At 44.2% G+C, this 284782-nt stretch overlaps 2 protein-coding genes across 6 annotated transcripts; one reads left to right on the top strand and one right to left on the bottom strand.

Annotated features, from left to right (window-relative positions):
* Positions 1-59226: 59226 nt before the first annotated feature.
* On the top strand, positions 59227-169735 carry p4ha3 (prolyl 4-hydroxylase, alpha polypeptide III). 4 transcript variants are annotated; one of them, XM_070891595.1, is made up of 13 exons: positions 59227-59659; positions 75212-75366; positions 83033-83256; positions 86599-86748; positions 94512-94563; positions 95838-96001; positions 96782-96958; positions 133633-133697; positions 134876-135035; positions 136225-136287; positions 145803-145871; positions 153712-153808; positions 169084-169735. In XM_070891595.1, exons 1-13 carry the CDS (start codon positions 59475-59477, stop codon positions 169152-169154), a joined length of 1632 nt encoding a protein of 543 aa, XP_070747696.1. In that variant the 5' UTR covers positions 59227-59474; the 3' UTR covers positions 169155-169735. The 4 variants fall into 4 exon arrangements, with proteins under 4 accessions (XP_070747696.1, XP_070747695.1, XP_070747697.1 ...); XM_070891594.1 differs by having other exon boundaries at positions 95820-96001; XM_070891596.1 differs by lacking the exon at positions 145803-145871 and having other exon boundaries at positions 95820-96001.
* Positions 169736-211202: 41467 nt separating this feature from the next.
* On the bottom strand, positions 211203-282907 carry ppme1 (protein phosphatase methylesterase 1). Of its 2 annotated transcripts, none has more exons than XM_070892423.1 (14): positions 282603-282907; positions 272837-272930; positions 269292-269384; positions 263571-263628; positions 252257-252308; positions 246513-246667; positions 246223-246313; positions 225706-225771; positions 223289-223433; positions 218131-218242; positions 217979-218023; positions 216690-216754; positions 215987-216054; positions 211203-214080 (listed from the first exon to the last, which is right to left on the bottom strand). In XM_070892423.1, the coding sequence occupies exons 1-14, from the start codon at positions 282695-282697 to the stop codon at positions 214062-214064; spliced, it is 1158 nt and encodes a 385-aa protein (XP_070748524.1). In that variant the 5' UTR covers positions 282698-282907; the 3' UTR covers positions 211203-214061. The 2 variants fall into 2 exon arrangements, with proteins under 2 accessions (XP_070748524.1, XP_070748525.1); XM_070892424.1 differs by lacking the exon at positions 282603-282907 and adding an exon at positions 281762-281807.
* Positions 282908-284782: the final 1875 nt, after the last annotated feature.

Genomic DNA, 284782 nt, shown 5'->3' with positions numbered 1-284782 from the left:
TCTTATGTTCTTATGTAAATTTTTGGGGAGAAAGATTGCGGCAGATGGCATCAGACCCACGGATTCAAAGACAGAGGCCATCAATAATGCACCCAGACCACAGAATGTGACGGAGCTGCGTTCGTTCCTGGGACTCAACTATTTTGGTAACTTTCTACCCAGGTTAAGCACTTTGCTGGAACTGTTGCACATGTTGCTACGTAAGGGTGACGACTGGGTTTGGGGCAAATCTCAAGAGACAGTCTTTGAGAAGGTCAGAAACCTACTTTGTTCTCATAAGTTACTTGTACTGTATGATCCATGTAAACGATTAGTGCTAGCTTGTGATGCATCTTCGTACGGGATCGGCTGTGTGTTACACCGAACCAATGTATCGGGCAAACTTCAACCGGTTGCATTCGCGTCTAGAAGTCTGTCTAAGGCTGAAAGAGCCTACAGTATGGTTGAGAAAGAGGCTTTGGCACTTGTATATGGGGTTAAGAAAATGCACCAATACCTATTTGGACTTCGGTTTGAGCTTGAAACCACTCATTTTGCTTTTTGCAGAAAGAAAGGTAGAAACACCAATGCTTTGTCCCGCATCCAAAGATGGGCACTAACATTGTCCGCCTATGACTATGTTATCTGCCACAGACCAGGCACAGAGAGCTGTGCTGATGCCCTCAGTTGGCTACCATTGCCCACTACCGGGATGGAAATGGCGCAGCCCGCAGACTTGCTTCTGGTCATGGATGCTTTTGTGAGCGAGGGGGTCACCGTCACTGCTCGCCAGATCAGGACCTGGACCAGCCAGGATCCTGTGCTATCACTAGTAAAAAGTTGCATCCTCAATGGGAGCTGGTCGGCCGTTCCCGGGGAAATGCAAGATGAAATTAAGCCATTTTACCGACGCAAAGATGAAATGTCCATCCAATCGGATTGTCTCTTATGGGGTAATCGCGTGGTTTTGCCAAAAAAAGGCAGGGAAACATTTATACGCAACCCACACGATACCTAGCCAGGCATAGTCATGATGAAGCCCATAACCAGATCGAATGTTTGGTGGCCCGGCATTGACTCAGACTTAGAATCATGCATACACCCGTTCAACACGTGCTCACAATTGAACAATGCACCAAGGGAGGTTCCATTGAGTCTGTGGTCATGGCCCTCCAAACCATGGTCCAGGATCCACGTAGATTTTGCTGGTCTCTTTCTCGGAAAATGTTTTTAGTTATAGTGGACGCTTACTCTAAATGGATTGAGTCATATCATCCAGCACATCCACTGCCATCATTGAAAGCCTCCGGGCTATGTTCGCCACCCATGGCTTGACTGACGTCCTTTTCAGTGACAATGGACCATGTTTCACCAGCTCGGAATTCAACGAGTTTATGATCCGCAATGGCATCAAGCATGTCAGGTCTGCCCCGTTTAAGCCCGCATCCAATGGTCAAGCAGAACGGGCAGTCCAAACTATCAAGCAGAGCTTGAAACACGTGACGGAAGGCTCCTTGCAGACTCACTTATCTCGGGTTCTGCTCAGCTACCGGATGCGACCCCACTCGCTCACTGGGGTTCCCCCTGTAGAATTGTTAATGAAGTGAGCACTCAAAACTAGGCTCTCCGTAGTCCACCTTGATCGAAATGATCATATGGAAACCCGACGGCACCGGCAAAGCATGTACCACGATCGTGCGGCTGTATCGCGTGACATTGATGTTAATGACCGTGTTTGTCCTTAATTACGGTCATGGTCCTAAATGGGTCGCTGGCACTGTCTTGGCCAAGGAGGGGAATAGAGTGTTTATAATCAAACTATTGAATAGACAAACGTGCAGAAAGCATTTGGATCAGACAAAACTGCGGTTCACCGATAACCAGGAACAACCTGAAGAGGACATCACCATCATCGACCCACCAACACACACCCAACCTCGCTGGCAATCAAGAGGATGAACCCCACCATTCCTAACAGTCCTGTCAGACCAGCCGTGTTGGTCCGACCAACTCACCCATGCCAGAGTTTTAACTCAGACGATCAACCAGGGAGTGTAGGGCCCCGGATCATCTCAACTTGTAAATAATTTGTATCAAATACTTTGGGAGGGGGGGGGGGGGAGTGATGTTATGTATGTAAACATTGTAACTGTGTAAGACTTGCCACAGAGGGCGTAACTGTTGGAGGCCCAAGGATCACTTGCACACCTCGTGCAAGGGAGTATAAAAGGTTGTTTGCCATGCTGCTTAGGCACTCTGGAGTTGTATTAAAGAGACTAAGGTCACATCAGCTTTAGCTCACAGTACTCAGTCTTGTGGAGTTCTTCCTTACTTAACATTCAGGATGAGGGTGAGTGAGGCATTACACTCACCTCTCCTGATCTCATGAGATCATTGAAGCGCTTCTTGCTCTGTATCCAGGTCCTCCTCACCACATCCCTGCTGCTAATCTCCTCAGCAATATCCTGCCAAGCTCTCTTTGTTGCTTGTGGAGGTCTCCTTGGCTGTCAGCCTCCATAAGAGTATGCAACGAAAATGAGAACTGGGGTGCAGCCCTCTGCCTTTGGCTATCCATGTTTCAGAAGTTTTAGTTGTACTGTGGCCTTTCTTTCACACCTTCCACCCTTCTCTGGAAACCTTCAAGTGAGTTCAGTGCAAGGCTGCTTCTAAATATGGGCACTGGAAACGAGTCATCGATGATGTCATCAGACCCGCATCATTTAATAGGGCCAGGAAAGGCACATGACTCTTTCAATTGGGGACATTAAGTGAAAGCCGCTCTGAGCATGCGTTGCTCAGGACATTGCGTTTCGGACCCGCTACACCGCCCGCACACATCCAACCCGACATAAAGGTGGAAATTCCAGCTGAAGTTAACATTTCAGGTCAATGACCCTTCATGAGATCATTTCATCACAGCTTTATGTGCTTTATGTATCAACTGTGGCTCAGTGGTTGCACTCTTGCCTCTGAGTCAGAAGTTGTGGGTCCGGAGACTTGAACACAAAATCTAGGCTGACACTCCAGTGCAGTGTTGAGGGAGTGCTGCAATGTCGAAGATGCTGTCTTTTGGATGAGATGTTAAACTGAGGCCCCCTCTTGGGTGGATGTAAAAGATACCATGGCACCATTTTGAAGAAGAGCAGGGTAGTTCCCCCTGGTGTCCAGGCTTACATTTATCCCTCAACCAACATCATTAAAACAGATTATCTGGTAAGTATCACATTGCTTTTTGTGGGATCTTGTGGTGTGCAAATTGGCTGCTGTGTTTCCCACATTACAATTCAAAAGTACTTTATTGGCTGTAAAGTATTTTGGGATGTCCTGAGGCTATATAAATGCAAGACTTTTTTCTTTTTTTACTGCATAGAAGACTGCATAGCAATGATCCAAAGCCAGCATACCTGGACGAGCTGTAATTATAAAGATGCCACCAAACATTTAAGTGGCCCCTGGAATGTCTAAAGAATGACAGTAAAGTGGCCATCAATTTTGTCCACTACCTCTTAGTCGCATGCCCTTTTCAGTCTTGGCAATGGTTGCTGATGGGTTGCGATGCCTTTTAAGGCTCTCCAAAAGCTTATTATATACCTGCATTTTAACATTCTGTTTTAATTGTCCTTTAAATTTCATGTGCACACAATGTCTTCCCATATGAGATTGCATCTGGATTTGTGAATAATTATTGAACTTATGTTGAAGAACTGTGCTGTTCGCATCCTCGATGTCCTATTTGACCTTGAGCTGAGCTTCCGACCCCATTTCCTCTCCATCACCAAGACAGCGTACTTCCACCTCCATCATATCGCCCATCACCGCCCCTGCCTCTCAGCTGCTGAAACCCTCACCCATGCTTATATTACCTTCAGACTCAACTATTCCAGTGCTCTCTGAGCTAGCTTCCCAATTTCCAGCCTCTATACAAAGCTCATCCAAAACTCTGCTGCTCGTATTCTAACTTACATCAAATCCCGTCCCTGTGATTTCTGACCTTTATTGGCTCCTGGACCCCAATGCCTCCAATTTGGAATACTCATCCTCATGTTGAAATCTCTCCATTGCCATGCCCCTACTGATCTCTGTAACCTCCTCCAGCCCTACAACTCTCTGAGAACTCTGTGTTCCTCCAACTCTGGCCCCTTGTGAATCCTCCACTCCTTTCATTCCATTATTGGGGGCCTTGCCTTCAGCCGTCCAGGACCCAAGCTCTGAAATTCACTTCTAAACTTCTCTGTCTGTCTCACTGCTGCTTCCTTTAAGACCCTCCTTAAAGCCAATCATTGGGTTTGTGGCCTCCTAGGGCTTGGCAGATTGCCTTTGAGGGGCAGAGAGGAGTGTTTGACAGAGGATTCCTGAATAACTGTCTGTTTTGTGCCTCTCCCAGGGTTGAGGGTGAAGGAAATTAAAGACATAGGGGTGAAGCCAGCAAAATAAGGTGAGCATGAATGTAATATATTCGGATTTTCAAAAAAGCCTTTGATAAAGGTACTGTATAGTAGACTCATGACTAAGGTTGGAGCATGTGGAATCAGGGGACAGGTAGCAGAATCGATAGCTTTAATAATGACTCCACGAGACGATTGTGTTGTGCTTGAACTGTAGTGACCTTAGTCCATTTAATGTAAAGTCTCCCACTGCGGTGCCCTCTGGTGGCACACCTTGTAATAGTACAAGCAGTAACCATGCCAAAATGCCAAAAACAGAAAACAGAGAGTCAGGGTTAAGGGTAGCTACTCAAACTGGCAAAAGGTGGGAAGTGGTGTTTCACAGGGATTGCTGCTGGTACCACTGTTGTTCACTATTTATATTAATGATTTCGACTCGTGACTCAGAAGTACAATTTCAAACTTTGCGGACGACACCAAATTGGGAGGTGTAGTTGATACAAACCAAGAATGCAACAAAATACAGGAAGACATTAATACACTTGCAGGTTGGGCGAGTAATTGGCAAATTAATTTCAATACAGATAAATGTGAGGTGGTACATTTTGGTAGGAAAAATAAGAAGGCCACATACTGCTTGGATAATAATAAGGGTCTGAATGGGGCAGAGGAGCAAAGGAATTTAGGGGTATAGATACACAAATCTCTAAAAGTAGTGATGCAGGTTAATAAGGCCATAAAAATTGCAAACTGGGATTCATTTCTAAAGGGATAGAATTCAAAAGCAGAGAAGTTATGTTAAACTTTTATCAAACCTTGGTTCGACTACAATTGGAGTACTGTGCACAGTTCTGATCTCATTATAAAATGGATATAGACGCACTGGAGAAGGTGCAAAAAAGATTTACAAGAATCATACCATAACTGAAAGGATATCCTTATCAGGAAAGGCTGAGGAGGCTGGGGCTCTTTTCTCTAGAAAAAAGAAGGCTAAAGGGTGACCTGATAGAGGTCTTCAAGATAATGACAGGGTTTTATAGGGTAGACATAGAGAAAATGTTTCCACTTGTCATAAATATCCGATAGTCACGAATAAATCCAATAGGGAATTCAGGAGAAACATCTTTACCCAAAGAGTGGTAAGAATGTGGAATGCGCTCCCATAAGGAGTAGTTCAGGTGACTAGCATAGATGCATTTAAGGGGAAGCGAGATAAGCACAGGAGGGAGAAAGGAATAGAAGGATGATAGGATTACATAAAGTGGGGTGGGATGAAGCGTGTGTGAAGTATAAACGCCAGCATGGGCCAGTTGGGCCAAATGGTTATGAATGGACCTAGTGGATTTTTCTTACTCTAAGTACATAATATATAATTTTAAATTTTCACAATTTTAAATGATTAAAAATATCAACTGAACTGTACAGATAAGTAAGGTCCCAAGTTCAACCTCTAGTCTGGGCTGAGTTAGCTGATCTCAGCTAAACTAACAATTGTAACACTATAATTTGAGGTTATCTCCACAATAGTTTTAAAACCAGAAAATCAATTATTGGCAGCCAGGCCTTGACTAACATAATAACGGCAAGCGGCACATTGGAAATGCTGTACAGGGTAGAAGCTAGATAATCTCATCAGTAAACTGTACAGTTCAATCACCTCTGTTTGGAAAGTATAACCCTTTCCCTCTCCCCTTCATCTTCCCCCCTCACACCTGCACACATGCCTCTCTTTCTCTCTTTCTGTGCTTCTTTTTCTTTCTGTCTATTCACCATCGTGAATATTGCCTGCGATTTTTCGTTGTTAGACCATTAGAGGGTGGTTTTAGGCAATAATATCTGCAGAAATGTAACAATGTAATACAAATATTATTAAAAGTGCCACAGGATAGTAGATATAATCATAGAATGATACAGCACACAAGGAGGCCATTCGGCCCATTGTGCCTATGCTGGCTCTTTGAAAGAGCTTTCCAATTAGCACCACCTGCTCTTTCCCCATTACCCAGCAAATATTTCCACTAGCTGCAAAATCTTTGAAGAAGGAATTTTTAGTTTGCAACTTCTCTCTTTTTGCCATATTAATAATTTATACAATTTTTGCGTCTAGTACCAGACTCACAAAACATATCCTAATTTACCGTAACCACATTATTTACTTAGCACTACTGATTTAATTATGTAACAGCAAGGCATACTTGCCAAAATCAAAGTTCAACTGACTCAAAATGCAAGCTGTGGCAAAAAAAGGCAGCATCTATGTACACACATGCAAATCATCGTAATAGCACAGATATTGTAGTAAAATACGTGCGTTAAATTATGATGATATGTATGAAAGTACAGACTTATTATAGTAAAATACATACATTATAAAGTGAAATATATGGGCCCACATTTTCTCTGAATCATGGGAGTATCAATGAATGTATCTGTGACTTGCCTGGGTTTATTGGATTTCTGTCTGTGTTTTGCCCTTGGTTTATGCATGTTTGTAAAGGAGTTAAGTTTTAGTTTTCTGAAGAAAGCTTTGCAACTGTAACTGTGTTTCTCAGTAACTGAAATTTCTAATATCCAAAATGAGGATTTAAACAAGATAAAAAGTTCTATATTTCATAATAACACAATTGAATTATTTTCTGTCTATTACTAGATTCATTAATGTTTTTACTTGAAGATATTAATCTTTCACAATATTTTTGCTGAGTTGTGATTATGCAATCTGAGTGTGTGCAGTGTACTGAATCTCCCAGAATGCATCAGTACCACCCAGTCAGCTGCATTGATGAGATATTTGTCTTTACCTCTTAGCAGTTTCTGCCCAGTAGCTTTTCTTCAAATAATTTTTAAAAACAGGATGACAAATTTGAAAAGCTTTATCAAAGTAAATTTTATATTGAGTTTTTAAAAAAATGCTCCTCCTGGGCCCACATAAACCCTCCGGCTCACTGCAAGCCCCCTCCTGGGGAATACCCCCAAGTCCCCTCCCCCTCAGGCTTGATCTGCCGGCTAGAAAAAGGATGTTTGCTTATACTCTCCATATAAATCAACATCACTAAAAAACAGATTATCTGGACATTATCACATTGCTGTTTGTGGGAGCTTGCTTGTGCGCAAATTGGCTGCTGCATTTCCTACATTACAACAATGACTACACCTCAAAAAGTACTTAATTGGCTGTAAAGCGCCTTAGGACGTCCAGTGATCATAAAAGGCGCTATATAAATGCAAATCTTTCGTTATAAACAATTTGTTCCACATTTGGACTCTTCTCGGCCTCGGGAGGCACCAATACAATTTGAAACCTCCCAGCAGATGAATCTGACAAGTTACACTCCACAGAAGATTCATCAATGTTGCCAATAGGAAATAAATCCTCATATTCCAGTAAGTATTTTTTTTAATCAGGGTCTATCTTTATTCTTATAACCTTGAATCCCATTCTTGAACAGATGTTTATCCAGGTCTCTTTTTCCAAAAGGAGTTAACTGACATAGTATCAATTGATTTTTCTGAGGATTCAGTCCAAACTGTGGGAACAAATAATTTCTTGACTTCAATGGAAGTGAAAATTAGGCAGAATGTACAACAGGCACCTGATCCACTGTTACCAGTTTTCTGCCCGTATCTATAATGGAAATTATCAGCAAGTTGTAATTTTGTTGTGGCTCATACAATGGTGATCTGTTAATCGGTTGATTAATACAGGATGACTGTTACGTTGCAATTACAAACTGTTTATGCCATTGTCAAAGAAGGGCCACAGTGTTCCTCAGTAGTACTTTGTGATGCCTTGTTGCTGAAAGTATCAGCCTATCAATTCACCCAGCAGGGCGCAGAGTCGGCCGGGCTATGAGAAGCCTTTTGGCCATAGTTCAAAGGATAGGTCACACCCCGACCCAGTGTGGTGACCCTCGACCTGTTCCTAAGATTTTTGAGGAGACGGCAAGCTCCATGATGGACTGGAGCCAATCTATGAATGACAGTTTGGTGGGCAGAGACTTCATCCTACAGAATTGTATTGACAGCCCGTAGGCAGTCTTGAGAGCGAGATGCAGTCAATGTGTGCAAACCTTATACCAACAGCCAAAAGGCTGTCTGCATTTTTAAATGCTTGGTCAGTGAGCTACACTAGGATGAGTTTGCAGTATATGATCTTCTTACAATCCATGTTTACAGAGAAAGCAAGTTGCATCTTTACACAGATGAGTCGAGAGAGAAAAATATATCTTATTGTGTTAATCTATATATCACATTGTTCACCTATCATTTTACCTTAACTAAAACCAGTTATTGATTCAAAGCCTGTGTTTCAATTTGGTTAGTGTTTACCCAGTCTGCCAGGCAGAAAGACAGAATTCACAGCACCAGCATTTGATACATTCCTGTAGCTGGTATGCAGAATAAAGGTTCCCTGTTACAATCCCTGGATTTCAATATCACTTAACTAGATATTGAACTGGAAAGGGTGAATCAGGATCATAGGAGTTAAATTAAAAAGTAGGACTTAAAAGGTAGTAATCTCAGAATTGCTACCAGTGCCCCGTGCTAGTCAGAGTAGGAATTGCAGGATAGCTAAGATGAATACGTGGCTTGAGGAGTGGTGCAGAAGGGAGGGATTCAAATTCCTGGGACATTGGAACCGGTTCTGGGGGAGGTGGGACCAGTACAAACCAGGCGGTCTGCACCTCGGCAGGACCGGAACCAATATCCTAGGGGGAGTGTTTGCTAGTGCTGTTGGGGAGGGTTTAAACTAATATGGCAGGGGGATGGGAACCTATGCAGGGAGACAAAGGGAAGTAGAATGGGGGCAGAAGCAAAAGATAGAAAGAAAAGTAAAAGTGGAGGGCAGAGAAACCCAAGGCAAAAATCAAAAAGGGCCACATTACAGCAAAATTCTAAAGGGACAAAGTGTGTTAAAAAGACAAGCCTGAAGGCTCTGTGCCTCAATGCGAGGAGTATTCGTAATAAGGTGAACGAATTAACTGCACAGGCAGCAATTAACGAATATGATATAATTGGCATCACGGAGTCATGGCTCCAGGGTGACCAAGGCTGGGAGCTCAACATCCAGGGGTATTCAACAGTCAGGAAGGATAGGCAGAAAGAAAAAGAAGGTGGGGTAATGCTGCTGGTTAAAGAGGAAATTAACGCAATAGTAAGGAAGGACATTAGCTTGAATGATGTGGAATCTGTATGGGTGGAGCTGTGGAATACCAAAGGGCAGAAAACACTAGTGGGACTTGTGTACAGACCACTAAACAGTAGTAATGAGGTTCAGGACAGCATCAAACAAGAAATTAGGTACAGCAGTTATCATGGGTAACTTTAATCTACATATAGATTGGGCTAATCAAACTGGTAGCAATATGGTGGAGGAGGATTTCCTGGAGTGTATTAGGGATGGTTTTCTCGACCAATATGTCGAGAAACCAACTGGAGGGCTGGCCATCCTAGACTGGGAGATGTGTAATGAGAAAGGACTAATTAGCAATCTTGTTGTGCGAGGCCCCTTGGGGAAGAGTGACCATAATATGGTAGAATTCTTTATTAAGATGGAGAGTGACACAATTAATTCATAGACCTGAACTTAAGGAAAGGTAACTTCGATGGTATGAGATGTAAATTGGCTAGAATAGACTGGCGACTGATACTTAAAGGATTGATGGTGGATAGGCAATGGAAAACATTTAAAGATCACATGGATGAACTTCAACAATTGTACATCCCTGTCTGGAGTAAAAATAAAATGGGAAGGTGGCTCAACCGTGGCTAACAAAGGAAATTAAGGATAGTGTTAAATCCAAGGAAGAGGCATATAAATTGGCCAGAAAAAGCAGCAAACCTGAGGACTGGGAGAAATTTAGAATTCAGCAGAGGAGGACAAAGGGTTTAATTAGGAGGGAGAAAATAGAGTATGAGAGGAAGCTTGCTGGGAACATAAAAACTGACGGCAATAGCTTCTATAGATATGTGAAGAGAAAAAGATTAGTGAAGACAAACGTAGTCAGAATCAGGTGAATTTATAATGGGGAACAAAAAAATGGCAGACCAATTAAACAAATACTTTGGTTCTGTCTTCATGAAGGAAGATACAAATAACCTTCCAGAAATATTAGGGGACCAAGGGTCTAGTGAGAAGGAGGAACTGAAGGAAATCCTTATTAGTCGGGAAGTTGTGTTAGGGAAATTGATGGGATTGAAGGCCGATAAATCCCCAGGGCCTGATAGTCCGCATCCCAGAGTACTTAAGGAAGTGGCCCTAGAAATAGTGGATGCATTGGTGATCATTTTCCAACAGTCTATCGACTCTGGATCAGTTCCTATGGACTGGAGGGTAGCTAATGTAACACCACTTTTTAAAAAAGGAGGGAGAGAGAAAATGGGGAATTATAGACCGGTTAGCCTGACATCAGTAGTGGGGAAAATGTTGGAATCAATTATTAAAGATGAAATAGCAGTGCATTTGGAAAGTAGTGACAGGATCGGTCCAAGTCAGCATGAATTTATGAAAGGGAAATCATGCTTGACAAATCTTCTAGAATTTTTTGAGGATGTAACTAGTAGTGTGGGCAATTGAGAACCAGTGGATGTGGTGTATTTGGACTTTGAAAAGGCTTTTGACAAGGTTCCACACGAGAGATTGTTGTGCAAAATTAAGGCACATTGTATTGGGGGTAATGTACTGACGTGGATAGAGAACTGGTTGGCAGACAGGAAGCTGAGAGTCGGGATAAACAGGTCCTTTTCAGAATGGCAGGCAGTGACTAGTGGGGTGCCGCAGGGCTCAGTGCTGGGACCCCAGCTATTTACAATATACATCAATGATTTAGATGAAGGAATTGAGTGTAATATATCCAAGTTTTCAGATGACACTAAGCTGGGTGGTGGTGTGAGCTGTGAGGAGAATGCTAAGAGGCTGCAGGGTGACTTGGACAGGTTAGGTGAGTGGGCAAATGCATGGCAGATACAGTATAATGTGGATAAGTGTGAGGTTATCCACTTTGGTGGCAAAAACACGAAGGCAGAATATTATCTGAATTAGGAAAAGGGGAAGTGCAACGAGACCTGGGTGTCATGGTACATCAGTCATTGAAAGTTTGCATGCAAGTATAGCAGGCGGTGAAGAAGGCAAATGGTATGTTGGCCTTCGTAGCTAGGGGATTTGAGTATAGGAGCAGGGAGGTCTTATTGCAGTTGTACAAGGCCTTGGTGTGGCCTCACCTGGAATATTGTGCTCAGTTTTGATCTCCTAATCAGTGGAAGGACACTGAGGGAGTGCAGCTAAGGTTCACCAGACTGATTCCCGGGATGACAGGACTGACATATGAGGAGAGACTGGACTGACTGGGCCTGTATTCACTGGAGTTTAGAAGGATGAAAGGGGATCTCAAAGAAACATATAAAATTTTGACGGGAGTGGACAGGTTAGATTCAGGAAGAATGTTCCCGATGTTGGGGAAGTCCAGAACCGGGGGACACAGTCTAAGGATAAGGAGTAAGCCATTTAAGACTGAGATGAGGAGAAACTTCTTCACTCCGAGAGTTTTTAACCTGTGGAATTCTCTACCGCAGAGCGTTGTTGATGTCAGTTCCTTGGATATATTCAAGAGAGAGTTAGATATGGCCCTTACAGCTAAAGGAATCAAGGGATATGGAGAGAAAGCAGGAAAGGGGTACTGAGGTGAATGATCAGCCGTGATCTTATTGAATAGTGGTGCAGGCTCGAAGGGCCGAATGGCCTACTCCTGCACCTATTTTCTATGTTTCTCCAGGGAATGCGAGGTCCACCTACGGGAATGACTGGTGACAATGAACCGAAGAAAATATCTAGTGTGGTGTTTAAATAACTCCATAGCCTCACCCTCCCTATTTATGTAACCTCCTCCAAACTTCCACCCGCTCCCCCAAACTCGCCATTTCTCTGAATCCAGCCTCTCGTGCATCAGCCCCCTTGGCCCTTTGCACTGGATTCTCTCCCTGTGCTCCTCCACCTTTAAGATGCCCCTTAAAACCCACCTCTTTAAACAGGCTTTTTGTGACCCCCTCCTTGGTTCAGTATTCTTTTTTATGTGAAGCACCGGGGCACATCTTTTACTACATTAAAAGGAGTCACATGCATGCAAGAGTCACATGCATTCTACTAAGAAGAAAAGCTCAGTCAAGTGGGCACAAGTCTAGACAATAAAATCACCATCATAGGCAGTCCCTCGGAATCGAGGAAGACCTGCTTCCACTCTTAAAATTAGTCTTTAGGTAGTTGTACAGTCCAATACAAGAACCACAGTCCCTGTCACAGGTGGGACAGATAGTCGTTGTGCATAGACAATAAAATAAGTATAAATTAACAGCATGTTTTGAAAATTCCCCCCAAAAAACATTATTTATAGCAGTGAGCTCTGAAAAGTAAAATACCAATCAGTAATTTGGTTGATTGTTACTCTTTGAAAAATGATGTGATGAAGGAACATCGTTTTATCGATAGAATTAAATTCTGTCAACAATGGCTGATGATTAAACCCTGCCAGCCAGAAAAATGGAGCGTTGTTTTTTGGTCAGTGTATAATATTGTTGGAAATCGTTACATCATTCTCATTTAACGTTGTTTTAAATTGTTTAATTTCGAATTGAATGGTGGCTTTCGGGTGAATGTACAGTGCAGCGACCCGTGTAACTACAGTTTGAGTTTCAGCGAGCCATTACTTGGCTCCTGACTGGCTGGAACTTTAACTCTGCTATTTAGGAGAGTGCTTCATATGCCGAAAGTTAGAAGTTTAAATATTTACATAGCTCCATGTGATGTCAAAGTGAAGAAGTGTAAGGCTGTCACCTGCAGGGAGTCTAACTCCACTTTGCCTTGGAGTCAGATAGGACCCTGACTCACGATGTACACTATCAGTGCAAACTGTTATATCGCATCAACTCCAAACGCGCAGCGAAAATGTATCCTTGCCCAATTCAGACCCCCAGTTAACACGCATGCCTTTTATTTAAAAGCTAGAGTTAGTTTTATCTTTGCGGGCTAACACGGATAAAAATGTGTCTTCAATTTTTTTTAACACCGCATTAATTGCTTTGAGCAACCGTTTCCACACAGACCATCGTACAAAATCCTAAAAATTAAACATGTACATTTTGATTGAATAATAAATGTCTTTGAAAAACAATGAGGCTTACTATAACGATTGCTGTAAGATAATTGGTTCATGAGCTTCAATCCTTTGAAATGCAGAGCTGCTTTCCGTCACTTTGTTAATTGATGCAATGTATTAAGCAACACAATGAGTACAGAGATTTACTTACATTTTTATCCAATGCCACTCATTAAAAGTTCATTACAAAAGGTTTATGCAATTCTGGAGTAGGTTTAACACTGTTGACCAACATGCCTTAGTCACTGAAAGTTTATCAATCTCAGATAACGCGATTTGCGTTACTTTGGATACTTACCTTCGCTAGATATATCACGATTCCAGATTTGCAATCCCCAATGTGTTTGCAATTGGGTTTGAATAGAATTGAAGAGAAACCCATTTATTTTACAAGTGCTTGTCTTTATTCCTGTTCAAATGTGTGTGTTTAGCAGGAATGTTTAGAGCAAATGATTTGGTGTGCCATGACATCTTGTGGCAAATCCAGTAAATTGCTACACGTAATTTGCGAAATTTTCTTTTTAGGTGCTGCAATTTTGTATAAAAGTCCCAGAGGCAGATTTTAAAAAACAGACATGCATTTATATAGCACCTTTCATGATCTCAGGACGTCCCAAAGCGCTTTACAATCAATGAAGTAATTTTTGAATTATAGTCACTGTTGTAATGTGCAACAACAAATCACTTCTCCTTGGCCATGCTGTAACTTGCTTCTAACTTATTGCCTGCAGCTATCACAACTTCCTCAGCTGTCTTGTTGACGCTACACAGATTCCATCTCCTTTCAGCGAGGTCGTCATCAAAAGAATGATAGCATTACCTCCAGGACTCTGCTCCCTCTGCCGAATACATATGCAATTACATATGGTCTTACTACCAACTGAGACATCTCTGTTCGAAATGCTTGGGGAAAAGGGCTTTAGTTTAAAGTGTCGCAGACATATTTTCTTTTCTTTGAAAATAAGTTTGGAGGTAAAATGGTTGTTTACAAACCACCAGCTGAATTTCCTGTTCAGGTCCAAACAAGATTCCTGTCACGAACTCCTGGCTTTGGAGACGAAGGAGCACAAAATTCCAGGCTGACACTCCAGTGTAGTGCTGAGGGAGTGCTGCACTGTCGGAGTTGCTGTCTTTTGGATGAGACATGAAAACGAGGCCCCATCTGCCCTCTCGGGTGGACGTAAAAGATCCCGTGGCATTATTTCGAAGAAGAGCAAGGGAGTTATCCCCAGTGTCCTGGCCAATATTTATCCCTCAATTAACATCACTAAAACAGTTTATCTGGTCATTATCACATTGCTGTTTGTGGGAGCTTGCTGTGCACAAATTGGCCACCACATTTCCTACATTACAATAGTGACTACACTCCAAAAGTACTTCATTGCTGTAAAGCGCTTTGGGTTGTCCCATGGTTGAGAAAGGTGCTATATAAATGCAAGTCTTTCTTTTTAACTTTATAATAATTAACTAAAATAAATAATTAATTAGCCTAAACTGTCCTCAACATTCTTTTTCGGAAATGGAATTCAGGTGGGTTCTATAACAGGTCGGTGATTGATCCACTTCACCAGATTACTGGTCCGACGGTGAAGCTGGAAATTACCCCACCAAAGTCATATTTTTGAAACATGTCTTTCAATTTAAATAGTTGGCCTAATTATACAAAGTTAATATATTTTAAAACTCTTCAATTAATATTAAAGTAATAAAACTGCTTCTAAGATCTGAGTAGCATTATTACTGTAATATCAGAGTTTGATTCAGCATTGTGTGAGGTGAATATGTTTTTAAATAGCTGGCCCAGGGAGTCTGGACAGCTCTTGAGATGTCAACATTCTAATGGTTACTGCTTATAGAGTACAGAGGAGCAAAACAATGTTAAAGGGCAATTTTAACCCTGCCCACCTGCCTGATATAGGCCGGGCTGTTAAAATTGCACTTACCCACAAGGGCCCACTGTATTTCCCGCAGGTTCCGAATTTATCCTGCTTTCCTGAACAGGTGAGAGGGACACCTGCTGGAAACTGCCAGGAATCTTCTTTAAATATGCAGATGCATTCCTTCAGACCTCGACAGCGTCATTATAAGAACATAAGAGCATTAGAAATAGGAGCAGGAGAAGGCCATTTGGCCCCTCGAGCTTGCTCCGCCATTCAATAAGATCATGGCTGATCTGATCTTGGCCTTAACTCCACTTTCCTGCCTGTTCCCCATAACCCTTGACTCCACTGTAGTTCAAAAATCTGTCTATCTCTGTCTTAAATATACTCAATGACTGAGCCGCCACAGATCTCTGGGGTAGAGAATTCCAAAGATTCACGACTCTCTGAGAGAAGAGGTTATTAAAATCTCCTGGGATTCATGCAGCAATTGAGGGAAAGTGCTGATGTGATGGCACAAATATCAGACTGGAGGTATATCTCAAGTGATCTATCCTTTGTCTATTCCATCACTCTATTCTACTGAAGTAACAAGCCGTTCCTAATGGCATTAGCATGAAGACAATCTGGCTGAGTACAGTCGCCATATTGGGGCAGCAAGGTTTGGAATTTGTTGGTCTCACCACTAATATTGAAAGCAATCTATAAGTCAACTGTACTTTCCTGTTTCGGCCCCATACCAGAGATAATCAATCCATGCCTTGATGAGCTTGGACAAAAAGTGAAATACAAAAATATTTAAAGTTCAGAATAAAGGACTTTAATTGTGTTTTGGATGCATCTTAACTCATGTGCAACTTTATATTAATGGCAGATTTTACTGCTATCTGATGCAATCTTAAAAGTAAATGTTATACATACTAATGAACATATGACATCAGAAATCTAATTCAGTGTGTGTCTAAATATTCTGAGCTAATCTTCTAACATAAGTCAGATGGTAGAATGCTTCTTGATAGCCCACAGGAATTTTGACTAATTAACCAAGTTGTTTATTATGGTGGTCTCCTCTACATTGGGGAGACCAAACACAGATTGGGTGACCGCTTTACGGAACACCTCTGTTCAGTCCATAAGCGTGACCCTGAGCTTCCAGTCGCCTGTCACTTTAATTCTCCACTCCACTCCCACTCTGATCGCTCTGTCCTTGGCCTCCTACACTGTTCCAATGAAGTTCAACGTAAGCTTGAGGAACAACACCTCATCTTTCGTTTAGGCACTTTACAGCCTTTTGGACTTTACATCAAGTTCAACAATTTCAGACTGTAACCCCTGCCCCTATTTTTTTATTCTGTTTTTTTTCTCTCTTTCCCATGGCAGTTGTTGATGGTTCTGCCATCTCCATTTACACACTATCTAGACTCATCTTTTGTTTCTTAACTTGTCCCATTCCATCTCCTTTTGCCTCTTGCCTCTGTCTCTTAATCTCTTCTGTCTTCCGCCCTATCACAGACCTTCCCTTTTGTTGTTTCCTTCCCTCCCCCTTTCCCTGCCCCTTGCTTAAAAACCTGTCACAGCTCTAACTTTTTCCAGATCTGACGAAGGGCTATCAACCTGAAACGTTAATTCTGTTTCTCTCCCCACAAATGCTGCCTGATCTGCTGAGTATTTCCAGCATTTTCTGTTTTTATTTTTGTTTATTATACAGGATGTTCCACAGTGTCTCCGATTGTTTGTAAAACAATTTATACCATGCAATTTACATGATTAAATTCAAATTGGCACCTTCAAAATGGTGCAACAAGGAACAGGATAATTAAAGAAAGAGTAGGGCCTATTAGAGACCATGAGGGTAATCTGTGTGTGGAGGCAGGAGACATGGGTATGGTTTTTAATAAATACTTTGCATCAGTTTTCACAAAAGAGAGGGGCGATGCAGACACTGCTATCGGGGGGCGGGGGGAGGAGTGTGAAATATTAGATGAAATAAACATAGTGAGAGAGGAAATATTAAGGGGGTTAGCAATTTTGAAAGTGGATAAGTCCCCAGGCCCGGATGAAATGTATCCTAGGTTGTTAAACGAAGCAAAAGAGGAAATAACAGAGGCTCTGACCATCATTTTCCAATCCTCTCTGGCTTTAGGTGTGGTGCCAGAGGACTGGAGGACTGCTAATGTGGTACCTTTGTTTAAGAAGGGAGAAAGGGATAGACCAAATAATTACAGGGCAGTGAGCATAACCTCAGTGGTGGGAAAATTATTGGAAAAAATTCCGAAGGACAGGATAAATCTTCATTTAGAAAGACACGGATTAATCAAGGACAGTCAGCACAGATTTGTTAAGGGAAGGTTGTATCTGACTTACTTGATTGAATTTTTAGAGGCAGTAACAAGGAGGGTACTGCGTTTTCTGTAGTGTATATGGATTTTAGCAAGGCTTTTGATAAGGTCCCACATGGCAGACTGGTCACAAAAGTAAAAGCCCATGGGATCCAGGGCAAAGTGACAAGTTGGATCCAAAATTGGCTCAAAGGCAGGAAGCAAAGGGTAATGGTTTTGGACTATGTCCCTTGCTTTTTGTGGTATACATCAATGATCTAGACTTGAATATAAGGGGTATGATTAAGAAGTTTGCAGATGATACTAAAATCAGCTGTGTGATTGATAATGAAGAATAAAGCTGTAGACTGCAGGAAGATATCAATCAACTAGTCAGGTGGGCAGGACAGTGGCAAATAGAATTCAATCCTGAGAAGTGTGAGGTAATGCAATTGGGGAGGGCTAACAACAAAAAGGAATATACTTTAAATGGTAGGACCATGAGAAGTGTAGAGGAACAAAAGGACTTTGGAGTGCCTGTCCACAGATCCCTGATGGTAACAGGCCAGGTAGATAAGGTGGTTAAGAAGGCATACGGAATACTTGCCTTTATTAGCCGAGGCATAGAATACAAGAGCAGGGGGTGTATGCTTGAATTGTATAAAACACTAGTTAGGCCACAGCTAGAGTACTGTGTGCAATTCTGGTCGCCGTATTATAGGAAGGATGTGATTGCACTAGAAAGGGTACAGAGGAGATTTGCGAGGATGTTACCGGGAGTGGAGAATCTTAGCTATGAAGAAAGATTGGATAGGCTTGGTTTTGTTTTCCTTGGAACAGAGGAGGCTGAGGGGAGACCTCATTAAGGTATATAAAATTATGAGGGGCCTAGATATAATGGATAGAAAGGGCTTATTTCCCTTAGCAGAGGGTTCAACAACCAGGGGGCATAAATTCAAAGTAATTGGTAGAAGGTTTAGAGGGGATTTGAGGCAAAATTTCTTCACCCAGAGGGTTGTGGATGTCTGGAATTCATTGCCTGAAAGGGTGGTAGAGGCAGAAACCCTCACCACATTTAAAAAGTACTTGGATGTGCACTTGAAGTGCCGTAGCCTGCAGGGATACGGACCTAGAGCTGGTAAGTGGGATTAGGCTGGATAGCCTCTTGTTGGCTGGCACGGACATGATGGTCCAAAATGACCTCCTTCCATGCTGCAAATTTCTATGAACTCCCTCATTTAGAGATACACCCATTAGTTTTGCTGGAGCACGTCTTGCCTTAACTGCAAGTGATCCAGTCTCTATCTTTTAATTAGCGTACTGTCACAAACCATTCTGGCAGTCTATTCTACTTACTTGAGGACTACAGACTTAAAAAATAATGGTGTCCTTTTATTTCCTTTATGAACCTTTTTTTTATAGAAGAATCACTATATACATGATTGGCATTATATCTGTCTTTCAGATAAGACATTAAACCAGGAGCCCCATCTGCTCTCTCAAAGATCCCATGGCACTATGTGGAGCTAAGAAGAGGAGTTCTCACTGGTGTCCTGGCCAATATTTATCCCTCAACCAACATCACCAAAAAAACAGATATTTATTTCACCGCTAATTGTGGGACCTTGTTGTGCACAAATTAGGTGCCATGTTCCCTACATTACAACAGTGACTACAATTTAAAAGTACATCATTGGCTGTAAAGCGCTTTGGGACGCCCTGAGGTTGTGTAAAGCGCTGTATAAGTGCAAGCCTATTTTTTGTTTCGTTCTAAAACTTACAGGGCTAGACTTTCCATGAGGTGGCAATCGCCCCGAAAAATTGGCCTTGTTCCAACGATGTAGGACGTCTCAGCCTTAGTGATTGCTGGAATATGGCCCATTTTTTTTTGTGGCAATTTTCCACTTGGCCTTAGGCTGGCAATGTGGAATGGGCGATCTTAAAGTTCAGCGATGTCATGTTCACACCACCGAACGTGGAAGGAAAAAGGTTCCCTAGCAACGGGCTTCTGCGCATGTGTGAGATTTTTATTTCCGGCCGACTGGCTTTCCCACATTTTGGGAGGTCAGGGGTCATCATACATGCACAGATGGGACCATGCCTAGATCGCCAGACTGATTGGTCTCCTCACAGCCTCCTCTTCTGCCTCTTCTGCCTCTTCCTCCTCTTGTTCCTCGTCGGCTGGCCGTTCTGTCTCCCCTCCTTCTGGAGGTGGACCTACAGCCCCATCTGGCATTAGTTGTCCTCTCCTTATAGCGAGGTTATGCAGCATGCAGCACACCACAATAAACTCAGCGACCTGATCAGGGTGGTACTGTAGGTTGCCACCAGAATGGTCCAGGCATCTGAAGCACTGTTTTAGGACTCCAATTGTCTTTTCGACAATGTTGCGTATCACTATGTGGCTTTCATTATAGCATTTCTCTGCTTCAGTGACGGGATTACGCAGTGGGGTCATCAGCCAACTGGCAAGGCCATATCCCTTATCCCCCAGCATCCAACCGTGACCTTCTGGCTGATTGACAAACAGGTCAGGGAAAGCACTCTCACGTAAGATGTGCGCATCATGGATGCTGCCAGGAAATGTAGCATTTACCGTCATGATTATTTGCTTGTGGTCGACAACAAGCTGCACATTCAGAGAGTCGAATCCCTTTCTGTTACGAAACACCTCCGCGTTCTTTAAAGGGGTTTTCAGGGCAATGTGTGTGCAACCTATTGCTCCCTGCACCTTGGGGAAGTCTGCTATTCTCGAGAAACCCAAAGCCCTCCCGATCTGTGCCTCCCTGGTCATAGGGAAGCTTATAAAGTCCATCCTGTGGGCATAAAGGGCTTCAGTCACCTGCTGAATGCAGCAGTGTGTGGCGTGCTGAGAGATATGACAGATGTCGCCAGCTGAAGCCTGAAAGGATCTCGCTGTGTAGAAGGCTAGGGCTGCAGTAACCTTCACCTCAATGGACAGTGCAGTTCTGATGGTGCTGGAAGACTGCAGATCCCCTTTGATGAGCAGGCAAATCTCATTGATGACCTCCTTCTGGAAGCACAGCCTCCTAAGACATGCGTTTTCAGACAAGTTGAGGTAAGATTGCGTTTCTTTGTGCCTTCGTTGGCTGTACGGTCATCTCCTCGGTCTCCTCTGTCTCTGACTACGCATTACTCTGCCACCTCTTCAATTGGTCCTTTCAGAAACCAGCTTGTGTTCAGTTATGAGTAAGCATAGGCCCCACCACGATCAATAATTATTTTCACTCGCTATAAATGCACTTTTCACTAAAAAATTTAATTATTAAAACTACTCTCTATAAAAGCCCCAGTCTAACACTATACCAATCTCAGTCTAATATTCTCTCTATTCCAGCCCCAGTCTAACACTAGGCCCCATCACTTTCAATAATTATTTTCACTTAGTATAAATGCACTTTCCACTTAAAAATGCCTAATCCACTAGGCTACTATTAGTAAAATTAAATATAAGTAATAACCTGAGTAGATCTAGCTATACAGGACCCTTAACTAACTCACAACTATCTAAGCATGATTTTTTTAGTTGTCTCCACCCTTCCTCCAATCTTCAAAATGGCATCCGTAGTGCCCATTTCCTTCAGTAAAGCCCGGGAAAAGCAACTATTACCCAGCCCAGCAATGTACCAATAGTTGGGATGAGCGATGAGCGATCAATTCGGCGAAGTGAGTCAAAACTTGGCGGCTTAATTTTATGGCAATGTTTCTGGCCCAGTTTCCAATTTTTGGTCAAAATGGGTGATTGAGGTCCATTTTGGGTGATATATGGGCGATATAAGGGCGATGTGAAGTGGAAAGTCTAGCCCACAATGTGTGACCAATTTACTGACCTCTAATTCACTGTGGGAATTTACAATCAGCTACAATTAACCTGGTTTCCCATCAGTACTACTTGAGTAGCTTTAAAGGAACAGGCCAAACGAGCAGCTAATCACCACAATTATCCTCCAGAGCCCAGACTGCCTGTGAGTAATGTGTCTACTGCATGGCCGGCATGCCCAGCCTTCAGACTCCGGCCCTCACGCCCTGTCACAGAGGCAGAAGAATCTTAAAAAGAAAGGAAGATGAGCATTCCATCCAGTGTTCTGGCCCAGAGCCTGAAATTCAAGCAATAAAGCATGCATTTATACCGCAGCCACTATTCTAGACCGATAACCACAATTTGGGTTCCAGTTAAGCAGAATACATTAGTTGGCTCCATTGTGGCTGGAACTCTAACTATCCTGCCCAGAGGAGAGCTCTGTGCATAACTGGATACATAGGCCGTAATTTTCCTTATCTCGCTGCAGGCTCCATCCCGTTGTACAAAATGAACGTACCTTAATGGGGCCTATTTAGCCCGCCCAGCGCGTTACCCGGTCCAATTAGATTTAAGCTGGGATCCTTAAAGGGACCTTGGCCACTTTAAATTTTAAATTCAGTCTACTATAGTGGGTGTTGAATCATTACTGTACAATCATATATCATATGCGTGACAAAGAAATATTTAAATAAAATTATCATTAAGTAATATGACTCCATCTACAAATGCGATCAAGAACATCATTTTAAAAAGTACATTAATTGTGAAGTTGTTGGTGCTTTAGTCACAAATCTATAAACTTTTGTATCAGTAAATGGTACAAACAAAAATATATGTTTGTATAGGTAATACATAAAATTAAGCAGATTTTAAATGTAATTTAAAGGGATGGATTTACAATCTTATGCAAGTTCAGCAGAACAGCTGCGGAATCCCTGGCATAGAGTGTAAGTGGCGCTTACAATGTGTTTCCGGGATTTCTGCAGCTCTTCCGTTGAAGTTAATAATGGACAAGTGAGAGAACTTCTGCAGAAATTCACCCCCAAAGTCTCAGACTGTAAAATTAAATTAGTCATATTCAGGGACTGAAAGCAAATTGAACCAGTGGAATGTATGATGAGAATGAAATTGTTACGATTGATGACTTGATTTAATGTGTAACTGGACAATCGCAGTATAATCTGACCAGAAACAACACAAAAATGTATTTAAATGGTATCTGTCATTTTTTTTTAGTGCAGATCAATTTACTGCAATTACTGTTCAGTTAGAAGGCAACAACCGAGAATGGCCAGTGAAAAATTAACATTAACCAGTAGAACATAATCTCCATCAATCTGTTAACTGATGTAATCAACATGTTTTTATTTTGGTTTGTTGTCCATACTGTCAAGTAATCAGCTTGAGCAATGGCCACGGAACTCGCGCCTCAGGTTGACAGATGTGGTTCCCGAGCTGTGTGAATCCCGTGACCATGCAGGGAAATTTAAAAAGTAAGTGAAAAAAGGCTCTTAAGTGCCTGTAAAGTACCTCACAATGATTTTAATTGGGTCCCCCGCAGCTGCAGGTCGGGTCGGTTCCACGCAGACAGAAGCACCAGTGGGAAAGGCGTGTGGGAGTAAGTTGACAGTGGGTTCCCGACCCACTGTCAAGTAAAACAACTTTCCCACCCGACCTGCCACTGTCCTGCCCGCTACCACCATGAAAAGTTGAGCCCATACAGTTTAGTTATAACTACAACTACATCAAGACACAGTACTGAAACAGTCCAATTTTCAAGATCGTCTTTTGACCAGCATCTGAAGTGCCTCTATAAAAATATTGGTCCTAATGGAACATATAGAAGCAGAAGTGTCTGGAGTGCCATGTAAGATTCAACAAAGTCTGTTCCGCATTGCAACTTCAGTAGTAGAATCACACCCTTTCCGTTGGCTCTGGGCCCCGCGAGCGGCCGCCTTTAGTCACTCTGCAGTGGGCCCTGCCGCTCCTCCGCCCCGCAGCTCAACAGCCTTTTACAGCAGGGGGAGATCTAAGCATCAAAGGTGGGGAAGGCAATGGGAGAGCAGAGGGGCTTCGGCAGGGAGAGATCTCACTTCGCCAGCATTGAACACGGAGCAAAGGGCAAAGGATCAAAGGCCAAAGGCCGCACAAAGAAAGATCTGAAGAAAGATGAGCAAGCGATCCAATACTGAAGCAGCATCGTCACTGGATCGAGGTTAGAGCTGGAGCGCAGGGCCCTGAAACATCGTGGGCGAAGTTGCGGCAAATGAGGGTACGGGGCCCAAAAGAGCCGAGGGCCCAGGGGCAGCACGGGCCAGCCCACACTGCGATATGTGTGCGCACTAGGTCCATGCAGCAGAGAAGGTCTCGTCCTGGTTCAACCTTTGCCACTGGATAAAGCCAAGCTCTGTCGAGCTCGTGTGGTGGCTGATGTGCAACGGTCACCACACGTTAAAAAATCCACATACAGGCATCTTCCACCCCATCAAGTGGAGTTCAGGTCTGGAATATTGGGTCCTTCATTGAAACATCTGTGAACTCATGTGGAAGCATGTCATCCTTGTTTGTGGGACCATCTATGATGATGATGACATGTGCTGAACTCTCTCCCAACAGTTTAACTGTTTAGAGAGCTTGGAGAGGAAAATTCTGGCTCTTAAAACTGTTAAATTGATATAAAGTAAGTTTAAAAAGTATAAAGAAAGACTTGCATGACCTCAGGACATCCCAAAGCACTTTACAGCCAATGATGTTCTTTTGGAGTGTAGTCACTGTTGTAATGTAGGAAATGCACAGCAAGCTCCCACAGACAGCAATGTGATAATGACCAGATAATCTGTTGTTGTTATGTTGATTGAGGGATAAATATTGACCAGGACACCAGGGGATAACTCTCCTGCTCTTCTTGAAATAGTGCCATGAGATCTTTTACATCTATCTGAGAGGGCAGACGGGGCCACGTTTTAAAGTCACATTTGAAAGACGGCACCTCTGACAGTGCAGCACTTCCTCAGCACTGCAGTAGAATGTCAGTCAAGATTTCTGTGTTCAAAGTCTCTGGAGTGAAACTTGAACACACAACCTTCTGACTCAGAGATAAGAGTGCTGCTCACTGAGCCACAGCTCACAGCAGACCCCACGAGCACTTTGTAAACTAGCTTTGATACTGCCTTGGATTTGCATTCCAGGCAGTGTGAGACTACAGGTCAGGCCCTGTCAGTGAATTTCTGCTGCATGTTTAGTGTCAATGCAAAGCATGGGATAACTCTTTGCACCAGCGCCAACCTTGCATATGTAAGTGACTGACCCTGACTGACCTCTAATTCACCTCAGGAATTCAAACCAGCTACAATTACCTGGATTCCCACAGGGAGTTGTATGCAGTGGGCTTCAGCGGGCAGACCAGGTTAGGAGCTAAACATCTCAACCTTGCCCCAGACTACAGACTACCCATAAGCAAGACCAGGGGAATGGAGAGGGCAGAAACATAACGGGGCTGAATTTGCGGTCGGAGGCTTCCTGTGGGCAGATACCTTCAGCCAGCAAAAAATCTACACACTTACCTTCTGCCTCGAGATCCATGAAGATTCGCGCACATGGACCTGTAGGCCTGCATAGAGGCCCACGTGTTCCAGGGGCACAGGCTGGGATCAACTGGTCCGGCCCAACCAATCAAAGAAGGGAATCCCCATTCATGCTTTTAGGGATTACATATGTACGGAATCCGCATAAGCATGAATGGGGAGCACATAAAAAATACATTTAACATAACAAATACATTTTAAGAAAACATTACAAATTTAAAATTAATTAAAATAAAATGGGGCCAAAATTCAGCTTCCCGAATATGCCTCTTACTGCCGTAAAGCGGCGATCACGCAACGGAGTTGAACGGCCGTCGATTTGGATCGAATGGCCGCTGCTCGCGAAATTCTCCTTTTCCGGTGGTCCCCACTACTGCCCCGCTACTGCCGACCCATCCTAAGTGCGTCATCAAAGCGCGCACCGCCGATCTCCCGCACCTCAACTTAAATTTAGGGGAAAATATCTTGGGGCCGCCGAGCGGTGCCCCCGACAGTTTTTTCTGACGGTGCACTGTGTTTGTTGTGTGCGCGACATGGCTGTGCGGCCATTCAAGGGGAGGGCGCACTGCCGCGGCCGCCATTTAATTTTTTGTGTCAGCCGACTGCCAGGTCAGCCTGACAATTATGCCCCCGGGTTCGGTTGGGCCGCCAACTGGCAGCCTGGCACCCACTCTTGGTGGCCCAGCCGAAACCCTCCCTGGTGGCCCAGTGGACCAGACTAAAAGAATCAGAGAGTTTCGCAGCGGCCCTCCCCTTTAAGTAAAGGGGAGGGACATGGTGACGCACAAGTGTCATGACGTCCTCAGCGCTGCGCTGATGACTGACAGCGGCGGAGACCCTGTCCCACCTCCACTTCCGCCCCTCTACAGTGCTCACCGCCGCACTACCGCCGCACTATGACTGACTTCCGGCCCGCTCGAAAACAAATGACAAAGAGCTGAATTTCGCACAAGAGGCCACCTCATCCAACGTAGCAGTGAAAACACTTCAAAAGCAGTAGGTGCGACCCATTTCGAGCGGCGATGAATTTCTACCCCAATGTAATTAAACATTTAAAACAAAACTTTAATTAAAACTTTTTTTTACATGTTTTAACAGGACTAAAAATAAACCTACCTTATTGCACAGGACTTTTAATGTATAAATAATTGATAAGATTTTATTTTTCTGTTTTTTTTAAAAGTCGACCTTATGCCTGCTTTTACCAAGCATAAGAATTTCACGGGCATTTGCTGGGCAGACATTGGGCAATTAGCCCAACTCTGCAACTCTCTGCCCCCGGATATCCATTTCCCAGGGACGCAGATGACCTGTCAAGAGATCACAAGTTCTGGGTTTTAGCGCATGCACAGCACGTGCCTAAACCCAAACTTGCATGGTCCCTAAGGGCACGTATGCGTCCATAGGGACCGCAAATTACAGCCCAATGTAATCTCAGGGGGGCAGGGAGATGCAATTTGGGCCAGAACTTAGATTCACCTAATTTCCACCCCATTTGACCAGCGTCATAAATCCTGATCCAGGCTGCAGCTTGGGGGCTAACCTGGGAATTCTGCCCAGCTCACTGCTCTTAGGTCCAGCAGATCCCATGCCTGCTGACGGCAGGTGTGATTGCCACTCATCATCAGTCATAGGCAGTCCCTCGAAATCGAGGAAGACTTGCTTCCACTCTAAAAATGAGTTCTTAGGTGACTGAACAGTCCAATACGGGAATTACAGTCTCTGTCATAGGTGGGACAGACAGTGGTTGAAGGAAAGGGTGGGTGGGACTGGTTTGCTGCACACTCCTTCCGCTGCCTGTGCTTGTTTTCTGCATGCTCTCAGCAATGAGACGAGGTGCTCAGCGCCCTCCCGGATGCACTTCCTCCACTTAGGGCGGTCTTTGGCCAGGGACTCCCAGGTGTCAGTGGGGATGTTGCATTTTATCAAGGAGGCTTTGAGGGTATCCTTGAAACGTTTCCTCTGTCTACCTGGGGCTCGCTTGCCGTGTAGGAGTTCCAAGTAGAGCGCTTGCTTTGAGGGACTTGTGTCAGGCATGCAAACAATGTGGCCCGCCTAGCGGAGCTGGTCGAGTGTGGTCGGTGCTTCGATGCTGAGGATGTTGGCCTGATCGAGGACGCTAACGTCGGTGCGTCTGTCCTCCCAGGGGATTTGCAGGATCATGCGGAGACATCGTTGGTGGTATTTCTTGATCTTCTAAAGCCTTGAAAGAACTGAATTAGTAAAGGCAAGCGATCTCACAGGGTTCGTTTACCTTCTTAACAGTGGCCTTGTGGGGAATGAAAAGTATCTTTAATTAAATCTTCAGCCTGACAACGGTATCAAGCTTCTCTTTCCCCTCCACCACCACCTTCCCCCACTAACAGCAAGGTGCTGTTCTGGTTTTCTATCGACTCTGTGAGGCAGGCAATTCTGTTGCACTTTTACGTGTACAAGCTGGCTTGTCCCAATGATTAAAATTAGCCCATCCCTGAGATTTGAAACGAGGTCTCCAGCCTGATAAAGCAGAGGGAGGACCTTCCACCCTGCCTCACTTCCGACAGCTGCTAAGGGTCCGCAGACTTTTGGGCGGCAAGTATTTACAATGGGCCAGATTTTGCTGCAGCGCAGCATCTGGCGGTGTGCCCCGTTACTTAGACTTCCAATTGCACGTTTAGGTTTGGAAAAAAACGTGCTCACTAAGTTGCTGGAAGTGCGAGCCGATAACGGGGAGGGCAACAGGGCAGCTGGGACCTTGGTGAACAATGGAACAAACAATATATCTCCTTAGCCGATGAGATTTAAGGATTTAGAAATAATCAGAGGAAGGATTGAGAATGAAGAGTAAATTAGAGTGGGTGAATTCAATGTAAAATCCGTTACAGAAAGAGAAATAAAGAGAGGGGAAAGAAAGATTGGATTAAGAGGAAAAATAGAGACAGACGGGAAAAGTAAAATTTAGAATGTTGACATTTTTAAAATCTCCTAAAACAGTGCGCGACATGAAGGAATGAGTCTCCACACTTTTAATTGTTCACTTTCTGGGCAAGAGAAACACAGAAAATAGGTGCAGGAGTAGGTCATTCAGCCCTTCGAGCCTGCACCACCATTCAATATGATCATGCAACTTCAGTACCCCATTCCCGGTTTCTCTCCATACCCCTTGATTCCTTTAGCTGCAAGGGTCATATCTAACTCCCTTTTGAATATATCTAACGAACTGGCCTCAACAACTTTCTGTGGTAGAGAATTCCACAGGTTCACAATTCTCTGAGTGAAGAAGTTTCTCCTCATCTCGGTCCTAAATGGCTTACCCCTTATTCTTAGACTGTGACCCCTGGTTCTGGACTTCCCCAACATCAGGAACATTCTTCCTGCAGCTAACCCATCCAGTCACGTCAGAATTTTATATGTTTCTATGAGATCCCCTCTCATTCTTCTAAATTCCAGTTAATATAAGCCTAGTCGATCCATATGTCAGTCCTGCCATCCCGGGAATCAGTCTGAACAAGTGAACCTTCACTGCATTTCCTCAATAGCAAGAATGTCCTTCCTCAGGTTAGGAGACCAAAACTGTACACAATATTCAAGGTGTGGCCTCACCAAGGCCCTGTACAATTGCAGTAAGACCTTCTGCTCCTATACACTTGATTGTCAGTCATTAACATTTATCACAACATTAAAAGGGTACTTACACTGTTAATTAATAGACTTAACTTTCTGTGGCGAGTTTAATGGGCAATCAAATATGCAAATGCAGCAGGAAAATCACAGAGAGATTATGGGTGATGAAGCTAAATGGGCCAGCAACTTGTGGTGATTCACAATTCTTGGGGTATCTCTTCCTCGCTACAAGTTGTTGGCTGATTTGCTCGTTAATAACGGTGTGTGTTGCTCAGATCTGTTATTTGTTTGGCAAATTCTGACCCAATGACTCCACTATTATTCACTATCAATGTTCAAACAAAATAAAGTATCATCCATAACTGTTCTGACGAAAGGTCATTGAGCGGAAACGTTAACTCTGTTTCTCTCGCCACAGATGCTGTCTGACCTGCTGAGTGTTTCCAGCTTTTTCTGTTTTGAATCCGTAACTGTCATCTTTTTTTCACAAGTTCAAAGAGTAATAATCAGCTTCCCAGTCTTAATCATTTGTAAATTTATAAAACCGTGTCCATGGTGACTTGACCCCTTCTTTCACCATGACGATCATTCTGGGTGACCCCTGACTACATGAGGAATTCACCTCAGTTGCTCCAAACCTTTCAGAAGAAGGCTGCTCCACGTTGATAATTTTCATTGGCCCGAATGGTTAATTCTGTTAGCAAAAAGATTATAAATGAATATCAGAACTTTGGCTCTGACGGAGAGGAATTGGCAACGGCTCTCGGAAATCTAAAGAAGAGAATCCAGATGTGGAAAACACCAAATCGCCCCCATCAGTGCTCCACATGAAAGCCCTTTTAATGAAACCATTACTGAGTATTGAAAACAGACATTTCAAACTAAATGTGGGACAGAAGGCAGGAAAATACGCGCTTTTTGTTTGGTGTGTTGAAAATCATAACCTTTCAGTGAATTATTAGCCTAGAAGGTTGATCAGGCAGCGGTTCTTTTAAAGGCACTCAGCAGGCACCTAAGCCTCAAATATGGTTGGCAGGAAGTGCGCGCTCATTTGGAGCCAGAAGTGCAGTGCCTGCCATATTGGATCGGGTTTCTCCATAGGCACCCAGAGAACATGCCAGAACTATTTAAAGTAATGAATAACGTATTTAGGGTCTTGTGCTTCTTGGGAGACCCTTTTCCAATTTTGAAATGCCCCGGCGCCTGGTTCACCACATGCCGAACTTGCCCAGCAACTCGTGGCATTAGCAGGCAGCAAGGCCCCCTTCACCAGCGCTGTTTAAAGGGATCATGCCGCACTGACAGCTTAGCTGCTGGTTTGTCACTTCAGCCTGCAAGTTAACTTCTGGGTGTTTATTATCCTGGTTTCTGACACTGGAAAGTTTGTCTGCTGAGAGCTGGATTTTGCTGGTGTTGCACTGTTGTTGGCTGCCTTATAATCAGCATGCCTGACATGAGACTCCCAAAACAAGCTCCGGCACGGCAAGCGAGCACCAGGTGGGCAGAGGAAACGCTTCAAGGATACGCTCAAAGCCTCCTTGAAAAAGTGCAATATCTCCATCGACACCTGGGAGTTCCTGGCCCTTGACCGCCCAAAGTGGAGGAAAAGCATCCGGGAAGGCGCTGAACACCTCGAGTCTCTTCGCCGAGAGCAAGCTGAAGCCAAGCGTCGACAGTGGAAGGAACACGTGGCAACCCAGGCCCCCCACCCACCCGTTCCTTCAACCACCGTCTGCCTCACCTGTGACAGAGACTGTAGGTCCCGCATTGGACTCTTCAGTCACCTGAGAACTCATTTTTAGTTTGGAAGCAAGTCATCCGCGACTCTGGGGACTGCCTAAAAAGAAGAGTCATGTCTGGTAGGGCCGCCTTTGGGGCTGGAGGAGGAGAGGGATCAGCAAGGAGCAGTTATAACAAGCGGGAGGAGGCCACTGAGCAGGAGGCCATGCCCACAGTGAGTATTCAAGGAGCATTTCTCCGACATGAACTTCACTGAGCAGCAATGAAGGCTGTCACTGAGCTATCTCACCTGCTGCAGGCACAACTCGAGCCTTGCACCAGGACTTGGACAGCACTGCCCGTGGCTGTCAAGTACACCATGGTCCTTAACTTTTATGTCCTGGGCTCTTTCTAGGCTGTAGCAGATGACATCAGCGACATAGCGATGTTAGCGTCCTCGACCAGGCCAACATCCCCAGCTTTGAAGCACTGACCACACTTGATCAGCTCCGCTGGGCGGGCCACATTGTCCGCATGCCAGGCACGAGACTCCCAAAGCAAGCACTCTACTCAGAACTCCTTCTCGACAAATGAGCCGAAGGTGGGCAGAGAAAACATTACAGGGACACCCTCAAAGCCTCCCTGATAAAGTGCAACATCCCCACTGACACCTGGATGTCCCTGGCTAAAGACCGCCCTAAGTGGAGGATGTGCATCCAGGAGGGCGCTGAGCACCTCGAGTCTCATCGCCGAGAGCATGCAGAAAGCAAGTGCAGGCAGCGGAAAGAGCGTGCGGCAAACCAGTCCCACCCTTCCTTTCCCTCAACACCTGTCTGTCCCACCTGTGACAGGGACTGTGGTTCTTGTATTGGACTGTTCAGTCACCTAAGGACACATTTTTAGAGTGGAAGCAAGTCTTCTCGATTCCGAGGGATTGCCTATGATGATGATTGTTATGTATGAATAAAGAGTCTGACTGAATGCTGTGAACTCAAAGTAAAGTGTGACAGTCTTTTATTGCAGGTCTCCAGAGTGCCTCTCCAGCCTTAAGTACCTGTGCTCCCAAGCGATTCTGGGATCCCTTGGGACTCCAGGGGATGAGCCCTCTGGTGGCTGTACAAGGTATATACAAGTTTATATATATATATAACAACACTCCGCCACCCCCCCCCAAAGCCAACAGTGTAACTATTTACAAGGTGAGATGATCTCGGGCCCTTCTTTCCCTGGTTGATCGTCTCGCTGCAGATGCTGGTATTGGTGAATTGTCTGTTGGGCCCTCGTTGGGCTGCTGTGCAGCTGGCCTTGCTGGGCTACCTGGTGTGATGGGCCCTGCTGGGCTGCTGTGGATGATGGGTTCTGTTTTGTGGCTAACCGCGGTGTCGGTTGCCACTGATGTGTATGTTGGGGGATCAAAAAAGGAAGGGTCCAAAGTGGGTTGCTCAGGATAGTCCATGAATCTGAGTTTGATTTGGTCCAAGTGTTTCCGGTGAATGAGTCCATTTGAAAGTTTAACCCGAAACAACCTGCTCCCCTCTTTGGCCACAACAGTGCCGGGAAGCCACTTGGGACCTGGTCCATAATTCGATACAAATACAAGATCATTGATTTCAATTTCGCGTGACACATTTGCACTATCATGATAAGTACTTTGTTGAAGCCGCCTGCTCTCTACCTGTTCATGTAGATCAGGATGAACTAACGAGAGCCTTGTCTTAAGTGCCCTTTTCATGAGCAGTTCAGCAGGTGGAATCCCAGTGAGCGAGTGGGGTCTCGTGCAATAACTGAGCAGGACTCGGGATAGGTGAGTCTGCAGCGAGCCTTCAGTTACCCTCTTCAAGACCTGCTTGATAGTTTGCACTGCTCTCTCTGCCTGACCATTGGATGCTGGTTTGAACGGGGCAGATGTGACATGTTTGATCCAGTTGCGGGTCATGAATTCTTTGAACTCGGCACTGGTAAAACATGGCCCGTTGTCGCTCACAAGGCCATCGGGTAGTCCATGCATGGCAAATATGGCCCGCAGGCTTTCAGTAGTGGCAATGGACATGCTTGCCGACATTATTTCACATTTAATCCATTTGGAGTACGCATCTACAACCACAAGGAACATTTTACCCAAGAACGGGCCTGCATGGTCAACATGGACCCTAGACGGTTTGGAGGGCCAAGACCATAAACTTAATGGCGCCTCCCTGGGTGCATTATTTAACTGCGAGCATGTGTTACATCTGTGCACGCAGGACTCTAAGTCTGCATCGATACCGGGCCACCACACGTGGGATCTGGCTATCGCTTTCATCATTACGATGCCTGGGTGGGTACTGCGGAGGTCACTGATGAAGGTGTCTCTGCCCTTCTTGGGAACCACTACTCGATTTCCCCACAGAAGGCAGTCTGCCTGTAATGACATTTCATCTTTGTGCCGCTGGAACAGTTTTATCTCTTCCTGCACTTCCACTGGGACACTGGACCTGCTCCCGTGAAGCACACAGTTTTTTACTAGGGACAGTAAGGGGTCCTGGCTCGTCCAGGTTCTAATCTGTCGGGCTGTGACGGGTGATTTCTCACTCTCAATGCTTCCATAACCATGACCAAATCTGCGGGCTGCACCATTTCCACCCCCTTGGTGGGCAATGGCAGCCTTCTGAGAACATCAGCGCAGTTTTCTGTGCCTGGCCTGTGGCAGATGGCATAGTTGTATGCAGACAACGTGAGCTCCCATCTCTGGATGCGGGCCGATGCATTAGTATTTATGCACTTGCTCTCGGAATACAGGGATATCAGTGGCTTATGGTCAGTTTCCAATTCAAATTTTAGCCCAAACAGATATTGATGCATTTTCTTTATCCCATACACACGCTAATGCTTCTTTCTCAATCATGCTGTAGGCTCTCTCAGCCTTAGATAGACTCCTAGATGCATAAGCAACCGGTTGCAGTTTCCCAAAATCATTAACTTGTTGCAATACACACCCAACGCCATACGACAACGCATCACATGCTAGTACCAAACGCTTACATGGATCATACAACACAAGCAATTTGTTTGAACATAACAATTTTCTAGCTTTTACAAAGAAATTTTCTTGGCTTTTGCCCCATACTCATTCATCTCCTTTACGCAATAAAGCATGCAGTGGTTCTAACAGTGTGCTGAGACCCGGTAAGAAGTTACCAAAATAGTTTCAGAAGTCCTAGAAACGACCGCAGCTCCGTCACATTCTGTGGCTTCAGTGCGTTCTCGATTGCCTCCGTTTTCCAATCGGTGGGCCTGATGCCATCCGTCGCGATTCTACTCCCCAGGAGCTCCTCTTCAGGCACCAGGAAAATGCACTTCGAGCGTTTTAACCTGAGCCCCACGCAGTTGAGTCAACTAAGAACCTCCTCCAGGTTCTGCAGGTGCTCACTTGTGTCCTGACCTGTAACCAAGATGTCGCCCTGGAAGACCACCGTGCACGGGATCGACTTCAGTAAGCTTTCTATGTTTCTCTGGAATATCGCCGCCGCTGATCGAATTCCAAACAGTCATCTGTTATAAATGAAGAGACCTTTGTGCGTGTTGATGCAGGTGAGGGCCTTCGATGATTCCTCCAGCTCCTGAGTCATGTAGGCCGAGGTCAAGTCCAGTTTCGTAACGTCTTTCCTCCCGCCAGGGTCGCAAAAAGATCGTCGGCCTTTGGTAGTGGGTATTGGTCCTGCAGGGAGAAACGATTGATAGTTACTTTGTAATCACCACAGATTCTGACGGTGCCATCTCCCTTGAGGACAGGAACGATCGGACTGGCCCACTCATTGAATTCAATCGGCGAAATTATGTCCTCTCTTTGCAGCCAGTCTAGCTCGATCTCTACCCTTTCTCTCATCATGTACGGTACTGCTCTCGCCTTGTGATGGATGGGTCGCGCCCCCCGGAATTAGGTGGATCTGCACTTTTGCTCCTTGGAACTTCCCGATGCCTGGTTCGAACAGCGAAAGGAACTTGTTTAAGACTTGGGCACACAAAGTGTCGTCTGCGGACGAGAGCGCTCGGACGTCGTCCCAGTTCTAGCGTAATTTTCCCAGCGAGCTCCTGCCGAGCAGCATAGGACCATCGCCCGGTACCACCCAGAGTGGTAGCTTGTGCACAGCTCCATCGTAGGAGACTTTTACAGTAGCACTGCCGATTATGGGAATCAGTTCTTTTGTGTAAGTTCTCAGTTTTGTGCGAATTGGAGTCAAGACTGGCCTTGAGGCCTTGCTGCACCACAATTTTCAAAAGTCTTTTTGCTCATGATGGACTGGCTCACGCCCGTATCCAGCTCCATTGACATCGGGAGTCCATTTAGTTCAACTTTCAGCATTATCGGGGGACACTTTGTGGTGAATGTGTGCACCCCATATACCTCTGCCTCCTCGGTCTGAGGCTCTGGTTCATCGTGATCCACCATGGATCTGTCCTCCTCTGCATCACGGTGGTTTGCAGGATTAACAGGATTTGCAGCTCGCCTGCACATACGTTGGAGGTGCCCCATTGTTCCACAGCCCTTGCAAATGTACCCTTTGAAGCGGCATGAATAGAAACGATGATCACCCCCGCAGCACCAACAAGGTGTTAATGGCCTTACAGTCATCAACCTTGATGGTGGACTCTGAGACATCTGCGGACATGCAGCTGCAGGCATGTGGGGCCTGCCCTGTACGTTGCGATTTGAAAACAACATCACTTTGTTCACAGTACTTGTAGCAGCACTCATGTGCTGAGAGATTTGCTTCGTATTGTCACTGGTGACAATGACCGCTTGGGCTATCGCTATGGCCTTACTCAAAGTTGGGGTCTCTACAATCAACAGTTTGCGAAGTATCATTTCATGGCCAATGCCAAGTACGAAAAAGTCACTGAGCATGTGCTCCAAATGTCCTTCAAATTCGCAATGTCCTGCAAGGCGTCTTAGCTTGGCGACATAACTCGCCACTTCCTGGTCTTCAGATGTTTTGTAGGTGTAGAACCGGTACCGGCCATCAGAACGCTTTCCTTCGGGTTCAGGTGCTCCCGGACCAGTGTGCACAATCATCGTATGATTTCTCTGTGGGTTTCGCTGGAGCATGCAGGTTTTTCATGAGGCCTTACATTGGTGCCCCGTAAACGGCGAAGAGAATCGCCCTTCATTTGGCAGCGTTCGCTTCTCCTTCCAGCTTGTTGGCCACGAAGTATTGGTCGAGTCGCTCCACGAAGGTTTCCCAATCATCTCCCTCCGAGAATTTCTCCAGGATGCCCACTGTTCTCTGCATCGTTGGGTTCGTCATTTGTATCTCATCGCCAGTTGTTATGTATGAATAAAGAGTCTGACTGGATGCTGTGAGCTCAAAGTAAAGTGTGACCATAGTCTTTTATTGCAGGTCTCCAAAGTGCATCTCCAGCCTTTGAGGCCTCCTTAAGTAGCTGTGCTTCCAGGGGATTATGGGATCCCTTGGGACTCCAGGGGAGGGGCCCTCTGGTGGCTGTACATGGTATATACAAGTTTACATATATAACAATGATGACACTAATACAAAAGGTAAATACTGTGGATGCTGGAAATCTGAAATAAAAACAGAAAATGCTGGAAATACTCAGCAGGTCGGGCAGCATCTGTGGAGAGAGAAACAGAGTTAACAATGACCTTTCGTCAGAACTGGATAATGCTAGAGATGCAACAGATCTTAAGCAGGTACAGAGAAAGGGAAAGGGGGGCAGGGGAAGAAAGAACAAAAGGTAAGATTTGTGATAGGGTGGAAGGCAGGGGAGATTAATTGACCAAATGGAAGATGATGATGCGAGGCAAAAGGAGATGGTAATTGGACAGGTAAAGAAGCAAAAGATGAGTCTAGAGGAGGTGTAAATGGGAGCGATCACCAACAGCTACTGTCCAAAAAAAGGGGGCAGAGGTCATGATCTGAAATTATTGAACTCCATGTTGCGTAAGGAAGGCTGTAAATGACATATCACAGATCGCAGTTCACTGCTGTACCAAGGAGGTCACCAAGGCTCTCTACACCAGGAGGAAGAGCTCCATTAGTTTCCCCATGGATACAGCAAAGCAGGATGAGACAGCATCAGGCTTTGCCCTCACATAGCAGGCTTCCCCAGGGTGAAAGATGCCATTGTTTTTGTAGATTTGTTTGCTTGCTTCTCTAGAATGGGAGTTATTTATTTTTTGTGGGGGTGGCCGGCGGGGTGACGCGGAGGGACCAATGGTACTTGTATTGTTACTATAGTTTGTTGAGGAGAAAGCCCTTTCGACTTGTGGAAACCAGTGTTTTGAGAAAAAAAAATGTTTTTCAAAGAAACTCGAGTTTAGCCATTGGCTGAGCTGCAGTTGATGCCCGCTTGAGAATCCATTCTGTTAAAATTCATTACATGACCGGACACATTTGAATATTTTCAAGGATAAATACTTGAAAGGGAGGAAATTGTAGGGCTCTGGGGAAAGAGCAGGGGGGTGGAAATAATTGGTTAGCTCTACCAAAGAGCCGGCACAGGAACATTGGGCCAAATGGCCTCCTTCTGTGCTGTATCATTCTATAGACTGCACCCAGCCTTGCATGCTCCCCATCACCAGCCTGGCATCTTTAACAATTGTAAGGGATTTCATTCCCTTAACTATTAGTTGCTTTTCAACCACAGATCATGCATCATGCAGGTCTGTGCCCAACATTCAACTCATGGCACACGACAACTGTCAGGAACCCGGGCACAACTACAGAGCTGGCCTTTAACGAGAGCTAAGCCACCACAAGAAGCATCATTGAGCAAACAATTGGCGTGCTCAAGCAAGGCCTCTTCTGCTTGGACCATTCTGGAGGAACTTTGCAGTACACCCTGAGCGGGTATGCAGATTTATGGTCATCTGCTGCATGTTCCATAACTTTGCCACCTTGAGGGACCAGCCCTTACCACCATCTGGGTAACAGCAGGGGCAGGAGGAGGAGTATGAAGAGGGGGCAGAACAGGAGAGGCATTGACTACCAGTGCCCCTAGCCGCTGGAGTTCTCAGAGAATAGCTCATTGACGAGGGCTTCACCTAAACCATCCTTCCGATCGCCAATACACCAACAGTCCCGCAATCCTTATCATCATCCTTACTACTACCATCCAATTTATTTCCTTTAGTCCAGACTCCTGGGTCTTGGGCTCACTTCACTACAAAGATAAACATCAGCATCAAAACTAGAACAAAAAACAATGTATCAAACAACTCAATTCCATCTCTGTTTAACAGGAAACAGAAATAATTATGAATCACTCTTGTGCAAGCCCTTAGGACTTGCATACAAAAGGATAGTATGCAGGTACAGCATGTGATCAGGAAGGCCAATGGAATCTTGGCCTTTATTGCAAAGGGGATGGATTATAAAAGCAGGGAAGTCTTACTACAGCTATATAAGGTGTTGGTGAGGCCACACCTGGAATGCTGCATGCGGTTTTGGTTTCCATATTTACGAAAGAATATACTTGCTTTGGAGGCAGTTCAGGGAAGGTTCACTAGGTTGATTCTGGGGATGAGGGGGTTGATTTATGAGGAAAGGTTGAGTAGGTTGGGCCTCTACTCATTGGAATTCAGAAGAACGTGAGGTGATCTTATCGAAACGTATAAGATTATGAGGGGGCTTGACAAGTTGGATGCAGAGAGGATGTTTCCACTGATGGAGGAGACTAGAACTAGAGGACATGATCTTAGAATAAGGGGCCGTGCATTTAAAACAGAGATGAGGAGAAATTTCTTCTCTGAGGGTTGTAAATCTGTGGAATTTGCTGCCTCAGAGAGCTGTGGAAGCTGGGACATTGAATAAATTTAAGATAGAAATAGACAGTTTCTTAAACGATAAGGGGATAAGGGGTTATGGGGAGCGGGCGGGGAAGTGGAGCTGAGTCCATGATCAGATCAGCCATAATCTTATTAAATGGCGGAGCTGGCTCGAGGGGCCGTATGGCCTACTCCTGCTCCTATTTCTTATGTTCTTATGTCTTGTATTCTCGTTTCCCTATCCTAGTGCTCCTACAAAGAGTTTCTCAAGTGACTACAGCTTGGGAGGTGGAAGGCTGCTAAGTTTCCATTGAAGATCCTTCAAATGGCCGTGGTGGACGACATCGAGCAGCTCTAGGCCTTGAGGGCCCAGCTGCAGGCTGCAGCCTCTTGCCATGGGCTGAGGCAGTCTGGCCCAGCTGGCTGTGTGGCATTAACAAGAGCACTGGTGGAATGGGTAGCAGGGGAGTAGGCATGATGTGTTCCTGAGAGTTCCAGATTTCCACAACCCTTTGTGTGAAGAAGTGCTTCCTGATTTCACTCTTAAATGACCTAGCTCTAATTTTACGTTTATGCCCTCTTGTTCTGGATCCCCCCTCCCCCCTGAGGAAATCATTTATCTCTATCTATCCCATTGAATTCCATCTATTATTTTAAACACCTCGATGAGATCACCCCTTCAACCTTCTAGACTCAAGAGAACACTGGCCAAGTTTATGCAATAAATCTTTCCTGTATTGCAATACCCAAAACTGAATGCAGTACTCCAGATGGAATCTGATTGAGGGTTTGTACAACTTAAGCATCACTTCCTCAACTTTTGAATTCCAACCCCATTGAGATAAAGGTCAACATATCATTAGCTTTTCAGATTACTTTTTGTACCTGTGGGCCAGCTTTTAAGGATTTTTGTACATGGACACTTAAATTCGGTTGCCCCTCCACAGTTCCCAGTCTCTCTCACCATTAGGGAAATATTCCAATGAATCTTTTTCAGAACCAAAGTGAATGACCTCACACTTCCTCACATTGAACTCCATCTGCCAAAGCTTTGCCCACCCACTTAATCTGCCTATGTTCCTTTGTAGCTTCCTGCTTCTATCTACACAAGTTGATAATGTTATTCTCCTAACCCCTAGTTCATGCTGATTATCTTTATCTTTCCCCTCAGTTAATGTTGCCACTCTCTTTCCACCACCCCAACACTTCTTCCAGCTTCTGCCCCTGTCCCCTTCCCCCTTCCCTTCATTTCCTTCATTCCGCTCTCGTCTACAGCATTTACTATGCATCCTAACGTATTATCATCTGCAAACTCGGCGATACAACTTGCTATTCCTTCATCCAAACATTGACATATATGGTTCTAAAATTAAGGCCCTAGTACAGATCCCTGGGGGAAGACCATCTCTCACGTGCTGCCAGTCAGAGAACATTTATCCCTACTCTCTGTCTCCTATCTCCCAACCAATTACCAACCCATGTCACAAGGTTACCTCCAATTCCATGTGCTTTCGATTTTGATAAGAACCTGTCGTGCAGAACCTTATCAAATGCTAATATCGACAACGTGCACAGACATACATAGCTGGCTGTTGGAAATGTCAAATAAGGAGCTTGAGAGAACAGTGTAGCAGAAGAATAGACAGAAACGGCGACGATGGAGATCTAAACAAAGAATGGTTCAGATTTTAAAAATTCAGGAATAGGAAGGGGCAAAGTAAGAGAGCAAGAAGGAAGAATAAAGATGAAACGAGATAAAAAGCAATGGCTAAAGGAAAAAGAAGGGAGTGTAAAAGAAATATATTAAAATAAAATGAATGTGGTGGAGAGCTGCTAAAATTAAACGCAAGAGAGGGAAGAATTAAAGACTGTCTTTTATTGCACTCAAATATTCCTTAATTCGCGGAGGACAAGTGTAAATGGATTCGATAGAGGGAGAGTCATATCGTCTGGCACTAGTTCAGATTGTTAAATATACAGCAAACTAATGGCTGAATACTAAATAAAGCTGTTTATTTATACTGTTTATTTTACAGAATGTGACTAGAGTTGCTAAAGTGCGAGTTTGTTTGCCTCATGATATGAAACAAATGTCTTTGAATAAACAAATATAGAAAATGCCATAATTTGGGGGAAGATTTTCTTGTCTTTAAATGTAATACAGGGTACATAATATTTATTTTGATTAAATGGCTCATAATTTTCTTTAATGGACTTAACAGATCTTTTTTTAACTCTTAAATTATTTAATTCCTAAAATATATGTGTTAAATAATTTTATATTAAATCAAATTAAAACTGTATCATTGTTTCATGGCCCTTCCGCATTTATTGGTAGAATTTCAAATGTTGAGTCAGATATGAGTCATGATTTTGTAGAACCATAGAAATTTCAACACTGACAGAGGCCATTTGGTTCGCTGTGCAAATGCTGGCTCTAGCACAGAACTATCTACTCTAATCATAGAAGCATAGAATGATATAGCACAGAAGGAGGCCATTCAGCCCACCGTGCCTGCACCAACTCTTTGGTAGAACTATCCAGCTAGTCCCACTCCCCTGCTTTTTCACCATAGCTCTGACAAATGTTTTCCATAAACTATTTATCCAATTCCCTATTGAAAGTTATTCCTCCAGCCTTTCAGACAGTGCATTCCAGATCACTACAACTCACAGTGTAAAACAATGATTCCTCCTGTCACGTCTAGTTCTTTTGCCAATCACCTTAAATCTGTGTCCTCTGGTTAACGACCCTCTGCCACTGGTATCAGTTTCTCTTCATTTACTCTATCAGAACCCTTCATGATTTTGAACATCTCTATCAAATCTGATCTCAGCATTCTCATCTCTAAGGGGAACAACCCCAGCTTCTCCAGTCTCTCACGTAACTGAAGCCCCTCATCTCTGGTACCATTCCAGTAAATCTCTTCTCACCCTCTCTAAGGCCTTGATATCCTTTCTAAAGTATGTTGCCCAGAATTTAACACAATACTCCAGCTGAGGCCGAGCCAGTACTTTATGAAGGTTTGCATAATATCCTTGATTTTATACTCAATGTAGAAGGGACTATGGAGCATCCTCCTCCGTTTCGGTTGCCCACAAAAGTTTGTCACCATCCTCCGCCTGCTCCATGACGACATGCAAGCCATGATACTGACCAACGGATCCACCACAGACACAATCCACGTCCGGACTGGGGTCAAATAGGGCTGCATCATCGCACCAACGCTTTTCTCGATCTTCCCTGCTGCAATGCTCCATCTCACTCTCAACAAACTTCATCCATCTCACTCTCAACAAGCTTCCCGCTGGAGTGGACCTAAACTATAGAACCAATGGGAACCTGTTCAACCTTCGCCGCCTCCAGGCTAGATCCAAGGTCGTCCCATCCTCTGTCATCAAACTACAGTATGTGGACGACGCTTGCGTTTGTGCACACTCAGAGGCCGAACTCCAAGCCATCGTCAACACCTTCACCGAGGCGTACAAAAGCATGGGCCTTGCACTAAACACCTGTAAGACAAAGGTCCTCCACTAACCTGACCCCGCCTCACAGCACTGCCCCCTGGTCACCAAAATCCACGGCGCAGCCTTGGACAACGTGGACCATTTTCCATACCTCAGGAGCCTACTATCAGCAAAGGCAGACATCGCGACGAGGTTCAATACCGCCTCCAGTATGCAAGCGCAGCCTTCGGTCACCGGAGGAAGAGAGTGTTTGAAGACCAGGACCTCAAGTCTGGCACCAAGGTTATGGTCTGGAAGGCAGTAGTGATATCTGCCCTCCTATATGGCTCAGAGACGTGGACTATATGCAGCAGACATCTCAAAGCGCTGGAGAAGTACCACCAATGCTGCCTCCCCAAGGGTCTGCAAATCCACTGAGAGGATAGATGCACCGTCAGTGTTCTCGCTCAGGCCAACATCCCCAGCATCGAAGCACTGACCACGCTCGACCAGCTCCGTTGGACGGGCCACATCGTCCACATGCCCGACACGAGACTCCCTAAGCAAGCTCTATTTGGAACTTCTACTTGGCAAGCGAGCCCCAGATGGGCAGAGGAAACGTTTCAAGGACACCCTCAAAGCCTCCTTGATAAAGTGCAATATCCCCACCGGCACCTGGGAATCCCTGGCCCAAGACCGCCTAAAGTGGCAGAAGAGCCTCCGGGAGGGCGCTGAGCACCTCGAGTCTCATCGCCGAGAGCATGCAGAAAGCAAGTGCAGACAGCGGAAGGAGCGTGCGGCAAACCAGGCTCCCCACCCACCCTTTCCTTCAACCATTGTCTGCCCCACCTGTGACAGAGACGGTAATTCCCGCATTGGACTGTACAGTCACCGGAGAACTCACTTTTAGAGCGGAAGCAAGTCTTCCTCGATTTCGAGGGACTGCCTATGATGATGATGGCTCTATGGCCCCGAACTTGGTGGAAGCTAAGTTCCATCCAAGTGCCGCTTAAAGAACCACTGAGATACCTGACGGTACTTTGGGCGGGTGTTTCATGGAAAAGTCCTGGAAAGACCGCCCGGCGGCAAAAAAACGACTTACGCTCTGAATCTGGATGGTAGCGAGCGGGAGCTCCCAATCTCGGCGGCAAATGCAATCCTCAGCAAAGTACCGCCGAGGATTGAGTCGGGCCCTGGGAGGGGGGAACTGATTAAATTAAACATTTTCAAAAAATTTATAGAAAATCATTGGAAAACCTTCAGGGGACCCCATTCACCTGAATCGCTGAAAACATTTTTTTTAAAGAAGCTTACTAATCTTTTTTTGCAGGTCTTCATACTTACCGTTGAGGTTAGACCTGCCTCCACGCGACGGTCCTTCCCCCTGCTGCAGCGGATTCCCGCCTGGACCAAACTGGCAGCTCGGCGGGCGGGAGGGCACTTACTCGTGTTATGCGCCATCGGGCGGTTCCCATTGGTCCTCCCTACCCTCTAGCGGGAAGCCTCCACCAAGTTCGCTTGGAGGGGAGACCGCCCAGAAAACTCGGCAGCAGCGGGCGGTAACTCCACCAAGTTCGGGACCTTTGTCTCGATTAATAAAGCCAAGGATCCCGTCTGCTTGTTTTAACAGCCTTCCCAGCTGGGTTTGTGTAAATTCACTCTCAGGGCTCTCTGTTCCTGCACCCCCTTTAAAATTGTACCATTTCATTCATATTGCCTCTCCTCATTATTCCTACCAAAATGTGATCCCTGCTCTTTTCCCATACTCTTTAATATTTTTATTTTTTTTAAGTGTTTCTCTGATTCCCTCAAGTATTGAGATTAGTTCAGCTTTAATAGGCACTTTTGGTGATGCGATCCGTATTCTAATTAACGTTTGCCTGCAAACATTTCTTCTCGTATCCTCCTTTATGCTTTTAGTACTAATTTTTAATTTATGCCCACTTGTTACTGATATTCGGCCACTGAAAATAATCTTTCACTATTTAACTTGCATAATTTTTAATACCTGTTAATTACCCAAGAGCTCTCTCGGCTCCAGTGAATATGATGCTTGTGTTCCAAGTCTCTCATCGGGAACAGTGGCTGCCAGGCTTGATGTCACCGATGTGGAATGTATAAGCAACTGCTGCAAGTTCAGGTCGGGATCGTGTTCACCATATTCCCGCTCAATTAGCACAACACACATTCCTTACCTGGCCTTTGAGGCTGACTTAAGGTGCTCTCGCACTTTGTTCACCCGGGTAAGAAGGAAAAAAGAAGCATCCTGGACTAAACGGCCAGAGGTTCTCTTAGATGTGTTTTTATTTTAATTTATTCAGCAGCTTGTTGCTCTGATTTCTTATTGGCATCAAAACGTGTAGAGAAAGGTTCTGTAAAAACAGACGCAGCCAGATATTGCCTGCAAAGAAAAAACTGGAAAGCCAACTGCAACTTAAGCACTTACAAGTGTACAGCAGAACAGGAGATTGTAAAAGGAGATGGAATTATATGAAAAGGGATCCTTACACTGTGGCTTAGAGAATGACAAGGCATTTAACTGCAAGCTATACATTCCTGTGCCAGTTGACAGATCAAGTTAAAATTAATGAATTGAACATGCCCAAATAGAGTATTCCATGAAACGATACAAGATGAAAGGAGGTGTGTTAGGTAAATCAGCTGACACTAGAGTATACACACCTGGCTTTATGCCACCAATTGTTGTAGTAGGTGTTATGTATGTAAACATTACCAATGTGTAAGACTTGCCACCAGGGGGCGCACCTGTGGGAGACCCAAGGGTCACCAGCACACCCTGGGCAAGTAGGTATAAAAGGCAGTCTACCATGCTGCTTCCTCACTCCGGAGTTACAATAAAGAGACCAAGGTCACAACAGTTTGAGCTTAAGATTTACAGTCTTGTGGAGTTATTCTGAACATAACAGTAGGCCCTGCTGCATCTACCGGTGAAGACAAGGGCAAGGCCTCCACAGGCTCGGGCCAGCACACAGCCAGTTGCAGATCTTTGCCACCTGCTGCAAGGCCAACCTGCAGGTGAAGGGTGATACTGTCAGTGACGATCACGTTCACTTCTGCTCTAGACAGTCCTACGTCTCCCAGGATCTGAGAGGTGATCTTATTGAAACGTATAAGATTCTGAGGGGGCTTGACAAGGTAGATGCAGAGAGGATGTTTCCCCTCGTGGGAGAATCTGTAACTAGGGGGCATAGTTTCAGAATAAGGGGCCGCCCATTTAAAACAGAAATGAGGAAGAATTTATTCTCTCAGAGGGTCGTGAATCTTTCGAATTCTCTGCCCCAGACAGCTGTGGCGGCTGGGTCATTGAATATATTTAAGGTGGAGATAGGTAGATTTTTGAACAATAAGGGAGTCAAGGGTTATGGGGAGCAGGCAGAAAGTGCATTTCAGGCCAAGATCAGATCAGTCATGATCTTATTGAATGGCAGAGCAGGCTCGAGGGGCCAAATGACAGGTGATTTATCATTTTCAAACGCTTCCATGACCATCAACAAGTCTGCGGGCTGAGGCATTAGTATTTATTCTCTTGTTTTCAGCGAACAGGGATATGAGGGGCTTGTGATCGGTTTCCAGCTCAAATTTGAGGCCAAACAGGTACTGATGCATTTTCTTTACCCCGAACACACAGGCTAATGCCTCTTTCTCAATCATGCTGTAGGCCCTCTCGGCCTTAGACAAGCTCCTGGAGGCATAAGCGACAGGTTGCAACTTCCCCGCAATGTTAGCTTGTTGTAATACACACCCGACTCCGTACGACGATGCATCACATGCTAGCACACGTCTTTTACACGGGTTATACAATACAAGCAGCTTGTTGGAGCATAAAATGATTCTGGCTTTCTCAAAAGCAATTACTTGTTTTTTTCCCCATACCCAGTTCTCACCTTTACGCAATAACACATGTAGGGGCTCTAAGAGGGTGCTTAACCCCGGTAGGAAGTTACCAAAATAGTTGAGGAGTCCCAGGAATGACCACAGCTCCGTGACGTTCTGTAGCCTGGGCGCGTTCCTGATAGCCTCTGCCTTGGTGTCTGTGGGCCGAATGCCGTCCGCCGCGATCTTTCTCCCCAAAAACTCCACCTGTGTTGCCATGAAGACGCATTTAGACCTCTTCAGCCGCAGCCCTATGTGATCCAGTCGCTGGAGGACCTCCTCCAGGTTTTGCAGGTGCTCGACGGTGTCCCAACCTATGACCAATATGTCGTCCTGAAAAACCACCATGCATGGTACCAACTTGAATAGGCTCTCCATGTTTCTCTGGAAGATCGCTGCAGCCGACCGAATTCCAAACGGGTATCTGTTGTAGATGAGCAGTCCCTTGTGCGTGTTGATGCAGGTGAGGGAGGCCCTTCGAAGACTCCTCCAGCTCCTGCGTCATGTAGGCCGAAGTCAGGTCGAGCTTGGTGAACGTCTTGCCTCCTGCCAGTGTCACAAATAGGTTGTCTGCCTTAGGTAGCGGGTATTGGTCCTGTAGCGAGAAACGATTAGTAGTTACTTTACGATCGCTGCAAATCCTGACCGTGCCATCATTTTTGAGTACTGGAACAATCGGGCTGGCCCACTCGCTGAATTCCACTGGGGAGATGATGCCCTCGCGTTGCAGCCTGTCCAGCTCGATTTCCACTCTCTCCCTCATCATGTGAGGTACCGCTCGCACCTTGTGGTGAATGGGTCGTGCCTCTGGGACCAAGTGGATCCGCACCTTCTTCCCAGAAAAGTTTCGAATACCTGGCTCAAAAAGGGAAAGAAATTTGTTAAGAACCTGGGTACATGAGGCCTAATCGACATGTGATAGCGCTCAGATGTCATCCCAGTTCCAGCAGATTTTGCCCAGCCAGCTCCTTCCAAGCAGTATGGGGCCATCGCCCGGGACAATCCAGTTCATGCACCGTGCCTTGTAGGTGACCTTGACCATGGCGCTGCCCAGGACAGTGATAAGCTCTTTGGTGTACGTTCTCAGTTTCATGTGGATGGAGGCTCAGGGCTGGTCTGAGTGCCTTGTTGCACCACAGTCTCTCAAACATCTTTTTACTCATGATGGATTGGCTAGCGCCAGTGTCCAGTTCCATGGCTATGGGTAAGCCATTCAATTTTACATTTAGCATTATAGGTGGATATTTAGTCAAAACTGTGTGCACCCCGTGTACTTCAGCATCTGCCTCCTCTCTCTGAGGCTCAAAATTGCTTTGATCCACCATGGACGGATCTTCCTCTGCCACGTGGTGGTTAGCAGGTTTTGCAGAGCTTGCAGCTCGTCTGCAAGCTCGTTGGAGATGCCCCATTGTTCCACAGCTCTTGCAAACATACCCTTTGAAGCGGCATGAATAGGCTGAAGCGGCATGAATAGACTGAATGGAAGCCTCCACAATGCCAACAAGGTGTGAATTGCCTTGCATTCATCCTTTGTTGCGGACTCTGAGTCATCTGGGTCACCTGAGGCCTGCTGGTAGTTGCAGACTCGTTGTTTCTGCCCTGTACATTTCTGCTCGCAAACACAGTTCCAGTTAATTTATGAACATTGCTAGCACTTGTGTGCTGAGAGATTTGTTTGGTGTTTATCACTGGTGGACATAAATGCCTGTGCTATCGCAATGGCCTTACTGAGGGTCGGTGTCTCTAAGTCAAAAGTTTTCGTAGGATGGTCTCGTGGCCAATGCCCAGTACAAAAAAGTCTCTGAGCATTTGCTCCAGGTAGCCATCAAACTCACATTGTCCTGCAAGTCGCCTGAGCTCGGCGACGTAGCTCGCCACTTCCTGACCTTCAGATCACTGGCACGTGTAGAACCAATACCTCGCCATCAGCACGCTCTCCCTCGGGTTAAGATGCTCCTGAACCAGTGTACACAGCTACTCATACGACTTATCTGTGGGTTTCACCGGAGCCAGAAGATTCTTCATGAGGCTGTAGGTCGGTGCCCCGCAGACTGTGAGGAGGACCACTCTCCTTTTTGCAGCGCTTCCTTCTCCGTCCAGCTCGTTGGCTACAAAGTACTGGTCTAGCCATTCGACATAGGCTTCCCAGTCCTCACTCTCTGAGAACTTCTCCAAGATGCCCACAGTTTGCTGCATCTTTGCATTGGATTCACATACTCGTCGCCAGTTATTGTGTTCCTAACAAAGATGAGACTGCACACAAGGAGGTTAAAGTAACAGTGATCTCAGTCTTTATTAAGACACTCCAGACTGAGGAACAGGCCTTCGGGGCCGGCCTATATTCAGTGCTCCCAATGGAAGCTGGAATCCCATGGGACTTCAGGGGATGCACTCCCTGGTGGCGTAACATGGGAGTGCATGCTTTACAGATACACAATAAACCTCAATGTCATGCGATATAGCCGTGCGACCGTGGTACACGTTATGCCGGTGACGCTGGGTTTCTACATGATCATTGAGATCCGGGTGGACTAAGGAGAGCCTGGTTTTGAGTGCTCTCTTCATTAACAATTCTGCAGGGGGAATACCGGTAAGTGAGTGGGGTTGCATCCAGTAGCTGAGCAGAATCCGAGATAATCGGGTCTGCAAGGAGCCGTCCATTACGCGTTTCAAGCTCTGCTTGATAGTGTGGACTGCGCGTTCCGCTTGACCATTGGATGTGGGCTTAAATGGGGCTGACCTGACATGCTTGATGCCATTGCAGGTCATGAACTCGTTGAATTCCGAACTGGTGAAACATGGTCCATTGTCACTAACAAGGACGTCAGGCAAACCATAGGTGGCGAACATGGCCCAGATGCTTTCAATGGTAGCAGTGGACGTACATGATGACATTATTACACATTCAATCTATTTAAAGTAAGCGTCCACTGCTACTAGGAACATCTTTCCTAGAAAGGGGCTAGCAAAATCTACGTGGACCCTGGACCACGGTTTGGAGGGCTATGACCACAGATTCAGTGGGGCTTCCCTTGGTGCATTGCTCAACTGTGAGCAGGTGTTGCACTGATGTACGCATGACTCCAATTCCGTCAAACGTGCGACCTGGCGATAGCCTTCATCGTGACTATGCCTGAGTGGGTACTGTGTAGGTCGCGTATAAATGTTTCCCTGCCTTTTTTTGGCAAACTACGCGATTCCCCCAGAGTAGACAATCCAAATGGATGGACATTTCATCCTTGCGTCGGTGAAACGGCTTAATTTCACCTTGCATTTCCCCGGGAACCGCCGACCAGCTCCATTAAGGATGCAGCTTTTTACTAGTGATAGCACAGGGTCCTGGCTAGTCCAGGTCCTGATCTGGTGAGCCGTGATGAGTGACCCCTCGCTCTCAAAAACATCCATTACAAGAAGCAAGTCTGCGGGTTGCGCCATTTCCAACCCGGTGGTGGACAATGGTAGCCGACTGAGGGCATCAGCACTGTTCTCAGTGCCTGCTCTGGGACGGATTATATAGTCATACTCAGATAGAAACATAGAAACATAGAAAATAGGTGCAGGAGTAGCCCATTCGGCCCTTGGAATCTGCACCACCATTCAATAAGATCATGGCTGATCATTCCCTCAGTACCCCTTTCCTGCTTTTTCTCCATACCCCGTGATCCCCTTTGCTGTAAGGGCCATATCTAACTCCTTCTTGAATATATCCAATGAACTGGCATCAACAACTCTCTGCGGCAGGGAATTCCACAGGTTAACAACTCTCTGAGTGAAGAAGTTTCTCTGCATCTCAGTCCTAAATGGCCTACCCCTTATCCTAAGACTGTGTCCCCTGGTTCTGGACTTCCCCAACATCGGTAACATTCTACCCACATCTAACCTGTCTCGTCCCGTCAGAATCTTACATGTTTCTATGAGATCCCCTCTCATCCTTCTAAACTACAATGTATAAAGGCCCAGTTGATCCAGTCTCTCCTCATATGTCAGTCCAGCCATCCTGGGAATCAGTCTGGTGAACCTTCGCTGCACTCCCTCAATAGCAAGAACGTCCTTCTTCAGATTAGGAAACCAAAACTGAACACAATATTCCAGGTGAGGCCTCACCAAGGCCCTGTGCAACTGCAGTGAGACCTCCCTGCTCCTAACGCTAGTGTCCATCTTTGGATGCGACACGTAGCATTGGTGTTAATACCTTTGCTTTCTGAGAACAGCAAGATGAGCGGTTTGTGGTCGGTTTTGAGCTCGAACCGGAGTCCAAATAGGTATTGGTGCATTACCTTAACCCTGTATACGCATGCTAATGCTTCTTTCTCAACCATACTGTAGGCTCTTTCAGCCTTGGATAAACTTCTGGACACATATGCATCCAGTTGCAGTTTGCCTGACACATTGGCTTGCTGTAACACACAACCGACCCCATACGAAGATGCATCACAAGCTAGTACTAAACGTTTACACGGGTCATATAATATAAGGAACTAGTTAGAACATAGCAGGTTTCTGGCCTTATTAAAGGCTGTCTCTTGAGATTTACCCCAAACCCAGTTGTCACCTTTGCGTAGCAATTGAATGCAAAGGTTCCAGCAAAGTGCTCAACCCCGGTAGAAAGTTACCAAAATAGTTGAGGAGTCCCAGGAACGAACGCAGCTCCATCACATTCAGTGGTCTGGGTGTATTCTTGATGGTCTCCGTCTTGGAGCCCGTGGGTTTGATGCTGTCCGCCACAATTTTTCTCCTCAGAAATTCGACCTCTGGCACCAGGAAAACGCACTTGGAGCGTTTCAGCCTGAGTCCCATTCTGTCCAGTCGCTTTAGAACCTCTTCCAGATTGTGCAAGTGTTCGGTGGTGTTGCGACCAGTGATCAGGATGTCGTCTTGAAACACCACGGTGCGTGGAACCGATTTCAGCAGACTCTCCATGTTCCTCTGGAAGATGGCCGCAGCGGAGCGAATCCCAAAAGGTAAAGGAACACTCCTTTGTGCGTGTTGATGCATGTCATTTTTCAAAGGTTCAGCCAGCACCTGTGCCATGTAAGCAGAGGTTAGATCCAGCTTGGTGAACGACTTCCCCCCCTTGCTAGCGTTGTGAACAGGTCATCCGCTTTAGGTAGTGGTACTGGTCCTGTAACAAGACTTGGTTGATCATTACCTTGTAGTCCCCGCAGATTCTGACCGTCCCATCGCTCTTCAACACCGGAACAATTGGACTGGTCCACTCATTGAACTCGACTGGCGATATGATCCCCTCTCGTTGAAGTCTGTCCAGCTTGATCTCGACTTTCTCTCGCATCATGCATGTATGGAAGCGCTCGGGCCTTGTGATGAACGGGTCGTGCATCAGGGACTAGATGGATCTGCATTTTGGTGCCTGTGAAGTTGCCGATGCCTGGCTCGAATAATGACGGGAATTTGTTTAGCACTTGGGCGCACGAGGCGTCATCCACCGAAGACAGTGCTTTGATGTCGTCCCAGTTCCATCGGATCTTTCCTAGCCAGTTTCTGCCAAACAGCGTTGGCCCATCGCCTGGTACAATCCACAGTGATAAATCATGCACAGTTCCATCGTACGATACCTTCACTGCCGCACTGCCAATGACTGATATGAGCTCTTTGGTGTAAGTGTGCAGTTTAGTGTGAATCGGGCTTAGTATTGGCCTTTGTGCCTTGTTGGCCCACAGTTTCTCAAAATTCTTCTGGCTCATAATTGACTGACTCACCCCCGTGTCCAATTCCATAGGAACTGGAATGCAGTTTAATTTGATTTTCAACATTATCGGAGGGCTTTTGGTGGTGAAGGTGTGTACCCCATACACTTCCTCTTCAGGCTCGGGTTGAATTGCCTCTCTTACTCGTTCAGTGTGATCTGCGCCAGATCGATCATCTTCTGCCGACTCTGCCACGTGGTGAGTCGCAGCACATCTGCACATTCGCTGGAGATGCCCCATTGTTCCACAGCCCTTGCACACGTAGTGCTTGAATCCACATTGATGGGCTCGATGATTACCCCCGCAGTGCCAACATGGTGCTAATGGATTCACATTCACGCCCCACAGTGGACTCTGAGTCATCCTAAGTCTGGCCTCTGCAGACGTGTAAGCCCTGCCATGTACAATTCTGCCTGCTGAAGGCATTATTCTATGCACGCTACTTGCCGGTGAGCCTCGATGCTGCAAAGAAACTATTTAGTGTTATCGTTCGAGGACACGAAAGCCTGGGCTTTCGTGATGGCCTTGCTCAGATCTAGGGATTCAGCAGACAGCAGTTTGCGAAGAATGACCTCGTGGTCGATTCCAAGCGCAAAAAAGTCCGGCAACATTTCCCCCAAAAATCCAGCAAATACGCATGGTCCCGCAAGGCATTTTAGGTCGGCGACATAGCTCGCCTCGTCCTGGCTGTCGGAGCGATGGTGCGTATAAAAGCGATACCTGGCCATTAAGAACATAAGAACATAAGAATTAGGAATAGGAGTAGGCCATCTAGCCCCTCGAGCCTGCTCCGCCATTCAACAAGATCATGGCTGATCTGGCCGTGGACTCAGCTCCACTTACCCGCCCTCTCCCCGTAACCCTTAATTCCCTTATTGGTTAAAAATCTATCTATCTGTGACTTGAATACATTCAATGAGCTAGCCTCAACTGCTTCCTTGGGAAGAGAATTCCACAGATTCACAACCCTCTGGGAGAAGAAATTCCTTCTCAACTCGGTTTTAAATTGGCTCCCCCGTATTTTGAGGCTGTGCCCCCTAGTTCTAGTCTCCCCGACCAGTGGAAACAACCTCTCTGCCTCTATCTTGTCTATCCCTTTCATGATTTTAAATGTTTCTATAAGATCACCCCTCATCCTTCTGAACTCCAACGAGTAAAGACCCAGTCTACTCAATCTATCATTATAAGGTAACCCCCTCATCTCTGGAATCAGCCTAGTAAATCGTCTCTGTACCCCCTCCAAAGCTAGTATATCCTTCCTTAAGTAAGGTGACCAAAACTGCACGCAATACTCTAGGTGCGGCCTCACCAATACCCTATACAGTTGCAGCAGGACCTCCCTGCTTTTGTACTCCATCCCTCTCACAATGAAGGCCAACATTCCATTCGCCTTCCTAATTACCTGCTGCACCTGCAAACTAACTTTTTGGGATTCATGCACAAGGACCCCCAGGTCCCTCTGCACCGCAGCATGTTGTCATTTCTCCCCATTCAAATAATATTCCCTTTTACTGTTTTTTTTCCCAAGGTGGATGACCTCACACTTTCCGACATTGTATTCCATCTGCCAAACCTTAGCCCATTCGCTTAACCTATCTAAATCTCTTTGCAGCCTCTCTGTGTCCTCTACACAACCCGCTTTCCCACTAATCTTTGTGTCATCTGCAAATTTTGTTGCACTACACTCTGTCCCCTCTTCCAGGTCATCTATGTATATTGTAAACAGTTGTGGTCCCAGCACCGATCCCTGTGGCACACCACTAACCACCGATTTCCAACCCGAAAAGGACCCATTTATCCCGACTCTCTGCTTTCTGTTAGCCAGACAATTCTCTATCCATGCTAATACATTTTCTCTGACTCCGCGTACCTTTATCTCCTGCAGTAACCTTTTGTGTGGCACCTTATCGAATGCCTTTTAGAAATCTAAATACACCACATCCATCGGTACACCTCTATCCACCATGCTTGTTATATCCTCAAAGAATTCCAGTAAATTAGTTAAACATGATTTCCCCTTCATGAATCCATGATGCGTCTGCTTGATTGCACTATTCCTATCTAGATGTCCCGCTATTTCTTCCTTAATGATAGTTTCAAACATTTTCCCCACTACAGATGTTAAACTAACCGGCCTATAGTTACCTGCCTTTTGTCTGCCCCCTTTTTTAAACAGAGGCGTTACATTAGCTGCTTTCCAATCCACTGGTACCTCCCCAGAGTCCAGACAATTTTGTTAGATTATAATGAATGCATCTGCTATAACTTCCACCATCTCTTTTAATACCCTGGGATGTATTTCATCAGGACCAGGGGACTTGTCTACTTTGAGTCCCATTAGCCTGTCCAGCACTATCCCCCTAGTGATAATGATTGTCTCAAGGTCCTCCCTTCCCACATTCCTGTGACCAGCAATTTTTGGCATGGTTTTTGTGTCTTCCACTGTGAAGACCGAAGCAAAATAATTGTTTAAGGTCTCAGCCATTTCCACATTTCCCATTATTAAATCCCCCTTCTCATCTTCTAAGGGACCAACATTTACTTTAGTCACTCTTTTCCGTTTTATATATCTGTAAAAGCTTTTACTATCTGTTTTTATGTTTTGCGCAAGTTTACTTTCGTAATCTATCTTTCCTTTCTTTATTGCTTTTTTAGTCATTCTTTGCTGTCGTTTAAAATTTTCCCAATCTTCTCCTTTCCCACTAACCTTGGCCACCTTATACGCATTGGTTTTTAATTTGATACTCTCCTTTATTTCCTTGGTTATCCACGGCTGGTTATCCCTTCTCTTACCGCCCTTCTTTTTCACTGGAATATATTTTTGTTGAGCACTATGAAAGAGCTCCTTAAAAGTCCACCACTGTTCCTCAATTGTGCCACCGTTTAGTCTGTGTTTCCAGTCTACTTTAGCCAACTCTGCCCTCATCCTACTGTAGTCCCCTTTGTTTAAGCATAGTATGCTCGTTTAAGACACTACTTCCTCACCCTTAATCTGTATTACAAATTAAACCATACTGTGATCACTCATTCCGAGAGGATCTTTTACGAGGAGATCGTTTGTTATTCCCGTCTCATTACACAGGACCAAATCTAAGATCACTTGCTCCCTTGTAGGTTCTGTAACATACTGTTCTAAGAAACAATCCCGTATGCATTCTATGAATTCCTCCTCAAGGCTACCCCGTGCGATTTGATTTGACCAATCGATATGTAGGTTAAAATCCCCCATGATTACTGCCGTTCCTTTTTCACATGCCTCCATTATTCCCTTGATTATTGCCCGCCCCACCGTGAAGTTATTATTTGGGGGTCTATAAACTACGCCCACCAGTGACTTTTTCCCCTTACTATCTCTAATCTCCACCCACAATGATTCAACATTTTGTTCATTAGAGCCAATATCGTCTCTCACAACTGCCCTGATATCTTCCTTTATTAACTGAGCTACCCCACCTCCTTTCCCTTCTTGTCTATCTTTCCGAATTGTCAGATACCCCTGTATGTTTAATTCCCAGTCTTGGCCACCCTGCAACCACGTTTCTGTAATGGCCACCAAATCATACGCATTTGTAATGATTTGTGTCGTCAACTCATTTACTTTATTTTGAATGCTGCGTGCGTTTTGGTAGAGTGTTTTAATACTAGTTTTTAAACCATGATTTTTAGTTTTGATCCCTCCTGCAGCCCCTTTATATTCATACATATTGTCCCTTCCTATCACCTTGTGTTTACACTTACCCCAGTGCTACTCTGCTCTGTTGCCTCCTGCCTTTTGCATTCTTTCTTGGGATCCTGTTCATCTGAGCTCTCACCCATTCTAACTAGCTCAGAGCCCTCTCCTGTGTTCCGAATACTCCTTGCATTGAGACACCGAGCTTTCATACTTGCCTTTTTATTACACTTTAACCCTTTAGAATTTTGCTGTACAGTGGCCCTTTTTGTTTTTTGCCTTGGGCTTCTCTGCCCTCCACTTTTATTCATCTCCTTTCTGTCTTTCTGTCTTTTGCTTTTGTCTCCTTTTTGTTTCCCTCTGTCTCCCTGCATTGGTTCCCAGCCATATTAGTTTAACTCCTCCCCAACAGCACTAGCAAACACTGCCCCGAGGACATTGGTTCCGATCCTGCCCAGGTGCAGACCGTCCGGTTTGTACTGGTCCCACCTCCCCCAGAACTGGTTCCAATGCCCCAGGAATGCTCTCCTTTGGCTTGAGGTATTCCCGAACCAGTGTGCACAACTCTGCATATGTCTTCTCCGTTGGTTTCGTTGTTGCTAGCTGATTTTTGATGAGACCATATATCGTGGACTCACAAACGTTGAGGAGAACTGCCCTGTGCTTGACCGCGGTCTCTTCCGTATCCAGCTCGTTGGCCACGAAGTACTGGTCAAGATGCTCAATGAAGGCTTCCCAATCATCATCCTCAACAAATCTCTGAAGAATACCAATGGCAGCCATAACCGCGTGAAAGTTCGTGATCTATTACTCATCGCCAATTGTTATGTTCAGAATAACTCCACAAGACTGTGTGCTGTAAGCTCAAACTGTTGTGACCTTGGTCTCTTTCATGTAACTCCAGAGTGAGGAAGCAGCATGGTAGACTGCCTTTTATACCTGCTTGCCCGGGGTGTACAGGTGACCCTTGGGTCTCCCATAGGTGCGCCCCCTGGTGGCATGTCTTATACACTGGTAAAGTTTACATACATAACAGGCAGCCCCTTATTCTAAGATCAGGCCCTCTAGTTCTAGTCTCCCCTTTCAGTGGAAACATCCTCTTTGCATCCACCTTGTCAAGCCCCCTCATAATCTTATACGTTTCGATACGATCACCTCTCATTCTTCTGAATTCCAATAAGTAGAGGCCCAACCTACTCAACCTTTCCTCATAAGTCAACCCCCTCATCTCCGGAATCAACCTAGTGAACCTTCTCTCAACTGCCTCCAAAGTAAGTATATCCTTTTGTAAATATGGAAATCAAAACTGCACGCAGTATTCCAGGTGTGGCCTCACCAATACCTTATATAGCTGTAATAAGACTTCCCTGCTTTTATATCCATCCCCTTTGCAATAAAGGCCAAGATACCATTGGCCTTCCTGATCACTTGCTGTACCTGCATACTATCCTTTTGTGTTTCATGCACAAGTACCCCCAGGTCCCGCTGTACTGCAGCACTTTTCAATCTTTCTCTATTTAAATAATAACTTGCTCTTTGATTTTTTTCTGCCAAAGTGCATGGCCTCACACTTTCCAACATTATACTCCATCTGCCAAATTGTTGCCCTCTCACTTAGTCTGTCTATGTCCTTTTGCAGATTTTTTGTGTCCTCCTCACACATTGCTTTTCCTCCCATCTTTGTATCGTCAGCAAACTTGGTTACATTACACTCAGTCCCTTCTTCCAAGTAGGTACTGAGGGAATGATCAGCCATGATCTTATTGAATGGCGGTGCAGGCTTGAAGGGCCGAATGGCCTACTCCTGCACCTATTTTCTATGTTTCTATGTTTCTATGTTAATATAAAGTGTAAATAGTTGGGGTCCCAGCACTGATCCCTGCGGCACCCCACTAGTTACTAGTTGCCAACCAGAGAATGAACCATTTATCCAGACTCTCTGTTTTCTGTTAGTTAGCCAATTCTCTATTCATGCTAATATATTACCTCCAAACCTGTGAACTTTTATCTTGTGCAGTAACCTTTTATGCGGCACCTTGTCAAATGCCTTCTGGAAGTCCAAATAGACCACATCCTTGTCCTTGTGGTGATGGTGCTCCCCCTGTGGTGTGAGGTGGGTAATTGCAGCCTATTCACCCACTGACAATGAAGGAATGGAGATATGCCCCCTCCAAGTCACGCACCATCCTGATTTGGACATATCTCCATTGCTTCGTTGTCAGTGGGCGAATAGCCTGCAATTCCCCACCTCACACCACAGGGGGAGCACCATCACCACAAGGACAAGGCCCACCACCACTTTCTCAGGATAGTGAGGGATGGAACAATATAGCTGGTCTTACCAACGTCACCCACATCCTGAGAGTTTTTTTTTAAATGGCTTCTCAAAAAATTGCAAGCCACTATAAATAAATAAAATTCTTCTTCTTCTTAGGCGGCCCCTCAGATCGAGGATGACCTGCTTCCACGCCAAAAAGGAATGAGTTCAATGAGTTCACAGGTGTTTCACTGAAGGACTTAATATTCCAGATCCCGAACTACATGTTGAAGGGTGGAAGATGACTGTGCATGGATTTTTTTAACATGTGGTGGCCATTGCACACCAGCCACCACACGGGCTTGACAGAGCTAGGTCTTGGTCTAGTGGCAAGGATTACCCAAGACAACTGGAAACCAGCTCTGCTGCACGAATCTAGTGCGCACACATAAAGCAGTGTGGGCTGGCCCATGCTGCCCCTGGGCCCTGGCCTCTCCCAGGCCCCAATCACATCGCTCTGCAATCTCTCGCCATTCCCTCGCCACTCCTGTTGTACCCGCCCACCCTCCAATCACTAACGTCCAATCCAGTCGCCCTCTTCACTGCCGTCACCCTCCTGCACCAGCTCGCGCTGATCCCTGAAGTGGCATGCCTCCACGCTGATTCCAGCTCAGCTGCTCCGGTGGTCGTGAATATTTATGAAGTGGTTAGTGTACATTTTTGTTGTTAACAAATCCAAAGTGCAACGATATGTTAAAACACAGCATGGTGTAATTTACAAATAACTTCACCAGTGGCAATGACCTCTCACCCTGCAAGATGGCAGTGTGTACCATCTACACGATGCACTGCAGCAACTCGCCACAGCTTCCTCGGCAGCACCTTCCAAACCCGCAACCTCTACCACCTAGGAGGACAAGGGCAACAGGTGCATGGGAACACCATCACCTGCACGTTCCCTCCCTGTGTGCATCAGCTGTGGCTCAGTGGGTAGTACTCTTGCCTCTGGATCAGAAGGTTGTTTGGTTTAAGTCCCACTCCAGGAAACTGAGCACACAAACTCCAGGGCACTGCTGAGGGAGCACTGCACTGTCAGAGGTGCTGTCTTTCAGATAAGATGATCTGCTTTCTCAAGTGGATGTAAATGATCCCATGGCACTATTTTGAAGAGGAACAGGGGAGTTATTCCCAGTGTCCTGACCAATATTTATCCCTCAATCAACACAACAAAAAACTGATTATCTGGTCATTATCACATTGCTGCTTGTGGGAGCTTGCTTGTGCACAAGTTGGCTGCTGCGTTTACTACATTACAACAGTGACTATATTTTTTAAGTACTTCATTGGCTGTAAAGCGCATTGAGACACCCGATGGTCATGAAAGGCGCTATATAAATCCGAGTCTTTCTTTCTTTAAAGTTACACACCATCCTGATTTGGAAATATATCGCCATTCCTTCATCGTCACTGGGTCAAAATCCTAGAACTCCCTCCCTAACAGCACTGTGAGAGTACCCTCACCACACGGACTGCAGTGGTTCAAGAAGGCGGCTCACCACCACCTTCTCAAGGGCAATTAGAGATGAGCGATAAACGCTGGCCTTGCCAGTGCCGGCCACATCCCGGGACAAATAAAAAAAGTTCAACACTTCTCATGAAAATGATGACCTCTAAAGTCAGTTCCCTCTGCATTGCCATCTCAAAACTGCAAAGTTTAACTTTTTATAACTGCAGTGCGGTTTTAAAAAAATCCTTATTGGTTAAATGCAGTTTGAAAGAAGCAAATCCCATTCTCTCCCTACCCTAAAAGAAGTGACGGCCAGAGTCCGAATCCTGCCCTACCACAACACAGAAAACCCCAGCCCTGAGAACCACTGTGAACTCATTGGCCTCGCCTCTCCATTCATGAGTTCCCTGTGAATACTGCGCATCATTTCATCCGTCCCTTAACGTCAGTGGGATAAGTCTGAGCCAAAGTTAAGTCAGTCAGACACTGGTGAGATAGCATTCTCTTCCTCCCTCTCTCTTTCTCTCTCCGTGGAGGCAGCTGGCCGTTCTCTCCAGCAGTAATTCAACAAAATGACCCATTTCATTGGAATGTGGGGTATATATGAATCCTGAAAAAGCTGGGAACGGGACGTGGATTCCGTCTCAGCGATCTGGTCTGGAAACACGATCCCTCTTGTAAAATACCCAGCAAACGAACATCAACGTATATTTGAGCACCAGCATGTGCAAAAGTTGGCGAAACTATTAGTAAGTGCGGGCTGCTTGTGGGTGGCTGAAAGATCACAGAATGCTATTGTTGCTGCGCTCACTGGCACTGTACTTGGTAAGCAGCTCCTTGCTGTCCCTGACTCGGGGAGACCTGTACACCTCCGTCGTTAACATCCAGGGAGAAATTGCCGTGGAAAAGGCGCTTTTGCAAAATTTACAGACTTATATTGAAAACGAGATCTACAGAATGGACGACCTGAAACGGTAAGGTTTTAACTGGCTTGGAATAAAACCTATTTGTGATTTTTTTTTAAAATAAACCCAGTATGAGAAATTAGTCCAAACAATGTTTTAGCAGGGTGCCTGGGGATTGTTTAACATTGTCCTGCAGATTTCGGTTATTCTTTCATCCAAGGTTTAATAATATTTCCCTCTGCACTATTTGAGTTTACTTACTGAGTCTAGTAGCCAGCTGTTTTCTATCATGTCACATTTACTATAGTTCTTTTCTGAAACCTACTTTGAAGTTGTTTTAGAAAAAAACTTGTAGGAACAGGACACTTCTAAATTAAAATGTTAGCCATCCTTATGAGGTTAAAACCTGAAAAATATAGCATGCAATATTGGTGCATAATTTCTCCCAGATTCTCGATTACCTGTCTAGCCCACAAGATTTACAAAATGCATTCATACAACGCTACAATTCTATCCACATTTCAGAGCATACGGCTGTCAGATCTGACGCAAGGTCTTGGCAAATTCCTGAGACTGTAAATATCTGTGATATGTCAGTACTGGTTATGATTTATTTCTGTTTTAGCCAACGATTTTGTTCATCTCCAACCATTTCTTTTAAATGAATTCCGCTTGATTCGTTTTTCTCTTTCCATAGTCAAAAACTGGTCAAAAAGGTATTAATGAACATTTAAGCTCGTTCTCAAAATATTTTCACTGTATATTGTTTGAGTTCTGGTCTTGGAGGCACCTTGTCTTTCTATGGAAAGGACAACGGTTGTTTTTAGTGGGAACACATATTTTAGTATCAAGGAGTGCTTCAAGATAATTGCACTTGAATAATAACAGTTATTTAAGAAGGGATATAATTGCATTGGAGGCAGTTCAGAGAAAGTTCACTAGGTTGATTCCTGAAATGAAGGGATTGTCTTATGAAGAAAGGTTGAGCAGGTTGGGTCTATACTCATTGGCGTTTAGAAGAATGAGAGGTGATCTTATTGGGATATGAAGGGGGCTTGACAGGGTAGATGCAGGGAGGATGTTTCCCCTCCTGGGGGAATCTAGAACTAGGGGACATAGTTTCAGAATAAGGGGTTGCCCATTTAGAACTGAGATGAGGAGGAATTTCTTCTCTCAGAGGGTCGTGAATCTTTGGAATTCTCTACCCCAGAGAGCTGTGGAGGCTGGGTCATTGAATATATTTAAGGTGGAGGTAGACAGATTTTTGAACTACAGGGGAGTCAAGGGTTATGAGGAGAGGTCAGGGAAGTAGAGTTGAGACCAAGATTAGATCATACATGACTTTATTGAATGGCGGAGCAGGCTTGAGAGGCCAAATGGCCTAGTCCTGCTTCTATTTCTTATGTTCTTTTGTTCTTATATTGCATTTATATAGCACCTTTCACAACCTCAGGATGCCCAAAGCGTTTTACAGCCAATATTTTTGAAGTGTAGTCGCTGTTGTAATGTAGGAAGCACAGCAGCCAAGTTACGCACAGCAAGCTTCTACATGCAACAATGTCATCATGGCCAGATAATCTGTTTTAGTGATTTTGGTTGAGGGATAAATATTGGCCAGGATACCACAGAAAACTCCCCTGCTCTTCTTCGAATAGTGCCATGGGACCTTTTACTTCCACCCGAGAGGGCAGATGGGCCTTGGTTTAACATCTCATTTGAAAGATGGCACCTCTGACAGTGCAGCACTCCTTCAGTACTGTATTAGATTGGCAGCCTGAATTTTGGGCTCAAGTCTCTGGAGTGGAACTTGAACCATAACCTCTGACTCAGAGGTGAGAGTGCTACCACTGGCACTTATTGATGCTTATTGATGTCACTGGTTGAGAAGCTTTCATGTCTGTTGTGATGTATTTGCCTGAATCAACAGGACACTCGTAGTTGTGTCTTATATAAAGTGTGGTGGAGGCAGATTCAATTGTGGCTTTCAAAAGGGAGTTGGATAAGTACCTGAATGAAAAAAAATTGCAGGGCTACCGAGAAAGGGTGGGGGAGGGGACTAGCTGAAGTGCTCTTGCAGAGAGCTGGCATGGGCTCGATGGGCTGAATGACCTCCTTCTGTGCTGTAACCATTCTATGATTCTATGATTCTACCAATTTAGAGAGATTATATACCATTTTAAGATTTTGAATACCATTAAAAATTGAACTCCTTGAAGTGTGGGGATGGGGGGAGGCTTTACGATGCCGGCAGCTACAGCAGAGGTTGGTATCTAACATCCATCACCACAGAAACTTCTAATTTTACAGCTTTCAATTGTACTGTTGGTTGGACCGGCTTACTTTATGCCCGAGGCTTCCGACAACTGAAGAGGAAAGAACTGACACTGTACATGCTATCTTATTCCACTTCCTCCTGCTCATAGTCCAGAGTTGTAGAATGGTTTATAAACCTGCTGTGTTAAATACAACTTGTAACACTCTTCCCATTAAGGTGGGATTGGTAACGAAAGGTTTTAGGTTGTGTGGCAAAGCAAATGTCATGGGGGATTACGCACTTTGATTTTCCATCAAGAATCTGGCCAGGTCTAGTGACTGCTCTGCTGAGTTTTTAACATGTTCTACCTTTCCTTCCAATACCTATACCAATATGGTGAGCGCTGTACTCCTGCCCACCATATTGGCACCAAATTTCTAAGCCAGAGTCTCTGGCAAGAGTTAAAGTTACATAAGGACATAAGAAATAGGAGCAGGAGTAGACCATAAGGCCCTTCGAGCCTGCTCCACCATTCAATAAGATCATGGCTGATCTGATCATGGACTCAGCTCCACTTCCCCACCCGCTCCCCATAACCCCTTATCCCCTTATCGTTTAAAAAACTGTCTATTTCTGTCTTAAATTTATTTAATGTTCAGTCTCTCTAGTCTTAAGCTCATTCATGACTTGAAATCAAACAAGCGGTCAGACATCTAAGGTGACGAACATGTTCCTTAGTTTAAGGTTGCACTATTTGTTACATATTTCATGGAAACAGTAATGAAAAATAGTTTAGATTTAAATATTAGTGCATAGCACATTAGAGATATTCCTATTTCTTTTTATTATAAGAGGATTTAAGTATAAGAGTAAAGATGTCTTACTGCCATTAACTTGGGCCCTGGTCAGACCGCACCTGGAGTATTGTGTACAGTTTTGGTCTCCTCTCCTAAGGAAGGATATACTTGCCGTAGAGGGAGTGCAATGAAGATTCACCAGACTGATTCCTGGGATTGTCCGATGAGGAGAGATTAAGTAGACTAGACCTATATTCTCTAGAGTTTAGAAGAATGAGAGGTGATCTCATTGAAACATACAAAATTCTTACAGGGAGTGACAGGGTAAATGCAGGGAGGATGTTTCCTCTGGCTGGGGTGCCTAGAACCAGGGGTCACAGTCTCAGAATAAGGGGCCTGCCTTTTAGGACTGAGATGAGGAGAAATGTCTTCACTCAGAGGGTGGTGAATCTTTGAAATTCTCTACCCCAGAGGGCTGTGGAAGCTCAGTCTTTGAGTATATTCAAGACAGAGGTCGATAGATTTTTGGGTATTAAGGGAATCAAGGGATATGGGGATAGTGTAGGAAAGTGGAGTTGAGGTTGAAGATCTTATTGAATGGCGGAGCAGGCTTGAGGAGCTAAATGGCCTACTCCGACTCCTATTTCTTATGTTCTTATGTTCTTTGTTACACCTCTTTGGTATGGTTATGCCAATAACGAGAAGTTATCCTTGATTCCGAGGGACTGCCTCGGAAGGGGTTATGAGTCATCTTATTTTAAGTTCAACTTCAGTTGCTCATTGTCTGGAAGCCAGCCATGCTGGCTGGAATAGATCTGGAGGGATAACAGGATAGCAAGTTTACTTCAGACAACATGAGAGACTTAACAGAAAATGCACACTGAGCTCAACAGTATCTCTCAGTATCCCTTATTATATTATGCAAAACTGTTGGTAAGAAACAGATTACTGACAATCATTTTAAATAGACATGAAGAAGAGTCTGTTTCATATCACTGCACCAATTAATGTGGCACTTGTTTCCCTCACCCAGGTACTTTAAATCCACATCATAATATTTTCAATGAAGAGCTGAAGTTTTCCTACAATTTAAATCAGAGATGGACCAAAATGTGTGTTATTTACCTCTTACATATTTGGGAATGGATAAAAACTAACAATCTAATACATCAATACATAGCTCACTTGGAAAATGTTATTTTTTCTGCCAAATATATCTGTTCCCAATCACCAGTTTTAAAGATACAACAACATCATAACAATAGGCAACCAAGAGACACTGGCAGGCATCAGGATATCTTCACAAATATATTCAACTATTATATTTAGAATGGTATGATCATTCTGGTCAATACTAGTTCTCCTTCGCCTAACTATCGTTTTGGAGACCTTTCAGGCAGGTTAGTTAATTAATGTAGGCCAGAGTAAATTTGGTTCTAGTTTTACTGATTTGGCTTTTAACATCTTTTGTGTTCCAGTCTCTTTAGCTACAAAATAAAGACAATTCCCACAGCTAACATTACATCACCAGTGCAATCACTATGTGGAAAATAATGAATCATTGTTCTGACAAATTCACTGTGGTTTGCTGTCTCATGAGAAGCAGTGTTGTCAGAAAATAGCCTCCAACTGAGCTAGAAACATTCAAATCTAAATGATATGTCATGCCTTTCAGACTCTATTGACTGCAATAACTCTGGTCTCCATCTGCCTGAATGAAGAGTAGGTCATATCTGTCATGTATTCAACTATCATTGTAACCCATGTATAACCTAAGTTGTACACTTTGAGAACATTGACCACAACGGGCGAACTTGTGGGAGACACTCCAAACCTGGACTTTCAGGTATAAAAGGGGAAGCTCCACCCACCTTCATCACTTGAGGTCTTGGTAATAAAGGTAACTGGTCACAGAGTGACCTTCTCTCATGTATGGGCCTCGTGTGCATTTATACTGTAAAGTAAGGACATATCATTGGCGACAAGAAACTTGGATTTAAACCACGCGAGCATGGCCACTAGCAGCACAGAAGAGATGTTGGTGATGATTGGGACGACCTTATTGAGAGACTACAGCACAGTTTTGTCACAAAGGAATGGTTGGGACAGGATTCGGCCGACAAACGCAGGGCTCATCTCCTGATGGTTTGTGGATCCAGAACGTATTCCCTGATGAAGGACCTTCTAGCGCCAGAGAAGCCGGCGGACAAGGCGTTCGAAGAGCTCAGTAAGTTGATTGGGGAACACCTTAAACCGGCGAGCAGCATGCACATGGCGAGACTCCGGTTTTACACGCACCGGCGGCAAGAAGGGCAAAGAGTTCCAGACTTTGTGGCTGATCTCCAGCAACTGGCGAGCCTATGTAAGTTCCCAGATGCATCCACAGCGGAGGTGCTGCGAGACTTTTTTATTGAGGGCATCGGGCACGCTGGGGTTTTCAGGAAACTGATTGAGACCAAAGACTTGACCTTGGAAGCGGCGGCTGTGATAGCCGAGACATTTATCTCAGGGGAGGAAGAGACCAGAATGATTTATGGCAAAAATCTTGGCTCAAATGCGGCAAACGACCAGGGAGTCAACATTGCTAACGCATCACACAGTTTTCTAGGCAGACAGGGGCAATTGGACATGTCCCAGCATGTAGTCGAACCCAAAGGGGGAATTCAACAGAGACAATGGCTAGCTGAACGGCGATTCATGCCATCGCAATGGACAATGCAGCCAGTAATGGGGTCATCAACACCTGTTAATGGTGCGCTTAAGGACAGTTACAGAGACAGTCAGAGATGATCGACTGGTAATGGACCTTTTGTTTCCAACAATGGGGCCTCTAGCTCATGCTGGAGGTGTGGAGGCAAACACCCAGCCAGAGCTTGCATATATCAGCAATATACCTGCAGAAACTGCAACGTTAGCGGTCACGTGGCGTGTATGTGCAGGAAGCCTGCAGCCAGATTGATGTACGAGGAGGACGGGCCCGATGTAAGCCCTACGAGGCCAAATGAATACTGGGGGAAATCGCTGGAAGATGAAGTTCAACGAGTTCATGTGGAGCACATATACAGTTCATATACCAGGACGCCACCGATAATGATGAAGGTGCTCCTCAATGGCATCCCAGTATTAATAGAGCTAGACACAGGGGCCAGCCAGTCCCTGATGAGTATCAAACAGTTCGAAAGGTTGTGGGTGTCCAAGGCCAGGAGGCCAAAATTATTGCCTATTGACGCACAGCTACGGACATATACAAAGGAGATCATTCCGGTGCTAGGCAGCGCCACGGTAGTCGTGACCCACAAAGATTTGGAGAACAGGTTGCCACTCTGGATTGTCCTGGGGGACGGTCCCGCACGACTGGGGAGGAGTTGGCTTGCTGTCATGAACTGGAAATGGGGCGATGTCAATGCAATTTCTTCTGTGGAGCGAGTATCATGCTCACAGGTCCTGGATAAATTTGACTCATTATTCCAACCCGGCATTGGCACTTTCATGGGGGCCAAGGTAGTGATTCACATAAACCCGGACGCCAGGCCAGTACACCACAAGGCCAGAGCGGTGCCGTACGTGACGCGGGAAAAGATAGAATGCGAATTGGACCGCCTGCTGAGGGAAGGCATCATCTCGTCAGTCGAATTCAGTGACTGGGCGAGCCCGATCATGCTGATGCTCAAGGCGGATGGGTCAGTCAGGATATGTGGTAATTACAAGGCCACCATCAATCGGGTGTCACTCCAAAACCAGTATCCGCTACCGAGAGCGGAGGACCTCTTTGCGACGCTATCCGATGGCAAACTTTTTTCAAAATTGGACCTGACCTCAGCTTACATGACCCAGGAGCTGGCGAATGAGTCGAAGAAGCTGACCACCATCACGACACACAAGGGGTTGTTTGAGTATAACAGATGTCCGTTCGGGATTCGTTCGGCCGCCGCGATCTTTCAGCGAAATATGGAAAGCCTCCTCAAGTCGCTTCCAGGGACGGTGGTTTTTCAAGACAACATCCTCATCACGGGTCGCGATACTGAAGAACACCTCCACAACCTGGAGGAGGTGCTACGCAGACTGGACCGGGTAGGGCTGCGACTGAAAAAGGCGAAGTGCGTCTTCTTAGCTCCAGAGGTAGAATTCCTGGGGAGGAGGGTATCAGCAGACGGGATCAGACCTACTGCGTCCAAAACGGAAGCGATCCAGAGAGCACCCAGACCCCGTAACACGATGGAGCTGCGTTCGTTCCTGGGGCACCTGAACTATTTTGGTAACTTTCTTCCCAAATTGAGCATGCTGTTAGAGCCGCTACACGTGCTTCTACGCAAAGGTCGTGATTGGGTCTGGGGGGACAGCCAGGAAAGGGCTTTTGATAGAGCACGCAATTTGTTATGCTCCAACAAACTGTTAACTTTATATGACCCGTGGAAGCAACTAGTTTTAACGTGCGATGCGTCGTCCTATGGGGTCGGGTATGTGTTGCAGCATGTGAATGCCAATGGTCAATTACAGCCGGTAGCTTATGCCTCTAGAAGTCTGTCCCAGGCAGAAAGGGGCTACGGGAGGGTAGAAAAAGAAGCGCTAGCATGTGTATATGCAGTAAAAAAAATGCACCAGTATCTGTTTGGCAGGAAATTTGAGCTGGAGTCGGATCACAAAGCCCTAACGTCCCTTTCGGCCCACAACAAGGCCATAAATGCTGTCATGTATCTTACATTATTATATATAACTATATCCTAACATGCTATACATGACTGTAATAAGATATGACCTGTAACCACCAGCATACCTTACCACCAGAGGTGCACTTGCAAGAGACAGGTATATAAGGACAGGTCTCAGGTAAGTGCAGCATTCCAGAGCTGAGAAATAAAGAGGCAGGTCCAGAGTGACCTTGACTTCACTCCATGTGAATCTGTACTGAGGGGACAGGACTTTACAGTGGCGACGGGTTACGGGATTACAGAATCCACACAATGGCGAACAACGGGTCAAATGAAAAGTACAATGTGGGAGACAATTGGGAGGACTTTATAGAAAGGCTCCAGCAAAGCTTTGTAACCAAAGACTGGTTCGGCAACGATAAGGCAGACAAGAGAAGAGCCCATCTCTTGACCAGCTGTGGCTCGAAAACATACGCTTTAATAAAGGATCTGTTGGCACCCGAGAAACCAGCAAGCAAGTCGTTTGAAGAATTGAGCACACTGGTAAGAGACCACCTGAAGCCAGCAAGCAGCCTGCACATGGCCAGACACAGGTTCTACAACTACAGACTCTGTGTGGGTCAGAACATACCCGACTTTGTGACGGAACTTCGGAGGTTGGCTAGTTTGTGTGAGTTCTCCGATGAACTGAGGAGAGAAATGCTGAGAGACTTTTTCATTGAAGGAATAGGCCACGCAGGCATATTCCGAAAGCTCATAGAGACCAAGAACCTGATCTTAGAGGCAGCAGCACTGGTTGCACAGACATTCTTGGTAGGGGAAGAAGAAACGAGGTTGATTTACAATGCAGGTACGACAACTAACGAAATAATGGAACAAGGCGTTCACAGCATTAAACAAGCTGCTACCCCCACACACAGACAAAATGGGGAGAACAGGCTCTCGACAGCAAGCAGTGGCAACAGAAGCCATCAAGGGCCACAGGAACGGCCGTTCACACCTCATCAAACCCACAATGCGAACAATCAACTACAAACTGAGAGAAGCTCAGAGAGATCAGCCAGACGCAGCTCATTCTTTGCAAGCAGTCTGTGCTGGAGGTGTGGGGGTGGGCCCTCGACAAGGGGATGTCAATTTCAGCAGGCTGTTTGCAGAAATTGTGAATATACAGGGCATTTGGCCCGCATGTGCAAAAAAACGGCAGCTCGGCTGGTATACGAGTCGGACAGGTCGGAGAGCGGACCAGAAGATGGTGGGGACAGTACCCGGGACACCGATGTACAGCGGGTCAACACAATCAATGGCCGCTGCTCCTACAACAGGAAGCCTCCTATAATGATGAGGGTCCTACTCAATGGGATATTTGTCAACATGGAGCTGGATACGGGAGCGAGTCAATCTCTCATGAGCGCTCAACAATTTGAACAACTGTGGCCACATAAAAGAGACAGACCAAAACTCACAAGGGTCGACACCAAACTAAAGACCTATACCAAAGAAATCGTACCAGTCCTCGGCAGCGCCATGCTCTCTGTCACACACAAAGGGACAGTGAACCGACTTCCCCTGTGGATTGTCCCCGGAGACCCCCCAGCATTGCTGGGGAGAAGCTGGCTGGCAAAACTAAACTGGAAATGGGATGATGTCCATGCCATGTCATTAGAGGAACGGACTTCCTGCTCAACAGTTATAAAGTGATTTGAACATCTCTTTCAGCCAGGTGTGGGCACTTTCAAAGGGGCCAAAGTCAAAATCCACATCACACAGGATGCTAGACCAGTCCATCACAAGGCCAGAGCTGTACCCTATGTGATGAGGGAAAAGATTGAACACGAACTAGACAGGCTTCTGCGGGAAGGCATTATATTACCTGTGGAATTTAGCGACTGGGCAAGTCCCATCGTCCCAGTCATGAAGCCTGATGGATCCGTACGAATCTGTGGGGACTACAAATCTACCATAAACAGAGTCTCCCTACAGGACCAGTACCCGCTGCCCAGAGCGGAGGACTTATTTGCCACATTGGCTGGAGGTAAACTTTTCTCAAAACTAGACCTCACATCTGCGTATATGACGCAAGAATTGACCGAGGAATCCAAGCTACTCACCACCATCAACACACATCGAGGCCTTTTCATGTACAATCGATGCCCATTCGGCGTCAGGTCGGCAGCTGTCATATTCCAGCGCAACATGGAGAGTCTGCTCAAGTCCATCCCGGGGACGGTTGTATTTCAAGACGATATACAACGGGCAGGGACACCGACTCCCATCTCCGTAATTTGGAGGAAGTACTAAAGCGGTTGGATTGGGTAGGCCTACGAGTCAAGAAATCCAAGTGCCTGTTTCTCGCACCCGCAGTTGAATTTTTGGGCAGAAGGATTGCCGCTGATGGAATCCGCCCAACAGAGTCCAAAACAGAAGCAATTCGCCTGGCACCCAGGCCCCGGAATGTCTCAGAACTGCACGCCTTTCTCGGGCTACTCAATTACTTTGGGAACTTTATGCAGAACTTAAGCACACTGCTGGAGTCTCTCCACGTGCTACTCAGGAAGGGGTGCGATTGGTTTTGGGGGGATGCCCAGGAACGCGCCTTCAATAAGGCACGCAACCTTCTGTGTTCCAACAGTGTTTTGACTTTCTTTGATCCAGGTAATAAGCTAGTTCTCACATACGATGCGTCAGCCTATGGGGTCGGGTGCGTTTTGCAACATGTCAATAATACGGGCAAATTACAACCCATAGCTTATGCCTCCAGGTCACTTTCGCAGGCGGAGCGCGGGTACAGAATGGTAGAGAAGGAGGCGCTCGCGTGCATGTACAATGTCAAAAAGATGCACCAATACCTTTTCGGGACCAAGTTTGCATTAGAAACCGGCCACAAGCCCTTCACATCCCTCCCATCCGAGAGCAAGGCAATAAACGCCAACGCCTCGGTGCGAATTCAATGGTGGGCACTCATGCTGGCGTCCTACGACTATACCATAAGGCACAGACCAGGCACAGACAACTGTGCCGACGCGCTCAGCAGGCTACCCCTGGCGACCACGGAAGGGTCTGACGAACAGGACTGTGAGATAGTCATGGCAATCAATGCCTTTGAGTCCACAGGTTCGCCTATGACGGCTCGCCAAATCAGAGCCTGGACGGCCAGCGACCCCACGTTATCCTTAGTAAAAAGATGTGTCCTAACCGGTGACTGGGCAGAGGCTCGCGATGCCTGCCCCGAGGAATTAAAACTCTTTCACAGGCGCATGCATGAGCTATCACTACAAGCAGATTGCCTGATGTGGGGCAGCCGAGTAGTCATGCCTCTGCGAGGCAGAGAGACATTTGTCCGGGAGCTCCACCGCGAGCACCCGGGGATCGTTCTCATGAAGGCCATAGCCAGATCCCACGTCTGGTGGCCTGGTATTGATGCGGACTTGGAGCTCTGCGTCCGAAGGTGCACCATTTGTGCCCAACTCAGCAATGCCCCCAAGGAGGCTCCACTGAGCCCCTGGCCCTGGCCTACCAAACCATGGTCGCGGGTGCACGTAGACTATGTGGGCCCATTCATGGGCAAAATGTTCCTCGTAGTTGTAGATGCATTTTCAAAGTGGATCGAATGCACCATTTTAAACTCGAGCACAACCTCCACCACTGTGGAGAGCCTCGCAACCATGTTTGCAACGCACGGAATCTCTGACATATTGGTCAGTGACAATGGTTCGTGCTTCATTGGACCATTCCAAGAATTCCAAGACTTTATAATTGACCACGGCATGAATCACGTTAAGACGGCACCGTTCAAGCCGGCCTCCAATGGCCAGGCGAAGAGAGCAGTGCAAATCATTAAACAAGGGATGCTTAAAATCCAAGGTCCCATGCTGCAGGGTCGCCTGTCGCGACTGCTGCTGGCATACAGATCTCGTCCGCACTCATTGACTGGGATCCCCCCCGCGCAACTGTTGATGAAAAGGACTTTAAAAACAAGGCTCTCATTAATCCTCCCAGACATGCACGAAATCGTTGAGGCAAAGCGCCGTAAGCTGACTGAGTACCATGCCAGAAATTCGAGGGGGAGATGGAATGAGATAGGGGACAAAGTGTTTGTACTAAACTATGGCAGGGGTCCCAAATGGCTTGCAGGGACAGTAACGGGCAAGGAAGGAAACAGGCTACTGGTAGTACAAATGGACAATGGCAAAACCTGCCGGAGGCATGTTGACCAAGTCAAAAGCAGATTTACCAACAACACTGCGGAACCAGAGGCAGACTATAATGTGGAACTCGCACCACAACTGGTGGACAGACAGAGGGAACAACCTGAGGAAAGGGCAATCCCAACAGACAGCCCTGGCGAGTCAACAACAATCACACCAATTGAAACAGACAGCCCAGGCGAGATATCAGCAACCACACCCAAAGAAAAACAGACAGCAAGGCAAACAACTGAACCACAACTCAGACGCTCCACGCGAGAGTGTAGACCACCTGAGAGACTGAACCTATAAAGACAATAAGACCTTGGGGAAGGGTGATGTCATGTATCTTACATTATTATATATAACTGTATCCTAACATGCTATACATGACTGTAATAAGATATGACCTGTAACCACCAGCATACCTTACCACCAGGGGTGCACTTGCACGAGACAGGTATATAAGGACAGGTCTCAGGCAAGTGCAGCATTCCAGAGCTGTGAAATAAAGGTGTAGGTCCAGAGTGACCTTGACTTCACTACATGCCTCGTGTGAATCTGTACTCAGGGGACAGGACTTTACAAATGCGAATGCATCGGCCCGCATACAGAGGTGGGCACTGACGTTAGCCGCCTATGACTACACAATTCGGCACAGACAGGGCACTGAAAACTGTGCCGATGCACTCAGCAGGCTCCCACTAGCCACCACTGAGGGGACAACTGAGCATGATGCTGAGATGGTCATGACTGTTGAAGCTTTCGAAAGCGAAGGCTCACCCGTGACAGCATGTCAGATTAAAGTCTGCACAAATAAAGACCCGCTACTGTCTTTAGTTAAGAAATGTGTCCTGAATGGGGACTGGCAGCCACGTACGGGGCATACCCTAAGGAGTTTAAACCGTTTCATAGGCGCAAGGATGAAATCTCGATTCAGGCCAATTGCCTACTGTGGGGAAACCGAGTTGTCATGCCCCAGAAGGGCAGAGAGGTGTTTATCAGAGAACTCCACAATGAGCACCCGGGCATTGTCATGATGAAGGCAATTGCCAGGTCACACGTTTGGTGGCCAGGGATAGATGCAGACTTGGAACTTTGTGTTCGCAGGTACAACATGTGTGCTCAGCTGGGCAATGCACCCAGAGAAGCCCCCCATAGCCCCTGGTCCTGGCCCGCCAAGCCATGGTCACGCATCCATGTGGACTACGCAGGTCCTTTCATGGGAAAAATGTCTTTGGTTGTAGTAGATGCCTACTCCAAATGGATTGAGTGTGCCATTTTAAATTCAAGCACATCCTCTGCCACGGTAGAAAGTCTACAGGCAATGTTCGCAGTCCATGGTCTACCGGACGTCTTGGTCAGCAACAATGGCCCGTGCTTCACAAACATTGCAGGGTCCAAATGGCTTGCAGGCACTGTGATTGCCAAAGAGGGGAATAGGGTTTTGGTAGTTAAACTTACCAATGGACAAATCTGCCGCAAACATGTGGATCAAACTAAAAGGAGGTTCAGCAACCCTTTAGAAGAAGCAGAGGAGGAACACGATGTAGAGTTTACTCCACCACAGGTGACCGAACACCGGAACCAAGTGGAGGAGAGCCCAATCACTGTGGGCAGTCCGGACAGGCCTGAGGCACCGCAAACAGCAGACACTCAGGCCAGCGCCCAACTCAGGTGCTCTACAAGGGAGCGTAAACCACCAGAGAGACTTAACCTGTGATCCCAATAAGACTTTTGGGGGGAGGTGATATCAGGTATACAAATATCATTGTAACCCATGTATAAGCTGACCTAAGTTGTACACTTTGAGAACATTGACCACAAGGGGGTGAACATGTGGGAGACACTCCTAACCTGGACTTTCAGGTGTAAAAGGGGAAGCTCCACCCACCTTCATCACTTGAGGTCTTGGTAATAAAGGTAACTGGTCACAGAGTGACCTTCTCTCAAGTATGGGCCTCGTGTGCATTTATACTGTATAATAAGGACATATCACTATCATTACTCTTAACAGCCCCAGGTGCACTGGTCCAGTCATGTGGGCATAGGCTGAAAATTTGGATGAGGTCCCTCAGCACAAGATGGTGGTGAAAGGTTTGGAGGTGGGATGGGATGGTTGTGCATTCCTATGGCCCTTGTTATGAACTTTATAATTTTACTGGAACTTAATTTTTCCCCCTCCACCTCCTTGTACTTTTCCTCTTGGCACCTGGGGCAATCCCTGAACAGGACATCCTCTCCACATCTCCGGCCCTTGGGAATTGTGTCACTTCTATTCTCTGTGGTTGCTGGCATTGTGTAGTCTGTTCATTATATTGAATTCATTGTAGTCTTATGCTGCACATTACACTGCAAAGCCCTGTGCTAATATCTTTCGCCATGCCAATACTTACTGTATCTTTAAACAATATCTTCACCCATATCGGCGGCGTTCACCAGAGCTCAATCCTTGCTCCCCTCCTATTCAGTATTCATTATTTACATATTATCCCTTAGTAATATCTTGTGCAACTGTAGCGTAAACTTCCACTTTTATGTGGATGGTATTCAACTCTATTTCTCTGTTGCCACCAGCAACTCCAAGGTCGTTACTATACTTTCTGACTGCTTGTCTGAATTCAAGTCCTGGATCAGTTGAAATTTCCTTCAGCTCAACATTGGCAAAAAGAAAGCCATCCTTTTTGGCTTCCACTAGCTTCTGATTCCACTCCATCAACCTTTCAGATTGCTCTCAGATTGAATTTCATGGTGCATGACACAAGTGTTCTGTTCTACCCTGAGCTGAGCTTTTCACCCCCCCCCTCCACCCCTCCCCCAATGTGGTCTGATGCTGTGCGATTGTTGCCCTACTCTCCAATCTCTCCCCCACTGCTGCTCAAATCCATACTCACAACTTAATCACCGAGAGGATTCAATTCTCAATACTCTTCTCTCCAGAACCCTGCACCAAGTCCTCTCCAGCACCAAGTCATTGAAACCAATCACTCCCATCCTTTTCCAGCGCCACTGGCTCGCTGTGTCCTAGGTGAATAACGTTAAGATCCTTGTGCTCATCTTCCTTTCACAAGCGTTGAACAATGTTCTCGAGTCATATATCCTTGCCTGCACCTTCTGCCACTCTGTCTCCGGATTATTGCTTCCCCAGATCTTTTAACTCCATCATAATAGGCAGGCCAATCATTCAGTCACTGCACCTCAACACGTTGGAATTATCTTCCTATAACACATGACCCTACTATCTCCTGCCCTGTCCTCAAAAGTCTCCTAAAAAACACAATCTCAACAGTGCCTTTGGTCTTACCTATCCTGATTAAGTTCCTAATTCATCTGCTCTATGTTCAGCTCTCCGCATTGTAAAATGTCCTCTGACATCGTTTACTTGAGGAGTACTATATAAATGCAAGTTGTTGGTGTATATTGCATTGAGGCTTTGTCCATCTCTCATTTCTCATACTCTGCTTTTTCTGGTTACAATTTTCAGTGCAGCAAATTGGAAGACTCGTTGATTTTGCAGTCTTTTGATTACACTATAAAATAAATTATATTTGTTAGCTAAAGTTTTAAGATTACGCCATGAACGAACTAAATCAACCAGTTGATTGGAGGCAGTGCACACATGTTGAGATGCTATCTACCTAATTTTTAACAAAAGGGTTCACCAAATTAGTTCATTATCTCTTTCAAATTATTTTGTTTCTCCTGTTAGAGGTTGTTTCCATTTTTTTGAATTACAGATTTTATGAAAAAATAAAGGCGCTGCACAACAATGTTTATCAGGAACCTGTGACAGCAATATCAAACCCTTTATTTGCCTACACCCTTATAAAGAGGTTGCAGATTGACTGGCAAAATATTGTATATAGCAATGAAGCCATCGAGAATATACAAGGTAAATGCTTACGTTTAAATATTCACATTTTTATGTCTCAGCAATAATATGATTATAATTTTACAATGACATCATTAAATATAGCACGGTAAATATCATTAAATTGATTAACTGCTCTAATTACAAAAATAATTTTCAGTGGTTTCGTTTCTGACTGTCCTTATTCGACACCAGTATTGTATTGCACGTAGACATTAACATATTGCTGTGTCTTTGGCTCTTGCATCGAAGTTTTGTGGGTTTGAACATTTTTGGTTTTCATGCACCATGAGGTGACAGCGCCTGTGGTTGCAGATCTGGAAACAGATTGCTGCTCTACTCGACCACAGAGCAAGCAGTGAAAATGAAAAATCGATACTGGGTAGTCGTTTTTTTGGTTTAAAGCATAAATGCTTTTAATATATGGTGATAATACACTGGAGTGATACCATTAGCCAATTCAATTCTTTATTTATATTTATTTTTGGGTTGCGGGTGATACTGGCAAGGCAATATTTATTGCACATCACTAATTTTCTGGAGGGCATTAAGAGTCAACTACTTTGTGCTGGCTGGAGTCACTTGTCGGCCAGACTGCTTGTGGCAAAGTAATCTATGCTCCAACACCTTTTGCATAAATAAATTATTCCTAATTTATCTTCTCAATCTCTGAGTGACAATTTTAAATTGATGACCTCCCAGCACTAACTGCCCCATAAGAGGAAATAGTGTTTCCCTCTTCACCCTATTAAACCTTTACAACTTTTTAAAATCTCTGTTAGACCTCCACTTAGCCTTCTCTAATCCAATTGAAAATGTCCCAATATCTCAAGCCTCTCCTCATAACTATAGTTTCTCATCAAAAGTTTGACAATATTAACACTTTTTATAGTAAAATAGTTTAATGTACTAAATCTTCAACAAGTACACATAGTACTTTGTTAGAGAATGTGTAATTAAGCAATAATTGTATATTTGACCATGATGGTTTGTAATTGGATCGTATAAATAAGCTAAATGCAAAGGAATCCACATTAAATCTTCACTACTGAAAGTCAATAGCACATATGGAAATCCTGTCAGTATGTTTGCATACATATCTTGCCAATGGCATCATTCCTAAAGCAATGAGGTCATGCACCTCATCTAACAAGTCTGTAGAACAAAGCATTCGGAATATCAAAACCAGCTTTTTACCACACATGTTGCAGTCTCAATTTTAACAATATAGCTTTTGTGCAATAATTTATATACATTAAGTCTGTCACTCCTACTTTCAAAATTGTGATTGTCGGCCAATTTCAGCTAATAATGTATTTTTTACATCAACACGTGGACCTCAGGTACAAAATTCATTTTTCTTCTTAGTCTATTGTGCTATTATGCCAAGGAAATGAGTTAATGGAAAGAGTACAATCTCAAATCATCATATAACCAACAAAAAACAATGCAACCCTTATATAGTAAGAAAAAACTTGTTAACCACACAAAACAAGCGATTGTATATAGCTGCTGAGTGTTACTGACTGACACTTTGATCAAATACAAAAAGCATTGAGTTCATCAGCTCAAGTTGCAAATGCAATGGTTTAATATGACATAACAACTTGTAATGAAAACAAGGTGCTGCATTCTCTACTTCTTGAGTGTGATATATTCACAGAGCACAGCACACACAGCTTTCTAACATGGCAGGCCGCTCTCTCGGAAGTCAACGCTGCTTCTGTTTAATTATTAACTCTGTAGTTGCAGTACACAATATGTCCACATCCACAGTGTGGAGCTACAAGCATTACAAGCTTACAGACATTACACTTCTCCCTCCTTAATGAAGAAGTTAGTATAACAACATCATACATAACTTGCATGTTTATACATAACACAGGATATAGACTTATTTTTTCCATATTTACAAATTTAACTTAATCACTTGTTTTCTGTTTCGAAGAGGATACCTTCTCGAACAGAACCTTCCAAACATGATGTCGAATTTAAACTCATTCGAGGCTCACCTTGAGGAACGTTTTCCTCCACGGAATTTCCTTGATTTTCTTTTGAACTCACTCTAACTTCAGGCTGTTTGTTTTCCTGAATCGGACTCATACACACAGTCTGACTTTCTCTTGGACTTGTTTCCAGTACATTAGATGTATGATTTGCTACTGGTGTATCAAAACTATCTGATGAGTCAGAAATAATTGAATCATTTCCACCTTCAACTCCTTCCAGGTCTGTAGGTAAAATATGATCAATATGAAAAAATCTAACCTGTCCATTTTCAAACATCTTGACCAAATATTTGCGAGGATCACATATCTTCACCATTCTTCCTAGTAACCACTTTAACCATTTATGGTGATGGTTCTTCACTCTCACCTTCTGGTTTAATTTCACACTTTTCCCTTTTACTCTACCTCTATCATGATTCTTTTTCTGCCTTACTTATGTCCCTTCTACGGACTGTGCCAAATTCGGTTTTAACAAGAATTTGGTTCATGGCTGTCGTTTGAGAAACAACTCTGCTGGTGTTCTACCAGTAGTTGTATGAGGAGTATGACGATATGTAATTAAACAATTAGCCAATTTGTGATCCAATGACAACAGGCATTTCTTTGGATTTGGATCTAACATTTGTTTATTGAGGGCACGTTTTACAATTTGTACCGTGCGCTCTGCTGCACCATTCGAAGCAGGATGGTACGGTGGAACCTTGGTATGTTTCACACCATTTTTGCTCGTGAATTGTGCAAATTCTTCTGACAAAATTGTGGTCCTTTATCCTAAACAATTTCTTCTGGGAGGCCAATTGAAGAAAATAAACTTTGCAAAATGTCCAATGTTTTACTTGTTGTTATTTTCCACATTGGAAACACCTTGACCCACTTCGAATGGCTATCAATCACCATGAACAATTGTTGTCCTTCTAGCTCAGCAAGATCAATATGTAGCCTTTGCCATACCCTGGGAGGCCATTTCCATGGCTGCAATGGTACTGATGGTGGTTGCTTGCTTACCAATTGACATGTCGTACACTGACTCACGATGTACTATATATCTTTATCAAGACCTGGCCACCATAAATAACTGCGTGCAAAACTCTTGGTCAAGCACATTCCCAGGTACTGGTCATGGAGGTCTCTGAATAATTTGGACCTAAATTTATTTGGTATAACCACTCTTGCGCCCCACATGATACAATCTTTATCAACTGATAACTCATTCCTTCGAATGAAGAATGGATGAATATCTTTGCCAATACATGTTTTAGCCATCCATTTGCAATATAATCATACACCTTTGACATCACTGGGTCATGTTTGGTTGCTCCACCAATCTCTTCAGCTGTGACTGGCAGTTCATCAATGTATGAAAAATAAAACACTTCTTCCCTATCGGCTGTTACTAGACTTTGCATCAGCATTACTGTGATCAGCTGATCATCTGTATTCAATATCATATGTATATGCTGACAAAATCAAAGCCCATCTCTGCAGCTAATGTTGGAACTGGGGACTTTGGATGGAGGATTGCTGTTAGGGGCTTATGGTGTGTAACGATGGTAAACTTACAACCATAAGTATTTGTGAAACTTCTCGAATTAAAAATTAATGCCAAAGCTTCCCTTTCGATTTGCGCATAATTACTCTCACTGGCACTGAGAGTGCATGAAGCAAAAGCAATTGGTCTCTCCTCCCCACTACATGATACATGAGAGATTACTGCCACAACTCCATACGGAGAGGCATCACATGCTTGTTAATCTCCTTAGATATGTCATAGTGAACTAACATGGTGCTCTCTACCAATTTTCTTTTACACTCCTTGAATGCTGTATCGCATTCTTTTGACCACTTCCAATGGACCTGTTTTTTCAATAGTTCATTCAGTGGATGTAATACTGTAACGAAATTTGGTAGGAAATTCCCATAATAGTTCAAAAGATGCAAAATGATCGAAGTTCAGTGACATTCTTGGGAGTGGGTGCATTTCTGATTGCATCCTGCTTTCTCATGGTTGGATGTAACCCACCTTTGTCCACTCTGTACCCTAAGTACCTCACTGAATTTTTAAATAACTCACACTTGCGAGCAGACACTCGTACTCTGTGCTTCTCTAGCTGTTTGAGGACTTCATTCAATATGTTGTTATGAATTTGCCTATTTGGTGCTGAAATTAGTATGTCATCTAAATAACATACTACCCCTTCAATACCTTGCAAAATCTGGTTCATCACCCCTTGGAATATGGCAGGAGCAGAAGTCACTCCAAACGGTAACCTATTAAGTTGATACAGGCCTAGATGAGTAATTATAGTCAAGCATGACTAGACTCCTCATCTAGTTCAAGCTGTAAGTAAGTATTTGTAAGATCCAGTTTTGAGAAGATCTGACCACCTGTCAGTGTTGTGATCAAATCTTCTACATTTGGCAATGTATTGAGGAAATTACCCTCTAGAACCTGGTTTACAGTCACTTTATAATCACCACACAATCTTACCTTACCATCAGACTTAGGTACAACAACAATGGGCGTAGTCCAATTACATCAATCTATCTTACAAATAATGTTCTCAGTCTCTAGTTTTTTGAGTTCTTGTTCAACTTTCTCCTTGAGTGCATACGGTACGGAATGTGGCTTGTAGTAAACCGATGTAGCATCCTTCTGTACCCTGACACTCACCTTGAAGCCTTGGATCGGACTGCCCGTTTCGCAGAACACCTTCAGATACTTCTTGATATTTGCATCAACGGATGAAGTTCTCGCTTCCACACAGAAAATCTCACTCCAATCCAGCTTCAGTGATCTCAACCAATTTCTTCCTGGTAAGGCAGGCTTGTCTCCTTTCACTACTATTAGAGGCAAGTTCTGAAATTGATCTTTATATTTCACCGGTATGGTGATACGACTTACCACAGGAATTTTCTCTCCTGAGTAGCCTCGCAGCTCCATCTTGGATTTCTCCAATTGGAAATCACGTAATTTGTCAAGGTATAGCGACTCCGGTACTACACTCATGGATGCACCCGTGTTGATTTCCATTGGTATCTTGAATCCCGCAACATCTATGTGGATTTTGATACTTTCCAAATCGCTGTCGTTAACTTCGTGCTCCTGATGACATGTAACTCTAACATCTCCTCGTCCTGTTGTTATTCTTCCATGTTATGTAGTCTCTGGGGATTTCTACTCATAGCTTTTAACACTGGGCTCATAGCTTTGAAAGCTGGTTTCCCCTTCAGTCGGCATGCCTTCGCAAGATGCCCAGTCTTTCTGCAGAAGAAACACTCTGCCTTCACATATGGACAACTTTGAGCAATGTGTTGTCCCAGGCACCTATAGCACAACTTCGACGCTCTCTTAGAATTTCCAGTTTCTGAGACTTTGGGCCCCACTACCTTTCACTTTGAATCTGCAGGCGGTTCACCTCGGTTGACTGACTTCCGTAATTATTATGAAACTCTAGGGAATATTGATCGGCCATACCCATCAACCTCGCTGTCTGACAAGCAAGCTCAAAAGTCAAGTCATCCATCGTCAATAATATCGCATAATTTTTCATCCCACAAACAAAACGATCCCACAATACTCGGTTTTGAAAGTTTCCGAAATTACAGTGAATAGTAGTTTTTTTAATGCAACAATGTAATCACTGATACTTTAATCAGCCTTTTGATTTTGTATACAGAAATGATAGCTTTCAGCAATTTCTAAAGGTTTGTGGTTATAGTGCTGTTCCAGCTTCATTAAAATCTCTTTAAGCATTGTGTTCTTTGGCTCGTCAGACACGAGCAGATTTATCAGAGTTTCATACAATTCCCATCCAGCTTCCGATAAGAAAATCACTCTTTTATGTTCCAATATCGCCTGATTCTGGACTGCATTGTCTGGAACTTCAATTATATTATTTGCAGTGAAATACATTTCTAGCCAATCCACATATGCTTTAAAACATTCCCGGTCATGTCTATATTCACCCAAATGTCCCATTACTGCTACGGGTGCTGCCATTTTAAACTCTGCAGTTTAAACTAATGTGCTCATTTTTTTTACCTCAGATTTCGTAGTTTTTTCCAAAGACAGAGACACTTCCAAAGTCTCTCTGTCAGCTGGCTGAATCCTTCACCAACAAAATTTAAGCTTTAAATCATCCGAAAAATCCCATCTCACCGTCAAATGTGATATATTCACAGAGCACAGCACACACAGCTTTCTAACATGGTAGACAGCTCTCTCGGAAGCCACCGGAACCTGCTGCTTCTGTTTAATTATTAACTCTGTAGTTGCAGTACACAATACATCCACATCCACTGTGTGGAGCTACAAACATTACAAGCTTAGAGACATTACATTGAGGTTGTCATTTAAATGTGTTCTAGGCTTCCCCAAAGAGTCAATAAGTAAGGGCAATGCCTAATGTAGAATTGATCTGCACAATCCAGGAAGGCCTGAGGTTCACGCTCTGATCTGTTGGCTAATCACAGCTGCAACAGGGTTGGGGCAGCCACAGTTGTTCCCTACGTTCCTGGGCTAGGGAAGAAATGGCTGCTGCTTATTATTCACTTACTTACACTGGAAGCGCATGTGTGTGGTCACCAGGGAAGAACAGGTTAGACAGTGATTGAAGGTCGAAAAGGCTGCCACCATTCACTCTGTGGGCACACACATGTAGAATGATTACTTTGGTAAAGCACTGTAGTCTCACCCATAGAATTACACTCCAGCCTTCCTCAGCACCTTCCGGAGAGACAGAGAGAAATTTAGATGAACATATTTAATAAGCACAATATTCTGAAATATCACGTGGTTGAAAGAAAGACTTGCATTTATATAGCGCCTTTCACAACCACCGGATGTCCTAAAGTGCTTCACGGCTAAATAAGTACTTTTGAAGTGCAGTCACTGTTGTAATGTAAGAAACGCGGCAGCCAATTTGCGCACAGCAAAATCCCACAAACAGCAATGTGATAATGACCAGATAATCTGCTTTAGATGTTGATTGAGGGGTAAGTATTGGCCAGGACACCAGGGATAACTCCCCTGCTCTTCTTCGAAATAGTGCCATAGGATCTTTTAAATCCACCCGAGAGGGTAGATGAGGCCATGGTTTGACGTCTCATCTGAAAGACGGCACCTCCGACACCACAGCACTCCCTCAGTACTGCACTGGAGTGTCAGCCGAGATTTTTGTGCTCAAGTTCCTGGAGTGGGACTTGAACCCAAACCTCCATGACTCAGAGTCGAGTGTGCTGCCCACTGAGCCACAGTTGAGAAATTAAGTGATAATTAACTGCAGATAGCCATCATGTTGTGGGGAGAAAATATCACAAGAAAACGCTTATTATTACCACAACAACTAAATGATCAGAGAAACATGGCTTAAAATTAATTAATTAATTAACTTTCTTCAGAAGGCAGCACTGTAGGTTAAAAGGCTACCTTTTTGATGATTTTATACTGGATGCTGCATGACAAAATCATAAAATCTGCTTCATTTCTTTCAATACTTGTGGTTGTGTGCACCCAGCCCAAAATTTTGGTTTCGCACTCTGACCGGGCTGTAAGTTTACACAGCAACAAATGCTGCATATTTTCACCAGCTGCAGAACGTGACAGATGTAAAATGTAAATCCTGTGCAAAAAGATCTCCAGTAAGGTGAACTGACACTGATTCCAACACTGCATTTAGCACTAAAGGATGATTATGAGAAAATCGAGGCAAAGCTCCCAAAAGCTGAGGACCTGGAGGGAGCTGCCAAAGGTTTGATGAGGCTGCAGGATGTATACGCTCTAAGCACAAAAGGCTTAGTCAAAGGGGAATTTCTACAGGTGGCTGGAGAAGGTGTTTCCAATGTCTACAGGCCAAGTCTCTCCAGTACCCTTTCAGCCGATGACTGTTTTCAAATTGGAAAGGTATGTAAACATGGGTGAAGAGTTTGATTTTTCTTTTTAAAAAATATAATAATTTTGAGACTTGTGGTTTTGTGAAATAATGTGACTTCTTTCCATTGAATATATTCACAAGGCATATTTGGTATAAGATCCTCTGACATTCATTTATTGTTGCCAAGGATATGTTTGTGGTGTCCTATATCGTTGAGAACTGTTTTCATGTTTACCTATTCTACATACACGCATTCATTAACCAAACTAAGATCTGTGTGGATTGTTTGCCCATTTTCTTCAGCTATTCAATGTAGCGATAGTTGTACAGTTGTCATTCTCTTGTAAACAATGATACATCATATGATGTACAATATCCATTTTGATCAGCAGCAATGAAAATATAAACATATGAAAACTAATCTGCTATTATTACCCCATAAAAGTGGGATCTGCTGCAAGCTAGGTTGGAAGAAAGTTTTCTCCTTCTTCCCTCCTCTCTAATTCAACTGATCCTGCGTCAACAGTTGTATTTGAGCGCAACAGAGAGAAAACGGATCACTAAAACCATTTTTGAATGTTTATTTCAGTCGTGTTTAGAGCGATGGAACTAGATTTTCAACCTGTTCAAATAAATGGGATTGAGAATTGGGAGGTTTCTATAACAGCGGCTAATCTACAACACCAGCTTTACGCCCGATCGGCAAGTTGAAAAACTACCCCCATGGTTTCTCATTTATAGACACTGGGGCATAAATTAATCTCGGGCGCTAATTCAAAATGGGCGCTAGCGAATCAACAGACACTGAGTCTGTTCGATTTTACATCAAAGTCAATGGAAAATTAGGCGTTGTGCAAAACCAGCTGCCAATTCGCGACTGCCCATTTTGCTGCACCATCCAGGTGAATTTATATCCCATTGTTTTTTTTCCTTAAAGTATTTAATGTTTTCATCACAACCTCATAATTTAAAAAAAATAGATTTTTTAAAACAAAACCTTTATAAGAGCTTCTAATTTTCAAAATATGTTTGTGTTCATATTCAGAAAGTATTATTCCATTACAGATAGAACAATGCTAAACAATTCTTGCTACTGGAGCCTGTTTAACCAAGAAGGACAACCAAATAATTTTTAATGGGTAAATTAGCTTAAAAAGGGACCACATTGAATGCCTTGACGAGATACTTTATAACAAGCCATTTATTAAGGCAAGTACTTTAAGGCATTGCATGATTCTGTGACTAATTTCACAGAATTGATGAGTTCTGGGATCAGAAATTTGGGTGCAGAGGTCAGTGGTCCACACAGGATTTTCCATCTATTCATTTTCATCAAACCAGCATTATTTGCTGCACAGTTCTGCATAACATGTCCTAGAGGCAGTAAAAATGATGGGTTCTGACTGGATTTGATTAAATTGTCTTTCCAACACAAATGAAATGTTCCTGAACTGGCTCTGTAACAAACTTACGTTCTTCGTTTTTACCATATGAGGTGGTTTCTAATTTACCAACGTAAGATTAGTGACTTGTTTTCTATTGTGAATCTATCTGTTCCCAATCACAGACTTGGAGATTGTTTTGTGCATGTGTTGGAGGATCAGTTGTAAATTGATGTAAATGTCCTTTTAATAAAAAATACATAATTATATTTTATTTTTATTTAATTAGACCTTCATTTGATTGATCAGGATTATAATGTTATTTAATACCCCATCAACTAAAGAAAGATGCAATCAATCTAAATCAGAAATCCAAGAAAATCCCACACATCCAAAACAAAAGGTTTCCTGATAAAATAAAGGAATTCTAAACTTTGCAATAAATCAGAACTGTTTTTTTCTTTCAAAGAAAATTCTTACATCAGAATAATGTGTTCACTTATGCTACCAATATTGATCAGGTTAGGAGCAGCTTGAATACAGCTCGGAGTTAACTGGATCTAGTTCATAGCAAATAAAATGGATGGCAGCTGTGAGATTACTTTGCTTTTTCTTCTCACTGATGTTCTGGTTCAGTTTAACTATGGATGCGATGAATTTCTCCACTGAGGGGTTATTATAATACCTTCATGTTTACAGAAATTGTCTGGGGTTTTTTTCCAATCCCACTACAGATTGAACCTCCCTTATCCGGAATCCTCGAGACCTGGCCTGGATAAGGGATTTTTCCTGACGAGGGGTGGTCACGCTAAATTGGATGGTACAGGTACTGAACAAGGGGATATCGGGGCTGGCTGGCTTGGGGTTGGGAGTGCAGCAGATAGATCATGGGGGGGGTGGGCGGTGGATCGCGGGGTCAGGCCAGCAATTGCGTGAGTCGGCAGTGAGGAAGGACTTCAATTTGTTTAATTTGTTCATGTCGGAGTTCTGCGCATGTGCCACCCGGTGGCCAGGAATGGTTCTGGACGAGGGGTGGTTCTGGATAAGGGAGGTCTGGACGAGGGGTGGTTCTGGATAAGGGAGTTCTGGACGAGGGGTGGTTCTGGATAAGGGAGGTCTGGATAAGGGAGGTTCAATCTGTACTAACATGTTTTACCAGAGTGCCTGCTGTCACATCTGACAGTTTCTCATCCTTGTATCAAATGATAATGAAATTCCACAGTTCTAAATTTCACGCTGGATCTGACGGTACTTGAAGCATGTGGTGTAACACTGAAGAAGCCAAACTGGTGATCAACAGAAAGTGTAAAATAGCAGCAGCTTGTCCAGAGTCCATGTGAACCGAATCAGGAGTGTCACGCTTATTGAAATGTTACCTGAGTATCCTTCACCAGAACTATTGGATAATTGCTTACTGTGAGAGCTCAGATCTGATACACTTATGTGGTTTTTTTGCATTAGCATACATCTAGGAGCAATTATTTGAAACCTTGATTTTATTGTTTTGTCCAATTTCAATTCTAAATGAATTTCACAAAAACCAAAGGCCATCTTAAATGTGACATTTTAGAATGCCTGTATGGAAAAGCATTTATATATAAAGAATGCTTTTTATATAAAGCAATATAAGAATGCTTTTTATATAAAGCAATATACATATATATATATATAAAGAATGCTTTTTATATAAGACTAAATATATATAGTCTTATATAAAAAGCATTCTTTTATATAGCCGTATATAAAACACATTCTTTATAAAACCTTATATAAAAAGCATTTTTATTTGGCCTATATAAAAAGCAATCTGATATGACATTACATGACGAATATACTTATTTGACCTTATATATATAAAACACTCTTATATAATCTTACAGAACTTTATATAAAATCATTCATATATAACCTACCTGTACACTCACCAAGCATTATGACACCATTTTAAAATATATATTCAAATTTGTATTTTTCGTGTTATGTTCTCAGGTTGCCTATGATATAGGTGACTACTATCACTCAATTATATGGCTGGAAGAAGCAGTCACTCTTTTCCGACAAAGCATAGGAATTTGGAACACTGAGGACCAAGGAAGTCTTGAGGAAGCTCTTGATCATCTGGCCTTTTCCCATTACATGGTAAGGAGTACATGCGGAAGATTGAATTTGTTTGATGTGAGAGGACAAATATTGAGGACAAAATAGCTGACTGCCTATGAGAAGTGTTTAATTAATTTATGATTAAACTCCCTTCATGGCTCAGTGATACTGCAGTGAGAAGCTTGATCAGAGAGGGTTGATGCCCAATTTCTACTGAGTTGATCTCAAGTTTATAATTCACTTTTGAATGTAGTACTTGTGAACTTTGATGTCCTAGTGGTAGTAAACAAAATAGTTTGAGGTATTGGAAAGGGGTTTGAGGTTTCCAAAGAGCTCTCCTGTTTACCGCAGAAAAGAAGCATGTAATTTTGCATCCCAATGATTTTAAAGTGTGAAGCACCTTGGGACATTTTACTACATTAAAGGTGCTATCCAAATCCATGTTGTTGTGGTTTTTGCTGGCTCTTCAAGAAAGTAATATATTTTCAATTACAATATTTTGAAAATTATAGTCATTAAAGCTGAATGTAGTGAAGCACAAGAGGAGCAAAATATAGAATTCAATGTGCATACAGGAAACAAATCACAATGGGTAGGGTGTTGCAGCTTGTAACAGACAGACAGATTCAGCTATTGTTTCCACTGAATACAATTATTTTATACACGGTATAATCATTAATTCGACAATCATTATTAAGCATAAATCTATAATGTATTAAAAATCTTATGTTTGTGAATACTTCCTGTTTAGAAAACCCAATTTCCTGTTACCAACTTTTCCATTATAAATCCCTATGTCTATATTTATAATGGAAACAGCCCATGTAAAGTTGTTGCGCTGCAATGCACTCTCATAGAAACATAGAAACATAGAAACATAGAAACTAGGTGCAGGAGTAGGCCATTCAGCCCTTCGAGCCTGCACCACCATTCAATATGATCATGGCTGATCATGCAACTTCAGTACCCCATTCCTGCTTTCTCTCCATACTCCTTGATCCCTTTAGCCGTAAGGGCCACATCTAACTCCCCTTTGAATATATCTAACAAACTGGCCTCAACAACTTTCTGTGATAGAGAATTCCACAGGTTCACAATTCTCTGAGTGAAGGAGTTTCTCCTCATCTCGGTCCTAAATGGCTTACCCCTTATCCTTAGACTGTGACCCCTGGTTCTGGACTTCCCTAACATCGGGAACATTTTTCCTGCATCTAACCTGTCCAACCCCGTCAGAATTTTATGTTTCTATGAGATCCCCTCTCATTCTTCTAAATTCCAGTGAATATAAGCCAGTCGATCCAGTCTTTCGTCATATGTCAGTTCTGCCATCCCAGGAATCAGCCTGGTGAACCTTCGCTGCACTCCCTCAATAGCAAGAATGTCCTTCCTCAGGTTAGGAGACCAAAACTGTACACAATATTCAAGGTGTGGCCTCACCAAGGCCCTGTACAACTGCAGTAAGACCTCCCTGCTCCTATAGTCAAATCCTCTCACTATGAAGGCCAACATGCCATTTGCCTTCTTCATTGCCTGCTGTACCTGCATGCCAACTTTAAATGACTGATGTACCATGACACCCAGGTCTCATTGCACCTCCCCTTTTCCTAATCTGTCACCATTCAGATAATATTCTGCCTTCCTGTTTTTGCCCCCAAAGTGGATAACCTCACATTTATCTACATTATACTGCATCTGTCATGTATTTGCTCACTCACCTAACCTGTCCAACTCACCCTGCAGCCTCTTAGAATCCTCCTCACAGCTCACACTGCCACCCAGCTTAGTGTCATCTGCAAACATGGAGAGATTACATTCAATTCCTTCGTCCAAATCATTAATGTACATTGTAAATAGCTGGGGGCCCAGCTCTGAACCTTGCAGTATCCCACTAGTCACTGACTGCCATTCTGAAAAGGACCCATTTATTCCTACTCTTTGCTTCCTGTCTGCCAACCAGTTCTCTATCCACGTCAACACATTACCCTCAATATCATGTGCTTTAATTTTGCACACTAATCTCTTGTGTGGGACCTTGTCAAAAGCCTTTTGAAAGTCCAAATACACCACTTCCACTGGTTCTCCCTTGTCCACTCTACTAGTTACATCCTCAAAAAATTCTAGAAGATTTGTCAAGCATGATTTCTCTTTCATGAATCCATGCTGACTTGGACCAATCCTGTCACTGCTTTCCAAATGCGCTGCTATTACATTTTTAATAATTGATTCCAACATTTTCCCCACTACTGATGTCAGGCTAACCGGTCTATAATTACCCGTTTTCTCTCTCCCTCCTTTTTTAAAAAGTGGGGTTACATTAGCTATTCTCCAATCCATAGGAACTGATCCAGGGTCTATAGAATGTTGGAAAATGATCACCAATGCGTCCACTATTTCTAGGGCCACTTCCTTAAGTACTCAATCCCATCAATTTCCCTAACACAATTTCCTGACTAATAAGGATTTCTTTCAGTTTCTCCTTCTCGCTAGACCCTCGGTCCCCTAGTATTTCCGGAAGGTTATTTGTGTCTTCCTTCGTGAAGACAGAACCAAAGTATTTGTTCAATTGGTCTGCCATTTCTTTGTTCCCCATTATAAATTCACCTGATTCTGACTGCAAGGGACCTATATTTGTCTTCACTAATTGTTTTCCCCTCACATATCTATAGAAGCTTTTGCAGTCAGTTTTTATGTTCCCTGCAAACTTCCTCTCATACTCTATTTCCCCCCTCCTAATTAAACCCTTCGTCCTCCTCTGCTGAATTCTAAATTTCTCCCAGTCCGCAAGTTTGCTGCTTTTTCTGGCCAATTTATATGCCTCTTCCTTGGATTTAACACTATCCCTAATTTTCCTTGTTAGCCACGGTTGAGCCAGCTTCCCCGTTTTATTTTTTACTCCAGACAGGGATGTACAATTGCTGAAGTTCATCTCCTGCCAGTGGTGGCACTGTAGCATCTTGGTTTAGTCCCCCTCAGAGAAACTCCTACTCAAAACAATTCTACTTCTCTGCTTCCCAAATTGCTGCTTGTTTCTCTATTTAACTATAAATAAAATAAATCAAAGCATTATATAAAAATAATTAAGAATGTATGCCTTTAAAATAGGGATTGAATTATATCTTGTGTGTCCTAATCAAGTTAACACCTGTCCTCTAATTCCTACTTCATCTGAAGACTTTGTCTTCATTTCTGTGTACAACACCACAGGAGACTGACTGTTTATTAATAAAAATATATGTCAGTAATGGTATCAGAGATTTTTTTTAAATACCTTTGAAAGCATATGCCTTTATTCCATGCTTTCGTATGCCTCAGTGAAGATATTGACTATGAATTGAAGTTCAGACTCTGAATGTGCGCAGACACATGCATCGTCCACGTACTGTAGTTCGATGACAGAGGGTGGGGTGGTCTTGGATCTGGGCTGGAGGCGATGAAGGTTAAACAGGTTCCCACTGGTTCTGTAGTTTAGTTCCAGTCCAGCGGGGAGCTTGTTGAGTGTGGAAATTGTGTTGGGGAAATTAATGGGATTGAAGGCCGATAAATCCCCAGGGCCTGATGGACTGCATCCCAGAGTACTTAAGGAGGTGGCCTTGGAAATAGCTGATGCATTGACAGTCATTTTCCAACATTCCATTGACTCTGGATCAGTTCCTATCGAGTGGAGGGTAGCCAATGTAACCCCACTTTTTAAAAAAGGAGGGAGAGAGAAAACAGGAAATTATAGACCGGTAAGCCTGACATCGGTAGTGGGTAAGATGATGGAATCAATTATTAAGGATGTCATAGCAGCGCATTTGGAAAGAGGTGACATGATAGGTCCAAGTCAGCATGGATTTGTGAAAGGGAAATCATGCTTGACAAATCTTCTAGAATTTTTTGAGGATGTTTCCAGTAGAGTGGACAAGGGAGAACCAGTTGATGTGGTATATTTGGAGTTTCAGAAGGCTTTCGACAAGGTCCCACACAAGAGATTAATGTGCAAAGTTAAAGCACATGGGATTGGGGGTAGTGTGCTGACATGGATTGAGAACTGGTTGGCAGACAGGAAGCAAAGAGTAGGAGTAAATGGGTACTTTTCAGAATGGCAGGCGGTGACTAGTGGGGTACCACAAGGTTCTGTGCTGGGGCCCCAGCTGTTTACACTGTACATTAATGATTTAGACGAGGGGATTAAATGTAATTAAATTTGCGGATGACACTAAGTTAGGTGGCAGTGTGAGCTGCGAGGAGGATGCTATGAGGCTGCAGAACGACTTGGATAGGTTAGGTGAGTGGGCAAATGCATGGCAGATGAAGTATAATGTGGATAAATGTGAGGTTGTCCACTTTGGTGGTAAAAACAGAGAGACAGACTATTATTTGAATGGTGACAGATTAGGAAAAGGGGAGGTGCAACGAGACCTGGGTGTCATGGTACATCAGTCATTGAAGGTTGGCATACAGGTACAGCAAGCGGTTAAGAAAGCAAATGGCATGTTGGCCTTCATAGCGAGAGTATTTGAGTACAGGGGCAGGGAGGTGTTGCTACAGTTGTACAGGGCCTTGGTGAGGCCACACCTGGAGTATTGTGTACAGTTTTGGTCTCCTAACTTGAGGAAGGACATTCTTGCTATTGAGGGAGTGCAGCGAAGGTTCACCAAACTGATTCCCGGGATGGCGGGACTGACATATGAGGAGAGACTGGATCAACTGGGCCTGTATTCACTGGAGTTTAGAAAAATGAGAGGGGATCTCATAGAAACATATAAAATTCTGACGGGACTGGACAGGTTAGATGCAGGAAGAATGTTCCCGATGTTCGGGAAGTCCAGAACCAGGAGTCACAGCCTAAAGATAAGTGGTAAGCCATTTAAGACTGAGATGAGGAGAAACTTCTTTACTCAGAGAATTGTAAACCTGTGGAATTCTCTACCGCAGAGAGTTGTTGATGCCAGTTCGTTATATATATTGAAGAGGGAGTTAGATATGACCCTTACGGCTAAAGGGATCAAGGGGTATGGCGAGAAAGCAGGAAAGGGGTACTGAGGTTATGATCAGGCATGATCTTATTGAATGGTGGGCAGGCTTGAAGGGTCGAATAGCCTACTCCTGCACGTATTTTCTATGTTTCTATGTTTCCATACCTTGGGAGCCTGTTATCAACAAGAGCAGACATCGAGATTCAACACCGCCTCCAATGCACCAGTGCAGCCTTCGGCCGCCTGAGGAAAAGAGCGTTTGAAGATCAGGTCCTCAAATCTCCACCAAGCTCATGGTCTGCAGGGCTGTTGTGATACCCGCCCTCCTGTATGGCTCAGAGACATGGACCATATACAGTAGACACCTCAAATCGCTGGAGAAATACCACCAACGATGTCTCTGCAAGATCCTGCAAATCCCCTGGGAGGACAGACGCACCAACGTTTGCGTCCTCGACCAGGCCAACATCCCCAGCATCGAAGCACTAACCACACTCGACCAGCTCTGCTGGGCGGGACACAAGACTCCCAAAGCAAGCGCTCTACTTGGAACTCCTACTAGGCAAGCGAGCCCAAGGTGGGCAGAGGAAATGTTTCAAGGGCACTCTCAAAGCCTCCTTGATAAAATGCAACCTCCCCACTTACACCTGGGAGTTCTTGGCCAAAGACTACCCTAAGTGGAGGAAGTGCATCCGGGAGGGCGCTGAGCTCGTCGAGTCTCATCGCCGAGAGCATGCAGAAACCAGGCGCAGGCAGCAGAAGGAGCGTGCGGCAAACCAGTCCCACCCACCCTTTCCTTTAACGACTGTCTGCCCCACCTGTGACCGAGACTGTAATTCCCGTATTGGACTGTTTAGTCATCTAAGAACTCATTTTTAGAATGGAAGCAAGTTTTCCTCGATTTCGAGGGACTGCCTATGATGATAATGATTGTCCCATCATCACTATTTATTGCTGTAACTAAGGATGAAAATGAATGGATTTAGTTGTAGAGGCTGTGCCAGAAAATGTTCTTTCACACGTTATTTATGAAGAAGTAACTGATATACGGATTAATGTACATGACATATTTTGTACAAACTAGAGATGATGAAGTATCTTTTATCTGGGCTAATGAATCACAGACAGGGTTTTGCGATTTATGTAGAATTACTTCAATTTTCCCATGCTTTTGCTGCATGGTTGCAGTATGAAAATTGGAGTTTAATGGATGGCTGCATAATGACTCAAAGCATTTTTTTTTTATTAGCCGTTCTAAGTTCGTGCTCTCCGATTCGTTTCTCTTGCTTAGTTTCTGTTACAGTGAGGCATAAGCAGATTTGTAGCTACATCAGACATTTATGGCAATTTTGAGGTTGCTTCAGGTCTTGTTTACCCCCTGTCTCATAGCTAGTTTAAAAATGGCAAAGAAATGTATTTAAATATGTTTAAATACTTTTCATTGTGATGAGAATAAATGTGAAATTGGCATTCTGAGGAGAATTGAGCATAAGAGATGAGGTAACGCCATTTTAAGATGTACAGGCTATAAGACGTAGGCTAGGATGCGTTAGAGGGTTTCAGGTGCTGTCAGAAGAACACGTGTAAAATGCTGTGGCTCTCTTTTTCACTCGCAGTTGATTTTGCACCATTTGTGTTGTGCTGTGTAAACAGTTAAAAATGCTGACCAGGAGATTGTGTTCATCTCATCTTATGTGAAGATCTGTTTTTTGATTCTCTTCGAAAAGCTTTTTTTTAAATGGATTCGTTTTACAGAATCACTGGAATCGCTGGCAAGTCCGGCATTTATTGCCCATCCCTAATTGCCCTTGAACTACTGCAGTTCTGTGGTGAAGTTACTCCTAGAGTGTTGACTTTGTCACTGCAGTTTGGTACAACTGAGTGGCTTGTCAGGCCATTTCAGAGGGCAGTTAAGAGTCAACCACATTGCTGTGGGTCTGGAGTCACAAATAGGCCAGACCAGGTAAGGACAGCAGGTTTCCTTCCCTAAAGGACATTAGTGAACCAGATGGGTTTTTAACGATAATCCGGTAGTTTCATGCCCACCATTACTGATACTAGCTTTTCAATTCCAAACTTTCTTTTAATTAAATGAATTTAAATCCCCCAGCTGCCGTGGTGGGATTTGAACTCACGTCTCCACATTATAGGGCTCCTGATTACTCGTTCAGTAACATAACCACTATGTTTAGGGATAGTGTCAAAGTAAAAAGTGCTTCCCTGTCTCTGTCACATTAAAAGTAAAAGAATAATGTGTCATCTAACTGCTGTGAGCTATTTTTGTTTTTATTATCCCGGGCACCCATTATTTCTAATCTCTACTTGCACCCAGAGTTGCTCCAATAATGTAGGTCACAAGGGTGGGCCCTGTGCACCCTGGAGTGCCCCATTCATTGACTCGAAAGTAGGAGCTCTCGATAAGCTTGCAGATAGGCATCAGTGTCAGCAACATCAGTAACAGATAATCAAGGCCCAGTGCCCACCTTGGGTACCTCCTAGACCAGCTTCAAGTGTCTGTTTTCCTGGAGATTAATTCTGCTGCCCAAGCTTTCCATCATCAGAGCAGAACAGTGTGCAAGTAGAGAGCTGAAATTGAGGACCTGAAATAGAAGCATTTTCAGCAAAAATTGCATCTTCATTTTATATATATACATTCAGGCTTTCCTTCTTGAAATATTCTGCATATCTTCACATTTTTCCAAATAAAAGGTTTTATTCCAGGATATATTTTACAACAACTTAAATGCATATTATATTATTACTGTTCAGACAATATCTGAAACATATTTGAATAGATGGGTAAAAGGAAAAATGGAGTAATGTTGCTCATGTCTTATTTTTCAGTCAGGAAATGTCGGCTACGCAATGATCCTATCTAAAGAACTATTACAGCTTGGTATGTGCTGCTAAAATATTATTTCCTTCAATTTTTCAAAGGCAGTTTCTACATGTCAAATCATCAAAGGCTTCACCTTTCACCTTCTTCATTTTTGACCTCACAAAGTCCCCTGATCTCAAATGAAATTCCTCCATTTCCTCCATTGCTAAATCTACCTCCACGAAGCTCTGTTTTCTAATGTTTGCCTCAACATCTCTCTATAAAGTACACGTGCATCCAAGACTTGAATATTTTTCCCATGTTTGAGACGGCTCTGCTACTTGGATTCACTCTCTTGGACTGGATGTACGAAAAGCTTGCCTTCTGACATGACTCTTCCCTCACTTGTAGCCTCCAATTTCTCTCTCTATTGCAGTGTCTGTTGGCTTTTTTCATTTTGCCAATGCTATTATGGTCAGTGCTCATCTGAACTCTGCTTGCTTTTCAGTTCCAATTATACCATCTTACACACTGTTTCTCACACACTGAGCTGAATAGTCTGTCACTATGTTGGCTGTGCTTTTGTGTGGTTACAAATGGTTTCGATGCTGAAAACCATATGGAGGCCCCTTTCCCCAGCCAGTTTTGGAGGCTTGATCCAATAATTGGCATTATCATTGTGTGGGTTTTTTTTTTAAGTGATGATGTCCTTTGCTCAGAAAGCTCCTTTCATTGTACTTTTACAAGTTCAAATTTTGATTGGCCATGAGCTAAAGTTGAAGTAGTTATCTCAGAAACATCTTCTTTCTGCAAAATACACCATTCTGCCTCAGAAATTCACAATGGTTGCTGCCCAGGCTTCAAAATAATACAATGCTGCTTAACACAAATTAAGGGGTTATGGGGAGCGGACAGGGAAGTGGACCTGAGTCGATGATCGAATCAGCCATGATTGTATTAAATTGTGGAGCAGGCTCGAGGGGCCGTATGGCCTACTCCTGCTCTTATTTCTTATGTTCATATGTTTATGTTGTTAAATGTCTGGTTATTTTTCAGCATAGCCATGGTTTATAAATAAAGTTTGGTTGCTCTGTGATAGAAAATCTTGCACGGATAATAACTTGTGCTACTCAATGGATTAACGATGCTAGTCTGTAAATTATTAGTATAAAAATTCGATGTGTAATATCATGAAAGGTGCTGTTTTCTCCAAATAGCTTTATGTATTATATTTTCTGCTTTATATTAAACTACAGCTCCATTTATCAGTAAGAACATATGCAGCTTATCGACAATTGCATTTTTGTAATATTATTCAAAAACTATTTTGTTAGCTGACTTCTCATCAACAGACTCAAACAATAGAAGAATTGCCAAGAACATACTGAAGTATGAAAAAATCTTGGGAGCATCTTTAGGTACTGAACCGAAGGAAATTGTGCTTCAAAGACCAAATGTGACTCATCTTCTTACAAGAGACATCTATGAATCATTGTGTCAGACACGAGGCTCACAGGTAACAGTAGCCCTCGAGGATCTCGTGTAGACTTATTGGAATTTATGGCCATTTTCAGTACTTTCTGTGTCAGGAAGGCTTTGCAAGTTTATTTTACCTTTGTCCTTTTAAGTCTAGAGTTACGCTCCAGCTATATTTCCAGTCTAATTGTTTAATCTGTGGCTGATATTCCAGTTTAGCTTTACATGAAGGATCAAAGCTATTCAAATTGACCACCTTATCAATATATTTTTTAAACACTTTAGTACAGTGCTTATTTTTAGCATTAAATATTGCATGTGAATTGAACACATTTTGTATTGTTTCATATTACTGGACCCTTTTATCCACTTAAACTCCTTGAAGTCAAAATTGGGAATGGACTCAATGGTTGAGTCAAATTTCTCCCTGCATAACTGCTACTCCATGATCTGGAAGGGGAGCATATGAACTGCCCCCAGTCCTTTGTATAGTGTTCTGGAACTAGATACAAGGGGGAATGTGGAAGCAAATCCAAATAGCCTTTTTAAAAAAGATATTTCTGGTGATGTTAGTATGCCAACATGCGTTGGTAGTTCAGATTGTGATTTGAGCACAGATTTAAGTTCAACAGTTTCTGAGCTATCCTGACACTGTATTGTTGTATTGTGAAATAATTGGAACAATTACATTGAATTTGATTTATTTGCATGGAGAATATGAGATTAGTTTTTTAATATTTGAAGTCATTCTTCCATAAAGCTTTACACAAAAATATATTCGGTAGCTTGCTTTCCTCATTATTGTTTCCCTCCATTTTAGCCAAAGCACTATCAAGATTCAGAACGTTATTGTTCCTACGAGACAAACCTCAGTCCGCACCTGATTCTACAGCCAGTGAAAAGGGAGATTATAAGCCAGAAGCCGTATGTCGTACTGTACCACAATTTTATCAGCGATTCCGAGGCAAAGAGGATAAAGGAAATTGCTGCTCCTTGGGTAAAGTTTCTTTCAGCATCTTTGCTTGTTTTTGAAATGTTACCAATATTAATCATCAGGTCATGTTGGCCTCCAATAAAATAATGCAAACAAAGGATATGTTAGGCCAATGTTGATGCTACCTGAAATTTCCAGTGGTTGTAGCCAGGATCTTAACAAAGGGCTACTGAATTGCCCCAAGTAAAATTAGACACTTGGTTGTGGCTTTTCATTAGCCTCCATGGTGCAAATGCATTTAATGTTAGTTTTGCATCATAAGTATCACCACCAGCCCCAAAACATCTTGCTGGCTGGGCAGGAATGCACGTAAGTTTGAATGCTCTCTATTGATTGACTGTTCATCTTTCTGATTATTATTTTCTTTTTCGGATGCTTAGGAGTACAACCTTAGTCACCCAAGAATGTTCCCCAGCTCAATCTCAGAGGACCACCCTCTAATGTATCTCCTTATTCTCAGAAATTTCTAGCATCCAGAAAATATTAGGTACAAGAGCAGCTATAAGTCCTCAGGGAATTAGGTACACTTAAGATGCAAGTTTAAGGATGATAGCCAGTTCAGGACTTAAAACATCTAACCATAATCAGCCTGTACACCATATTGCTTCCAGATAATCATGGTCTATTAATAATAATTATCTGGAATGGGTTTTACCTGACTCAGATTCAGCCATCTTCAATGTAAAGGGAAGAGGGAGTGGGTAGTGCTACAGCAGGCATTTTGACTATGATGTGGGTACATGTTTCAGTGGTTGCTGTAATTACGTTTTCTGATAGTTTTAACAGCAATAACTTGTATTTATATAGCACCTTTAACGTAGTGAAACATCCCAAGGCGCTTCACAGGAGTATTATGTGCTAAACATTTGACACCGAGCCACATAAGTAGAAATAAGCGCAGGAAAAGCTTGGTCAAAGAGATATGTTTTAAGGAGCATCTTAAAGGAGAAAAGAGAGGTAAAGAGGTGGAGAGGTTTAGACAGGGAGTTCCAGAGCTTGGGGCCTAGGCAACAGAAGGCACGGCCACAAATGGTTGAGCGATTATAATCAGGGATGCTCAGGAGGGTAGAATTAGAGGAGCACAGACATCTTGGGGATTGTGGGGCTGGAGGGGATTACAGAGACAGAGAGGGGTGAGACCATGGAGGGATTTGAAAATAAGGATGAGAATTTTGAAATCGAGGCGCTGCTTAACCGGAAGCCAACGTAGGTCAGTGAGCATAGGGGTGATGGGTGAGCAGGATTTGGTGCGAGTTAGGACATAGGCAGTAGATGAGAAATAGGAGGGGGCCAATAAAAGATCCTTGGGGGACACCAGAGGTAATGATGCGGGGGCGGGAAGTGAAGTCGTTGCAGGTGATTCTCTGGCTACGATTCGATAGATCAGAATGGAACCAGGTGAATGCAGTCCCACCCAGCTGGACGATGGTGGAGAAGCATTGGAGAAGGATAGAGTGGTCAACCGTGTCAAAAGCTGCACACAAGTCAAGAAGGACGAAGAAGGATAATTTACCTTTGTCACAGTCACAAAAGGATATCATTTGTGACTTTGATGAGAGCTGTTTTGGTACTGTGTCAGGTGCAGAAACCGGATTGGAGGGATTCAAACATGGAATTGCGGGAAAGATGGGCACGGATTTGGGAGGCGACAACACGTTCAGGACTTTGGAGAGGAAAGGGAGGTTGGAGCTGGAGCGGTAGTTTGCAAGGGCGGAGGGATCGAGGGTTGGTTTTTGAGGAGAGGGTTGATGACAGCAGATTTGAGGGAGAGGGGAACAGTACCCGAGGAGAGTGAAACGTTAACAATGTCAGCTTTGGGAGCCGGAAAAAGAAGGGGTGCAATCTTTGTCGAAAAGTTGTTATGTGAAAGTAGATCATTCGATAGTGTTAAAAAAGGATGATACATTTTTTCCACTTCAGCCAAACTGTGACATATGTCCATCACCATCTTTTGATACTCGTGCTATTTGCTAATTGCTATGTGTGCAAGGCAGGATTTCCTGCCATTTTGTGAAACCCTCAAGAGCAACAAAAATCAAGGCTGGTCTGGTGCATAACAACCTTTATTTGCCTAAATTTTGAACAGCATCTTTGCGTCGGGGTCCTAGTTATGTCATAGATTCCCATCATTTGCATATCTGTGAGGCCCTCCCCTGCCTACAGCGAGACCCTGACAGGCTGCCTGTAACACGGCAGTTTAATCTGGCAGTGGGCCTAAACGCAGTGCTAATCCAGAGGCCTCTATTGCAACCCCCACTCTCGCCGAGCATGGGGGCATTAAACCCAGCCTTTCTATCGCAGTATTAAAATAATAATAGAACCTCGCAGCTCAGGTATTGTAAGTTTTTGGTACAAATGCGTTTTTGTTGCACACCTTTGCTAAGACAATAAAATCCTGTTCATAGCATAGTACCTGGGATCATTTGGTTTGGCTTTCTTATTTCTGAGGTATACGGAGTAGATGGTATTTGTGTCTCGTTTGCCTCACACTTACGGTCAGCGTTTCAAGTCCAGACACAAAGCTAACATTCCGTTTACTTTCTTTAAGTGTGAGAATTTCCACTTAGGGTCAAAGGTGGGATTGGTGAGTTTGTCAAGAATAACATTGGTATTTTCACTTTATTCATGGCCTGTTCATTTAACATTGTTTACTTTGACCTCTAGACCCTATTATAACTTCCTGTCATGATGGCCTGTGTAATAGGATTCTTTAGGGCCTCACAGTCTGATTATTGGAGCAGACGCCAACCCTCATTTTGTTACCAAGTTTGGCTGAAATCCTAGACTCAGTTGGAAAGGGAAAATAACACTTTATTCAGACACAGGAAACAAGTTATCAATCAAGAGATCTGACCACATACCATGATGGAATCAAATTTTAACAATACACATTCTGCATTAAGCTGAATCAAATAAGTTATCCTGTTGTGTGCACGGTAACACTGTAATGATATTTTACTTGTTACAGAGCTGAATAAGATTGAGCTTGTTAATAGTACACTTACTCTGAGTACCGTATATGAGTGTGTGGCATGCATATGAGAGAAAAAGAGAGAGATGCTGAATGATGGAGAGGAGAGGCCGGGAGTAGCAATAGCACCTTTCACAACCATCGGATGTCTCAAAGCGCTTTACAGCCAATGAAGTACTTTTGGAGTGTGGTCACTGTTGTAACGTGGGAAATGTGGCAGCCAATTTGCTCACAGCAAGCTCCCACAAACAGCAATGTGATATTCTGTTATTGGGCTTAATTTTCCCCAGTATTTGCGCCATTTTTTTGGAATAGGCTGCTTTTTCTGGCCTAACTTAAAAATCCCCAGTTTTCCCAATCAATTTGTACCAGCGTAACTCAGATGGTTACGTTTTTTTTAGGGTTTTTTTTCTCAAAAGGGAGCATTACCAGCCACCTATGCCAATTCTGGCCATTTAGGCAACTTTGGCCAGTTAATAGTTATTCCATTTCTACTTAGGCCAGCGAATGTGGCCTCTCGAGAAAACCCTAGTGAGAGTTAAAGAAATCGGCGCAGGTAAGGAAATTGGCGCAGGTAAGTGCAGCTGATTCCCGGATAGCAGCAGCAGGAAAGGTAACAGAGAGGGGAGAGAGATGGTGGAGGAAGAGTGAGATGCGGGGAGGGAGAGGGGGTGGGGGAGCCTTTCGGATGTAGTTAGGTGCGGGGACCGGGAGGGCGGAGACCACTCAGCCTGGGCTAGGGGCGGGGGAGCAGACCATGAGGCCACTCGGCCTGGGCTAGGGGCGGGAGAACGCACTGGCAGGAGAATGCAAGGCAGGAGAATGCACCGGCAGGAGTATCGAACCGGTGAGGACCTAGAATGGGACTGGATCAGCAAACCCTTCCGGCAGCATTGGAGGTAAGTTGCTATTATGTGTTTTTTAATTTTTTTAATTAGAACATAAGAACATAAGAATTTGGAACCGGAGTAGGCCATCTAGCCCCTCGAGCCTGCTCCACCATTCAAAAAGATCATGGCTGATCTGGCCGTGGACTCAGCTCCACTTACCCGCCCGCTCCCCGTAACCCTTAATTCCCTTATTGGTTAAAAATCGATCTATCTGTGACTTGAATACATTCAATGAGCTAGCCTCAACTGCTTCCTTGGGAAGAGAATTCCACAGATTCACAACCCTCTGGGAGAAGAAATTCCTTCTCAACTCGGTTTTAAATTGGCTCCCCCGTATTTTAAGGCTGTGCCCCCTAGTTCTAGTCTCCCCAACCAGTGGAAACAACCTCTCTGCCTCTATCTTGTCTATCCCTTTCATTATTTTAAATGTTTCGATAAGATCACCCCCTCATCCTTCTGAACTCCAATGAGTAAAGACCCAGTCTACTCAATCTATCATCAGAAGTTAACCCCCTCATCTCTGGAATCAGCCTAGTGAATTGTTTCTGTACTCCCTCCAAAGCCAGTATATCCTTCCTTAAGTAAGGTGACCAAAACTGCACGCAGTACTCCAGGTGTGGCCTCACCAATACCCTGTACAGTTGCAGCAGGACCTCCCTGCTTTTGTACTCCATCTCTCTCGCAATGAAGGCCAACATTCCATTCGCCTTCCTGATTACCTGCTGTACCTGCAAACTAACTTTTTGGGACTCATGCACAAGGATCCCCAGGTCCCTCTGCACCGCAGCACGTTGTAATTTCTCCCCATTCAAATAATATTCCCTTTTACTGTTTTTTTTTTCCAAGGTGGATGACCTCACATTTTCCGACATTGTATTCCATCTGCCAAACCTTAGCCCATTCGCTCAACCTATCTAAATCTCTTTGCAGCCTCTCTGTCCTCTACACAACCCGCTTTCCCACTAATCTTTGTGTCATCTGCAAATTTTATTACACTACACTCTATCCCCTCTTCCAGGTCATCTATGTATATTGTAAGGTCATCTATGTATATTGTTGGGAGCTGGCTGTATCCTTGTGTCCCTGGTTACCATGGCAACCCGATCTTCTTGGCGCAGATCAAGGCTCCACCCCAAAAACTAAAGGGCAGGTTACGCCACGTCAAAATGAAGAAATCCAACAGGGAAACTTAAGACTATTTTTTTTTGGCCTACTTGGGCCCCCAAAAAACAGGCGTAACTCTTCAAGTGCTCCAAAAAAATGCTTTGGAGAAAATTGAGCCCATTTTAATAATCTGTTTTTTGTTATGTTGACTGAGGGATAAATATTGGCCAGGGCACCAGGGATAACACCCCTGCTCTTCCTCGAAATAGTGCCGTGGGATCTCTTACGACCACCTGAGAGGGCAGACGGGGCCTCGGTTTAACATCTGAGTCAAAAGACGGCACCTCCGACACTGCAGCACTCCCTCAGCACTGCACTAGAGTGTCAGCCGAGATTTATATGCTCAAATCCCTGGACTGGGACTTAAACCCACAACCTTCTGACTCTCAGGCAGGAGTGCTACCCACTGAGCCACAGCTAACACTCTATCTGGTGCCTAATCTAGCTTCACAAAACAGCTCTCCAGTTCCTAGTCCTGCTGCTGTACGAACTGCCCTGTTTAACTGCAGGATAGGTCTACAGCAACCACATCAATTTAAAATCACTGCACGTGCAGTTGTCTTGAAGTAGCAAACAGCTACTATTCTGTCAATTGTTGCAGAAAGTCCATAGAAGCCAGCAGGAGCAAGACGGCATGGGCTTGGTGGGCCGAATGGCCTCCTTCTGTGCTGTAAGCATTCTATAAGACCACTTCACCGGTCTGTACTAAAGCAGGAAGCACACTTCAGCCTCTCAACTCACTGGTGGTCATGTTTTTTGTCCGATGCAAACCTCTTGGTAGTTATGCTGCTATTGGAGGCTTGGCTGAAACCACACCGCACGCTTCACCTGACAGCAACTGTGCTGCTATCTTTACATTTGCGGTTTCCACTAACGTCAGAGGTGCCATGGTGGCAAATTGAAAAAATATATGGATTATCAGACCGATGGCGGACTGCCAACCTGCTTTATTTGGTCCTTGTCCAAAATCAGTTGTTTAGCACTTTACTCCCTAGCTTTTCACAAGATCGCAAGATTGAATATGGACAAAGAAAGTAATTCCAGCGTTCCCCCCCCACTTCCCCCAAAGCATAGCATCCAACTGTATCTTAACCACTATAGTTGGAATTCCATTCCAGGAGCTGATTAGTCATTGTGTAAAGAAGAATTACCTGATATCAGTCTGAAACATGCCTTTTGCTATTTTGCCTTTTCTCAGAAACTAATTAAACTACATTAAAATTTAGAACAAAGTCATTACACATCTTTTAGAGTTGGTGCCTTTTGAAAAACATGATGGGAAATCAACTCACATAATGAAGAACTTGCATTTATATAGTGCCTTTCATGACCTCAGAATGTCCCAAAGCCCTTTACAGCTAATGAAGTACTTATTGAAGTGTAGTCACAGTTGCAATGTAGAAAATGCAGCAGCCAGTTTTTGCACCGCAAGGTCCCACAAACAGCAATGTGATAATGACCAGATAATCGGTTTTGTTATGTTGGTTGAGGGATAAATATTAGCCAGGACACCAGGGAGAACTCCCCTGCTCTTCTTCGATATCGTGCCATGGGATAGTTTACACCCACCTGAGAGGACAGAAGGGGCCTTGGTTTAATGTTTCATCCTAAAGACGGCGCCTCTGACTGTGCAGCTCTCCCTCAGCCCTGCACTGGAGTGTCGGCCTGGATTATGTGTTCAAGTCTTTGGAGTGGGACTTGCACTCGTGGTCTTCTGACTTAAGAGGCGAGAGTACGATCACTGAGCCACTACAGCATCTAACTCTGGGTTACAATAGTCCTGCTTGAATATTAACATGAATCTTCACATCCTTCAAGTTACATTCGCTGACACTACATGATCTGGACTTTGTCCTGGGCTTGGAGCGCCACTGCACCTGCATGATCAGACATGCCTGTAGGCATGATAGGGCACTGTGTGTTTCACAGGAATCTGGAGTATCCATTGTATATGGCAAGTATAATATGGCCACAAACATGTCTGATGTAGCTGTATACTGATGTAAAGGGTCTGGCTTGTGCCACTGGGTGAATACAGAGCAGTTTTGATGACCCACATGACATACCATTGACCAGAAAATCAACAGGACCAGCCACATAAATACAGTGGCTACAAGAGCAGGTCAAAGGCTTGGATTTCTGCAGTGAGTGTCTCACCTCTTGACTCCTCAAAGTCTTTCCACCATCCACAAAGCACAAGTCACAAGTGTGATGCTGCTGATACAAAGATGGGTGGGAAAGCAAATTGTGAGGAGGACACAACAAATGTGCAAAGGGATACAGACAGGCTGAGTGAGTGGGTAAAAATTTATCAGATGGAGTATAATGTGAGAAAATGTGAGGTTATCCACTTTGGCAGAAAAAATAGAAAAGCAAATTATAATTTAAATTGAGAAAAATTGCGAAGTGTTGCAGTACAGACCTTGCCTTGCCTTGTGCATGAAACACAAAAAGTTAGTATGCAGGTACAGCAAGTAATCATGAAGGCAAATGGAATGTTGGCCTTTATTGCAAGGGGGATAGAGTATAAAAGCAGAGAAGTCCAGCTACAACTGTACAGTGTATTGGTGAGGCCACACCTAGAGTACTGCGGGCAGTTTTAGTCTCTGTATTTAAATAGGTTTATACTTGCATTGGAGGCAGTTCAGAGAAGGTTCACTAGGTTGATTCTGGAGATGAAGGGGTTGACTTATGAAGATAGGTTGAGTAGGTTGGACCTATACTCATTGGAGTTCAGAAGAATGAGAGATGATCTTATCGAAACATATAAGATAATAAGGGGGTTCGACAAGGTGGATGCAGAGAGGATATTTCCACTCATAGGGGAAATTAAAACTAGGGGACATTGTCTCAGAATAAGGGGCCACCCATTTAAAACTGAGATGAGGAGGAATTTCTTCTCTCAGAGGGTTGTAAATCTATGGAATTCTCTACCCCAGAGAGCTGTGGAGGCTGGGTCATTGAATATATTTAAGGCGGAGATAGACAGATTTTTGAGTGATAAGGGAATAAAGGGTTATGGAGAGTCGGCAGGGAAGTGGAGCTGAGTCCGTGATCAGATCAGCCATGATCTTATTAAATGGCGGAACAGGCTCGAGGGGCTAGGTGGCCTACTCTTGCTCCTATTTCTTATGTTCTTATGTTCTTATGTTCTTATGTGATGGAATACTCTCCACTTGCCTGGATGAGTGCAGCTCCAACAACACTCAAGAAGCTCGAAACCATCTAGGAAAAAGCAGCCCGTTTGATCGGTACCCCATCCACCACCTTCAACATTCACTCCCTCCACCACCAGCTCACCGTAGCTGCAGTGTGTACCATCTACAAGATGCACTGCAGCAACTCGCTAAATCTTCTTTGGCAGCACCTCCAAAACCCGCAATCTCTTACCACCTAGAAGGACAAGGGTAGCAGGCGCATAGGAACACCACCACCTGGAAGATCCCCTCCAAGTCACACACATCCTGACATGCAAATATATCGCTGTTTCTTCATCATCGCTGGGTCAAAATCCTGGAACTCCCTTCCCAACAGCACTGTGGGAGTACCTTCACCACACAGACTGCAGCGGTTTAGGAAGGCGGCTCACCACCACCTTCTCAAGGGCATTAAGGGATGGGCAATAAATTCTGGACTTGCCAGCGATGCCCACATCCTAAGAACTAAAAAAAACCGCGGTGAGTATTGGATTCGGGAGGTTATTTCAGCTATGAAGTCCACACAATCGGCTCGATCTTTCCTACCGGGTTGGGAGAGGGGTGGGTGACGTCTCGGGCAGGCTGCGACACGGCTCCTGGCTCCATGTCAGATCCCCCCACACTTTCCCCTGATTGGGCTTGTTAAGCCCGCCCTGCAATGTTCACGGCCAATTAAAAGGAAGCGGGTCTGATGATGTCATTTGATGATGGGTCATCTGTCCGTTTCCTTAAAGGGACCATGCCCACATTCATTTTGATAGTTGTGCTATCAGTGTTCTGCAGCACTGAGCTATTGCAAACACCGACAAACACTGCACAGAGATGCATGGCTGCACCCAGGCTCTCCCATCACTCCCTCCATATGCTCCCTAGGAGTCCAACGCAGCCTGGTTGCATATTGTACAGGAGGGAAGAAGCAGGAATGTGGTCAGGAGGACCTGGCTGCAGTAGTGTAAACCTTTCAATTATCTCAGTAGATCACAAAATGTTACTACAAAGCCATACACACCCTCATCCTGCTGTGCTACTCATCACATCCCCATCACTCTGCCTTCCCTACCCTACTCCTGCACATCCTTACTCACACCAACTTACCTTGCACCTCCACCCATCCCTCGCTACCTACATTATCACATCCCATCTCACCAGCTATCCCTCACACTCACCCTCATCCTTGTCCAATCATACCAACTAAAACACACAAGGGTAGGCACTGAGGTCTTTTAGCCAATGTTCACGTCTAGTCAGCCATCTAACCTCCTGATGAAAGCTTCCCCAAACTGTCAAAGGTAAATCAATAAAAAGCAGACCTGCCTGCACTTGATAGGAACATTCATGATCTCCAATGTGTCCACCCTTGCGTGCAGTGGGGAAGATTGTGGTGTAACATGCTCCACATGAGCAAAACAGGAAGCGTTGTAAACACACAGCAACTCAGTCAGCATCTGTGAAGAGAAAAGACAAGTTATCATGTTGTCAAACATTGAAATCTTTATTTTCAACACTTTGCCTTCTGGGACAAATGCGTGTGCATCTTTGGAAGTGGCTTAGTGAGTTGTAGTGAATGGTAAGACATAATGTTACCCCGCACCCCACCCCCCTCCCCCGCCCCATAATGCTGATGAGTGTGAAAGGAACCTTGGGAATTACAGGGATGCTTTATGGTGCTGGTGTGGGTTGGTGCCTATTGTGTTCCTACATAGATGAGACTGCACACAGGGAGGTTAAAGTAACAGTGACCTCAGTCTTTATTAAGACACTCCAGAGTGAGGAACAGGCCTTAGGGGCTTGCTTATATACAGTGCTCCCAAGAGATGCTGGGATCCCTTGGGGCTTCAGGGGATGCGCTCCCTGGTGGCGGAACATGGGAGTGCATGCTTTACAGATCCACAACATCACTCCCCCCCCAAAGTCAAAGTGAAAACTATTTACAAGGTGAGGCGGTTGGGAGCCTTTCTTTCCCTGGTGGACCGCCTCAGTACAAATGCCTATTCTGGTGTGTTGGCTGTGACCTCGCTGGGCTGGTGTTGTTGGCCCTGCAGGGCTGTTGGGTGAGCCTGGCCTTTCTGGGCTGTTGGGTGTGATGGGTTCGATTTCCTGGTCCGGGGTGGTGCCGTTGATCCTTTGGGTGTGTGTCGTGGGCTCGAAAAATGTGGTGTCTGCTGTGGGTTGTTCAGGGCAGTCTGTGAACCACAGCCTCGTTTGGTCCAGGTGCTCTCTGCAAATTTGTCCATTGTCTAGTTTGACTACAAACACCCTACTCTCTTCTTTAGCTATCACCGTGCCCGCGATCCACTTGGGACCATGTCCATAGTTTAGCACATACACAGGGTCATTCAGATCAATTTCCCATGACACAGTGGCGCGACCATCGTTTACATTTTGTTGCTGCCGCCTGCTCTCCACTTGATCATGCAGGTTGGGATGAACCAGTCTGGTTTTAAGTGTCCTTTTCATGAGTAGCTCAGCCGAGGGCACCCCTGTGAGCGAATGGGGTCTCGTGTGGTAGCTGAGCAGTACTCGGGACAGGCGGGTTTGGAGTGAGCCTTCTGTGACTCGTTTAAGGCTCTGTTTGATTGTTTGTACTGCCCGCTCTGCCTGCCCATTGGAGGCTGGTTTAAACGGGGCCAAGGTGACATGTTTGATTCCATTGCGGGTCATGAATTCTTTAAATTCGGCACTGGTGAAACATGGCCTGTTGTCACTGACCAGTATGTCAGGCAGGCCGTGGGTGGCAAACATGGCCCTCAGGCTTTCAATGGTGGCGGTGCTTCCCGACATTATTTCACATTCAATCCATTTTGAAAAAGCATTCAACACCACCAGGAACATTTTACTGAGAAACGGGCCCGCATAGTCGACATGGATCCTCGACCATGGTCTGGAGGGCCAGGATCACAAACTTAGTGGTGCCTCTCTGGGCGCATTGCTCAACTGAGCACACACGCTGCATTGCCGTACACAGGACTCTAAGTCAGTGTCGATACTGGGCCACCACACGTGGGATCTGGCTATCGCTTTCATCATTACTATACCCGGGTATGTGCTGTGGAGATCCGAGATGAACGAGTCGGAATCGCAGGATAGCGCAGATGAATACGTGGCTTGAGCAATGGTGCAGCAGGGAGGGATTCAAATTCCTGGGGCATTGGGACCGGTTCTGGGGGAGGTGGGACCAGTACAAACCGGACGGTCTGCACCTGGGCAGGACCGGAACCAATGTCCTAGGGGGAGTGTTTGCTAGTGCTGTTGGGGAGGATTTAAACTAATATGGCAGGGGGATGGGAACCAATGCAGGGAGACAGAGGGAAACAAAAAGGAGGCAAAAGCAAAAGACAGAAAGGAGATGAGGAAAAGTGGAGGGCGGAGAAACCCAAGGCAAAGAACAAAAAGGGCCACTGTACAGCAAAATTCTAAAAGGACAAAGGGTGTTAAAAAAACAAGCCTGAAGGCTTTGTGTCTTAATGCAAGGAGTATCCGCAATAAAGTGGATGAATTAATTGTGCAAATAGATGTTAAGAAATATGATGTGATTGGGATTACGGAGACGTGGCTCCAGGATGATCAAGGCTGGGAACTCAACATTCAGGGGTATTCAACATTCAGGAAGGATAGAATAAAAGGAAAAGGAGGTGGGGTAGCATTGTTGGTTAAAGAGGAGATTAATGCAATAGTTAGGAAAGACATTAGCTTGGATGATGTGGAATCTATATGGGTAGAGCTGCAGAACACCAAAGGGCAAAAAACGTTAGTAGGAGTTGTGTACAGACCTCCAAACAGTAATAGGGATGTTGGGGAGGGCATCAAACAGGAAATTAGGGGTGCATGCAATAAAGGTGTAGCAGTTATAATGGGTGACTTTAATATGCACATAGATTGGGCTAGCCAAACTGGAAGCAATACGGTGGAGGAGGATTTCCTGGAGTGCATAAGGGATGGTTTTCTAGACCAATATGTTGAGGAACCAACTAGGGGGGAGGCCATCTTAGACTGGGTGTTGTATAATGAGAGAGGATTAATTAGCAATCTCATTGTGCAAGGCCCCTTGGGGAAGAGTGACCACAATATGGTGGAATTCTGCATTAGGATGGAGAATGAAACAGTAATTTCAGAGACCATGGTCCAGAACTTAAAGAAGGGTAACTTTGAAGGTATGAGGCGTGAATTGGCTAGGATAGATTGGCGAATGATACTTAGGGGGTTGACTGTGGATGGGCAATGGCAGACATTTAGAGACCGCATGGATGAATGACAACAATTGTACATTCCTGTCTGGCGTAAAAATAAAAAAGGGAAGGTGGCTCAACCGTGGCTATCTAGGGAAATCAGGGATAGTATTAAAGCCAAGGAAGTGGCATACAAATTGGCCAGAAATAGCAGCGAACCTGGGGACTGGGAGAAATTTAGAACTCAGCAGAGGAGGACAAAGGGTTTGATTAGGGCAGGGAAAATGGAGTACGAGAAGAAGCTTGCAGGGAACATTAAGGTGGATTGCAAAAGTTTCTATAGGTATGTAAAGAGAAAAAGGTTAGTAAAGACAAACGTAGGTCCCCTGCAGTCAGAATCAGGTGAAGTCATAACGGGGAACAAAGAAATGGCAGACCAATTGAACAAGTACTTTGGTTCGGTATTCACTAAGGAGGATACAAACAACCTTCCGGATATAAAAGGGGTCAGAGGGTCTAGTAAGGAGGGGGAACTGAGGGAAATCTTTATTTGTCGGGAAATTGTGTTGGGGAAATTGATGGGATTGAAGACCGATAAATCCCCAGGGCCTGATGGACTGCATCCCAGAGTACTTAAGGAGGTGGCCTTGGAAATAGCGGATGCATTGACAGTCATTTTCCAACATTCCATTGACTCTGGATCAGTTCCTATGGAGTGGAGGGTAGCCAATGTAACCCCACTTTTTAAAAAAGGAGGGAGAGAGAAAACAGGGAATTATAGACCGGTCAGCCTGACCTCAGTAGTGGGTAAAATGATGGAATCAATTATTAAGGATGTCATAGCAGTGCATCTGGAAAATGGTGACATGATAGGTCCAAGTCAGCATGGATTTGTGAAAGGGAAATCATGCTTGACAAATCTTCTGGAATTTTTTGAGGATGTTTCCAGTAAAGTGGACAAAGGAGAACCAGTTGATGTGGTATATTTGGACTTTCAGAAGGCTTTCGACAAGGTCCCACACAAGAGATTAATGTGCAAAGTTAAAGCACATGGGATTGGGGGTAGTGTGCTGACGTGGATTGAGAACTGGTTGTCAGACAGGAAGCAAAGAGTAGGAGTAAATGGGGACTTTTCAGAATGACAGGCAGTGACTAGTGGGGTGCCGCAAGGTTCTGTGCTGGGGCCCCAGCTGTTTACATTGTACATTAATGATTTAGACGAGGGGATTAAATGCAGTATCTCCATATTTGCGGATGACACTAAGTTGGGTGGCAGTGTGAGCTGCGAGGAGGATGCTATTAGGCTGCAGAGTGACTTGGATTGGTTAGGTGAGTGGGCAAATGCATGGCAGATGAAGTATAATGTGGATAAATGTGAGGTTATCCACTTTGGTGGTAAAAACAGAGAGACAGACTATTATCTGAATGGTGACAGATTAGGAAAAGGGAAGGTGCAACGAGACCTGGGTGTCATGGTACATCAGTCATTGAAGGTTAGCATGCAGGTACAGCAGGCGGTTAAGAAAGCAAATGGCATGTTGGCCTTCATAGCGAGGGGATTTGAATACAGGGGCAGGGAGGTGTTGCTACAGTTGTACAGGGCCTTGGTGAGGCCACACCTGGAGTATTGTGTACAGTTTTGGTCTCCTAACTTGAGGAAGGACATTCTTGCTATTGAGGGAGTGCAGCGAAGATTCACCAGACTGATTCCCGGGATGGCGACACTGACCTATCAAGAAAGACTGGATCAACTGGGCTTGTATTCACTGGAGTTCAGAAGAATGAGAGGTGACCTCATAGAAACGTTTAAAATTCTGACGGGTTTAGACAGGTTAGATGCAGGAAGAATGTTCCCAATGTTGGGGAAGTCCAGAACCAGGGGTCACAGTCTGAGGATAAGGGGTAAGCCATTTAGGACCGAGATGAGGAGAAACTTCTTCACCCAGAGAGTGGTGAACCTGTGGAATTCTCTACCACAGAAAGTAGTTGAGGCCAATTCACTAAATATATTCAAAAGGGAGTTAGATGAAGTCCTTACTACTCGGGGGAATCAAGGGTTATGGCGACAAAGCAGGAAGGGGGTACTGAAGTTTCATGTTCAGCCATGAACTCATTGAATGGCGGTGCAGGCTAGAAGGGCTGAATGGCCTGCTCCTGAACCTATTTTCTATGTTTCTATGTTTCTATGTCTCCCTGCTCTTTTTGGGTAGCACTACACGGTTACCCCACAGCAGGCAGTCTGCCTGAATGGACAGCTCATCCTTTCGCCGCTGGAACGGCTTGATTAGCTCTTGCATTTCAACGGGGATGCTGGCCCAGCTCCCATGCAGTACACAGTTTTTTACTAGGGACAGCAGAGGATCTTGGCTGGTCCAAGTCCTAATCTGGCAGGCCGTGACATTTTCAAAGGTTTCCATGACCATCAACAAGTCTGTGGGCTGCGCCACCATCAACAAGTTTGCAGGCTGTGCCATTTCCACCCCTGTTGTGGGCAATGGTAGTTGACTGAGAGCATCCGCACAGTTCTTGATGCCTGGCCTGTGGCGGATGGTATAGTTATACGCTGATAGCGCGAGTGCCCACCTTTGTATGCAGGCTGAGGCATTAGTATTTATCCCCTTGTTTTCAGCGAACAGGGATATGAGGGGCTTGTGATCGGTTTCCAGCTCAAATTTGAGGCCAAACAGGTACTGATGCATTTTCTTTACCCGAACACACACGCTAATGCCTCTTTCTCAATCATGCTGTAGGCCCTCTCGGCCTTAGACAAGCTCCTGGAGGCATAGGCGACAGATTGCAACTTCCCCGCAATGTTAGCTTGTTGTAATACACACCCGACTCTGTACAATGACGCATCACATGCTAGCACAAGTCTTTTACACGGGTTATACAATACAAGCAGCTTTTTGGAGCATAAAATGTTTCTGGCTTTCTCAAAAGCAATTACTTGGTTTTTTCCCATATCCAGTTCTCGCCTTTATGCAATAACACATGTAGGGGCTCTAAGAGGGTGCTTAACCCCGGTAGGAAGTTACCAAAATAGTTGAGGAGTCCCAGGAACGACCACAGCTCCGTGACGTTCTGTGGCCTGGGCGCATTCCTGATAGCCTCTATCTTGGCGTCTGTGGGCCGAATGCCATCCGCCGCAATCTTTCTCCCCAAAAACTCCACTTCTGTTGCCATGAAGACGCATTTCGACCTCTTCAGCCGCAGCCCTATGTGATCCAGTCGCTGGAGGACCTCCTCCAGGTTTTGTAGGTGCTTGACGGTGTCCCAACCCGTGAGCAATATGTCATCCTGAAAAACCAGCATGTGTGGTACCGACTTGAGTAGGTTCTCCATGTTTCTCTGGAAGATCGCTGCAGCCAACCGAATTCCAAACGGGCATCTGTTGTAGATGAACAGTCCCTTGTGCGTGTTGATGCAGTTGAGGCCCTTCTAAGACTCCTCCAGCTCCTGCATCATGTAGGCCGAAGTTAGGTCACGTTTGGTGAATGTCTTGACTCCTGCCAGCGTCGCAAATAGGTCGTCTGCCTTAGGTAGCGGGTATTGGTCCTGTAGCGAGAAACAATTAATAGTTACTTTATAATCGCCGCAAATCCTGACTGTGCCATCACTTTTGAGTACTGGAACAATCGGGCTGGCCCACTCACTGAAATCCACTGGGGAGATGATGCCCTCGCGTTGCAGCCTGTCCACTTTCTCCATCATCATGCGAGGTACCGCTCGCGCCTTGTGGTGAATGGGTTGTGCCTCTGGGACCAAGTGGGTCCGCACCTTCGCCCCAGAAAAGTTTCCAATGCCTGGCTCAAAAAGGGAAGGAAATTTGTTAAGAACCTGGGTACATGAGGCCTCATCGACATGTGATAGCGCTCGGATGTCATCCCAGTTTCAGCGGATTTTGCCCAGCCAGCTCCTTCCAAGCAGTATGGGGCCATCGCCCGGGACAATCCAGAGTGGCAGTTCCTGCACCGTGCCCTCGTAGGTGACCTTGACCATGGCGCTGCCCAGGACAGTGATAAGCCCTTTGGTGTACGTTCTCAGTTTCATGTGGATGGGGCTCAGGGCTGGTCTGAGTGTCTTGTTGCACCACTGTCTCTCAAACATCTTTTTACTCATGATGGATTGGGTAGCGCCAGTGTCCAGTTCCATGGCTACTGGTAAGCCATTCAATTTTACATTTAGCCTTATAGGTGGACATTTCATCGAAAATGTGTGCACCCGTGTACTTCAGCATCTGCCTCCTCTCTCTGAGGCTCAAAATTACTTTGATCCACCATGAACCGGTCTTCCTCTGCCACGTGGTGGTTAGCAGGTTTTGCAGAGCTTGCAGCTCGTCTGCAAGCTCGTTGGAGGTGCCCCATTGTTCCACAGCTCTTGCAAACATATCCTTTGAAGCGGCATGAATAGGCTGAATGGAAGCCTCCACAACACCAACAAGGTGTGAATTGCCTTGCATTCATTCTTTGTTGAGGATTCTGAGTCATCTGGGTCACCTGAAGCCTGCTGGCAGTTGCAGACTCGTGGTTTCTGCCCTGTACATTTCTGCTCGCAAACACAGTTCCAGTTCATTTATGAACATTGCTAACACTTGTGTGCTGAGAGATTTGTTTGGTGTTATCACTGGTGGACATAAACGCCTGTGCTATCGCAATGGCCTTACTGAGGGTCGGTGTCTCGACAGTCAAAAGTTTTCGTAGGATGGTCTCGTGGCCAATGCCCAGTACAAAAAAGTCTCGGAGCATCTGCTCCAGGTAGTCATCAAACTCACATTGTCCTGCAAGTCACCTTAGCTCGGCGACGTAGCTCGCCACTTCCTGACCTTCAGATCGCTGGCACGTGTAGAACTGATACCTCGCCATCAGCACGTTCTCCCTTGGGTTAAGATGCTCCCGAACGAGTGTACACAGCTCCTCATACGACTTATCTGTGGGTTTCACCGGAGCCAGAAGATTCTTCATGAGGCTGTAGGTCGGTGCCCCGCAGACCGTGAGGAGGACCACTCTCCTTTTTGCCACGCTTCCTTCTCCATCCAGCTCGTTGGCTACAAAGTACTGGTCTAGCCGTTCGACGTAGGCTTCCCAGTCGTCACCCTCCGAGAACTTCTCCAGGATGCCCACAGTTTGCTGCATCTTTGCATTGGATTCGTATATTCGTCGCCAGTTATTGTATTCCTAACACAGATGAGGCTGCACACAAGGAGGTTAAAGTAACAGTGACCTCAGTCTTTATTAAGACACTCCAGAGTGAGGAACAGCCCTTAGGGGCCGGCTTATATTCAGTGCTCCCAAGGGATGCTTGGGACTTCAGGGAATGCGCTCCCTGGTGGCAAAACATGGGAGTGCATGCTTTACAGGTACTCAACAGTGCAAACCTGGCGCATCATTTGGCAGCCAGGGTATACCACGTCAAGTGAAGTAAATCTGTCCATGGTGAGGCCATCCTTGGCCTCCCCGGCAGCAATGTGATCAGGTGCTGATGCCCTGTGTACTGTGCAGCATCAGGTGATTGCGGAGAAGGTCGATGTTTTTGTTGGTGCTGTTGGTGTGCCTGTTGATGATGTGTGCCTGGTGATGTTGGTGTTGGGGCTGAACATGGTGGGATTCTGAGGATCAAGGTGAGATTTTTTTCAAGGGCGCCGATGCTGATGGAATTAATGGCAGCTGAAGTTGAGATGACAGAAGCGATCTGTCAATGGTGAGAGAGGTTGCTCCAAGAAGGTGACAGTGAATAGAGAGTTAATTCCAAACACTTCAAACCTCCATAAAGCTGAAAAGTTTCTTCCAAATCCTGAAGGCTCTAGCTTCGAAGATTGGAAATTAAACAGCTGTGAAATGGTAGCTTTTATACCATTTTTGCAGTTGTCAACTATTCACAGCAATAGAAAGTCATGAGAACTCGACACACTTACTGACGTAATCCCTGAGCTCCGGGAACCTCGTACAAAAGCTGGAAAAATGGTAAGTACCTTGTAAAATGCTTTTTAAATGCCTTTAACCAAGCTGTTGATGACTTCAGTTGGCTCCCCTGCTGCCTGGTGCCGAGTCTGTGAAGCACAGGCAGACTTGGCACTTGGGAAACTGACATCGAAGCGTGTTGAAAGAGGACTTCCGCCCCGTGGTCAATCATAGCCATTTTGACAGCGGCCCCCCCCCCCTCTAAACTCGCACTCACAGCGCCGGTAAAATTCTGGCCAATGTTACTTCACGCAGATCTCCAGTCTCTGTGAAGATAATGCAATAATCATGAAGCAGGGTGAATGCAAGAAAGGTTTGGTGTTGAATTTATGCTGTTGTGAGGGGTAAATTCAGCATGAAAACCATAGCATAACAAGGGCAGAAGAGTAACAGGTATTGGCTGAAGGAGGAGGGAGCCACGATGAAAACTGCAGTATGGACATCATTACCAATAAAGAGAATCTGCAGATTGGACCATTTTTGGCAAGGACAGTCACTTGGCAGCCAATCGCAAATTCTGTTGCTAGTAACCACAGAGCAAACAAACCATTATTTTCACAGCTGTTCTGCCATAAACTGGCATTGATAATAGAACAGCTATACACACCAAAGCTATGTAGGAGGTCATTCCATTTTGTGTAACATCTGCTAGTTTGATGTGGCGCATTAGTTTGACAATTTTCTATCTGAAGTATCAACAACAAAAGCTTTATCTGTCATTACCCTGTTAACAATGAATGGTATCCATGTAAATTAATTATGTTGTGCAATATTACTAAGAAATAATCCAACATATTCGTGTCCTTTGCACTTTATCATCAAGACGTAATTTCCAGAGTAAAATGGGGCCTTCCATATAGGCCTGTTAATCTGCTGGCCAACAAATCATGTCTACCATTCCGATGCTTTCCTGGCCAGCTTCCTATCTTTCAATCCTCATAAACTTGAGCTGATCCAAAATCCTGCGGCCCATATCCTAACCCTCACCCTTGCTCTCTACATTTAAGTACGGTCCCTTGATGTTTGGGCTCAGTTGTTGGCGATCATGCCTGTAAGTTCAAAGGTTGTATGCTCGAGTCCCACAACTAGGACTTGATCACATAAGCTAGACAAACACTCCATTGCAGTACCATGCCGATGCTGCATTGTTGGAGAAGCTGATTTTTGGATAAGATTGGATGTAAATTATACCATGGCACTATTTGAAGAAAAACAGAGAGTTCTATTTTAGCAGTATCTTCCCTCAACCAATACCACCAAAAATTGATTAAATGCTCATTCATCTCAAAGCTGTTTGTGGGATCTTGCTGTGTTCAGACAACAGTCACTGCACTTCTAAACAGCTTGTTGTATTTGACGCACCTTGAGGTGTTTCTGAGAGATGTAACAAAATGCTATTTAGATGGTAGTCTTTCTTTTCCCATTTGTTATCGTGCTGCCTTTTCTTGGTACTTGTGTAATACTGTGTATTATTAGTTGGCATACATCTAAGATAGGACAAGGCAGTATTATCTATACTCTTCTGAACATATTAAAACAACTGTGAAGATAGTTCAATCTCCCAACCATACATGGTCATTTTTATAATTCTGTTTCAGCAGACCCATTTTTATTCATGACCTTTTCAGAACTTGGCTTAAAACCTGCTTCTTATTGCCAAGAGTGTTTCATTTAAGAGAATGAGGCACTTGCTGTCGCTCTGAAACTGTGGATTATTTCCCAGATTTTTTGGCAAACTCCATTTGTAATTTAGTTAACCAGTAAGTGTCCTCAGCAGGCAATTGCAGCAGCTCTTGAAATTGGCAGATGTGTCTGATAAGTCGGTAAATATAGTGTGACTGACTGGAAGACCAAATGCAAGTAAGCTGAGAGGCCGTTATTGACTTGAAGCTGGTTATATTCAATAACACAAATGCCGTAAGAACATTAAATAGCACAGAAAGGGAAAATCATCATCATAGGCAGTCCCTCGAAATTGAGGAAGACTTGCTTCCACTCCAAAAGTGAGTTCTTAAGTAACTGTACAGTCCAATATGGAAATTACAGTCTCTGTCACAGGTGGGACAGACAGTTGTTGGAGGAAAGGGTGGGTGGCGAGTCTGGTTTGCCGCGCGCTCCTTCCGCTGCCTGCGCTTGTTTTCTGCATGCTCTCGGCAATGAGACTGGAGGTGCTCAGCGTCCTCCCGGATGCTCTTCCTCCATTTAGGGCGGTCTTTCGCCAGGGATTCCCAGGTGTTGTTGGGGATGTTGCATTTTATCAAAGAGGCTTTGAGGGTGTCCTCGAAACGTTTCCTCTGCCCACCTGGGGCTCGCCTGTCGTGTAGGAGTTCCGAGTAGAAAGCTTGCTTTGGGAGTCTCGTGTCGGGCATGCGAACAATGTGGCCCGCCCAACGGAAAGAGAAAAAGAAAACATTCAGCCTATCGAACCATTTCCTCCCACGGACCTGGTACAGTCCAGTCTAGTCAGCCGTCTAACCTCCTGATGTAAGGTTCCCCAAACTGTCAAAGGTAAATCAATAAAATAAAACAGCCTGCCTGCACTTGATGGGAAAAGACATGATCTCCAATGTGCCCACCCTTGAGTGCGGTGGAGAAGATTGTGGTATAACATGCTCCACATGAGCAAAACAGGAAGCGCTGTAAACACACAGCAACTCAGTCAGCATCTGTGAAGAGAAAAGACAAGTTAATGTTTTGGGCGTGTAAAGCTTCATCGGGTGAAGGGCTGCATTATCCAAAACATCAGAACTGATGCGGACCGAACTGCTATGCATTTCCAGCATTTGCAGTTTTTAATTTACTCCACTATCATCACTCCACTGCTGAATGGCTGTATTCATTGTTTTCCTGCTTGCTGGAACCTGTTCAATAATATAGAATTATACAGCACAGAAGGAGGTCATTTGGCCCAACAAGCCTATGCCAGCACTTGGAAAGAGTGGTCCAATTAGTCCCACTGTACCAGCTATGGAAACACAGGGTCTCGTATTTCTAAAGTTCTTCAAACATACTTGCTGCATAGTATTTTGTACATACTTGACGCTAGGTTGTGAAATGTACATATTGAATGTTACTTTCCATGCAAGCTGGCTGCCAGTGTTGAAGATGCCACAGAAAGGTGTCATTGTCCATCACAGGTAGAGGCGAGGCGCTACTAAAATTCAGCACAGCCCCAAAGTCCTGTTAACATACTCACCCAACTGCTCCCACCAAAAAAATCACCACCTGAGAGTCTGAGACACAAGAACAGGATTTTTCCCGAGAAATGTGTGATGCTAAACATTTAAAGGGGAGTTAAAAAAAATATCAGCCAGCTCTAAGTGCTTCTAATTATTTTCAACATCCCTTTATTTTTTTCTGTGTTCTTCTGTTGAATCTTTTAAATATTTGTGTTTAATTATGCAGTGAGGGAAGCCTAGTTGAAGATACTAGCTGGAAGCAACATTTGAGACTGTGTGAGGGACCTGAACTAACAACAGTACATTAAGCCAGTCTTCTTCTTTCGTATGGTAGAAGCAAAGCAAATCAAACGTCAATATCTAAGTTGGATATCCAGGCCAAAGCTTCCGGTGTAACAGCCTGGATATCTTGTACGCTGTCTGTGAATTTCCTCTAAGGGCAGTGCTCAATGATGTGCTCCAGGGTCTGATTAGGAGCTTCCACCTATGGAGAAGGTGGCAGCATCTACCACGACCAGATCTGAGGCGGTTGATGGTTGTCCACTGTTTGCGAGGAAGGTTTGATCCTTCAGGTTGTACTGTGGGAGTGTCTATAGGGAATCCATTCCATATAAGAACATAACATAAGAAATAGGAGCAGGAGTAGCCTATTTTGCCCCTCGAGCCTGCTCCGCCATTCAATAAGATTATGGTTGATCTGATCATGGACTAAGCTCCGCTTCCCTGCCCGCTCCCCTAACTCTTTATTCCCTTATCGCTCAAAAATCTGTCTACTCCGCCTTAAATATATTCAATGACCCAGCCTCCTCAGCTCTCTGGGCTGAGAATACCAAAGAATTATGACCCTCTGAGAGAAGAAATTTCTCCTCATCTCAGTTTTAAATGGATTCTAAGACTATAACCCCAAGTTTTAGTTTCCCCAATGAGTGGAAATATCCTCTCTGCATCCACCTTGTTAAGCCCCCTCATTATCTTATAAGTTTCAATAAGATCACCTCTCATTCTTCTGAGCTCCAATGAGTGAAGGCCCAACCTACTCAAACTATCCTCATAAATCAACCCCCTCATCTCCGGAATCAACCTAGTGAACCTTTTCTGAACAGCCTCCAGTTCTTCCAAGCATCAAGCGGGTGAGTTTCTAATTTCATCCCCGACTATATCGTCCGCAGTAATGTGTTAAACAAAAATATTGTTTTGAAATTCAACATCGATAAATGAAATTATGTTCAGGTTAACAGTAACTCAAACAGTTTGAACTTTAGACATAGTTCTTATGGGCACTCTTTAAGTAATACGAGTAGACCTCCCCTGGCTTTGCTAACTAACTCAGATGATACAGACATTCTGGTTCCTGTATCATGTGAATGCTTTTCTGTTAAGCTTCACTTCACATTTAAGTGCGAAGGACAGGACAGGAAAGGAGAAGTCGGCTCGTTGAAAATGCTTAATAGGTGCACAGTTCTATAATATTATAGATAGATTGATTCCCTTGTAAAGTGCATTCCAAATGTTCAAATGGATTTACGCGCATACGAACAATGTCAGACAGGAACTGACACACAACTGCCATGCCTTATGCATCACAAAATACTTAATACAAAAGCAAAATACTGAGGATCTGAGGATGCTGGAATCTGAAATAAAAACAGAAAATGCTGGAAATCTCAATGGGTCAGGCAGTATCTGTGGAGAGAAACAGAGTTAACGTTTCAGGTCTTCCGAAACATTAACTCAGTTTCTCGCCACAGATGCTGCCTGACCTGCTGAGATTTCCAGCATTTTCTGTTTTTATATTATACAATATATACACTGCTCACCCCATCCTAAAACCATGTCATCTCCTGGGAGAGGCAATAAACCAGATAAAATCCCATGTCAATTTAGGGAAACCAATCTGGGAAATTCCTTTTCCACCCCCTTAAGTGATTAAAGCTAGCCCAGGAGTCCACTCTGACCCTGCTTAATGTCATGCAGTACCTACCTTCTCTATGAGGTGATCTCCGCCCCAGCCAGAAACAGATTCAGCTCCCGTGTGAAGAACAGTTACATGGCACTGTTGTGGAGAAATCTTCCTTTCTCCCGAGCGGACCCACTGAGATAGAGGATCGCGCCCAATTGATGACAGACTCCGAGATAGGTTTGAAACGATCTTTATTCAAGCATATGCAGAGGAAGAACCCTTCTCGAACACTCTCGAGATGGACTTCATCGATCCACAAATCAACAACGTTTATATATAGCATTATTTGGCAACCTTACAATATTCTCGCCCTTTTGTGGTCATTTCATATGTAGCTGTCAGGCATCCTGTCTATGTTTCCAGACAGCTTACTCCCCACTGTCCTTGGAGATTTTATTGGTAGGTGTTGTTAACTCACTTGAGTTCTGCCCTTGGTTCCCTTATCAGCCAAAACTGTCCCTTTCCCATGAGCTCAGCTGCTGCTACAGTTTTAGCTGTTTATTATTTTTAACCCTTTTCCAAAGCTTGCGAGGAACTACATGTAGCTCCAGAACATCATTTCTCTCTGCGAGTCCCAACTCAATAAAGCTTGGTCTGAAATTAAAGTGCACTCGCACTCTTCTATCAAGGCCAAATGACACCGTGATATCGGCTGCTTTTTGAAATTGACCCATTAGCCCTTCAGTTAATGTTGGGATTAACTTTAAATACGTTGTATGTTTGAAGAATTATTGTGCATGTGCTTTTATGACAGTGGACCCCAAATACAGATTGCTGGCAAGGACCATGACCATTTAGGAAGGAAAGCACGGGATGAAGTTTCTGCTGAATAATCTTTAGTAAAATTCTTCAAGATTCAAAGTTTCAAGGATTTGTAGATTATATATGAGTTATTTTAAAGAAAATCTCATTGAGGTGGAATTTCCTCGGCTGCATTATTGGTATAACTCCGATGGTGCATGACTTCAGTCCAGCCCATGCCTCCACCCTGGACCCCGGCCGATTTCCCAGCATTAGGATCATTGAAATGAATGGGAATCTGTTTGGTGCTGTTTCTGGCATGGCAGGGTGGCCTATCTCAAGCAGGGGAAGGAACAATGCTGCAGCTTTTTGTATACCTGATACCATTCAAGACGGGAAATCATGGAAGTGGCAACAGGCAATTGGGGGGGTCGGCTACACGGCTCTCTGTTTCATTTTCCTCATATGCCCACCCAGGTATAACTGAAGGGGAAAAGATCTTGGGGCCGAAATTGCCCACCGCTGGAAATGGGGCGTACACACCCCCTTTCTGTTGTTTTCACCGCCGCGGTGAATGAGGTGGCCTCTTGAGCGAAATTCCGCTCTTTGACTTTTTTTCCGGCGGACCGGAAGTCGCTTATAATGGGAGCGGATATGGGGCGGTGAGCACACTAGAGGGGCGGAAGTTGAGGCGGGGTGTAGTGTCCGTCGCTGTCAGTCGTCAGGCTCTCCCCTTCGCTTAAAGTGGAGAGCCTGTGCGATTTTTAAAGTTCGGTCCACTGGGCCACCAGTGAGGGATTCGGCCGAGCCAGTGGTCTGGCACCCAAGAAGGGGTGCAGGCTGCCTGCTGGCGGCCTGGCCAAACCCGGGGGCATAATTGTCGGCCCGACATGGCAGTCGGCCGACAAATAAACATTGCACTCTGCAGCGTGGCCACCGAATTCCAGTGGTAACAGGCCTTAAGGAAAGGGGTAATTTCTGCCTCTGAGTTCTGAGGTAGGGTCTTACACCTGAAATATGAATCTGCCTTTTCTCTTTACAGATGCTGTTGTGTTTCCAGCATTCTTGGTCTTTCGTGTCAGATTTGCAGCATTTGCTTTTCTTTTTGCTTTCTATAAGGTCAAGTGCAGATGCTGAATAAAGCTCTTACAGTTTTCTGCTCCAACAATGCGCTTTAATCTAGAACACAGAGCAGTGTCATTTATTGCACCAGTATGACCACTTCCAATTCTCATTCCAGCTATTCATTTCAAAGAGATGTAAAAATGCTGCAAGCAAGAAGACTGAGATTTCTGTCTGGAATCTAGGAAAAGGCATGTTATATAAAAGGCTCCTCCATTCCATTTGCCCCCCACCCAAAGAATTCCCTTTATGAAATGCTCGTGTTTTCGCCTCATTCAACCTCATTCATCTTGCCTAAGCACCAACTGTGCACAGTGTGAGCTTATCATTCTCTCACTAGTGTTCAGCTTTCAAAATACTGCAGCTGGGAATGAGTTTTGACTTTCAAATTGTTTTTCCCATACTCCTGTACACAGGAAGTGGCGTTTTGGTGAACATTGTAAAATATTGCCAAAATGTTGAATACCTGATTTATTGCAATGTTGCATTGTGACTAAAACCATCCAGGGGTTGTATATTACTCTTGGCTAACGGGGGGCGCGCGGGGAGGTGGGGCGATGGGGGGCAGAGGGGCAAGGGAAGGTGGGCAGGGTGAGGGGGAGGGGGAGCGGGTGAGAGGGGGAGGGGTGGAGAGGGAGCGGGGGAGGGTGGGGAGTGTGAGGGGGAGGAGGAGCAGGGTGGTGTGGGGAGGGGAAAGAGGAGCAGGGGAGGGTGGGGAGTGTGAGGGGGAGGGTAAGCGGGAGTGGGGGAGGGTAAGGAGGGGAAGGGGGAGGGGGAGCGGGTAGGGTAGGGAGGGGGAGGGGAGCGGGGGAGGGTGTGGAGGGGGAGCGGGGGAGGGTGGTGAGGGTGAGGGGCAGCAGAGAGGGTGGGGTGAGGGGCAGGGTGAGGTGGAGGGGTAGTGGGGAGAGTGGAGAGGGTGAGGTGGGGGAGAGTGGGGAGTCTGAGGGGGGAAGGGGAGGGGGAGGGGGAATGGGGGAACGGGGGAGGGTGGGGAGGACGAGGGGGAGGGGGAGCGGGTAAGAGGGGGAGGGGTGGAGAGGGAGCGGGGGAGGGTGGGGAGTGTGAGGGGGAGGAGGAGCAGGGTGGTGTGGGGAGGGGAAAGAGGAGCAGGGGAGGGTGGGGAGTGTGAGGGGGAGGGTAAGCGGGAGTGGGGGAGGGTAGGGAGGGGAAGGGGGAGGGGGAGCGGGGTAGGGTAGGGAGGGGGAAGGGAGCGGGGGAGGGTGTGGAGGGGGAGCAGGGGAGGGTGGTGAGGGTGAGGGGCAGCAGAGAGGGTGGGGTGAGGGGCAGGGTGAGGTGGAGGGGCAGTGGGGAGAGTGGAGAGGGTGAGGTGGGGGAGAGTGGGGAGTCTGAGGGGGGAAGGGGAGGGGGAGGGGGAATGGGGGAGCGGGGGAGGGTGGGGAGGACGAGGGGGAGGGGGAACGGGGGAGTGTGGGGCGGGGGAGGGTGGGGAGGGGGAGGGTTAGGGGGAGGGTGGGCAGGGTGAGGGGGAGGGTGGGGAGGGTGAGGGGAGAGGGTGCGGGGAGTGTGGGGAGGGTGAGGGGCAGCAGAGAGGATGGGGTGAGGGGCAGGGTGAGGTGGAGGGGCAGTGGGGAGATTGGAGAGGGTGAGGTGGGGGAGAGGGGGAGAGTGGGGAGTCTGAGGGGGGAAGGGGAGGGGGAGGGGGAATGGGGGAGCGGGGGAGGGTGGGGAGGACGAGGGGGAGGGGGAACGGGAGAGTGTGGGGAGGGGGGGCGGGGGAGGGTGGGGAGGGGGAGGGTTAGGGGGAGGGTGGGCAGGGTGAGGGTGAGGGTGGGGAGGGTGAGGGGAGAGGGTGCGGGGAGTGTGGGGAGGGGGAGAGGGAGCGGGAGAGGGTCGGGAGTATGAGGAGGAGGGGGAGCGGGTGAGGGTGGGGAGGGGAGGGGAGAGTGCAGGGGGTGCGGGGGAGGGTGGGGAGGGGGAGGGGAAGCGGGGGAATGTGGGGAGGGTGAGGGTGAGGGGAAGTGGAGGAGGGTGGGGGGGGAGTGGGCGGGAGCGGGGGAGGCTGTGGGAAGGGGGGAGGTTGGGGAGGGGGAGAGCGAGCGGGGGAGGGGGAGCAGGGGAGGGTGGGGAGTGTGAGGGGGAGGAGGAGCGGGGGGGAGGGGGAGGGGGAGCGGGGAGGGTGGGGAGAGGTGGAAGGGAAGTGGGGGAGGTTGGGGAGTGTGAGGGGGGAGGGGGAAGGGGGGAGAGTGAGGGGGACGGGAGCGGGGAAGCATGAGGGGGTGGAGGAGCGGGGGAGGGTGAAGGGGGAGGGGGAGCGGGAGAGGGTGGGGATGATGAGGGGAGCGGGGGAAGGGTGCGGAGGAGGGGTGGGGGAGGGGAGCGGGGGAGGGTGGGGAGGGGGAGGGGGGGTGGGAGAGGGGAAGGGTGGGGAGGAGGGAGGATGTTGGGGAGAGTGATGGGGCAGGTGGAGGGTGGGGAGGGGTGTAGAGGGAGTGGGGGAGGGTGGGGAGGGTGAGGGGTGAGAGGGCGCGGGGAGGGGGAGCGGGGAGGTTGGGGAGGGGGAGGGGAGGAGAAGGGGAGAGGGGGAGCGGGGAGGGTGGGGAGGGGGAGGGAAGAGGGGAAGTGGGGGAGGGGGAGCGGGGAAGGGTGAGGGGGTGGGGGAGCGGGAGCGGGGGAGGGTGGGGAATGTGAGTGGGGAGGTAGGTTTGGGTGCGAGGGGGTATGGTCTAATCATTGACTCAGTGCCTCTGCAACCATGGCAGTGTATCTGTTTGGAAGTGCACAATGCCCATGGCCAGCATTTTCTCACTCGATTCCACAAGGAAATAACTGGCAATCCGCAGGCCTGTCTCTTTTGGAGGATATATTCACTTCCTTGGTTTTTAGCTCCACAATTGAGAGAGTGTGGTGAATCATGTCTGGAAATCTGATCACTTTGGACTGACTTGATTCAAATGTTGCTTAAGACTAGTAATCTCCTATATCAGGCTGACGTCAAGGGACTAACCCTTTTTGTACAAGTTGTTTTTTAAAACCGGTTTCACTGTTGTCTCTGTCCTCGCTATTTTAAAATGGTATTGCATGGTATCACTGTTCTACAACAACAACAACTTGCATTTATATAGCATCTTTAATGTAGTTAAACATTCCAGGGCACTTCACAGGCATGTTATCAAACAAAATTTGACACCGAACCACATAAGGAGATGTTAGGTCGGCTTTGTCAAAGAAGTAGGTTTTAAAGAGTGTCAGAAAGGAGAAAGAGAGGTAGAGAGGTTGGCAGGTTTAGGGAGGGAATTCCAGAGCTTAGCGGCTAGGTAGCTGAAAGCACGGCCACCAATGTTAGAGCGATTACAATCGGAGATGCGCAAGAGGCCAGAATTGGAGGAGCGCAGACATCTCAGGGGGTTGTAGGGTAGTAGGAGGGTTACAGAGATAGGGAGGGGCGAGGCCATGGAGGGATTGAAAAACAAGGATGAGAATTTTTAAATTGTGACTTTGCCGGACTGGAAGCCAATGTAGGTGAGCGAGCACTGGGGTGATGAGTGAGCGGGACTTGGTGTGAGTTGGGAGAAGGGCAGCCGAGTTTTGGATGAGATCAAGTTTATGGAGGGTAGAAGGTGGGAGGCTGGTCGGTAGAGCACTGGAACAGTCAAGTCTACAGGGGACTGTTATGGACAAGCTTGCTTAGAAAACTCCGATTCAGAACCCCCAGTTTTGTTGTGAGGTAAGTCTCAGCTTCATGAGATGCTTTACCTGCTGCAAGATAAATTGTTGCTTACACACAAGCATTTTAATGGCAGACAGAACCAATAATAATGTTGCACATTTCTATTTACAAACCTGGTAAAACAATGCGCAAGTTGTTTTACCAGGAGACAGCAGTGGCCCTTTAAGGATTGTGACAATGTCCCCGCCTCGATTGGCTCCTTTCTAAGTGTGGTATCGAAAACAAGTTACTTCCTTCAGGTGACAAGATTTCGGTTCAAAATCGGAAATGAAATTTCAACAGAAGTGATAAACAAACTGCCATATTAGTCACAGAGAAGCTGGTCAATAGTGAATAACCGCAAATGGAATATTAATTACTGAGTGATTAAGATCAACATAATTTCTTCTCTGGTTGATGATAACATTATGTCATGAATAAGGTGAGTTATAAATTATTACAGCATTTTGGGGGTAAAAATAGTAAATATTGAAAGTTTTAAGTAAAGTTAGGAAGTTTGGCAGCATATGAATAAGCAATATTTTACAATTTGCTCTTAATGAAGTGTCCAAGAACTAGCACATAATCAGCAGTCTGATTTCATGATTTCCATTCAAATCGCATATTTGTATTGGCTTGGAAAGCAACTCTTGCTATATATACCTAGTTTACACAGAGAGCTGTGAGGGTGTGGAATTGCACTTCCAGGTTAAGTGGTTAAGGCAGAAACTGTGACAGCATTCAAGATTAGGATAGACGGATGAAAGAAAAGGAGTTGAAGGATTATGGAAACAGGATGAGAAAATGTAATAAGAACTATTTGCTTATGTGGAGGGTGACCATTGACACAGACTCATTGGGCCCAATGGCCCATTTCCATATTGGAACTACTTTGTGTATAATATATAAAATGTCAAAACCTTATTCGAAAGAAAGATGTCCAGGCATAACAAATAAATAGCTCCATTTACTTAGAACAACTTCAAAATTACTTATCATGTCACATGTGTACTTTCTTACAGTTACTGAAAGAAAAAGTTTGACTGGAACAAATTACTTTTTGTGAATCATGTCTGTTCAATATTGCTTCCAGGCTCATTTTCCTTTTTTGGTTCTGGCTTGACATTTGGAACCTATTAAGCAAACTGTGAAATGTATTTTCTCATTTCAAGAATCCCCTCAGAAGGGACTAAGTGGTGCAGTAGGGTTTAGCACGCTATCCAATTGGAACAGTTGAGCTATAAGTTTCTTGCTCTGCTGGCTGTAGTGGTGCTACGTGAAATAGTCGCAACCCAGTCCCCAGTAAGTGACTGTCTACAGCCGGAGGAATTTGCCACACGGCAACATTCAACCAGCAATCTCACTCACATGCTATAAGGATGGCTGGGGTTGGAAAATGGTTTAGTCCATACAGGCACTGAAGGTCCATGAACACTGGTTGTTGGCGATCACGTAGAGGGAGCTTTATTCTACATTTACCTGATCTGGGAGTATTTGAGGCTGCCATTGGGGTACCCAAAGTGCACAAGTATTCCATTCCACCATCCCCTCAAAAACCGATATCCTACACAAAATGTCACCTACAAATATTAATGAAATAATAATAATAAAAAGTTGCTACTTTATATAATTTGTGTCTTTGAAATACTGATATTTTTTAAATCAGGATTCCCTGGTGGTAGCTGTTCTTGCAGCTTTTAGCGTGAGTCCCAGTTATATTTACCCTTCCTTCTGCCACAATAATTCTGTTTGTTTTTCATTTTAAGGACCAGGCCAGGATTTTCCTCTGCGATCCTGCCCCAAATCAGGCAGCATCACGATGCAGAATGAAGGACCATTTAGGTACGAGGCTTATCACTGCTTCATGGTCCCTGGTCAGGATTCCCTCTCTTCCCCCCCCCACCCCCACTCCTGCCTGGATCGCCTCATTCCCCAACCCCTTCCTCACCACTTGCAAATGGTGACGGGAGGTGGGGCCGGGCCCCCACAGGATTTCCCTTCTGCCCCACTTACCACTGTTTCCCAGGGCCACCATATGGAAGCTGGCTGGAGACCTGGGTAAATGGCAGTAAAGGCCGCATGTTCGTCCAATGGAGCTAGTCAACCTTACGGGGGCATAGTCTACCTACAGCAATTAGCTGATAAAGACCTCATGTCTTGGTCAAGACCTTCAGCGGGAGCCTTGATGCCATCTTCGGGGCAGTTCTGCCCCTTCAAGTTCCCTCACCACCTCTTCTGCTGCTGCATGGGCATCCAAGATTTTCCACCCTCACACTCGCATGCTCCCTCTTGGCAGAGGGAATTTCACCAGGCATCCAACATGTACCTGGGATGAACCCTAACTCTGGAAAATGGGTTGGGGTTGTGAAGCATCCGTAGAGTCAGGCAGATGTATTGCCCCGTCCAAGAAAAACTCTGCCTTGAAGAGGATAGAAACTGCGAGATGAACTGTGTTCTATCATGACACTAACAGGTCATAGTTTACAATTCTCATTTTGTTTAACATCCAGAGCCTGGTTGGATCTCTTTCTAATGTTCTCCCTAGTTCCCCTGGAGATACTCATTCATGTAAGGGTGCAGTTCCAAGGGCAGTATCGTATCCAAGTGACAGGTCTTCATTTTTGCCAGGAGTGCACCCTGCCATCACCCACTCCAAAATCCTTCAAGTTGGTTCTATCTCTAGGTTGTGATGAGGAAAGGGATCTTTGTCAGAATTTCTCACCCTCCTGCATCAGCCTGTGGGCACTGATAACAATTGTTGTTCTGGCTAAATTCAGCACAGGGATTGACTTTGGGAGCTTCTTGCAATTAATGGCTCAAGACCACCCTGGATGATGGTGAAGGAGCGCATAACCTAATTGAAATAGACTTCCATTGGGCATTTGCTTCAGTGGACATGAATTTCAGAAGAGTATCAGAGAGGAAGTGGCTTTGCTTCATCCAACACACACACCAGAGGGCCGAAATTCAACCCCACGGAAACGGGTCGCACCTACCGTTTTTGTAGTGTTTTGGCCGCCAGCTCTGTCGTTTTTTTCGAGCGGGGCGGAAGTTGGTCATAATGGGGGCGGAAGTGGAGGCCGGACGGAGTCTCCGCCGCTGTCAGTCATCAGCGCCGGGCTGATGACGTCATCGCGCTGGCGCGTCACAACGTCTCTCGCCTTCAGTTAAAGGGGAGGGCCACTGCAAGCTCTGCATCTTTTTAAGTTAGGTCCTCTAGGCCATCAGGAAGGGTTTTGGCCGGGCCAGCAGCCTGGCGCCCAAGAGGGGGTGCCAGGCTGCCTGTTGGTGGCCCAGCCGAACCCGCGAAGCACAATTATCGGGCCAAACTGTCAGTCGGCCGACAATAAAAAATAACTGGCGGCCGCGGCAGTGCGCCCTCCCCTTTAATGGCGACCGCACCGCCATTTTACATACAGTGCTCCGACAGAAAAAGCTGTCCGGGGCGCAGGCCGGCAGCCGGAAGACTTTTCCCGCTGAATTTTGCTTCCAGGGCGAGACATTGGCGGTGTGCGCTCTGATGACGCACTTAGGAGGCTTCAGTAGCAGCGGGGGGACCGGGGCGGATATGGTCACCACCGGAAAAACCCCCGAGGGGAATTTTGTGAGTGTCAATAAAAAATCGGTGGCCATTTGACACCGCCGCTGATCAGGAGGCTGAATTTCGGCCCCCAGTCACCGCTGTGAAAGTTTAGAATTATTTTCCTGATTCACGTTTTTTACTCACCATCCCTCTCCTGTTGAAGCTTATGGCTCGAGCCTGGTTACAGTCCCACAGGTACCAGCATACTTCCAGTATTTCACCAAAGTGGCATTCCTTCATGTGAGCAGGCAATAATCCCTACCCCCACAAAACTCCACATGCGAGGCTATCCACCCACAGCACTTCACCATCATCATCATCATCATAGGCTGTCCCTTGAAATCTAAAAGTGAGTTCTCAGGTGACTGTACAGTCCAATGCGGGAATTACAGTCTCTGTCACATGTGGGACACACAGTGGTTGAAGGAAAGGCTGGGCGGGGAGCCCGGTTTGCCACACGCTCCTTCCGCTGCCTGCACTTGATTTCCGCACGCTGAGTATTTCTAGCATTTTCTCTTTTTATTTCAATTTTTCAGCATCCGCAGTGTTTTTCTTTTTGTTGTTGAGTTGATGAGAAATAAGATCTAGAAATTCGTCTCAGGCGGTGGTGCAAAACTGGGGGGTATTCGGATACTATACGCAGAGCCTGCTGTTCAGTTGCATTGCAAAGAAAGAAAGATTTACATTTATAGCAAACCTTTCACAACCACTGGATATCTCAAAGCACTTTACAGCCAATGAAGTACTTTTAGAGTGTAGTCACTGTTATAATGTGGGAAACACAGCAGCCAATTTGTGCACAGCAAGCTCCTGCAAACAGCAATGTGATAATGATAATGACCAGATAATCTGTTTTAGTGATGGTGACTGAGGGATAAACATTGGCCAAGACACCAGGAATAACTTGCCTGCTCTTCTTTGATATAGTGCCATGGGATCTTTTACTTCCACCTGAGAGGGCAGATGGGGCCTCGTTTTAACATCTCATCGGCACCTGCAACAGTGCAGTACTCCCCCAGTACTGCACTGGAGTGTCAGCCTAGATTTATGTGCTCAAGTCCCTGGAGTGGGACTTGAACCCACAACCTTCTGACTCAGAGGCAAGTGTGTTACCCACTGAACCACAGCTGACATTTCCAATGGGACTGAATATCAGGCGCTGTGTATAACGGGCAGCTGATCCAATACCGCCGGTTTCACACCACTGCCCGACATGAATTTATCGGCCATGCTCTGTTAAGTACCCAGAAATGAAAGCACCAAGTTCACATTTGACAGCTGTTTTTCAGCAGATAGTAATGATAATTTTTGTCCACTAAATTATAACTAAAACTAAAATTATTTCAAAACTAAAACTGAGCAACTAGAATTACAAACTAATAATGAATAAAAGTGAAACGATTTTGTGAAACCAAAACTGTTAGCGATGATTCAGCTGAATGTGTTTTGCAGACTTTGACTCTTCCTAACTGTGAATGCGTTTCCCTCAGCCCCACGGCAGCAGGATACATCTGTTGAATTGGAGGTTTCAGCGAAATAATACTGACTGGTTTCCAATATTGTGACCTGAACTGGCATGACTCAGAGCTTCTCTTTCCAATGCAAACAATTTGCATATTTTAAATGTGAAGTTAAATCTATACTATGAGAAATTTATTTTACTAAATGCACTGAGTCCTGAGCCAGCGTTTTTTTGTGTGGATTGTGGAATTTATGTTTTTTGACTTGAAAGTATTTAAACAAATACATATATATATACAATTTACACTATAGTGTACAAATAAAAAGTAAATAAAATAATGTACACTGTCTGAAATAGTATTGAAATACCACCAACGATGTCTCCGCAAGATCCTGCAAATACCCTGAAAGGACAGATGCACCAACATTAGTGTTCTTGATCAGGCCAACATCCCCAGCATCGAAGCACTGAACACACTCGACCAGTTCCGTTGGGCGGGCCACATTGACCGCATGCCCGACCCAAGACTCCCAAAGCAAATGCTCTACTTGGAACTCCTACACGGCAAGCAAGCCCCAGGTGGGCAGAGGAAATGTTTCAATGACACCCTCAAAGCCTCCTTAATAAAGTGCAACATCCCCACCAATACCTGGGAGTCCCTGGCCAAAGACTGTCCTAAATGCGGGTAGAGCATCCGGGAGGGCGCTGAGCTTCTCGAGTCTCGTCGCCGAGAGCATGCAGAAAACAAGCGCAGGCAGCGGAAGGAGCGTGCAGCAAACCAGACTCGCCACCCAGCCTTTCCTTCAACGACTGTCTGTCCCACCTGTGACAGGGACTGTGGTTCTCACATTGAACTGTTCAGTCACCTGAGAACTCATTTTTGGAGTGGAAGCAAATCTTCCTCGATTTTGAGGGACTACCTATGATGATGATTGAGTGACATAAATCAGGACCGTCCCAGGTCTGGCTGTGGTGATGGTGAGTTAGTCAATCACAGGTGGGCAACAGTAGACATCCTACAATTGAACTCAGCTCTCCTGGGTTGCGGAAGAAAAGAATCAGCCTTGTTTCTTGCTCCTGTTCAATATCCAGAAATGACTTGCTGATAAAGTTTGTGTGTTGATATCTGCTAAGGTTTGAATGTAATCCCCTCCCCCCTACACGGTGAAAAATCTAATTGTACCGAATGGCTCATTTGGATGATGAACTGGATGGAGGCTGCCTATGACTGTGGAGCCAAACCTAAGCAACAACAATTTACATTTATATAGCGCCATTAGTGTAAGGTAATGTCCCTAAGCAGCTAAACAAAGAAAAACTTGCATTTATATAGTCCCTTTCACGGCCACTGGATGTCTCAAAGAGCTTTACAGCCAATGAAGTACTTTTGAAGTATAGTCACTGTTTTAATGTGTGAAATAGTGAAGAGGATTATAATAGACATCAAGAAGACATAGGTAAGTTAGTGGAAAGAGCAGACAGGATACGTGAGGTAATACATTGAGGGAGAATCAAGGAATGGGAGTCCACCAGAATGGCCAAAGATTCTTCAGCCCAATGTGTATAAAACAGATTGTTGCAGGAATTCATCATATGTCATTCATCAAGAGTCAAACATCATATATAACCAGGATCTCCAATAATTCTCATTTTTTAAAGATCTATATTATGCTAAGTGTGTCTGATATCTGAAATAGACCCATCAGGAAATAGTAAGTTTCGCGTTAGTTCATGCGATTCCCCATAGGATGAGGTCATAGCCTCAGCCTCATCAACTTGAGGAGATACCAAGCAGAAATGAGACTGAGGACAATCATAGGGTGAATCAGCCTAGGATACTCTGCCACATCTCCTCGGCTTCTGTTACAGTGCAGCATTGACAGAAGACTGAAAGTAGGACACCTGCCTTCCTGTCATTTGGAGAATAGTACTTGGCAGGAATAAAAAGTAAAAGAATTCCTTCCAATAATACTCAGTGCGCCTTTCTCCTCTGTGAAGCACTGGAACATTCACTATGTTAAAGGTACCATTTAAACGCAAGCTATTATTATTGTTCAGATATTGCATGCTGTTCTTCTTGCTGAGCTCACGGTGCACTTACTGTGTTGGCATTTGTGGTTGACAGTTGCAATGTATTTGCTTCATGGGTCCTTTGCTTATGAATTCATAGCAACACATTGCTATTAAAAACTAATTGGTTTATTAACAAAGATTTAACAATCATACTACACATTACCAGTTAATCCACTGGGCTCACAACTGCATATCTCATCATGGATGACCTAGATCCAACTGGCTGGGGTTTTATTGAGTCTTGTGAACATCACATGACTGGCTAAGCCACTCACAATGCAATATCTCTACAAACCTGTGCATAAATTACAACAGTAACAGTAACTGAACTGAACTGTCACGTGTTTTTTTTCTCAAAAGTGAGAAAACGGACAAATGAGGAACTGTAAAGCAGAGACTGTTTATAACCAAATGATTTAAAAAACTTTCCATCTGTACATGATCAGCGAGAGTACAGCTGTCCAATGTTTAAGATAATTTAGCGTAGAATTTTCACGTTGATTGCTGGCTGGATGAACATTGACACTGTTTTCTCGGGTCAACAGTTGCAGAGATCAGTGGTGGCCTCGGGAGAGAAGCAGGCCGCAGTGGAATATCGGATCAGTCAGAGGTAATAATATGGTATCTGCCAGCAAGATCCTGTAGCTTTCCAGCTACAAAAACATTCTTACATTCCTTACCTGTCTCTGGGTTAGTGTCTCTAACATTGCCTGACATATTTGGATTTAACTCTGTGATGGCTCATATCAGCCTTGGGCTAAAAAGCCGTTGTCCTTATTTACGATTAATATACGCAGTCGTCCCAACTAAAGGATTTTTAAAATTCTTCCTCTAGATCACTCCTTGCCTAAAGGTCAGATTTAGTAACAAATCCCACAATGGCTCAATCCCATCTGGTCACCAAGCAGCACATTCCATGAGGTTGAACAAGGAAGATAGTAACAGACCTCAGCATAGGCAGACTGGTAAAATGGGCAGACACATGGCAGTTGCAATTTAACAGCGGGAAGTGTGACATAATACATTTTGGTAGGAAGAATGAGGAAAGGCAATCTGAACTAAACGGTACAATTTTAAAGTGGGTGCAGGAATAGAGAGACCTATGGGTGCACTTTGAAGGTGGCAGGACAAGTTGGGAAGGCTGTTCAAAACAGGCGTGTGATTTTACTCCCATTTATTTTATTGTAGAGGAAAGTCATAGCCTGGCAGGAGCAGAAGCAAAAAACTCAGGCCAGTGACAACCCAAAGCACTTCAAAGAGGTCACCAAGCAGAGGTGGGAAGATATGGGGTGGGAAGGAAAGGCATGGTCAAAGAGATAGGTGTGAGATAGGCTGTTGAAGAGGGGGAGAATGGTAGCAAGGCCAATTTATGGAGACCATGCCAGAGTGTTGGACCGAAACAACAGAAGCCTTTTCAGGTGAAGATGGAACGAAGAGGGGGGATGCAAAGAACGTCAGAATTGAAGACCACAGCATCTGCAGAAACAGAGAGCTGAATGGCTTCTAAAGTAATTCATTGGCTGTGAAGTGCTTTGGGAAAGTGATATACAAATGCAAGTTCTTTCTTGAACTAAGAACCACTTCATCACTGGTATAAGCAGTGAAGAGCGATCTCTTTTTAAAACAATGCATGTCTTTTTCCTTCAGTCTTTGCTGAGTTTTTAATATATTTTTGGCGTTACTTTGAGATGGATCTAGAGTGTTTTCATCCCCTTCAGCAAGGTTCTCGCAATAATCACTATGCTCGCAGTCTAATGGGAGACACATGTTTTGTATGTTATTTCCCAGCGCCTGGCTCAAAGACACTGTGGACCCAGTGATCAGCAAGCTGGATCTGCGGATTGCACATCTTACTGGCTTAAATGTGCAGCAGCCTTATGCAGAGTATCTCCAGGTGGTAAACTATGGCATTGGAGGTCACTATGAGCCACACTTTGACCATGCAACAGTGAGTGTTGTAGTTTGTTTTATTATGGTACTAGCAGAGACGCGCAAAACATTTGCAGTCAAATTAGTATCTTTATTGCAACAGTGCTTGTATAGACTGTTATCATCTTCATCTATAGAATCAATACTGATATTCACCCTGCTTCTCTCCCTCCCCTCTCTCTCTCACTCCCTCCCTCTCTCCCTCTCCCACCCCCTCCCTCTCTCTTCCACCCTCTCTCTCCCTCGCTCTCTCTCCCTCCCTCTCTCTCCTTCGCTCTCCCTCCCTACATCTCTCTCTCTCACTCTCTCTCCCTCCCTCTCTCTCTCTCCCTCCCACCATCTCTCTCTCTCACTCCCCCCCCCCCACTCTTCCTCCCACCTTCTCCCTCCCACTCTCTCCCTCCCAACCTCTCTCTCCCACCCTCTCCCACCCTCCCCCTCCCCCTCCCACTCTCCCTCTCTTCCCTCTTTCCCTCTCCCTCTCTCCCCCTCCATCACTCCCCCTCCCTCTCTCTCTCTCTCCCCCCCTCTCTTTCTCTTTTTCTCACCAGCCCCTCTCGCCACATGCTCCTCTCAGCCCCGCCCCCATGCCCATTTGCCCCAGCCGCATCCACTGCCGCCTTCTCATTGGAGCAGATCCGTCGCTCCCCGACCTGATTGGTTGCGAGGCTGGACGCGCCCTGATCGCTCATTGGTCGGTGCAACTGTCAGTCCAGACCAAGTGCCCCCAGCCCCCGCCCCAAAAACCAGAAAAAAACTGACCATTATTATTATAGATATGTTACAGCATGTAGGTGTGTTATATGGGAATGTGGTCATAGTGGCTACTTTACTGGACTAGTAATCCAGAGGCCTGGATTAATGATCCAGAGACAAGAGTTCAAATCCCACCACGGCAGCTGGGGAATTTAAGTTCAACTAGCATGAGCTGGTGGTGACCATGAAACTATCGGATTGTTGTAAAAACCCATCTGGTTCACTGATGTGCTTCAGGGAAGGAAACCAGCTGTCCTTACCTGATCTGGCCAATGTGGTTGACTCTTAACTGCCCTCTGCAGTTCAAGAAAGCGGCTCACTACCACCTTCTCAAGAGCAATTAGGGATGGGTAATAAATGGTGGCCTTGCCAGTGACGGCCCCATCCCATGAACGAATAAAAAAAAACTGTATTAAAGTGTTCAAAATGTGTTTCTTTTTGTTTCGCTTTAGTCACCAAACAGTCCACTGTATAAATTGAAATCTGGAAACAGAGTGGCAACATTCATGATATATGTAAGTATTGATCATATATTTTCTGTTGGCTAATATGCCATCTACTAGCAGTTAACGATCTATGTTATGTTTTCTTTCTTCGGGAGAGGTGGAAATTTCTATTCTTTCCCCTATTTATTCTCCTGCCCCAGTGTGGCGTATTATTTTCCAGAATATGAGAGTAGAGGCAGGTTGCCAGTGATGTTTCACAGGGGTTGATGTTAGTGATAATGATTTATAACTGATGAGAGAAAGGAATATTGTCCCAGTTTGGTGGTGGCATCAAACTGGGTGGCTAATGATGACAATATACAATAATCCAAAGGGATCTATACAGGCTGGGTCGGTGGGCAGAGAGGTTGCAGATGGAGTCCAAATGGATGAGTGTCAATTTATGAGATTAGGTAAAAGAAGTAAGAATATGTAGTACTCACTAAATGATAATGTGATTGACGTAACAGGACAGGAACAAGAAAAATGGCTGGGGGGTTTGGTGGATAGGTTGTTAAAACTATTGGTTCACTGTTCACAGGAGGTCAAGAAAACAAATGCAATGCTGAGATGTGCAGCTAGTGGTGTGATTTATAAGTCTAAGGAAATGATTTTGAAGTTATATCTGGCCTTGGTGAGACCATATCAGGATTACTGTGTGTAATTTGGCCCCTGTATTACAGTAAGTCATTACAACAGTGACTGCATTCCAAAAGTACTTCATTGGCTGTAAAGCACTTTGAGACATCCGGTGGTTGTGAATGGTGCTATAGTCTTTCTTTCTTTTTAAGGACATAAAATGAATAGAGGGACGATATCCATGATGAAAATTTCTGAATTGATGGAGCTGAGTTATGGGTAAACATTGCCCACTCTGGGACTTTATTCTCTGGATAAGTGTAGGATGAGGAGGGACTTGACAGAGGGCTGTTAAGAATTTCCGGGGCATGAAGAAATTAGATTCAGGAGAGTTCATCTGGTAAGATTTCATGACTAGATGACACAGTTTAAAATTAAGGGTATCAAAAAAACAGGCACAAGCAACATATGTTCAATAAGAGTTGGTGAGAGGGGAGCGACCTGTCAAAAGCCCAGCGGGAGATCGAGAGCCAGCGGCAGTTGGTGAGAGGGGAGCGACCTGTCAAAAGCCCAGCGGGAGATCGAGAGCCAGCGGCAGTTGGTGAGAGGGGAGCGACCTGTCAAAAGCCCAGCGGGAGATCGAGAGCCAGCGGCAGTTGGTGAGAGGGGAGCGACCTGTCAAAAGCCCAGCGGGAGATCGAGAGCCAGCGGCAGTTGGTGAGAGGGGAGCGACCTGTCAAAAGCATACTGGTGCAGCTACAGCGGGAGAGAAAGCAAAATAGAAGTAGAAAGTAATCAAAAAGTGACGTCACAGCCAATGGGGTAAGTGATTGGCTGGTGATTGGTGAGTAGCTTTTCTTTTATTTTTTATATCAGTAAGTGAACTATAACATTGTTATTACCAATTTAAGGGTATCTAAGGTTAAGACATGGCAGGAGAGCTCGGTCATGTGATATGCTCCTCCTGTACCATGTGGGAACTCGGGGACACTTCCGGTGTCCCTGACGACTACGTGTGTGGGAAGTGTATCCGCCTCGAGCTCTTGACGGTCCGCGTTGCGGAATTGGAGCTGAAGGTGGATTCACTCTGGAGCATCCACGATGCTGAGAATGACGTGAGTATCACGTGTAGTGAGTTGGTCTTACCGCAGGAGAAGGGTCCACAGCCAGATAGGGAATGGAAGACCAACAGGAAGAGCAGTGCAAGAAAGATAGTGCAGGAGTCCCCTGTGGTCATCCCCCTGCAAAACAGATACACTGCTTTGAGTACTGTTGGGGAGGATGACTCATCAGGGGAGGGCAGCAGCAGCCAAGTTCATGGCACCATAGATGGCTCTGCTGCAAAGGAGGGCAGGAAAAAGAGTGGGAGCGCGATAGTGATAGGGGATTCGATGGTGAGGGGAATAGATAGGCGTTTCTGCGGACGCAACCGAGACTCCAGGATGGTATGTTGCCTCCCTGGTGCAAGGGTCAAGGATGTCTCGGAGCGGGTGCAGGACATTCTGAAATGGGAGGGAGAACAGCCAGTTGTCGTGGTGCACATTGGTACCAACGACATAGGTAAAAAAAGGGATGAGGTCCTACGAAAAGAATTTAAGGAGCTAGGAGCTAAATTAAAAAGTAGGACCTCAAAAGTAGTAATCTCGGGATTGCTACCAGTGCCACGTGCTACTCAGAGTAGGAATCGCAGGATAGCGCAGATGAATACATGGCTTGAGCAGTGGTGCAGCAGGGAGGGATTCAAATTCTTGGGGCATTGGAACCGGTTCTGGGGGAGGTGGGACCAGTACAAACCGGACGGTCTGCACCTGGGCAGGTCCGGAACCAATGTCCTAGGGGGAGTGTTTGCTAGTGCTGTTGGGGAGGAGTTAAACTAATATTGCAGGGGGATGGGAACCTATACAGGGAGACAGAGGGAGACAAAAAGGAGGCAAAAGCAAAAGACAGAAAGGAGATGAGGAAAAGTGGAGGGCAGAGAAACCCAAGGCAAAGAACAAAAAGGGCCACTGTACAGCAAAATTCTAAAAGGACAAAGGGTGTTAAAAAAGCAAGCCTGAAGGCTTTGTGTCTTAATGCAAGGAGTATCCGCAATAAGGTGGATGAATTAATTGTGCAAATAGATGTTAACAAATATGATGTGATTGGGATTACGGAGACGTGGCTCCAGGATGATCAAGGCTGGGAACTCAACATCCAGGGGTATTCAACATTCAGGAAGGATAGAATAAAAGGAAAAGGAGGTGGGGTAGCATTGCTGGTTAAAGAGGAGATTAATGCAATAGTTAGGAAAGACATTAGCTTGGATGATGTGGAATCTATATGGGTAGAGCTGCAGAACACTAAAGGGCAAAAATCGTTAGTGGGAGTTGTGTACAGACCTCCAAACAGTAGTAGTGATGTTGGGGAGGGCATCAAACAGGAAATTAGGAGTGCATGCAATAAAGGTGCAGCAGTTATAATGGGTGACTTTAATATGCACATAGATTGGGCTAGCCAAACTGGAAGCAATACGGTGGAGGAGGATTTCCTGGAATGCATAAGGGATGGTTTTCTAGACCAATATGTCGAGGAACCAACTAGGGGGGAGGCCATCTTAGACTGGGTGTTGTGTAATGAGAGAGGATTAATTAGCAATCTCATTGTGCGAGGCCCCTTGGGGAAGAGTGACCATAATATGGTGGAATTCTGCATTAGGATGGAGAATGAAACAGTTAATTCAGAGACCATGGTCCAGAACTTAAAGAAGGGTAACTTTGAAGGTATGAGGCATGAATTGGCTAAGATAGATTGGCTAATGATACTAAAGGGGTTGACTGTGGATGGGCAATGGCAGACATTTAGAGAACGCATGGATGAATTACAACAATTGTACATTCCTGTCTGGCGTAAAAATAAAAAAGGGAAGGTGGCTCAACCGTGGCTATCTAGGGAAATCAGGGATAGTATTAAAGCCAAGGAAGTGGCATACAAATTGGCCAGAAATAGCAGCGAACCTGGGGACTGGGAGAAATTTAGAACTCAGCAGAGGAGGACAAAGGGTTTGATTAGGGTAGGGAAAATGGAGTACGAGAAGAAGCTTGCAGGGAACATTAAGGCGGATTGCAAAAGTTTCTATAGGTATGTAAAGAGAAAGAGGTTAGTAAAGACAAACGTAGGTCCCCTGCAGTCAGAATCAGGGGAAGTCATAACGGGGAACAAAGAAATGGCAGACCAATTGAACAAGTACTTTGGTTCGGTATTCACTAAGGAGGACACAAACAACCTTCCGGATATAAAAGTGGTCAGAGGGTCTATTAAGGAGGAGGAACTGAGGGAAATCTTTATTAGTCGGGAAATTGTGTTGGGGAAATTGATGGGATTGAGGGCCGATAAATCCCCAGGGCCTGATGGACTGCATCCCAGAGTACTTAAGGAGGTGGCCTTGGAAATAGCGGACGCATTGACAGTCATTTTCCAACATTCCATTGACTCTGGATCAGTTCCTATCGAGTGGAGGGTAGCCAATGTAACCCCACTTTTTAAAAAAGGAGGGAGAGAGAAAGCAGGGAATTATAGACCGGTCAGCCTGACCTCAGTAGTGGGTAAAATGATGGAATCAATTATTAAGGATGTCATAGCAGCGCATTTGGAAAATGGTGACATGATAGGTCCAAGTCAGCATGGATTTGTAAAAGGGAGATCATGCTTGACAAATCTTCTGGAATTTTTTGAGGATGTTTCCAATAAAGTGGACAAAGGAGTACCAGTTGATGTGGTATATTTGGACTTTCAGAAGGCTTTCGACAAGGTCCCACACAGGAGATTAATGTGCAAAGTTAAAGCACATGGGATTGGGGGTAGTGTGCTGACGTGGATTGAGAACTGGTTGTCAGACAGGAAGCAAAGAGTAGGAGTAAATGGGTACTTTTCGGAATGGCAGGCAGTGACTAGTGGGGTACCGCAGGGTTCTGTGCTGGGGCCCCAGCTGTTTACATTGTACATTAATGATTTAGACGAGGGGATTAAATGTAGTATCTCCAAATTTGCGGATGACACTAAGTTGGGTGGCAGTGTGAGCTGCGAGGAGGATGCTATGAGGCTACAGAGTGACTTGGATAGGTTAGGTGAGTGGGCAAATGCGTGGCAGATGAAGTATAATGTGGATAAATGTGAGGTTATCCACTTTGGTGGTAAAAACAGAGAGACAGACTATTATCTGAATGGTGACAGATTAGGAAAAGGGAAGGTGCAACGAGACCTGGGTGTCATGGTACATCAGTCATTGAAGGTTGGCATGCAGGTACAGCAGGCGGTTAAGAAAGCAAATGGCATGTTGGCCTTCATAGCGAGGGGATTTGAGTACAGGGGCAGGGAGGTGTTGCTACAGTTGTACAGGGCCTTGGTGAGGCCACACCTGGAGTATTGTGTACAGTTTTGGTCTCCTAACTTAAGGAAGGACATACTTGCTGTTGAGGGAGTGCAGCGAAGATTCACCAGACTGATTCCCGGGATGGTGGGACTGACCTATCAAGAAAGACTGAATCAACTGGGCTTGTATTCACTGGAGTTCAGAAGAGTGAGAGGGGACCTCATAGAAACGTTTAAAATTCTGACGGGTTTGGACAGGTTGGATGCAGGAAGAATGTTCCCAATGTTGGGGAAGTCCAGAACCAGGGGTCACAGTCTAAGGATAAGGGGTAAGCCATTTAGGACCGAGATAAGGAGAAACTTCTTCACCCAGAGAGTGGTGAACCTGTGGAATTCTCTACCACAGGAAGTAGTTGAGGCCAATTCACTAAATATATTCAAAAGGGAGTTAGATGAAGTCCTTACTACTCGGGGGATCAAGGGGTATGGCGTGAAAGCAGGAAGTGGGTACTGAAGTTTCATGTTCAGCCATGAACTCGTTGAATGGCGGTGCAGGCTAGAAGGGCTGAATGGCCTGCTCCTGCACCTATTTTCTATGTTTCTATGTTTCTATAAGAGGATGCTAGAAATTTGTGGGGTGTGGGGGAACAGAAAACCATGGCAAGTTTTAAAAGAGGACTGGATTAGTTCCTGTAAGTTAATGGGATTCAGGGTGAATAGTTCTAGAATCGCATTATGCAACCCGATAGGAGATTCAGAGAAGTACATTCAATGGACCCTTCCCCTGAAAACATTATTATCTTCTCATGTTACAGAGGACCGATAAGGTATAACATTCCGTTCAAGGGATTTTCTATTTTGTGCCTCAACAACAACAACAATTTTCATTTATATAATGCCTTTAAGAACATAGGAATTTGGAGCAGGAGTAGGCCATTTGGCCCCTCGAGTCTGCTCCGCCATTTAATAAGATCATGGCAGATCTGATCTTGGGTTCAGCTTCACTTTCCTGCCCGCTCCCCATAACCCTTCACTCACTTATCGCTCAAAAATCTGTCTATCTCTGCCTTAAATATGTTCAATGATCCAACCTCCACAGCTCTCTGGGGCAGAGAATTCCACAGATTTACGACTCTTTGAGAGATTAAATTCCTCCTCATTTCAGATCTAAATGGGTGACCCCTTATTCTTAAATTATGTCCCCTAGTTCTGGATTCCCCCACAAGTGAAAACATCCTCTCTGCATGTACCTTGTCAAGCCCCCTCAGTATCTTATAGGTTTCAATAAGATCACCTCTCATTCTTCTAAACACCAATAAGTATAGGCCGAACCCACTCATCCGTTCTTCATAAGTCAACCCTTTCATCTCAGGAATCAACCTAGTGAAGCTTCTCTGAACTGCCTCCAATGCAAGTATATCCTTCCTTAAATAAGGAGACCAAAACTGTATGCAGTATTCCAGATGTGGCCTCACCAATACCCTATACAGTTGCAGCAAGACTTCCCTGCTTTTATACTCCATCCCCCTTGCAATAAAGGCCAACATTCCATTTGTCCTCTTGATTACTTGCTGTACCTGCATACTAGCCTTTTGTGTTTCATGCACAAGGATCCCCAGGTCCCTCTAATCCACACCATTTTGTAGTTTCTCTCCATTTAAATAATAATTTTCTTTTTTATTTTTCCTGCCAAAATGGATAATCTCACACTTTCCCACATTATACTCCATCTGCCAAATTTTTGCCCACTCACTTAGTCTTCCTATATCCTTTTGCAGATTCTTTGTGTCCTCCGTACAACTTGCTTTCCCACCCATCTTTGTATCATCAGCAAACTTGGCTACATTATACTTGGTCCCTTCATCCAAGTCATTAATATAGATTGTAAATAGTTGAGGCCCCAGCACCAATCCCTGTGGCATCCCACTAGTTACTGTTTGCCAACCAGAAAATGACCCATTTATTCCGACTCTCTGTTTTCTGTTTGTTAGCCAATCCTCTATCCATGCTAATATATTACCCCCTACCCCGTGAACTTTTATCTTGTGCAGTAACCTTTTATGTGACACCTTATCGAATGTCTTTTGGAAATCCAAATACACCACATCCACTGGTTCCACCATATCCACCCTGCTCGTTACATCCTCAATAAGGGAATTAAGGGTTATGGGGAGCGGGCGGGTAAGTGGAGCTGAGTCCACGGCCAGATCAGCCATGATCTTGTTGAGTGGCGGAGCAGGCTCGAGGGGCTAGATGGCCTACTCCTGTTCCTAATCTTATGTTCTTATGTTTAACTCCAGCAAATTTGTCAAACATGATTTCCCTTTCATAAAATCATGCTGATTCTGCTTGATTGAATCATGCTTTTCCAGATGTCCTGCTACTGCTTCCTTAATAATGGACTCCAGCATTTTCACAATGACAGATGTTAGACTAACTGGTCTATAGTTTCCTGCTTTTTGTCTGGGTCCTTTTTTAAATAGGTGCTTTACATTTGCGGTTTTCCAATCCGCTGGGACCTCCCCAGAATCCCGGGAATTTTGGTAGATTACAACCAATGCAACCACTATCTCTGTAGCCATTTCTTTTAAGACCCTAGGATGTAAGCCATCAGGTCCAGGGGACTTGTCCGCTTTTAGTCCCATTATTTTACAGAGTACTACTTCATTAATGATAGTGGTTGTATTAAGTTCCTTCCTCCCTGTAGCCACTTGATTATCGACTATTGGGATGCTTTTAGTGTCTTCTACTGTGAAGACCAATACAAAATATTTGTTCAAAGTCTCCACCATTTCCCTGTTCCCCATTATTAATACCCCAGTCTCATCCTCTAAGGGACCAACATAGTAAAATGTCCCAAGGCATTTCACTGGAGTGTTATCAGATAAAATTTGACACCAAGCCACAAAAAAGGCTGGATTTTCGGCCTTTAGGATTTCGGAGCATTAATAACGGCGGGATAGTCCTAATGCCGCCCGGAAAAAGTTTGCGTCTCAGTCAGCAAAATTGGGCAGCTGGGCCCTGAGTGTGGGGCGGAGCGGTAAGGGAGGCATTGCACACCTCTCTTAGGGTGCTAGGCTGGCTGAGCATGTGAAAATCCCCAGTTAAGGCTGGCATGAGAGCGCTCTAAGAGAGATTTGGGGAGAAGAAACAAACCCTTGAAAAAACCCCACCAAAAACACCAAAAACATTCCCAATACATTGCCTCTACAACATAAATCACAAATAGAATAAATGAAAAAATGAGGTAAGTAATGCTTATCTGAGATCAGCATTACTTACCTCACTAGAGCTGCTACAGCTTGGAATGCCCACTTTCACAGGCGTTCCCACCAGGGCGCGCAGCGGGGCGCTACGGGTCGGGCAGGAGTCAAAAATCGATCCGGTTTTGCAACCGGGGCGTTGCACACCTGCCCCGCCGAAACTGGCCCCGAAAACCCCGGCGGGGCGCTGGAAGCTGCCCGTCCACCCGGAAGAACTCACCGCCGCCATTGTCGCCCCGCTGGGGCAAAAATAGAGGCAGACAACAGCAGAAAATCCAGTCCATAGAGATATTAGGACAGGCAACCTAAAGCTTGGTCAAAGAGACAGGATTTAAGGAGCGACGTAAAGGAGCAGAGAGAGGTCGAGAGGCGAAGAGGTTTAGATAGGGAATTCTACAGCTTAGAGCCTAGGTAGCTGAAGGCATGGCCACCAATGGTGGAGCGAGTAAAATCAATGAAAATGTCAGCTGTCTGGTGTATAAACAGATAGCAGATTCAGCAAAATTCATTTTTGAATCTGCCCTCAATTTTCTGTCAATGCTGAAAGCTGCCCAAATAGTCTAGAGATAGTTTCAAGAGTGAAGGTGGTGAGGGTGGGAGAATAGCTGTTATTTTCTCCAACCACTGCTGGCCTCCCATAGCCTGCTGAAGAAATCCTGTGTTTAAAAGTTAAAAAACAGAAAGAAACTGATAAGATTATGCCCATGTGTGTGCATTTGCATGCAAATATGTATATACATGTATAGTAGCTAAACAAGACAATTTCCTTGATAAACTCAATATTTCTATAGCCATTCTAAGTGCAATAGCCGAAGTAAGTAGCTGGAAACATTGTGTAAATGTGTTATGAATTTGGGTCAGCCATAGACACATTCTTGAGTCAATTGCTCCCATAATTTTATATGCGTTAAATCACGTTTCCCTACGTCTATTGCTGCACGAGTGGCATCTGGAAAAGTAACAATTTGATCCTTGCCAGTGATTGTTGCCAAGTTAACCGACTACGGAGGGCATCACATACAAGCCCACTCCTGTGCGAGGAATCATTCCAAGTTCAATGTGATCTAAACCAGATATCCGTGACTTTTGTGCATGTTTCTTTAATTTCTCTGAAGGCAAACTGAGTTAATATTGAATGAGGTGTAGTTTTGTTCAAATCATTAAACTGCTTTATTCCACGGTAAGACAACAGGTATGACCAGAGCCAATTAGATCAATCAGTATAATTTGGTTTGATATAAAAATAACGAACATGGAACACTAGCCCACTTTGGTGGGTTATCTTGTCTCTTCACAGCCATGATACTGGTATAACAGTTATGGTTCTCCTAAGCCCAATCTTGTGTTCTGTTTTAGTTGAGTGCTGTGGAAGCTGGAGGGACAACTGCTTTCATTTATGCTAACTTTAGTGTTCCTGTTGTCAAGGTGAGTAGAATATATCTTGTTCTGATTTTGTCTCAACCAGGTTTAGTTGTTAACATTCATTATATTAATAAAGATATATTTATAAATGTGTATTTATCTAGTGAATAGCTGAGCCATACGAAGCAGTTGCCTTCAGCAAGGATCATAGTTGGGGCACAGCAGTTCATCTCGGGGCTCGTGGGTTAGCAACGGGGAAATCAGAGAGTGTTCCATGATCATTATCCAGCAATCACTGCAAGTGTGTGGTCATTAGATGAGGACAGGAGTGGGCTTGTATGTGATGCCCTCCGTAGTCGGTTAACTTGGCAACAATCACTGGCAAGGCTCAGAAATGAATAATGTCCATGCACGCCAAATACTGGACGATGGCCAGTGTAGCTGGAACTGTGCGAGGAATCATTCCAAGTTCAATGGCCCTGTGTTATGCATCAGATGATGCTAAAAACCAAATGAAAGCTTAATTGTTCCTCTGAATTTTGGCTGACCTTAGTATACTTTTATAACACACCCACCTAATACATTAGGCTTCATTTTTGCTTACCTCTGTGAAATCTTGTATGATAATGTCTTCTTGTTGTGATTTACTCTATTGAGAAATTAAACTCTTAATTGCCGACACGAGCAACAGTCTGTGTGGTCAACATGCCAAAGGTTTACCTCAATCCTTTCATTGACCTAAAATTTTAAACATTGCAATTTTCAAATATTTGGAAAACACACTATTCAAGCCCCCTCAAATGTACTGCTAGTGCAAATGGCTACCTGAGAAACTGGTCTCTTGTATTTATAGCTCAATGTTCTCTTTTCTGGAAGAGAGGTCCCACTGCCGATCTGAGAAACCACTAATAGGTCAGTTGAAAGGTTGCGAGTCGGGGAATAACTTTCACAAAAATATAGATGTTGGCTCAGTTGGTAGCACTCTTGCATCGGAGTCAGAAGGCCATTGGTATCAAGTCCCAGTCCAGGGCTTGAGCACAAAATCCAAGCTGATACTTTAGTGCAGTATTGAAGGAGTGCTGTGCTGTCTTTCTGAGGCCCTGTCTACCCTTTCAGACAGACATAAAAGACGCTTTGGCATTATATGAAGAAGTGCAGGAGAGTTCACCTGGTGTCCTGGCCAATCTTTATCCCTCAATCAAGATTACTGAAATAAATTATCTCACTGCTGTTTGTGGGACCTTGCTATACACAATTAGCTGTCACATTAACCCTACATTGCAACAGGGGCTATACTTCAAAAGTATATGGTCTACAGGGCTGTAGTAATACCCGCCTTCCTGTATGACTCAGAGACATGGACCATGTACAGCAGACACCTCAAGTTGCTGGAGAAATATCATCAACGATGTCTCCGCAAGATCCTACAAATCCCCTAGGAGGACAGACGCACCAACATCAGCATCCTCATTCAGGCTAACATCCCCAGCATTGAAGCACTGACCACACTCGATCAGCTCCGCTGGACAGGCCACACAGTTGGCCAGACATGAGAATCTCAAAGCAAGTGCTCTATTCGGAGCTCCTTCACAGCAAACGAGCCAAAGGTGGGCAGCGGAAACGTTACAAGGACACCCTTAAAGTCTCCCTAATAAGGTGCAACATCCTCACTCACACCTGGGAGTCCCTGGCCCAAGACCGCCCTAAGTAGAGGAAGTGCATCCGAGAGGGCGCTGAGCACCTCGAGTCTCAACGCCGAGAGCATGCAGAAATCAAGCACAGACAGCGGAAAGAGCGTGCGGCAAACCAGTCCCACCCACCCCTTCCCTCAACGACTATCTGTCCCATCTGCGACAGAGTCTGTGGATCTCGTATTGGACTGTTCAGCCACCAAAGAACTCACTTCAGGAGTGGAAGCAAGTCTTCCTCGATTCCAAGAGACTGCCTATGATGATGATGACATTGCAACGGGGGCTATACTTGAAAAGTACTTCAATGGCTGTAAAGCACTTTGGGACATCCTGAGGTCACGAAAGGTGCTATATAAATGCAAGTTCTTTCTTACAATTATGGCTGATCTGTACCTCAATTCCATTTACCTCAACTCCATTTACTTCCATTTGCATAATTTCCATAATCACTTGACACCCTTACCTGACAAAAATCTAGCAGTTTATAAAATTTCAATTGACCCAGCATCCATATTCTTTTGGGGGAGAGAGTTCCACATTTCCACTACCCTTTGTGTGAAAAAGTGCTTCCTGATTTCATGGCCTAGCTCTAACTTCAAAATGATGCCCCCTTGTTCTGGATTCCCCCACCAGAGGAAATAGTTTTTCTGTGCCTACCCCATCTTCCTCCTTCGTACCGTAGTAGCAAAGCAAATCAAATGTCAATATCTAAGTCGTCAAATATCTAGGCCAAAGCTTCTAGTGTAACAGCGTCAGTACCTGTATCTTGTAGGCTGCTTGCGAATTTCCTCTGAGCTCAGCGATGTGCTCCAGGGTCTGACCCTATCCCATCAAATCCCTTCATTATTTTAAATACCTCAATTTGATCATCCCTCAACCATTGTATTATGGTTGTATAGACTCAAGGAAATACAATCCAAGATTATGCAACCTGCACTCATAATTTAACCCTTCAAGCCTGGTATAATTCTGGTGAATTTGCACTGGACCCTATAAATGTATTCATCTGGACAATTTCCAATTGTGCTTTAATGTCTCTTTATTACAGTCAAAGTCTAAGTAGATGCCCCCAACCTTCAAATTCGATCATGTGATTTAGGATAGTGGACTAACTACAAGAAGAGACAGAAAACCATGTTGTATGTGGTAAAAATATCTAAGCTTATATATCTAATACATTAACGTTTCATTAATGTCGCTACACTTGACTGGTTCAATAAACTATATTCAGTTTGGGCAGACTTCTCTAAGTGGAGGCAGACAACCATTTTATTTCAATTTTAAAATACCTTAAATCATTTAAAGTACTTTAAAACTCTTTACCGGTTGTTATTTTTTGTGCAGAGCATTCTGTGGTTATAATACAGTAATTGATATTATAGGAATACAGCTTAAAGTATATGGATTAGAATATTTGGTGAAATATTAATTTCAGGTTTCCAATCCTTCCATCAACTTAATGGTAGAATAAATCCATCTTTTTATCTTATGAATGGAATTTATTTTAAATCCAAAGATACAACTAATCGAAATGGAGGTATAGATATGTGGAGGTGGTAGCGTTACTGATTAAAGAGGAGATTAATGCAATAGTAAGGAAGGACATTAGTTTGGATGATGTGGGTAGAGCTGCGAAACACCAAAGGGCAGGAAACATTAGTGGGAGTTGTGTACAGACCACCAAACAGTAGTAGTGAGGTTGGGTATGGCATCAAACAGGAAATTAGGGATGCTTGCAATAAAGGGTGACTTTAAGCTACATATAGATTGGGCTAACCAAACTGGTAGCAATACGGTGGAGGAGGATTTCCTGGAGTTTATAAGGGATGATTTTCTAGACCAATATGTTGAGGAACCAACCAGAGAGCAGGCCATCCTAGACTGGGTGTTGTGTAAAGAGAGAGGATTAATTAGCAATCTTGCCTTGCGAGGTCCCTTGAGGAAGAGTGACCATAATATGATAGAATTCTTCATTAAGATGGAGAATGACACACTTAATTCAGAGACTAGGGTCCTGAACATAAAGAAAGGTAACTTCGATGGTATGAGACGTGAATTGGCTAGGATAGACTGGCGAATGATACTTAAAGGGTTGACGGTAGATAGGCAATGGCAGACATTTAATGATCACATGAATGAACTACAACAATTGTACATCCCTGTTTGGCATAAAAAATAAAACGGGGTAAGGTGACTCAAACATGACTAACAAGGGAAATTAGGGATAATGTTAAATCCAAGGAAGAGGCATATAAATTGGCCAGAAAAAGCAGCAAACCTGAGGACTGGGAGAAATTTAGAATTCAGCAGAGGAGGACAAAGGGTTTAATTAGGAGGGGGAAAATAGAGTGTGAGAGTAAGCTTGCAGGGAACATAAAAACTGACTGCAAAAGCTTCTATAGATATGTGAAGAGAAAAAGATTAGTGAAGACTAATGTAGGTCAGAATCAGGTGAATTCATAATGGGGAACAAGAAAATGGTAGACCAATTAAACAAATACTTTGGTTCTGTCTTCACTAAGGAAGACACGAATAACCTCCCGAAAATACTAGGGGACCGAGGATCTAGCGAGAAGGAGGAACTGAGAGAACTGAGGGAAATCCTTATTAGTTAGGAAATGGTGTTAGGGAAATTGATGGGATTGAAGGCCGATAAATCCCCATGGCCTGATAGTCTGCATCCCAGAGTACTTAAGGAAAGGGCCCTAGAAATAGTAGATGCATTGGTGGTCATTTTCCAACATTCCATGGAACCTGGATCAGTTCCTATGGATCGGAGGGTAGCTAATGTAGCACCACTTTTTTAAAAAGAAGGGAGCGAGAAAACAGGGAATTAGCCTGACATTGGTAGTGGGAAAAATGTTGGAATCAATTATTAAAGATGTAATAGCAGCGCATTTGCAAAGCAGTGACAGGATCGGTCCAAGTCAGCATGCATTTATGAAAGGAAAATCATGCTTGACAAATCTTCCAGAATTTTTTGAGGATGTAACTAGTAGAGTGGATAAGGGAGAACCAGTGGATGTGGTGTATTTGGACTTTCAAAAGGCTTTTGACAAGGTCCCACACAAGAGATTAGTGTGCAAAAGTAAGGCACATGGGATTGGGGGCAATGTATTGATGTGGATAGAGAACTGGTTGGCAGACAGGAAGCAGATAGTCGGGATAAACAGGTCCTTTTCAGAATGGCAGGTAGTGACTAGTGGGGCACTGCAAGGTTCAGTGCTGGGACCCCAGCTATTTACAATATATATTAATGATTTAGATGAAGAAATTGAATGTAACCTCTCCAAGTTTGCAGGTGACACTAAGCTGGGTGGCAGTATGAGCTGTGAGGAGGATGCTAAGAGGCTGCAGTGTGACTTGGACAGGTTAGGTGAATGGGCAAATGCATGGCAGATGCAGTACAATGTGGATAAGTGTGAGGTTATCCACTTTGGTGAAAAAAACAGGAAGGTAGATTATTATCTGAATGATGACAGATTAATAACAGGGGAGGTGCAACGAGAGCTGGGTGTCATGGTACATCAGTCATTGAAAGTAGGCATGCAGGTACAGCAGGCAGTAAAGAAAGAAAATGGTATGTTGGCCTTTATAACGAGAGGATTTGAGTATAGGAGCAGGGAGGTCTTGCTGCAGTTGTACAGGACCTTAGTGAGACCACACCTTGAGTATTATGTGCAGTTTTAGTCTCCTAATCTGAGGAAGGACATTCTTGCTATTGAGGGAGTGCAGCGAAGGTTCACCAGACTGATTCCCGGGATGGCAGGAGTGACATATGAAGAAAGACTGGATCGACTAGGCTTATATTCACTGGAATTTAGAAGAATGAGAGGGGATCTCATAGAAGCATATAAAATTCTGACGGAATTGGACAGGTTAGATGCAGGAAGAATGTTCCCGATGTTGGGGAAGTCCAGAACCAGGGATCACAGTCTAAGGATAAAGGTTAAGCCATTTAGGACCGAGAGGAGGAGAAACTTTTTCACCCAGAGAATTGTGAATCTATGGAATTCTCTACCACAGAAAGTTGTTGAGGCCAGTTCATTGGATAGATTCAAAAGGGAGTTAGATGTGGCCCTTATAGCTAAAGGGATCAGGGGGTATGGAGAGAAAGCAGGAATGGGGTACTGAAGTTGCATGAGCAGCCAAGATGTTATTGAATGGTGATGCAGGCTCGAAGGGCCGAATGGTCTGCTCCTGCACCAATTTTCTATGTTTCTATGTTTCTATGTGCGGAATGTGCCAGCCTGCTGATTTCTGAATTGCACCAGCTTCCTTTTTCAGCCAAGAACAGAATGAAACATCCGTGCCAAGTACACCAGGCTGGACTAATATCTTTACTCCAATTACTCCATGGGATTTTGCTAGGGCACCTCTGCATGTTGTTCTTGGGAATTCTATGTTCCCAGTAGAAATAGACCAAAACCACAGATTGTTATTGCAGAGTTTAACATCCCTCTCCAAGCCTCAACAACAAAGGAAACATCTGGCACTGACAAACATGAAAACATGTGACAGAAGACAGAAGTGGCCTGAGTTCAATCTGTCAGAATTAACATGAAGCCTGAGGTTGGATGGAAATTGCTTTCAGAAGACTTTCTTGAAATGTTTTTTTTTTCCTGTTGTGCCGTGTCTGTTATAAAAAAGGAATTATAGGCTGAATTCTGTAATATTAAGATTGTGGAACATGGAAGTTTAATAAAGAAGCAATGAAGATTGTACAAGTTGAGAAGACAAGTTAAATGTGAATAATTTGGTGCCTGCTAAATTAAGAACATGCAAACAAAGAGCTGGTGAGATGAAGAGAGCTTGGTCATTCCATTGGTGAAATGGATCCACTAAGCAACATGCATCAGAGAAAGGAAATGAAGAACAGCGGTGAGTTTTAGTATTTGGATACTGCAGCATGCAGGAAAAGCTGTCGAAATTGGATCAGCGTGGGTTTGACATCATCTTAACATAGAAAGATCACCCCCCCCCCCCACCAAACCTCATGGCATGGCAGGAGTGATGCAAAACCTCTGTGGTGACTGGTGCCCGGATTCTGATCATGTGAATTGCTATAAGGCAGTGGGGTGTCCCAGTACTGGTCAGATCCATTTCAGTCTGCTGCATTCCAACTTACACAGTTCATCTGTGTCTAATTTGTCACGGCAGGAGTTCTGCTGCAGGAGTAGTGATCTCATTGTACGGTTACCCCAAACCTCTGCCGCGTACACTGTGGGACTATACATGGCTGAAATGATCTCTTGAATTGCCAAACAGGTCAGCTTTAGAAATGTTGTGGGTCTATTTCAACCAGCATCACGCCCTCTGGCTTTCCCATCTGTAATGAGTGCAGTGGAAAAGTACTGCAGCTTTTGGTATGCCGCAAAGTCCTTATTTGGAGCTGCTGCTATCTCCTTTTTGCAGTAGTTTATCTGGTTAAACAACTTCTGTTATTTTCAAACTAGTCCCAAGTTCTTTACCGTCTGCTAAAATGTTCTAACATAATGATGGATTATGCCCTCAAAACATTGGTGAGAACTATACATCAAGTGTTATTGGAATACCCTTCCTGATTTGATATTGTTGAGTTACTGGATTAACTGATAAAATTAAAACATAAAAAAAAATTAACAATTCAAACTTCCTACACTTACAATTACTTATCTTAATTTAAATAATGTCCCCACATCTACCTGATATGACTGTTCCTGAACACTGAGCATATACACATGCCGAGATGTGGTAAAAATTTGGCTGTTCCCATGGTTACAACTTGCCATGCAGTGACTAACGCGTGCCTTCTCCCACGCATGGCTAGCTCAGCCCAAGTAATAATGGAATTCTCTGGTGACTCAGGCGATAAGCCTCCAACTCAGGTCTCACTACCTAAAAGAATGTGTGACCATCATCTGTCAAGCCTTCAAAGACCATCTAGATGCTTCAAATTGAACTCTTGAATTTATAAGCTTCCAAAGTGCTTTTGGATTGTTTTTTCTTACAGGATATTTTACTAATAACATTTATTTACAGTCATTAAGAGTAAAATCATTTCAATTTATGATTCTATCAGCTGCCACCTTACTATCCAAAAGAAAGCAAACAAGATAGAAAGATAACTCATCTTATATATTCTGTTTGTACAAAAATTCACCAGACTTTCTCAGATTGCAAAGCAATCATCTGATGAGAATTAATTATAAATTGCTCCTTATTTTTTTTAGAATGCAGCTCTGTTTTGGTGGAACCTACACAAAAATGGACAAGGCAATGCAGACACCCTCCATGCTGGCTGTCCAGTGCTAGTTGGAGACAAATGGGGTAAGTGGGAGATTAAATTCATTGTGAATCATTTGTTTTGTACACTCCTTAAAATGACAGCGCACAATATACATCAGACCAACATAGCACAGCACATGGGTAGGTTGATTAGGATAGCAAAGAAAAAATGAGCAGTTGCATTTCTTTTATTCATTCACGGAATGTGGGCGTCGCTAGCAAGGTCACCATTCATTTCCTATCCTTAAATGCCCTTGAGAAGGTGGTGGTGAGCCGCCTTCTTGAACCGCTGTAGTCCGTGTGGTGAAGGTACTCCCACAGTGCTGTTAGGGAGGAAGTTTTAGAATTTTGGCTCGGTGACGATGAAGGAATGACAATATATTTCCAAGTCAGGATGGTCTGTGACTCGGAGGCGAACGTGAAGGTGGTGCCGTTTCCATGCATCTGTTCTCCTTGTCCTTCTAGGTGGTAGAGGTCGCGGGTTTGGGAGGTACTGCTGTGCATCTTGTAGATGTCACAGCACGCTGGTGGTGGAGAGAGTGAACGTTTAAGGTTACATGGTTGGTAACACAACCTTGTCATCTTGGCAACTGTGTTAAAAGTAATTAATATATTTTTTAAGTTAATACACACGAAAATCTTGCAGTAATTCATGATGTGCACATATTATATCATGTAATATAAACCTTTTCAATTATTAAAATGATTCTGTAAAATGATGCTATCCCTTTATCTAGAATACAAATTCCACTGCACTTTCAGTGAATCCAAGCCCTGGTGGTCTGATCTCTGGTGTACACCACCCACTCTCTATTCTGTTCTTGGCTTCTTTTTATATTATTCTCCATGCAAACAAGTTTGAATATACAGATATCAGGAACACATGTGAGAACAATTAAACTGGTTGGTACTTTTTTCTTTGTGAGTTCTTGCTCGTGACCACAGCTTCAAGATCATAATAGAAAGACGTTTGATGTTCCTGACCAGTTCTTTCATTCTTTGCCTCACTACTACTTTTTCATTCTGTCAATCTCTTCAATTCTGCCATTTCTCCCTCTCTCTCCCTTTCTTAGTTCTCCATTTTGCCCATCCCTTACTTCTATTTTTCTCCCACTCCCCTCACACTTTTCTGACTGACTTTCTCTCTTGTCCCTTTCTCTTACCACTGCCGTACTCCTTGTCGCCACTGGTTTCAACTCTTTATTTATTTCCGCACCCTCATCCAATGCAGACTCAGTCAATTGTGTCATGATTACATTCTCTTTTAAAAATTGTATCCTTTTGTGCAGCTCCAACTAAACAACAAGGAGCAGCTTAATCAAAGTCCTGGGAGCTGGCTGCCCGATACTGCAATAGTTAATGTTGCCATATTTTGCCAACAATGGACAGGATAGAGGTGGGGTCGGTGAGTGGGATCAGAGCTTAAATTCTGAAGTCTGATGAGACTTTAGCAAAATTTTAATTACCTCAGTAATTAATGCCTCCAAGTATGAGAAAGTGGAACAAAAGGACTTTTCCTTTGAATACAATAGACTAATGGGATGTTGGCCTTTATATCTAGAGGACTAGAATACAAAGGGGTAGAAGTTATGCTGCAGTTATACAAAGCCCTGGTTAGACCACACCTGGAGTAGGAGCAGTTCTGGGCACCACACCTGAGGAAGGATATATTGGCCCTGGAGGGAGTGCAGCGTAGGTTTACCAGAATGATACCCGGACTCCAAGGGTTAAATTACGAGGAGAGATTACACAAATTAGGGTTGTATTCTCTAGAATTTAGAAGGTTACTATTATATCTGTAATGTACCTATGAATGACTCCATGAGGCAATGTGTTGTACTCAAACTGTAGTGACCTTGGTCCTTTATTCGTAACTCCAGAGTGAGGCAGCTGCATGGTGACTGTCCTTTTATAAAGCCCCTACCACCAGGGCAGGAAACCCCAGTCTCCACCAGTTGCACCCTCTAGTGGTACCAGCATAGTATATACACAGTGTAACAGTGTAAACCTTATTGATAGTACATCAGGTAAACAAGTCTCCATCTTACGCAACTATTACAGTGACTACACAGAGAGTATATCTATAGTCTCCCCCAAGTTCTTTGTGTCAATTACCTTTGCACTATTTGCTTTGGCTTAGTTCTCCCCCAGATTTAAGTGCCAATAGCCCTTGCACCTTGGCTGTGCTTTGGCTTGGCTCTCTCCCTGTTAACCCCCAAGTCCTTTTGCCACAACCTTGGATAGTGGTTACCAGTTTGGATGGTTCGATGATGCAGTGGAGGTTCCAGTGGGTTCTGGGTGTGATCCATGTGTGTGTCCATGGCTACATACATCCATTTACCTCCCCACCCCCACAGCGAGATCATGCAGCTGGCCCGTTACATGAAGATACAGGATCAGACACAGTGCAAGTACAAAGAAAGGAAGAAAAAAAACACAGTTTGTATCGTGACACCTTGGTTCAGTGACTGACATTTGTTACGTTTTATGGCCGTGCGCCAGGATTGGGTAGATTACATTCATGGTTCAGTCATGGTCAGTACTGAGGTAGCAGTACAGGTATAGAAACATAGAAACATAGAAACATAGAAAATAGGTGCAGGAGTAGGCCATTCGGCCCTTCTAGCCTGCACCGCCATTCAATGAGTTCATGGCTGAACATGCAACTTCAGTACCCCATTCCTGCTTTCTCACCATACCCCTTGATTCCCCTAGTAGTAAGGACTTCATCTAACTCCTTTTTGAATATATTTAGTGAATTGGCCTTAACAACTTTCTGTGGTAGAGAATTCCACAGGTTCACCATTCTCTGGGTAAAGAAATTCCTCCTCCTCTCGGTCCTAAATGACTTCCCCCTTATCCTTAGGCTGTGTCCCCTGGTTCTGGACTTCCCCAACATTGGGAACATTCTTCCTGCATCTAACCTGTCCAACCCCGTCAGAATTTTAAACGTTTCTATGAGGTCCCCTCTCATTCTTCTGAACGCCAGTGAATACAAGCCCAGTTGATCCAGTCTTTCTTGATAGGTCAGTCCCGCCATCCCGGGAATCAGTCTGGTGAACCTTTGCTGCACTCCCTCAACAGCAAGAATGTCCTTCCTCAGGTTAGGAGACCAAAACTGTACACAATACTCCAGGTGTGGCCTCACCAAGGCCCTGTACAACTGTAGCAACACCTCCCTGCCCCTGTACTCAAATCCCCTCGCTATGAAGGCCAACATGCCATTTGCTTTCTTAACCGCTTGCTGTACCTGCATGCCAACCTTCAATGACTGATGTACCATGACACCCAGGTCTCTTTGCACCTCCCCTTTTCCTAATCTGTCACCATTCAGATAATAGTCTGTCTCTCTGTTTTTACCACCAAAGTGGATAACCTCACATTTATCCACATTATACTTCATCTGCCATGCATTTGCCCACTCACCTAACCTATCCAAGTCGCTCTGCAGCCTCATAGCATCCTCCTCGCAGCTCACACTGCCACCCAACTTAGTGTCATCCGCAAATTTGGAGATACTACATTTAATCCCCTCGTCTAAATCATTAATGTACAGTGTAAACAGCTGGGGCCCCAGCACAGAACCTTGCGGTACCCCACTAGTCACTGCCTGCCATTCTGAAAAGTACCCATTTACTCCTACTCTTTGCTTCCTGTCTGACAACCAGTTCTCAATCCATGTCAGCACACTACCCCCAATCCCATGTGCTTTAACTTTGCACATTAATCTCTTGTGTGGGACCTTGTCGAAAGCCTTCTGAAAGTCCAAATATACCACATCAACTGGTTCTCCCTTGTCCACTCTACTGGAAACATCCTCAAAAAATTCCAGAAGATTTGTCAAGCATGATTTCCCTTTCACAAATCCATGCTGACTTGGACCTATCATATCACCACTTTCCAAATGCACTGCTATGACATCCTTAATAATTGATTCCATCATTTTACCCACTACCGATGTCAGGCTGACCGGTCTATAATTCCCTGTTTTCTCTCTCCCTCCCTTTTTAAAAAGTGGGGTTACATTGGCTACCCTCCACTCGATAGGAACTGATCCAGAGTCAATGGAATGTTGGAAAATGACTGTCAATGCATCCACTATTTCCAAGGCCACCTCCTTAAGTACTCTGGGATGCAGTCCATCAGGCCCTGGGGATTTATCGGCCTTCAATCCCATCAATTTCCCCAACACAATTTCCCGACTAATAAGGATTTCCCTCAGTTCTTCCTCCTTACTAGACCCTCCGACCCCTTTTATATCCGGAAGGTTGTTTGTGTCCTCCTCAGTGAATACCGAACCAAAGTACTTGTTCAATTGGTCCGCCATTTCTTTGTTCCCCGTTATGACTTCCCCTGATTCTGACTGCAGGGGACCTACGTTTGTCTTTACTAACCTTTTTCTCTTTACATATCTATAGAAACTTTTGCAATCCGTCTTAATGTTCCCTGCAAGCTTCTTCTCGTACTCCATTTTCCCTGCCCTAATCAAACCCTTTGTCCTCCTCTGCTGAGTTCTAAATTTTTCCCAGTCCCCGGGTTCGCTGCTATTTCTGGCCAATTTGTATGCCACTTCCTTGGCTTTAATACTATCCCTGATTTCCCTTGATAGCCACGGTTGAGCCACCTTCCCTTTTTTATTTTTACGCCAGACAGGAATGTACAATTGTTGTAGTTCATCCATGCGGTCTCTAAATGTCTGCCATTGCCCATCCACAGTCAACCCCTTCAGTATCATTCGCCAATCTATCCTAGCCAATTCATGCCTCATACCTTCAAAGTTACCCTTCTTTAAGTTCTGGACCATGGTCTCTGAATTAACTGTTTCATTCTCCATCCTAATGCAGAATTCCACCATATTATGGTCACTCTTCCCCAAGGGGCCTCGCACAACGAGATTGCTAATTAATCCTCTCTCATTACACAACACCCAGTCTAAGATGGCCTCCCCCCTAGTTGGTTCCTCGACATATTGGTCTAAAAAACCATCCCTTATGCACTCCAGGAAATCCTCCTCCACCGTATTGCTTCCAGTTTGGTTAACCCAATCTATGTGCATATTAAAGTCACCCATTATAACTGCTGCACCTTTATTGCACGCACCCCTAATTTCATGTTTGATGCCCTCCCCAACATCACTACGTATGCGAGGACGCTGGTTCCAGAGCAACCGGACGGGGTCCTAGTCATCTGATGGCGGTGCTGCGCCCCCTGCTAGCGGGGTGGGCTTGGTTCGCTCATCTTGCCAGGACTCAGGGCCTTTGCCGTTGCCTAGTGGTGGGCAGAACCACAGATATGTGTGGCCTCCCTGTCCTCCTTTGAGGGTTGCTGAATCCTCTGCCTGCTCTCTAACAGTGTTGGGAACCTGGCTGTTCCAGATCCCGTTTGGGGAACTCGTTGGTTCTGACCTTTCGCTCCCGGACATGGCCGAGGTAGCGACTGGGTCTGGGGGCTGCACCGTCTCCACCCGGGTGGTGGGTAACGGTGACTGACTGCGCGTATTGGCGCCGTTTTCGTTTCCAGGTCCGTGGCAAATAGTGCCATCGGGTGCCTGCAGCGTGGGATAGACCTGGGGCAGGGTATCAGGATCAGTGCCTTCAACCTCCTGAGGTCGCTGGCCTATAACTTGTGGGGACACCTGGGCAGGGCATCAGGATCAGCGCCTTTACCCTCCAGAATTTGCTCGCTTTATACTTTTGGGGACACTCTATTCCCAACATCACGCAACAACATTTTGTTCTTTACATTAGGAATAATACCGACATCTCGCAACAACATTTTGTTCACAATCTTAATCGGTTCATTACATTGATTGCCATGCATACAATGTCTCTTTCAGTTCAGTTGCTTGCAGGTCTCCTTTAAGAGAACCCTGCTGGCTTAAATCCAATCAAATCCTTTGTTAGACACCACGTGTTGGTTCCTCAGTGTTGCACCTCGTGGTATGACCACGGTCATTTTTTTTTCAGCAAAGCTGCACCTCACGGCTGCAGGGACGCCATCTTGCCTCTGTCTTCGAGGTCAACTGCCTTGATTCTTCTCTCCCACGATTCTGCCACAAAAGCTGGAAGAGTGCATGTGGATTCGATCTTCCTCCCCAGGAGTCATAGAAACATAGAAACATAGAAAATAGGTGCAGGAGTAGGTCTTTCGACCCTTCGAACCTGCACCACCATTCAATAAGATCATGGCTGATCATTCATCTCAGTACCCCTTTCCTGCTTTCTCTCCTTACCCCTTGATCCCTTTAGCCGTAAGGGCCATATCTAACTCCCTCTTGAATATATCCAATGAACTGGCATCAACAACTCTCTGCAGTAGGGAATTCCACAGGCTAACAACTCTCTGAGTGAAGAAGTTTCTCCACATCTCAGTCCTAAATGGCCTGCCCCTTATCCTAAGACTGTGTCCCCTGGTTCTGGACTTCCCCAACATCGGGAACATTCTTCCCGCATCTAACCTACCCAGTCCCGTCCGAATCTTATGCGTTTCTATGAGATCCCCTCTCATCCTTCTAAATGCCAGCGTATAAAGGCCCAGTTGATCCAGTCTCTCCTCATATGTCAGTCCAGCCATCCCTGGAATCAGTCTGGTGAACCTTCGCTGCACTCCCTCAATAGCAAGAACGTCCTTCCTCAGATTAGGAGACCAAAACTGAATACAATATTCCAGTAAGACCTCCCTGCTCCTATACTCAAATCCCCTAGCTATGAAGGCCAACATACCATTTGCCTTCTTCACTGCCTGCTGTACCTGCATGCCAACTTTTAGTGACTGATGAACCATGACACCCAGGTCTCGTTGCACCTCCCCTTTTCCTAATCTGCCGCCATTCAGATAATATTCTGCCTTCGTGTTTTTGCCACCAAAGTGGATAACCTCACATTTATCCACATTATACTGCATCTGCCATGCAGTTTCCCACTCACCTAACCTGTCCAAATCACCCTGCAGCCTCTTAGCATCCTCCTCACAGCTCACACCGCCACCTAGTTTAGTGTCATCTGCAAACTTGCAGATATTACACTCAATTCCTTCATCCAAATCATTAATATATATTGTAAAAAGCTGGGGTCCCAGCACTGAGCCCTGCGGCACTCCACTAGTCACTGCCTGCCATTCTGAAAAGGACCCGTTTATCCCGACTCTCTGCTTCCTGTCTGCCAACCAGTTCTCTATCCACGTCAGTACATTATCCCCAATACCATGTGCTTTGATTTTGCACAGCAATCTCTTACGGTGGACCTTGTCAAAGGCCTTTTGAAAGTCCAAATACACCACATCCACTGGTTCTCCCTTATCCACTCTACTAGTTACATCCTCAAAAAATTCCGGAAGATTTGTCAAGCATGATTTTCCTTTCATAAATGCATGCTGACTTGGACTGATCCTGTCACTGCTTTGCAAATGCGCTGCTATTACATCTTTAATAATTGATTCCAACATTTTCCCCACTACCGATGTTAGGCTAACCGGTTATAATTCCCTGTTTTCTCTCTTTTTTAAAAAGTGGTGCTACATTAGCTACCCTCCGATCCATAGGAACTGAACCAGATTCCATGGAATGTTGGAAAATGACCACCAATGCATCTACTATTTCTAGGGCCCTTTCCTTAAGTACTCTGGGATGCAGACTATCAGGCCCTGGGGATTTATCGGCCTTCAATCCCATCAATTTCCCTAACACCATTTCCTGACTAATAAGGATTTCCCTCAGTTCTCTCAGTTCCTCCTTCTCGCTAGATCCTCGGTCCCCTAGTATTTTCAGGAGGTTATTCGTGTCTTCCTTAGTGAAGACAGACCAAAGTATTTGTTTAATTGGGCTACCATTTTCTTGTTCCCCATTATGAATTCACCTGATTCTGACCTACATTAGTCTTCACTAATCTTTTTCTCTTCACATATCTATAGAAGCTTTTGCAGTCAGTTTTTATGTTCCCTGCAAGTTTACTCTCATACTTTATTTTCCTCCTCCTAATTAAACCTTTTTCCTCCTCTGCTGAATTTTAAATTTCTCCCAGTCCTCAGGCTTGCTGCTTTTTCTGGCCAATTTATATGCCTCTTCCTTGGATTTAACATTATCCCTAATTTCCCTTGTTAGTCATGGTTGAGCCACCTTCCCTCTTTTATTTTTTATGCCAAACAGGGATGTACAATTGTTGTAGTTCATTCATGTGATCATTGCCTATCTACCGTCAACCCTTTTAGTATCATTCGCCAGTCTATCTAGTCAAGCATGATTTCCCTTTCATAAATCCATGCTGACTTGGACCGATCCTGTCACTGCTTTCCAAATGCGCTGCTAGTTCATCTTTAATAATTGATTCCAACATTTTCCCCACTACTGATGTCAGGCTAACCGGTCTATAATTACCCGTTTTCTCTCTTCCTCCTTTTTTAAAAAGCGGTGTTACATTAGCTACCCTCCAGTCCATAGGAACTGACCCAGAGTCGATAGACTGTTGGAAAATGAGCCGGGAAGGTACTTTTAGGTCATTCCGGTCGGATTGCCACGCAGTCATGATGGACGGTCTGTGCCTCAGGAGCTGCGCTGGTCTGTTCTCCGGTGCCTGGCCCAAGCGAAGGTGAGGTTTTGATATGCCTCTGAGCATGGGGGACATCGATTGCTGGAGTGAAGAGGTCTTCCCATTTCCACTGGTTCTTCCGAGTAGCGTTGGACCATCACCTGCAACAATCCACAGAGGTAACTTGTGCACCACACCATTATGGATTACACTTACATCTGCACTACCAAGGACTGGGATCAGCTCCTTGATGTAAGTGTGCAACTTTTCCTGTACTTGAACCAGCTTGGGTCGTTTTTCATTCCATAGCCTCTCAAAGGCATCCTGGCTCATCACTGACTGGCTCGCTCCCATGTCCACCTCCGTGAAGACTGGAACGCCGTTTATCTCGACTTCCATCTTCACTGGAGGACAATCAGTGGTGCAGGTATACACTCCATACACTTCTTCTTGGGGCTGAGCTGCCTCTCTGGCCAAATCATCATACTCCCCGCTGGATTCAGAGTCACCTACTGACTCCTCTGCTGGACGGTGAGTCGTATTTCTTTTACAAATACGCTAGAGGTGGCCCTTCGTGTTACAGGTTTTGCATACGTACTCAGCAAACTGACACTGGTGAGCCCTATGATTTCCTCTGCAACGCCAGCATGGTGCTACTCGATTAGCACCCCTCGGCAGATTCTGAGTTCTGGAACCCTGAGGTCTGTGCTCTCTGTCCTGGGCAGAGCTACGTTCTACAGTCTTGCCTGTGAAAGGCACCATTCTGTGTACAGTATTTGCTGGGTTTTGAGTCCACAGGATGAATAATTTGCTTGGTGCTGCAGGTCGAGGTCATGAACGCCTAACTGATGCTGATGGCCTTCTGCAGGTTGACTGTGGTGCAGCTTGTGAAGGAGGTCCTCGTGGTCAATTCCTATAACGAAGATGTCTCGCAATGCTTTGTTGAGGTGCGTGCCAAAATCACACAGTGCCGCAAGTCTCCTCAGGTCGGCAGCATATTTTGCAATCTCCTGGCCCTCAGGTCTGCGGTGAGTGTAGAATCTGTACCTAGCCATGAGGATGCTCTCTTTTGGTTTCAGTTGGTCGCGAATTAGTTCAGTCAGCTCATCGTATGCCTTATCCTTGGCCTTCGTGGGTGCCAGCAAGTCCCTGACGAGGCGGTAGACCTCGGGCCCACAACTGGTCAGCAGTATAGCCTTGCGCTTCTCCACCGATGCGTTCGTCTCCCCTGCCAGGTCATTTGCCACGAAATATTGCTCGAGCCTTTCCATGAAGGCATCCCAATCATCACCCTCTGTGAAGTCTTTAAATGTGCCAAAAGTAGCCATAATCGCGTGAAAGTCCGTATTCTCGTCGCCAGTTATTATGTCTGTAATGTACCTATGAATGACTCCATGAGGCAATGTGTTTTACTCAAACTATAGTGACCTTGGTCCTTTATTCATAACTTCAGAGTGAGGCAGCCGCATGGTGGCTGCCCTCTTATACAGCCCCTACACCAGGGCAGGAAATCCCGGTCTCCACCAATTGCACCCTCTAGTGGTACCAGCATAGTATATACACAGTGTAAACCTTATTGATAGTTCATCAGGTAAACAAGTCTCCACCTTATGCAACTATACAGTGACTACACAGAGAGTATATTTACAGTCTGCATATATAACAGTTACGAGGTGATCTGATCGAAGTTTTCAAGATATTAAGGGGAACAGATAGGGTAGATAGAGAGAAACTATTTCTGCTGGTTGGGTAGTCTAGGACTAGAGACATAGTCTAAAAATCAAAGCCAGACCTTTCAGGACTGAAATTAGGAAATACTTCTACACACAAAGGGTGGTAAAATGTTTGGGACTCTCTTCGGCAATGGCAATTGATCCAAATCAATTGGTAATTTTAAATTGGAGATTGATAACTTTCTGTTAACCAAAGGTATTTAGGAATATGGGCCAAAAGCTGGTTTATAGAATTACGTTGCAGATCAGCCATGATCTCATTGAATTTACGAAGCAGGCTCGAGGGGCTGAATGGCCTACTCCTGCTCCTATGTTCCTATATGTTCCTAAATCTAAAGTAGATGGGTGGAAACTCAAGGCACAGTGCATGGCAAAGAAGATCCTAAAAGAGTGGGAATGATAAAGATCAATCTTTGCATGTACAGACTGCAAAAACCTATACAGTAGTTAAACGAAAATGGTCATTTTACACATTACCATAACAGGGGAATAATGGGGAGCAGGAAATATTTTAAATCAGGTCTACAACATATTTAAAAGTATTTATTTAAGTGAAGTAAATTTATCAGTTCATCATTTGTGTTATTAGTTGAATGTTTTAGAATGTAGCAGATAAACTTCAGAATGTCACAAATTCTTCTCATCATGGAGAAACTCACATCTGGTTACTGTTAAACACTGTGCATTGCTGCAATAACCCCAATAGATTTTCTGGTTTCAAACAGTTCACTCTGTATTTATTTGTTCACATTCCAAACTGTGCCTGATGGTGTGTGCTCTGGATTTTAGTGTAATGTCTGCCACACATATAAACACAGTTAAGCATTTGCTTTACTGCGAGTTTAAATGAGATTAGGGGCTGGATTCTCCACTTTGGGATGGAATAGTGATGGAACAGGTCATTAGAAACATATCAAAACTAAAAGAATTGGTAAAGAAAGGCTAGGGCTGATTAGAGATGAAAAAATATATTTTAAATTAACATAAAAACGTAAGAAATAGGAGCAGAAGTAGGCCTTACGACCCCTCGAGCCTGCTCCCACCATTCAATAAGATCATGGCTGAAATTTGACATCAACTCCACTTTTGCGTCCCCTGATTCCCTTGACGTCCAGAAATCAATCGATCTCAGCCCTGAATATACTCATCGACTGAGCATCCGCAGACCTCTGGTGTAGCAAATTCCAAAGATTCACCACTCTCTGAGTGAAGAAATTGCTCCTCATCTCAGTCTTCTAAGACAGAAGATTGTGGGTTCAGGTCATACAAAAATCTAGGCTGACACTTCAGTGCAGTACTAAGGGAGTGCTGCGCTGTCAGAGGTGCCATCTTTCGAATGAGACGTTAATCTGCTCCATTAGGTGGACATAAAAGATCCACCTATTTTGAAGAAGAGCAGGGGAATTCTCCCCGGTTTCCTGGCCAATATTTATTCCTCATCCAACATCATTAAAAACAAATGATCTGGTCATTATCACATTGCTGTTTGTGGGTGCTTGATGTGCGCAAATTGGCTGCCGCATTTCCTACATTACAACAGTGACTACACTTCAAAAGTACATTGGCTGTAAAGTGCTTTGGGACATCCTGAGATCATGAAAGTCATTATATTAATGCAAGTCTTTCTTTCCTAAATGGCTGACCCCTTATCCTGAGACTATGACCCGAGTTCCATGCTCTTCAGCCAGGGGAAACAGCCTCTTAGCAGCTACCCTGTCAAGCCCACTAAGAATTTTCGACATTTCAATGAGATCATCTCTCATCTCAGGAATGGGACTAAAAGTCAACAATTCTGCTGGACCTGCTGGCCTACATCCTAGGGTTCTAAAAGAGGTGGCTCCATAGATAGTGGATGTATTGGTTATGATCTTACAAAATTCCCTAGATTCTAGAATGGTCTCAGCAGATTGGAAGGTAGAAAATGTAACACCGCTATTCAAGAAAGGAGGGAGAGAGAAAACAGGGAACTACAGTCCTGTTAGCCTGACATCAGTCATCAGGAAAATGCTGGAATCCATTATTAAGAAAGTGGTAACAGGGCACTTAGAATATAATAATATAATTAGGCAGAGTCAACATGGTTTGATGCAAGGAAAATTGTGTTTAACAGATTTATTAAAGTTTTTGTGAGGATGTAACTAACAGGGTAGATAAAGGGGAGCCAGTGGATGTAATATATTTGGATTTCCAAAAGGCATTCGAAAAGATGCCACATAAAAGGTTGTTACACAAGATAAGGGCTCATGGGGTTGGGGGTAATATATTAATATGGATACAGGATTGGTTAATGGACAAAAAACAGAGAGTAGGGATAAACGGGTCCTTGGCACACTGTAACTAGTGGGGTACCACAAGGATCAGTGTTGGGGCCTCAGCTATTTACAATCTATATTAATGAGCTAGATGAAGGGACCGAGTGTAACGTATCCAAGTTTGCTGATGACACAATGCTAGGTGGGAAAGTAAGCTGTGAGGAGGACACAAAGAGGCTGCAAAGGGATATAGACAGGTTAAGTGAGTGGGTAATAACATGGCAGGTGGAGCATAATGTGGGGAAATGTGAGGTTATTTACTTTGGTAGGAAGAATAGATAAACAGAATATTATTAAAATGGTGAAAAACTATTAAATGTGAGGTTATCCACTTTGTTAGGAAAAATAAAAAATCTAATTATTATTTAAGAGATTACAAAATGCTGCGGTACAGAGGGATCTGGGGGGGGGTCCTTGTACAGGAAACACAGAGAGTTGGCATGCAGGTACAGCAAGCAATTAGGAAGGCAAATGGCATGTTGGCCTTTATTGTGAGGGGGTTAGAGTACAAGAGTAAGGAAGTATAGCTACAATTGTACAGGGCTTTGGTGAGATCACACCTGGAGTACTGTGCACAGTTTTGGTCTCCTTATCTGAGGAACGATATATGATGTGCAAGTGAATGACCACCTTTTGTGATTCTGTGGTGAATCTAAGTAACCTTGCAGTCGAGTGCTGGAGCTTCTGGTGAGACGCCTGTAAATGTGCTGGCGTCTCAGCTTGTAAAATCTTCTCTATCAGCAGGGTTGATGCATGGTGGCAGGTCGGGGCCATAAAAGGAGCGGCGAGTGGCCCCGGGGGCAGCAGGGCGACACACCACTTCAAGGTACAGCACGAGCTGGTGCAGGAGGGCGACGGCAGTGAAGAGTGATGTCATCAAGGTCCAGGTCGGTGATTGGAGCGTGGGCAGGCACAGCAGGAGCGGCGAGGTCGGGGCGAAGGAGCGGCGAGAGATTGTAGAGGGACGTGATCGGGGCCCAGAAGAGGCGTGAGTTCGGGGCCAGAAGAGACGAGGGCCCAGGGGCAGCATGGGCCAGCCCACACTGCGACATGTGTGCGCACTGGACCCGTGCAGCAGAGCTGGTCTCCAGTTGTCTTGGGTAATCCTTGCCACTGAACCAAGACCTGGCTCTGTCAAGCCCGTGTGGTGGCTGATGTGCAACGGCCACCACACGTTAAAAAAATCCACACACAGGCATCTTCTACCCTTCAAGATGTAGTTCGGGACCTGGAATATTAGATCCTTCATTGAAACACCTGTGAACTCATCCCTTTTTGGCGTGGAAGCAAGTCATCCTCATTTCGAGGGACTGCCTATGATGATGATGCTGATGATGCATGGTGGCATTTTGGATCTCAGGGAATGTGTCTATACTTGTGCCTAAAGTGTTTTCTATAAGACCTTGGTTAGTGTCAAGGTAACCCACAAAGCTCGCCCCATACCATACGGAAGCTATTTTATAACATCGCAATGACAGACAGACAGATGGAAGCAGGCAGATAACGGTTGTGTCGTGTTGCTGTTTGTTTTAGCGAGTCAGAAAAATGCCTGGACAGAAATTTAGGATTCGGACTAGAGGTCATTAACACCACTCTGTGTGTTTGGACTTAAAACAACATAACGTCAACTTCTGGAAAGTTCATATGTTGGAGGACCATATGGAGGGTACATCCATCATATATACACTCCATATCTAACTATCTAATTCAGTGAATGCAAAAATGGCAGCATTAACAGGGAGCCCATGAATTATGTGACATTACCCAATCCTCACTACAATATAATATGGGAAGGCAAACGGCTGTGAACGAAAGAATAAAATATAGTATTCCTGATAAAAGTTCGTCCTAAAAAAATAGAATTATCCAGTAATTTGAATTAAGCAATATAAATAATAACAACATGGGAATTTAGTGCTTAAAAAGTGCGATTAATCAATAATTTGAATTAAGCAACTTAGAATTAAGATGAGCAGGTTTCACTGGGAATAAAATAAATAGTATTTGCTTTTTTAATAATTTTTAACATTTACTATTTTTACAACATTTCATAGGACTACAGAGGATTATGTAGGATATTCGGCACAGAAATAGGCCAACCAGACCATGCCGGCGTTTATGCTCCAGTCAAGCCTCCTCCCGTCTTTCCTCATCTCAATCTATCAGCGTTTTCAATTAAAAATAGTTAAGACTAATTGTTGCAGGTATTTTCTATCTGAATATGCAGGTGGTTTGTATAACCAGAATAGGGAAGTGCAGTGCTTTTAATATGTCAGCTGTGGCTCAGTGGGTAGCACACTTGCCTCTGAGTCAGCAGGTTGTGATTTCAGGTCCCACTCCAGGGACTGGAGCACATAAATCTAGGCTGACACTGCAGTGCTGAGGGGGTGCTGCACTGTTGGATGTACCTTCTTTTGGATGAGATGTTAAACCGAGGCCTCGTCTGCTCTCTCAGGTGGACGTAAACGATCCTGTGGCACTATTTCGAAGAAGAGCAGAGGAGTTATCCCGGTGTCCTGGCCAATCTTTATCCCCCAACCAACACCACTAAAATAGATTATCTGGTCATTATCACATTGCTACTTGTGGGAGCTTGCTGTGTGCAAATTGGCTGCTGCATTTCCCACATTCAAAACAGTGACTACACTCCAAAAGTACTTAATTGGCTGTAAAGTGCTTTGAGACGTCTGGTTTATTTTAATATGCAGCCATTTAACAACTGTTTTTTTCTTTTTTTTAAATCTTTTCAGTGGCTAACAAGTGGATCCGGGAACATGGGCAGGAGTTTCAAAGGAAATGTGGAGCTGACCCAGATGAGTAAGACACCTCTTTGTCACGGGACCTCTTGGAGTACAAGAACCTGTGCTGTGCATGGAGAGGGGTAGCACCATGTGTTTCTGACATAATGGCTGAAAACTCAAGAGTTGTCAGGATTGGAGTGAGGAAACATGGCTTGCTGCCAAACACACTTTAGCACTGACTCGGTTCTGGGGAATGGAGCTGAACGCTTGTTAACTCCAGGCAATAAAGTTCTTCATGTGTGGAAAACATACACCCTCAGAATCGGGATACATTGCCACACATTTCCATTCATTTTTGTCACTGACTGCACCCAGGACAGAAGTTCCTGCCAATGGAGATTTAAAGTCTGACGTGGAAAAACTGGATCAAAGAGAAAAGGAAAATGAACTGTTTGCACCATTTGGTGGAAAAAAGGAAACTAATTGCTCAACTAAATGAGGACAGGAAGATTTTTCTTTATAAAAGTAACTCATTGAAACAGGCTAAAACACACACACTTACAGAGTGCTATATTGCATCATGCATTTCTGAGGAGAATGTCCTTGGAGAATTAAAAGTGAAATAAAAAAGGTAGTGGGTTTCTGTTTTTCTTGTTTTTGAAATGCAGGCAGTAATCTCAGATATGAGCATAAAAACAGAAAATGCTGGAAATCTCAGCGGGTCAGGCAGCATCTGTGGAGAGGAAGCAGAGTTAACGTTTCGGGTCGATGACCCTTCGTCAGAACTGGAGAGTGTTTGAAAAGATCATATTCTTAACCAGCACTGAAAAGGGGAGGGGAAGAAAGGTTGGAAGACAGGAGGGATTAGAGAGACAAAAGGGACGAGTCCACGGTCAGATCAGCCAGGATCTTGTTGAATGGCAGAGCAGGCTCGAGGGGCTAGATGGCCTACTCCTGTCCCTAATTCTTATGTTCTTATGTTATGTAAATTCAAATGCTAATGCCAGGAGTTCGAAAAACATTAGTCAAGATAGGGTGTGAATGGTGGGATAATGACGAACTGCCTTGTCAGTTACAGATGTAACAGGTTTTAAGCAAGTACAGAGGCAGGGGAAGGGAGGAAAGAACAAAAGGGAAGGTCTGTGATGGGGAGGAAGGCAGGAGAGATTGAAAGGGATGATGGTGCAAAGTGTAAGGAGATGGTAATGGGACAAGTAAAGAAACAAAAGATGGGTCTAGAAGAGGAGTAAATGGGAATAGCAGAATCATCAGCTGCCATCCAAAAAAACAGGGACAGAGTTTATAAAACTTTTCAGTGGCTATCAAGTGGATCTGGGAACATGGGCAGGAGTTTCAAAGGAAATGTGGAGCTGACCCAGATGAAGAAGAGACCCCTTTGTCACGGGACCTCTTGGAGTACAAGAACCTGTACTGTGCATGGAGAGGGGAACCAGTCGGAATGCGAATGTACATCTTACATCTTATGGGGCCAAACTTGGTGAAGGCCAAGTCCCACCCAAGTGCCCAAAAGGCCGCCGATAGCCACCAAGCGACTGGGCGGCACTTTGGGCGGGAAATTGATGAAAAATAATTTAAAAGTTGGGCCAGCGGCAAATGAGCGATGTACGCTGTCAAACTGGGCGGGAACTCCCAATCTCGGCAGCAAAGGCTCTTGCCGCCGAAGTGCCGCCAAGGATGGAGTCGGGCCCACGGAGGATCGAAGACGTTCAAATAAAAATGATTGGGAAAAAAAAAAATTACCCGGAAGACCTTCAGCTGTGAAAAAAAAATTTATTAAAAAGTTCACCAACCTTTTTTTTTCAGTTTTTTAAACTTATCTTGAGGGTTAGACCAGCCTCCTCGGGGCGATCCTTCCCCCTGCTGGTGCCAACTCCCGCCAATTCTCGCCCACACCAATCTGGCATCTTGGCGGGCGGGAGCTCACTTGCGCCACTTGGCCGTCCACTGACATCAGCGGGCAATTCCCGGCGGTTCTCCCCTCCCACCCATTCCAGACCAGATCGAAACTGGCACTGGGCACAACCTGGAGAGGAATGTCGGCGGATCCCGGCGTCAGTCGGCGTCAGTGGGCTGTAAGGCCATCAATTTCAGCCCCGACATATCCAATCAGATCTGTTCTGAAACTTTTAATTGGATATTTAACTATCAACTGTTCAATCAGAAGGTTGGATGCTTTACACCCCCCTGCCTTGTTACGCTATTATGAGGCAGATATTGAACTTTGTATATGTGACACTGCATACTGATAAGCCACTTTTGTTTCTGTAGTTATTGTGTTCTCTTAGCAACAAAAGTGATTGTGAATCTGTGTCCCTGAGAGGGTTGCCAACTCTGCTTGGACATATTCCTGGAGGTGTCATCACATGACCTCCTGCCTCCATGTCCTCATCACTCCTGCCATTGGAGTGCCCAACATGTCCATACTTTTTTTAAGGCCAGCATTTATTGTCCATCCCTAATTGTCCTTGAGGAAGGTGGTGGTGAGCCACTGCAGTCAAAGTACTCCCATAGTGATCTTATACTTTGTAGCAGTTTGGTACAACTGAGTGGCTTGCTAGGCCATTTCAGAGGGCAGTTAAGAGTCAACCACATTGCTGTGGGTGCAGAGTCACATATAGGCCAGACCGGGTAAGGACAGCAGATTTCCTTCCCTGAAGAGCATTAGGTGAACCAGATGGGTTTTCTAATGACAATCTGGCAGTTTCATGGTCACCATTATTACCTGTTTAATTACAGATTTATTTAATTAACTGAATTTAAATTCCCCAGCTGGCGTGGTGGGATTTGAACTCACATCTCTCGATCATTAGTCCAGGCCTTTGGATTACTAGCTGAGTAACAGAACCACTATGCTACCATTCCTCTGTGCAACTGACTTATGGTGCCCCGCCTTCCCACTCCATTGGAAAGTGAATAGACTCGTCATTACTCGATTGGATGTTTCTTGACTGTCAGTCAAACAGCCTTTTTTCCCAAAGTCCAATATATTTATAAACAAAAGCATTAAAAGATTTTGTTTTAAAACACAATTTTTTATTGCCCCTATGATTTTTCTCCTAGTTTGCTCACTGCACTGCCCTGGACATCAGTCTTTAATTCCCAGGCAATCCTGGAGGGTGGGCAAGCCTAGTCCCAAGACTGCCTGTTAAGCAAATGTGTCTCCCTCGAGGCAACATAGTGATGGATATACTTGCCATAGAGAGAGTGCAACAAAGGTTCACCAGACTGATTCCTGGGATGGGGCAATTGACCTATGAGGAGAGATTGAGTAGCCTAGGCTTACATTCTCTAGCATTTAGATGAATCAGAGGTGATCTCATTGAAACACACAAAATTCTTATAGAGTGTGACAGGGAAGATGCAGGGAGGATGTTTCCTCTGGCTGTGGAGTCTAGAAATGGGTCACGGTATCAGAATAAGGGGTTGACCAATTAGAACAGAGATGAGGAGAAATTTCTTCACTCAGAAATCTTTGGAATTCTCTACCGCAGAGGGCTGTGGAGGCTCAGTCGTTGAGTATATTGAGGACAGAGATTGATAGATTTTTGGATATTAAGGGAATCAGGGGTTATGGAGATAGTGCAGGAAAGTGTTGAGTTGGAAGCTCAGCCATGATCTTATTGAATGGCAGAGCAGGTTAGAGGGGCCAAATGGACTACTCCTGCTCCTATTTCTTATGTTCTAATGCTCTTCTGTCAAGCTGCTAAATGAAGAGTGACATGGAATTGAGCCAATCTGCGCCAGTACTAATTGGGGAAATGAATAGACGGAAAATCATGGGCAGCTGACATGCGATGCACGATATGGACGGCAGACAACCGAGACTCCCCACTGACTGTACAATCCCAGGAAATTGGCCCACAAACCTTTGATAGTCAAAATGTTGAATAGTTTCACACCTCATGGTGTTGCAGCATGTCCTACTGGGGACGTGTTCTGCATTTATCAAAGTGAAGACAGCAATAAAAGCAGAAAGGGGTGAGAATCCACAGTAGATCGATGAGCATCTGAAAGAGAAAGACAGGTTAATGTCGAGGGTGTGACTATCAAGCATAAAACTTGGGTCATGTATACTGGTGGATCTCCTGTGGCATTGCTCACGGAGCATCAAAGAATTTGCTGGTCTATAACCAAAGGGGTATTATGCCCTATTGCAATGTGCAATATTTTGACCCCAGCTGGAGTATTGTGTCCAATTCTGGGCACCACACTTTAAGAAGGATGTGAGGCTTTGGAGAAGGTACAAGAGCTTTACTAGAATGGTTCCAGGGACGAGGAATTACTGTTATGTGGATGGACTCGAGATGCTGGGGCTGTTCTCCTAAGAGCAGAGAAGGCTAAGAGGAGATTTCATTGAGGTGTTTAAAATAATGAAGGGTTTAGTTAGAGTAAATAAAGAGAAATTGTTTCCATTGTTGAAGGGTCGGTAACGAGAGGGCACAGATTTAAGGTGATTGGCAAAAGAACCAGAAGCAACGTGAGGAAAAACATTTTTATTCAACGAGTGGTTAGGATTTGGAATACACTGCCTGATAGGGTGGTGGATACAGATTCAATAGTAGCTTTCAAAAGGGGATTAGATAAATGCTTGAAGGAGAAAAAATTGCAGGAATATGGGCAAAGAGTGGGAGAATTGGACTAACTGTATTGCTCTCCGAAAGAGCCGGCGCAGACTCGATGGGCTGAATTGCTCCCTGTGCTGTACTATTCTATGATTCTATTATATATTCTCAGTGATACTGGCTTATGGTGACAAAATGAGTTCAACATTGTCTTTGTTACGTTCTTTGTTATGTTCTGAGATTTCTCCCAGTGTTTTTTGGGAATCAAATTTTCTCACTCTGTGTTTCCATGATTGGCATGCAACCTAGGAAGCCCAGGTACTTCTGACAAATACACATTATGCTAAATCCTCATTCATCCTTTTATGCCAATATCATTATATACAATGATTAATCTTCATTAATAGATATTTGCCATCATCATTACGAGATGGCTGTTGTAGGATTTAGCAACAGTTTTGTATGGCAGTGAGGGTGCGCTGTGGTAGCATTGTGGGGTGCTTCATGATTACAACTCATGCAGACGGATAAATCATTCGTTTGAGTAGTGGAATGTGGGGTTTGATTTACTGCAGGATTCCTAGTGTCTGATAACATTGCTTTAATAAATGTAAAGGATGTTGATGGAATAATTGAAGTTATTATAAAGTAATGTTTTAATTAATGTGAAGCAGTAATGAATTAATTTGAAGCCATTTGTAAGCTAAAGTTACAGCTGCCGATATTGGCAATTGGAGCGATTGACAGCTGGGAGACACAAGTTAGGAGGACCAGAAGGAGTTAATTGCATGGGGAAGTAGGAACCAATCAGAGATTGGTAAAAGATATAAGGGCCGAAATTCAGCAGCGCAAGGAAGCTGGCGCACCTATGATTTTTTCTTTGTACTTACCGCATGGATCCTTGATGCGGTCGGAAGAGCCATTTTCAGGACTTTGAAATTGTCACTCAGCGGTGGAGTAGTGGTGATGTCACAGCGCGTGTGCATCACCACGCTCGCTACCCTCCGTTAAAGGGGAGAGATTCTGTCAATTTTTATCTTCGGCCACTGGGCCACCGGGGAGGGATTCGGCCGGGTCAGCGGCCTGGCACCCAAGAGCCGAACCCGGGGGCAGTATTTTACCAGCTGATTGGGAAGTTGGCCGGCAAAACTTATTACATGACGGCAGCAGCAATGGGCCCTCCCCTTGAAGGTACACTGTGCTGTCAGGCCGCGCACAGTCTTCAGAGGGTGCACCGACAGAAAAACCTGTCAGGGGCACCGCGCGCAGAGGGATCAATTTCTGCAGCTGAATATTGGTCGGAAGATTTTTAAGATGAGGGAACACAGCGGTGTGCATTCTGCTGAAGTACTTTTGGCGGTAATCAAAATAGGGCGGTATGGGGTCCAGGCCAAAAAATCCACAACCTGAATTTGGGTCGGGAGAGCCAGTTGACACCAAAGCAGCAGCCACTGGGTTCCCACACATGGCCACCGCTAACCAACATAATGGGTCTTTCTTAGACCCTGAATTTTGCCTCCACAGGGTTTAAAATAATAGGGTCAAATATCTGCGGCACTTGTATCTCATCAGGAGCCACCGCAAGGGCCAGTAATTAGTCCAGGGCACAGATACATCGCGTCTCAGTCTTCCCTGCAAGTTTGCAGTGAGGCCTTCCACAAAGTGCAGTTTCTGGCCATGCCAAACAATGCAAGTGGTGTAGGACAGGCAGTGGCAAGAAATAGGAGCAGGAGTAGGCCATTTGATCCCTCGAGCCTTCTCCGCCATTTAATAAGATCATGGCTGATCTGATCATGGACTCAGCTCCACTTCCCTGCCCGCTCCCCATAACCCTTTATTCCCTTATCACTCAAAAATCTGTCTTTCTCCGCCTTAGATATATTCAATGACCCAGCCTCCACAGCTCTCTGGGGCAGAGAATTCTATAGATTGACAACCCTCTGAGAGAAGAAATGCCTCCTCATCTCAGTTTTAAATGGGTGGCCCCTTATTCTGAGACTATGTCCCCTAGTTTTAATTTCCCCTACGAGTGGCACTATCCTCTCTGCATCCACCGTATCGAGCCCCCTCATTATCTTGTATGCTTCGATAAGATCACCTCTCATTCTTCTGAACTCTAATGTGTATAGGCCCAACCTACTCAACATATCTTCATAAGTCAACCCCTCATCTTTGGAATCAACCTAGTGAACCTTCCCTAAACAGCATGCAATGCAAGTATATTCTTCCTTAAATACGAAGACCAAAACTGCACGCAGTACTCCAGGTGTGGCCTCACCAATACGCTGTATAGTTGTAGCAGGACTTCTCTGCTTTTATACTCTATCCCCCTTACAATAAAGGCCAACATTCCGGTTCCCTTCCTGATTACTGACTGTACCTGCATACTAACTTTTTGTGTTTCTTGCACAAAGACTCCCAGATCCCTCTGTATTTAAGCACTTTGCAACTTTTCTCCATTTAAATTATAATTTGCTTTTCTATTTTTTCTGCCAAAGTGGATAACCTCATATTTTCCTACATTATACTCCATCTGCCAAAATTTTGCCCATTCACTTAGCCTGTCTATATCTCTTTGCAGACGTTTTGTGGCCTCCTCACAATTTGCTTTCCCACCCATCTTTGTATCCTAGAGTACTTAAGGAAGTGGCCCTAGAAATAGTGGATGCATTCGTGATCATTTTCCAACAGTCTATCGACTCTGGATCAGTTCCTATGGACTGGAGGGTAGCTAATGTAACACCACTTTTTAAAAAAGGAGGGAGAGAAAATGGGTAATTATAGACCTGACATCAGTAGTGGGGAAAATGTTGGAATCAATCATTAAGGATGAAATAGCAGCGCATTTGGAAAGCAGTGACGGGATCGGACCAAGTCAGCATGGATTTATGAAAGGGAAACCATGCTTGACGAATCTTCTGGAATTTTTTGGGGATGTAACTAGCAGAGTGGACAAGGGAGAACCAGTCGATGTGGTGTATTTGGACTTTCAAAAGGCTTTTGACAAGGTCCCGCACAAGAGATTGATGTGCAAAATCAAAGCGCATGGTATTAGGGGTAATGTACTGACGTGGATAGAGAACTGGTTGGCAGACAGGAAGCAGAGAGTCGGGATAAACGGGTCCTTTTCAGAATGGGAGGTAGTGACTAGTAGAGTGCCGCAGGGCTCAGTGCTGGGACCCCAGCTCTTTACAATATACATTAACGATTTTGATGAAGGAATTGAGTGTAATATCTCCAAGTTTACGGATGACACTAAATTGGGTGGTGGTGTGAGCTGTAAGGAGGACACTAAGAGGCTGCAGGATGACTTGGATAAGTTAGGTGAGTGGGCAAATGCATGGCAGATGCAGTATTATGTGGATAAATGTGAGGTTATCCATTTTGGGGGCAAAAACAGAAAGGCAGAATATTATCTGAATGGCAGCAGATTAGGAAAAGGGGAGGTGCAACAAGACCTGGGTGTCATGGTACATCAGTCACTGAAAATGGGCATGCAGGTACAGCAGGCGGTGAAGAAGGCAAATGGTATGTTGGCCTTCATAGCAAGGGGATTTACTGCAGTTGTACAGGGCCTTAGTGAGGCCTCACTTGGAATATTGTGTTCAGTTTTGGTTTCCTAATCTGAGGAAGGACGTTCTTGCTATTGAGGAAGTGCAGCGAAGGTTCACCAGACTGATTCCAGGGATGGCTGGACTGTCATATGAGGAGAGACTGGATCAACTGGGCCTTTATTCACTGGAGTTTAGAAGGATGAGAGGGGATCTCATAGAAATGTATAAGATTCTGACGGGACTGGACAGGTTAGATGCGGGAAGAATGTTCCCGATGTTGGGGAAGTCCAGAACCAGGGGACATAACCTTAGGATAAGGGATAGGCCATTTAGGACTGAGATGTGGAGAAACTTCTTCTCTCAGAGTGTTGTTAACCTGTGGAATTCCCTGCCGCAGAGAGTCGTTGATACCAGTTGATTGGATATATTCAAGAGGGAGTTAGATTGGGGCCCTTACGGCTAAGGGGATCAAGGGGTATGGAGAAAAAGCAGGAAAGGGGTACTGAAGGAATGATCAGCCATGATCTTATTGAATGGAGGTGCAGGCTCGAAGGGCCAAATGGCCTACTCCTGTACCTATTTTCTATGTTTCTATGTTATCAGCAAACTTGGCTATATTACACTCGGTCCCTTAATCCAAGTCATTAATATAGATTGTAAATAGTTGAGGCCCCAGCACCGACCCCTGCGGCACCGTACTAGTTACTGTTTGCCAACCGGAATATGACTCGTTTATCCTCACTCTCTGTTTTCTGTTAGTTAGCAAATCCTCTATCCATGCTAATATATTACCCCCAACCCCGTGAACTTTTATCTTGTGCAGTAACCTTTTATGTGGCACCTAATCGAATGCCTTCTGGAAATCCAAATACACCACATTCACTGGTTCCCCCTTATCCACCCTGCTCAGTACATCCTCAAAGAACTCCAGCAAATTTGTCAAACATGATTTCCCTTTCATAAAACTATGCTGATTCTGCTTGATTGAATTATGCTTTTCCTGCTACTGCTTCCTTAATAATAGACTCCAGCATTTTCCCAATGACAGATGTTAGGCTAACCGGTCTAGAGTTTCCCACTTTGTGTCTGCCTCCTTTTTTAATTAGGGGTGTTACATTTGCGGTTTTTCAATCCGCTGGGACCTCTCCAGAATCCAGGGAATTTTGGTAGATTACAACCAATGCATCCACTATCTCTGCAGCCACTTCTTTTCGGACCCGAGGATGTAAGCCATCGGGTCCAGGGGACTTGTCCGCCTTTAGTCCCATTATTTTACCGAGTACTACTTCTTTAGTGATAGTGATTGTATTACGTTCCTCCCTCCCTATAGCCCCTTGATTATCCTCTATTGGGACGTTTTTAGTGTCTTCTACTGTGAGACAGATACAAAATATTTGTTCAAAGTCTCTGCGATTTCCCTGTTCCCCATTATTAATTCCCCAGTCTCATCCTCTAAGGGACCAACATTTACTTTAGCCACTCTTTTCCTTGTTATGCACCTGTAGAAACTCTTACTATCTGTTTTTATATTTCGTGCTAGTTAACTTTCATAATCGATCCTCCCTCTCTTTATTATGTTTTTAGTCATTTTTGCTGGCTTTTAAAAGTCTCCCATTCCTCTGGCCTCCCACTAGTCTTGGCCACATTATATGCCCTTGTTTTCAATTTGATACCATCCGTTATTTCTGTCATGTATGAATGCTGGGGTTTGATACCACCAGGTGACGCCACTGTCAGAGGTCATTGGGCTGTGCACACGTGTGTGCGGCCCAGGTATAAAAGGCCAGCCATCTTGTAATGTAATCACTTTGGGCCCTAATAAAGTAGAGCCAGGTTTGTACCTGTTCGGAGTTTACAGTATTCAGTCTATTGAGTTATTGCATACACAACATTTGGCGACGAGGTACCATGAACCTTCACATGTAAAAATGAGCGCAATTGGAATTCTGGAGCAATTCATGGAGGGAGAAGATTGGGCAGACTTTATAGCCGCTTGAGCCAGTACTTCATGGCCAACAAAATGGAGAAAGAGGCAGATGCAGTTCGGCGCTGGGCGGTCTTCCTCACTGTTTGCGGTCCGAAAATCTATGGACTCAGAAAGAATCTCCTCATGCCCTTAAGTCCAATGGACAAGGACTATGAAACATTGTGTAATCTGGTACGTGACCATCTCAAACCAGATGAAGGCATCATCATCTCAATATATCGATTCTATACGCACATTCGTTCTGAGGGCCAGGATGCATCGGAATTTGTTGCCGACCTAAGATGTCTAGCTGGACCGTGTAAGTTCGAAACTGCATTGGCAGACATGCTGCGGGACTTCTTTGTAATCGGCATCAACCACGAGGTGATCCTGCGTAAGCTATTGGCGGCGGAGACGCTGGATTTGAGCAAGGCCATCACGATTGCCCAATCATGCATGATGATGGGCAAAAGCTTCAAGCAAATATCATTGAAAAATCGGAACTCGGCAAGTACTATAAACAAGATTGTATCATCGTTTGGCAGAGCTGCATATGGCAGGCCATACCCGACTGCCTGCATGAAACCTGTGGCTGCTCAAAGTCCGCCAACGGAATGAATCCAATATCAACGTGTTGGCGTTGCGGGGGAAATCAGCGGCATCATCAGTGTCAGTTTATACAGCATATTTGTAAAGGCTGTTCGAGTGTGGGGCATCTCTAGCACAGGCGTCCGCAACTGAGCAAGCGTGCTGCGACACACCACGTGGAGGATGATGACCAGTCTGGCGTGGATCCGGATATGCAATCCGAGATAGGAAGAAGTGTATGGACTGTATTCGTTCTTCACAAAGAGCCAACCGATAATGATTAAGGTAAAACTTAATGGTGTGCCGGTATCGATGTAATTGGACACGGGTGCGAGTCAATCAATAATGAGCCAGAGGACATTCGACAGGCTGTGGGACACTAAGGCTGTGAGGCCTAAGCTGAGTCCAGTCAATGCCAAGTTGCGTATGTACACTAAAGAACTCATAACGGTGATTGGCAGTGCAGTAATCAAGATATCATATGATGGTGCGGTTCACGATTTACCATTATGGATTGTTCCAGGCAATGGTCCAACGCTGTTCGGCAGGAACTGGTTAGAAAAAATCAAATGGAACTGGAAAGAGATCAAAGCGTTGTAATCGGAGGAGGATACTCCATGTGTTCAAGTGCTGAGCAAGTTCCCCTCGCTGTTTGAATGAGGCATCGGCAATTTCACTGGAGCCAAGGTACAGATCCACGTAAACTCGGATGCAAGACCCGTCCATCGTAAAGTTCGGGCAGTTCCATACATGATGAGGGAGAAGGTAGAAATCGAACTGGACAGACTCCAGTGTAAAGGGATCATATCACCGGTTGAATTTAACGAATGGGCCAGCCCCATTGTTCCCATGTTGAAAAGTGATGGCACTGTCAGGATTTGTGGAGACTACAAGGTTACGATCAACCGAGTTTCAAAACAGGATCCATACCCGTTACCGAAGGCTGATGACCTGTTTGCAACACTAGCCGTGGGGAAGTCGTTCACAAAACTGGATCTGACGTCGGTCTACTTGTCACAGGAGCTGGTTGACACGTCGAAGAAACTTACGTGCATCAACATTCATAAAGGACTGTTTATCTACAACGGGTGCCCTTTTGGAATTCGCTCGGCGGCAGCCATATTTCAGAGGAACATGTAGAGTCTACTGAAATCCGTCCCCAGAACCGTCATGTTCCAAGATGATATCCTGGTCACAGGTCGTGACTCCGTCGAACATCTGAACAACCTGAAAGAGGTTCGACATCGTCTGGACAAAGTGGGGCTCAGATTGAAACGTTCGAAGTGCGTCTTCATGGCACCGGAAGTTGAATTCCTGGGGGGAAAAATTGCTGCTGACGGCATCAGGCCCACGGACTTGAGAATCACAGCCATCAAAAATGCACCCAAAGCCTCAGAATGTAATGGAGCTGCATTCGTTTCTTGGCCTACTCAACTGCTGCAGTAATTTATTACCTAGATTGAGCACCTTATTAGAGCCACTGCACATGCTGCTAAGAAAAGGCGACAACTGGTTTTGGGGTGCATCTCAAGATAGAGTTTTTGAGAAAGCTACTAATCTGCTTTGCTCTAACAAGCTGCTGGTATATTATGATCTGTGTAAGCGTCTAGTATTGGCCTATGATGCTTCGTCATATGGAGTTGGTTGCGTGCTCCAACAAGCTAATGAGTCGGGCAAATTACAACCTGTTGCATATGCCTCAAAAAGTTTGTCAAAGGCGGAAAGAGCCTACAGAAGGTAGAGAAAGAAACATTAGCCTGTGTGTATGGGGTTAAAAAGATGCATCAGCACCTGTTTGGTCTTCGGTTTGAACTGGAAACAGATCACAAGCCACTCATTTCATTGTTCTCGGAAATCAAAGGTATCAATACCAATGCATCGTCCCGCATCCAGAGGTGGGCGCTGACATTATCTGCCTATGATTATGTCATTTGCCTTAGACCTGGCATTGAGAATTGTGCCGATGCATTGAGCCATCTGCCATTGCCCACACCGGAGGTGGAAACGCCACAACCGGCAGGCCTACTGTTAGTCATGGATGCTTTTGAAAGTGAAGGAACCCCTGTCACGGCCCAACAAGTTAAGACCTGGATCAGCCAGGACCCGATATTATCGGTTGTGAAATGTTGTATCCTTAGTGCTGATTGGTCTGTCATACCCAAGCAAATCTTACATCCGTTACAAAGACAAACTATCCATTCAATCAGACTGTATACTGTGGGGTACTCATGTTGTTATGCCCAAGAAAGGCAGAGAGAAATTTGTGCATGATCTACATAGCACACATCCCAGTATTGTCATGATGAAAACCATTGCCAGGTCTCATGTATGATGGCCTGGAATTGACTCTGAGCTGGAATCATGTGTGCATCAGTGGAACACTTGCATGCAGCTTAGTAAAGCACCAGCGGAATCGCCACTGAGTCTGTGGTCGTGGCCATCTAAACCAGGATCCACTAGGTAGCGCCACTGTCGGAGGTCATTGTGCTGTGCGGCCCAGGTATAAAAGGCCAACCATCTTGTAATGTAATCACTTTGGGCCCTAATAAAGTAGAGCCAGGTTTGTACCTGTTCGGAGTTTACAGTATTCAGTCTATTGAGTTATTGCATACACAACAATTTCCTTAGTTAGCCATGGATGGTTATCTCTTCTCTTCCAGTCTTTCCTTCTCATTGGGATATATTTTTGGTGAGAGTTATGAAATATCTCCTTAAATGTCTGCCACTGCTTATCAACTGTCCCACTCTTTAATCTATTTTTCCAGTCCACTTTAGCCAACTCTTCCTTCATACCTTTGTAGTCTCCTTTATTTAAGCTTAGGACACTGGTTAGAGATCCAACTTTCTCACCCTCCAACTGAATTTGAAATTCAACCATGCAAAAGGCAAGAAATGCCAGGCCAGGAGTCCCTGAGCTCGCGGCCTGGTGAATAAGATTGAAAAACAAGCTATCGGCCTGTCCAATGGCAGTACACAGATTGGAAACAGGCTACTGAATTGTCCAATAACAGTACACAGATTGGAAAAAGGCTATCGAACTGTTCAATGGCGGTACACAAATTGCAGCACGCACATGCTCATTCCTGGTTATCTGGTTATTATCCCATTGCTGTGCACAAATTGGCTGCTGCATTTCCTATGTTACAACAGTGACTCCACTTCAAAAGTACTTCATTGGCTAGAAATTGCTTTCGAGTGCCCTGAGGTCGTGAAGGACGCTATAATAATGCAAGTCTTTCTTTCTTTGCATGCTGGGAGAGCGCCACAGGCCAAGTTAGTTAATGTGTCATTGTCCAGGGTGTCACCTGTAACTTGTCACCAGAAACTAGGCCCACTTTCTATACAAATTCAGGGCCGAATGCTAGTTCTAGACCTCTTTCCCATATTTAGGCCCCGATATTGGTGGCCTTACTGCCCACTGCTGCCTGATGCCGCTGACTGCCGCCAAGTTTAGCTGCCGTTTTCCTCTTCTCGACATTTTCCTCTTGGGTTGGAGAGGGCTGAAGGGGAGCACCGCTGGGAACCACCCGTTAACGTCCTCTGGCGGTCAAGTCGCGTATGGGTGTCCTCCTGCCCACCGAGATGCCAGATTGGTGTGGGCGGGAGTCGGCGGGAGTCGGTGCCAGCAAGGGGAAGGACCGCTGCGAGGAGGCTGCTCTTACTCCGACGGTGGGTATGAAAATCTGCAAAAGAGGGTTAGTGAACATCTTTGACATTTTTTTTTAAACAGCGATTTACCTGGATGGGGTCCCCTGAAGGTGTTCCGGTGACTTTTTTTTGTGATGTTTTTACTTTTCAGGTCTTCCACTTTCCCTGGGCCCGACTCCATCCTTGGCAGCACTTGGACGGCAAGCTCCTTTGCCGCCAAGATTGAGAGCTCCCACCCGCTGCTGCCCAGATTGATGGCGTAAGCCAATTTTTTTGCCGTCAGGCGGTACTGCCACCTCTTTTAGAGGAGTCTCTCGGCGGCCATCGGCGTTCCTTTGGGTGGCAAATGGGCGGGCCTTGCAGCTCATGAAAACCGGGGCCTAAATTTTGACTGACCACAGCATGCGCCGTGCATGCTGCAGCCACTTTTCTTTGGCCTAAAGAAGTCAAACCAACGGTCCAAAGGAACTGCTGAAGGCTGCCAGAAAAAGGTAAGTAATAATGTGGAGCTAGGAGGAGCAAGAGTGCTCCATAATGAAACTGTGGGCTACTGCCAGCCAACACTCTCCTCTCTGCATCTTCTCCCGCCGCCCTCCCCGTCCCCTGGACTCCCGGTAGACCTGGTGCCGGCCATACTTGCTGGTCAACTTTCATCCTCTTCAGCACTGGCGGACTGTTTCCTGGGGCGCAAGAGGCCCAATATTGCGTGGTCCGCTTGCACATCAGTTTCGGTGCAGAACTCGGCACTTTGATACACCCAGTTTTATCCTTTAGAAATATATTTATATTGCATTCTGTGCATCTTATAGTTGAAGACTTCCCATTGATGATCTGCCAACCTGTCGGCTAACTTTTCTGCCCAGTTAATCTATGCCATCGGTTCCAATGTAAACAATGATTACTGGCTGCTCTCCATTCCTTTCTAGAAGATTTTCCACCCATTTCTTGGCACTGTACTATTTGGGACATACCTGCAAAAAAAAGCTGTCTATACCTTTAATGATAGAATCCCCCACTGATGCTACTGTCATTGAATCATCAATTCTTACAGGATAGAAGGAGGCCATTCGGCTAAACATGCCGGCTCTTTGATGAAGCCATCCAATTAGTCCCACTGCCCTGCTCATTCCCCATAGCACTGCAAATTATTCATTTTCAAGTATATATCCAATTTCCTATTCTTGTAACCTACCTGCTTCTCACCTTCTTGGGTAGTCCCTTGATTCATCGTGCCATAATGTTGCTCAGGGCCACTACCTGCTAAGTGGCTGTCCAGTGAGCAACTCCAGTAACTTATAGTAACCAACCTCTGCAAGTCCTGTCTCCCTCTGCTGTCCTTGCGGATGACCATCCATGTCTCACTTTCTATGTTATCCCCGTGTCGTGAAATATCTAGCACTGCCTCTTGGGTGATCATATTCCAGAGAGTATGATCCACAAACCCCTCATCCTCTCTCTGACACCGCAGAGTGTAGTCTATTGCTGCTCAACCACAAGAATCCTCTGCCGCAGAGACTCAGTGCAAATGAACCTCCATCGGGATACACCGAGGTTCCACAATGCCCTACACAATGCCCAATGCATTCCCCACACATCAGAACACCAACAGAAACTTGCATTTATAAAGCACTTTTAACATTGTAAAGCTTCCCAAGGTGCTTCACAGGAGTGTTATCAAACAAAATTGGACACTGAGCCACAGAAGGAGATATTAGGATAAGTGGCCAAATGCTTGGTCAAAGAGGTAGGTTTTAAGGAGCGTCGTAAGGAGCAGAAAGAGAGGTAGAGAGGTGGAGAGGGTTAAGAAGGGAATTCTAGAGCATAGGGCCTCGGCAGCCAATAGTAGAGTGATGAAAATAAGGGATGCGCAAGAGGCCAGAATTGGAGGAGTGCAGAGATCTTGAAGGGTTGTTGGGCTGGAGGAGGATACAGAGTTGGGAGGGGTGAGGCCATGGAGGGATTTGAAAACAAGGATGCAAATTTTAAAATCGAGGCGTTGCTGGACGAGAGCCAGTATAGGTCAGTGAGCACAGGGGTGATGGATGAGCAGGACTGGGCGCAAGTTAGTACACGGGCGTTTTGGATGAACTCAAGTTTACGGAGTGTGCAAGGTGGGAGGCCAGCCAGGAGAGCATTGGAATAGTTGAGGCTCAAGGTAATAAAGGCATGGATGAGGGTTCCAGCAGCAGAGGAGTTGAGGCAGGGGTGGAAGCAGGCGATGTTACGGAGGTGGAAAGTTCCCTCCACTGCCATCCCATTATGTTTAACTTAAAAAAGGTAGATAGTGTTAGCGTGACATTCTCACTAACACCAAGCTCTCGCAAGAATCAAACTGCTCTTACTCACTTCAGACAAGTATACGTTTGTGGAGGAATGAATCCTGTCCAATGGTATAGGCTGAACTCCCACTGAGGCCAAACTCCACACTCTTCTGGCCTCTCGCACTCAAAGGATTTCTCACAGCATTGCTGACAAAACCATATATCAGGCACCTTTAGTAAGACACTGGGGAAAGGTATCAGAGAATGGATAACGCAGCAGCTGGAAGTGGGAGAAATAGTTTGTGCTATGATCGGTGTTGATCCCTAATTGAGCTAACGGCATGGCACATGTATAAAACAAATGTTATTTAAACCGGGCAGTGGCGCAGCACGTAACTACTGAACTAATGACTACTTCCCATCGTGCGTTCGCTGGTGAGGATTGCTGTCGAGCACCAAGTCTGATTTATTTCTCCCATTTCCCACAGGTTTAAGTTCTGATTAGTCAGTCAGGCACAGTTTGTCAAGGCACAGCAGGCAAAGTTCAGAACTAAGACTAAGGCCAAATACCAAAGTCAGCAGCAATGAATGAATCTCTTTATTCATTATCTCCTGTTTGATTGCCCTGTGACAATATGAATTCTGAAGCTTTGGGACTATGTTGAATAAGACTAATAGGGCAACCCAGTGTCCCCAGGAAAAAGACAGCACTAAGAGGAAGGCACCTCTGGAAATAAAAAAACTGGTATCAGTAAAAGTGCCCATGATGCTGGCTGCATGTCCACTGCTTCACATTAATATTTTCCATTTTAAAATGACTTCCGGTTGTGACACAGTGACACAGAGCAGGATACAGTTGAATAGAAATAGTATAGGATCTTCATTTTATCAGTTCAGAGTCATTCTAGAGTAAATTGCTAAAAAAAAACACATGGAGATGTAGGAAAGCTAATTTTTCTGCCTTCATATGTTCTCTTCTATAAAGCTCCTTGTAAAGCATTCTGGTAGATCCAGAGTAAGTTATTTCCATTTCTGAAACCATGTGATGCTTGTTATTAAATTAATTTAGTAATAAACTAGGAGAGACTTTATAACTAAAATGATGTGTATTGAGCAGTAATTTCAGTGAACTGCATGCAGCTATCAAACCATATAAATATTTCCAGTTGAGAGAGAATAGTCAGGGAATTTTCTGAACCTAAATAACGATACAAAGTTATACCTATATCGATAGACTACCCATTAGGGCCTACACCGTTGTCTTAGTGGATACAGAAAAAGGCCAGTGTCATGTATGTGTGCTTGAGGTTACTAGCCACCAGGTGGCGCCACTGTCGGAGGTCATTGGGCTGTACGCACATGTGTGCGGCCCAGGTATAAAAGGCAAGCCATCATGCAATGTAATCACATTGGGCCCTAATAAAGCAGAGCCAGGTTTGTACCTGTGTTAGTTTACAGTATTCAGTCTATTGAGTTATTATATACATAACATTTGGCGACAAGGTAACTTAAGAATCTTCGCATGCAAAATGAGCACCATTGGAATTCTGGAGAGATTCGTGGAGGGTGAGGACTGGGCAGATTTTGTAGCTTATCTGGACAGTACTTCGTGGCCAACAAAATGGAGGAACCCACTGACACAGTTAGGCGCAAGGTGGTCCTCCTCGCAGCTTGCGGTCCGAAAATCAATGGACACATAAAGAATCTTCTCTCACCTGCAAGTCCAACGGATAAGGACTATGAGGAATTGTGTGCTCTGGTACATGACCACCTCAAACCAGATGAAGGCATCATCATCTCACGATATCGATATACAAACACATTAATTTTGAGGGCCAGGATGTGTCGGAATACATTGCTGACCTAAGACGTCTAGCTGGATCGTGTAAGTTTGAAAACGCGCTGGGATACATGCTGCGGGACTTCTTTGTAATCGGCATCAACCACGAGATGATCCTGCGTAAGCTACTACGCTGGATTTGAGCAAGACCATCACGATTGCCCAGGCATGCATGACGACGGACAAAAACTTAAAGCAGATATCATTGAAAAATCGGAACTCGGCAAGTACTGTAAACAAGATTGTATCGTCATTTGGCAGAGCTGCATATGGCAGGGCCTACTCGACTGCATATGCGAAACCTGTGGCTGCCCAAAGTCCGCCAACGGGAATGAATCCGATTTCACCATGTTGGCATGGGGGGGCAATAATCGGCCTCATCGGTGTCAGTTTAGACAGTACATTTGTAAAGGCTGTTCGAGACTGGGGCATCTCCAGCGCATGTGTCCACTACTGAGCAAGCGTGCTGCAACACGTCACGTGGAGGATGATGACCAGTATAGCGCGGATCCGGATATGTAATCCGAGATACCAGAGGAGGAAGTGTATGGATTTATTCGTTCCTGACAAAGAGCCAATGAATAATGATTAATGTGAAACTTAACGGTGTGCCGGTACCGACGGAATTGGACATGGGTGCGAGTCAATCAATAATGAGCCAGGGGACATTCGACAGGTTGTGGGATACTAAGGCTGTGAGGCCTAAGCTGAGTCCAGTCAATGCCAAGTTGGGTTACTTACACTAAAGAACTCATAACGGTTATTGGCAGTGCAGTAGTCAAGGTGTTGTATGATGGTGCGGTTCATGATTTATCTTTATGGATTATTCTAGGCAATGGTCCAATGCTGTTCGGCAGGAATTGGCTAGAAAAAGTCAAATGGAATAGGAACGATATCAAAGCGTTGTCATCAGAGGATGACACTCCATGTGCTCAAGTGCTGAGCAAGTTCCCTCGCTGTTTGAATGAGGCATCGGCAATTTCACGGGAGCCAAGGTGCAGATCCACTTGGACTCGGATACAAGACCCGTCCATCATAAAGCTCGGGCGGTTCTAGACATGATGAGGGAGAAGGTCGTAATTGAATTGGACAGACTCCAGCGTGAAGGGGTCATGTCACCGGTTGAATTTAACGAATGGGCCAGCCCCATTGTTCCTGTGTTGAAGAGTGATGGCACTGTCAGGATTTGTAGAGACTACAAGGTTACGATAAACCAAAGTTCGAAACAGGATCAATACCCGTTACTGAAGGCTGATGACCTGTTTGCAACGCTAGCCGGGCGAAGTAGTTCACAAAACTGGATCTGACGTCGGCCTACATGACACAGGAGCTGGTCGCGACGTCGAAGAAACTTACATGCATCCACACTCATAAAGGACTGTTTATCTACAACAAGTGTCCTTTCAGAATTCGCTCGGCTACAGCCATATTTCAGAGGAACATGGAGAGTCTACTAAAGTCCGTCCCCAGAACTGTTGTGTTCCAAGATGACATCCTGGTCACAGGTCGTGACACTGCCGAACATCTGAACAACCTGGAAGAGGTTCTACATCGTCTGGACAAAGTGGGGCTCAGACTGAAACGTTCGAAGTGCGTCTTCATGGCACTGGAAGTCGAATTCCTGGGGAGGAAAATTGCTGCTGACGGCATCAGGCCTATGGATTCGAAAACCAAGGCCATCAAAAATGCATCCAAGCCTCGGAATGTGACGGAGCTGCGTTCGTTCCTTGGTCTACTCAACTACTTCGGTAATTTCCTACCGCGAGCACTTTATTAGAGCCACTGCACATGCTGCTAAGAAAAGGCGACAACTGGGTTTGGGGTGCGTCTCAAGATAGAGCTTTTGAGAAAGCTACTAATCTGCTTTGCTCTAACAAGCTGCTGGTACATTATGATCCTTGTAAGCGTCTAGAATTGGCCTGTGATGCTTCATCTTATGGAGTTGGTTGAGTGCTCTAACAAGCTAATGAGTCAGGTAAACTACAACCTGTTGCGTATGCTTCTAAAAGTTTGTCAAAGGCGGAAAGAGCCTACAGCATGGTAGAAAAAGAAACATTAGTCTGTGTGTATGGGGTTAAAAAGATGCATCAGTACCTGTTTGGTCTTCGGTTTGAATTGGAAACAGATCACAAGTCACTCATTTCATTGTTTTCGGAAAACAAAGGTATCAATACCAATGCATCATCCCGCATCCAGAGGTGGCCGCTGACATTATCTGCCTATGATTATGTCATTCGCCATAGACCTGGCACTGAGAATTGTGCCTATGCACTGAGCGATCTGTCATTGCCCACACCGGAGGTGGAGATACCACAACCTGTAGACCTACTGTTAGTTATGGATGCTTTTGAAAGTGAAGGAACCCCTGTCACGGCTCAACAAGTTAAGATCTGGACCAGCCAGGACCCGATATTATCGGTTGTGAAACTTTTTGTCCTGAGTGGTGATTGGTCTGCCATACCCAAGCAAATGTTTTGACAAGACCAAACCTTACAGCCGTCGCAAAGACGAACTATCCATTCAGTCAGATTGTTTACTGTGGGGTAATCGTGTTGTTATGCCTAAGAAAGGCAGAGAGAAATTTGTACATGAGCTACATTGCACTCATCCTGGTATTGTCATGATGAAAGCCATTGCCAGGAATAAACAGGTCCTTTTCAGAATGGCAGGCAGTGACTAGTGGGGTACCGCAAGGTTCAGTGCTGGGACCCCAGCTATTTACAATATACATTAATTATTTAGACGAAGGAATTGAATGTAATATCTCCAAGTTTGCAGATGACACCAAGCTGGGTGGCAGTGTGAGCTGTGAGGAGGATGCTAAAAGGCTGCAGGGTGACTTGGACAGGTTAGATGAGTGGGCAAATGCATGGCAGATGCAGTATAATGTAGATAAATGTGAGGTTATCCATTTGGGGGGCAAAAACAGGAAGGCAGAATATTATCTGAATGGTGACAGATTAGGAAAAGAGGAGATGCAACGAGACCTGGGTGTCATGTTACATCAGTCATTGAAAGTTGGCATGCAGGTACAACAGGCGGTGAAGAAGGCAAATTACATGTTGGCCTTCATAGCAAGAGGATTTGAGTATAGGAGCAGGGAGGTCTTACTGCAGTTGTACAGGGCCTTGGTGAGGCCACACCTTGAATATTGTGTACAGTTTTGGTCTCCTAATCTGAGGAAGGTCATTCTTGCTATTGAGGGAGTGCAGCAAAGGTTCACCAGACTGATCCCCAGGATGGCAGGACTGACATATGAAGAAAGATTGGATCAACTAGGCTTATATTAACTGGAATTTAGAAGAATGAGAGGGGTAAGCCATTTAGGACTGAGACGAGGAGAAACCTCTTCACTCAGAGAATTGTTAACCTGTGGAATTCTCTACCGCAGAGAGTTGTTGATGCCAGTTCGTTAGATATATTCAACAGGGAGTTAAATATGGCCCTTACGGCTAAAGGGATCAAAGGGTATGGAGAGAAAGCAGGAAAGGGGTACTGAGGTGAATGATCAGTCATGATCTTATTGAATGGTGATAAAGGCTCGAAGGGCCGAATAGCCTACTCCTGCACCTATTTTCTATGTCTATGTCTATGTCTATGGGATCTCATAGAAACATATAAAATTCTGACGGGATTGGACAGGTTAGATGCAGGATGAATGTTTCCGATGTTGGGGAAGTCCAGAACCAGGGATCACAGTCTAAGGTTAAGGGGTAAGCCATTTAGGACCGAGATGAGGAGAAATCTCTTCACTCAGAGAATTGTGAACCTGTGGAATTCTCTACTACAGAAGGTTGTTGAGGCCAGTTCGTTAGATATATTCAAAAGAGAGTTAGATGTGGCCCTTGTGGCTAAAGGGATCAAGGGGTATGGAGAGAAAGCAGGAATGGGGTACTGAAGTTGCATGATCAGCCATGATCATATTGAATGGTAGTGCAGGCTCGAAGGGTTGAATGGCCTACTCCTGCATCTATTTTCTATGTTTCTATGTTTCTATATCTCATGTATGGTGGCCTGGAATTCACTCTGATCTGGAATCACATGTGCATCAGTGTAGCACTTGCATGCAACTAAGTAAAGCACCAGCGGAATCGCCGCTAAGTCTGTGGTATTGGCCATCTAAACCATGGTCCAGGATCCACATCGAATTTGCAGGTCCATTTTGGGAAAGATGTTTTTAGTTGTGGTGGATGCATATTCCAAGTGGATAGAGTGTATAATCATGTCATCCAGTACATCCACAGCTACCATTGAAAGCCTACGTGTCATATTTGCCACTCATGGTCTGCCCGACATCGTTGTAAGCGACAACGGACCTTGCTTCGCTAGTCTGGAGTTTCAAGAGTTCATGAAACTGAATGGTATCAAACATGTGAGGTCAGCACCATTCAAACCCGCATCTAATGGTCAAGCAGAGCGTGCTGTCCAAACCATTAAGCAGAGTATGAAACATGTAACTCAAGATTCACTGTAAACTCGCTTGTCACGCATATTGCTTTGTAACAGGACAAGACCCCATATGCTTACCGGGGTCCCCCCTGCTGAACTATTGATGAAGAGAGGTCTCAAGACCAAGCTCTCGCTTGTCCACCCTGACTTGAACGATCATATTGAATACAGACGTCAAAGTCAGAAGTGATATCATGATCGCACTGCTGTGTCTCGCGACATTTCTGTTAATGACCCTGTGTATGTACTAAATTATGGTCAAGGTCCCAAGTGGATCGCCGGTACTGTTATGGCCAAGGAGGGTAACAGAGTGTTTATTGGCAAGCTCAAAAATGGGCAAACATGCAGGAAACATGTTGATCAGATAAAGCTGCGGCACACGGATAGAAACATAGAAACATAGAAAATAGGTGCAGGAGTAGGCCATTCGGCCCTTCGAGCCTGCACCGCCATTCAATGAGTTCATGGCTGAACATGCAACTTCAGTACCCCATTCCTGCTTTCTCGCCATCCCCCTTGATCCCCCTAGTAGTAAGGACTACATCTAATTCCTTTTTGAATATATTTACTGAATTGGCCTCAACAACTTTTTGTGGCAGAGAATTCCACAGGTTCACCACTCTCTGGGTGAAGAAGTCTCTCCTCATCTTGGTCCTAAATGGCTTACCCCTTATCCTTAGACTGTGACCCCTGGTTCTGGACTTCCCCAACATTAATAAGAACATAAGAATTAGGAACAGGAGTAGGCCATCTAACTCTTCGAGCCTGCTCCGCCATTCAACAAGATCATGGCTGATCTGGCCGTGGACTCAGCACCACTTACCCGCCCGCTCCCCATAACCCTTAATTCCCTTATTGGTTAAAAATCTATCTATCTGTGATTTGAATATATTCAATGAGCTAGCCTCAACTGCTTCCTTGGGCAGATAATTCCACAGATTCACAACCCTCTGGGAGAAGAAATTCCTTCTCAACTCAGTTTTAAATTGGCTCCCTCGTATTTTGAGGCTGTGCCCCCCAGTTCTAGTCTCCCCGACCAGCGGAAACAACCTCTCTGCCTCCATCCTGTCTATTCCTTTCATTATTTTAAATGTATCTATAAGATCACCCCTCATCCCTCCGAACTCCAACGAGTAAAGACCCAGTCTACTCAATCCATCATCACAAGGTAACCCCCTAATCTCCGGAATCAGCCTAGTGAATCATCTCTGTACCCCCTCCAAGGCCAGTACATCCCCCCCCAAGTAAGGTGACCAAAAGGATGAACCGGAACAGTCTGAGGAAGACACAATCAGTGACCAACCAACCTACCCTCAGTCATCAGAGGACTCCACTGTCATCTATGAATCTGGACTTTCAATCCCTGACATGGTCATTGCCACTCCCATCAGATCGGCTACCCAGCCCCCAGTCATAACAGACTCGGAACGCTTGCCCAAGGCTGGAGTTGAACTGAGACGATCAACTCGGGAGCGGAAAGCCCCGGACCGTCTCAATTTGTAAAAAGACTGTTACTAATATCTTGAAGGGAGATATTGTCATGTATGTATGCTTGGGTTTACTAGCCACTGTCGGAGGTCATTGGGCTGTACACACGTGTGTGTGGCCCAGATATAAAAGGAAAGCCATCATCTAATGTAATCACTTTGGGCCCTAATAAAGCAGAGCCAGGTTTGTAACTGTGTTAGTTTACAGTATTCAGTCTATCGAATTATTACATACATAACAGGCAGAAACCAAGTAAATATTGTTACTGCTTTTGGTATTGACAGTTCTAATCCCAGCTACTGGAATGTGTCCTTACTCCCCTCATAACACCTCTCCAAGGAAAGAGTATTATTTTGTTAAATGTAAATGACAGATTTATATATGTATATAAACCACAAAACAAATGATTTTTGAGCAGAGATGCAAGCGGTTTACACTTTGTGTGTGCTTTGCCAAAGAAAAAAAACTACAAAGAACTAGCCAAGCCCATAAACGCACATTGAGTTAAACAAAATATTCTCCTATCGGTGAGCAGTAGATGTGTGTCAGTAGGCCTTGGTCATGATCCTAAAACTTCGGCATATTCCATATTTTTGTTGTCTTGAAGCGGAAATGCTTTTGACAAATAATACTTGTCTGGAGTTTAACCAAAATCTGACTCCCAACCTAAATAATATTTTTATGGTGGCTGAAAAGGCCCAGGAGAACACAGCTGGAGCAGCAGTTATATCGGCAACGTAATATTTATTCGCGTTGTGTAACTTTGTGTGCAATAATATGTGACATCCATTAATTGTGTGAAAACATGGCTGAGGAATTGGAATAAAACCAGAAAATGCTGGAAATCTCAGCAAGTCAAAAGCCTCTGTGGAGAGAAAGCAGAGTTAACATTTCAGGCCATTGACCCTTCGACCCATCGACCCGAATCGTTAACTCTGCTTCCTCTCCACAGATGCTGCCTGACCCGCTGAGATTTCCAGCATTTTCTGGTTTTATTCCAGATTCCAGCATCCGCAGTATTTTGCTTTTGCTGAGGAATTGGATGAAGGTTCTGAGAATCTGGTTCTAATAGGCATCAAACCAAAAAGCTTGTTAGTAGCGCAGAATAATTAACCAGTTGCTAAATGACCATTTAATTTTTTTTAAGAAATTCACCAGATGTGGGCATCACTGGCAAAGCCACCATTTATTGCCCATCCCTAATTGCCCTTGAGAGGGTGATGGCAATCCACCATTTCAGAGGGCAGTTAAGAGTCAACTAGTAAGAGTCGAATGGTGAGTCTAACAGCACTCATTGTTATAACAGAGAAAATCTGACAGCAACTTCCAGAGTACGCACATGCGCAGTTAAATGCAGAAATCCAGAAATTTTTGTCAAAGATACCCCGCTCTTCCACAGTATGCGCTATAACAATTCGAGCCAATAGACTCAGCACTGAAGTCACAATAATGGCGTGAACTTGGGGTACTTACCAACTCATCATCATAGGCAGTCCCTCGAAATCAAGGAAGACTTGCTTCCACTCTAAAAGTGAGTTCTCAGGTGACTGTACAGTCCAATACGGGAATTACAGTCTCTGTCACAGGTGGGACAGACAGTGGTTGAAGGAAAGGGTGGGTGGGGAGCCTGGTTTGCCGTATGCTTCTTCCACTGCCTGCACTGGTTTTCTGCATGCTCTCGGCGACGAGACTCGAGGTGCTCAGCGCCCTCCCAGATGCTCTTCCTCCACTTAGGGCGAACTTTAGCCAGAGACTCCCAGGTGTCGGTGGGGATGCTGCATTTTATCAAGGAGGCTTTGAGGGTGTCCTTGAAACGTTTCCTCTGCCCACCTGGGACTCGCTTGCCGTGTAGGAGTTCCGAATAGAGCGCTTGCTTTGGGAGTCTTGTGTTGGGCATGCGAACAATGTGGCCCGTCCAGCGGAACTGGTCCAGTGTGGTCAGTGCTTCGATGCTGGGAATGTTGGCCAGATCGAGAACACTGATGTTGATGTGATTTTCAGGATTTTGCGGAGACATCATTGGTGGTATTTCTCCAGCGATTTGAGGTGTCTACTATATATGGTCCATGTCTCTGAGCCATAGAGGAGGGTGGGTATCACTACAGCACTGTAGACCATAAGCTTGGTGCCTGATTTGAGAGCCTGATCTTCGAACACTCTCTTCCTCAGGTGACCGAAGGTAGCACTGGTGCACTGGAGGCGGTATTGAACCTCGTCATCGATGTCTGCCCTTGCTGATAATAGGCTCCCGAGGTATGGAAAGTGGTCCACGTTGTCCAGGGCCACGCCATGGATCTTGATGACTGGGAGGTCAGGTTGGTGGAGGACCTTTGCCTTACGGATGTTTAGTGTAAGGCCCATGCTTTCGTATGCCTTGGTGAAGATGTTGACAAAGACTTGGAGTTCGGTCTCTGAATGTGTGCAGACGCAAGCGCCGTCCGCGTACTGTAGTTCGACGACAGAGGGTGGGACGGTCTTGGATGTGGCCTGGAGGCGACGAAGGTTGAACAGGTTCCCACTGGTTCTATAGTTTAGTTCCACTCCAGCGGGGAACTTTTTGAGCATGAGGTGGAGCATTGCAGTGAGGAAGATCGAGAAGAGGGTTGGCGCGATAACACAGCCCTGTTTGACCCTGGTCCGGATGTGGATTGTGTCTGTGGTGGATCCGTTGGTCAGGATCACAGCCTGCATGTCATCGTGGAGCAGGCAGAGGATGGCGACAAGCTTTTAGGGGCTGCCGAAATGGAGGAGAACTCTCCATAGTCCCTCGCAGTTGACAGTGTCAAAGGCCTTTGTAAGGTCAAAGAAGGCCATGCACAAGGGTTGGTGCTATTCCCTGCATTCCTCTTGCAGTTGTCGTGCCATAAAGATCGTGTCCGTTGTACTCTGTAGTGAACGGAATCCACACTGTGACTCTGGGGGGAGCTACTCAGCCACAGGGAGAAGACGGTTGAGGAGGATTCTAGCGATGACTTTCTCAGTAGCTGACAACAGGGAAATTACTCTGTAGTTGCTGCAGTCGGAGTTGTCCCCTTTTTTAAAGATGGTCACGATCACTGCATCTCTGAGATCTCCCGGCATGCTCTCCTCCTTCCAGCTGAGGTTATACATTCATGCCAATAGTGCCTCTCCGCCATACTTTAGTGCCTCAGTGGGGATTCCATCCACTCGCGATGCTTTATTGTTCTTAAGCTGACGGATGGCCTTTCTACCTCGTGCAGGGCTGGGGATTTACTGAGATGGTGGCGGGTAACATGCTGCGGGAAGGAGTCGAGGACACTCGTGTTCAAAGGCAGAGTCTAGATTAAGGAGATATTCGAAGTGCTCCTTCCAGCGGGTCCTCGGTATCCTTGATGAGAATCCCCCCGTTCTTGGCCAGCAGTAGGGTGGGGCCTTGGGTGCTTGGGCCGTAGGTGGACTTGACTGCGGTGAAGAATCCTCGCACATCATGGCTGTCGGCCAGATGTTGAATCCGAGCCGATAAACTCAGCACTGAATTCACAGTAATGGCGTGAACTTGGGGTACTTACCAACTAGTTCCCCACTAAAGACGACAGAAAAAGTTGGTTGTCATGAGATGGAACTGCTTGTCCAACACTACCTCACACAATGCACAAAATTAGTACAAACAAAAATCGTAACTGTGAGTAGAATTTGCCATTATGTAATAACGGAGTTGATAACCTTTTATCATATTAATTAATTTTATATCGTGCAAGTGACGTTACAAATCCAAATGTGTGTCTCAGTTATGAATTCTATTTGATCCTGAGCTTATCATTTAAAACACAGTGGAGCTGAACACTGCCGATGGTTGTCAAGCAACAGTTGCACAAAATAGACATGGTCTTGAAGAGAAATCTATACACTTCATAGAATCATAGAATCATAGAATTGTGAATGGTTACAGCACAGAAGGAGGCCATTTATGTACCGGCTCTCTGCAAAGAGCACTTCAGCTAGTCCCAATTCCCCACCCTTTCCCCGCAGCCCTGCAAATTTTATTCCTTCAGGTACTTATCCAACTCCCTTTTGAAAGCCACAATTTTGAAACTTACTAAAGAGCGCGAGGCCCAACCAACACCAATGGACCTGGGAGGGTAAGAAGTAAAAAGATTCAAAGTGTGACATCACAGAAAAGTTGGTCAGTATTTCTCTCTTTTGCTGGGGCATTGGTTTAAATTAAGAGCTGGGATTAAAAACAAAACTTGAAAACTTTATTAATTAAACACAGTAGTGATGACAGGGCAGGCGATGTGTTACTGCTGATGCATGTGGGAGCTGGTGGACACCATTGAGGTCCACGGCGACCACATCTACAGCAAATGTCTGCAGCTCGAGGAACTTCGGCTCCGAGTTGATGAGCTGGAGTCCGAGCTTCAAACACTGTGACACATCAGGGAAGGGGAGAGTTACCTGGACATTGTATTCCAGGAGGCTGCCACACCCCTTAGGTTAAATAATTCAACTTTGGTCCATGGTCAGGGACAGGAGGGTGTGACTACGAGTGAGGCAGCTGTGGGGACCCAGAATGTAGTGATGGAGGAGCCTCAGCCCTTGCTCTTGTCCAACAGATATGAGGCTCTTACTCCCTGTGTGGACGGAAGCAGGGACTGCAGGGAGGATGAGCAAACTGACCACAGCACAGGGGGGCATTCAAGAGGGGGGAGTAAAATGAAATGTTGTAGTGATAGGAGACAGTATAATAAGGGGGATACATACTGTTCTCTGCAGCCGCGAGTGTGAGTCCCGAAGGCTGTTTTGCCTGCCCAGTACCAGAGTTAAGGACATCTCCTCTGGGCTGGAGAAGAACTTGGAGTGGGAGGGGGAAGATCCAGTTGTCATGGTCCCCATAGCTACCAATGACATACGTAGGACAAAGAAAGAGGTTCTGCTGAGGGAGTGTGAGCAGCTAGGGGCCAAATTAAAAAGCAGGACCACAAAGGCAATAATCTCTGGATTACTGAGCCATGAGCAAATTGGCATAAGGTAATAAGATCAGAGAGATGAATGCATGGCTCAAAGACTGATGTGGGAGAAATGAGTTTCGATTCCTAGCACACTGGAACCAGTACTGGGGTAAGAGGGAGCTGTTCTGTTGGGATGGGCTTCACTTGAACCATGTTGGGACTAGTGTCCTGGTGAATCGAATAACTAGGGCTGTAGAGAGGGTTTTAAACTAAATAGTGGGAGGGAGGGTTCAGGTGAGCGGAAATTTAAAATGTCAAAGAGCAAGGAGAAGGCAATAGAGCAGGGTCGTGTTGGGGGAAATGATAACCAGAGTGTGACAGGAAGGGACAGAATGTATAAAAATAAGAGTGCATCAGAAAGTGGGATCAAAGCAGGGAAAAATGGTAAAAAGACAAAATTGAATGCACTTCATTTGAATGAACGCGGCATTTGTAACAAGGCAGATGAGCTGACAGCACAAAAAGATATGAATGGGTATGATCTGATAGTCATTACAGAGATGTAGTTGCAAGGTGACCAAGGCTGGCAACTGAATATTCAGAAGTATTTGACAATTCGGAAGGATAGACAGAAAGGAAAAGGAGGTGGGGTAGCTCTGGTAATAAAGGATGAGATCAGTGAAGTAGTGAGAAATAATATTGGCTCAGAAGATCAAGATGTAGAATCAGTTTGGGTGGAGATGAGAAATAATAAGGGGAAGAAGTCACTGGTGGGCATAGTCTATAGGCCCCCTAACAGTAGCTACACTGTTGGACAGAATATAAATCAAGAAATAATGGAGACTTGTAAGAAAGGTACAGCAATAATCACGGGCGATTTTAAACTTCATATTGATTGGAAGCGTTCATAGTGTATCTGGGATGGTTTCCTTGAATAGACAGTATGTTGTGGGACCAACTAGGGAGCAGGTTATCTTAAATCTGGTACTGTGTAATGAGACATGATTAATAAATAACCTCATAGTAAAGGATCCTCTTGGAAAAAAATGATCATAGCATGGCTGAATTTCAAATTCAGTTGGAGGGTGAAGTTGGGTGTCAAACCAGTGTCCGGATCTTAAATAAAGGCGATTACAAAGCTGTGAAGGCAGAGTTGGCTAAAGTGGACTGGGGAAATAGATTAAAGTGTAAGAAGCTTGATGAATAGTGGCAGACATTTAAGGAGATATTTTATAATTCTCCACAAAATATATTCCAGTGAGAAGGAAAGACTTTAAGAGAAGGGAGAACCATCCGTGGCTAGCTAAGGAAGTAAAGGATGGTATCAAATTGAAAACAATGGCATACAATGTTCCCAAGATTGGTGGGAGGCCAGAAGATTGGGAATTTTTAAAAAACCAGCAAAGGACGACTAAAAAAATAATAAAGAGAGAGAAGATAGATTATGAGAGTAAACCAGCAAGAAATATAAAAACAGACAGTAAGAACTTCTACAGGTATATAAAAATGAAGAGGGTAGCTAAAGTAAATGTTGGGCCCCCAGAGGATGACACTGGGGAATGAATAATGGGGAACAGGGAAATGGCAGAGACTTTGAACAAATATTTTGTATCAGTCTTCATTGTAGAAGACACTTAAAACATCCCAATAGTGGATAATCAAGGGGCTATAGGGAGGGGGGAATGTAATACAATCACTATCACTAAAGAAAAAGTACTTGGTAAAATAATGGGACTAAATGTGGACAAGTCCCCTGGACCTGATGGCTTGCATTCCAAGATGTTAAAAGAAGTGGCTGCAGAAATAGTGGATGCATTGGTTGTAATCTACCAAAATTTCCTGGAATCTGGAGAGGTCCCAGAGGATTGGAAAACTGCAAATGTAACGCCCCTAATTAAAAAAGGAGGGAGCCAGAAAGCAGGATAGTATAGACCAGTTAGCCTAACATCTGTCGTTGGGAAAATGCTGGAGTCCATTATTAAGGAAACAGTAGCAGGACATTTGGAAAATCATAATGCAGTCAAGCAGAGTCTGCATGGTTTTATGAAAGGGAAATCATGTTTGACAAATTTTCTGGAGTTCTTTGGGGATGGAGTATAAAAGCAGGGAAGTCCTGCTACAACTATACAGGGTATTGGTGAGACCACATCTAGAGTACTGCGTACAGTTTTGGTCTCCTATTTAAGGAATGATATACTTGTATTGGAGGCAGTTTAGAGAAGGTTCACTGGGTTGATTCCTGAGATGAAGGGATTGATTTGTGAAGAAAGGTTGAGCAGGTTGGGCCTATACTCATTGGAGTTTAGAAGAATGAGAGGTGATCTTATTGAAACATATAAAATACTGAGGGGACTCGACAAGATAGATGTAGAGAGGATGTTTTCACTCGTGGGGGAATCTAGAACTAGGGGGCATAGTTTAAGAATAAGGGGTCTCCCATTTAGAACTGAGATGAGGAGGAATTTCTTCTCTCAGAGGGTCATAAATCTGTGGAATTCTCTGCCCTAGAGAGTTGTGGAGGCCGGGTCATTAAGGTGGAGATAGACAGATTTTTGAACGATAAGGAAGTGAAGGGTTATGGGGAGCGGGTAGAAAAGTGGAGCCCAAGATCAGATCAGCCATGATCTTATTAAATGGTGGAGTAGGCTCGAGGGGCCAGATGGCCTACTCCTGCTCCTATTTCTTATGTTCTTATGTTTTTATGATTGACTCTGCCTCCACTACCCTTTCAGGTAGTGCATTTCAGATCCTAACCACTCGCTGTGTAAAAAAGTTTTTCCTCATGTCACCTTTGGTTCTTTTGCCAATCACCTTAAATCTGTGTCCTCTGGTTCTCAACTCTTCCGCCAATGGGAACAGTTTCTCTCTACCTACTCTGTCTAGACCACTCGTGATTTTGAATACCTCTAATTGACCTCCTCTCTGCTCTAAGGAGAACAATTGAAATCCCTCATCCCTGGAATCATTCTTGTAAATCTTTTCTGCACCCTCACTAAGGCATTCACATTCTTCCTAAGATGCGGTGCCCAGAATTGGATGTAGTACTCCAGTTTAGGTCGTACTAGTGTTTTATAAAGGTTGATCATAACTTCATTGCTTTTGTACTCTATACCTCTATTTGTGAAGCCCAGGATCCCGTATGCTTTTTTAGCCGCTTTCTCAAACTGTCTTGCTACCATCAATGATTTGTGCACATATATCCCTCGGCCTCTATGTTCATGCACCCCCTTTTGGATTGTACCCTTTAGAATATATTGCCTCTCCTCATTCTTCCTACCAAAATGTATCATTTCGGTACTTCTCTGCATTAAATTTATCGCCACGTGTCCGCCCATTTCACCAGCCTGTCTACGTCTTCTTGAAGTCTATCATTATCCTCCTCACTGTTCACTATACTTCCAAGTTTTGTGTCATCTGCAAATTTTGAAATTGTACCCTGTACTCCCAAGTCCAAGTCATTAATATATATCAAGAAAAACAATGGTCCTAGAACTGAATCCTGGGGAACACCACTGTATATCTTTCTCCAGTGCGAAAAAACAACCGTTCACCATTACTCTCTGCTTCCTGTCACTTAGCCAATTTTGTATCCATGCTGCCACTGTCCCTTTTATTCCATGGGCATTAACTTTGCTGGCAAGCCTATTATGTGGCACTACAGGAGTCACCTCAAAGCACTGGAGAAATACTACCAGCACTGCCTCTGCAAGATCCTGCAAATCCACTGGGAGGATAGACGCACCAATGTCAGTATTCTCGATCAGGCCAACATCCCCAGCATCAAAGCACTGACCACACTCGACCAGCTCCGTTGGGTAGGCCACATCGTCTGCATGCCTGACACGAGACTCCCAAAGCAAGCGCTCTACTCGGAACTCCTACATGGCAAGCAAGCCTCAGGTGGGCAGACGAAACATTTCAAGGACACCATCAAAGGCACCTTGATAAAGTGTAACATCCCCACCGATACCTGGGAATCCCTGGGCAAAGACTGCCCTAAGTGGAGGAAGAGCATCTGGGAGGGCGCTGAGCACCTCGAGTCTCGTCGCCGAGAGCATGCAGAAATCATGCGCAGACAGTGGAAGGAGCGTGCGGCAGACCAGACTCCCCACCCACCCTTTCCTTCATTGACTGTCTGCCCCACTTGTGACAGAGACTGTAATTGGACTATACAGTCACCAGAGAACTCACTTTTAGAGTGGAAGCAAGTCTTCCTCGATTTCGAGGGACTGCCTATGATGACGATGCATGTGGCACTTTATCAAATGCCTTTTTGAAATCCATATACACCACGTCAACCCTCTCTGTTACCTCATCAAAAAACTCGATCAAGTTAGTTAAACACAATTTGCCTTTGACAAATTCATGCTGGCTTTCCTTAATTAATCCACATTTGTCCAAGTGACATCTGTATCTCGTCGCCAGTTGTTTTGTCTTGGTTAAAGAGTCAGACTAGATACTGCAAGCTCAAAGTAAGAATGACCGTAGTCCTTTAGTACAGATCTCAGAGTGCCTCTCCAGCCTGTGAGGCCTCCTTATATACAGGTGCTCCCAAGGGATTGTGGGATCCCTTGGGACTCCAGGGGATAAGCCCTCTGGTGGTTAGACATGGTAATTACAAGTTTACATACATAACACAGTGGATGTGGTGTATTTGAACATTTAAAGGCTTTTGACAAGGTCCCACACAAGAAATTAGTGTGCAAAATTAAAGCACATGGTATTGGGGATAATGTATTGACGTGGATAGAGAACTGGTTGGCAGACAGGAAGCAGAGAGTAGGAATAAACGGGTCCTTTTCAGAATGGCAAGCAGTGACTAGTGAGGTACCGCAAAGTTCAGTGCTGGGACCCCAGCTATTTACAATATACATTAATAATTTAGACGAAGGAATTGAATGTAATATCTCCACGTTTGCAGATGACACTTTGCTGGGTGGCAGTGTGAGCTGTGAGGAGGACGTTAAGAGGCTGCAGGATGACTTGCACAGGTTGGGTGAGTGGGCAAATGCATGGCAGACGCAGTATAATGTAGATAAATGTGAGGTTATCCATTTGGGGGGGCAAAAACACGAAGGCAGAATATTATCTGAATGGTGATAGATTAGGAAAAGTGGAGGTACAACGAGACCTGGGTGTCATGGTACATCAGTCATTGAAAGTTGGCATGCAGGTGCAGCAGGCGGTGAAGAAGACAAATGGCATGTTGGCCTTCATAGCGAGGGGATTTGAGTACAGGGGCAGGGAGGTCTTACTGCAGTTGTACAGGGCCTTGGTGAGGCCACACCTTGAATATTGTGTACAGTTTTGGTCTCCTAATCTGAGGAAGGACATTCTTGCTATTGAGGGAGTGCAGCGAAGGTTCACCAGACTGATTCCTAGGATGGCAGGACTGATATATGAAGAAAGACTGGATCCACTAAGCTTATATTCACTGGAATTTAGAAGAATGAGAGGGGATCTCATAGAAACATATAAAATTCTGATGGGTTTGGTCAGGTTAGATGCAGGAGGAATGTTCTCAATGTTGTGGAAGTCCAGAACCAGGAGCACAGTCTAAGGATAAGGGCTGATATGAGGACAAACTTCTTCTTCGGCATTGCGGCCCTGGAGCTGCGGGTGGATGAACTCTGGAGCATCCACAATGTTGAGAATGACGTGAATAGCACATTTAGCGAGTTGGTCTTACCGCAGGTAAAGGGTACACAGCCAGATAGTAAATGGGTGACCAACAGGAAGAGCAGTGCCAGAAAGGTAGTGCAGGGGTCCCCTGCAGACATCCCCCTGCAAAACAGATACTCTGCTTTGGGTACTGTTGAGGGGGATGACTCATCAGGGGGGAGCAGCAGCAGCCAAGTTCATGGCACCGTGGGTGGCTCTGCTGCACAGGAGGGCAGGAAAAAGAGTGGGAGAGCTATAGTGATAAGGGATTCAATTGTAAGGGGAATAGATAGGCGTTTCTGCGGCTGCAACCAAGACTCCAGGGTGGTATGTTGCCTCCCTGGTGCAAGGGTCAAGGATGTCTCGTAGCGGGTGCAGGACATTCTGAAAAGGGAGGGTGAACAGCCAGTTGTCGTGGTGCACATAGGTACCAATGATATAGGTAAAAAACGGAAATTAGGTCCTACAGAACGAATTTAGGGAACTAGGAGCTAAATTAAAAAGTAGGACCTCAAAAGTAGTCATCTCAGGATTGCTACCAGTGCCACGTGCTGGTCAGAGTAGGAATCGCAGGATAGCTCAGATGAATACGTGGCTTGAGGAGTGGTGGAAAAGGGAGGGATTCAAATTCCTGGGACATTGGAACTGGTTCTGGAGGAGGTGGGACCAGTACAAACCGGACGGTCTGCACTTGGGCAGGACCGGAACCAATGTCCTAGGGGGAATGTTTGCTAGTGCTGTTGGGGAGGAGTTAAACTAACATAGCAGGGGGATGGGAACCTATGCAGGGAGACAGAGAGAAATAAAATGGAGGCAGAAGCAAAAGATAGAAAGGAGAATAGTAAAAGTGGAGGGTAGAGAAACCCATTGCAAAAAACAAAAAGGGCCACATTACAGCAAAATTCTAAAGGGGTAAAGTGTGTTAAAAAGACAAGCCTCAATGCGAGGAGTATTCAGAATAAGGTGGACATCGGTATGGGTAGAGCTGCGGAATTCCAAAGGGCAGAAAACGCTAGTGGGAGTTGTGTACAGACCACCAAACAGTAGTAGTGAGGCTGGGAACAGCATCAAACAAGAAATAAGGGATGTGTGCAATAAAGGTACGGCAGTTATCATGGGCGACTTTAATCTACATATTGATTGGGCTAACCAAACTGGTAGCAATGCGGTGAAGGAGGATTTCCTGGAGTGTATTAGGAATGGTTTTCTAGACCAATATATCAAGGGATCAACGAGAGAGCTGGCCATCCTAGACTAGGTGATGTGTAATGAGAAGGGACTAATTAGCAATCTTGTTGTGCGAGGCCCCTTGGGGAAGAGTGACCATAATATGGTAGAATTCTTTATTAAGATGGAGAGTGACACAGTTAATTCGGAAACTAGAGTCCTGAACTTAAGGAAAGGTAACTTTGACGGTATGAGGCATGAACTGGCTAGAATAGACTGGCGAATGACACTTAAAGGATTGACGGTGGATAAGCAATGGCAAACATTTAAAGGTCACATGGATGAACTTCAGCAATTGTACATCCCTGTCTGGAGTAAAAATAAAATGGGGAAGGTGGCTCAACCGTGGCTAACAAGAGAAATTAAGGATAGTGTTAAAACCAAGGAAGAGGCATATAAATTGGCTAGAGGACTAGGAGAAATTTAGAATTCAACAGAGGAGGACTAAGGGTTTAATTAAGAGGGGGAAAATAGAGTATGAGAGGAAGCTTGCAGGGAACATAAAAACTGACTGCAAAAGCTTCTATAAATATGTGAAGAGAAAAAGATTAGTGAAGACAAACGTAGGTCCCTTGCAGTTGGATTCAGGTGAATTTATAATGGGGAACAAAGAAATGGCAGACCAATTGAACAAATACTTCGGTTCTGTCTTCACGAAGGAAGACACAAATAACCTTTCGAATGTACCAGGGGACAGTGGATCTAGTGAGAAGGAGGAACTGAAGGATATCCTTATTAGGCAGGAAATTGTGTTAGGGAAATTGATGGGATTGAAGGCTGATGAATCCCTGGGGCCTGATAGTCTACATCCCAGAGTACTTAAGGAAGTGGCCCTAGAAATAATGGATGCATTGGTGATCATTTTCCAACAGTCTATCGAATCTGGATCAGTTCCTATGGACTGGAGAGTAGCTAATGTAACACCACTTTTTAAAAAAGGAGGGAGAGAGAAAACGGGTAATTGTAGACCGGTTAGCCTGACATCAGTAGTGGGGAAAACGTTGGAATCAATCACTAAGGATGAAATAGCAGCGCATTTGGAAAGCAGTGACAGGATGGATTTATGAAAGGGAAATCATGCTTGACGAATCTTCTGGAATTTTTTGAGGATGTAACTAGCAGAGTGGACAAGGGAGAACCAGTGGATGTATTGTATTTGGACTTTCAAAAGGCTTTTGACAAGGTCCCACACAAGAGATTGGTATGCAAAATCAAAGCGCATGGTATTGGGGATAATGTACTTACATGGATAGAGAACTGGTTGGCAGACAGGAAGCAGTGAGTCGGAATAAACAGGTCCTTTTCAGAATGGCAGGCAGTGACTAGTGGAGTGCTGCAGGGCTCAGTGCTGGGACCCCAGCTCTTTACAATTATACATTAACAATTTAGATGAAGGAATTGAGTGTAATATCTCCAAGTTTGCAGATGACACTAAACTGGGTGGTGGTGTGAGCTGTGAGGAGGACGCTAAGAGGCTGCAGGATGACTTAGACAGGTTAGGTGAGTGGGCAAATGCATGGCAGATGCAGTATAATGTGGATAAATATGAGGTTATCCATTTTGGGGTCAAAAACACGAAGGCAGAATATTATCTGAATGGCAGCAGATTAGGAAAAGGAGACGAGACCTGGGTGTCATGGTTCATCAGTCATTGAAAGTTGTCATGCAGCTACAGCAGGTGGTGAAGAAGGCAAGTGGTATGTTGGCCTTCATAGCTAGGGGATTTGAGTATAGGAGCAGGGAGGTCTTACTGCAGTTGTACAGGACCTTAGTGAGGCCTCACCTGGAATATTGTGTTCAGTTCTGGTCTCCTAATCTGAGGAAAGACGTTCTTGCTATTGAGGGAGTGCAGCGAAGGTTCACCAAACTGATTCCAGGGATGGCGGGACTGTCATATGAGGAGAGACTGGATCAACTGGGCCTTTATTCACTGGAGTTTAGAAGGTTGAGCGGGGATCTCATAGAAATGTATAAGATTCTGACGGGACTGGACAGGCTAGATGTGGGAAGAATGTTCCCGATGTTGGGGACGTCCAGAACCAGGGGACATAGTCTTAGGATAAGGGGTAGGCCATTTGGGACTGAGATTAGGAGAAACTTCTTCACTCAGAGAGTTGTTAACCTGTGGAATTCCCTGCTCCAGAGAGTTGTTGATGCCAGTTCATTGGATATATTCAAGAGGGAGTTAGATATTGCCCTTACGGCTAAGGGGATCAAGGGGTATGGAGAGAAAGCAGGAAGAGGTACTGAGGGAATGATCAGCCATGATCTTATTGAATGGCGGTGCAGGATCGAAGGGCCAAATGGCCTACTCCTGTACCTATTTTCTATGCTTCGATGTATTTATAAAACATCTTTGGGTTTTCCTTGATTTTACTTGCCAATGCTTAATACTCCCTATGTGTATAAAGTCAAATTTACAGTTAAAAATCAAAGGAATTCTCAAATACTGTTGATATAATCGGAGCCTTTGTTATGCTTAATCACAGTTAAATCCTAATTAATATGCAACAACTGCAGTGACGCAAGATGAAGACTTTGACAAATTCCATTAATATATGTGTTTTCTATATTTGTATCTCATATGAGATCTTTGACCAAAATGCGTTAATGTACAAACATTTTGCTATGCTATCTTTGGCTGAAAGATGCTAATGATGTCAGATGAAGAATACAATGAAGAAGCAGATTTGGAAAATTTTATGTTCATATCTGGATTACAGACGTCAGCATTGTTATCCCAGGTTTGGAGATTCTCTACAGTAGGAATGTGAATTAATTTGATATATTATAATTCTAAATTTCTGCTGAAAGCATGACCTCAGCCAAGAATTCTCAGAAGGCAAAGTGTTTTATCAACTGAAGCAGAGTGCACATCCCAGAGCTATCTCAGAGCAGTATTGGCCAAGGCATGCATGTAGGTTGTCTGCTCTATTGGGGAAATGATGATGTGTCTGAAGAGGAGGAAGAAAAGAACTTGTAAATTAGGGCAGCAACGGTGCTAATTATGTTTTGCAAAATGCTGTGTCACTGTACAGAAAGTTTTGGAACAGTTTGTCAAATGTACTTTGCAACCTATAGTGTGTATTTAATCGTAAAGACTACAAAAAGGTCTTCTAATTTAAAATCTTTTTAACCTTTTAATTATCCGTCTATCATATGAGGTTACTAGGTACGATGATGATGATGACTAGGTATGAAAATAAGACTGTAAAATATAAAATAAGTATAGACAATTATTGTAATGCACCGTAGTTCAGTCAGTCTTCAAAAGGAAAAGATACGGTAACAGGTTAGATAAGACACATATAAAATCAAAATACTGCGGATGCAGGAATATAGAATAAAAACCAAAAATGCTGGAAATCTCAGGTCAGGTAGCATCTGTGGAGAGGAAGCCGAGTTGACGTTTCGGGTCGATGACGAAGGGTCATTGACCCGAAATGTTAACTCTGCTTCCTCTCCGCAGATGCTGCCTGTCTTGCTGAGATTTCCAGCATTTTGTAGACAAGACACTTCATCAGTGTTTAGCTTTTACTTTAGATTACCAGCATCCATAGTTTTTTTTATTACCGATAAATAATTTGGTTTGTTTTAATCCCTCCGACAGATTCTTTCACCTGTACATCCACTCTTACATTTCCTTCTTAAACTGAGCTGCAGATTTTAACATTTCTCATTAATATTTCTGCGGCTAATAGTCTGCCAACTTTCCTCATCAATTGAAATGAGACCGATTACCCTTGTGCTACACCCCATCTTGTGGCCAAGCAAGGAATTGCCAAACATTCTTCAATGAAGGAAAGTGAGTTGCAATTGTCAGGGAAAAGCTCAAATATTTTAACTCTGATTTTGGATTTATTACTTGAGTAAAATAATCAGTAAATTAAACTCTGATGAAGTGGACAAATAAATATAGAATAAAGTTCCACGAATGCTTTGTTTATTTTGCTGTAGACTACAAATTAGTGGCATCACAGAGATATTGAACAACATGCTGTTAACAATTCAAGTCCTTTTACCCGAGATGTTTGATTTCATACATTTCCCCTCGAAAAGCAGAATGAATTAAAATCTGAAAACGTTCAAACTCCAGCAAAAGTAATTTTATGGCATGAAAATATGAAGATTCTCATGCAAAAGAACTATTAAAGCCAAACAAATTGGTTCAATTTACAGCCAACAGGTTCACATTAATCAGCATTGTGCATTATTCACTCCTGAAAACAATGTTTATAGGTTTGTTCCACAATGTATAGTTTTGACGCTTAATAGCCTGGGATCTTGTACTGAACTTATTCTAAGTTTTAATGGTAACCTCTGCGACAGGTCGAAATCACTATGGGAGTAAGTTGAAGTTCTCTGGGCTCAAGTGTTTCTGCAAAAATTATTTGTATAGAAAGTGTGCCCAGGCCAGGAAATGAGAGAACCAGTTACTTGCTTCCAGTCACTTTTTTTAGACAAAAAACTACAAAAATAGAATCAGACACTCGTTAATCAAATGCCTCACGCCTAAAACTTTCAAATTATTTTCAATGAGACATTATGGAACAAGAAACTTTATTTTCCTACTCAATGCCATTGAAATTGCAAAATAATCTTCTTTGCTGATCCCAATCTAGAGCAGCTTCATATAAAAATCTTATGTCAGTTCAGGTGGTAATCAGTAATCTCAATGTCCACATTCAGTTACACACACCACAAATGAGTGACGCAGTTCAGACGTGTTAAGCATCTAACTCAATTTATCATGTGCATTTCTATATGTGCCAGCATGCGCATCTGTAGTGTGGGTGGTGCAATTTGGACACTATCTACAGAAATCATCCAGGCTGGCCCAGGCATGATGCACCAGCTGGCAGGAAGGCAGAAGCGGCTCGCAGGACTTGTTCCAGGTTGCAGTCTGCCAACTCAAAAATGGCCTGCTAATCGCAGTCAGTTTCAAGATACTCCTTAATTTATTAATCATATTCGCCCTGTTTCCTGTCTAACATGAGGAGCAGGAGCAGGAAATGCCATGTGCTGACCTAGGACAACATCTAGGAAGGAAGCAGTCTTGAAACCTCAGGTTTAGTGAGCCCAGTATAGCTCAGCTTACTTCAAGTTTGTTTGGGACTATCTTCGTCCAGTCCCAAATATAGGTTTCAATCCGCACTAGATTAGTTTTAAGTTTTCTGTGATCAAAATCTTTGTGCAACTTTTACTCTAAACTGTTTGAAGTGCAAAGGCCCCACTTGCCCTCGAGAACCTGGTAGGAAACTTCCTCATATATTTTTCAAGACTTAAGATTTATATAGCGTCTTTCACGACCACCGGACGTCTCAAAGTGCTTTACAACCAATGAAGTACTTTGAGTGTAATCACTGTTGTAATGTAGGAAACGTGACAGACAATTTGCGCACAGCAAGCTCCCACAAATAGCAATGTGATAATGACCAGAAGGAGCATTAGGTTAAGCACGCAGGATCAAGTGTCACACAAATAATTTATATATCTGAACACATGTGCCTTCTTGCTCTCAACTCTTTCTACACACTTTAAAGAAATCCTTACTCTGGAGATATTTTTCCATTTATATTACATGTAGGTCATAGCTGTTCCAGAAATCAAGATTTTAGCAGTCACATTTAAAGAACTTAAAGCTAAAGCACCCTACATATGCTCTGTAGTAACCTTTTAACTTAAGCAGGCATTTCTTTCCTCTGCAACATCTGACATCAAGTCATGCTGTGATGGAGGGCAGTTATCTTAACTGGAGAGTGAGGATGGCCTTTTACTGAAAGTGGAAAAGTGCTATCACGGCATTGCAAAAGGTTCGTACCAACTTTAGAGTCACAAAATGAATTTCAGTTTTATTCACCTCTTAAAAAGGCTTTACTGTTAGTGAACCATCCTTAAATGAAGGAGTTAATCAAGTAGACTGGCAAGCTTGAACAAAAGACCAGTCAGCAAATTAAACCAGCAGATATTTAATAACAAATTTGGGATTTAGTCTGAGATCCTGCCACTGTGGATCCACAATGTTACAATAAAAAATTAACTGCAACCAAATATTACAAAGGGTTAACAACACTGCTTCAAAATAAAAAGTAAAAATTGAGCAAAAAACAGATACTAGGGCAGTTTGTTTCTCATCATAAACGACAATAGTCAAATCAATGCTTTTGTAATTCTCAAATCAAATTGTACTGCGTCTACAATGGAGAAAGTCCTACTTGGACTGAATTCTGAAAAGCTTTTTCAAGAAATAAAGCTTTTTTAAAAAACTATTTGTAAGCCACCGTTTTCCATACAGCCATCAGCCCATTTATTGACTGTCAAATTTGTAAATCTAAAATATAATTTTTCTTTTATTTCAACAAAAATATCATTTTGTGCTGTCATTTGGCTAAAAACACGCTGGGGTTTATTTTCTTCAGTCAATACTAGTGGAAAAACAATACTGTGAGCATAATAACTTTAGGCTTTTTCGACTTGAAAGGAGACATCTACAGAGATATAAAAGATAGTTAACAGTATGGAAAAAAATAAAATAAAATTAGTTCAAAGTAAACTGCATGAACTCGTCAAGGGAGCACAGATTAGGCTAGTAAAAATTTAATCTAGGACTGATATCAGGAAGTATTACATCACTCAAAGTAATAAAACAGAAAATGCTTGAAACACTCAGCCGGTTAGGCAGCATCTGTGGAGAGAGAAAGAGTTGACGTTTCAGGTCGATGACTTTTCATCAGAATAAATATATAGAATGAACTTTCAGAGGCAATAGTAGAGGTGAAAACCCTGGAATCGTTTAAGAACCAATTAGGTATTGCAGTGGGGTGACTGTAGGGTATCTCTGGATGAAGGCACTAAAGTTGGTCAAATGGCCTCTCTCGTCCATAATAATCCTGTGATCTTATGACTAGGGGAAAATCAGCTTTCTACTCATGCCATTTTTTTTTTTGCAATGACCGGAAGAAAATACACCCCCAAATATAAGTAGGAGTAGCAGATTACAATTAAAGTATCAAGAGGAGGTCTACAGTAAATTGCATACATAAAGGTCACATGAGCGAGGTACCAAAGGACTGCTGTCACTCATCAAGAATTGATTTCGTGCCAGGAGGATGCGCCTTTAAGGACTGCTGGTTAGGCAGCAATATACCCAGAAAAACTGACGCTGCATGCACAGCACATGCTCCATCCAGTTTCTGTTAAATTTGAGAGCGGGATCTTAAAAGTAGGCATTAGGATCCTGATTAGCATATTCAAGGAGCCCAACACCTGTTTTATGTGAGTGGGCACTCATATCGGCAGCTTCCAATTTGAGCAGGAATTCGGGAAATCGCCACCTGAAATTCATCCCCCAAACCCTCATTCTCCCTCACTGTTCCTTTCTTCGACTACTGCGTAAAGCAGACTGTGAACCACGATTATTCAGACATACAAGCACTACAGTTTTAGTAATCCTTCTGAATAAAAGTATTTCTTCTTTCATCAATATTTTTGTCACTGATTTTCATTGTTTGTGACTAAGTGTTCGCAGTGAGGCGCAAAGCAATAAGATTGCAGTTATACGAAGTTCTGACGAAAGGTCAGACCGGAAATGTTAACTCTGTTTCTCTCTCCACAGATGCTGCCTGACCTGCTGAGTATTTCCAGCATTTTCTGTTTTTATTTCAGATTTCCAGCATCTGCAGTACTTTGCCTTTTGCAGTTATACTGCCACTTTCATATTGATGGAAAGCTATTTTGTGCACTTATGCCAAGTGTTTTCAGATCATCTCCAGGAGGCTTTGTCACATCACTTAAGCTTCACATTAAGTAAAATATATGTCCACTTCAGTATGAAACTGGATTTAAAAAGTGATCTTGGGATCTACCAGACACTTTATCAGGATAGTATAGTATCATAGAATGAATAACTACACATGCAGAGATCTCTCCTGGTGGACAAGAGAATGCGTGTCACAGCTAGGAGCAGACTGCGGTATAATTTATCTCTTTCTGCCCGTGTCTTCCAGTGGCTAACGCCTTAGAACAATAGTATAATGTAACTATGGTCTAAAACAGTGATCTTTATTTTGTAAACAATTTGGATTATAGACTGGTTAAAAAAAAGCATTTTATCTTGTCAAAAAAGAAAGCAAAACAAGTGCAAAATCATTTGTTTGCCAATGGTTAAGGCCAATAATGTCTGATCCCAGAAGCACATTTTGAAGTCAATTTAAATCAGGTCAAGTCTCAATACCTGTATAAAGAAAGGAGTGTTTGTATTCTGTTGGTTAAAACCATAACAAATTCAGCAGCTTGGTCTATTTGGTTGGGTTGTCCTGCACACTTGTGCTCATGTTTCTCCTTATGTTTCCTTAGACTTTTTTTCTTTGCAAATATTCCTCTCAAAAGGAATACTGAACCTAGTTCTAAAACAGATCTAGATTTCACCACAGAAATTATTGCTATATCAAACACATTCAGTTCCAGAGCAGATCTTAACTCCTTAAGCAATCAGTACAAAAGGACACACTCCCAGGTTCTATAGTAGAACATGTGCAAGAAAAAAATACACTTTGAGTAAGCAATCCCCTTTAATTGTTTTAATGTTTTAATCAGAAACAGGTTGCACTTTTCAGTCACTCTGTAGTGCCCACGAAGGCAAATTCTATCAATGAATGCAGGCGAACAGTGGGGTGAAGTAGGATTATGGAGTCTGTCGTCCCAGCTTCACTGTATTACTCAGATTAGGCGGATGGCAATGGGTGGATACATCACAGTGGCCCCTGGTGCATCTTTATATAGTCAAAGATGAGTTTGAAGGCTGTTGGATCTTTTAAAAACTGGGATAAGTGCTGAAACAAAAGAAAAGTACATAAAATATATGGAGAACCAGCTCAAGTTTATGGTTACTGATGCATGCAAATAGTGAATATTCTTTCTGGTCAGCATACACTATCTATATACAGCTTATACTAGGTTTAGTTCATTCTGCATATTCCCAAGATCTTCAACTTTATTTATATTTCCACTGAATAATGGTACAGCACAAGGCCACTGGGCCAAACTAGTTAGCTAGGTCTTGGACATTATGTTTGGAGCCCTCACCAGATGCTTGTCTCATGGGTAACCTAAAGGTCAGTTCCCATAAGTAAACACCATCACTTCCTATGATGGAATGAATGTAACCTGTGCACAAAATAATCTGGGACAACATGTCCTCAGCAAAGAATAGACCCATTTATTAGATTTATATGTAGGATTCCCACTGTGCACCCAATGACAAATAATATCAGTTATAACAGACACTTCTGGATCTGTTTGAATTAGCAAGCAAGTTTATTCGCAGGTAGAATCTTTTACAGTGGCAGCAGAGATGTCAAAGTCAGCTTGAATAAAGAGCAGATTGGAAATAGCTTTTGAAAGGGTTAAACAGACATGCTAGTCGTCATGCCTTTGCATGGTCTTTCCTTGAAAACCTTTTGCTAACTTACCCTAATCCCCATCCGCCATAGCCTTATTTGGAACAGCATAGATGTCCCTAACCACAAGGTTCACATCTTGCCTCCTACTAAGTACCTCATAGAGTATGATGGTTTGTATGTTGCTTGGCCTATGGAATCTGGCAACTATAGAGTGCAATTGGTTCTGGTTGAATAAATGTAGGCTGTAATATCAGACTGATATTTTAAAGCTTCACTAGATTATCTCAGAGGTCAGCCAGAAATTTCAGACAGCTTCATCTTCTTGGCAGGTTTACTTTGGAAAAAAACAAAATGATCTTCAAGAGAAAAATTAGCCAATTTTTTTTGTTCGTTTCATATGTTCTTATCCTGGCTTTAGAACAGTTCCAATAAAAATGTGTTAAATGTCTGAGCACTGCCAAAAGGCCACTTTACAGACTCGCAATTGTAAAATTAGTTCAGGGAGTCCCTGGAACCCTTTTGGTTTACCCGAGGTTCTACTGCAAGCATGCGCTGTTTTTGTTTATATTAAGGGGTTGCGCCAATAGCTATTATGTATAGAACTTTCCTGTGTTTAGTCTGGTCTATATAAAATCATCCACACACAGATGTGCAGGAGGAGAGAAAGATAAGAATATTTAAAACAAAATGCTTGGGAGAACTGGAACTAGTCAAACTTAAATGTTACTTTACAGTATAATTGAATCTGCAAGTACACATGTATTCTCAGTAATATATACATACAAACCTTAGCTAGGTCACAGTTAAGAGTGTTTGTGTACAGTTTTGGCCACCTGATTATAGAAAGGATATAAAAGCAATGGTAAAGATGTAGCATAGATTCTTTATAATATACCACAGGTGAGAGAGCCATGTGCAGAAACTGAGAATTTAGGCCTTTTTAAAAAGAAACTAGAGTGGAGAGGTAAGGAGTGACCTGACAGAGATCTTCCAAGATTTTGAAAGGTAATGATAAGGCAATTGACAAGATTGTGTCCATAGGTTGATGAGATGGGTGTAGGCACAAGATTAAAATAATCACAAAAATAATGAGAGAGAGAAAAATTAGAAACAGAATACACTGAGGTTGGTTGTTGAAGTAGAGTCCACAAATCCTTTGAAAAACAGGAATATTAAAGGGTATGGAGAGAGAACAGGAGAGTAGGATTATACCAAGTGGCTGATATGGAGAAAAACACCAGTACAAGCTCGATGAGTCAAATAGTCTGTCTCCATGCTGTAATCTAGCATTGTAGGATTTTATGCAGTACAAGAACGAATCGATAAAGCATCTTACCTTTGGATTTCACCCTTTGATTCTGTAAACTTATTACGAATCATGAATGTTGCAACTGCCTCTGCTACCTACAAAAAGTGATATAAAATGAATGCATATAACGGTTAATTAGATCTGTCCCCTAGATATGACCATCATATTCAATCACAGATTCTAAACTTGTTAAAAGGACACTTGCTTTTTAAAGTAAAAAAAGTTTGAAGAAACAAAACATATTTCACCTATGACCTGGAATTATTAAAAAATTTACACAACTAAAGAACGTGAAATATCTTTTCTCTTTACAGATGCTAAGAGCATTTTTGGTTAGTTGTGCAAAGTTTGCTAAACTTTTTGAAGAAATCACAAACATTAAAAAATACGGAGTGACTTCTGCCCACGGACAGCAGTCACGTCCTTAAAAATAAGTTGGAACAAATGTTACAATTCTACACTTTATCAGCTACTAAAGGAAAACTCAATAGAACATTGTTGTTGATGCAGGTACTGGGTTATAGTGACACTCGATTGCTAATTAAGCAGACAAGGCCACAGTAAGCTCCTTTATTGTTGGCAACTGGCAATATAACTAGATACTCTGTATCCCAAGTATTTCAAAGTTTAATTCTGACTGCCCATCTCAGGTTCAGAATTTGCTGAAATTTGAATGCCATGACTATATTAAAGAGATTCCCTCTGATGAAGGAAAAACCCTTGTGCTTACTTTGTCTGGGGCATCTTCATGTACAGCATGACCACATTGTGGAAGAACTTGCATCTGAAATTTTCCTTAAAAATACAAATACAGAAATCATAATCACATTAGTGAATTTTACTTCATGCGAAAATACTGATTTAAAAAAAATATATATTTCAACAGCTTCTTTCTGCAACCAGAAATTCCAAAATGCCATTTCATACTTTTGTTCTTTTCTCCCTCTCTGACAAAGGAATTGTGGTTACATTTTCAATTAAGTCTTTCATTGATTGAAGTCGGGAATCGGTTTCGGCTTGCTCAGCATCAAAAAGTATTGATGGTGGAAGCAGCTTGGTATAAGGTTGACCCAGTATCAGAAGTACCAAAGAAAATACTTTACATCAAGCTTCATGAAAAACAAAGTTTTTAATGCAGCATTTACACCATATCAGGTTATTTTCCTGCCCAGGAGAGAATGCTACTCGTGTTGTTACATGCATGCCCAAAGCTCCACTGCCAACAATTAAAATGTACATGTTTGGAGAGTGTAGGCATTCTAAACATTTCAATTTAGAAAGTGTTTGGGAGAACCAAGTGGCGCCCAAATACGTTTAAACCCATTTGACACTGCACTATACTCGAATTCCACAGGGTGTCACACCCAAGTGGGTCTGTAGAAAGGTTCGACTGCTCTTCTCTGGAGTCTGGTCTGCTCCCATGCCAAAAAGCTAAAGTTGCAATATTATTATAGCCCAAGTTATGAGGTTTGTACTCAACAGAAAACATTTACAAACAACATGGACAAGCCCATCAAAGATTCTCAGCATTCCATTTTCAAATAGAATTAAAAAGAGGTGGAACTACTTTTTAAGTTTGGTTACAAAAAGAATAAACCTAAATCGTTGAACAAAAGTCATTCTTACAGGTGCGCATAGATAATTCCAATCATACCCCATATTTTAAAGGTAGACATCATCTGAAGGAGGACACTTACAAGTTTTGCTTCCAATGTAGAGGGACAGAATTTTAAAATTCAAACTAATGAGATAACATTCATAAAATAATACAACACATATAATCTCTGGTAGGGGTGTGGAGAATTTGTAAACAAAACAATCAAGACACTGTGCAAACACAGCATACAATATTGTGTGATTATCCTATTGAGGAAATCATCAGAATTATTTAAGTGTTGTTCTGAAATGCAGAAGAATAAACAGACAAAGTCACATTTCTTACTTAATTAACCCTTCCTGTTAGACTGTACAACATAAATTAGCCAAAAATTAAAGTTCACAATAAGCTAATATTTCTACCTTGCATTTGACCAATTGTAAGATCCCGATCCAATCTGTCAACACCTACAACAGAAAAAATGTAACATTATATGGATTATTGAAATTACATAATAGAAGATTTATAAACAGTTTTCACAAAGAAACAAAAGTTAAATTATGAATAAATGTACCTGCTAGTAATAGTAGTTTGGGGATTGGGCAGCTGAGAAAGAGGTTGGATAGTCCTCTGAACCACCCTTCCCAGTATTTCTCAGTTTTGGATAGCTCAATACGCCATGTGTACTGAAATAATAAACATTAAATAACATTGAACGTAATTAGTCATTTGTAGAACAGTCTAGAAATTACTGGCTTGACAAAAAAGGAACAAAAATAGTCAATTATGACTAACACTGCTGCAACAGCAAAAATAATGAGCTCCCTGATAGTATACATGGGGGTACATCATTTTATGTTTGCAATTGACAGATGTTGCATGTCACGATGCTATTGGTTAACATGGTCCACCAAAGGAAGAATTTGAAGGGCTATGGGGAAAGAGCAGGAGAGTAGGACTAATTGGATAGCTCTTTCAAAGAGCTGCCACAGGATTGATGAGCCGAATGGCCTCCTTCTGTGCTATATAAATTTATAATCCCAAAAAGGAGCACTGAAGCTAGTAAAAAGTTATTTGGTAGGTGCTTTCATTTAGGAGACCTGGTAGCCACTTTGATGATACAATACAATACCATAACCACTACACCACCATGCTGTAGTGATGTTGGTAATGCTCTTGTACAAAGGTTGTCATGCCAAACTTTCACTTGTGGCATAACTATCACAAGACCATCAGCAGGCCAGGGCCATTGGAGGGCGCAGCGTGTGGCGGCCCGGCCCGGAAATCGGCGCGGTCCCAGCCTGCAAGACCATCAGCAGCCCAGGGCCATTGGAGGGAGCAGCGTGCGGTGGCATACCACTGCAGGGAGCAGCGCGTGCTGCTGCAGGAGGGAGACGGCTGCGAAGCCAGGTCGCTGATTGCAGTGCGGGCAGGCACAGCAGGAGGGGCGAAGGAGCGGCAAGAGTTTGTAGAGGGAAGTGACCGAGGCCTAGGAAAGGCGTGAGTTTGGGGCCCAGTAGAGGCGAGGGCCCAGGGGCAGCACGGGCCAGCCCACACTACGATATGTGTGCGCACTAGGTCCGTGCAGCAGAGCTGGTCTCCAGTCGTCTTGGGTAATCCTTGCCACTGGACCATGACCTAGCTCTGTCAAGTCCGTGTGGTGGCTGGTGTGCAACGGCCACCACACGTTAAAAAAATTCACGCACAGTCATCTTCCACCCTTCAAGATGTAGTTTGGGATCCGGAATATTAGGTCCTTCATTGAAACACCTGTGAACTCATCCCTTTTTGGCGTGCAAGCAAGTCATCCTCGCTTCGAGGGACTGCCTATGATGATGATGATGATGATGGAGTGTACCCAATAAGCAGTTAATGCCTTCAGAAAATCAGGAGGGTTGAATGGAAGGGATTGGGAGAAAGATGAGGGAGGAACAAAATACATACAGGAGTGCCTATGGCTCTAATCTTCTGGAATTTAGGCTCAGACTGTAGGCTTAAGCAGTTAAATAATTTGAGAGAGAAATAAATTGTGTTAACATAAACATAAGAATTTGGAGCAGGAGGAGGCCATTTGGTTTCTCGAGCCTGCTCTGCCATTCAATGATATCATGGCTAATCTTCTACCTCAACTCCACTTTCCTACACTATCCCCATTATCCCTTGATTCCCTTAATATCCAAAAATCTATCGATCCCTGTCTTGAATATACTCAAAGACTGAACCTCCACAGCCCTCTGGGGTAGAGAATTTCAAAGATCCACCACCCTCTGAGTGAAGAAGTTTCTCCTCATCTCAGTCCTAAATGGCCAATCCCTTATTCTGAGACTGTGACACCTGGTTCTAAACTCCTCAGCCAGGGGAAACATCCTCCCTGCATCTACCGTGTCAAGCCCTTTAAGAGTTTTGTATGTTTCAAAGAGATCACCTCTCATTCTTCTAAACTCTATAGGCCTAGTTTACTCAATCCCTCCTCATAGGACAATCCCCCCATCCCAGGAATCAGTCTGTGAACCTTTGTTGCACTCCCTCAATGGCAAGTATATTCTGCCTACGGTAAAGAGACCAAAAAGGTACACAATACTCCAGGTGTGGTCTCACCAGAGCCCTATATAATTGCAGTAAAACGTCTTTACTCTTATACTCAAATCCTCTTGCAATAAAGGCCAACATACCATTTGCTTTCTTAATTGCTTGCTGTACCTGCATGTTAACTTTCAGTGATTCATGTACAAGGACAGCCAGGTCCCTCTGAAAACCAACATTTCCCAATCTCTCAACATTTAAAAAATACTCTGCTCTTCTATTTTTCCTCCCAAGTGAAACTTCACATTTCTCCACATTATATTCCATTTGCCATGTTCTTTCCCATTCACTTAGCCTGTCTATATCCCCTTGAAGTCTCTTTGCATCCTCCTCACAACTTACATTCCCACCTAGCTTTGTATCATCAGCAAACTTGGATACATTACATTTGGTCCCCACATTCAATCAATAGACTGAGACCAGGAATCGAACTTGAACCTTCTGGTGTATGTCACTAAAGCTAAATATCACATGATGCAGTGTATATACCAACAGGGCCAGAAAAACAGCCCAACAATAAAAATTGTTACTACTTTCAATTAAATTTAGCAAGCGCTTCTTTTTAGCATTTTGAAAACAAACTGAATTTTAAATGTGATTTTTAAGAGTTGATTACTTTGCTGAGCACTTTTAATTTCAAGAACAAAATATAGGCTCATGCAACTTTAAGAACAGGAATATCTTTATGCCCAAAGATAGCAAAATACATTTTCAGGAAAACAAGAATAAAAACAAGTGAATGCAAACATAGAAACATAGAAAATAGGTGCAGGAGTAGGCCATTCGGCCCATCGAGTCTGCACCGCCATTCAATAAGATCATGGCTGATCATTCCCTCAGTATTCATTCCTGCTTTCTCTCCATACCCCTTGATCCCCTTAGCCGTAAGGGCCATATCTAACACCCTCTTGAATATATCCAATGAACTGGCATCAACAACTCTCTGCGGCAGGGTATTCCACAGGTTAACAACTCTCTGAGTGAAGAAGTTTCTCCTCATCTCAGTCCTAAATGGCCTACCCCTTATCCTAAGACTATGTCCCCTGGTTCTGGACTTCCCCAACATCGGGAACATTCTTCCCGCATCTAACCTGTCCAGTCCCATCAGAATCTTATACGTTTCTATGAGATCCCCTCTCATCCTTCTAAACTCTAGTGAATAAAGGCCCAGTTGATCCAGTCTCTCCTCATATGACAGTCCATCCATCCCTGGAATTAGTCTGGTGAACCTTTGCTGCACTCCCTCAATAGCAAGAACATCCTTCCTCAGATTAGGAGACCAAAACTGAACACAATATTCCAGGTGAGGCCTCACTAAGGTCCTGTACAACTGCAGTAAGACCTCTCCTGCTCCTATACTCAAATCCTCTAGCTATGAAGGCCAATAAACCATTTATCTTCTTCACCGCCTGCTGTACCTGCATGCCAACCTTCAATGACTGATGAACCATGACACCCAGGTCTCGTTGCACCTCCCCTTTTCCTAATCTGCCACCATTCAGATAATATTCTGCCTTCGTGTTTTTGCCAACAAAATGGATAACCTCACATTTATCCATATTATACTGCATCTGCCATGCATTTGCCCACTCACCTAACCTGTCCAAGTCACCCTGCAGCCTCTTAGCGTCCCCCTCACAGCCCACAACGCCACTCAGTTTAGTGTCATCTACAAACTTGGAGATATTACACTCAATTCTTTCATCCAAATCGCTAATGTATATTGTAAAGAGCTGGGGTCCCAGCACTGAGCCCTGCGGCACTCCACTAGTCACTGCCTGTCATTCTGAAAAAGACTCGTTTATCCCGACTCTCTGCTTCCTGTCTGCCAACCAGTTCACTATCCACGTCAGTACATTACCCCCAATACCATGTGCTTTAATTTTGCACACCAATCTCTTGTGTGGGACCTTGTCAAAAGCCTTTTGAAAGTCCAAATACACTACATCCACTGGTTCTCCCTTGTCCACTCTGCTAGTTACATCCTCAAAAAATTCCAGAAGATTCGTCAAGCATGATTTCCCTTTCATAAATCCATGCTGACTTGGACCGATCCTGTCACTGCTTTCCAAATGCGCTGCTATTTCATCCTTAATGACTGATTCCAACATTTTCCCCACTACTGATGTCAGGCTAACCGGTCTACAATTACCCGTTTTCTCTCTCCCTCCATTTTTAAAAAGTGATGTTACATTAGCTACCCTCCAGTCCATAGAAACTGATCCAGAGTCGATAGACTGCTGGAAAATGATCACCAATGCATTCACTATTTCTAGGGCCACTTCCTTAAGTACTCTGGGATTTCGACTATCAGGCCCCGGGGATTTATCGGCCTTCAAACCCATCAATTTCCTTAACACAATTTCCTGCCTAATAAGGATATCCTTCAGTTCCTCCTTCTCACTGGACCCACTGTTCCCTCGTACATTCGGAAGGTTATTTGTGTCTTCCTTCATGAAGACAGAACCAAAGTATTTGTTCAATTGGTCTGCCATTTCTTTGTTCCCCATTATAAATTCACCTGAATCCGACTGCAAGGGACCTACATTTGTCTTCACTAATCTTTTTCTCTTCACATATTTATAGAAGCTTTTGCTGTCAGTTTTTAATGTTCCCTGCAAGCTTCCTCTCGTACTCTAGTTTCCTCCTCTTAATTAAACCCTTAGTCCTCCTCTGTTGAATTCTAAATTTCTCCCAGTCCTCAGGTTTGTTGCTTTTTCTAGCCAATTTATATGCCTCTTCCTTGGCTTTAACACTATCCTTAATTTCCCTTGTTAGCCACAGTTGAGCCACCTTCCCCGTTTTATTTTTACTCCAGACAGGGATGTACAATTGCTGAAGTTCATCCATGTGATCTTTAAATGTTTGCCATTGCTTATCCACCATCAACCCTTTAAGTATCCTTTGCCAGTCTATTCTAGCCAGTTCATGCCTCATACCATCGAAGTTACCTTTCCTTAAGTTCAGGATCCTAGTTTCCGAATTAACTGTGTCACTCTCCATCTTAATAAAGAATTCTACCATATTATGGTCACTCTTCCCCAAGGGGCCTTGCACAACAAGATTGCTAATTAGTCCCTTCTCATTACACATCTCCCAGTCTAGGATGGTGACATGTTGTCACTTGTATTAAACAGCTGGTTGCTTACCTCTGGTTTATCTTCTTTCATTTCTTTTTCTGACTCGAGTTCATTCGTCTTTTTTGTTGTCACTCCTTCTTCTTCTTCCTCTTCACGAATAGCAGTGTCTACAACAGATTGAGAGCTCCCTGCAGTGTTGATATCAGCTTCACATCTGCAAAGAAACAATTCAGAATGGGTGAGGCGATCACTTTTACCGATTTCTGACTATTTCTCTTGTTATGGTTTTATTAAAATTCTACTTGTAAACTAAATTTAGCTCCCATGGGTTAAAGTCGCAGAAGAGCAGAATGGGAAGGTGTGGATTTAGAATATAAATGAAGCATCTATCCAGATTGCTTGAGACAATGGAAGTTTGTTTAACATCCCAGTGCATGCAGAAAGCAAGTGCAGGCAGCGGAAGGAGCGGGCGGCAAACCAGACTCCTCACCCACCCTTTCCTTCAACGACTGTCTGTCCCACTAAATTAGTTCCTGGGATGTGGGCATCGCTGGCAACCCCAGCATTTATTGCTCATCCCTAATAGGACCAACCGGTCACGGAGAAAAAGGTACTAGTTGGAAGAGTGTCCCCTAGTCTACCAAAAGTGTCACCGTGGAATGTCTTATTGTACTATGTGTTACGGAATAAGTTAAAATTCAGGATTTACTACTCATTTCAATTATATGTAATTTGTAAAACAAACCAGATTCTTGTCTCCGTCTCCACCTCCCCCCCCCCACCCCCAAGGGCGTTATCACATCAGTCCTCCTTTCAGAAGGGAAGAAAAGCACACATAATAACATCCAGTTCATTTAACACAAGGATTATGGCCTCAGATTATGTTATTGACTAGATATTAGACAGTAATAGCTAAATGTCTAACTTTAAAATATGTGGAATCCACTTATGGGAGCAACCAGTGATACCAAACTTGACAGACTATCTAGGGCAGGTGTAAAATTTGTAAGAGTGAGGAAGTTTCAAAAAACAAGCATCAGTTTCATTCATTTTCAGGAGCTGCTTGAATTGTGTGTGAAGAACTGAAGAACTGAACTCCGCTGGACCAAATAAAATGATGGGCAAGATTTTGTGTTCACAGATCCCACACAAGATAATCTTAGCCACTTTATTGTAGTGAATTGGAAAGCAGGTCTGTGCAAGAGGAAGGAAAACAAATCTAGTGGGAGAGCCGCCCAGATCACTCCTACACAATTCGTAGCGGCTAGTTACAAACCTTCAGACAGAAGCTTCAGACACCCCACAACCAATCAGAAGATAAAGCAGGGTCCAAAAGCTGCCAGAACTGGTTGTTGCTTGATTTCCTGATGTTGACTACCCCATTAGTGCCTTGATTTGGGGCGTTAATCAGCCCCATTGTATATATGAATTGTTAGATGGTGTTTAATAAGGTACCATTTTAAGAGACATGATGAAAATAAAGGTACATGGTACTAAATCTAGGAGATATTCCTTCACCCACCGTGCACCTTCATCTCCAGAGTTCTCCAAGAATTCATCCTTGGCCCCCTCCTTTTCCTCATCTATATGCCTCCTTGGCAATATCATCCGCAGACATGGGGTCAGCTTCTATATGTATGCTGATGACATCCAGCTGTACCTCTCCAACTCATCTCTCGACCCCTCCACTGCCTCCGTGCTGTCCGACTATTTGTTTTACATCGGTAGATGAGCTGCAGCTAAACATTGGGAAGGCAATTGAAGCAATTGTCTTCAACCCCGATCACAGAATTTGTACCCTCGCCAGAGACTACATCCCCCTCCCTGGACACTGTCAAGTTGAACCAGGCTGTTCGCAACCTTGACGTTCTATTTGACCTGGTCTTCAGCTACTGAGCCCAGACTACCTACTTCTACCTCGGTAACATCATCTGCCTCCACTCCAACTTCAGCCCATCTGACACTTGAACCCTCATTCATGCCCGTGGCACCTCTAAACCCGACTATTCCAATGTTCCCCTGCCTGGCCTTCCATCCTTCACCTTCTGTAAACTTCAGCTCATCCGACTCAGCCATCCTTATTCTATGCCAAACCAAGTCCCAATAGTCCATCACACTTGTCATTGCTGATCTACATTGGTTCTTGGTCCTCAATGCCTCAAAGTTAAAATTCTCATTCGTGTTTAAATCCTTCCATGGCCTTCAGCTGCCGAGGCCCAACACATTTGACTTGGCATCTATTTTTTCTCTATGTTTTTATGAAATGCCTAAAGACTTTTTTCTACATTAAAGACTTGATATAAATGCAAGTTGTTATGGCAACATCAATTACCTGAAGAAACTAAATATAGAATTCTACATAGGAATTTAGGAGACTCAATATACTACACAGAATCAAAGTTTGCTAATGAAAAAACAAATGTACTTTTCTGCTAAAACTGTATGATAGTCAGAGATGTTGTTAAGGAATCATAAAAGAAACTTACAGTTTGATTTGACCAACCATGGATACTCTTGCCGATTCCAAATTTCGTATCTGACCACTTTTCACACTGCAAAAAAGTGGAAACTTGAATACAACAGTTTCTATTAAAATTAATCACATACATCAGCTTAATGCCACAAAGCTCAGTCAAACGCTTCTGATTATTCCCAAAGTAACATAAAATGAACAGAGATAAATAGGAATTTACCAAAACATAAACCTAAAGTGACACTGTAACCATTAAACCTCCTAAACTGAAGGAGCGAGGATTATGTATTCTGAAGTCACATGAGGGATCCATTTTTCAGTAAACCTACACTCTGGTATATGTACGTAAGCTCAAGTAAAGAAAAGGAGAAATCATTTGTATTTATGTACGGTCTTTCACATCCTTGGGACGTGCAAAAGTGCTTCGCAGCCAATGAATTACTTTTGAAGTTTAGTCACTGTTATGTCGACAAACACTCAAGGTCCCACAACAACAATGAAATAAAAGGCCAGTTTTGGCGGTAATAATTTAAGGATAAATATTGACCAGGACACTGGGAGAGTTCCCCTGCTCTTCTTCGAATAATACTATGCAATCTTTTAAGTCTACTTGAAGAAGCAGATGACATCTCGGTTTAATATTGTACAGAACCTCACCAATGCAGTATTCCATCAGTATCACATGGAAATGTCAGTTGCACTGCAAGTGCTACTGAGTCAAACTGAAGTTTTAATCCTTAGTCTTCCAGCATTGGAGGTCTCCAAATGGACCAGTGCACAAACTGTCTTACATAGTGTGGTACTGGCCCATACAAATCAATGAAGTTTAGCCTATTTTGAGTCAACTCATCTCAGTTGGGGCAGCAGGCATGGCTTAACTGTCCCCGAAGCTAGAGATCCTACTACTGATTATACTATGGGCTGGAAAACATGCATGCGTTGGAAAACATGCATGCGTTGGGGATCTTTTGTAAAAGAGGACTGGTCTCAGCTACCAACTTCACAAATTGTCTCCCGATATTCATTGTCTGGCTTCATATTTGAACACTAAGGCAAGGTGCTTCCCCCATGGAGTTAAGCATGAGTTACCATCTTCAGAGGAGGGGAGAAGTTTGAGGGTGGGAAGTGGGGAAGGGCCATAAGCTGATTGAGACATTTTAAGCTCTTTTAAATTTCAGTGCTACTACAATAACTATTACAGTAATAAACATTTATTTAAAAAAATATGCATTCAGTATGGGTGTCACTTGACAAGGCCAGAATTTGATGCCCATCCCTAGTTGCCCTAAACTGAATAGCGTGGTAGGCCACTTCAAACGGCATTTATAAGTCAACCACTAAGACTGGAGTCATATTTAGGCCAGACCGGATAAGGACAGCAGGCTTCCTTCCTAAAGGACATTACTGAACCAGCTGGGTTTTTATGGCACTCCGACAGCTTCATGGTCACTTTTACTGATACCAACTTTTTATTTACAGATTTTAAAATAAACCTGAATTAAAATTCTCATACTGCCATTTGAGCTCATATTCTCTGGATTTTAAATCCAGTAACATAACCAATACACGACCATACTCCAATATCAGCAGCAGCTTTATTCTGATCATAAGTTTTATACAACCAAAATAAACATTCAAAACAATTTTTTATACAAATACAAAATGTAAAACATCTTGCATCTTCCCATTTTCTCTCATCTCTCACCATTCAATTTTCATTACTTTAACTTCTAATCTGTTTCTAACACACTCTATTCTATCATTTCCCCCCACAAGCCAGCCAATAAACCTTAATGTATTTATGTACTCCTCTTGCAAGTGTACATTTATATTGGTTACATATGTAATCTTTTGATTATACAAGTTCAGAAAATCAGTGGTTTGATATTTTTGCTGAGAAATTTGCCCCAAAACGTGAGATTTAGTACATCTGATGTCATTATTCAACTTGGTGTTCAATTCAGGTTGCAAGTCACATTTCTAAAACTAGTGAGTCTTTGACTACTACTTAGGACTCATGGGATTGGGGGCACTATATTGGCATAGATTCAGGATTGATTAATGGACCGAAAACAGAGAGTAGGAATAAACAGGAATTTTTCAGGTTGGTAGACTGTAACTAGTGGGGTACAAGAAGGATCAGTGCTTGAGCCTCAGTCATTTATAATCTATATTAATGACTTCTAGCCAAGTTTGCTGATTATACAAAGTTAGGTGGGAAAGTAAGCTGTGAGGAGGACGCAAAGAGCCTGCAGAGAGATATAGACCGGTTGACTGAGTGGGCAAGAACATGGCAAATGGAATACAATGTGGGGAAGTGTGAAGTTATCCAAGTTGGTAGGAAAAACAAAAAAAAAAAAATGTTTTCTGAATGGCGAGAGACTAGGAAATGTTTGCATGCAGAGGGATCTGGGTGTCCTTGTACGTGAATCACAGAGTTAACATACTGGTACAGCAAGCAATTAGGAAAGCAAATGGTATGTTGGCTTTTGTTACAAAGGGATTGCAGTATAAGAGTAAAGGAGTTTTATGGTGATTATACAGGGCATTGGGTGAGGCCACACCTTGAGAACTGTCTACAGTTCTGGTCTCCTTACCTAAGGAAAGACATACTTGCCTTAGAGGGAGTGCAACGAAGATTCACTAGACTGGTTCCTGGGATGAGGGGATTGCCCTATGAGGAGAGATTGAGTAGACTAGGCTTATATTCCCTAGAGTTAAGAAGAATGAGAAGTGATCTAATTGAAACATATAAAATTCTTAAGGAGCTCGTCAAGGTTAATGCTGAGATGATGTTTCCCTTGGCTGGAGAATCTAGAACACAGGGTCACAATCTCAAAATAAAGGGTCGGCCATTTTGGACTGAGATGAAGAGAAATTTCTTCACTCAAAGGGTTGTGAATCTTTGGAATTCTCTATCCCAGAGAGCTGTGGATGCTCAGTCATTGAGTATATTCAAGACAGAGGTCGATAAAATTTTAGGAACAAAGGGAATGAAGGGATATGGGGATAGTGCGGGAACATAAGAAATAAGAGGAGTAGGCCATTTGGCCCCTCAAGCCTGCTCCGCCATTGAATAAGATCATGGCTGATCTGATCATTGACTCAGCTTCACTTCCCCGCCCGCTCCCCACAACCCTTTATTCTCTTATCGCTCAAAAATCTGTCTATATCCACCTTAAATATATTGAATGACCCAGCTTCCACAGCTCTCTGGGGCAGAGAATTTCATAGATTTATAATCCTCAGAGAAGAAATTCCTCATCTCAGTTTTAAATGGGCGGCCCCTTATTCTAAGACTACGTCCCCGAGTTTTACTTTCCCTACGAGTGGAAATATCCTCACTGCATCCACCTTGTCGAGCCCCTTCATTATCTTACAAGTTTCAATAAGATCACCTCATTTTTCTGAACTCCAATGAGTGTAGGCCCAACCTACCTTCACAAGTCAACCCCCACATCTCCAGAATCAACCTAATGAACCTTCTCTGAACAGCCTCCAATGCAAGTATATCCTTCCTTAAATTGGAGACCAAAACTGTACGCAGTTCTCTAGGTGTGGCCTCATCAATACCCTGTACAGTTGTAGCAGGACTTCTCTGCTTTTATACTCTATCCCCCTTGTAATAATGTCCAACATTCCATTTGCCTTCCTGATTACTTGCTGTACCTGCAAGATAACTTTTTGTGTTTCATGCACAAGGACCCCCAAGTCCTTCTGTACTGCAGCACTTTGCAATTTTTCTCCATTTAAATTATAATTTGTTTTTCTATTTTTTCTGCCAAAGTGGATAACATCACATTTTCCCATATTATACTCCATGTGGCAAATTTTTGCCCACTCACTCAGCCTGTCTATATCCTTCCTCACAATTTGCTTTCCCACCCATCTTTGTATCATCAGCAAACTTGAGAAGGTGTTGAGGTAGATCAGCTGTGATTTTGTTGAATGGTGGAGCAGGCTCAAAGGGCCAAATGGCCTACTCCAGCTCCTATTTCTTGTGTTCTTATGTACTACCTGTAGCATCAATACTTCTTTACGAAATGTTCATGTCAAATATGTTTTAACATGGTGTTAAATCCCTCCACAGGACTAAAAACAGAAATCAAGCCTCAAGTAACACTGCATTTTCAATAGTGGGTCATAATGCAGCCGGTGTGTGTTATTTGGAATGCGTTAGTTAACAGATTTAGGTCAATGGGGGGAAAATTGCGGTCGGAGGCTTCCTTCGTACAAACGCCTCCGGCCCAAAAGAAATCTACGAAAGTACCTGGTGGTCCCGGAGGAACGTAGGATTTTGGCCAGGGGCCTAGATTCTCTGTGCAGTACATGGGGAGATGTCTTTCATGTACAATGCTGGATTCATGTGGGCCTGGACAATCAATCACTATGCAGTATTCTCATTGATAAAAATGGGAGCTCTGTTTGTACAGGCTCTCATCACTATCAATGAGAAAAACCCCTAAAACACCAAAACATAGCACAATAAATAAATTTAAAAAATAAAAACACCTCACATATTTAAAATTAAATGTAATTAAATGCTTTAAAAAAAAATCCCCAAAATACTTTTTTCCTAATGTGTTTTAATAGGGTTAAAAATAAACATACCTTAATGGACAGGATTTTTAATATAAAAAAAAGTGTTCAAATTTAATTTTTATACATTTTAAAAGTGTTACGCTGGTAAAAGTAAGCTATGCGCCTGCTTTTACCAGGCATAAAAGTTTGAAGGACATTCGCTGGGCAGGAGTTGGGTAAATAGCCCAATCTCTCCCGCGTGGATGTCCTTCTCCCGGGAACGTGTAGGATCTGTATGGAGAAATCTTGGCACATCGGAAAAGTGGATCCTCAGCGCACACACATTGCGCGCCGAGAATCAGCTTTTGTGAGGCCTCACCGGGTTCGTGCACACTTCGTACGCACCCAGCAAGGCCTCAATTTTCGGTCCATTATATTTTCCTGTACATAATAAAGAATTCCCCGTGTATTTTCCCCATAAAGTTGCAGATGCGCATAAACAAAAACCACATATGTAACTGTATCATGCATCATTTGATTAAACTTGATATACAGAGGTGAACCTCAAAAATATTATTCTTCTCCAATTTGAAGTCGTCTTATTTCCTTTGCTTTAGAAAAATAGAGCAAATGCAACTACAATGTTAAAAAATATATTTATTTAATTAAATGATCTAACTATACTAACACTTGGTTTCTGTAGATTTTCTTTCTTATGTATGGTTTAGCCATTCACTGCCACATAAAGCACTAGTGGGTCCTGCTCTCATCTACCAAAATCGCTCACTATTCCAGAACCATTCTGAAATGTAAAGATAAACCTCGGCTTCTATTCTCCACTGTTAACCGTCTTTTTAAACCGCTCTCTCTAGTCTCCACCCTCACCTCCGACAGTAAGTGTGAGGAGCTCATGGGCTTCTTTGTCTCCAAGATTGAGACAATCTGTTCTGCTGCCTCTGCCTCTTCCCTTCCTTCCCCTAGCCCATCGGGCCAAACTTCCTCTAAGGAAGCCCCCTGCCCCGACGACATCTTTCTCCAGTTTCTCTCCGATTTCCCCTCATGACCTTTGAGCTCATCTGTCCATGAGACCCACTTCCTGCTCCCTTGACCCTATTCCCACCAAACTGCTGACCACCCAACTTCCTTTTCTGGCTCCCATGTTAGCTGACATTGTTAACGGTTCACTTTCCTCAGGTACTATCCCCCTCTCTCAAATCTGCCGTCATCACCCTTCTCCTCAAAAAAACCCTTGATCCCTCTGTCCTTGCAAACTACACGTCCTTGAACGTGTTGTCACCTCCCAAATCCGTGCCCATCTTTCCTGCAATTTCATGTTTGAATCCCTCCAATCCGGTTTCCCCGCCTGGCACAGTACCAAAACGGCTCTCAAAGTCACAAATGACATCCTTTGTGACTGTGACAAAGGTAAACTATCCCTCCTCGTCCTTCTTGACTTATCTGCAGCCTTTGACACGGTTGACCACTCTATCCTTCTCCAACACTTCTCTAATGTCGTCCAGCTGGGTGGGACTGCACTTGCCTGGTTCCATTCTTAACGTAGTTAGAGAATCACCTGCAACGGCTTCTCTTCCCACTCCTGCATCGTTGCCTCTGGTGTTCCCCAAGGATTTATCCTTGGCCCCCTCCTATTTCTCATCTATATGTTGCCCCTTGGAGACATCATCCAGAAATACAGCGTCAGTTTCCACATGAGCTCTACCTCACTACCACCTCTCTCGACCCGTCCACAGTCTTTAAATTATCAGACTGCTTGTCCGACATCCAGTTCTGGATGAGCAGAAATTTTCTCCAATTGAATATTGGGAAGACCAAAGCCATTGTTTTCGGTCCCTGCCACAAACTCCGTTCTCTAGCCACTGACTCCATCCTTCTCCCCAACTCGTATCTGAAACTGAACCAGACTGTTGGCAACCTTGGTGTCATATGTGACCCTGAAATGAGCTTTCGACCACATATCCGTAGCATAACTAAGACTGCCTATTTCCACCTCGAACATCACCCGTCCCCGCCCTTACCTCAGCTCATCCGCTGCTGAAGTCCTCATCCATGCCTTTGTTACCTCTAGACTTGGTTATTCCAATGCACTCTGCCATTCCTGATTATAATCGCTCAACTATTTTGGTCATGTCTAGGCCCCCAACCTCTGGAATCCCTGCCTAAACTTCTCCGCCTCTCTACCCCTCTTTCCTCCCTCAAGACGCTCCTTAAAAACAAACTTCATTTCACCTGCGTTAATTTCTGCTTATGCGGCTCGGTGTCAAATTTTTATCGCATACTACTCCTGTGAAGCATGTTGGGACGTTTCACTACATTAAAAGGTGCTATATAAATACAAGTTGTTATTATTGTATGCAATGTTTTTTCTGCTTTATCTCAACAAATGCATTGCAAAAAGACAACCATTCAATTCATGGAATAAAAAATCAAATTCGCTCAAAATGAATTCCAGAGCCATGGTAGTCCCTTCCCAGACTCTGAGGAAGGTTACTGATAATAGGATGTTTTTTTATTATAAGGTAACTAGAATATGATAAGTTTCTTGGTCAAATTGTTCTCAATATAGACCTGGACAAGCCTGAGACTCAATTTAAGTCCAAGCCGATGCAGAAAAGCTGAAATCTTGAGAAACCAGGGACTCTAATGATGAGGAGCTCAATATTGCTAGGAATAACTAAAATGAATTCGGGACAAGATTTATATATTCAATTTATTTTAATTCTCAGTAAGCATTGCCACAGGAGATGCAGTAGTAATTAAAGTATGTCCATTTTACTTTCCACATATATATCTCAGGATTGGCAGATGAACTTTGGAAGCAGCCACCGGAGAACTCTTGTGTACAGGTGATACTTGGCTTCAGAGAGCACATCAGCCCAAGGACCAAAGAAAGGAAGTCAGCCATAGACTGGCCTTCAAAAGACTCAAGTCAGCACCAAAGAGTGACATACCAAAGCAGGGTAGAGGCAACCTGGTGGTTTTCATCATTGTACAGAGTAGGGTGACTGGAGCACCAACCTGCTCCACCAATTGAGCCCAACAAAAATAGAACGGTCTCATGTCATTGTGCATTTAGTGTTTTTGTACACAGTAGCATGCACAGTTTTCACTGCCTCATACAGCTGGTACCTGGGCTAAGCCAGCATGCTGTAGACATCAAACTGGTGCAGGGCAGTACCCAGTCAGGTTGATATATCGCCGAGGGTTCTGCATTGGAGTACAAAGAAGACTGAGTGAAGGAACCAGATACAGGCGACATATCTTCTTGTCTCTTAACAGCACTGTCACCTGTCTGGATACCAAATCCTGTTGGTGTTCACACAACTCCTTCCTCCTCAAGGAAGATGTCAGTTATCTTCTGTATTTTGGGGTATATTCAATATCCAATGAAATCATTGAATTACATTCTGTGTTTACTCAGTGGTGCTTGGGATGGATTTATCTGTAAAGATGGGAGAATTCATATCATTAGACTTCAAACTCTTCATGGACTTCTGATTTGTCTACAACATTGTTATTACAGGAAACAGAAAAAAAGTGTTTATATGCCGAGAACCAACAAATGAGGCCAGATAATTAATGGACATTACTGGTTGAGGAGTTCCAAGAATTTAGTACATATATTGCTAACATGCATACAACTATGGACTTTTTAAAACCTTGAGTATTAATTTATGATAGTTGACAGAATTATTAAAAAATATATTTTTCCTCCCAAAAACAAATTTCTTGGTGAGTGGCGCTCGAGTTAGTCAAACATATTAACACTCTGGGTTTTCGCATCACCTCCGCATTTTAAGGGGCTGCTATGGTGTGCCTTACACAATCCGTCGATCTCATACTGTACCTCTTTAACGTTAAAGTATTTGTCCTCACTGAGTGTCCTGAATATCTGCTGCCTACCTTTCCAGATTTATACTATCCTACTGGGCTCACAATAGTGAAATGTATAATTTGCACTCCAAAAAACATCAATCTTTTGGCAACCATTAACCCATTGAACATTTTGTTTTCATTCTTTGAGTGTTTACACAAACCAGGAATGCAAGTATATCGATCTCAATTATGTCAGAGAATCACATTACCTCAAACCAGAAAGGTTTCATTACTTTACAATGTCAAGAGATACCAACGCTCTCCTCCCCCACCTCCACAAAGTTCAGATGGTCCATACAGAAGTTTATTCTCACTCACCATTTTTCACAGCAGGCTCAAGGAGGAAGTGGTGCTGTCATCACATCTCAGTTGGATTCTCTGAACAATTATTTCCTCTAGCCTTACAAGCAATTTTCTTGTTGACCTTCTGTAGGCAGTACGAGGTAATCATTACTGTTGTGTTCCGATTTATATTCTGCAGAATGGTTAAGGTAGTTGATATTCTTATGACAATTATAGGTATTTCTCCAGCCTTGAGTAACAATTCATGCTTGTAACAATTCTGTTCCACATCGCAGCAAACTCAGTGTGGACAGAAAAAAACCATTTTCATATATTCAAACGTATAAAGTTCCATCTTGCTGCAGTAGTCTCCAGTATAAGTTCTCAATTATCATTTTGTGCATTTACAGCCACTTTAAGCCATGTCAATTTGAACACTGAAGTGACATGTCTGCCTGGACAATTACATTAAATTTTTGATGCTACTATTTATACTGCACTATTTTTGACAGACAAGTGTCTGTCAAGCCCTGACGCCCCCCTGCCCGTACTGCACTTTTTTGACCGACAGGCGACATGCCCCCCCACCCCGCCACCCCTCTCGGCCTGAATCATTCCCTCCAAATGGTGCCGAGAAGCAGGACTTGAGGCTCCGACTCACTTTCCTCTTCCCCTCCACCCCGGCTGGCTTGGGTCCGGCAGGGGGCTGAGACCGGCAATCCTGGGCCCAGGGGGGAAGAGAGAGAGAGAGAGAGAGAAGCTGGTGGAGGAGAGAGTGGAGGCAGGAAGACGAGAGCGAGAGGGCGGGGGTGGAGAGAGAGGGGCTGGGGGGGGGGGGTGGAGAGAGAGGCTGGGGGGGGGGGGTGGAGAGAGGCTGGGGGGGGGTGGAGAGAGAGGCTGGGGGGGGGTGGAGAGAGAGGCTGGGGGGGGGTGGAGAGAGAGGCTGGGGGGGGGTGGAGAGAGAGGCTGGGGGGGGGTGGAGAGAGAGGCTGGGGGGGGTGGAGAGAGAGGCTGGGGGGGGTGGAGAGAGAGGCTGGGGGGGGTGGAGAGAGAGGCTGGGGGGGTGTGGAGAGAGAGGCTGGGGGGGGGGTGGAGAGAGAGGCTGGGGGGGTGTGGAGAGAGAGGCTGGGGGGGGGTGGAGAGAGAGGCTGGGGGGGGTGGAGAGAGAGGCTGGGGGGGGGTGGAGAGAGAGGCTGGGGGGGGGTGGAGAGAGAGGCTGGGGGGGTGTGGAGAGAGAGGCTGGGGGGGGGTGGAGAGAGAGGCTGGGGGGGGGTGGAGAGAGAGGCTGGGGGGGGGGTGGAGAGAGAGGCTGGGGGGGGGGTGGAGAGAGAGGCTGGGGGGGGTGGAGAGAGAGGCTGGGGGGGGGTGGAGAGAGAGGCTGGGGGGGGGTGGAGAGAGAGGCTGGGGGGGGGTGGAGAGAGAGGCTGGGGGGGGTGGAGAGAGAGGCTGGGGGGGGTGGAGAGAGAGGCTGGGGGGGGTGGAGAGAGAGGCTGGGGGGGGTGGAGAGAGAGGCTGGGGGGGGGTGGAGAGAGAGGCTGGGGGGGGGTGGAGAGAGAGGCTGGGGGGGGGGTGGAGAGAGAGGCTGGGGGGGGGTGGAGAGAGAGGCTGGGGGGGGGTGGAGAGAGAGGCTGGGGGGGGGTGGAGAGAGAGGCTGGGGGGGGGTGGAGAGAGAGGCTGGGGGGGGGTGGAGAGAGAGGCTGGGGGGGGGTGGAGAGAGAGGCTGGGGGGGGGTGGAGAGAGAGGCTGGGGGGGGGTGGAGAGAGAGGCTGGGGGGGGTGGAGAGAGAGGCTGGGGGGGTGTGGAGAGAGAGGCTGGGGGGGGGGTGGAGAGAGAGGCTGGGGGGGTGTGGAGAGAGAGGCTGGGGGGGGGTGGAGAGAGAGGCTGGGGGGGGTGGAGAGAGAGGCTGGGGGGGGGTGGAGAGAGAGGCTGGGGGGGGGGTGGAGAGAGAGGCTGGGGGGGTGTGGAGAGAGAGGCTGGGGGGGGGTGGAGAGAGAGGCTGGGGGGGGGTGGAGAGAGAGGCTGGGGGGGGGGTGGAGAGAGAGGCTGGGGGGGGGGGTGGAGAGAGAGGCTGGGGGGGGGTGGAGAGAGAGGCTGGGGGGGGGTGGAGAGAGAGGCTGGGGGGGAGTGGAGAGAGAGGCTGGGGGGGGGTGGAGAGAGAGGCTGGGGGGGGTGGAGAGAGAGGCTGGGGGGGGTGGAGAGAGAGGCTGGGGGGGGTGGAGAGAGAGGCTGGGGGGGGTGGAGAGAGAGGCTGGGGGGGGTGGAGAGAGAGGCTGGGGGGGGGTGGAGAGAGAGGCTGGGGGGGGTGGAGAGAGAGGCTGGGGGGGGGGGTGGAGAGAGAGGCTGGGGGGGGGGTGGAGAGAGAGGCTGGGGGGGGGTGGAGAGAGAGGCTGGGGGGGGGTGGAGAGAGAGGCTGGGGGGGGGTGGAGAGAGAGGCTGGGGGGGGGTGGAGAGAGAGGCTGGGGGGGGGTGGAGAGAGAGGCTGGGGGGGGGTGGAGAGAGAGGCTGGGGGGGGGGTGGAGAGAGAGGCTGGGGGGGGTGGAGAGAGAGGCTGGGGGGGGGGGTGGAGAGAGAGGCTGGGGGGGGGTGGAGAGAGAGGCTGGGGGGGGGGGTGGAGAGAGAGGCTGGGGGGGGGGGTGGAGAGAGAGGCTGGGGGGGGGGGGTGGAGAGAGAGGCTGGGGGGGGTGGAGAGAGAGGCGGGAGGGAGGGAGGGAGAGAAAGAGAGGCTGGAGGGAGGGAGGGAGCGGGAGAGAGAGAGAGAGAGAGAGAGAGAGAGAGAGAGAGAGAGAGAGAGAGAGAGAGAGAGGAGGAGAGGAGAAAGAGAGAGAAAAAAAGGGAAAAGAGAGAGAGAGAGAGAGAGAGAGAGAGAGAGAGAGACTGGGGGTGGGGAAGACAGATCACGTTCTTCCAACTCCCTGCAGCAGACATCATTGGAGTGGATAACATCCAGAAGTCACGACACTGTCACTATTCATTTCATACCCAATAAACCTGTTAAACAACCCGCACACAATGCCTGCCCCATCTATGGGGGGGGGGGGGGGGGCGGAGGATGCACATGCGCTGGGTTGAGGCACTTCGGCTGGGGGAGGCATGCACTTGGATTGGTGCAAGGCACTTTAGCTGGCCTTTGTTGTCTTCTGGGGAGCTCTGTCCTCTATTGCTTCAGAAAGTCAAAGTGGATCGAGTTACAATTTGCAAAGTCCGTGAGACCTTGGGATGGGCCGTTCTAGTGACACACTTCCGCGAAACTTCAGGGTGTGGCTTATCCTCCCAGGGGACCAATCAAAAACAAAAGGTGGAGCATGGTGGCCATTTTTGCAGTACAAATAAGCACATCCTTAAATGTTTATATTGTCAACTGCTGACTGACTGAATGACATGCATTTTCACCAGCAGCATCATTAAAAGGGGATAAAATTATGTACAATTAGTTTGGCATTTGCTTAATGGAGTGAACAGGATAAAATTGTCTGAAGTGCCTTTACACTGATCATCTAAAAACAGCCACGATATGTACAGATGCTGCTGAGACAGTCAGTGAAAACTATATATGTGGTGGAATTTACAGAAGGCTACAACAGCAGATGCGGATGTCCATAAAACAGCTAGTGAAAGGAAGGCTACTCTGGCAAAGGCTTTCCCGACAAGTCAGTCGGTAAGGGAACCATATTTGTTATTGACATATCTGCTAGTGTGAGCCATGGCTCAGTTGGTAGCACTCTCGTCTGAGTAAGAAGGTTGTGGATTCAATTCCCACTCCAAGTATTGAGCACAAAAATCTAGGCTGACACTCCAGTACAGTACTGAGGATATGCTACACTGTCAGAGGTGCAGTCTTTCGGATGAGACGTAAAACTGAAGCCCCGGCTGCTCCCTCAGGTGGACGTAAAAAATCCTATGGCACTATTTCGAAGAAGAGTAGGGGAGTTATCACCGGTGTCCTGGCCTATATTTATCCCTCAATCAACATCACTAAAACAGATTATCTGATCATTATCACATTGCTGTTTGTAGGAGCTTGCTGTGCGCAAACTGGTTGCCTCGTTTCCTACATTACAACAGTGACTATACTTCAAAAAGTACTTAATTGGCTGTAAAACGCTTTGGGGTGTCCTGTGGTTATGAAACTGTGTATATAAATTTATTTCTTTTTACTATGCAAACAAAATACTCAAAGCTTTTCCCCCCGATCTGTGTTGAGTTTGGTTATCTCAGCTGAGGTAATAGCGGGACTGTTAAATTAATCTCTAGTATCCCAAGGCTGGGGCTGGGGTGGGGACGGTGGGTGGGAGAAAGAGAGAGAAATCAGCTAGGTCTCCTACATGTAATGATTCTCCAGTGAATGCTGCTTGAAAGTGAAAATGGTCAGAATCAAACTCAGCTGTGATGAATAGTCTGCCAACACTCAGTATCTGGGTTCATGTGTGAACGTACATACTGAAGGGCTATTAATGTCCTTGGAATGTTCTCCAGTATGAGTTTTCATAAGAAAAGAGAAAAGGAGTAAAATTAACCGGGAGCAGGAAAAAGGTTGATTTTACAAAATTAGTGCAATTTTCCAAAATGTGTATTTTCATTTCCTTTTTAAAAATTTAAAACCTCTGCCCATGCCTCAGCGCTTCTGCTGCTGAACCCCTCATTCATTACCTCTAGACTTGACTACTCCAACTCATTCCTGGCCAGCCTTCCACATTCCAAACTACTTAAACTTGAAGTCATCCAAAACTCAGCAGCCCATGTACTAACCCTCACCGTCAAGATCACCCATCACCCCAGGCTCCCAGTTAAACAACACTTTGATTTCAAAATTGTCATCCTTGTTTACAAATCCATGGTCTTGCCCCTCCCTAACGCTGTAATCTTTTTCAGCCTCACAATCCCACAAGATGTCTGCACTCCTCAAATTCTGCCCTCTTGAACATCCCTCATTATAACTGCTCAACCATCGGTGGGGACATGCCTTCAGCTGCTTGGGCCCCAAGCTCTAGAACTCCCTCCCTGAACCTCTACACCTCTCTACCTCTCTACCTCTCTTTCCTCCTTTAAGGCGCTCGTTAAAACTGACCCTTTTAAACAAGCTTTTGATTATCTGCCTTAATTTCTTCTGTGGCTCCGTGTCAAATTTATCTGTTTGTCTTATAACACTGTTGTGAAACGCCTTGGGATGCTTTACTACGTTAAAGGCACTATATAAATAAAAGTTATTATCCCTTTGGCCCACTTTCCAAGGTAAAATTTCAGTAAATAGTTGTAATATTGGGCTCAAAATTGGCCAAGAGTTGCTCCAGTTTTTTTTTTGGAGTAACTTGATTTTTCTGGCGTAAGTTAAAAATCCCCACTTTCCCCAATAAACTTGCTCCAGAGTAACTGAGTTAGTTACAGTTTTTTTTTTAAGTTTAGTTTTTATTCCTCTCAAAAGGGGGCATTCCCAGACACCTATGCCAGTTTTGGCCATTTAGGCAACTTTGGCCAGCTAATAGTTACTCCAAATCTACTTAGACCAGCATATGTGACCACTTCAGAAAACTCTTGGAGAGTTAAGAAATCAGCGCAGGTTAGTACATTCTAAAGCACCAAGACTTACAAAGCACTAAACAAAGCACAAAAAGTAATAAGCATTCAATAACAGATAAAAAAATAGAAGGAAGCGGAGAGGACCTGTACCTAAAGCGCCAAGGCTTAAAGTTTTAAGGAAAGATTAAAAGAAAATAAAGGAACTCGGCAAACATAAACTCTGCCTGTTTACCAAAAACATTGCCTCTTGCTTTACTATTATAAAAAGAGGTCCCACCCGACCAAAGCTGAAATGAAAAAAATGGGGACCAAAAAGCACCCTTATTCACCAACCGATGATTAAACTTTCTACTCAACCCCAGAAAGGTTTAATTAAAACCCCATTTAACACTACTCTTCCCGACATTGACCCTGGCCATCTTAATCACAGTAGTTTAAACCACGAACACAAACAGCTACTTACACAGCGGGCCCGGCCAGTGCGGGAGACCACTCGGCCAGGGATGGGGCGGCGAGCATTGGGTCCCTCTCACACAGGCTGCAGGACATGCTGGGGACAAGGAGGGACTGTGCATGAGCGCACACTCAAATGCGCATGCACAGACATCCCGGCACCGTTTTCAGCACCGGGACGCTGGCTCCGCCCCAATCCACTGGCCACGCTACGCCACCACCGAGGAGAGGCTGGACAGCGGCCAAAGTCGGGAGGAAGATTTTCGGCGCGCTTGGAGTCGTGGAAAAGTGGCGCACCTCGAGTGAGTGCGCTAAAAATCGGCAGCGGCCAATTTTGAGCCCATTATACCTAGAGAAAACCCAATTCTTGTAAGTCACTTTTTAATATTTTAGATACTGACTTTGAGAATCAAATGACAACATATGCATTTTGCAACTGTTTCACAGCACTCCATGTCACTGATGCTTGATAATGCTGATGCTGCAAGATTAATCAATCATTCTTGTGATAGTTAATTAATTTGCATTTCATTACACTAAAATTATATGGTCCATGTATGCTGCTTCTAATGCTAGTATTTATCACCATCGTTGTTATAGTTTATCACTCACAGTGGAACTGTAGGAATCTACATTTCCACTACAGTGTGTGTAAAAATAAGTGCATCCTGATTTGACTCCTGAATGGCCTAGTTCTAATTTTAAGATTGTGCCTCCTAGTTCTGGATTCCCCCACCAAAGGAAATAAATTCTCTGTATCTACCCTATCAAATCGTTTTATCATTTTAAGCACCTCGATTAGATCACTCCTCAACCTTCTCAATTCAAGGGAATACAAGCCAAGTTTATGCAACCTATCCTCACACTTTAATCCTTTATGCCAGGATGAGGATGAGGAGGAAGAGGACAACTTGCATTTATATAGCGTTTTTAACATAGTAAAACATCCCAAGACGCTTCACAGGAGCGATTATCATATTAGAACAAGTGAGGTAGGAGCATCTTAAAGAAGGAGAGAATGAGTAGCGGAGAGGTTTAGGGAGGGAATTCCAGACTTTAGAGCCTAGGCAGCTGAAAGCACAGCCGCCAATGGTGGAACGAAGAATACTGGGGATGCACAAGAGGCCAGAATTGGAGGAGCACAGAGATCTCGGAGGGTTGTAGGGCTGGAGGAGGTTGGAGATATATGAAGGGATGAGGCCGTGGAGGAATTTGAAAACAAGGATGAGATTTTAAAAAACATTTTTTTTTAATTGAGGCATTGCTGGACCGGGAGCCAGAGATAAGTGAATGGGACTTGGTGCAAGTTAGGATATGGGTAGCAGAGTTTTGGATGAGCGCAAGTTTACAGAGGGTGCAAGGTGGGAGGACAGTCAGGAGAGCACTGGAATAGGCGAATCTAGAGGATGGATGAGGGCTCCATTAGCAGATGAGCTGACACAAGGTGGAAGCAGGTGGTCTTGGTGATAGATAAAATTATGTGGTTGAAAGCTCATCTCAGGGTCAAAGAGGACGCCAAGGTTGCGAACAGTCTGGTTCAGCCTCAGACAATGTCCGGGGAGTGGGTTGGATAAGGTGGCTAGGGAACGGATTTTGTGGCAGGGACCAAAGACAATGGCTTTATGGCTTCGATCTTCCCAATATTCAATTGAAGAAAATTTCTGGTCATCCAATATTAGGTGTCGGACATGCAGCACGGCAAATCAGTGGCAGTGGCGGGGGGCAGTTGAGAGAAGTGGTGGTGAGGAAGAGCTGGGTGTTGTAGAATCTGATGAGTTTTTAGAAAATGTTGCTGAGGAGCAGCATCTAGATGAGAAATAGGAGGGGGCCAAGGATTGATCCTTGGGGGACTGCAGAGGCAACGGTGCAAGAGTCTGAAGAGAAGCCATTGCCAGTGATTCTCTGACTACGACTGGATAGATAGGAATGGAACAAGGTGAGGGCAGTCTCACCCAGCTGGACAACGGAGGAGAGGCGTTGGAGGAGGTTGATGTGGTCAACCATGTCAAAGGCTGCAGATAGGTCGATAAGATGAGATGGGATAGTTTACCACCGTCACATAGGATGTCATTTGTGACTTTGATAAGGGCCGTTTTAGTGCTATGGCAGGGGTGCAAACCTGATTGGAGGGGTTCAAACATGGAGTTGTGGGAAAAATGGGCACGGATTTTGGAGGCGACAGCATGTTCAGCAACTTTGTAAAGGAAATAGAGGTTGGAGATAGGGTGGTAGTTTGCAATGACAGAGGGGTCAAGGGTATTTTTTTTTTTGAGGAAGGGGTTGATGATGGCAGATTTGAAGGGAAGGAGGAACAGTACCTGAGGAGAGTGAACCGTTAACATAATCAAGTAACATGGGGCCCAGGAAGGGATGTTGGGTGGCGAGCACCTTTTGTATTCCAGCCCACGAGATAAAGGCCAACATTCCATTAGCCTTTTTGATGACTTTTTGTATCTGCATGTTAGCTTTTAGTGTACCTGAACATACAAATCCCTTTACTCCACCACAGTTCCTAGTCTCTCGCCATTAAGAAAATATTCTGATTTTCCTTTCAAAGTAGTTAACCTCACACTTCTCAACACTGAACTCCATCTGCCACAATTTTGCTCACTTAATCTGTCTATGTCCCTTTGTAACTTGCTGCTCCCATATACACAACTTACTGATATTCCTAATTCAGTGTCATCTGCAAAGCTGAATATACAACTCTCTATTGCTCCATCCAAGTAATTGATATATATAGTGAAAAGCAGAAACCCAGTACAGATCCCTAGGGAACACCACTGGTCACATTCCACAAATCAGAGTACATTCCTTTAATCCCTAGTCACCACCTCCTACCTCCCAACCAATTTTCCATACAGGCCCTAATTCCATCCACTCTCATTTTTGCCAATAATCTCTTGTGCAGAACTTTATCAAATGCCTTCTGGAAGGCTATAGATAACATTCACAGACAATCCCTTGTCCAACTTGTTAGTGACCTCCTCAAAAATTCAACTAGATTAATCAGATGTGACCTACCCTTCACCAATCCATGCTGACTCTTTGATCAGCTCATACTTATTCAAATGCTCAGTCACTCTATCCCTGGTGATAAATTCCAATAATCCCAACAATTGACATTAATGGCAGTGTAAAGGTCACTGTAAATTATTTTCAAAATTCTTATTGTGCAGTTTGTTTGATGAGTACTTGATAACCATGCAATGTGTTTTGTCTGAAAGCCTATTGCTTGTGTTTGGGTTCACTGCAGTTCTAAGGATGGAGAAAGTACCGCGGATTGATTTTGGGAGAAACTGTTGGTACAGGGTAATTGTATGTTTTCAGTCAAAGAGCTCCTGGATTAGCTGTTAATGAACAGCTCACGCAGTTGGCAGAATAGGTAGGCCTTGTTCTTCCTCATCACCCTCAGTGCTCTGGTTGCACATGTTCCTCCACCTCCACACCCTTCTCTGCAGCTGGCTCAATGGATTGGCCCCGCTTGATGGCAAAGATGTGCAGCAAACAACGACATCCTGAAGACTCTTGAGGGCTATACAGCAGGACACCTTCATAGCTATCGACAGCAGAAGCAAGGAGGCGTTTGGTTTGTTCGATCAGAGCTCAAGTTAAGGCATAGCACTGCATCTGTGCTCAGGTTCCTGAGATGTGTCATTAGCCAGGTTTGAAGAAAATAGCCTTTGTCTCCAAGCAGTCCACCTCTGATCTAATGCTTGGAGTGAAAGAGAGGGAATTTGAGGAATGGCGCAGGATGAAGACATCATGACAGCTACCAGGAAACCCGGCACAGACCTACAAGTTACCGCATACCAGCAGGACGTCGAAATTTCTTCTGATTTATGTAGATTCCAGGTTGTTCTACTGGAGTACGCAACTCCCCACCTGGGGAAGTCTGCAATCCTGGAAAAACCTACAATCCTGGAAAAACCCAAAGCCCTGTATTACTTCTCCGTGTCATCCATGGGGAAGGATATGACATCGATGACTTTGAAGTCTGGTAAATGCAGACCTGCAAAGATGATTGGCTGATGTTGCAGATATCACCTGCCGCAGACTGGAATGACACAGAGGTATTAAATTGTAGGGCAACAGTGACTCTTTCAGCCACAGGCGAGGATGTGCGTGACCTTGTGCTGGCAATTGGTGCTGCAGCAGGTTACAGAGCCCTGTAACAGCCTGCCTGGTAAAGTGGATTCTCCTCACACACTGCTCCTCCGTGAACTGCAGGCGAGAGATTCTGTGTCTGTACACTCGTGTGGGGTAAAGCCTCCTGCAAGCTGCGCTCCTTTTGTCTCTGCAGCTCCTTATAAGTTAGTGCACTCGTCCTCAATGGCAGTGCAAGCACCATACCCACTTAAATTATCAGAAGTTTGCCAGAAACCCCTGGACGTATACTGACTGACCAAATTACTTTCAAAAATAATTACTGTCAGTTCCAGCAACCAAGACTCCCAAAAAGTTCAAAAGCAGCGCACTATCAGTTTCAGCCGTGGCTCAGTAGGTAGCACACTTGCCTCCGAGTCTGAAGGTTGTGGGTTCAAATCCCACTCCAGGGACTTGAGCACATAAATCTAGGCCGACACGCCAGTAGAGTGCACTGTCGGAGATGGGTGTCTTTCAGATGAGACATTAAACCGAGGCCCCGTCTACTCTCGCAGGTAGATGTAAAAGATCCCATGGCACTATTTCAAAGACGAGCAGGGGAGTTATCCCTGGTGTCTTGGCCAATATTTATCCCTCAATCAACATAATAAAAACAGATTATCTGGTCGTTATCACATTGCTGTTTGAGAGAGTTTGCTGTGCGCAAATTGGCTGCTGCGTTTCCCATATTACAACAGAGTCTACACTCCAAAAGTACTTCATTGGCTGTAAAGCGCTTTGAGATGTCCAGTGGTCATGAAAGATGCTATATAAATGCAAGTCTTTTTTTTCTTTTTATGATCCTTTTAAATAATCACTAGAAATTTACCCTTCATGCCCATAATGTCTGTGACTGTTTTACATCTGGCGAATAGGATGCCAGAACTATTGAAATGCCTGCTTGGATCTTAAAACAATTTAGCATGCTGACAGGCGAATTCTGTGTGAAACGGGCGTCCGAGACTGCAACCCAACTTTCAGTGCCTTCGTGCCCATTTGCTGGAAGTGAAATGGTCATTCCCAAGTTGAAAGTCACCCTCATTTTCTTTATATACAGGTTGAACCTCCCTTATCCGGAATCCTCAGGACCTGGCCTGTTCTGGAGAAAGGACTTTTCCGGACAAGGGGTGGTCACGTTAAATTGGATGGTACAGGTACTGAGCAAGGGGATATCAGGGCTGGTTGGCTTGGAGCTGGAAGTGCGGCAGAAAGATAATTGTGGGAGGGTGCGGTGGATCGCGGGGTCAGGCCAACGATTGCGGGAGTCAGCAGCGAGGAAGGACTTCAATTTGTTCATGTCGGAGTTCGCCGCATGCGGCACCAGGTGGCCGGGAATGGTTCTGGACGAGGGGTGGTTCTGGATAAGGGATGTTCAACCTGTACTTGCAAAGCCATATTCTGTATCATTCAAATTTGAGCTAAGGATCAAGAAATTCCCAAAGTGCCCAACTCCCAACTAGAGATGGCCACTTACCATGGTTGGAAAAGAGGATGGCCAATTCTTGTCCAAGAATGGACTGCTACATTATGGTAGACATTCCACTTTGGTGATAAGATTGCTGGCTTGCTCTACTGCAACTTCAATACTGGAATGACTTACGGACTTCATGATCAAAGCGCTCTTGCCCTTTCAGTGACAAACTACTTGTTGTTGAAGATGCCCCGCGGGAAGTGAGAGATGGAGGAGCTACTAGCATTCAGAAAGGTAAAGAAATCTCACCTCCACTCTATGGCATTTTCAACAGAGTTGAATACTTTAGGCCGACTCCGTAAAAACGTTTGCATGCTGTTTAAAGCATCCATCGCTGTGCCTAGAAATGTTTTTTTAAACAAAAGTTACAAAATGCGAAGTGAAACTTCATTTATACAGACACTAATAGACATAGTATTATGTTGTACTGGTGGTTTATAAAAACTGTTACTCAGTATCTTATTATATCTACTTTTAAATGAAACACAAAAGAAACTATGATTTTTTTTAAATTTCATATACTAATTTAAATAACCTACCTTCTACTACATCAATCACACAGAGGGCCAGAAGAGATGGCACCAGGTTTTTTGCTGCAGTATGAACTGCTATTGCTCCACCCATACTATGGCCAATCAACAGAATTGGAGGAGCATTTGCGCCATATAGTGCGTCAATTATATTTCCAACGTCGCTGTAAAGGAAAAAGGAATTTTTACACAGCAGCATTCTCAAAGCTCAAACAAAGCTGACTTACAGACTGTTTTAACTATGTCCAGATGAGTTATCTAATCTTGGTGCAATTGGACTCAAAATAGCCCACTGCCAAGGTAACTTATCCCGTAGCATTCCTTTCTCGTTTAATGCATAAAGTGACCAGATGTGTCTGTTACATAACTATGCTAATCTTTAGACTTGATATTAATAAGCTGATCAACCTTTATCAACCAATCAGAGGCTAAATTTTAAGAAAGTTTCTCCCACCTCCAGACTGGAAAGTAGAACAAGGAAGGCTCAGACAAAATAAAATAAAATTAGGACAGTGTGTTAAATAGAAAGAAAACAAAGAAAAAATGAGAATGGACAGAATGGAGAAGACGGGTGAGAAGCGAACAGAATTAATGTTTATTTTAACCCTTCCAGTGCCATGGACAAGTTTATTTCCTCATGGCACTATCTGTCTCTGGAGACTACCAATAAACTGGTGGCCCCCGGAGACAGTGCTTCTTGTGTCTTTGATGTACACAAACATTCTGGGCTTTTGAATGGCTGGAAACTACCAGTTAAAACTGGTTTTCAGCCAATGAGTATCCAGTTTCTGAAAACTGCTCCAACTTCCAAAAAAGGTTAAGTGGAAAGAAGGTAAGTAAAATGTTTCAAGATTAGCTTGGAGGTCAGAAATGGTAGATTAAGTACATAAAATGCAATTAAATATTTAAAAGGTCAGATTGAGAATAGAAATGAACAGAGAATGAATAAGCCGACCTAAAATATTTAATCTAACAAACGCATTAAAAAATGTATTTTAAGTGCTTGGTTTAGGATTAATATCAACATAAATCTAGTCCTGACATTTGAGTGTTTTTAAAATATTGCAATGTTGGAGGGTGTTTCAATATCACAGTGCAAGTTGAAAACTAACAATTGATTGGCTGAGGTTGATGGGAATTTCCCCCGACCCAATCTAAATGCTAACGATTCTGATGAGCAAGTTGTATTTATTCCCCAATTCATTTTTGCTGTGATGATGATGTTACATAAGCATTCAACACAAATGCCCTGAGGAGCCCATACACCAATAGTGAATTTACTGAAAGAATTTGCGGTTTCATTATCTATCCATTATCCACCAGCGTCTTACTAGCATATAGGCATCAGCTTTGCTCATAAAGTTCTATTTTTAAAATTGCAAATGCCCAGACAATACTGACTATTTCAAGATCTACTCTATATAAACCAAACACATGAAAATTTTTAGTCTTACTCACATTCTCAAAAAAGTGCTATTAATGATGATGAAAATAGAGCTTAAATTAGGAATATCTACCCAACCACTGTCAAATACAGCTGACACGTTTAAGTAGCATATGTAGCTGATATCCAATTGTTAAAATCAGTAAGCTTCTTTTATAACAAACACACTTTCAAATCAGTAGAAATGTTCACAGATCATTGTGTCTTTTCTAAATCCAAAGAAACAATTTTACACTATTTAAAAGGTCTAAAATTGCAGGGAGGGGGGGGGGGGAAAGAGGGGAGAAAAAGTGGGTGTTCAGACAAAGTCACTCATGACACAGTAATAGGTTGCTGAATCAGAGCCAACACAGAGCTCAAATTTCAACATAGTTAATTCTTATCCAGTATCTGTATTTCAAAAACAGACATGGAGACTGGGGCTGTACTGGGTACACAGATTCTTTTTACTCAGTGATCTGGGTTTAAAAACCAGCCCATATTGCTGGGAAGCATGCCCCCTTTTGCAACTGTCATACAAACATCCTACTCAAAGTAAGTTTGGGTAGATGTCTACAGCATTGAACTGGCAAGGATCGGGCAGCAAATTCACATTTGCTCAAGAGGCTTCAAGGATAACCAGTGTGCAAAATGAAAAAAATTGTACTGCTGCAGTAGGTGTGTTCTGCAATTGCAGCAGGGTACAAGTGCTATACTCTGGATTTAGTATGTGCTAAAAATGGAAAGGTGCTGATGTCTCCAATTTAATACAAAAAAAAATCACCAATTAAAAGAAATTGAGGCGACGAGTAGGTTTTAATTTAGCATCTTATCCCAAATAGCAAAATAACTATTTCCTCAGTTTCACAGACACGAAATTCAGTTGTAGGCAAAATAGATATCTAAAATTAGATTATCCTAATTTTAGTTTAATATGGCTATCAAGTTTCATGAAGATGAAAATTATGGTTTTGTGTTATTAACAACATTCATGCTGGCACGGACGTCAGTCCTTTACCTAACTAGCACTATACTATGTCGTATCAGAAAACATCCACCATATTGACATGCATATAGACCAGACTCCAAACACAAGACCTCATCCAGGTAACCAAAATGATCAACTTAACTTGCATATAAGCCATACACCAGACTTTTCCTTTTTAAAATAAATGTGCAACCTATAAGCTAGTTAATATCGTGTTATATGTGGTGTTTCGATGGGCTCAATTTTCCCCGAGCCCGTTTTCTGGCGTATTGCCAGAGTTGTGCCGCTTAATTAGGTAAATAAATGCGGCAGAAAAAAATCTCTGAATTTTCCCCAATGTTTGGGCTGTAATCTGCAGCTGCGCATGTGGTCAGTCGCCTCGGGGGGTGGAGCCTGCAGACTGCGATGGAAAAAGGAGCCGGGCCTTCTGCGCATGTGCAGGGGAAAAAACTGACTTTCTTGACGTCGCTGAAATGGCCGCGCATGCGCAGTAGAGCTCCCAAAAGGTTTTTTGTTCTCTCCTCTCTCTCTCTCCCTCCCCCGCCCCCCTCGAGTCTTGTGACCTCTCTCTCCCTCTCCCTCCCCCTCCCCCCCATCTCTCTCTCTCTCTCTCCCTCCCTCCCTCCCTCCCCAGGCACCAAGCCTTCAGATCGGCTGTCTGTGACCCTCTCCAGTGCCCGAGAGGTGTGCCTTCCTGATCCGCTGTGGTGAGTACCTTCCTGGTCCGGTCTGTGGCCCCGAGTGCGTGCCGGTCAGTTTGCTCCCTCCCCTGCCGAGCCTCTCCAGGGTTCCAAGTGCAAGCCTTCCCGCTCTGTGGCCCCCGAGTGCATGCCTGCCAGTCAGTTTGCTCCTTCCCTCCCCCGCCAAGCCTCTCTGGTCAGCAGTGGCATTGCCTTCCCGGTTTGTGGCCCCCCGAGTGCGTGCCTGCCGATCAGTATGCTCCCTCTCCTGCCAAGCCTCTCCGGTCCCCGAGTGAGTGCCGGTCCGGTCCACTCCGCCTCCCGCCCCTAGCCCAGGCGAACGGCCTCCGATGTACTTACCTGCACTGATTTCCTTAACTCTCCACAAGGGTTTTCTCGAGAGGCCACATATGCTGGCCTAAGTAGAAATGGAGTAACTATTAGCTGGCCAAAGTTGCCTAAATGGCCAGAATTGGCGTAGGTGGCTGGTAACGGCCCTTTTGAGGAAAAAAAACCTCAACTTAAAAAAAGTAACTAAATGAATTACGCTGGTGCAAACTGATTGGGGAAACTGGGGATTGTTAAGTTAGGTCAGAAAAAGTAGCCTACTCCAAAGAAAACGGCACAAATACTGGGGGAAATTGAGCCCATTGTTACTGCTAGTTTGAATGAACACTAAATTGCAACAGAAAACTGGTGCCCAGCAGATTTCCCTCATTATCCATGGCATAGCAGTCTAGCTCTTTAATCCAAGGTTCTATATGCCTGCTCAACTGGATGTCCAAAATCCCATGGCAGTATTTGAAGAAGCACAGGGGAATTCTCTTGTTGCCCTAACCAACACTTATCCCTCAACCAACACTACCAAAACAGATTGACTGGTCATTTATCTCATTGCTGTTGTGGAACCTTGCTGGGAGAATTGGCTGCCACATTTGATGACAAAACAACAATTACTACATTTCAAAAGTAACTTACTCTAAAATGCTTTTGGACATCCTGAGGACATAAAAGGCACTATATAAATGCAAGTTCTTACTCTACATTAGCTCAGGGGTCCTATATGCCCTCCAATTTTTGGAATTAGCTAGTATCATATTAACTGCCCTGCATCACAAGTTCTATCGCAGACTGAAGCAGACATGTTCTTCCTTCACGTATCCTTACTGTGCTGAAACAAGACTCACTCTACTGTTTCCTTTTCCAACTCATTCTTTCCAAGGACATCAAAACCCTTTTGTAGGGGAAGTCTTCCCTTCCCCTACAATCTAGTCAGCTTTTAAAACCCAAGCTTGGCAGCATCAACCACTAATTTATTCAGTTCATCTATTCTCCTGCTTTCTTTGGTACTTCACCCAAGTTTCTCAATTTTAAAAAGTCAAATGTCAGAGTCAGGGCAATACAGGTAGAAAATGCTCTGTGCACACAGCAAACATAAAACTTAAATACATACATTTGCATGTAGAATATTTTCAATAAGTGGTGTACAGAACATGTTTGGCAATGAATAAGTTGGAATGTCTACAATCATCAGAAACGGATACTGAAGAAAAGATACAATTGCTTTGGAGTGGCTACAGCGCAGGTTCACCAGAATACCAGGGCTTAAAGGGTTAAATAATGAGGATAGATTGCATAAATTTGGTATCTATGATCCAGAGTTTAGACGGTTGAAGGGTGATCTAATTTAAATCATTAAAATGATAACAGGATTCAATAAGATAGATGAAGAGAAACTATTGCCACTGATGGGGAAATCCAGAACAAGGGGCATAATCTTAAAATTAGAGTTTGGCCATTTAAGAGATAAACCAGGAAACACTTTTTCACATAAAGCTTAGTGGAAATCTGGAACTCTCCCAAAAGGCTGGGGATTCTGGCTCAATTAAAATTAATACTCAGATCCGATAGATTTTTGTTTCTTCAGGGTATTAAGGGATCTGGAGCAAAGGGGGATAAATAGAGATGAGGTACAGATCAACTACGATCTAATTAAATGGTGGAACAGGCTTGAGGAATTGAATGGCCTATTCCTGTTCCTATCAACTATATTGACACTCATAACTGCATACAGCTGTCAGATGAGGCTTCTAGATGCTATACTGAAAGGTAACTTAATAGTAGCCATTGTACTAGAGAATATCCCTAACCTACAAGTCTTTCCAATTTTAATTTTCCTCTACAATCATTAATATAGATACAATCCACCAAAAAATAAACTATAAACCAAAATCACAGATTAAGTAATTCAAGAAATAAGTGAATCTGTAGAATCAATATTCTGAAAGAGTTAATGCCAGTCCAACTATGGGAAATGATAAGTAAACTGAAACCACCTTTACAGCTTGGATCATGCCGAGGACGTACATGGTATTTATTTGTGTTAAGATTTTCACTATCTTTTTGAAACACAGATATTTCAGGTTCTGGATGTAACTGTAAAAAAAAAAGGTAGTCAGGATGCACCTCACACTGGGAGAACATCCCAACAGATGGAACAGCCCACATCACAAGAGAATTTCACAGATTGCTGAGAAATTATGAAAGGTCCTAACGACCTTGCAATAATGCAGTGGGGAAAAGGAGTTGTAGGAGAGAGAAAATTTGACACCCAATTACTAAGTTGCTGAATCATTTAAAAATTATTTTATTGCCTGAATACCTGGACATGGTTTCTGCTGAAAGATCATCAGAGTTTTTGACTTTTGTATCGCCTGTAAGATAAATAGGACCATCGGTTAGATGCTTTAATAACAGATGGTTGCCTGTCTTCTTTTTGCATAACAGAAATTATGATTCGATCTCGTGTATTTAGGTTTCTGCCCTTTCATGAACAGAAAAGTAGCATATTTGATTACAAAACTTCAGCAAAAGCAGAGAACCCATCACTGCAGTCTGCAATAGAAATATAAATTCAATTTTAAGTCTGTAGTATGTGTCCATTTTGTGTTAAGCATTCAAAATCATTCCTGGCCTAAGGAATTTGAATTGGCAACGTTGCCACCAAACAGTTAATGGGGAAGAAATTTTCATTACCAGGATACAATGTGATTTCCTGGAGGCAAGTAATTCCAGAGCAGTCATCGGACTAGTTTGAATACAGGCCGGGTTTGCAATGGAACTTCGCCAGATTACAGGTACATTCCCCATAGCGAGGGGATTTGAGTACAGGGGCAGGGAGGTGTTGCTACAGTTGTACAGGGCCTTGGTGAGGCCACACCTGGAGTATTGTGTACAGTTTTGGTCTCCTAACTTGAGGAAGGACATTCTTGCTATTGAGGGAGTGCAGCGAAGGTTCACCAGACTGATTCCCAGGATGGCGGGACTGACATATCAAGAAAGACTGGATCAACTGGGCTTGTATTCAATGGAGTTCAGAAGAATGAGAGGGGATCACATAGAAACATTTAAAATTCTGACGGGTTTAGACAGGTTAGATACAGGAAGAATGTTCCCAATGTTGGGGAAGTCCAGAACCAGGGGTCACAGTCTAAGGATAAGGGGTAAGCCATTTAGGACCGAGATGAGGAGAAACTTCTTCACCCAGAGAGTGGTGAACCTGTGGAATTCTCTACCACAGAAAGTAGTTGAGGCCAATTCACTAAATATATTCAAAAGGGAGTTAGATGAAGTCCTTACTTCTCGGGGGATCAAGGGGTATGGCGAGAAAGCAGGAAGGGGGTACTGAAGTTGCATGTTCAGCCATGAACTCATTGAATGGCGGTGCAGGCTAGAAGGGCTGAATGGCCTACTCCTGCACCTATTTTCTATGTTTCTATGTTTCTAACATCGTTACAGTGGTCTAGCAGGCCAGAAAAGGCTACTCAAGAGGTATTTATAAAGGCAGTTATGTTGCAATGGGGAGGCACCGAATGGAGTGACCAGGACTCCATGCTAGAACCCCACCCTATGGTATAGGTAAATGACCTGGAATTGTAGTCTCAACAAAATATTAGAAAGATGCTTAATGGGACAGAGAAAGGAAACTAAGAACAATACTTTCAAATATGCTAATGCAGCTTACAAAACAATACAGGTTCAGAGCTGTGAAGGGCAAATGTTAGACAGTAATTCTTTACATAGAAAATAATCAATGACTAGAACAAATTTCCAGGAAGGATTGATGTAGCCAGAACACTGCACTTTTAAAGAAAATGCTGAAGTCTATAATGGAAAGCCAGTCGGATTGGTATTCTGGAAGGATGAGGTCAAATGAGATGAAAAGGGTACTAACAACATAGGTAGGACAAAGAAAGTGGTTCTGCTGAGGGATTATGAGCAGCTAGGAGCCAAATTAAAAAGTTGACCACAAACGTAATAATCTCTGGATTACTAGCCGAGCCATGAGCAAATTTGCATAGGGTAAATAAGATCAGAGAGTTAAACACGTGGCTCACGAACTGGTGTGGGAGAAATGGGTTTTGGTTCGTGGGATACTGGCACCAGTATTGAGGTAAGAGGGAGCTGTTCTGTTCGGACAGGCTCCACTTAGACCATGCTGGAACTAGGGTCCTGGCAAATCAAATAACTAGGGCTGTAGAGAGGGTTTTAAACTAATTAGTGGGGGGGGGGGGGGGGGGGGGGGGGAAAAGAGGATTCAGGTGAGCGAAAATTTAAAAATTCAAAGAATAAGGAGAAGGCAATAGATCAGGGTAGCACTGGGGGAAATGAAAAGCAGAGCGTGCCAGGAAGGGACAGAATGTATAAACATAAAGGTGATTCAGAAAGTGGGGTCAAAAGGTGGAAAAAATGGTAAAAAAGACACATTTAAAAGCTCTTTATCTGAATGCACGTAGCAGTCATAACAAAATAGATGAGTTGACGGCATAAATAGATGCAAATGGGTATGATCGGAAAGCCATTAGTGACGTGCTTGCAAGGTGACCAGGACTGGGAACTAAATATTATGGGGTATTTGACAATTTGGAAGTACTGACAGAAAGGAAAAGGAGGTGGGGTAGCACTGTTAATAAAGGATGAGATCAGTGCATTAGTGAGAAACGATATTGGCTCAGATGATCAAGATAGTGAATCAGTTTGGGTGACGATAAGAAATAATAAGGGGAAAAAAGTCACTGGTGGGCATAGTCTATAGGCCCCCTAATAGTAACTACACTGTTGGATGGAGTAAAAATCAAGAAATAATGGAGGCTTGTAATAAAGGAACGGCAATAATCATGGGCGATTTTAACCTTCATATTGATTGGACAAAGCAAATTGGCAAGGGTAGCCTTGAGGAAGAGTTCATAGAAAGTATCCGGGATAATTTCCTTGAATAGTACATTGCGGAACCAACCAGGGAGTAAGCCATCTTAGATCTGGTACTGTGTAATGAGACAGGATTAATAAATGATCTCGTAGTAAGGGATCCTCTAGGAATGAGTGACCATAACATGGTTGAATTTCAAATTCAGTTGGAGGGTGAGAAAGTTGGTTCTCAAACCAGTATCCCAAGCTTAAATAAAGGAGACTACAAAGGTATGAAGGCAGAGTTGGCTAAAGTGTACTGGGAAAATAGATTAAAGAGTGGGGCGGTTGATGAGGAGTGGCAGACATTTAGGAGATATTTCCTCACTCTCAACAAAAATATATCCCAATGAGAAGGAAAGGCTGCAAGAGAAGGGATAACTATCCATGGCCAACTAAGGAAATAAGGGATGGTATCAAATTGAAAACAAGGGATTACACTGTGGCCAAGACTAGTGGGAGGCCAGAGGATTGGGAAACTTTTAAAACGAACGACTAAAAAAATTATAAAGAGAGGGTTGATAGATTATGAAAGTAAACTAGCACAAAATATAAAAAGGAGTTTCTACAGGTACATAAAAAGGAAAAGATTGGCTCAAGTAAATATTGGTCCCCGAGAGGATGAGATTGGGGAATTAATAATGGAGAACAGGGAAATGGCAGAGATGTTGAACAAATATTTTGTATCGGTCTTCACGGTAGAAGACACTAAAAGTATCCCAATAGTCGATAATCAAGTGGCTATAGGGAGGGAGGAACTTATTTAATACAACCACTATCACTAATGAAGTAGTACTCGGTAAATTAATGGGACTAAAGGCAGACAAGTCCCCTGGACCTAATGGCTTACATCCTAGGGTCTTAAAAGAAGTGGCTGTAGAGATAGTGGTTGCATTGGTTGTAATCTACCAAAATTTCCTGGATTTTGGGGAGGTCCCAGCGGATTGGAAAACCGCAAATGTAACGCCACTATTTAAAAAAGGAGGCAGACAAAAAGCAGGAAACTATAGACCAGTTAGCCTAACATCTGTCATTGGGAAAATGCTGGAGTCCATTATTAAGGGAGCAGTACTGGGACATTTAGAAAAGCATAATTCAATCAAGCAGAGGGAAATCATATTTGACAAATTTGCTGGAGTTCTTTGAGGGGGAAAACAGTGGATGTAGTGTATTTGGATTTCCAGAAGGCATTCGATAAAGTGCCTCATAAAATGTTCACAGGGTTGGGGGTAATATATTAGCATGGAGAGGAGATTGGCTAACGAACAGAAAACAGAGAGTCAGGATAAAAGGGTCATTTTTCGGTTGGCAAACAGTGACTAGTGAGGTGCTACAAGGATCGGTGCTGGGTCCTCAACTATTTACCATCTATATTAATAGATATAGGGAAATAGACAGGCTAAGTGAGTGGGCAAAAATTTGACAGATGGAGTATAATGTGGGAAAATGTGAGGTTACCTACTTTGGCAGAAAAAATAAAAAAGCAAATTATAATTTAAATGGAGAAAAATTGCAAAGTGCTGCAGTACAGAAGGACCTGGAGGTCCTTGTGCATGAAACACAAAAAGTTAGTATGCAGGTACAGCAAGTAATCAGGAAGGCAAATGGAATGTTGGCCTTTATTGCAAGGAGGATAAAGTATAAAAGCATAGAAGTCCTGCTATAACTGTACAGGGTATTGGTGAGGCCACACCTGGAATACTGTGTACAGTTTTGATCTCCGTATTTAAGGATATACTTGCATTGGAGGCAGTTCAGAGAAGGTTCACTCGATTGATTCTGGAGATGAGGGGGTTGACTTATGAAGACAGGTTGAACCTATACACATTGGAGTTCAGAAGTTGTAAATCTGTGAAATTCGCTGCCTCAGAGAGCTGTGGAAGCTGGGTCATTGAATAAAATTAAGACAGAGATAGACTGTTTCTTAACCAATAAGGGAATAAGGGGTTATGGGGAGCAGGCAGGGAAGTGGATCCAAATCCATGATCGGATCAGCCGTGATCGTATTAAGTGGCGGAGCAGGCTCGAGGGGCCAGGTGGCCTACTTCTGCTCCTATATCTTATGTTCTTATTCATAGGGGAAACTAAAACTATGGGACATTTTCTCAGAATATGGGCCACCCATTTATAACTGAGATAAGGAGGAATTTCTTCGCTCAGAGGGTTGTAAGTCTTTGGGATTCTCTGCCCCAGAGAGCTGTGGAGGCTGGGTCATTGAATATATTTAAGGTGGAGATAGGCAGATTTTTGATGGGGAGTGGGCAGGGAAGTAGAGCTGAGTCCATGATCAGATCAGCCATGATCTTATTAAATGGCGGAGCAGGCTCGAGGGGCCTGGTGGCCAATCCTGCTCCTATATCTTATGTTCTTATGTTGTGAAAGGGGAAGGAAAATTTACGGTGAGTATTGTCTTCAAAAGGATTTTAAGAATATTAATGTTATTTGGGGAGACTCCATGCTAGGCCATTCCAGTGACATCACTAATGGGCAGCGTCTTGAAATATTTCCGTAACAATATGTTGGCGAGCTACTGTGGATCTGTCCAACCCTTGACCCCATGCCACAGGCTCAGGATTTTGCATTCCCAGTTAACATAAGAACATAAGAATTAGGAACAGGAGTAAGCCATCTAGCCCCTCGAGCCTGCTCCGCCATTCAACAAGATCATGGCTGATCTGGCCGTGGACTCAGCTCCACTTACCCGCCCGCTCCCCATAACTCTTAATTCCCTTATTGGTTAAAAATCTATCTATCTGTGATTTGAATACATTCAATGAGCTAGCCTCAACTGCTTCCTTGGGCAGAGAATTCCACAGATTCACAACCCTCTGGGAGAAGAAATTCCTTCTCAACTCGGTTTCAAATTGGTTCCCCCGTATTTTGAGGCTGTGCCCCCTAGTTCTAGTCTCCCCAACCAGTGGAAACAACCTCTCTGCCTCTATCTTGTCTATCCCTTTCATTATTTTAAATGTTTCTATAAGATCACCCCTCATCCTTGTGAACTCCAAGGAGTAAAGAGCCAGTCTACTCAACTATCATCATAAGGTAACCCCCTCATCTCCGGAATCAGCCTAGTGAATCGTCTCTGTACCCCCTCCAAAGCTAGTATATCCTTCCTTAAGTAAGGTGACCAAAACTGCACGCAGTACTCCAGGTGCGGCCTCACCAATACCCTGTACAGTTGCAGCAGGACCTCCCTGCTGTTGTACTCCATCCCTCTCGCAATGAAGGCCAACATTCCATTCGCCTTCCTGATTACCTGCTGCACCTGCAAACTAACTTTTTGGGGGAAAAAAAAGAAAAGAAAAACACAAAAAAAACAAAAAAAGGAAAAAAGGGCCTTGTAAATGTCTGGTGTGTCACCCAGGTCGGGTGGCACGGTTTAATGTTTTATGTTTTGTAGGTAGACTCTAAAAGAGTTTCATGCACAAGGACCCCCAAGTCCCTCTGCACCGCAGCATGTTGTAATTTCTCCCCATTCAAATAATATTCCCTATTACTGTTGTTTTTTTCCCCTAAGGTGGATGACCTCACATTTTCCAACATTGTATTCCATCTACCAAACCGTAGCCCATTCGCTTAACCTAGCTAAATCTCTTTGCAGCCTCTCTAGTGTCCTCTACACAACCCGCTTTGCCACTAATCTTTGTGTCATCTGCAAATTTTTTTACACTACACTCTGTCCCCTCTTCCAGGTCATCTATGTATATTGTAAACAGTTGTGGTCCCAGCACTGATCCCTGTGGCACACCACTAACCACCGATTTCCAACCCGAAAAGGACCCATTTATCCCGACTCTCTGCTTTCTGTTAGCCAGCCAATTCTCAATCCATGCTAATACATTTCTGACTCCGCGTACCTTTATCTTCTGCAGTAACCTTTTGTGTGGCACCTTATCGAATGCCTTTTGGAAATCTAAATACACCACATCCATCGGTACACCTCTATCCACCATGCTCGTTATATCCTCAAAGAATTCCAGTAAATTAGTTAAACATGATTTCCCCTTTATGAATCCATGTTGCGTCTGCTTGATTGCTCTATTCCTAAGTAGATGTCCCGCTATTTCTTCCTTAATGATAGCTTCAAGCATTTTCCCCACTACAGATGTTAAACTAACCGGCCTATAGTTACCTGCCTTTTGTCTGCCCTCTTTTTTTTTTTTAAAAACAGAAGCGTTACATTAGCTGCTTTCCAATCCGCTGGTACCTCCCCAGAGTCCAGAGAATTTTGGTAGATTATAACGACTGCATCTGCTATAACTTCCGCCATCTCTTTTAATACCCTGGGATGCATTTCATCAGGACCAGGGGACTTGTCTACCTTGAGTCCCATTAGCTTGTCTAGTGATAGTGATTATCTCAAGGTCCTCCCTTCCCACATTCCCGTGACCAGCAATTTTTGGCATGGTTTTTGTATCTTCCACTGTGAAGACCGCAGCAAAATAATTGTTTAAGGTCTCAGCCATTTCCACATTTTCCATTATTAAATCCCCCTTCTCATCTTCTAAGGGACCAACATTTACTTTAGTCACTCTTTTCCGTTTTATATATCTGTAAAAGCTTTTACTATCTGTTTTTATGTTTTGCGCAAGTTTACTTTCGTAATCTATCTTTCCTTTCTTTATTGCTTTCTTAGTCATTCTTTGCTGTCGTTTAAAATTTTCCCAATCTTCTCGTTTCCCATTAAACTTGGCCACCTTATATGCATTGGTTTTTAATTTGATACTCTCCTTTATTTCCTTGTTTATCCACGGCTGGTTATCCCTTCTCTTACCGCCCTTCTTTTTCACTGGAATATATTTTTGTTGAGCACTATGAAAGAGCTCCTTAAAAGTCCTCCACTGTTCCTCAATTGTGCCACCATTTAGTCTGTGTTTCCAGTCTACTTTAGCCAACTCTGCCCTCATCCCACTGTAGTCCCCTTTGTTTAAGCATAGTACGCTCGTTTGAGACACTACTTCCTCACCCTCAATCTGTATTACAAATTCAACCATACTGTGATCACTCATTCCGAGAGGATCTTTTACTCGGAGATTGTTTATTATTCCTGTCTCATTACACAGGACCAGATCTAAGATCGCTTGCTCCCTTGTAAGTTCTGTAACATACTGTTCCAAGAAACAATCCTGTATGCATTCTATGAATTCCTCCTCAAGGCTACTCCGTGCGATTTGATTTGACCAATCAATATGTAGGTTAAAATCCCCCATGATTACTGTCATTCCTTTTTCACATGCCTCCATTATTCCCTTGCCCCACCGTGAAGTTATTATTTGGGGGCCTATAAACTACACCAACCAGTGACTTTTTCCCCTTACTATCTCTAATCTCCACCCACAATGATTCAACATTTTATTCATTTGAGCCAATATCATCTCTCACAACTGCCCTGATATCTTCCTTTATTAACAGAGCTACCCCACCTCCTTTCCCTTCTTGTCTATCTTTCCGAATTGTCAGATACCCTGTATGTTTAATTCCCAGTCTTGGCCACCCTGCAACCACGTTTCTGTAATGGCCACCAAATCATACCCATTTGTAATGATTTGTGCCGTCAACTCATTTACTTTATTTCGAATGCTGCATGCGTTTAGGTAGAGTGTTTTAATACTAGTTTTTAAATCATGATTTTTAGTTTTGACCCCTCCTGCAGCCCCTTTATATTCATACATATTGCCCCTTCCTATCACCTTGTGGTTTACACTTACCCCAGTGCTACTCTGCTCCGTTGCCTCCTGCCTTTTGCATTCTTTCTTGGGGTCCTGTTCATCTGAGCTCCCACCCACTCTAACTAGCTCAGAGCCCTCTCCTGGGTTCCGAATACTCCTCGCATTGAGGCACAGAGCTTTCATGCTTGCCTTTTTATTACTTTGACCCTTTAGAATTCTGCTGTACAGTGGCCCTTTTTGTTTTTTGCCTTGGTTTTCTCTGCCCTCCACTTTTACTCATCCCCTTTCTGTCTTTTGCTTCTGTCTCCATTTTGTTTCCCTCTATCTCCCTGTATTGGTTCCCATCCCCCTGCCATATTAGTTTAACTCCTCCCAACAGCACTAGCAAACACTCCCCCTTGGACATTGGTTCCAGTCCTGCCCAGGTGCCGATCTCAACTGTGCAGTTGTGGTCAAAGCACTGAACAAAAGCCAGAGTATTCAGAAGAGTTTAGTTTGAGGGTCAGTATACACAAATCACAGAAAGTTAACATGCAGGTACACCAAGCAATTAGGAAGGCAAATGGTGTGTTAGTTTTATTGCAAGGGGGTTGGAGTACAAGGGTAAGGAAGTCTTGCTGCAATTATATAGGGCTTTGGTGAGATCACACTTGGAGTACTGTGTACAGTTTTGGTCTCTTTACCCAAGGAAAAATATACTTGCCTTGGAGGGGTTGCAACGAAGACTCACTAGACTGATTCCTGGGAAGAGATGGTAGTCCTATGAGGAGAGATCAAGTAGAATGGGCCTATATTCTCTGAAGTTTAGAATAATGAGAGGTGATCTCAAATGAAACGTATAAAATTATTTGAGGGCTCGACAGGGTAGATGCTGAGAGGCTGTTTCCCCTGGCTGGAAAGTCTAGAACTAGGGGGCATGGTCTCAGGATAAGGGGTAGGCCATTTAAGACTGAGATGAGGAGAAATTTCTTCACTCAGAGTTGTGAATCTTTGGAATTCTCTACCCCAGAAGGCTATGGATGCTCAGTCATTGAGTATATTCAAAACAGATCGATAGATTTTTGGACTCAAGGGAAATGGGGATAGGGCAGGAAAGTGGCGTTGACATATAAGTTCAGCCATGATCTTATTGAATGGCGGAGCTGGGCCCGAGGGAGAGGAGGGTTTATAAAGCACCAAATCAGCGCATTAATTAATAAATTTGGCTGGGAGATTTCTACATGGAGCGAGCGAGGCCGGGGTTTCGCAGCCTGAGCCGGAGCGTGGCGGAGGCATTCAGGAGTCCGGGCTTCTACAGGTATCGGTAAGCCTAGGCTAGGCGTGATCTCCCATGGTTCGGAAAATTCTCTGTTTCGGCAGCGGTCAGATCCAAAGGATGCCTGACCACAGAGATCCAACCTGTATTAACAAAAGGCTGGGAATAGATTGTCACTCTGCGTTCTCAACCACAATTAGTATATGGCTTGGGAGACAAAGGAAAAAAAATATAAAACTATGGCGTTGGGGCATCAGAGGTGTCAATACCAACACAATTTTTTCCAAATCAGTCTTTCAAAATTGTTCCCAATGACTCAAGCATTTTACGAGAATATGGATGTTATGCTAGTAGCATTACCAGGAGCATGATTTATCAGCACTGTATGCAGCCCGAGGATCTGGGCACTAGGAAAAAGTCACAGCTCTGTGTGACAATAAGAAAATATTTTTCTCTAAACTTGTTCGGGCAGATATCATTTAAATCCAAGTTACTACAGAAAGTTCTACGCTGCCAGAAATCTCCTGTTTTTTGATATGTTGCAGCAAAGTAGATTGTCCCCAGTTGCAAATTTGAGGAAATCTCTTTTCCTATATATATGGACTTCTGGTTGATTCAGTTTGTACTTCATAGGCAGTTCTTTGTTAAATCCAAGAGGGTAACTAATCAAATATCACAGGAAGCCTCTGGCCTACTCACTCCCAGGCATAAAAAGATAAACTTCCTATGAAATTGGCCATTGAGCAAATGGCTTTGGACCTCTCTCTATGGAGCAAGTGAGCCTCCTACCTCGAGAAAACAGAGTTAAATAATTCTCAGGTTTGGTAGTTAGCTTGAGAGGTTTTCAACGAAGAGATGTGACAATTGTTTAGTATATATGTAGCCTAGTTTTTACAGTTGTTTTTTTTAATATTTTACCATTCCAAGAGTCAAGATGAAAGCCCTATCTTAAATATATCACTATCATATCTGTTTTTTTCATTTATTTATAATTTATTTAAGAAACTCACTTTGTGTTTCATAATTTAAACAAAGTCCATTGAGGCTCTTTATTTGCTTTGAAGTCTACTTTGGAAATATGGCTTCATAAGATTGTCCAGTACTTCAGAATCATTACCAAACAGGGTTTGATGTTGACCTGGGCACATTACCAAAACTTTTTCTCAAAATCCAGGCAAAGACACCTACTCTTGATGGCTTGCGGACTTGGGATTAACCGATGAGTAAAACACAAAAGTCAAAACAATCTTGGCCGGGGGGGGGGGGGGGGGGAGTTGGAGGGGGGTTTATAAAAACCTAAATACTTCATAGTACCAAGATAGGGATTTTTGAGTCTAGCAGTACTTTGATGGGGATCCCAGGATCTAGAAGCATTGTAGAGAAAGTACTGGGGGAGGTACCGGGACCTGGGACCACAGAGAGATGTCCAATGTCTGGGAACACTGTATGGATAGTTTGAGAGCCCTGGGAAAAGTGTTCGGAGATTGCGAGACGAGACAAGGGAATCCTGGGTTATGTGAAATGAATTGATCAAATTAAACTGGGATGAAAAGTTATTGGGTAAACATAGGCAAAATGTGGGAAGTATTCAAAGAAGTATTTGTACAATACAAAACCAGAACATACCAAAATGCACTTGTATAGTTAAACAAATATTGATACATGAACAAACACATGTACTCTTTCTAGTTTAAGGAGAACCAAACTAACAGGATATTCCTGTATCAAATCTAATGACAAACACTCTTAGCGGCCAGAATAAAATACCTTTTTTTAAACAGAAGTTTAAAATAAATACCTACCATGGCTTCGTAGGTCTACTGCCACAACCCTGCATCGAACCCGACTGGTAATCATGGACTGTGGTCAGAAATAACAGATCATCAACTTTAAGTCATATATACTAATATCTCACATCACTCACAGGTACACGTTACAAAAAAATGATCAAAAGCCTTTGTCTAAATTTTGCCAAAAAATTTTTGATGAAACAAGTGGACTTCAGTCTCGCCAATATTCCGGCAGTGTTAAACCATGCACCGCAGAATACCGCAGAGAAATGGGCGGACACTACATCTTGATAAATTTCGGGCCCCAAGTGTATTCCTGCCTATAGATCAGCCACGCTATCGTTCAATTTTTTTTACTCTTTTCTCTTCCCTTCTGAATACACTATTTTATGGTGTGCTACTGTTCACTATAAAGTAACTCCCCCAAGAGATCATTCTTCTCCCCCAAGATATAATTCTTCATGTGCAAATTGAAACAAATGTTGGGTAGCTAACCAATGATGGGGGGGACATCACAGCAAAGCCAAAACTCGACCTCACCCAAAATTTACACAAACACTTTTCATCACAGGATAGCAATCGAGAGTACAAAGCTTGTCCACCCCATTTGAGTTCAGTCAACTCAGCACAGACTAGGAATTCAGCTTGGGACCATCTGGTCTGTCGTATCAGTTACACAATCCAAACTGAGCCAAGTTGTCTTCCCTCCCCAGAAGCTGTTGACTCCTTTTTGTACAACAATTCCACAAGTGCCAATTGCCCTGTGGCACTTTGCCCATATTGGCCATTCTTCAAGTATGATCTTTGACATTGAGTAATCAAACTAATTGATTACAGTGGGAGGGCAGGGAGAACCTTACATTTAACCCCAATTCTGCAATTAACCAAAGTCCACACATGTTCACTTCCAGCAGCGATCAGAAGTGAACCCTAGATGATTTCCCTTCCTTGAACCAGGTGGTGCAGAGGCCAACAGTAGCTTCCCTACCGTGATCAACTAACTCTGCACAAAGAGGGATTGAACCCCAGTCTATATTGTTCATACACTGTCTTTACCAAATGAGGGTCTCCTACAACACCATCCTTTGTGTTAGCAGAAATTAGCTTAAACCAAGGTCTCACAATAGGTTTAGATTCTTTGGATACAGTCAACACCCAAATACAACACAATACTCAGAATTAACACAAAATGCAGAGCTAACAACATTCATGAATCAATACTTTCTTGCTGCATCAGTGTAACTTATGTTGACTACAGCATATTGTTAGAAATTCATAATGTACATCCAATGAGCCATATTGGGTGTACTCTTGGGCACTCTGACTCTCTATTAAATTTAAAGTAACACTGAACTTATGAAAGTCACACTGCACTTAATTCATGTGCATGTTTGCAGTGTTGTTCAGAGTTTCAAAAGAAGCCAGTGAACCCAGTGTGCATGTCCAGTATAACTTATATGCACCCAAGAGTTAAGACTTGTGTTCCGAAATAAGAATAACTCCCTCCCTCCCCTTCTCCTTTCTCTCTCTCACCCGGCGCTCCCTCCACACACTCCTCTCTGCTCGACAGCCTCTCCCCTGCCACACTCTCTCACCCAGCGCCCTCTCCATGCACTCCTCCCGGCTCCACAGTAACGCCAGGGAGGTCCGGACCCCCGTGTCCACACTCATTGGTATAGTGACCACTAAGGTATATTGTTTACATCCGTTGAAATGAATTTTCAGGACAGACAATCACTGAGTAATGTGTTGTACAAAAGTATATTGTCTACTAAAGTATATTGTTTACATCAGGACAGACAAAAACTGAGTATTATTATAATAGATTGTAGGATAGTATGCTCATTTTCTTTGGCAAGAATCTATGGATGCCTCTACCTAAAATGCCTACAACTCCAAATACAGTAAAACATTAAGGGGCCGGATTTTCTCCTTCAGCAAGGCCTATTAGCGACTACCGCCCCCCACCCACCCACAGAATTGCCCCCGGGGCTCCGCCAGTGAAAAGAGGTGGGTGCCGCGCCCTGTGATTAGCATACATCATCATAGGCAGTCCCTCGAAATCGAGGAAGACTTGCTTCCACTCAAAGGTGAGTCTCAGGTGGCTGCGCAGTCCAATGTGGGAATTACAGTCTCTGTCACAGGTGGGGCAGACAATGGTTGAAGCCTAGTTTGCCACACGCTCCTTCCGCTGTCTACGCTCGGTTTCCTCATGCTCTCGGCGACAGGACTCGAGATGCTCAGCGCCCTCCCGAATGCTCTTTCTCCACTTTGGGCTGCCTTGGGCCAGAGAATCCCAGGTGCCGGTGGGGATGTTGCACTTTATCAAGGAGGCTTTGAGGGAGTCCTTGAAGCATTTCCTCAACCCACCTGAGGCTCGCTTGCCGTATAGGAGTTCCGAGTATAGCACTTGCTTAGGGAGTCTCGTGTCGGGCATGCAGACGATGTTGGCTGCCCAACGGAGCTGGTCAAGTGTGGTCAGTGCTTCGATGCTGGGGATGTTGGCCTGAGCGGGAACACGGACGTTGGTGCGTCTATCCTCCCAGTGGATTTGCAGGATCTTGTGGAGGCAGCGCTGGTGGTACTTCTCCAGCGCTTTGAGATGTCTGCTGAATATAGTCCATGTCTCTGAGCCATATAGGAGGGCAGGTATCATACTACCCTGTAAACAATAAGCTCGGTGCCAGATTTGAGGTCCTGGTCTGCAAACACTCTTCCTCAGGCGACCGAATTCTGCGCTAGCATACTGGAGGCGGTGTTGGGCCTAGTCATCGATATCTGTAGTTCAATAACAGAGGATGGGACGACCTTGGATCTAGCCTGGAGGCGACGTAGGTTGAACAGGTTCCCATTGGTTCTATAGTTTAGTTCCACTCCAGCGGGGCGCTTGTTGATAGTGAGATGGAGCATTGCAGCAAGGAAGATCGTGAAGAGCGTTGGTGAGATGAAGCAGCCCTGCTTGACCCCGGTCCGCATGTGGATTGGGTCCGTGGTGGATCCGTTGGTCAGGATCACAGCTTGCATGTCGTCGTGGAGCAGATAGAGGATGGTGACAAGCTTTTGGGGTCAGCTGAAACGGAGGAGGACGCTCCATAGTCCTTCACGGTTGACAGTGTCAAAGGCCTTTGTGAAGTCAAAGAAGGCCATGTACAAAGGTCGGTGCATTTCTCTTGTAGTTGTCACGCGGTGAAGATCATGTCTGTTGTACCCCTTCATGGACAACAGACAATTAATTTTCAGGACAATCACTGAGTAATGTGTTGTACAGAAGTATACTGTCTACTAAAGTATATCGTTTACATCAGGATAGACAAAAACTGAGTACTATTATAATAGATTGTAGGATAAAGTGTGCTCATTTTCTTAGAATCTATAGGTGTCTCTACCTAAAATGCCTACATATCCAATACAGAATAAATCACAGTCCTTCACAGTAAAACATTATGGGCCAGAATTGCCCCGCTCAGAAAGGCCTGTTAATGACTTCCGCCCGCCCCCTCCCCCAAACCCCCAGGAATTACCCCCTGGGCTCTGCCAGCGAAGTGGTGGGCGCCGCGCCCTGCAATTAGCGCACAGGCGGCATCGCCGTGCGCGCCGACCCCTTTGTGCTTCTAGGGGGAAATTGCCCCGCGGGATGCGAGTTCAGTGTGGAGCGATATCACCAATAGCTTAAAGGGGAGGTGGTAGCGCCACAGCCGCCATCTTTTTCCTGTCAGCCAACTTTTCAGTCGGCCCGATAATGGTGGCCACTAGGGTGGCCGGGCCGCCAACATGCGGACCAACACCCACTCTTGGATGCCAGGTCGCTGGCCCGGCCGACGCCCTCCCTCGTGTTCCAGTGGGCGCCACTAAAGAGGCTGCGGAGTTCGCAGCGGCCCTCCCCTTTAAAAAGGGGGGAGGGGCGTACACTGACGTGTCAGCGCCGTGCTAACGTCATCAGCATCGTGCTGCGACCGCCACACATTTTCTTGCCTCAAGAAGCCAATTCCGTGCCGGTGGCAGCGCTTCCCGTCCCGGTGTTAAACTGTCATTTAATTCAAAGTGGCCGCCTCAAGCCCAGCACAAGGCAATTTTGGCCCCCAAACCTCTTACTACCCAATTACCCAATTTTCACAGCACAGAAGAGTAAACCAATCACTACCCTGTAATAAAAATAAACTGTGACTCACACTATAAATACCACACTATTTAGAGCAATAGCCTCACATTGGTCTGAGAACATGGTACATGGTGTAATTGTTAGTCAGTCTTAAGCACATTTACAGTAACTTCCCTCTTCCTTGGAGATGAAAACAGTCAAAATACTTGTCCATATGTTGCACTATTCATATTGTGGCTCAGCATTTATGTTAGTAGGCATACAACGCTGAACGTGACCTGCACACTATTTCACAAATGCTCGGAGATATTTAAGCAGCCAGTACACCACCATTTTGATGGCAGTCAGTGAAGACGGGCATAACATGTACACAGATGAAGGATCTGAGTAGGTCAAATTTTAGGGGAAAAAAGGTGTGTATAAACCAGTAGTTCCAACTGTATTTCTATCCCCCCCCCCGCCCCCCCCAACTTTAAGTAGTGAACATAGGAAAATACATCCCATAATACGTTAAAAGTATTTATATTTAGCTTCAGGAAAAGAGTCTTGGATTTAAACCAGAGTAGGTGAGAAGGCAAACAGTGGAGGAAGGTGGTGAAAGAAAAATATTCATTTTAAAATTACACTACAAGAAAAAGAACTGTCTGTAAAGCCAACATCCAACAAAAGAAAATAGAATGATCGAAAATAAACTGATTTAAAAACTTGATGGCAAACAGACTTTGGTAAAAAAAACACAGAACTCGCTCAGGAAGAAAATGAAAATTATACGATTATATGTATGTTTGTTGATCACAGATTTATTACTCTGCACAGTTTGAGCTCTGCCATACAGAAAACAGCATCTTCAGGATTCTGGACATGAAGAACATGATAACCCAGATGGGCTCAACAGGCTTTTTTCTTATCTCGAGAGGGTCTTATGTACACAGTTGGAGGATGAATCATACCTGCCCACTCTCACAAATCTCCTAGCAGCTGAACGAAAAGCAGCAGTTGCAGAAATCTGGGAACTGATCACAGGCTAATCCCCAGCTGGGAATAGTTTGAAGGAGACTAGGAAAAGAAAATATGTACCTAGTTTCTAATTGATACATTGCTACGACTAAGACAAGATGTTAATATAGGGATCTGAAACAGGGCACAGCCATTTTGCCACCCTTTCTTTCGACATGTGGAAATGAAGTTTTAATGCATCCTGCAATATAAACAAAATCCTGTTGTGATGAGGCACCATAGAATGTAGAATCCTTCTCTTAGACCCACAGTGCACTATTGACTTGTGCCTCCCTGTGACATAATCGCAATTAGGAGGACCTCAAATAGGCTCACTCTTAAGGATCGGCCATTTGTAAGAGATACCAGAGGTATGCGGTGGTGCCTGTTGAATTTTACCACCTTCTGGAGAAAGCAGAGATTTTATTTTTGTTAAATTAAAGCATCAACATACCAGCAGCAGAAATAAGCAGAGAGGAATGAAGCGAAATACTACACAATATCTGGGAAAATGCTGACACAATGATAGCCAATCATAATCCTGCAATTGTTTCAATATGAACAGTTTCTTGCTGTGTAGTAAATTTCATAATTGCAATACCAGCACTGCATTCCTGTTAAAATGTGCAATTACTTACAGTGAAGACTGCCCAGGAGAGCGCTGAATGGCCTCCACCATGTAATAATAAAAGGACAGGCCCATCAGATCCACTTTTGTAGATTCGAAAAGAGTATTAAGTGGTTAAGGTTTACATGCAATATATAAATATAGCACATATGTGTAAATGGATATTATATGTTCTATATTGGACATACAATTAACAAACATGGCACAAATTTGCAACCTTCTAAAAGCATTGGAAATTTGTTATATTGTAGCTAGTTAATCAAACATATCACACCTTAGACAGATTAAGTAAGTGGACAAAATAGTGGCTGATGTGGGAAAGTGTGAAGTCATCCACTTTGGACCCAAGAAAGATAGCTCAGCGTATTTACTAAATGACGAGAAGCTAGGAACTGTGGATAAGCAGAGATATTAAGGGGTTCAGGTACAAAAATCACTAAAGTCTAGTGGACAGGTACAAAAAATTATTTAAAAGGATAATAGAATGTTAGCCTTTATCTCAAGGGGGCTGGAATAAAAGGTGTAAGTTTACCCCATCTGGAGTACTGCAATCAGTTCTGGGCACCACACCTCAGGAAGGATATACTGGCCTTGAACAGATTCACCAGAATGATACAAAGGCTAAAAAGGTTAAATTATGAGAACAGGTTGCATAGACCAGGCTGTATCCCTTTGAACATAGAAGATCAAGGGAATATCTAATTGAGGTGTTTAAGATATTCGAAGAATAGGGTAGAGAGAAATGATTTCCTCCGGTGGTAATATTAGAGCTAGGCTGTTCAGGGGCGATATCAGAAAGCACTTCATGTAAAGGGTAGTGAAGATCTGGGTCTCACTCCCCCAAAAAGCGGTTATAGGTAAAACCTTGAGATTGAAAGATTTTTGTTATACAAGGCTATTAAGGGTTACAGAACCAAGGCGAGTAGATGGATTACGTTACAGATCAGCCATGAATAAATTGAATGGTGGAACAAGCTCGAGGGGCTGAATGGCCACTCTTGTTCCTATGTTCCTTCCTAGGTTCCTACCAAGAATGCAGAGAGCCACGAACTGCGTGATCCATATATTTTCAAGTTTCAGGTCACAATAATCTGTGAACTTTTCACGTATATCATACTTTTGCTCAGCATACTAGCTGTCTACAGGTAATATTTTAAAAGCAGAACTACACACTTCTATGCATTACAAAAGATAAGTTTTGTTCTCACAGTTTAGGATATTAAAATTGCTTAACTAAATTATTCTTAAAAGTTAAAGAATTTATAATATCTGGTCTTTTTGTTTTAAATGAGAGCTATGTTTCTCAGCCCCTTACTGATCATCTTTTTAAAATGAGTTACTGTAATTCAAAAAAGGACTTTTTCATTCATCTTTTTCCTACATATTTGGCATGTAGGGTTTTACCAATATGTCATTTTTATCAAATTTAGTGTATTGCTGATCTTTTTTTCCCCACATCAACACAAAATAAAATGCAGCAAAAATAAAGATTCACTTAGAAAAAAGAGCTTGGTCATCTCTTGGTCAAGAACTTCCTGCCATGATCATGGAAGCAGGATTCGTTAAAAAAATAAATTTACAAATGGTATGGTAGCTGAATGGTTTTTGGTACTGGACTCGCAATCCAGAGCTCAAATTGCACCATGGACATTTGTAGGCTATCACCAGAAAATGACCATGAAAACTGTTGGATATTTGTAAAAACCGACTTGTTCACTAAGGGAGTCTGCCATCCATACCCAGTCTGGCCTAGTGATTCCAGTCCTACACTATGGTTGATTCTTAATGCCCTCAGGGCAACTGGAGATGGGCAATAAATACTGCCTTGCCGGTGTCATCCATATCCCTAGAACAAATTAAGTATTTGTTTTTAATTTTTTCCTCTAAGTTTTGTTGTTTCATCAATGTTTTCACATTAATGATGACTGCAAATTTTTGATTTGCAAAAATGAAACCCCAAAAAACAGAAATCCTAATGACATGTAACTTGACTCCCCAATTGTTATTTAAATCAATAGAGCTCACCAACATTTTAAAAAGCTGTGACACAAATCAATTTTGTTTGATATATTAAAAGCATTTTTCCTCAATCGGAAGACATATATGCCCAAAAGTGTTGACTGTTATTGGGCAAAAGTTACTGGATAAGAATCCATTATTTTTCAAACTTAATCATGATGCTGACATTGTAGGGTTAGCTGAAGCAATTCAAGGATTTGTAGGCAAAGATTTTAAATATGGGAACTAGTGGAGGTCAGCAAAGACAGGGACCTCGTGCGAGATAGGATATAGACAAGAGGTCTGGATAAGTTGGAAGTTTGTAGGGGTTCACGGGGCTGACGTCGTCTTTAGTTAACAAAAGCATGGATGAGAGTTTCAGTGGCAGAGGAAGTGAGCTAAGGGCAAAAACGGGCAATGTTGCAGAGGTGAAGTAAACTGTCTTCATGATGTATAGGATATGGAATTTGAAACTCAGGTGAGGGTTGAACAGGACACCAAGGCTGCACACCATCTGGTTCAGCCTGAGTGAGCAACTAGGGAAAAGGTTAGAGTGGGGAGTGGGGGCTGTGTTTAAAAATAAAAGCTATTAGGCTGGAAATTCCCCAACCTTGCGCCCGGTTTTTTGGCGCTATTTCGCCATTTTTGTCAAAAACCCGCGAACCGGGAAATTCGGTGAAGTCTTGCGCCAGCGGTTTTTAAGTACTGCTGGCGAGCGGACCGCTGGCGTGCAAGACTCAAAATATCGTTTTTGCCTAAAATTTGGCTCGCAGGGCACCCATAGATAGGATGAAAAAAAACTCCCGGGAAAAATCTGCGTTGCAGCCCTTGGAACAGTGGTAGGTATGAAGACCTGCAAAAAAGGTAAGTTAAAGTTTTTATTTTTTAATTCTTTTGCAGTGATTCAATAGTTAAGTGTCTTGTGAATGTTTTGTGATTTTTTATTTTTTTGCAATTTTTTGGGGGTGTTTTCCCCCCTCCCTAGGCCCAACTTGCAGCGCTATCGGCCTCGGAGAAAAGTTGCAGAAAATTCGTGGTTTGCGCCACGAATCCTCGTGCAATGCCGATTTTTACCACTGGTCGCATTTTATCCCGAATTTTAGGCCTCATAGCGGTAGCGGAGTCATAGCGGTAAATCCGCTATGACTAAAAATGGAATTTCTGGACCAAGATGTTACACAGTTCCGTTATCACAGTCAATTCAAGAATGTTATTAATGTGACCAAGTGCATCAGAATAACTCAAAGTACTTTAATAAAATCAATTTAACAGAACATTTTAAAAACAAGTTGAGCAGATTTAAATAAAAGCTAATTTATCTTGGAATTAAAATTGGAAATTATTGGTGAATTTTGAACTACCTTTTAAATGGAAGTGTTTTATGTTAATTAAAACACTTCTTCAAAAGTTACAGGACAGAAAAAAAGTCTGGAAATCAACCAATATTAGACTAAGCAATACGATACTACATCTTAAACTGAATTCTTCATCAGGACAAAGTTATATTAGTAACAATACAAATCCTTACACGATGCATTGGAATTTTAAAAAGGATATATCTTTACTTGTTCCATCTGCAATTATCACATCTTCCATGGTTTCAAAATACTGGCTCCAGGCCACAGGGGAAAAATCCCGTTTTCTTCCAGGGCTGTAACAAAAGAACACAAACCATCAGTTAAAAATAACCTTCAACACACTACAGATAATTTTAGAGCATATTTAATCCATTGAGGATTATAGCTGCATATCAGCTACATAAAGAACAGATTTTTAATAAGTTATTGAGAATAATCTTAGTACTCGGGGGATCAAGGGGTATGGCGTGAAAGCAGGAAGTGGGTACTGAAGTTTCATGTTCAGCCATGAACTCGTTGAATGGCGGTGCAGGCTAGAAGGGCTGAATGGCCTGCTCCTGCACCTATTTTCTATGTTTCTATGTTTCTATCTAGATATAGAAAAGGTACTTCAACAGGGCTTCCTAGATATTCAGGGACCAGAATTCACAGAAAATATCACTTTGTTACATGTTAGCCCCAACATTCAGGTGGTCACCAGTGAAATGGTTTAATTCTACTGCATTATGTACAGCACACCACAGATTGATGGAATACACAAAGTGCTACCAATCTCAAACGTACTATTTCGAGGGGCTGGGGAAGAAAATGAATATATCAAAAAGTAATCGAAAGCCATTTTCATATACTGCCTACTTAGCATGTTAAGGACTGGTATTGGCTGAATTATGGTAGCAGATTGCTGGTTAATGATGCAAAGGTACCTAAATTAGGTACAGATCAATACAGAAAGTAGTTATGATGGAAGTTTAGTTCTGTAGCATACAAATTTCCTTCAGATGGAGAAAATATTACACAACTTAGCCAGTGGGCCACTAGTTAAACCACCACACCAAGAAAAAAATGAAGCAGAACAGTCCCACCTCAAAAACACAGCATTCCTTTTGGTTGATCATAACAGTCCACATCGGAGACCATCCAATCACTTACCTGAAAGGAAATCTAAAGGATCCATCAACTAACAACAGACCTTGCTATATCAAAATGACTTACTATGGGGCTGGATGGGTCAGCATATGTTCTTTCATCTCTGCGACCAAGGTTCCAACCCAGACTGAAAGCCTTCTCTTTCTGCTGACTATAAATAGCTTACGGAAAGTAAATTTGGGTAATCTCAACTGACTTTTTTATGGGATTAGATTCACAGCATAAAATTGCTCCTATCTTGGCAAACTCTGAGGCCATAGCGATGATCGACATAGAAAATGAAATTGTCACAATCTGGGTTCAGGCACAATGTTTGGGGCAGATTTGGAGACCTTTATAGCGATTTGGTCATGACTGATACTGAAATGGATGTGTTTTTCATTGGTCAACATTGACAGAGGAACCCCATGCCTCACCTATCGTGCTGCTGGGTGCTATTTCATCCAGTAAGCAGTTTGTAGCAGATGAAGTGGTACAGTCTTCTCAGGAAACTGCTGCCTTACTAGTCGGAGGTACTTTATAAAAAGAAATCTAATCAAATATGTTACTGACAGTTGAGGACAGAAATCTACCGAGGAAAATTTGCTATGAGATACAATAAAGTGCAAAGATATCAATTTTTCCCTAACAATGATTTTAAGAAACAGTTATCTATATAATATACCAGCTCCTCTATACTACCAGGTCCAATTCCTTAAAATTTTCCTGTCTTTATAAAGCTATCTAAATAAGTGAGTAGACTGCAGAATTTCTGAGCTTACTCACGACACAAAATTGTGTGGGAAGGCAAAATGAGTAGGTGGATGACATTCTTCGGAGGCTCAGCATTTGGTTTAATGATTAGAAGTTACATTTAATGTGGAAAAATACATGGTAATGTATATACTGTAGGTGCAAAAATCCCATGCAATTACCTTACACCATGAATGAAGAGCCTTAATAGATTGAAAATGGAATAGGATTGGGAGTAGTTACAAACACACAGATCTTTGAAAGCATTTCTGCAGTTTGAGTCATGCATTAATAATGCCCACAAAATGACTAAAAATCCAAGAATTCTGTATTAATTCTCTATATGAGTAATACTACACTCAGGATACTGAGGCTAGTCACACTATAGAATAATTAGTCATTTAGAAATGATAGAGGAGAGCAACAGCCAAATTTATGATGTGCCATGAAGACAGATAAAGGAACTAAGAAGGTAGAAAAAAGAATGAGTGGGCCTAGAGCTCAATGTTTTAAGTGAATGTAATTAAATCAAGTGGAAGTTCATAAATGCATTGAATTAAATCTAGAATATAAAACTACAGTTTGAAGTGAGGTTCTAAGGGATCATTAGCTCTCCTGTGAATATTGCAAATCTCTAGGTATTCTCGTTCCAAATCAGAAATTCATACCATGCTTTACTCCCAAAACAACAAGTAATTTGTCTTTCTATCTCCTACCCTCTCATTTAAGCTCAGGTCACTGTAGGGCCAGTTTGATCATTTGTTTCTCTCTCTACTCAGGACATGTCCTAACTATATCTTCACTTTTCAGCATATGCAGCACATTTGTCTTTCAACTAAGTCTCATGTGCTTGTTACAGACATTTCCAATTAATCTTCAATGGCTTTCATAGGCCTTTCTTTTCAAAGTCACAGTTTCCTTTTCTAATTGTCCTAACTTAAATTTTGTTAGCTCGAACGAAGAATTCTAACAAAAATCTTGAAAGACTTACATTTCTATAGCGTCTTTCATGACTTCCAAAAGAGATGCTTTACAATCAACAAAATACTTTTGAAGTGTAGTCACTGTTGTAATGTTGGATTTTTGCAGTGGGACAGCTGCAGGAAAAATGCAGGGAACAGCACCAGCCCTTATACATGGCCTTCTTCGACCTTACAAAGGCTTTTAACACTGTCAACCGCGAGGGTCTATAGAGCGTCCTCCTCAGTTTCGGATGCCCCCAAAAGTTCGTCACCATCCTCCGCCTGCTCCACGACGACATGCAGGCCGTGATCATCCATTACATACCCAATCCACATCCCGTCTGGGGTCAAACAGGGCTGCATCATCGCCCCAATCCTCTTCTCAATCTTCCTCGCTGCCATGCTCTACCTCACAGTCAACAAGCCCTCGCCCCCCTCCCTCCCGCCCCTGCCTGGACTGGAGCTAAACTACAGAACCAGTGGGAACCTGTTTAACCTTCGTCGTCTCCAGGCCAGGTCCAAGACCACCCCAACCTCTGTCGTGGAGCTACAGTACGCGGACGACGCCTGCGTCTGCGCACATAGGCTGAACTCCAAGTTATAGTCAACGTATTTACTGAGGCGTACAAAAGTACGGGCCTTACGCTAAACATCCATAAGACAAAGGTCCTCCACCAGCCTGTCCTTGCCGCACAGCACTGGCCCCCAGTCATCAAGATCCATGGCGCGGCCCTGGACAATGTGGACCATTTCACATACCTCAGAAGCCTCTTATCAACAAGAGCAGACATTGACAAGATTCAACACCACCTCCAGTTCCCCAGTGCAGCTTTCGGCCGCCTGAGGAAGAGAGTGTTTGAAGACCAGGCCCTCAAATCTGCCACCAAGCTTATGGTCTACAGGGCTGTAATAAAACCCGCCCTCCTGTATGGCTCAGAGACATGGACCATGTACAGTAGACATCTCAGGTTGCTGGAGAAATACCACTAACAATGTCTCTGCAAGATCGTACAAATCCCCTTGGAGGACAGATGCACCAATGTTAGCGTCCTCGACCAGGCCAACATCCCCAGAATTGAAGCACTGACCACATTTGATCAGTTCCGCTGGACAGGCCACATTGCTCGCATGCCAGACACGAGACTCCCAAAGCAAGCGCTCAACTCGGAACTCCTTCACGGCAAACGAGCCAATGGTGGACAGAGGAAACGTTACAAGAACACCCTCAAAGCCTCTCTGATAAAGTGCAACATCTCCAGTGACACCTGGGAGTCCCTGGATAAAGACCGCCCTAAGTGGAGGAAGTGCTTCCGGGAGGGCGCTGAGCACCGAGTCTCATCGCCAAGAACATGCAGAAATCAAGCGCAGGCAGTGGAGAGAGCGTGCGGCAAACCTGTCCCACCCACCCTTTCCTTCAACAACTACTGTCCCACCTGTGACAGGGACTGTGGTTCTCTTATTGGACTGTTCAGCCTCCTTAGGACTCATTTTTAGAGTGGAAGCCAATCTTCCTCGATTCTGAGGGACTGCCTATGATGATGATGAGTAGGAAACACGGCAGCCAAATTGCGCACAGCAAGGTCCCACAAACACCAACAACATAAATGACCTGATAATCTGCTTTAGCTGTTGGTTGAGGGATAAATGCTGGCCAGGACACTGGGAGAACTTCCCTGCTCTTCTTCTAATGCATCTTTGTAAAATTTGCATTTAATTTTTCACATTTCCTGCTGCTTCCTGCATCACAGTCAATGGCCGTCTTTCATTACATGAGGAGATTTCAAACGCAAATGCTTTGACATGTCCAACTTGTTCCCTGTAGTTTAGAAATAACTTAGTATCAGGTCAAGCATAAGCACTGGTTGACTTGATTTTCTCCTCATTAATCACAAATCCAAATGGCACCATGTTCCCTTATCCACAAAGTTTTGCACCTCCAAATCCTTTTATACCACATCAATATTACCAGCAAATATTTAGCATAGCTTTACACCCATATATATACACACACACACTGAACAAATCCAGCAATATTAAACATTCCTAACAAAGTGTCACATAAAACATCCCAAAAGTGGATAATCAAGGGGCTATAGGGCGGGAGGAACTTAATACAATCACTATTATTAGAGAAGTAGTACTCGGTAAAATAATGGGACTAAAGACAGACAAGTCCCCTGGACCTGATGGCTTACATCCTTGGGTCAAAAGAGCTGACTGCAGAGATAGTGGATGCATTGGTTGTAATCTACCAAAATTCCCTGGATTCTGGGGTGGTCCCAGCAGATTGGAAAACTGAAAATGTAACACGCCTATTTAAAAAAAGGAGACAGACAAAAAGCAGGAAACTATAGACCAGTTAGTCTAACATCTGTATTGGGAAAATGCTGGAGTCCATTATTAAGGAAGCAGTAGCGGGACATTTGGAAAAGCAAAATTCAATCAAGCAGAGTCAGCATGGTTTTATGAAAGAGAAATCATGTTTGACAAATTTGCCAGAGTTCTTTGAGGATGTAACGAGCAGGGTGGATAAGGGGGAACCAGTGAAAGTGGTGTATTTGGATTTCCAGAAGGCATTTGATAAGGTGCCACATAAAAGGTTACTGAACAAGATAAAAGTTCACGGGGTTAGGGGTAATATATTAGCATGGATAGAGGATTGGCTAACTAACAGAAAACAGAGAGTCAGGATAAATGGTTCATTTTCTGGTTGGCAAACAGTGACTAGTGGGGTGCTACAGGGATCGGTGCTGGGTCCTATATTAATGACTTGGATGAAGGGACCAAGTGTAATGTAGCCAAGTTTGCTGATGATGCAAAGAGGGGTGGGAAAGCAAATTGTGAGGAGGGCACAAAAAAAATCTGCAAAGGGATATTGACAGGCTAAGTGAGTGGGCAAAAATTTGGCAGATGGAGTATAACGTGAGAAAATGTGAGGTTATCCACTTTGGCAGAAACAAAAAGCAAATTATAATTTAAATGGAGAAAAATTGCAAAGTGCTGCAGTACAGAGGGACCTGGGTGTCCTTGTATTTGTAACACAAATAGTTAGTATGCAGCTACAACAAATAATCAGGAAGGCAAATGGAATGTTGGCCTTTATTGCAAGGTGGATAGAATCTAAAAGCAGAGAAGTCCTGCTACAACTGTACAGGGTACTGGTAAGGCCACACCTAGAGTACTGCGTACAGTTTGTCTCCAATTTAAAGAAGAATATACTTGCATTGGAGGCTGTTCAGAGAAGGTTCACTAGGTTGATTCCGGTTGAGCCTATACACATTGGAGTTCAGAAGAATGAGAGGTGATCTTATTGAAACATACAAGATAATGAGGGGGCTCGACAAGGTGGATGCAGAGAGGATATTGCCACTCATAGGGGAATCTAAAACTAGGGGACATAAGGGGCCACCCATTTAAAAGTGAGGTGAGAAGGAATTTCTTCTCTCAGAGGGTTGTAAATATATGGAATTATCTGCCCCAGAGAGCTGTGGAGACTGGATCATTGAACACATTTACTGCGGAAATAGAAAGATTTTTGAGCGATAAGGGAGTAAAGGGTTATGGGGAGCGGGCAGGGAAGTGGAGCCGAGTCCATGATCAGATCAGCCATGATCTTATTGAATGGCGGAGCAGGCTCGAAGGGCCAAATAGCCTACTCCTGCTCCTATTTCTTATGTTTCTTACAAAAGAAAAACACAACTGCAAAATTAGCAAAGCAAAAGGATATTTAAGAAAGAAAGACTTGCATTTATATAGCGTCTCTCATGACCACCAGATGTCTCAAAGCTCTTTAGAGCCAATGAAGTACTTTTTGATGTGTAGTTACTGTTGTAATGTGGGAAACGTGGCAGCCAATTTTCACACAGCAAGCTCCCACAAACAGCAATGTGATAATGACCAGATAATCTGTTTTTGTTATATTAATTGAGGGATAAATATTGGCTAGGACACCAGGGATAACTCCCCTGCTCTTCTTCAAAATAGTGCAATGGGATATTTTACATCCACCTGAGAGAACCTCGGCTTAACATCTCATCTGAAAGACGGCACCTCTAACAGTACTGCACTGGAGTGTCAGCCTAGATTTTTGTGCTCATGTCCCTGGAGTGGCACTTGAACTCACAACATTCTGGACAGAGGCGAGTGTGCTACCCACTGAGTCATAGCTGACACTGATAATTTACTGCACTGTGAGACTCCTTACAAGTTATGAGTCTGTAGACTGTTTCAATATGGTAAGGCCACACCTAGAGTACTGCGTACAGTATGTTTCAATAATTTCTGTTGAGTTGAAGGTGAAGCTATAGTATCATTCAATGATACATCACAGGAGAAGGCTATTTCAGCCCATTGTGCTTGTGCCGGCTCTTTGAAAGAGCTATCCAATAAGTCCCACTCCCCTGCTCTTTCTCATAGCCCAGCAAATCTTTCCCTTTCAAGTATTTATCCAATTCCCTTTTGAAAACTATTATTGAATCTGCTTCCACCACCCTTCAGGCAGTGCATTCCAGATCATAACAGCTCACTGTGTACAATTTTTTTCCTCATGTTGCCTCTGGTTCGTTTGTCAATTACCTTAAATCTGTATCCTCTGGTTACTGACTCTTCTGCCACTGGAAACATAGAAACATAGAAAATAGGTGTAGGAGTAGGCCATTCGGCCCTTCGAGCCTGCACTGCCATTCAATGAGTTCATGGCTGAACATGCAACTTCAGTACCCCATTCCCGCTTTCTCGCCATACCCCTTGATCCTCCTAGTAGTAAAGACTACATCTAACTCCTTTTTGAATATATTTAGTGAATTGGCCTCAACAACTTTCTGTGGTAGAGAATTCCACAGATTCACCACTCTCTGGGTGAAGAAGTTTCTCCTCATCTCGGTCCCAAATGGCTTACCCCTTACCCCTAGACTGTGACCCCTGGTTCTGGACTTCCCCAACATTAATAAGAACTTAAGAATTAGGAACAGGAGTAGGCCATCTAGCCCCTCGAGCTTGCTCCACCATTCAACAAGATCATGGCTGATCTGGCCGTGGACTCAGCTCCACTTACCTGCCCACTCCCCATAACCCTTTATTCCCTTTAAACAGTTTCTTAGTTTCTCTTTATTTACTCCATTAAAATCCTTCATGACTTTGAACACCATGATCAAATCTCCCTTTAACCTTCTCTGCTCTAAGTGAAAAAACAACAGTTTCTCTAGTCTCTCCACGTAATTGAAGTCTTTCATCCCCGGTACCATTCTAGTAAATCTCCTCTGCATCCTGTCTAAGGCCTTGACATCCTTCCTAAGGTACGAATAGAACTTATCAAATTAAATCAAGGTTTTAACTGGGACGGAGACTTGGAATTATTAGAATTAATAAAATTCTAGAATTTTATTAGTAATTAAAAAATAAGTGTGCTTCCTAAAAAAAACTGCAAAACAAAAAGGAAGTTAACTACAAGCTGCATTCCGATTTAAGTTCTGCCAGAATGATGCAGCTGTATGAGATATGCCTTAAGCAGGCAGTTGGTTCTTTCCAATGCAGTGTCATCATGAGCATTCCAGTAAAGCATGGGATAGATGAAAATCAAGCATACTGTATGAACTGTGAAAAACACAGCAGTACAATTATATATTTTGTCCTTCCACACTTGCACTTATGCCTGAAAACAGTATTTTAAACACTAGGATCAAGTACTGCTCTTTATCGATCCACCACTGGAGTTGGGAGTAATTTGAGGTAAAGCATATTACAACAGTGACTACATTGTATATTCATTGGCTGTAAAGCATTTTGAGACATCCGGTGGTCATGAAAGGTGCTATATAAATGCAAGTCTTTCTTTCATATTGATTTAAATTTAAGTAGGCCTTTCCATAGTGTATTGGTACTAATACGCATTTAAAAAAAGCCATGTGACAATGCAGCATTGTTCTTCATTTGTCTCATCACAGACCTCCCATGGTAAGCAAAGCGCAAGACATAAGATTTTATAGGTGGATATTAAATGTTGGCTGAAGTGGTCTCAAAATGAATGCTGCTCCAATGAAAGATACAATTTAGATTCAAAACAAAATTCACAGTATCGACTAGAACATGTATCATCTCAGTTTTACTCAAGTGATGACCAATCCCACATGGATGATCATTAAATCTCCCCCTTTATAGCAAAACTGCAAACAGTTTGAGACGATAGTCTATTCAAATTGTGATTTTGAACAAAATGCAATAACAAAACTTAAAATAGTGATGTGAGATGAGATGTACCTAAATGATACATGTCATACTGTGCCTACCTGTCACAGAAGGGTTCAAGACAACCAGCTGATATCTAGGCACCCACTAAGGATCAAAACATGCAAAAGCAGTCAGCCTCCCTAGCAATCTGCCCAGTCACCATTTATGAATAATAGAATTATGAAAAGTAGAACCACAAATCAGTTGTTGAGCAGAGAAACAGTGAAGCCTTTTGCTTGAGAGGGAGAACCTTTGGAGTTGGCTCATATGCACATTCTAGTAGCCAAATAGTAGACATATGCATAGAAGGTACTGGACAATGTAATGGCCAGAGTAATTACATGAAGAATATCTCATGTAATCAGATCTAAAGCTCCAAACACAAATTAATCAAGTTCAAAAGGATAAAATTTTTCCTCTGCATTGTCCAATCGCCAGCTATATATAGAATATATTGCAGTTAAAAAAAGGATAATTTTCCACTTACATTTTAGCAACATAATTAAAAATAACACTACTTTGAGGAAGGAAGCATCAGTCTACGGGTCATACTGAAGTCCATACTGCAAATGGAAACTACAAGTGATTAAAAAAAATACTGTAACTTAAACTTGCATCATCCGTTTTACTCGTCTTTATTGAAGAAATGAGTTAAATGGGAATGCAGTGCAAGTTTATTTAACTATATAATTATTTATTTGTGGTATTACAGTTATTCGCCAGCGATTTTTGTTTAAATAAATAACTACATAGAATATACAGTCTCAAATCAACCAAACTACAAAATAAACCACAGTTCGGCTTGGTTTATAATCTCCTGAAAGCTGACTAGGAGGCAGTCTATCTGAAAAACGAATAGAAATCACAGTTTCGATTTAAAAACCTAATGTGCACACTAACCCCATTCTCATTTTCGATCCAGTCTGGAGACCTGGCGGCATCGGCGGCCGTGCAGGCAATTTGCTCAAGAACAACTCTTTCTCCAAAGAAGACATGTTTCATATACATCAAACTTTAAAAAAAGAAACTAAAAATCTTCCCAGCTTATTGTTACAGCTCTTAAGAAGCGGCTGCTTCGGCCTTGCACTTGTACGCTACATAAATATCCAAGGTGCCCCGACGATGCTCAACACAGAAATTATTAAATATATTCTTTGAAAATCTGTTCCTGAAGATGGCCTCCTCCTCCTCCGGCCGGGAAGCGGTTGCTGCGCAGGTGCTGCGCTGCTGGGACTTGTAGTCCTCGCGGTGCCGCTTTTGGGCGACAGCTGGGCGATACGCCGCCACGCTGGGACTACAATTCCCGTCAGGCCCTTCACCGAATGACGTAATGGCGGGCGAGAACCGGATGTCGGCCGAGCATTCTGGAAGTTGTCGTCTTCATGTTTGGAGTCCGGCGCGCCGTTGCCATCGTTACCAGTTTGAATGTTAACAAAGACGTTGGGCAGCTTCCCCGGTGTTGGCTTGTTCTCATCAGCAGTCACAGAAAAAAATGACAATTCTGCAAGTGGCGCCTTTCTGTTCAGGTGGCACAACTAATAAAAAGAATGACTTGCATTTATATAGTGCCTTTCACGAACGCAGGACGTCCCATAAGTACTTTGCAGCCAATGGAGTACTTTTTGAAGTGCGCACAGCAAGCTCTCACAAACAGCAATGTAATAATGACCAGATAATCTGTTTTTCAGTTATGTAGGTTGAAAGAAAGTCTTGCATTTATATAGTGCCTTTCACAACCACCGGACATCTCAAAGCGCTTTACAGCAAATGAAGTACTTTTGGAGTGTAGTTACTGTTGTTAGTTAGGAAGCACAACAGCCAATTACACACAAGCAAACTCCCACAAACAGCAATGTGATAATGACCAGATAATCTGTTTTTTATTTGTTTGTTGATTGAGGGATAAATGTTGACCAGGACACCAGCGATAACTCCCCTGCTCTTCTTCAAAATAATGCCATGGGATCTTTTACGTCCACTTGAGAGAGCAGAGGGGGGCCTCAGTTTAACATCTCATCCAAAAGACAGTAACTCTGACAGTGCCGTGCTCCCTCAGCACTGTACTGACGTTTCAGCCTAGATATTTTATGCTCAAGTCTCTGGAGTGGGACTTGAACCCACAAGCTTACGACTCGAGATGACAGTGTTACCAACTGCTGCTAATAGAGTAATTTAGACATAAGTCTACTTTAAACAACATTTTTTCAAAACTCATAATCTAAATCATAATATTATTTTCCGTGACTGCCAAATGCTCTCTTCCCTGCGATGCCCACCGGTTGCGGAATGCCCCATTATTTCCCACGCTCCTGCTTCGTGCAAAACCTTCCACCCACCCCATCTCCCTAATGGTACAGGAAGGACTTCCATATAGATAGCCTTCCATTAGGGCCCCTCCCGCCGCTGCCGGACTGCAAAATGGAATGCAAGGGCATGTCTGGACAGAAGTGGACAATGCCCAGGAGCAGCCTGCAAGGAATTCCCTCTGTGTGGAGTGGAATGGCACGGATGGAATTTCCAAGGGATGGTTCAAGTTATGAGATGGAAGTTATGGTTGTTGCAAGTTTTGCTGCAGTTGACTTTCTTTATTTTGAGTGAGATATGTGATTGGTGGGATGTTGGGAAGTAAATTTTCAGAGGAAAAGAATTGTGATATTTTACCCATTTTAAAATGTTAATTTTGGATTGCCAATTGCTTCTAAAAATAGATGTCTTTGCATTTTAGCCAATCGCCCCTGAAAAGTCGAATGATTGGCACCAGTGTTGGCAAGGGGTATATCCTCAGAGCCTCCCTGATAAAATGCAGTATCTCTACTGACACCTGGGAGTCCCTAGCCAGAGACCACCCTAAGTGGAGGAAGTGCATAGAAACATAGAAAATAGGTGCAGGCGTAGGCCATTCGGCCCTTCGAGCCTGCACCGCCATTCAACAAGATCATGGCTGATCACCCACCCCAGCACCTCCCCCCCCCCACGCCCCCTCCACACCCCCCGACCCCCTCAGCCGCAAGGACCGCATCCAACTCCCTCCCGAACACATCCGATGAACTGGCATCAACAACTCTCCGTGGCAGGGAACC

Source organism: Pristiophorus japonicus, chromosome 10, assembly GCF_044704955.1.
Source record: "Pristiophorus japonicus isolate sPriJap1 chromosome 10, sPriJap1.hap1, whole genome shotgun sequence".
Classification (NCBI taxonomy): Eukaryota; Metazoa; Chordata; class Chondrichthyes; family Pristiophoridae; genus Pristiophorus; species Pristiophorus japonicus.
The sequence above is the reverse complement of the archived record's forward strand: the minus strand, read 5'-3'. Positions and strand labels throughout refer to the sequence as shown.

What these genes read in the sequence shown, in the direction of transcription:
- p4ha3 (XM_070891594.1), top strand. Translation starts at nt 59,475, where the DNA reads ATGCTATTGTTGCTGCGCTCACTGGCACTGTACTTGGTAAGCAGCTCC. An exon ending in ACTGTTTTCAAATTGGAAAG is followed by an intron (nt 83,257 to 86,598) that starts GTATGTAAACAT and finishes TTATGTTCTCAG; the next exon opens with GTTGCCTATGATATAGGTGA. An exon ending in TAAAGAACTATTACAGCTTG is followed by an intron (nt 94,564 to 95,819) that starts GTATGTGCTGCT and finishes CTATTTTGTTAG; the next exon opens with CTGACTTCTCATCAACAGAC.
- ppme1 (XM_070892423.1), bottom strand. Translation starts at nt 282,697, where the DNA reads ATGTCTTCTTTGGAGAAAGAGTTGTTCTTGAGCAAATTGCCTGCACGG. An exon ending in TCAGCAGAAACCATGTCCAG is followed by an intron (nt 246,668 to 252,256) that starts GTATTCAGGCAA and finishes TTTCCTTTACAG; the next exon opens with CGACGTTGGAAATATAATTG. An exon ending in ATGAAGATGCCCCAGACAAA is followed by an intron (nt 216,055 to 216,689) that starts GTAAGCACAAGG and finishes CACTTTTTGTAG; the next exon opens with GTAGCAGAGGCAGTTGCAAC.